This window comes from Tursiops truncatus, chromosome 1, assembly GCF_011762595.2.
Source record: "Tursiops truncatus isolate mTurTru1 chromosome 1, mTurTru1.mat.Y, whole genome shotgun sequence".
NCBI lineage: Eukaryota > Metazoa > Chordata > Mammalia > Artiodactyla > Delphinidae > Tursiops > Tursiops truncatus.
In genome coordinates this window covers 175,180,604-175,464,362 of record NC_047034.1, presented here as the reverse complement: position 1 = coordinate 175,464,362, position 283,759 = coordinate 175,180,604, and the positions used below count along the sequence as shown (strand labels likewise).

The 283,759-nt window shown below is 47.6% G+C and overlaps 8 protein-coding genes and 1 long non-coding RNA gene across 24 annotated transcripts; 4 read left to right on the top strand and 5 right to left on the bottom strand.

The window, feature by feature from the left end:
• Nucleotides 1-11,772: 11,772 nt before the first annotated feature.
• On the bottom strand, nt 11,773-25,497 carry CIROZ (ciliated left-right organizer protein containing ZP-N domains). Its single transcript, XM_019930805.2, is given in 10 exon segments — nt 11,773-11,784; nt 11,917-12,067; nt 12,390-12,504; nt 12,507-12,645; nt 17,503-17,622; nt 17,865-17,956; nt 17,959-18,059; nt 23,584-23,714; nt 23,716-23,757; nt 25,492-25,497. Coding segments are annotated over 10 exon segments (909 nt in total).
• Nucleotides 25,498-60,407: 34,910 nt separating this feature from the next.
• TARDBP (TAR DNA binding protein) lies at nt 60,408-71,169 on the top strand. Of its 4 annotated transcripts, none has more exons than XR_002175499.3 (7): nt 60,408-60,564; nt 61,546-61,797; nt 63,863-64,026; nt 64,644-64,784; nt 67,233-67,403; nt 67,791-69,004; nt 70,787-71,169. XR_002175499.3 is itself a non-coding variant. In XM_019930884.3 (6 exons), exons 2-6 carry the CDS (start codon nt 61,560-61,562, stop codon nt 68,319-68,321), a joined length of 1,245 nt encoding a protein of 414 aa, XP_019786443.1. In that variant the 5' UTR covers nt 60,408-60,564; nt 61,546-61,559; the 3' UTR covers nt 68,322-69,859. The 4 variants fall into 4 exon arrangements, 2 of the variants coding, with proteins under 2 accessions (XP_019786443.1, XP_019786445.1); XR_002175498.3 differs by lacking the exon at nt 70,787-71,169 and adding an exon at nt 69,740-69,859; XM_019930884.3 differs by lacking the exon at nt 70,787-71,169 and having other exon boundaries at nt 67,791-69,859.
• Nucleotides 62,912-92,535, bottom strand: MASP2 (MBL associated serine protease 2). Of its 7 annotated transcripts, none has more exons than XM_073796109.1 (11): nt 87,234-92,535; nt 86,620-87,150; nt 85,759-85,890; nt 84,513-84,856; nt 83,205-83,401; nt 82,984-83,131; nt 78,965-79,083; nt 77,204-77,282; nt 75,011-75,142; nt 74,435-74,509; nt 62,912-63,370 (listed from the first exon to the last, which is right to left on the bottom strand). In XM_073796109.1, exons 1-11 carry the CDS (start codon nt 87,353-87,355, stop codon nt 63,207-63,209), a joined length of 2,043 nt encoding a protein of 680 aa, XP_073652210.1. In that variant the 5' UTR covers nt 87,356-92,535; the 3' UTR covers nt 62,912-63,206. The 7 variants fall into 7 exon arrangements, 6 of the variants coding, with proteins under 6 accessions (XP_073652210.1, XP_073652219.1, XP_073652200.1 ...); XM_073796118.1 differs by lacking the exon at nt 62,912-63,370 and adding an exon at nt 68,776-71,926; XM_073796099.1 differs by lacking the exon at nt 62,912-63,370 and adding an exon at nt 71,957-73,227.
• Nucleotides 92,536-92,667: 132 nt separating this feature from the next.
• SRM (spermidine synthase) lies at nt 92,668-96,646 on the bottom strand. Of its 2 annotated transcripts, XM_004328067.4 has the most exons (8): nt 96,387-96,646; nt 95,689-95,809; nt 95,130-95,222; nt 94,213-94,366; nt 93,507-93,590; nt 93,263-93,408; nt 93,058-93,180; nt 92,668-92,956 (listed from the first exon to the last, which is right to left on the bottom strand). In XM_004328067.4, the coding sequence occupies exons 1-8, from the start codon at nt 96,551-96,553 to the stop codon at nt 92,936-92,938; spliced, it is 909 nt and encodes a 302-aa protein (XP_004328115.2). In that variant the 5' UTR covers nt 96,554-96,646; the 3' UTR covers nt 92,668-92,935. The 2 variants fall into 2 exon arrangements, with proteins under 2 accessions (XP_004328115.2, XP_019786442.1); XM_019930883.3 differs by lacking the exon at nt 95,130-95,222 and having other exon boundaries at nt 96,387-96,645.
• Nucleotides 96,647-102,206: 5,560 nt separating this feature from the next.
• On the bottom strand, nt 102,207-123,220 carry EXOSC10 (exosome component 10). Of its 2 annotated transcripts, none has more exons than XM_019930881.3 (25): nt 123,063-123,220; nt 120,652-120,788; nt 119,780-119,903; nt 118,607-118,729; nt 118,173-118,338; nt 117,909-118,023; nt 116,769-116,844; nt 116,447-116,557; nt 116,100-116,243; nt 115,412-115,602; nt 114,229-114,385; nt 113,935-114,083; nt 113,720-113,770; nt 112,958-113,069; nt 110,995-111,045; nt 110,755-110,833; nt 110,552-110,661; nt 108,285-108,380; nt 107,868-107,942; nt 106,619-106,706; nt 105,464-105,537; nt 104,775-104,946; nt 103,942-104,003; nt 103,295-103,371; nt 102,207-102,348 (listed from the first exon to the last, which is right to left on the bottom strand). In XM_019930881.3, the coding sequence occupies exons 1-25, from the start codon at nt 123,171-123,173 to the stop codon at nt 102,318-102,320; spliced, it is 2,682 nt and encodes an 893-aa protein (XP_019786440.1). In that variant the 5' UTR covers nt 123,174-123,220; the 3' UTR covers nt 102,207-102,317. The 2 variants fall into 2 exon arrangements, with proteins under 2 accessions (XP_019786440.1, XP_019786441.1); XM_019930882.2 differs by having other exon boundaries at nt 118,625-118,729.
• Nucleotides 123,221-126,762: 3,542 nt separating this feature from the next.
• MTOR (mechanistic target of rapamycin kinase) lies at nt 126,763-244,466 on the bottom strand. 5 transcript variants are annotated; one of them, XM_019930875.3, is made up of 58 exons: nt 244,345-244,466; nt 242,245-242,534; nt 241,189-241,297; nt 240,256-240,488; nt 238,792-238,992; nt 237,926-238,060; nt 234,325-234,600; nt 234,132-234,240; nt 231,167-231,353; nt 230,068-230,196; nt 228,955-229,199; nt 227,282-227,497; nt 226,373-226,578; nt 222,928-223,050; nt 222,199-222,288; nt 221,985-222,077; nt 221,146-221,280; nt 220,783-220,912; nt 219,102-219,352; nt 211,588-211,674; nt 207,539-207,706; nt 206,925-207,037; nt 206,445-206,607; nt 205,282-205,374; nt 204,447-204,593; nt 199,432-199,574; nt 196,643-196,805; nt 196,360-196,505; nt 168,144-168,219; nt 165,021-165,160; nt 160,348-160,448; nt 158,545-158,660; nt 157,219-157,296; nt 156,924-157,031; nt 153,630-153,755; nt 153,409-153,540; nt 149,707-149,822; nt 148,775-148,892; nt 145,771-146,016; nt 145,005-145,105; nt 144,220-144,316; nt 143,656-143,754; nt 143,235-143,357; nt 142,857-143,039; nt 142,299-142,433; nt 141,906-142,080; nt 140,440-140,575; nt 139,236-139,383; nt 138,489-138,611; nt 137,164-137,246; nt 135,886-135,958; nt 134,856-134,930; nt 134,330-134,465; nt 133,596-133,661; nt 131,053-131,133; nt 130,697-130,777; nt 128,418-128,523; nt 126,763-127,727 (listed from the first exon to the last, which is right to left on the bottom strand). In XM_019930875.3, the coding sequence occupies exons 2-58, from the start codon at nt 242,404-242,406 to the stop codon at nt 127,712-127,714; spliced, it is 7,647 nt and encodes a 2,548-aa protein (XP_019786434.1). In that variant the 5' UTR covers nt 242,407-242,534; nt 244,345-244,466; the 3' UTR covers nt 126,763-127,711. The 5 variants fall into 5 exon arrangements, 4 of the variants coding, with proteins under 4 accessions (XP_019786434.1, XP_019786435.1, XP_019786436.1 ...); XM_019930876.3 differs by having other exon boundaries at nt 242,245-242,420; nt 244,345-244,454; XM_019930877.3 differs by having other exon boundaries at nt 242,245-242,447; nt 244,345-244,445.
• ANGPTL7 (angiopoietin like 7) lies at nt 185,858-192,808 on the top strand. Its single transcript, XM_019930880.3, has 5 exons — nt 185,858-186,664; nt 189,286-189,386; nt 190,175-190,369; nt 191,243-191,441; nt 191,666-192,808. The coding sequence occupies exons 1-5, from the start codon at nt 186,295-186,297 to the stop codon at nt 191,833-191,835; spliced, it is 1,035 nt and encodes a 344-aa protein (XP_019786439.1). The 5' UTR covers nt 185,858-186,294; the 3' UTR covers nt 191,836-192,808.
• Nucleotides 244,467-244,707: 241 nt separating the features above from the next.
• On the top strand, nt 244,708-246,467 carry LOC141276474 (uncharacterized). The gene is made up of 2 exons (XR_012326062.1): nt 244,708-245,301; nt 246,119-246,467. It is a non-coding gene; the product is annotated as an uncharacterized lncRNA (long non-coding RNA).
• Nucleotides 246,468-250,583: 4,116 nt separating this feature from the next.
• UBIAD1 (UbiA prenyltransferase domain containing 1) lies at nt 250,584-268,068 on the top strand. Its single transcript, XM_019930872.3, has 2 exons — nt 250,584-251,464; nt 265,413-268,068. Exons 1-2 carry the CDS (start codon nt 250,936-250,938, stop codon nt 265,898-265,900), a joined length of 1,017 nt encoding a protein of 338 aa, XP_019786431.2. The 5' UTR covers nt 250,584-250,935; the 3' UTR covers nt 265,901-268,068.
• Nucleotides 268,069-283,759: the final 15,691 nt, after the last annotated feature.

Here is a 283,759-nt window from a genome sequence, read left to right as displayed (position 1 = left end):
GAGTCAGTGTTTTATGGGGACAGAGTTTCCGTTTGGGAAGATGAAGAAGTTCTGGAGATGCATGGTGGTGACGGCTGCACAACGCTGTGACTGTGCTTAATGCCACTGAACTGCACTCTTAAAAATGGTTAAAATGGTGAATTTTATGTTATGTATAGTTTATCACATACACAAAAAACGATTTAGAAGACCCTACACCAGACCTAACAGTGGTTGCCATGGGAAGGGGAGTGAACTGGGGTTAGTGCAGGTAAAGGGGGTCTTTCACGTTTCACTCTCTATGCTTCTGTATGTTTGTAATCTTTGCAATGAGCGCTTGTTCTTGGATAACTCACGTGATTTTTTAAAATCCAGTTTTTAAAAATATATACATATGTAAAGTTCAGGTGACCCTAGGAGGGTCAAAGGGTGGACATGAGGGAGGGGTTAGGGTCCAGAGAGGCCTGGAAGTGCTGGAGGGTATGGCCAATAAGGGGTTACCTTATTAAGACCAATACTGAGCACGGTGCGTGGGATGTCTAAATAGCTCCCTGGAAGAGGTGGTTATAATCCACTGCAGGAAACATTAGGAGCTCTGGGACCCCAGAGGAGGTGCTTAACCCAACCAGAGAATCAGGGAGGGCTTCCTGCAGGAGGTGGCCGGAGCAGGAGTGTGGACTACGAGAAGGCTGAACAGTAGCAGCAGGAGACTCGGAAGCAGCACCTTCTGCAGTCCACAGCCGGGACCCCCAAGCATCCCCTGGGCTGGAGGCTGTTGGTCCCACCCCCCCATCCCCCACACAGTTCCTGCCCAGCCCCCCGCCCCCCCAGAGAATGGCTGCGGGGCAGTATGGGGGCAGTAACGCAAATCACCTCCTGGGTGTAGCTCTCATTATTTCTCAGTGACTGGCGCTGCAGAACCACTTTGGCCTGGTGGAGGTGGGAACAGATGCTTTGCTCCCTGCTCTTCCCCCAGCCCTCCTGCAAGAGCCCCCAACCCTAATCACATCTGGTTCACATTGGTCCTGTTTGGTTCCAATTGTCTCACTTCCTGCTACCGTCTCTGGGCACCCCGCCCCCCCATCTGTGGGAACAGACCCCTCCCCCTGCCCTCCCCTCAGCCTGCAGCAAGTCCCGCACAGAGGAGTCCCCCAGCAGCCCTGTGGATCCCCCCTTGACCGCTCTCGTGAACGTGATGGGTCATCTCACTGCCCCCCCGATGTGCCTCCTGGACATTATTCTGGGGTGCCCTGGCTCTGGTGATGCCCACCTGCATCCTACCGGGTCTGACCCAGACATCTACTAGGAACCCGCTATCCCGTGCCTTGCCCCCTTCACCTTCTGGGGAGGGGCCTCCTGTGTCAAGCAATGTGCCGGGCTCCTCTATCCCCACACCCAGCCCTCTCTGGGAGGTCCTTGGTGAGAGTGAGCCAGAGAAGGCATGTTTCCCTGGAGGGCATTTCTCTCCAAAGGAAATAGTCCTAAAGCCATTTCCAGGGGTTGCTGGACCTCAGGGACAGAGCTGTACAGGGTGAGGATGGGGAGGCGGGGTCAGGGCGCAAAGAGCTGATGGGACAGGAGGAGATGGGGGATGACTGACCCCAGAGAGCAGGCACTCCAGGCACCCACCCACGTGGAGCCAGAGGAGTGATGTGGAGGGAAAGTCAGAGAGTTCCCTCTACTCCCACCTCTGGGATCAGCTGGGAGTGTGGCTCTCTCTCCAGTGCAGGACGGTACCCGGGTGATACATGCTCTGTAGCATTTGTCCCGAATTATCACTAATCAGTGACGCGCTGCTCTTACCATAAGCCAAGCCTTCAAAGTGCGTTAACTCCTTTTATCCTCTCAGCAACCCCATGAAGGCACTATCATCATCATCACCACCATTAGCATCACCATCATCACCACCATCCCCATTTTACAGATGAGAAAGCTGAGGCAGGAAGAGGTTAAGTAGCTGGCCCAAGGCCGCACAACTGGTAAGTAATGAGGCCAGCATCTGGGCCCAGGAGCCTCTTAATCTCAAAGGGCAGGAGTACCCAGTGGGCTGGGGCCTCTGAACCCACCACTACCCCTCCCCTCGACTGGACCAGACCCTGCACTGGGAACTCCTTGAGGGCAGGAACAGGGGACAGGCTTCCTCTCCGCCTCCCCTGAAGCCAGCACTAGACATTCACTCATTCATTCATTCATTCCGTAGGATTTTTACTGAGTACCTCCAGGCAGTCATGTGCCAAGACCCCCTCCTGAGCCTCCGGCCCCTCATCTGCAAAATGCGAATGTTGTCTGAACAGAGGAGTCCAAATATATTACAGCGGCCCATGGATGTAATAGTCGCCACGTTTAAAGGAGTAAAAGGTAACAGGTGAAATTAATTTTAATAACATACTTTTTGAACCGAGTATCTCCAAAATACTAGCATTTCAGCATGCAATCGATGTAAAAATAATGAATGAGATATTTGACATGCTTTTGTTTATACCGGCCCCGAGAAATCCTGTGCACATCCCCCTTCCGGCACATCTTCCTTTGGACTAGCCACACATCCATTGCTCAGTAGCCACGTGTGGCCATCGTACTGGACAGCACGGCCCCAGACTGGAGGGTTCAATAGAGATCAGAGGGCACGGGTGTGTAAGCCTCCAGCTCCCAGCCTGGCCCACAGTAGGAACACGTACAGGTGCGAGGGTCCCAGCGCCTTCCTGCCCTCAGCCTGGCAAAGCCTCCCCTTTCCTCCTGCACAGCCAGGAGTCAAGGCCCCTCTGGGATGCCCCTGGGACTGAGGCGCTGCTGGCTTTCCAGGAAGAAGCAGGAGGAGGAGGGGGAGAGCAGTCTGGGGCCTCGAGGAGGGAGCTGCTGCTGCCGCCTGGCACGGGGACAGAGTTTGTTTGCACCTCTTTGAAGCCGGGAGATGAAAGCGGGGCCCACACGGCTGCCTTTGATTCCCTCCTCCCTGGGCCCTCGCAGCTGCAGCCAGGCCAGGCCCAGCCCTTCGCTACCCGGGCGGGCGGGAGCAGAAGAGGCCCCAGGCCAAGGGCGTTTCTCCCCTGGGTGGCTTGGAACGTAAGCAGAGGAAGCACCCTCCGTGCTGGGGGATCTGCCCTCCCATAGATGGACCCACCCAAAAGGCAGAGTGACAGCTTCCCTGGAGAGGAAGGAGCAGGCGTGATGTGCAGGATGCGGGGGAGCCTGCAGCCTCGAATCTGTCTTCTGCTGACGCCTGAGTGTCCACCATCAGTGGTCAGGCCTTACAAACAAATGCAACAAGAGGATGGCGTTGGTTGAGAGTTGGGTGGATACCTTCACCTCTCTAAGCCTCTTTAATTCAACCAGTATTTATCGAGGGCCTACTGTGTGCCTGCCAGGTGCTGTTCTAGGTGCCCTCCTAGTATGTTTCACAGAGCAGATGGAATGAAATGATGTATGCAAAGTGCTTAGCATGGCGACTGGCATGTGGAAATAGCTCAGTACACGTCAACCGGCATCATCATCATCGCCATCATCACCATTATTGCTAAGTACTGCAGGGTCTCTTAACCACTCCCAGGCACTGAGGGAAGAGAACCAGCTGCTAGAAGAGTGCCCACCCCCAGGGCTAATCCTTCATCCTTTGTCCTGAGCTCTACCTCCTCTCTCCTAGGTCCCTTGGGGGCAGGCCGTGGCCTGGGGGGGAAGCAGGACCACTGACCTTGACCACTGATGCCTCTGGACCAAGAGTGGCAGCTCAGACCACAGGTATCATGCTCTGGGACCTCCTGCCGTAATGGATGCAAAGTCACATCTGGGATCCTAGTGGGCCCCTCCCCTGACCCAGGCCTGCCGACCCCTCCGCGTGCAACTGGAGGCCACGGGGCAGCGGCACTTTAGAGCAGCAGGCGGTAGGACATCTGCTGTACCAGGCACGTGGCTTCTGCAATCCCAGACCCCATATGGCCCTGGCAGCATGGACTGGGTGTCCTCTGCCCTGATCCCCGTCCAGACAGTGTCTGGATTCTCCCAGCCACGCCACCTTGGAGGAAGACCCGCCTCTGTCCTCCTCTGGTACAGGGCGCTGGCTGCACCGTCCTGGTCACCTCGTCCTTGCACACACATTGCTTGTTCACAGTGCTCAACACATGGCGGGGGAGGGAGGGGGTCTGTGAGCCCCACACAGGCCTGCCCCTCACTCCTGGTCCTCTCCTGCTTGACGGCTTGCTGCCTCTCACGGGTCAGGGAGGAGACGTGGTGCCGCCAGGGCTGCAGAGGAGAGCAAAGTGGGTAAGACCCAGGTCCCGAGCGCTCCTGGGCAAGCACTGGGTTTGCGGGCGTGCGTGTGCAGGCCCTTCCAAGATACACGTCTGACCCTCACTGATGGTCGTCCCCATTTCACAGATGGGGAGGTCCAGGCTCTTCCACAGTCACACACTTAGGAAGGAGGGCAGCCCGGATTTGGAGCCAGGCCTGATTGATTCCAAAGTTTGTGTTCTTTTCACTCAAGCACACTGCCAGGCCCTCTCCTCAGCTCAGAGCAGCCCCAGGTGGCTTCTCCAAAGCCTGAAACTCCAGGGCCAAGAAGCCTGCCCTATAGACAGATGTACTGGAGCAGAGGAATACTGGCCTTGGAGACAGACCGGCTGGCTGGAAATCCCACCAGTCCCGGGACCCCGGGCAGGTCATCTCACCTCAAGACCTTCATCTTCTCTTTCAGGGATTTCCCAAAGCATGCATGGCTGGCAGAATGACTTTAGGTGGTACTCAGCCTTTTCTTTCTATTTTAGTTGTTAGAGATTTGTTCTATTGTGTATTAAACCAGAGAGATGTGACTAGCGCGTCCAACCCACAATTTCACGGCTATTTTGCTTAGGTGGTGTCTGCGTAAGTGAGAAAGGTGCGTTGACTGGAGGGATGATACTAAGGAAGTAAAAACACAGGTGGTAGGAGGACGTGGCATATCAGTTGCCCATGTCTGGGGAACAGGAGCTGGTACAATGACCACATCAGCGAGAGGAGGATACCAGGTGGCTAGGGGGGCTAGAAGCAGGGTGCCCTGGCCCCATTGGCTGGGGCGAACCCCATGGAGGCCTGGACTGGAGAGAATGAAGCAGGCAGGGAGGTGGGAAGAGGGAGAGAGGCCAGCGGGGCTCCAGGGCTTACCCCAGCCGGCTGGCCGGCTGCATCCACCCGGGCCTCCGAGCCTGGAGGCCACATTGCCGCCTCCCCTCCCCGAGCCATGCAGTCCACAGCTGGCTGATGTAAAACACACATGTTTTGACTGAAGCCGCTCTCCCCGCCCCCCCAAAAAACGCCAACATTAAAGGGAGCGTAGCTTTGTAAAACTGAAACTGTAAAACGCTTCTGAAACCCAGCCCGGGGGATTAAAGAAACCACATGAAAAGGGATTTGGGACGACCTGGACCCTGACTTCCTGTTCAGAAGTTCACTCACCATGTGCCTCCCACCCGGCCGGTGGCATGTAGCCAGGAGGAGGAGGGGGAGGGGGGAGGGGAGGGGGAGGGGGGAAGAGGAAGGCCAGGCCAGTGGGGGCCTCAGGGGGCCTCCAGAAGTCCAGGGCTCCCTCAGGTCCAAGGCCTCACAACCTCAGCTGTGGTCTTCCCTGGCCTCTGACCTCTGGGGGCTCTGAGGAGAAGATGCCATGTTGCCCTCGGCCTTGGGACACCCTCCCTTGTAGTAGCAGAGGGATGGGGTGAGCAAATGAGACCACCATAGACCTCCCTCCCGGCCTCTGCCAGTTGCCTCTACTGCTCCCAACTTGGTCCTCACTGGTCCTGGATCCTTGGAGATGCAGGACGTGTTTGGACCTCAGCTCAGCCTCCCATCCAATCATAGTTAAGAGCTTCCCCCAGGCACATGAGCCGACTGTGAGTTCAAATCCCAGCTCTGCACTTATTCACTGTGGGATGACCATGACCTCCCATTGGAAGCTCCCCCCCTTTTCCCTCTGCACGTTACTGAGCAGCGTGGGGAAGGCTGTGTGCAAAGGTGCCGTGACTGGGATGGTGCAAAGGTGGCCCTGCCCCCGTTCTCACAAGACTGGGGTTGGAACTCCCCCATGGATCTCTCTCTCGCTACATGGCCTTGGGCCCATCACATTCCCTCTCTGAGCTCAGGACCCTCATCCTCGGAAAAAAGAGGATAGGATGGACTGGGTCAGAGGGGAAGCCTGGTCTATGGACACCCGCACACGCACACATCATATCCACTCTCAGATGGACACACACTCACCGCCCCCCATCGCACACGTCGTAACACACACAGACACACATCACAGGCCACTTGGCCCCCGCCACCCCCAGCTTCATTACAGCCCTCCTTCCCTTACATAAACTCCCCGTGCCCTCCAGTGTCCCCCGCAATCACTTACCTAATATTAGGATATTAAAAAATATGGCAAGATTTTAAGAGACTTATTAAAATGCAATTAGCAGCGTGTACGACTTAAGCAGGGAGATTATTTTTAAAAATGACTTGATTGTGCGGAATACCACGCACCTTCCCGAGGCCGTAAACCTGCCAATCACACACATTCTCAAATGAGGAGGTCTCCTCGCTTTCTCTTTGTCCTTCAGGGTTTTCTCCTGCCCCCAGGGACCATGAAGGCTGTGGTCCCCCGCCCATAAAAGCCACCTGCTCACACACAGACACTCTGAACCCCTCAAGAGGTCCCTCAGAAGGAAGCCAAGGGGTTAATCAGGTCCAAAGCCAAGCTTGGAGAAGTTTCTAGAAACCGGCCGGAGGGTAGGCATGGGGATGGAGACACTCCCACCCCCCACTCACGCCCACCCCAGTTAAGATTCGGGTCCGGCAGGGGCTGCAGGCAGGGTACGGGTGACAAACTGTCCTTCGAAGGGGCTGAGGATGGGAAGGGCCCAGGGAGGAGGAAGAGGACCAGGGTAAGGGGGGGTGGGCTGCTGATGACCCCCTCTGAGGGCTAAGCCTCTGAGACCCCCCCAGCTATTGCCCCCCACCCAGCGGCCACTCTCCCGGCTGGAACGGTGGGTTATGCTGCCCCCTGCTGCCTGCTCTCCACACTGCAGCCCCGCTCAGGACCCAGCGGCTGAGCAAAAGAGCTGGCCCGGTCCAGGGTCAGCCCGTCTCCAGCTGCAGGGTCCGCGAGAGGGACCCCTGGAAGCCTCCAGGCTCTAAGCTAAATAGAAACTCGCATCTGGAAACAGGGGGCCCGCTCTCCGGCACCCCCTCCTGGGCTGCCCCACCCCTGGCTGAAGGAGTTTATCCAATGTGCTCGCTACTTCCTGGCATTAGGCTCCCGCTGGTACTTTTATTCCAACCATAAAAAGGCTATTTCATTGAGAAATAAAGTCCCATCTCCCCGACGTGTAGCTCCTTTCAGAGCTCTTATTCAGCCGTCAGGCAAAATTTATGCTTCCTGGATGCTTTCTCTTGGGATTGCAGCTGGAAATGGGGGAGAGGGGGCTGTAGGGAGGAATTTCCTTTCTCGCCAATGGACATGTGTTTATTCCTTCGGTCTAAGGAGCGGCAGAAACCCAAGGTGTGCAGGAGGGAGCCCTGGCCTTGGAATGAGGAGGCCAGGGTTTGAGCCCTGGTTCTCTCTCCTATTAGCTGTGTGACCTTGGGTAAGGCCAAGTTTCCTGGTCTGTAAAATGGGAAGAACAATTCTTCTCTTCCCCAGAGGGATGGTGCTAGATGCTGTGAGCAGAGAGAGGTGGAAAGTACCTGGACGTTGTAGAAGTGCAAGCACTGCTTTTGTATGAAGGCAGAGGAATTCTCGGGCTCTGGGAGGCGTCCCTGGCACGGATTCTCCCAGGCAGTGGTCCTCGACTGCCATGTGCATCAGAATCACCTGGAGGACTTGTTCCAACACAGATTGCTGGGTCCCACCCCGTGAGTTCCTGGAACTGTAGGTCCGAGAGTTTGCATTTTTCACGAGTTCTCAGGTGAAGCTGATGCTGCCCGTCCGGGGACCCCGCTTTGAGAACCACCATTCCGAGGCTTTTGAGATCTGGGATGTGAGGCAGCACAGCCTGGGCCTCAGGAGAGGAATGAGGAGGAGGGGGGAGGTCACCTGTGGTGCCAGGTGGGGCTGGGCTGTAGCCAGCTCCATGGGAATGAGCATCGGTCCACATCACCCCATCTTGTCCCCCCGCTGGCTTGGCCTGAGGTCTCCGGCAGCCCCACCCCCAGAGACCAGACCAGCAGCAGGAGTGTCAGGAGGTGGGCTGAGCTGGGGAGGATGGACCCTCCGGGGTGAGGGGTTCTCTCAGACCTGCGTTAGAGACTTCTGACTTGTCATCTTCAGGGGCTGACCCCCACGTCACCCTAGAGCGGAGGTCGCCTGGCCGACTACTCCTGTTTCCAAAAACCCCATGCTGAAGCAGGAGCTCAGAGAAGTGAACTGATTTGCTCAAGATCACACAGCTTGGGCAGGACACCCAGAAGAAAGCTCTTCCCACCACGCCGCCTCTCTGGTTACGCAGTAATTTGGAGGATTACTAAATTGACGACTCCAATTCCAGTTTAAGTAATATTCAAATACCCAACAGAGACTTGTAGCTAAGGCTGAAAGAGCGTGTTGTGATGGAAGAGGTCTGACGTGGGAAGCATCTAAAATCTGGAAATTCGAGAACTTCAACGAGGGAAAAACAAGGAGCCTGGATGTTTCAGGGCGTGAAAACTGGCTTTGTGCTCACGGAGGAAAACCCAAAAGGGAAACTGGACCAGTGGCTGTTCCCTGTCACAGGAGAGAAGGACAATAAACGCATCACAGACCCTGGACTTGACACACAGAGTCGTGTGGGGAATGCTGAGGATCCAGGCTGCGGGGGGTGGGGGTGCCCGATTTCTAATTACCCCCAAATCCCAGGTTGCCTGAGATCCCACCTGGCAGGCCACTGACCGGGAGTGGCAGAGCTGCCCTCTGCCGGGATTTCACTGATCACAGATGTGTCAGCTGTCAGCCATAAACAAATGACCGCACGACCGACCGGGGAGGTCTCAACAGGAAAACCGGAGGTCCCCAGGGCAGAGAAAACACTGACGCACGTGTACATCGTGACTGTGGGTCAGACCCAAGAGCCACCCAGGCCCTGGCGGACCCGGAGCCCTGGTCACAGATCTGGGGTTGTCCCGTGTTGAGGGAGAACAGGAGACCTCCGGAGAACCCCGATCACTTTCTAATTAAACACGACTGTCCGCGTTTTGAGCCGAGGCGGAGCGGAGCAAAGGGAAGGAAGAGAAGAAAAGTGGTTTGTTCCAGCTGCGCAGAACGCTGAGCTGGGAAGAGTGCCCAGAACAGTTAATGCCCAGACCCTCTCAGCCTTGCAAATCGCCGCCCGCCTGGGGGTGAAGCACCATTTATGCCAGGGAAAGGCAGGCGATTTCATTAACTCCACTCCTGCTGTCTCATCTCCAAGGGCGCGGGTGGTTAAACGTGAGCGGGATTGGTAAAGGGTCAGCCTGGTTGGCAGGACTTTCTGGGGTGGGTATGTGTCCCTGGTCTACGAGGTCCCCAAGCTGAGTGTCTCTGCAGAGACGAAGAAGGGAAGAGGTGATCGGGGGTGGAGGAGAGACAGACTTGAGACAGAGACTGAGTCCTGGTAGAAACACTGCAGGCCGGTGTTGAGGTAGATGTGAAGACGTCCCAAACATCACCAGCGGCCGTGGAGTCCTCCAGGTGCAGGGCAGGAGTGGCACAAGCCCTCAGCAAGGACCCCCTGGAGTCACTTCTCACGGGGCCTCTCTCATCCCCCCCACCTTGTCCCCCTGCTGCTCGTCTTGTCCGTCTGATGTCCAGCCTTTTAAAGCCAGAATAAAGCTGGTCTCCTACCTCAGGCTTCAGGTCTGGCAGGCCCCTGGTCCCTTCCACTTCCTCCAGTCGGATGGCCGTCTTTCAGTCCCTCCAACCCTCCCCAGGACTCTGGCACCTGTCGTGCCTCTGCGTGGACACCCTTGCCCCAGTCCTTTCCAGATTTACTTCCTCGGGGGGGCCGTCCCCGCCATCCCACCCAAAGCAGCCCACAACCTGCCCCCACCGACGTTGCATGTTTAGGACTCTTCAGAGCACTTGGTGTGAAAACATCCATGCGTATGTTTATTGTCAGTCTCCCTGCCCCTTCACACACGAGCACGTGGGCCTTTCTCTGTCCGATTCCCCCTTCCCTTCCAAGCTGGATCGGTGTCTGCACAGAGGACGCGCTCCGTAACCTAGCCGTAGGGTCCAGGAGACGCTCTACAGAAAGGCAGGTGATCCGGGGAACCAGCCAATGGTAAGCCCACGCGACCTCAGCGCTGGGCTCTAAACAACTTCCCCACCAGCCTCTGAAGACCTTGTAGCCCCGAAGCCACGGGCTCCTATGAGCTGAGCCAGCCTTAGAGGAGGTCAAGGCCTTCCTTCCTCACCAGTCCAGGCCACCCAGTCAGGTGTCCAGGGCAGTGGTCAGAGGCTTGGTCCTCCTCCTGCTGGCTTCCCCTCTAGGTGTCAGGCTTGCCCTGGCATGGGGGGTGGCCTTCCCGGGGAAACGCCTGGCGGGGCTGGGGGATGGGGAGGGGGCCGGGCTTGGAGTCACGGCTCCGATTCAAGAAAGGAAATCATCCGAGCTTTTAAAAAATTAAATGGAGTCAGTAATTTGATTTCAGAGAGAAGCTGAAAACCTCGTAATGGCAGGAGCAGCTCAATTCCGTGGTGAAAAGGAAAAGCCTTAAATGGGGCTATTAAGCTTTTGCCTGGGATGGATCTGCCCGGAGAAGGAGGGAGGAGGGAGGGCGGGCAGGGGGGGCAGGGGGAGAAGTCGTCCTCGAGGCAGAGACCGTTCATCAGGCAAGACAACCCTGATTATTTATTTATTTATTTATTTATTTCACGTTGCGGGCGTTGCCGAAGGCCTCTTCTTGGCTGCGTTTCAAATCCCTCTTCCAGTGATGGGCTGGCCTGGGGGTGGGGGTAGGGTTGCTACCCTTCCAGGGAAGCACTGGGTCCCACTCTAGCTCAGGCCACAGCTGGGCTTCTGGGCCAGGGAGCCTGGGAACACTGGCACCCCTGGGGGTCAACAGGGGTCACCGGAGCTGTTCAAGCCAGCAGGGTACCAGCTGCTGCCATGGGGACAAAAGGATGGGAGCGGTGAGTCATGAAAACAAAGCAGTAACACTCAGCGGGTTCTTTGGAGACCTGGGGTCATGGCCCCCTGGGGCCCAGGGGAGAGGGCTTCTCACATCATAGGATCTTATCACCACCTACCTTCTCAGAAGGATGTCTGAACTATGGCTGAAGGCTTTCCATGCTCTCCTGGAATAAGCAAACATCCCCTCTGCCTGGGCCTGGGAGCCCAACTGTTCAGCTTCTCTGATTTGCCAGGACGGCAGCAGTAATGACCTCAAGAATGACTCACTTGGGCTTCCCTGGTGGCGCAGTGGTTGAGAGTCCGCCTGCCGATGCAGGGGATGCAGGTTCGTGCCCCGGTCCGGGAAGATCCCACATGCCGCGGAGCGGCTGGGCCCGTGAGCCATGGCCGCTGAGCCTGCGCGTCCGGAGCCTGTGCTCCGCAACGGGAGAGGCCGCAACAGTGAGAGGCCTGCGTACCGCAAAAAAATAAAGAATGGCTCACTGGTTCTGAGCTAGAGGCCTGTGTCCATCTCCCTGCTTGCCCCTAAACAGACCTATTGGGAAGAACTATTATCACCCCCTATTTGACTGATCGGGAAACTGAGGCACAGAGAGGTTAATGCCTTGCCCAAGGTTACACAGATAAAGAGTGAAAGGACTGGGCCTTGAACCGCGGCAGCCTGGCTGCAGAGCCTGCAAACTTCCCCCTCCCCCGTGCCTCACACATCTAACTGCGAAAGGGCAAGCACAAAAACGTTGGGGCCTGCGCTCGTGGGCAGTCCAAGCGCGTGGGAGGCGTGCCCCGATGCTGCCCACCACGCTCTTCCACACTTGGCATCCCCTGGGGTGCTTCCAGGACTCACCCCAGCAAGGGGGTCTCTCAGAAGCCCCTCCGCGATGTTCTGAAGCTCAGGAGGCCTGTGCCTCTCCGGGCTGGTTGCCAATGTGGGCTCTGCTGGCTCCTGCCGGGGGCTACCCTGGCCAGCAGTGAAAGGGTCTCTAGGCTCGGCCAGGCTGGGTGAGGAAATGTCCGTGGGAGCCCGCAGGCTCTGAGGTTGCTGGACGTGCGTGTGGCCCCCCTCTCAGCCTGCTCTACTGGCCAGCTACAGGCTGAATTGAGGCCTCAGGCTCTGCATGACTTTCCCACAGATGAGGCAGTGGGCTTCTCGGAGGCGGAGGCTGGATGGCTCTTGGGAGGAGCTGTCAGGTGGCTGCACTCTGCTGACAGCTGCTCAGCAGGAAGAATTGGCAGGGCCCTGCTGGGCCCTCCCTGTGCCTCCCCTTGCGCTCCGGTCCTGAGGCCCTCAGATGGCCACTGGGGCCTGGCTGCCGCCACCACACCTCGAAAGTATTCACCACCGGGGCAGTGCTGTGGCATCCATCCCCAGAAGGAGGGTGCGTCCCCTCCAGGTCCTGACTTGGTTCTGGGAATGAGAGGTCCAGGTGCCCTCCGGCCCCTCCCTGGGTAGCCCCCCAGCTTCCATCCTGGAGGATGTTTCCGGGGGCTCTCCAGGCGAGCGGCGGGAACACAGCACCTCTTCAGCCAGGCTGGTCATCAAGGGCTTTGTCAATGGCTGGACCTCCTTGCTGGCCTGCCAGGGCCCCCTCATGGGCTAGCAGGCAGCCACATGCCCCTGTGACAACCTTCCAGGGAGGAGACTTCCTGGTAGCTAGGCGGGGCTCTGCTCCTAGACTGCCAGTGAGGGTAACAGATGGCCTGAGACTATTGGGACCCCCAGAGAGGCAGCTGGAAACGAGACATCTGAGGACAAAGGCATGGCCAGGCCCAGGGGCCGGAGGACTGGACAACTACTATGGACGCTGAGGACGGTACAGCTGCAGGCAGGGGGTCCAGGTCACCCCACTTTCCCTGGGGGACCTGACCCTCTGGGAAAGGGAAAAAGGAAGCCAGTAGATGTCCACCTTCTTCCACAGGTTTGGCTGTTTGCAGAAAAGGTCCAAGCCCCTTCTTCAGTGAGAGAACAGTGGAGAGAGAAAAAGCATCAGAAATAAAAGGATGTGGTTTCGGCCACCCTGAGGATGGCAGCCCGGGGAAAGGCCTGTGGCAGCTGCGACCTCAGGCTGGCTCTCCAGGCCCGGCTTCTGGGCTCCAGCCTGGCTCCTGGGCCCCAGCTCCTTTGAAGCGTGCCTCGGTTTCCCTCCTGTCTGTGTGCACCGCCGCGGGCCCTCCCCTCCACCTCCTTGTGCCGGGTCCCAAGGCCCTGCATGGCTGTGAGCCAGGCAGGACATCTGGGCTGCGCTCAGGTGGGAGCTCTCGGGGAGCCCCGCTTTCTTTGGGGAACAGTCGGAATTTGAAGAGGAGGAGACATGGCCAGAGGTCTGAGTGGGACTCCGTTTGGCAGAGCGGTGGCGAAAGAGAGGGGCCTCGTGCCTGGCGGGGTCCACTGACGACTCGTGGGGATGCACCCTTCAAGGGAAACCGTGGGTGGAAGTCAGGGCGAGGGACTTCCATTGGCCAGTGCACGGGAAGGCTAGTGAGCGAAACTCTGAGGAAACCCTTCCCGGCCTCCAAAGGCAGCTGGTCCTGCAGTTTGGAACTGGGAAAAGGCAGCAGATCGTATTCCTCCTGGAGGAGCTCCTGCTGGGGAGTGGTCCTTGGCGTGGCAGTTGAGGCAGACAACTCCCTTCCTAAACCTCCCAGAAAGGAAACAGAGGTCAGTCCTCCTCCTAAGGGAGCAGAATCCTCCCAACACCCTGTTGGAGGGGCCACATGGGTCCCCTTTTTACAGACGGGGAAATAGAGGCTTTAGAGGTTAAGTTCAAGCACCGGATTAGGAACTGTCCTCCTTGGCTGAAATTCACAGACCTTTGACCTGGAGTCCTTTTTGAGATCATGCAGGCATCAAAATCTATTTCTTTTTTTTTTTAATTTTAATTTAATTTATTTATTTGGTTGCGCCGGGTCTTAGTCGCGGCATGCGAACTCTCAGCTGCGGCATGCGTGTGGGATCTAGTTCCCCGACCAGGGATGGAACCCGGGCCCCCTGCACTGGGAGCGTGGAGTCCCAACCACTGCACCACCAGGGAAGTCCCTATTTCTGAAACTGAATCACAGGATTTCAGGTTTTCTCTAAAGAGCACCTGTCCCTGACTCTGCCTCTGCTTGCTGCCACCAGCCGGTGTCGTCTCTGAGCCATTCCCTATTCTGCGGCCAAATCCATCAGCCCAGCCCCAGGAACCACACAGACCCAGACTCTGCCTCGACCCCGTTGACATCCTGGGCAAGATCATTCTTTGTTGTGTCGGGGAGAGGGCTCCTGTGCACTGTAGGATGTTTAGGAGGATTCCTGACCTCTACCCACCACATGCTAGTAGCGTCCCCCTGCATTGTGACAATCAAAAATGTATCCAGACACTGCTAAATGTCCCCCCGGGAGGCAAAAATGCACCCCCAGTTGCAAATTCTGGCTCACGGGTCAAATATAGCCCTGAGACATGTTTGGTTTGGCCTGCAGAGGGTTTTAAATATTTTAAAATTAACTGAGAAAATTTTATAATTTTCCAGCTTCTCCTGGAAAGTCAGAAGATTTGGCCACACTGGCCTGCCTCCCTACAAGGCAGGAATCGGCTCCACTTAAATGAGACTACTCTCTTGAAAAGGGTCTGGTGGGACTTCCCTGGTGGCGGCGCAGTGGTTAAGAATCCGCCTGCCAATGCAGGGGACACGGGTTCGAGCCCTGGTCCAAGACCCCACACACCGCAGAGCAACTAAGCCCATGTGCCACAACTACTGAGACTGGGCTCTAGGGCCCACGAGCCACAACTACTGAGCCCACGTGCCACAACTACTGAAGCCTGGGTGACTAGAGCCTGTGCTCCGCAACAAGAGAAGCCACCGCGATGAGAAGCCCGCGCACCACAACGAAGAGTAGCGCCTGCTCGCCGCAACTAGAGAAAGTCGTTCACAGCAACGAAGACACAATGCAGACAAAAATTTTAAAAAAGAAAAGAAAAAAAAAACTGGTGGCTGGCAGTTCACCACTGGAGTCCCCACCACTCCCCACTGGCTCCTACACTGAGCTTTGGCATCCTACCCTCGGGCCATGGATTTTCTTACCCTCATTCCTTTACACTCCCTGCCTGACCCCTAGAGGCATTTTTGCCAGTAACCCCTACTTTACAATGTAAAACAGCGGTAGCTAAACCACCCTCTTGGCTTCTCTTCTCAGGCTGGGCACTCCATTGCCTCCACTGCTCTTGACGCCTCCAACCTTACATAATGAGGATTTCTCCCACAGGTTCTAATCACTTTTCGGCAGAGAGGAAGGAGATTTTAAAAAATCTGTAACCACCAAGTGCTTAGGCAATCCTGGTGCCCTAATATTCCAACATAGTCGCCACATATTATCCCAGAGAAATGTTCTCTGTCTAAAACATTTTTTTTAAAATGCCTGGTGAAAATTCAATCCAACAAGCATGTATTAAGTGCTTACCAAGGGCAAGGCAGTATGATAAGGCCCACGAAGAGTAAAACGCTGAATAGAGCACGGCCCCTGATGGCAAGGAGTTCATAGACCGCAGGGAGAGCCAAGAGCACGTACCACTAACAATAAGAGGAGAAGCTGCAGGGGAGGTGCAGGGAAGGTGTGCTGGAAACCAGGGAAGGGAGAGGTTAATTCCGGCTGCTGATATGAAGTTAATAAAAGGAGGAAGAGAGCATTCTTCCCTCGTGTAAATCTTTCCAGAGAGGCCAAAACGCCTTTCTAAAATGTTCTTATTGCTGTCGCCGCAGTTATTTTTGTATTTTAGGGTCTATGTCCCTATCAAGAACCTACCCTCTCTCAAAGCCCAGGCCAAAGGTCACCTTCTCCTTGGCGTCTTCCTCAAGCCCGCCTGCCCTCGTTACAACTCTCTGGACATTGCTTCTCTCCCCTTCCAGACAGGCCACTAGTTGAAAGCAAGGACCAAATCTGGTGGCCTCTGTTCCCTCCCACGGGGCCTCACGCATGGCAAATGCTTAGTGAATATTTGTTGGATAAAGTTCTGGCCCTCCCTTTCCAAAATCAATGTCATCGCTGCAGGAAACTGTTAAAATAAAAACAGCCGAAATGTGTAAAAACTTTCAGGAAACATTTCCATTTTTAGCAGACTGTTAGAACTCATCCCCGCCCCGCCTTTTCCTTTGTTTCTAATTCTGAATTTGGGGCTGGATGGTAGGCAGTCCCCCTTTTAATCTTTAAATATAGTTCTGAATATAATTACATTTTTATGCAGCACCGAAACATCATATCCTGGTAACGGGGCATTCTTGCACTATTAACATCTGAGTTAAATCTCCTTTGCGTCTGTCTTCTATTGAGGACAGTTAGGAAGTCAAAGATGAAAGTGATCGACATCATTTGTGAATTATGTGTATTTCCTTATGCTGTATTTCAATGGGTTCTGCTCCTAGTGATTTTGTGAATACCAGGTTGTCTGGTAGCTGTGCTTTCACCAAAAACGCCTTTCAAGACTTGAATCCCAGCATCCTGGCACGGAGGACACACACCACGTTTAGAGGAGGGTTTGTCTTGGTTAAGAAATAAGTGGTAAAGCAACTATACCCCAATAAAAAAAAAAAAAAGAAGAAAGAAGTGACCTCAAATAGTGCTCCTTGCCAAGGAGCCCACTCCGTGCCGTAGGTCGGCGGACCCCGACCTTTTAGGCACCAGGGACCGGTTTCGGGGAAGACAATTTTTCCACGGAAGGCGGAGAGATTGTTCAGGTGGTAATGCAAGCTATGAGGAAACGCAGATGAAGCTTTGCTCGCTTGCCTGCCGTCCACCTCCTGCTGTGTGGCCTAGTTACTAACAGGCCGCGGCGCGGGGGTTGGGGATCCCTGCGGTAGGTGACCCGTGGAACTGGAGCCCACGCCAGATCGCTGGACAATCGAAACAGAAGTGGCTCATCTTGTGCCAAGAACTCTGCTGAGCTCCTAACTCCATCATCTCCAGTCCTCACGACAGGTAGCGGTATTCCCACTTTAAAAAAATATATTGATTTGTCTATTTGGTTGCACCCGTAGTTGCGGCAGGCGGGCTCCTTAGTTGCGGCATGCATGTGGGATCTAGTTCCCTGACCAGGGATCGAACCCGGGCCCCCTGCATAGGGAGCTCTTAGTCTTATCCGCCGCGCCACCAGGGAAGTCCTGGGCTATTTCCATTGTGCAGATGGAAGAAACTGAGGCTCAACAAGGTGAAGTGAGTCGCCCAGGTCCTGCAGCTAGCTAGAAAGTTGATGTGCCCCCCGTCCCCTCCCCGGCACTTTGACTCCACCTAGCTCCCCGCAGCCCTCCTACTCCCCGGCCAGTTCCAACCAGTGTGCCTGACACCATCATTTCCCCGGGTTGGGTGTGGGACCTGTCAGGCCGGGAAAGAGGAAGCCTTGTCATGGGAGAAGGAACCACAGGCAGAGCCGGCAGGCACATCCTCACCGTGACTCTCACCCACACAGTGGAAGGAGCTCTCCACCGTCCAGAGGATGGGGGCGGCCATCTCAGCAAACCCCAGGCTCAGAACCACCCTATAGAAAGCCTGCGTCCCCAGAGCTCCTTGGGCCTCCTGGCATTGCTGTGGGGGCAACGAGGAGTTAGCTGTGTGTGGCAGGGTGCATCCTGTGTCCTGTGGCTGCCCTCCCATGGGGCCACCCTGGCAAGAGTGCCAGGCTTCCAGGCTATAAGTGGCAAAGGTCCATTTTCTGCTGGCTCCACAGCTCTGCTGTCACGTCTCTGACTCCACATGGCATCAGTGGCCCAAGGAGAAGGGGTCTCCAGAAGGGGCAGGACAGCCAATGCCACCACCAAGACCCTGACCTGGACCTGGAGTGCCCCAGCCGCCAGGACGCCGACCAACGCAAAGTCCCTGTTTTCGGTCACTGTGAAGGTTAAGGAACAGGTGGACTCGGGAATTTTAGGCTCAGGCGTTCCTCCAAGTAGGAACCTCTTTTGACCAGATCCAGTCTCTGCTTTGGGATGTGAACAAGACCTCCATCTCTGGCTGGGATGACACTGGAATGGGGAAGGACACGTGACACAGGAAACTACATGCTCTGCAGGCACGTGGACGAAAGGGTGGTGACAGGACCTCAGCCAGGGGCCACGCCCGTGGCCGGCACTTTCGGGATTGGTGACATGAGATTACTTGGTGTTTGGTATCACTGCCTGGGCTGGAACGTGACTGCACTGATGCGGAAGAGAAGGAAAGACCATCCCCAAACACCTGGGGATCCCGCTGTCTGCAAAGACCCGTGAGGAAGCAGATGCTACGAGCGGGGCTGCCCGTGGAAGTTGCAGAAATGTCTCTGCCAAGACTGTCTTCAGCTCGGTGACCTAGCCTGGTGCCCCTTCCATTACCAAAGCTGCTCTTAAGAAATAAAGCTTGTATCAGTTGTTTACACTTTAGCAAGAATTTCGTTGTGTCAGCCCTCTCACAGGGGCATTTAAAGCCAGCTCTGCACTGGCTAAATGAAAGCATCTGTCTCCACGTAAAAGGATTTCAAGCATCGTGAATAAGGAAAGGGATGTTTGGGGGCTTGGTGAGGCCGTCCCCAATGCCCTAAACTCCCCAGAGTCCCATCATGAAATCTCGTCCATGATAAAATTCTATACAAATGTCAAGTCTTAGTCATCTCAGACCTACCCACTCAGGATGAAGCCTTTGATGTACCTAACTTTGCATACAGAGTTCCTTAGAATTTAAATTCTTCTGGAGGTAGGAAATGGTCTTCCAGATTCCGGGCCTCTCTGTATCACACCCCACGCTGAACGAAATAGTTATCACATACAGGGTCTAGATCAAGGGACCCAACCTCTGTCAGAGCATGGAGCCCTCAAGAACCTGATGAAGACTGCAGACCCTCCCTCATCTTTGTTCTCGGACCCCCTGGAGGCCATCTTGGGACTTCCCAGGAGTTCAAAGAGCCCGGGTTTGGAAAAGTGGAGGATTCCACTTCTCATCCACTCTCTACACCCCACCCCTGCTCCACACACACCTGTACCCGCCAGAAAGAGCCGAGGTCTCTCTGTCCCAAGCAATTCAGGAACGCATGGCCAAGGTTGGGGCTAAGAAGAGGCGAGGTGGGGTGGGACCACGGACATAAGGTGCCAGAGGAGGGAGGAACAGAAGAGGGACAAGGGAGCGATGTAGCCGGAAAGGATGGGCATTGGGGGCCCTCTTGGGTCTTACCCCGTGGGCCAGCGGCTCCTAAAGACAAGGCATAGCCGCTCCCCACGAGCAGCAGGAGGCCTGGGGGGTGTGCAACACTTGCTGAGGCAGGAGTGCCTCCCCGTGGCCTCCGAAACTGCTCCTTCCAGAAGCAAACTCCCTCCACAGGGCCCCCCTCCCACCTTCGGACCAGCCTGTGGACTGAACCCCCAAGGGTCCCAGAGCTCAGGTCAGGGACTGTTGCTCCAGTGCAACCAGGATATATTATTTAGGCGGGATATTTTTAGCAGGAAAGCGAGCTCGGAGCAAATGTCATGTGAGCCGTCTTCTCTTACATGGCAACTTTGGGCTATTTAAAGAGATGGTAATTACCCTCCTGCCACCATGATCAGGACGACGAGCTGAATGCGTGATTGCAGGAGCCGCTCATCTGCCACGCGGAGCGCTTGACACTAATGGAGCCCAATTTTCGAAGCTGCCTGCCTAAATCCGTCCGGTCTCCAGGTGGACATTTGAATCGGCACTGCAGCGCCGGCAGACTGCTCTCCGGGGCCTCCCCGAGGGTGCCACGCCTTGAGGCTCCCCGCCTGGTAGGGGCACTGGGCACATGCTAGGTGCGCCACGGGGCTGAAAGACCCAATGAGCCGTTACCCCCACTAGCAAGGCCAAAGGGTGACCCACACTCTGCCCAGCCTAAGTCCTGGCCTCGGTTCCCTTTGCAATGCTCCAGAGAGACATTGGCCATCGGGGCCTTGAATAGAGGCGGGTGCCTGGAGGGTGGGAGGGGGACAGAGAGGGGTCCCCGGCCCCTATCCTAGGGGGACTAGCAAGAGGAATTCAGGAGAAGACTTGAGGAAGGAAAAGCTCACTGACTTCAAACATTCAAAGGGCCGTGAAATGGAGAAGGAACTGGCTCCTTCCGGGGGGCTGCAGAGAATGGAGGACCAGCAGAAGGAAAGTTTGGGGAAACATCTGTGCAATACGGGAACAGGTGGTCTTGCAAAGGAATGAGCTCCCCGTCACTGGAGACTGTGCAGAGAGAATCTTAGCACGAGGAGGACCTCAGAGGCCTTCAACCCAAAGCTGGGACCCCTCCTCAGATTTCCTCTCAGATGGCCTCTGCCTGCAGGACACCAGGGAACGCTTCCAGCCTCGGCTGCCGAGACGCGAGCCCAGCAGAGCTGGCCTTGTCCACCAACTCTCCAAAGGAGAACAGAAACCAAAACCTCCTGCCTCAGGGTGTCCCCAAGCACCAGGCCTGGCAGAACCTTCCAGAAAGTTGCTCCTGACCCACCTACCTGTCCACTGGTGCTTCCCAGGGGTAGGGGCAGGGAGACCTGCAGAACAAAAAGGAAGCAACATCTCCTGGCAAAGCAGTAAGCGAAGGTGAGAGTAAACATTTCTGTCTGAGCACAGAAGCGCTGACAATTACCCCAGCAGGAGGCCGGCGAGAGAGCCACATGGCTGGGTTGTTTGCTCATTAAGACAAGAACATCATTTACGTTCTGAGACTCCAGTGTCAACAGGCCCAGGGAAATGTTGTTGCCTCAGCTGCCACCCTGGGCCTGGCCAAGGAGGCGGCGAGGGTCCCGGGAGCAGCTGGCAAGGCCAGGAGCACAGGCGCACGGCCGGGATGGTCCTCTCCCAGTCCTCCCAGCTTGTTTTCCTCCCGAGTTCACCCATTTCTCCCTCGCCCTTTCTCTTTCCTTTTCAGATCCAAAAAGCAATGGTGGAGGGAGGGCTTCCAAGGATGGACACTTTCACCACTGGCCCTGAACTTGGGGTGACCACCCAACCCAGTTTCCTGGGGACTGAGCAGGTCCCCCTGGGACTTAGTGCCAAAACAGAAAAGGCCCAGGCAAACTGGGATGGTCGGTCACCGTACCGCCTGTGAATCTCGCAGCCATGCCACAGGGGGACCGTTCTCCCAGACGGTCATCTGAGAAATGCACAGACGAGGGGAAGGTGATGGTGTGGGCTGGGCCCCTTTCCTGGAGCTTCTGCTGCAGCCCACACCCTCCACCCTGCCCTTCTCTCAGTTCTTTCTGCTTTCTCCAAACTCCACTTTGCATTTGCTTCAGACCTTGGCAGGGAAGTCTCGGCACAAGGAAGGAGTCACAGACCAGCCGAGGGTCCCTCGGAGATCATCTGACCAACACCCCTCGCTATACAATGTGTGGAGGAATGAGGCCGGAGGGGACTGACTTGCCTCGGTGATGCCCCCACCCAAGACCACTCCCACTCCATACGGAGGGACAGAGAGGGGCTCCCTGCAGCAGAAAGAAGCAAAAGGGACCGGGAGGACACCCCAGGCAGCTCAGCCTTCTCAGCTCCCCAGCCCTACTGCTCCTTGGCCCTGAGAGCCCCTCCTGGCAGCAGGCTCACGATGGCCCACGGGGAGCTCCTCCAGTGAGCCTGGCTGTTTCCTTGTCTTTGGAGGTGCTGCCTTCACTTGCGGGGCGAAGGGGCAGGAATGGGACAGATGCCTGAGGTTTGGCGAGAGGATGGAGAGGATTGGGCATCTGCCTTTGCCACCACCAAAGCTGTCCCACCGTTCCCACTCCTGTCCTCCACTGCAGCCTGGAGGAAGGCAGGGAAGCCCCCCGGAGGCTGAGCTTTGAAGAGGGAGACAGTTCTGCTCCAAGAAGGAAGAGAAGACAGATCAAGAGCAAAGCAAAAACGCACAGCCCTTTAAGGCCACACGCGGAGGCTATATTTAGGGCCGCAGGACTTCGGGCAGCCTTCCCTGGGAGCAATCGCTAATCACTGCATTGAGTTTATGGGTGCCCCTGGGCACACTTAACCCAGGGCAATGAATAGTTATTGCGCGGCCTCCCGCTCGGGGCCTGTGGGCACACTTAAGCGAGTGCGCCGGATCGCTGGGAGCGGGCAAGGCTTGGGTACACCCTTGGGCACCCTGCGCTTTCAGCGGAGAGAGGCAGAGTATTAAATATCTATGTGCCCTGTGCCCACAGCTGCATTTAGCCAAGGGCAAGGCCGGTGAAACGGCTTTAATTAAAACTTAATGCAAGTTCAAGGTGCAGACACGGAAGCCGTGGCTGCAGGTCACCAGGAATGAATCAGTCGATTCGATGAGGTTCTCAGGTGGGGGAAGGGGGTGGCGAGGAGGGGGGCTTGGGCTGCGGAGACCTATCTTGTGCTGAGTACTTGCTGCCCACCTCTCTGCATCTGTGCTCTGGGACTTGGGACCACCGCACACGCCCATACCTCGCTTGGTGAAGGATGCTGGGATTTGGGTATCCGGGCTTCAAAGGCAGGTGGTTGGAAATAAAGCAGGCCCCTGGGCCGGGAGCGGGTCCTGCTTTTCTCAGCCACTCAGCCCAATGTCGCGCGACACGGGCAACGCCGTCCCCCTGGCGGCAGCTCCCAGAATTACAGGCCCAGTGCAGAGGGAGGAGTGACCAGCGCCGGAATGTCAAAGGAACGCGCTGGTGGCAATGCTTGGGGATCCTGGGGTCCGACCCTGCGATTCTTAGGAGGACCAACACCAGGCTTGGTGTGGCCACTTGTGCCACTAAAAAGGCAAGTAGGCAGAGGAAGCCTTGCCACTCTGCCTCTTCTCCTTAAGACTGGGAAGCAAAGGAATCTCAGAGAGGTCTGCCCATCGGCCCAAGATAGCAGTGAGCTGGGCTCAGAGTTGGGGGAGCTCAGGTCCTCTGAGCCGTGGTCCGGGGATGCTCCCTGCCAGACACACCTGCTTTAAAATTCAGACCAGATGAGAACACAGCTATAAAGCCTTCCTGGGGCAAAGGCTCCATGTCTCATTCAAATCTGTTCCCTTAGCAACAGCACAGCACTTGGCATATATAGTAGGTGCTTAATAAATGCTTGTTGCGTGAATGGTGATTGTCATTAGCAGGCTTTTTGTGCCAAACTCCTCTTTTCATTTCTCCTTTCCTGTTTCCTGATCTTTAAAACGGAGGCATTATACCTGATTGTAACGGAGGTACTTTTATGACTAAAAGTCTATAATTCCTCGGCACTACCCAGGTCAAGAAGGAACATGCAAACTGGCAACTTTTTTCAATGGAGAGAAAAAGAACACAGGACATAATATTGCAGCTTTGGTGATAATCCCGTCCTCCCACTGTCCCCAGTGCCAGCGACGATGGGAAGTGGAGAATATTAGTTCAGAACCTTTAATAGCCCCACTCCCACTCCATCCCAATCTCCTCCCAGTTTGCTCAGACAACAGCCCAGTGGACCCGGGCATCCAGCCAGGGCCCATGAATGTCTGCAGAAGAACCATGCCACGCGGCACCTCCAGCTGCCACCTGTGGGCCCGGCCACATCTTGAAGCTCAGGAGCCATGGCCTCTGGAGAGAAGCCCAGCCTGGGAGCCCCTACTTCCACCCCCAGGCCTCTGAGCCCATTAGCTGAATGAATGTGGACCAGCAGTGGACACTCTCTTGGCCCAGCCTGGACGCGATCACTGGACACTTCATTATGTAGCAGTCACTCTGCTCCAACCTTTTCACCTCCCCTTTGAAATATTCTGATTTCCAACCTGTAATTTGCTTTCTAGAAGTAGGACAAAATTCCTGTGTGCAAACGAAAGAGGAAAACACAGTTAATAGGCTGCAATTATAGGTCAGTGACTGTTCACAGCAAATATGATTAACATCAACCCACTGGAGGCTGGGCAGTTCTCATGGAAGAGGCTAGGAAGTGAGCTGAGGCTGCCGGGGATCAAAACCTGGGTCCGGCTTCTGGAATCCAGCAGTTCAGCCTCCACCAGGGAAGCCCTCAGGGCCAGTGGATTTCAGGAAGGTCCAACCTGTCCGGACAGAACAGGGGCTTGTGCCTGAACATCCCTTGACAGGTGTCAAGCATCTGCTCACAACTTGTCTCCCTCGATCCTCACAAAGATCCCATAGGGTAGGCTTTCTTATTCCCATTTTACAGATGAAGCAGTTGAGGCTCAGAGGAGGTAAATAACTAAGCCAAAGGCATGTGGCCACTCTGGAACTGCCTGGCTCATTCCATCGTGTGCCAGATGGAGCTTCAAAGGTGTCAAACCAGTGGGCCCCACAGGGGATGCTGGGGCTGACCTCATTCAGCCACAGAGGACGAACCCAATTTGAGGCTTTGTGGTGGGGCCTGAGAAGAGTGTGTACTGATGGGGTGGGAGGTGGGGAACGTCAAAGAGGGTGATTGCAGAAAGGAAGAGAAAGAGAAGGAAGAGGATAGTTCCTGAAATTTCTCCCCCGTTATGGACCACAACCCCGGTAGAAATTCTGGCCTAGATTGAGGGAGGAAGACAAAGAAATGAAGGAAAGAGGAAATGGAGGTGAGGAGAAAAAGAGAAGAGGAAAACATGAGGGTCCGTGGAGCAGTTCACACCGTCTTGGGGGCCAGGCAGTGGAATAAAGCGACAGGTGTGCCCAGGGAGCTGCAACCCTCCAGCCCCCAGGCCATCGGCCGCCGCCTAAATCAGGGCGGCTCCTTGTCTTCCTGGTCCCCAAAGAAGCATCAGTTCCCCCTCTGACTGGCATGAGCCCACCCCTCCAGCCCCAGGTTTGAAACCTGCTTCCCTGGATGGGGTCCATGTTGTATGGGGCCTGCAGCTCATGCAATTTGGGAGAAGGACCTCTTTAAGGAAAAGAATATAAAAATATCTTACTTTTGCAAATGTTACAGAGTCATACGGTCTTGTAGGCATGTAATGGGCCATGCGACTGAGGGGTCCTGGGCTTATGCTCTGTCAGATTCATGGTCAATCAGCATTTACTCACCTCACTGAGCACTAACTGAGCACCTACTGTGTGCCAGGCCCTAAGTCAGGGGCTTCCCTGGTGGCGCAGTGGTTGAGAGTCCGCCTGCCGATGCAGGGGACACGGGTTCGCACCCCGGTCCGGGAAGATCCCACATGCCACGGAGCACCTGGGCCTGTGAGCCATGGCCGCTGAGCCTGCGTGTCCGGAGCCTGTGCTCCGCAATGGGAGAGGCCACAACAGTGAGAGGCCCGCGTACGGCAAAAAAAAAACCCCAAAAAACAAAAAAAACAAAGTCAGCTCATGTGCCTCCTCTGTTCAAACCTCCCCATTTTTCACTCCGAGGAAAAGCCAAAGTCCTTGAAGGCCCCAGTGATTTGTCCCCTCACCTCCCTGACCTCCTCTCCCACTTCCTCATCTCCCTCCCAGCCACACTGCTCCAGCCACACTGGTCTCCCCGCCATTTCTCAGGCATGCCAGTCCTGCCTCAGGACCTTTGCATGGGCTGTGCCCTCTGTGTGGAACTCCTTCTCTTGGATACCTGCATGGCTCACTCCCCCACCTCCTTCAAGTCTTTGCAAAAATGTTGCCTTTCAGAATTGGAGACACAGATGCAGAGAATAAATGTATGGACACCAAGGGGGGAAAGTGGCAGGGGTGGGGGGCTGGTGGTGGGATGAATTGGGAGATTGCGATTGACATCTATACACTAATATGTATAAAATCGATAACTAATAAGAAACTGCTGTATAAAAAATAAATAAAATAAAATTCAAAAAAAAAATCTCCTTTTCAGTGAGGCCCACCCTGACCTGCTTTATCCTATGGCCCTGCTTCCTTTCTCTGTAGCACTTGATACCTTCTAACCTTATTTGTTATATTTAAGGCTCATGTCACCCCACCCAAAGTCAGCTCCATGGGGCCAGGGAGTCTGTTTTGCTCATCGCTGCATCCTTGGTGCCTTGAGCAGTCAGGCATATAGAGGGCTGTCAATAAATATTTGTTGAGTGAGTGAAACATACAGAGGACTGTCTCTGGGTAGAGAGATTACGGGTCATTTTCATTATCTCCTTTGGATTTTCTCTAGTTTCCATAATTATCGCATACTGCTTTGTCATGATTTTTTTAAGTCATTTTTAAAAGCTCATGGTTTCTTTTTCAAATGCTTGACTCAGTTGTGTACTTGATAGGAGATGAATGCGTTATTTCAAAAAACAGCTCTGGAAGCCTTTCTGGAGGGGATTCTCTGGTCACAGGCTTTTCCTTTAAAAGCACGCAGTTTCCACCTCTATCTTAGCAAGCGATCAGGGCCCTGCCTCTGGCAGAGGGAAGCTCTGAAAGGTAGATCACTGGGGAAATAAAGTGTCTTAGCCTGGATGTGCAAATTGACCTGGATTGTTTTAGTTTTGCATTCACGTTTGCACTTTGTAAATATTTGCCTGTCGCCCCGCTGCTCACACCTGCTTGCTGTCCCCTCAAGTTTATGGAAGGCAGCAGGCACTGTCATTTCTCCAACCCCACCTGGCGCTGCTGGCGCTGCCAGCACGGCCGTGTGAAAAGGAAACTCGCTCGCGAAAGCCACAGGTGTCTCTGACAGCGCCTAAAACTAATGGCCTGTGGCTGGCCGCTGTGACTAATTCTCTGATTATTGACTTTATGATTTTACGCTTAAAACTTCTTTATAATAACACACAGAAATGTTTAATGAGCTCTATCCAGAGCCATAAAAATTACTTATTGAACAAGCATTTTAAAACTATTAATCTATTGTTTTCCATTAATAATGGCTCTCCAAAGAACGGGCGACAGCTTAATGTATCCACAGCATTTCTCCGCGAAAAGTGGCCTTTTAAGACATAAATGCCGCTCCCAAAGCATCGCGGGCTGGCCGGCCATTGGGTAGCTGACCCTCCCAGGACAGATTTAGGCTCTACCAGTCCCAGAGTGTGCTTTAAGGATTTCCAGAATGAACAGGGGCCCTGGGAGATTTTGCTAGTCTCTCTGGAAAGCCCCTCTCCTCAATTTCTCTCTTTTTGTGAAAAAGACAAGAGGTATTCCGGGGGCCTGTTTTGCAATGCCCGATGGAGAGCACAGAGGGAAGCAGACAAGTTACACATTGCTATCCTTGTTCCTTCTGGAAGGTTCCAGGTACCCATCTGGTTGTACCCATCCCCCCTTCTGTTGGCAAGCCCATGGCTGAAAGTTTTCCATGATACTATGCCCCTGTTTTTGCTATTTTGGGGGCACAATTCCCCCACTAAGCATGAGATGGCTTCTTACTTCAAGTGTGTAAGAATAACCCCTTTAAAATAAATCATCCGGGACTTCCCTGGTGGCGCAGTAGTTAAGAATCTGCCTGCCAATGCAGGGGAGACGGGTTCGAGCCCTAGTCCGGGAAGATCCCACATGCCACAGAGCAACTAAGCCTGTGTACCTCAACTACTGAGCCTGGGCTCTAGAGCCCGCGAACCACAACTACTGAGCCCGAGTGCCACAACTACTGTGCCTGTGTGCCACAACTACTAAGCCCGAGTGCTACAACTACTGAAGCCCATGCGCCGAGAGCCCGTGCTCCGCAACAAGAGAAGCCACTGCAGTGAGAAGCCCACACACCATAACAAAGAGTAGCGCCCGCTCGCTGCAGCTAGAGAAAGCCCATGGGCGGCGACAAAGATCCAAAGCAGCCAAAAATAAATACATTAATTAATTTAAAAACATTATATTTTGAAAATAAATAAATAAAATAAATCATCCATTTATTTTTCTGGGTAATTTAGATTGTGAAACCTATTGGCACCAGATGGGCACTTCTTCTAAGAGCTTCAGTCGTTCATTCATTCAGCAAATATTTATTGAGTGGATACTAAGTACCAGGCTGTGTTCCAGGTTCTGGAGACACAGGAATAAACCAGAAACACATGGGCCTTGCCCTCACAGAGCCCATCTGTCAGAGGGGAGCAAAGATGACAGCAGGTGAACATTGTAGAAGATAATTTTAAGATCATTTAAGTAATAAATGCTGAGAAGCCAACGGGATAAGATTGTGACAGGAGTGGGTGGGGACTGCTTTTGATGGAGAGTCAGGGAGGCTTCTTGGGGAGGCGGCCTTTGAGCAGAGATTTGAGTGACAGAAAGGAACCAGCCATGAGAAACATTCCTGGCAGGAGAAAGGCAGTGCAAAGGCCCTTGGGTGAGGTATACATACAGATGTCTTTCCCTAGGTGAATTCCCTACCCAGACAACAGCTGTCCCTTACCTGGCACATGCAGGATCTGCTCAGCCACTGCCTCAAACCCTCCATGTGGCTCCTGGGACCCACAGGGCATGGAGCGGAGAAGCATTCAACCTCGTCTATTGAACAAGAAAATACTTCTCCTCCGAGCCCTACTTCAATGGAATGGTTAGGAAGAGGTACAAAGGAGTCATATTGTCACAATGAGAAAGACGCTTTACACCAGGCAGAGGTCACAGAACAGTGTCAGAGGGGATATGTTTTAGGGTGCAGCTTCTCAAACTTCAGGTGCCTACAAATATCACCTCGAGGTCTTTTTAAAATATAGATTCTGAGTCGGTAGGTCCAAGGTGGGGTCTGAGATTCAGCAAGTCTAACAAGCTCCCAGGTGATGCCAGTGCTGCAGGTCCAGGGACCACACTTTGAGCAGCAAGATCCTAGAGGTCATTAAATCTCAGCACTGTGTTTTACGGGGGGAAATGGGGAACAATGTGACTTAATGGTAACAGGGATCTGGAGTCAGAGCAACTGGGTCTGGTGTGTGTGTGTGTGTGTGTGTGTGTGTGTGTGTACCAGTTCCTTAGTTTTAGTTTCTTCCTGTAAATTGATTGTATGATGACAATGGCAGTGATGACGGTCACAGTAGTGGTAGAGATACTGGTGATGATGGTGATGATGATGGTAGTGATAATGGTGATGATGGTGATGGTGGGATAATGGTAATGATGGTGATGGTGATGGTGGGATAATGGTGATGGAGATGGTGATGGTGGGATAATGGTGATGATGGTGATGGTGATGGTGGGATAATGGTAATGATGGTGATGGTGATGGTGGGATAATGGTGATGGTGATGGTGATGGTGGGATAATGGTGATGATGGTGATGGTGATGGTGGGATAATGGTAATGATGGTGATGGTGATGGTGGGATAATGGTGATGGTGATGGTGGTGGTCATGATGGTGATTGTGGTAGTGAAAACGGTAATGATGGTGGTAGTGATAATGGTGCTGATGGTGGTGATAATGGTGATGACGATGGTGATAGAACTTCACAGGGTGGGTGTGAGACTTGAATGAGGTCATGCACACAATGATCTTCATGGAGTGCTCATCACAGAGAGCGGTGCCTAAAGATGACACCTCTTACAATGATAATTACCGTCACCCAGAGATTAAAGGACCTGTACATAGTCACGGAGCAACAGGACCAGGTGCCTAAACATTCCTACCATCATTTTCCAGCTCATAGTCAATAAATTAGGGTGTCAGAGAAATGGAGTAAACACTAGAACGCACATGACCCTGAATCAATACTGAACCCAATGTGATGTTCCTCTGCTGGTATGAGAAGTACATCTGCCCCCTGGCTGGCCTCAAGGTCATTGTTGTGGATACAGCCTCTCACAAGGAGGCTAGAGAAAATGGGGGCTCTAGGCTGAATCTGTCCAACACAGATACGTGACAGGCATGTGCAGCTTAAAGGTATGAATTGGCCCTGAGTAGCAGCTTGTTCACAAGTCACTCAACTCATAAAAGTGAAGTAGGGGGAAACCAGGGCATTCTTGGAGCTTTGCAAGTCAGCTGAGGACTCCGGCTAGTGGGCACAGCCAGAGGTGAGAGGCAGTGTGCAGTGTCCTGGTGACACCCTATCTTTACCTCTGCTCCCCACCCCCAATCCACCCCAGATGGCAGCCAAGAGGGATTTTAAAGTGTAAATAAAGGACTTCCCTGGTGGTCCACTGGTTAGGACTCCACTCTTCCACTGCAGGGGAAGCAGGTTTGATCCCTGGTCGGAGAACTAAGATCCCACAAGCCGCATGGAACGGCCAAAAAAAAAAGAAAAGAAAAGAAAAAAAAAAAGAAAAGTAAATACAGTCCCTTCTCAGAACCCTTCAATAGCTCCCCACTGCCCTTGGAATAAAATCCAAACACTTTCACACCCCATGCAGCCCTGCTCACCTCTCTGTCCTCTTCCATCACTACACTCCAGCCAAGCCAGTCTTTTCTCCACCTCAGGGCCTCCGTAATACTGTTCCCTCTGCCTGAAACACCGTTCCCCATTCTTCACATGACTGGCTCCTCTTCATCCAGCAGGTCTTAGCTTCAATGTCAGCTTCTCTGGGAGGCCCTCCCTGCCCACTCCCATCTCTTCTCTACCCAGACTTTGTGTTTGTTTCCTTCCTGGCTCACATCACTGTTGGACATTGTGTTATCTAGTGGTTCACAGGATTTTTGCATATTTCTCCCAGTTGACTGAAGATAAGCACAGACAAGCTTGTCTCCCAGTCAAGTAAAAACGAGCGTGGGGAGGGCAATGACTGTATCTATCTTGTTCACTCTCTGTTCCCAAGGCCAGTGCCTGGCACACAGTAGCTGCTTAGTAAATATTTCTCCAGTAAATGGTTTTAGCTGCAGCCTAGCCTGTCCAGGAGACAGGGAATGATGGAAGAAGTAATGGCCTGGTGATTTGTCTATTTCCCTTCTTTCCCTGACCCATAAAATATAAGTTCCATGGAAAGGTATAAATTGTGTCTAACTTACTCACAATAGCACCCCAACCCCTCGCCCAGTGCCTGATAAATAAGTGTTAAATATGTGTTTTCATTCCAAGTACAGTACAGTTTTCTGTAACCACACGGGAAAAACAATATTGAAACTTGTTGGACATGATGTAATTCCCCAAACAGAGCCCTGCCCAGGCCTCCTTAACGCATAGAGATGATAGAGATCTTAAATTAAATATACTCTAGACATGACTTATCTGACAAACAGAGAAATGGGGAGATGGAAAAATCTTAACTCCTGGGTTAATTTCTCTCTCAATGGAGACATTAAAGCTTCCAGGAAGAGCACAAGATACATGGGGACCTGGGGTTTGGACTGTCAGGTTTCAGATCCTGGATCTAGCTGTGTGACCTGGGCAAGTTATTTAACCTCTCTGAGATTCCATTTCCTCTTCTGAAAAATGGGCACATGTTCAATAAAGGATTAACCTTGCCCACAGAAAGGTTTGGCCATTTGCCCCCAGCTCCTGGGAAGTAAATTCTAAGCCCTCGTAATATCTCACTTGATAAGCGTCTTTGTCTACCTGGGGGCCTTGGACCACACAGGATAGTCTGTGTTAACTATGTGATATATGGTGGGGGGCTTTGAACCTTGTGGTATCAGCTCAACCTCTGGAGGGGCTGGAGACTGAGGTCAGCCACACAGGGGGTCAGCCATGCCTACATGACTGACCCCTAGTCAAAACTCTGGACACCAAGCCTCAGGTGAGCTCTCCTGGTTGGCAATACCCTGACATACTGTCACACATCATTGCTGGGAGAAGTTAGCTCCGTTCTCATGACTCCACTGGTAAAGGATGTCTAGAAGCTTGTACCTGGATCTGTTCTGGATGCTGCCCTGTGCACCTCTTCCTTCGGCTCATCTCAATCTGTAACCTTTAACTGTAATGAACAAGAACCATGACTGTAACAGCTTTTCTGAGTTCTATGAGTCCTTCTAATGAATGACCAAACCAAGGGTGGTCTTGGGGACCCCTGAACTTAAAGTTGACGTTAATGGGCTTCCCCAGTGGTGCAGTGGTTAAGAATCTGCCTGCCAATGCAGGGGACACGGGTTCGAGCCCTGGCCCAGGAAGATCCCACATGCCGCGGAGCAACTAAGCCCGTGCGCCACAGTTACTGAGCCTGCGCTCTAGAGTCTGCAAGCCACAACTACTGAGCCCGTGTGCCACAACTACTGAAGCCTGTGCACCTAGAGCCCGTGCTCCGCAACAACAGAAGCCACCGCGATAAGAAGCCCGCGCACCGCAACGAAGCGTAGTCCCCGCTCGCCACAACTAGAGAAAGCCTGCGCGCAGCAACAAAGACCCAACTCAGCCTAAATAAATTAATTAATTAATTAATTAAAAAAAAAATAGATGTCAAAAGAGAGGTTGGTCCTGGGGACTCCTAAACCAGCACCTCCCTCCTTGGGTACCAAGAAGATAAAATGAGATGATATACATATAACACTCAGAACAAGTGTTCAATAAAGATGTGCTATTTTCTAGTGTCTTCTATTTGGTGTGGTGGCAGAGCCTCTGGAGCTCGCCTGCTTGGGATGAAATCCTCTGGCTCACTGCCATGGGACCTCAGAAAGCCATTCCCTCCCCTGGACTTTGGTTTCCTCATCTAGAAGTCATACTGTCATAAGGATGGGTCAATGGCCACAAATCCCTGAAGGCAGGTCTGGCACACAACACATGCTCCACGCTGGTTTGTATTACTGAAACAAGTGCTGAACGCTGAGTCAGAGGATCCAGGTCCAACCCCAACTCAGGCACCAGCCATCCACGTGACCACCGGCACTTGGCCTCCCAGTTCCTCACTGGGAGAACAAGAGACTGAAATCCAGGCTTCTGCAGAAGGCTTCTCACTTTCCAAGTGACCCAGTATCAGCAGGTCACTTAACAGTCTGCTCAGTGGAGAAATGCTTGAAGGCTGATGCAAGCCATAAAAATGTCATTCATATACCTGTTGAAATTTCAAGCTCAGGGATGGGCCTGTCTTTGTTTGATCTGAAGGGGAGGATCCCTGGGAACACCACAGGTGAACACAGACAAGACAGATGGGCCAGCAGGAGAGGAGGGACAGAGAAGGGCCGCGGGTAGGAGACAGCTGCTACTGACCTACCTACCTTCATTCAGTCCATTATATTTATTTGGAGTGCCCACCCATGCAGTGACCAAGACAGGGAAAGACGACCAAAAACAAGCAAAGAAATAAATGAACAAAGTATCTCAGAAGATGATCCAGCTCTGAAGAAAGTAAAACAAAGCAATGAAATACAAAGAGTTTGGGTTGGGGAAGGTCGGTGTTAAAAGATAATTTTCAAAAAGATGTAACATCATGACTCCTGTACTGATAAAAAAAAAAAAGAACCCATGTTAAAGATTTTATCTAACTCATTATTAATGAGGGAACCAGGCAGATGTTACAACGAGTTCAAAGGAGAAATCAAAGAACAGACACATTTATGATGAAAAATGTTGGAATGAATTTACAAATAGACCAAAACTGGATTCTTCCGCAGGGTGTTGGAAGTTGATTGAACTGCCCTGGACTCAATTTATTTGCACGTCCAAAGACAAGGAACACTTGCATTGCCATAGGTGCTCTACAACTTCCAACACTGGGAAATAGGTCAGAGACAATGAAGGACTGGAGTCAGATAGAAGGAAGTGTGTCCTGTAAAGGCTGGAGACAGGCAGTAATCTTTTTTGCTTGTTCCAAATTCCCTATGTCAGATAAAACATTGCTGAGAAATGACATCTGAACCAAGACGGTGTGTCAAGGAGTCCTGGGCAAAGCTGTGGGGAGAGGTATCCCCAGCAGAGGGAACAGTAGGTGCAAAGATCCTAAAGTAGGGGATGAGTCAGGTGTGTTTAAGGAACCAAAAGAAGGTCAGTGGAGCTGGAGCCAGTGACAAGGGGGTAAGTGGTGGGCACAAAGTGAGACAAGCAGGCAGCGGCCTGAGCAAGAAAGTGCAGACTAGGATTTTATCTTAAAAATGAAGATTTTTACCCTGGAGAACTCTGAGCAAGGAAGGGACAGGCTCTCCCTTCCGTTTCAAAAGAATCCTTCTGGCTGCTGAGACTGTGGCTACTTAAAAATGACTCGTAGGGGCCAATATCACTGATGAACATAGATGCAAAAATCCTCAACAAAATACCAGCAAACTGAATCCAACAGCACATTAAAAGGATCATACACCATGATCAAGTGGGGTTTATCCCAGGGAGGCAAGGATTCTTCAATATACGCAAATCGATCAATGTGATAAACCATATTAACAAACTGAAGGAGAAAAACCATATGATCATCTCAGCAGATGCAGAAAACACTTTTGATGAAATTCAACACCCATTTATGATAAAAACCTTCCAGAAAGTAGGCATAGAGGGAACTTACCTCAACAAAGTAAAGGCCTTATATGACAAACCCACAGCCAACATCGTTCTCAATGGTGAAAAACTGAAACCATTTCCTCTAAGATCAGGAACAAGACAAGGTTGTCCACTCTCACCACTATTATTCAACATAGTTTTGGAATTTTTAGCCACAGCATTCAGAGAAGAAAAAGAAACAAAAGGAATGCAGATCAGAAAAGAAGCTAAAGCTGTCACTGTCTGCAGATTACATGATACTATACATAGAGAATCCTAAAGATGCTCCCAGAAAACTACTACAGCTAATCAATGAATTTGGCAAAGTAGCAGGATACAAATTAATGCACAGAAATCTCTTGCATTCCTATACATTAATGATGAAAAATCTGAAAGAGAAATTAAGGAAACACTCCCATTTACCACTGCAACAAAAAGAATAAAATAACTAGGAATAAACCTACCTAAGGAGACAAAAGACCTGTATGCAGAAAACTATAAGACACTGATGAAAGAAATTAAAGATGATACAAACAGATGGAGAGATATACCATGTTCTTGGATTGGAAGAATCAACATTGTGAAAATGACTATACTACCCAAAGCACTCTACAGATTCAATGCAATCCCTATCAAACTACCAATGACACGTTTCACGGAACTAGAAAAAAAAGTTCACATTTGTATAGAAACACAAAAGACCTCGAATAGCAATCAAAAGACCTTTCTCAAGCAATCTTGAGAAAGAAAAATAGAGCTGGAGGAATCAGGCTCCCGGACTTCAGACTATACTACAAAGCTACAGTAATCAAGACACTATGGTACTGGCACAAAAAAAGAAATATAGATCAATGGAACAGGATAGAAAGCCCAGAGATAAACCCACACACATATGGCCACCTTATTTTTGATAAAGGAGGCAAGAATATATAATGGAGAAAAGACAGCCTCTTCAATAAGTGGTGCTGGGAAAACTGGACAGCTACACGTAAAAGAATGAAATTAGAACACTCCCTAACACCAAACAGAAAAATAAACTCAAAATGGATTAAAGACCTACATGTAAGGCCAGACACTATAAAACTCTTAGAGGAAAACATAGGCAGAACACTCTATGACATAAATCACAGCAAGATCCTTTTTGACCCACCTCCTAGAGAAATGGAAATAAAAACAAAAATAAACAAACGGGACCTAATGAAACTTAAAAGCTTTCACACAGCAAAGGAAACCATGAACAAGACGAGAAGACAACTCTCAGAATGGGAGAAAATATTTTCAAATGAAGCAACTGACAAAGGATTAATCTCCAAAATTTACAAGCAGCTTATGCAGCTCAATATCAAAAACTACAAACCACCCCATCCAAAAATGGGCAGAAGACCTAAATAAACATTTCTCCAAAGAAGATATACAGATTGCTAACAAACACATGAAAGGATGCTCAACATCCTTAATCATTAGAGAAATGCAAATCAAAACTACAGTGAGGTATCTCCTCACACCAGTCAAAATGGTCATCACCAAAAATCTACAAACAATAAATGCTGGAGAGGGTGTGGAGAAAAGGGAACCCTCTTGCACTGTTGGTGGGAATGTAAATTGATACAGCCACTATGGAGAACAGTATGGAGGTTCCTTAAAAAACTGAAAATAGAACTACCATACAACCCAGCAATCCCACTACTGGCCATATACCCTGAGAAAACCATAATTCAAAAAGAGTCATGTACCACACTGTTCATTGCAGCTCTATTTACAATAGCCAGGACATGGAAGCAACCTAAGTGTCCGTCGACAGATGACTGGATAAAGAAGATGTGGCACATATATACAATGGAATATTACTCAGAGTCGTAAAAAGAAACGAAATTGAGTTATTTGTAGTGAGGTGGATGGACCTAGAGTCTGTCATACAGAGTGAAGTAAGTCTGAAAGAGAAAAACAAATACAGTATGCTAACACATATATATGGAATCTAAAAAAAAAAAAAGGTTCTGAAGAACCTAATGGGAGGACAGGAATCAAGACGCAGACGTAGAGAATGGACTTGAGGATAAGGGGAGTGGGAAGGGTAAGCTGGGACGAAGTGAGAGAGTGGCATGGACATATATACACTACCAAATGTGAAATAGATAACTTCCTAGTGGGAAGCAGCCACATAGCACAGGGAGATGGTGCTTTGTGACCACCTAGAGGGGTGGGGTAGGGAGGGTGGGAGGGAGAAGCAAGAGGGAGGAGATATAGGGATATATGTATATGTATAGCTGATTCACTTTGTTATAAAGCAAAAACTAACCCACCATTGTAAAGCAATTATACTCCAATAAAGATATTTAAAAAAAAAAGCAAAAAAAAAAAAATGACTTGTAGGGATTTCCCTGGCAGTCCAGTGGTTAGGACTCCACACTTCTACTGCAGGGGCACGGGTTTGATCCCTGATCAGGGAACTAAGATCTCACAAGCTGTGTGGCATGGCCAAAAAAATAAATAAATAAATTTTTAAAATAAATAAAATAAAAATGACCTGTAGGCAAGAGCCTAAGCTTCCTGGGAGGAAATTTTCCTTAGGGAAGTTCAGAAAGCAATCCTGGAACCAGCAGCTGGAGAGGACTGACTATAACAGGAAGAGACAGCAGGATACGAAGCAGTGAGAAAGGTTCTGCCTCCTTTGGGAATGAGATTGGTTCAACCACTTTGGGTGCCTGGTAGGATCTACTGAACTGAACATACCTCCTCCAGCCTCTGACCTCCAGCAATTCCACTCCAACCGAAGTGCGAGCACATGGGCACCAAAAGACACAGAGAAAATGGTTCACCACAGCACTATTATTTCCTAAAACTGGAAACTGCTCAAATGCCCATCAATAGTAGAATGGATATAAGGGCCAGTTCATCCAATGGAGTGCTGTCATGTGATGAAAAGGAACAAATCACTGATGTGTACAACAGCACGAATGAATCTCAGCAACATTTTGAGGAGGGTGGTAAGAAGCCACGTATAGAAGAGTCTTTGATTACATTGATAGAAGTTCAAAAAGAGAAAAAAGCAGCCCTTGGGGTTGGAAATCTGGAGAGTGGTTACCTACAGGGAGGAAGACAAGAGTAATGAATGAATGAGAAGAAGCCCAAGAAGGGCCACCAAGGAGATGATGATGGTCTGTTTCTTGTCCTGGATGGTATTTACAAAAGTGCTCGCTTTAGAACAATGAATGGGGCCATACACTCGCTGAAGGGAAAACTGAAATCCTTTGAAATGGATCTCCCAAATTCCTAGGTTTCTTTAATAGAAAACCAGGAGTTGTCTAGTGCACTCTATGGGATTATTTGATTCTATGCACCTTTCATCAACTTTGAGCTACTTTACAACTCTGTAAGTTGTTAAATATCGATAATAATACAAATGATTCTTGTCCAGAAAAATGCATATATTGTGTCCCGTGGGGTTGCAGTTGGTTACTGACTTGTGGATACTGACCAATTTTGTATCTACTAAGCAAATTCATTCCAGCATTCCTGACTGCCTATATGTGTGTCTGCCCTTTAGATTCTCCTTGAACAGACTGTAATGTGTTACTGGTTCTCTTGTTAGTTAATGGGTTAAATAAGATCTCTACATGTGTTTTTGTTTGTTTGTTTGTTTGTTTTTTAATGGCCGCACCATGCAGCACGTGGGATCTTAGTTCCCCAACCAGGGATCGAACCTGTGCCCCCTGCAATGGAAGTGTGGTGTCCTAACCATTGGACCACCAGGGAAGTCTCCACATGTTCATTTTATATTTGTATGAAAGTCATGATTATACCATTTTTAAAAATTCTCATTTAACAAGATCTATAGGTTTTTCTGTCTGTGTGTTAGACTTCAATTTTAAAAGTTAAATGTAAAAAGTTAAATATAAAAGGGCAGGGAGTTCCCTGGTGGAGCAGTGGTTAAGAATCCTCCTGCCAATGCAGGGGACACGGGTTTGAGCCCTGGTCTGGGAAGATCCCACATGCCGCAGAGCAACTAAGCCCATGCACCACAACTACTGAGCCCATGAGCCACAACTACTGAAGCCCGTGCTCCGCAACAAGAGAAGCTACCACGGTGAGAAGCCCGCACACCGCAAGGAAGAGTAGCCCCTGCTCGCCACAACTAGAGAAAGCCCGCATGCAGCAACAAAGACCCAACGCAGCCAAATTAATTAAAAAGGGCAGGGAGGGTAGGGTGCTGTGACTCCATCTAGACTGCTGTCATCAAGCCCTGGGATGGGGCAGGCCAACTGCCAAGGCCCACAGGCTCCCCAGAGTGGGTTGGCAAGAATGGCAGGGCAATTCCCTGGCCAGGAATCTAAGCCAAATCTGAAGCCTGAGAGCCAGAGGAACAGGGGGCTGAGGGAGCCTAACTTCATTCACCAAATTCACCAGCAAGAGAGGTCTCCCTTGGAGGAGGCAGGCTCCTCCCCACTCGCTGAACCTGCTGCATCCTCTGGCTCCAGGCAGGGGGGAACGCTATTATTATTTGATTAATTCAGAAAACAAAGACCTGGCTGGGGCAATAGGGCTTGAAGTAAGGTTCTCTAAGGGCGAGTAAATCTGGAACTAGAACAGAGAAATAAACCAAGGAAGGAGAAGGGTTGTCTCTGACATTTGGCCCCATCCTCCCAGGGAAATTCCTGCCTCTGCCTTTACATTAAGGAAAGCTACATGAATCTGACCTTGCAAGAGGCCAGGGGCTGCCGGGGTGGGCGGCCAGCCTTCCTTCCCAACCCACTCCAATACTCCTCCTTGAGCTTCCGACCCACTGAAGATTGACAGACGATTAAGAGAAAGATGCGGGTTTGGGTTTGGCCCCCTCACTTCTGCAACCCAGCTGAGGCGGCTCCTGAAAACTCCCGTCGCGGCTTCGGGATGGAATGACATCCTCTCCCAAAGCTGAGCCCCCTCGTTGGGCATTTGTGAGAAGTGGGTGGGTCCTGGGGACCTCACAGGGGACAGAGCCCAGGCCTCCTCCTGGACCACCCTCCTCCACTCACAAAACTTGAAACAGAAGCCCTGCAGCCAACTGCCAACCCCGCCCCGGGAGGGAAGTGACAACAGCCAGCTACTGTTGACATCCAAGCCGGTCCTTGGAGGCCTCCCTTCCCACTCACAGGAGCTTTTCAAAGTGCTTCTGAAAAGTGGGTCTCAGCTGGGGAAGGGAAGCAGCAATCATGCTGTTGATGCAAATGAGATTCTCTCCATATCCTCACCATTCCCTAGTTTGTGACCAGGGGCCCTTCCATTGGAAAACTCCTTGAGATCAAGCACCTCTCGGGCATCGTGAACCCTAACTTGTTTTAAGGACCCGTCTAGGAAAAACAAGGAGTGTTGCGCTTTCTCCTTCACAAGACAGAATGACTCGAATTCCAGGAGCCCCAGGAAGGTGGGAGCAACTGTGGCTGGGCATCACCCCAGAAGGCCAGCCGCTCCCAAAGCACGCCCAGACCTGGTCAAGCCTCACACATTGGGGCCCCTTTTCCCACTGAGATGTGAGGTTTCAGGATTCTGACAAAGAAAAACAAATATCGTATAATATCGCTTACATGTGGAATGTAGAAAAATGGTATAGATGAACTTATTTGCAAAGCAGAAATAGAGTCACAGATGTAGAGAACAAACGTATAGATACCAAGGGGGAAGGGGGTGGTGGGATGAACTGGGAAATTGGGATTGACATATGTACACTGTTATGTATAAAATAGATTACTAATGAGAACCTACTGTATAGCACAGGGAACTCTGCTCGGTGCTCTGCGGTGACCTAAATGGGAAGGAAATCCGAAAAAGAGGGGACATACGTATACGTAGGGCTGATTCACTTTGCTGTACAGCAGAAACTGACACAGCAGTATAAAGCAACTATACTCCAATTAAAAAAAAAAAGAAAACATATTGCATAAATAACTTTTTTATTTGAAGAGTTTTCAGCCTCTAAGTTACCATGTTTTTAGGTAAAAAATGTATTTCATTTTCAATGCTTTTCCTATTCGTTTCCTTTTCTTTGGGATTATCCCTGTACAAACTTGGTTTTGTAAAAATTGAGTTATTTAAATATATATTTCCTTTAAATTAAATATTTAACAATTCCAAAAAAAATAAAATAAAATCATTTTTTAAAAGAATTCTGACAAAATATTTGGTTTCTGCTCCAAGCCGTGCTCAGCACTCCACCAGCCTCCCCAAGTCCCATAATAACAAGATGAGAACTTTGGGGACAGCCTGGATAAGGGACACCCATCAGACCACCCCTGGGGACTCCTGTGTCCTCAGGCTCGGCAGCTTTCTCCTGCGCTGGACGAATTTACCCGGAAGCAGTTCCAAGCACGTAAAGGAATGGCCAGCCTCTCCCCGTCCCTTCCAGTACAGGTCTCAAGGGTCACTCAGAAAGCACAGGTAGGCATCAGCATTTCCCAACTCCTGCTTTAGCCCTGGGGGTGCCAAGTAAGAGTGGGGATCAGAAAGATGACAATAGGTCGGTTTCCCTGAGAGGTAAGGCCTCAACTTCAGTTTGCAGGAGAAGCCTGTGTAGGGAGGAAAGAAAAGTTTTCCTAGACCTTCTTAGGGTCTCTGGTGGGGGCTCAAAATTAAGCTGACGAGACAGATGAACAGGACAAAAGCATACACATTTATTTCATGTAAGTTGTTTTTTTAAATGTTTATTTATTTATTTTTGGCTGTGTTGGGTCTTCCTTGTGGTGTGCAGGCTTCTCATTGCAGTGGCTTCTCTTTGTTGCGGAGTACAGGCTCTAGACGCGCGAGCTTCAGTACTTGTGGCACGTGGGCTCAGTTTTGTGGCTCACGGGCCTAGAGCGCAGGCTCAGTAGTTGTGGCTCACGGGCTTAGTTGCTCTGCGGCCTGTGGGATTTTCCCGGACCAGGGCTCAAACCCGTGTCCCCTGCATTGGCAGGCGGATTCTCAACCACTGCGCCACCAGGGAAGTCCATTTATATAGTTTTATGATGAAAAACATACCTTTTCCACTATACTTTCTAGTTGGATATTATTGGTGTGGAGATATGATTTTTTGAAGATTATCTTTTATCTAGCAATCTTAGTGCCACGAAGCAAGGCTACAAATAAGAATGGAAAGAAGAACCAGACCGGAAGTTGGGAGACCCATCCTGGACCAAGTTTTTTGTTTTTTGCTTTTTTTTTTTTTTTTGCTGTACGTGCACTTCTCACTGTTGTGGCCTCTCCTGTTGCGGAGCACAGGCTCCGGACACGCAGGCTCAGCGGCCATGGCTCACGGGCCCAGCCACTCCACGGCATGCAGGATCCTCCTGGACCGGGGCACAAACCCATGTCCCCTGCATCGGCAGGCGGACTCTCAACCACTGCGCCACCAGGGAAGCCCCTGGCCCCAGTTTTATTGCTAACCAGCTCTGGTGAGTCACTTCATTTTCCTGTGCTTGCCTTTACACATATGCTGTTATGGATGGAGTTGTGTCCCCTCAAAATTCATATGTTGAAGTCCTAACCCCCAATACCTCATTATGTGACCTTATTTGGATTTACAGTCTTTATGGAGGTAGCTAAGTTCAAATGAGGTCACTAGGGTGGGCCCTAATCTAACCTGACTAGTATCTTTATAAGATGAAGTTAGGACACAGACACACACAGACAGAAAACCACGTGAAGACACAGGGAGAAGACAGCCATCCGCTAGCCAAGGAGAGAAGCCTCAGAAGAAAGCAACCCTGCTGACACCTTGATCTCGGCCTTCTAGCCTCCAGAATTGTGAGAAAATAAATTTCCATTGTTGAAGCCCCTCACTCAGTGGTACTTTGTTACGGCAGCCCCAGCAGACTAATGCACATGCAAAATGAGGGCTTAGGACTCCAAGGCTCCTAAGAATGCTTGCGAGTAAAAAGTATACAATTTTGATTCCACTGTTCTATTTTATCTATACATATGCCTTTCTTCCCCTGCCAAGAGTTGCCATCACTGAAGGTCAAGGAACTTCAAAATTCTGGCAAGAGCTGGACACACAGTAGCTCTTAATAAATGCTCACTGAATGAAAAAAGGAACAACAGGGCAGAAGTAGTAGGGAGTGCCCTTAGTTCTGTGAAGTATAGTGGACATTCATTCAATGAATGTTCATTGAGCACCTACTATGTGCCAGGCCCTGTTCTGGGTGCAGGGATCACAATGGTGAAGAGGAACTGTCTTCCCTGCCTTCCTGGAGGTGACATTCTAGTATTGGGGGAGAGGAACAAGCCATAAGCACATAAAAAAGTTAATTATGTAATAGGGCTTCCCTGGTGGCACAGTGGTTAAGAATCCGCCTGCCAATGCAGGGGACACGGGTTCGAGCCCTGGTCCAGGAAGATCCCACATGCAGCTAAGCCCATGCACCACAACTACTGAGCCTGCACTCTAGAGCACGCAAGCTGCAACTACTGAAGCCCGCGTGCCTAGAGCCCATGCTCCACAACAAGAGAAGCCACCACAGTGAGAAGCCCGCACAGCAGAACGAAGTGCAGCCCCTGCTCAACGCAACTAGAGAAAGCCCACGCGCAACAACGAAGACCCAACGCAGCCCAAATAAATAAATAAAATTAAAAACTTTATAAAGACAAGAAGTTAATTATGTAATATTGCTAGTCAGCCCCAACTACTTTTTTTTTTTTTTTTTTTTTTTGGCCTCTCCTGTAGTGGAGGACAGGCTCCAGACGCGCAGGCTCAGCAGCCATGGCTCACGGGCCCAGCCACTCCACGGCATGTGGGATCTTCCCGGGCCAGGGCACGAACCCGTGTCCCCTGCATCGGCAGGCAGACTCTCAACCACTGCGCCACCAGGGAAGCCCCCAACTACTTATTGATGAGCTACTTTGTGCCAGGCAGGATCTGGCCCAGAGGTGAACAGGGTCATCCTCCTCTCTTTCAGCTACAGCCCAAAGCAGCCACTCTACTACAGGGCTGCCATAACAAAGTACCACACACTTGGTGACTTACAAAAACAGAGGTTGATTCTCACAGTTCTGGAGGCCACAAGTCCAAATCAAGTTGTCAGCAAGGCCATGCTCTTTCTGAAGGCTCTAGAGGAGGATACTTCCTTCCTTCTAGTTTCTAGTAGTTGCCAGCATCCTTGGTGTTCCTAGGCTTAGAGACGCATCACTGCAATCTCTGCTGTGATCCTCACCTGGTATTCTCCCTGTATGTCTCTGGCCCAAATTTCCTTCTTCTCATAAGGATACCAGTCACTGGATTAGAACCCATCCTAATCCAGGATGACCTCATTTTACATTGATTACATCTGCCAAGGCTGTATTTCCAAATAAGGTCCCATTCACAAGTACCGGGGGTTTGTACACATCTTTTGGGGGCACACAAGTCAGCTCACAAAAGCCACCATCTTGCTTTGCCCGCTCAGAGTGAGCGAGATTGCAGCAGAACTTAACCGTCAGGAATCTACCTCTCCATTTCATTCTTAGAATCCAATTAACTCTTTTTTTTTTATTGGAGTATAGTTGATTTACAATGTTGTGTTAGTTTCAGGTATACAGCAAAGTGATTCAGTTATACATACACATATATTCATTCTTTTTCAGATTCTTTTCTCTTATAGGTTATCACAGAGTATTGAGCAGAGTTCCCTGTGCTATATACAGTAGGTCCTTGTTGGTTATCCATCTTACATATAGTAGTGTGTATATGTTCATCCTAAGCTCCTGATTTATCCCTGCCCCCCATGTTTCCCCTCGGTAACCATAAGTTTGTTTTCGGTATCTGTAGGAATCCAATTAATTTTGTCAATCATTTTAAGATTCTTTTTTTTTTAATTGAGCTGGAAGAAAATTATCCCAGCTACATAAAAATTAAAAATTTGGGGGTCTGGGGATAACAAGACCTTTTCTTTTTCAGTTGGACTCTCCCTTTACACAGCACTTTATTATGATAATTTTCAAACGTACAGAAAAGTCGGAAGTGTACAACGAACACTTACGTAACCACCGCAGAGATTCTACTTAGATTGTTGACCTATTGCTCCATCTATTTTGGATTATTTCTTTTTGACTCATCGCTCCGTTGATCAACTTTTCCTTAATCCCACGTTGCTCTGGACTTATCGTGAGCCACCTGAGAAAACATGGGGTTGGACATCAGGACCCAGTGAGGTACCCGAAGGCTGCTTGTCACCAGAGTCTGTTCATGCATGGATGGGAGGCCCTCACAACACCCAGCAGAAGCAAACAAGAGCAGAACACACAGCTGGTTAAACCTTCACAGGGATTCTCTGGAGGCCCTGGACTCTTCAGAAGGCCTCACCCAGGAATGCCAAGGCCAGTGTCCCCGAACACAGCTCATTCATCTCACTCAAGAGAACCTACAAGGACCACCCCCGAGCTCTTGTTTATATCTTTTTTTTAACTGAAGTATGGTTGTTTGTTTTTTGCGGGGGTTTTTTGGCCATGCTGCCTGGCATAGGGGATCTTAGTTCCCCGACCAGGGATTGAACCCGTGCCCCGTGCAGTGGAAGCACGGAGTCCTAACCACTGGACCGCCAGGGAAGTCCCTGTTGAAGTATAATTGATTTACAATGTTTCAGGTGTACAGCAAAGTGATTCAATTCCATATTTTTTTTCCAGATTCTTTTCCATGATAGGTTATTACTAGATATTGAATATAGTTCCCTGTGCTATACAGTGGGTTCTTTTTTATTTTATATATAGTATACAGTAGGTCCATTGTGTATCTATTAATCCCAAATTCCCAATCTATCCCTCCCCCCTTTCCCCTTTGGTAGCCACAAGTTTGTTTTCTATGTCTTTGTTTAAACCTGAAAAAGAGAAGAGGAAACAGTAATTGAAAAGCAAATTTCTTCCCTATTTGACAATCCAAAGTCCATTCCTCGTACACACATACCCCTACACACATAGCTACACACACCCCTATTCAAGTCCTTACACATATGCCCTTCACACACACACACACACACACACACACACACACACACTGCTCCTGTGTTGGACATTCTTAGAGAAAGCAGTTTCATTGGGATCTTTTCACTCGTGTTCAAATTTCATTTCTCCATTTGGGAAAAATCACATTTTCAAAATTGCTTTTACTCAATAGATTGGATGCCTTGGGAAATGGCCGAATCACAACCCCCGCACAGTTTCACCACAGTTTTATTTATTAACACCCTCCCTCTCTTGCAAATGAGAAATTGTGAAATCCTTTTTAAACGAAGGGCTCTTACACCTACTAAGCCGGCTTTTCAAAAGCAGAAACCACTGACCCACTCACTAGTTTCCTTTGATACTTAGAGGTCAAATGGTAACGAAATATATTAACTCCAATTGCCAAGATTCCAAAACCTTTTAAGTTCGCCCATCTCAGATCTGGCACCATCATTACCACTTTATAAATGAGGAAACCAACATTTAACCAAATGATTACCAGCCTTGTTAAAAAGCTACTGATTAGTCCGTTACAAAACACACAGGGCGCCCTGGGAACCAGGAAGTGAATGGTCAATGACTGTGATAAGGAAACCCAACTTTCTTCTTTGCTCTATTAGAAGCAGCAATTTAATCCATTATCAGGGGGAGTTCCCTCTCCTCCTGGAACCGAATTCAAATCTTTGATTATCCTTCCCTCCAAAAGGGGAGCCAGTTTTTCTGCTGCTAAGAACTGCCATTCATCAAGTGATTCCAGAATTAGGCATGGTTCTAAGACACAGAGCATCTAATTCGGGGACCTTTACCCAGGGTCCACCCCAAGGGTACATGTATAGAATCTGGAGGGCCCTTCAATTTGGGTGAGGGGAAAATATCACATCTTTATTCCCACTAACTTCTAAATGGGATTTAGCATTTGTTTCTGTTATGAAAGTAGGGAACAAGCCTCATCATTATCGTGACCCCGTCCTCAGTGGAAATCCCAGGTGTTTTTGTACACTGTGACAGCTGTTACAGATAGCTCCAGAGATCTTTTACAGGTATCACTACTTTTTTTATGATAGTGAATTGATCTGCTGCCATTTAAATCCTAATAAAGCTGTGCTTATTATGTCATACGTCACACATTAGCTTAGCATTTTGATAACTGAATTTTGATATAATACTTTTGTAAAACACCTTTATTATTTTCATTTGTGGTAAAAACCACGTAGTAGTATAAAATTCACCATCTTAACCATTTTTAAGTATACAGTTCCATAGTATTAATTACATTCACAATATCGTGCAACCATCGCCACCATCCTTCTCCAGAACTCTTTCTGTCTTACGAAACTGAAACTCTACACCCATGAAACAATAACTCCCATTCTCCTCTCCCTCAGCCTCTGGCAATCGCCATTCTACTTTCTGTCTCTATGAATTTGACTACTCTAGGGGACCTCATATAGGTGGGATCATACAGTATCTGTCCTTTTGTTTTTGTTTTGTTTTTGTTTTGGCCATGCTACATGCCACGCGGGATCTTAGTTTCCCAACCAGGGATGGAACCTGCGGCCCCTGCGTTAGAAGCATGGAGTCTTATCTTAACCACTGGCCTGCCAGGGAAGTCCCAAGTACCTGTCCTTTTGGGGATTTTTTAAAATTTATTTATTTATTTTTGGCTGTGTTGGGTCTTTGTTGCTGCGCCCTGGCTTCCTCTAGCTGTGGCGAGTGGGGGCTACTCTTCATTGCGGTGCGTGGGCTTCTCATTGTGGTGGCTTCTCTTTGCTGCGGAGCATGGGCTCTAGGCACGCGGGCTTCAGTAGTTGCAGCACGCGGGCTCAGTAGTTGCGGCTCACGGGCTCTAGAGCGCAGGCTCAGTGGTTGTGGCACATGGGCTTAGTTGCTCCGCTGCATCTGGGATCTTCCTGGACCAGAGCTCGAACCTGTGTCCCCTGCACTGGCAGCGGATTCTTAACCACTGTGCCACCAGGGAAGCCCTAAGTCCCTGTCCTTTTGTGATTGGCTTATTTCACTTAGCATAACATCCTAAGCATAACATCACGTTGTAGCATGTGTCAGAATTCCCGTCTTTTTTAAGGCTGAATATTCCACTGTATGTATGTACCACATTTTGCTCACTCATTCATCCATCGATGGACACTTGTGTTGGACATAATTATTTCGTTGTTATACCATATATTTTATTACATGCACTTAAAAACGTTATTTTGAGGAGTCCATTGCCTTCACCAACCATCCAAGGGATCCGTGTGTAATACACAAAAGGTGAAGAAGCTCAGTGAGACAGACATTAGGAAATGGGCTCAGAGAAGTTAAAACATTTGCCCAAGGTCACCCAGCAGGGAGTCAAGCCCAGCTCAGTCAGAATCCAAAGCCCACCTGTACGGTATGACTTCCCTTTCACTGCGAATGACTTAGGCTCTGGTTTCAATGGACATTTGGTGTTTTTCCAGAGAGACCCTCCAGGAGCACCGTGAAGGGAACGGAGACAGCTTACATCCCAGCACTGAAGTTCAGGGCATGGCTCACCGTTTGTAGGAGGAAAGTCCAGCACTTTCTCCACTCCCTTTTCTCAGGCAGTGCCCCCTGTGTCTGGGTCTTCACTCAACTCTGTCCGACTCCCTAGTGAGGACCCCAGGACATCTGAGACACAAAGGGACCCCTGGACGTCACCTAAGTTACCTAAACCCTGAGATCTGGGACAGTGGGGAGTGCGCACCCCATTATACCCCCAAGTCTGTGAGCAGACAACTAGAATACCCTCATCCTCACCTAATAGCTGGAAGAGGGCAGTGATTCCCGAACCTTCTCTGAAGTCATATTGACAAACAATCACATGCTTTAACTCCCGATATAAAATTTGGGCCTTGTAATTGCTCTAGTCTAGCAAAATTTCCCCCTGAGAAAACTAAGAACTGAGATTATTCACACTGGTGTCATGGGAGACCCTCTGGAAAATGCTAAACTCTCTGACATCACCGCATAACGATTCTTTTTCCCTTTCTTATGAGCACTGATGGGGTTAGTATTAGGAACTAATAGCAGAGGTGAAGCGGAGGGAGGGATAAACCGGGAGATTGGGATTGACATATATATACTACTATATATAAAATAGATAACTAATAAAAGGGAACTCTACTCAATTTCCTGTAATGACCTACATAGGAAAAGAATTTTTAAAAGAGTAGATATATGTATATGTATAACTGATTCACTTTGCTGTACAGCAGAAACTAACACAACATTGTAAATCACCTATACTCCAATAAAAATTAATTAAAAAAATAAATGACAGTACCTAATACTTATTGGCACCTTCTTTGCACCAAACATGTTAATTCTCCAGGAATCATATGCAGCAGGGGCTACTACTGCCCCTCATTTTACAGAAGAGGAAACAGGCCCAGAGTGGTTAGTAATTTGCAAGAAGTCACACAGCTGGTGAGTAGCTTGAACTCTGACCCCAGGTGGTCTGCATGGAGGACATCATGGCCAAGTTCTGTGAGTCCTCTTTCTAGGACACAAGCCTCAAGTTGCAACAAGGGAGGAAGGCCCGTAAATGTCTGTGAATTTCCTTGTGAAAACTTTTTCTTCACCTTGTGTAGAAGATAAACTAGTTTGCTTTCGAGAAGCAAATTAACCATTAGGAGCCCAGATTCTAGAAACATTCAAATTCACTAGACGTCAGAGAAGTGCAAATTAAAACAACATTATGAGAGAGGATTTACACTCATCAGAATAGCAAAAATCAGGGAGGTGGAAATGAGAGAGGAGGGGCGTCTGCAGAACCATGCAGAGAGGCAGGAGGACATAGAGCTAAGAGCCCGGGTGCCACAACCAGTCTGGGGGGGAGTCACACCCACCCAGGCACCTCTGCGCTGATTTCCTTATCTGGAAATGGAGGTGATTTTATCTATTTCATAGAATTGTTGCAAGGATTCCAACAGCTAATGACACCAAGGGCTGGCAAGGGCACCTGTGCCCGTAAGGGCTCCACGAAAACAGCACAGGCAAGCCTGAGCTCCCGGAAGACAAGGCCTTTTCTCTGTTCGTTGGCTGTATCTCCAGTGCCTAGAATAAGTGGGAACTTAGTAAGTGAAGTGCTCAATCAATATTTGTTGAATAAATGAATGCATTTACGAATGATGTGGGGAGAAGGCGATATCTCAACACCACTTGATGGAACGTCAAATAGTGAAAAATTCAAAATCTTGGAAATTGGGACAATACGGAAAGAAGGAAAATCAAGTAGTTTGTCCAGTCCTTGAGCCAGCCATCTCACTTCGATGTATCTCAGAGACTTCCTCCTCTGGTTCACGATGGGTAACAAACCAGGGGACAATCCAGGGACATTCACAGGGAGCAAGCGAGTCGATGTGGGAGAGCCACACGACAGAACACGCTGCAATAGTTAGAAGTGATCATCCAGAGCAGGGCTTGGCAAACCTTCCTGTAAAAGGCCAGATAATAAACACTGTAGGCTTTTCAGACCGTAGGGTCTCGGACGCAGCCTTAGATGGTCTGTAAATGAATGGGCGTGGCTGTCCTAACAGAACCATTTATGGACACTCAAATGTGAATTTCATATAATTCCTACGTGTCCCAAAATATTCTTCTTCTTTTGGGTATTTTCCCCCCAGCCATTTAAAAATCCTAGCTTGTTGGGCTTCCCTGGTGACACAGTGGTTAAGAATCCGCCTGCCAATGCAGGGGACATGGGTTCGAGCCCTGGTCCGGGAAGATCACACATGCTGCGGAGCAACTAAGCCTGAGAGCTGCAACTACTGAGCCTGTGCTCTAGAGCCTGTGGGCCACAACTACTGAGCCCATGTGCCACAACTACTGAAGCCTGCACGCCTAGAGCCCACACTCTGCAACAAGAGAAGTCACTGTGATGAGAAGCCCATGCACCGCAACGAAGACCCAACACAGCCATAAATATAATTAATTAATTAACTAAAAAATTAATTAAAAAATAAATAAATAAAAATCTTAGCTTGCAGGCTGCACAAAAAACTTCAGGGGCCCAGATGTCACTCGGGGGCCATAATTTGCTCTTCTACATGTATGTCGGCAACATGGATGAATTCCAAAAACACAATCAACAAACCTGGTGATCTTGGGCAGGATAAGGGTTAAAGAAAAATGACCATACATCCTAATTTTCCAGGGACAGACTAGTTTACCCCACATTGTCCCGGTAATTAATAGCCTGTCTTTCACTCTGAAAAATCCCGGACTGGATGATGAATTACATGTCACCTTCCCCAGTTAAACCATCATCCTAGTTATATAAATTACAAACATACGTTCATTTGTGTATCCCCCAACGTGTAGAGCAGGGGTCGGCAATTTTTTCCCCATAAAGGACCGGAAAGTAGATATTTTAGGCCTTGTGCCATGTGATCTGTTGATGCAGCATGAAAACAGTCGGAGATAACACAGCAATGAAGGAGTGAGACTGGGTACCACTAAAACTCACTGATGAACACTGAAATTTGAAGGTCATGTAATTTTCACATATCACAAAATATTATCCTTCTTTGGATTTTTTCCAACCATTTAAATATGTAAAAACACTTTCAGCTTGCGGGTCATATAAAATCTGGCAATGGGCTAGATTTGGCCCAAAGGCTGTAGTTTGTTGACTGCTAGTCTGGAATAACACCTAGCCCCGTGGTAGGTGCTGCAGAAATGTCTGGTTTTTGCTGAGTACACTCACTGTGAAAAACCGTGCCTGTTTTACAAGGACACATGCAGATTTAAGGACAGATAAACACCTGAGTGAGGGTCTAGGAGGGGGATGGGAGGAAATAGGGACTGGGAATAAATAGGGAAAATAATGAAATAAGGGAAACTTCGTCCAGACTGAGGAGGATGGTGGATCATGAACTGAAGAGGGTAGTAAACGCTACTCCACTTCTGAGGCCCAAAAAGAAAAAGGAAGAAACAAAGTGAGGGCTCTGGAGCCAGAGAGCCCTACATTTGAAATTCTGAAGCTGCCCACCCTATCTGGTGACCTTGAGCAAGTCTAACCTCTCAAAGGTTCTTTGGAAAATAGAACTAAGTATAGTACCTACTTCCTAGGACTGCTGTGAGGATTGAATGAATCCATACAGGTAAGGGCTTGGCACCATGTCTGGTCAATGAATGTTATACTGTAGTGGTCGTTTTCCATAAAGAATAGAGAGAAAACTTGTGCCCCAGGGGTCCAAATAAGGTGATTGACTAGAGGTGATTAAGAGGACAGGCTCAGGAGCCAAGAACCCCAGCTTTGCCGTTACTGGCTGTGTGACCTTGGCCAAGTCTTGTGTCCTTCCTGTGCCTCAATTTCCTCAGCTGGGCAACGCTAATAATAGTAGTACTTGCCTCGTAGGATTAATGTAAAAATTAAATTACTCAAAACATAGCCTAGGGACCTCTTAGTGGCACATTCATTAAGAATCCGCCTGCCAATGCAGGGGACATGGGTTTGAGCCCTGGTCCGGGAGGATCCCACGTGCCGCAGCGCAACTAAGCCCGTGAGCCACAACTACTAAGCCTGCGCTCTAGAGCCCATGAGCCACAACTACTGAGCCCACGTGCTGCAACTACTGAAACTCGGGTGCCTAGAGCCTGTGCTCTGCAACAAAGAGAAGCCACTGCAATGAGAAACCCGTGCACCACAATGAAGAGTAGCCCCCAACTGCCGCAACTAGAGAAAGCCCACGCGCAGCAACGAAGACCCAACATAGCCAAAAATAAATAAATAAATAAAATTAAAAAAAAAAAAAAGAACCCCAGGTCAGTTGACGTCCCTCCTCCGTCACGATTTTTCTCACCTGGGCTGGTTTATTCATAAAGTCTCCACTCATCCTCTCAGACTCCCTCCAAGCTTCGCCGGCTGGTGCAACTGCTCTCAGCTGCACTTGAACTCTGCTGGGGTGGGGGTGGGACCCCTGGGTAGGTTTCTGGGAAGTCGGGTCAAGAGAACGTGGCTGTTCCTCAGGTTAAACTTGACTTCTCAGCTTCTTTCCTTCACTTGGCCTGGAGAGAGCTGACAGGTTCAGGACACGTTACGCCAAATATGGCATGTTGGTGTACTGGACATTTTAAGCTGAAGGAGCTGGAGAAAAACAGCAGAAGCAGAAGGACTCTGTGGCTCTCCTTGGAAGCAGGCCATATACCCTCAGGTGAGAGGTGCCCTCCCTGTACCCAGAGGAAGAGAGCATCCTTTTCTCTAAGACGGAGCAACACTGAGAGGAATCTCAGCGAACAGGCCTTGCTTTGTCTCCCCCAGTTGACTACACTCACCTCACACCCTTTGTCCTTGCTTTCCACGACTTCTCACTCTTCCTCAAACCTAGCATAGAAACATTCAGTTTGGACCATTTCTTAGGGTCTTCATTTTCTTATGAAGGCTCCCGTGTCCGGTAAAATTTATGTGAAATAGGGACTACCCTGGTGGTGCAGGGGTTAAGAATCCTTCTGCCAATGCAGGGGACACGGGTTCGAGCCCTGGTTGGGGAAGATCCCACATTGCCACGGAGCAACTAAGCCCGCGCGCCACAACTACTGAGCCTGTGCTCCTAGACCCCGTGCTCCACAAGAGCAGCCACCGCAATGAAGAGTAGCCCCCGCTCTCCACAACTAGAGAAAGCCCGCATGCAACAACGAAGACCCAACACAGCCAAAAATAAATAAATAAATTTATTTTTTAAAAAAACACACATAGCCTAGCAATTCTGACATATGCTGCAACATGGATGAACCTTGAGAACATTATGCTAAATGGAATAAGCCAGTCATAAAAAGACAAATACCCATGATTCCACTTACACGAGGTATTTAGAGTAGCCAAAATCATACAGACAGAAAGCAGAATGGGGGTTGCTGGGGTGATAGGGAGGGGAGAATGGGAAGTTATTGTTTATAGAGTTTCAGTTTTACAAGATGAAAAAGTTATGGGGCTGGATGGTGGTGATGGCTGCCCATAATGTGAATGAATATATGTAATACCAATCAAGTGTGCACTTAAAAATGGCTAAGATAGTAAACTTTATGTTATGTGTATTTAACACCATAAAAAACATTTGTTTACAAAAAACAATGAAACAAACACACCATAGCCTAGCATATAAGTGCTCAAATATTATACATTAGTATGTTGTCACTCTGGACCCACAATTTCTGCCCCAGGGGAAATTTAAAAAGGAATCAGAACAACAATCCCCTGTGAAATACTCCAAAAGATCCAAGGAGTTGGGCTGTGGGCTGTGAGGAAAGATTGCGTTGAGGAAACATCTAACATGAAAGACAAGATCAAAACAAACAAACAGGCAATAATTATTCTGATGAAACAGACATAATGTTGTGCACAAGAAAACATCAAAGAAACTAACATTAATATCCTCAGAGAATTAAATTAAAAATATTACCTCCATGAAACAAGAACAGTTGCTATAATCAAGGAAAAAATCGGAGAATAGGAAAGATCTTTTGGAAAATAAAAACATAGATGCCAAAATAAAAAAAAAATACAATAGAAAGACTGAAGGTAATGTCGGTGGATAAATTTCACAGAAAGTAGAAAAAAATTTGCAAAACAGAAGAAAAAATATTTTTTAAATGGTGAGTCATTGCAGGAGATTCAGTAGCTAACTAAAGACTTTTAGAAAGTGGGGGAGAACTTGTCATAGTAATAATACAACAAACTTTTCCAGAATTAAAGGAGAAGAATATTCAGAATGAAAAGATCACCATATGCCCAGAACAATGAATGAAAAAAAATCTCCAGGAAGACAAAGTAAGACATCATCTTCAATTTCAGAATACAAGTGGTACGAAGATTATGCAAGACTGTAGAGAAAACGCAGATTACGTGAATGACCAAGAATACAACGGACTTCTCAAAAACAAGAGAAGCCAGAGGGCAGTGGAAAAATATCTTCCAAGGGCTGAGAAAAAAATAACTTTCAACCTGAAATTCTGTCTACAACCAGACTATCAGTCAACTGTGAAAGTGGAATAAAGCCATTTTCAGACATGTAAGGACGTCCCAGGATGACAGCTGATACAAGTCCCAGAAAGCAACCAGGAAAGGGGGTCTGAAACCTCCAAGAAATTTAAAAATGGAAATGATAATTTTCTGATAGATTTGACTATAAGGAAAAACTTAAGAGCTTTCTATACCTTTTGGAGGGTATAGGGAGATGTAGCTGTTCAAAGAGAACAGAACAAATGAAAAAACAAGGGGGGAGGGAAATAAAAAAATACAAAGGAATTAATAACTCCAAGAAAAACAAAAAGTTGCACAAGAAGAGATACACCTTGGTTCAGCATTGAATAAAATTTATGTAGTCATAATAATGAAAACATTGAATGTGTATTTAACCAAAATTTGTGATATAAGTATATTAAGAAGATGGAGGAAATGATAATGGAGTGTGTGAGTTAAAAATCCTCACTGATCATAGAGGAAATCAACAGATAATTTCTAAAACAGGTGAATCAAAATATTGCAGAATAGCTTTATTATTTAAAAAATACGTAAGTAAATCCATAAGAAGCAACTAAAAGAATGGTTGGTTACCTCTGAAAGGGATAGGAGGGTTTTGGGGAGAGCATGGGATGGCAGTCTTTTGCTATTGGTGTTTTTACACTGATTGGATTTTTACAAAAATAATTTTAAAAATCTAAGACCTAGGCTAAATAGGGGAGGCAGATCTTAATTCTGGAATGTTCTAAGACACTTCAATGAAAAGGAAAGTAAGTCATGATGAAATAAAAATGGCTTGCCTTGGTATTATATTATTTTACCTTTCAAAAATGCTTCTGACAACCAAGGCAGCAATGAGTACACCTAATGACCAGATTCTAGTTTCTAAATGTCTTTCCTGACTAAAATGAACCAGGGCTCTTTAGAGGAATGGCTGATTCCAGGGCTGGCACAGGGAAAGTATACGGTGAGACTGGAACACTTTCTTGTGCCAGAAAGCAAGAACGTACTCAAAGACTGAAGGGAACACATCAAAAGAACACAAAGGCAGTTTAAAGGGTTTCCCCAGGCCATAATTAGGACAATTTGATCATTAAAAACACTAATGACTGTAATTATTGCAAAACATTGAATAAATAAATTCCAAGAGTTCATAGTGACTAAAAAAAACAGGAAAAAATTAAAATTAATTTGTTACCATTTGAGATGACTATTAGGTCAACCTACTCTGAAACTTGATAAAAAGTTAAGCATTTAGGGGGAACTGCAGTTCATCTCCAGTTAATGAAGGAAAATTCTTCTTTACAAAGGAATGTCGAAGAAATGATATATTTAAAATTTTGTCTTTTTGCAACCCCCAGTGAAGTAACTGAAACAGGCAGGGATCGTTAGTGGATGCTAAAACCATTAAGTAAAAGGTTGTAGGGAAATGGCATATTTCCTTGTGCCCAAGTATCCAGAGATTACTTGCAAACTGCAAAGAGGGAAAATATACTTTTTCTGTGGAGGGATCCAGTGGTCACAATATTAACCGAAAGACCAGATTTAGCATTGCTGAAAGTGAGACAACCAGTCATTGTGTTCCCGATGGAGTGCAATGGGATGTACACGTCTTTACCCACAAAGTGTTCTGGCCATTGTCTAACCTGAATGTGACCATGAGTTTAGACCTAACTTCCACTGTGCAGGAAAATAGAGGAGAGAGGAATGAGCTAAATAATGCCATGAGGAGCCAGTCAGATGAATCCAGAATGTAGAGTTGACCCTTGAACAACACAGGGGTTGGGAGTGCCGACCCTCCAGAAAGTCGAAAATCCGAGTATAATTTATAATCTGTACCCGTGGTTCCTCTGTATTCGTGGTTCCCCTGTATCTGTGGTTCCCCAGCCTCGGATTCAACCAACCAAGGATCATGTTGAAGTGTAATATTTATTACTGAAAAAAAATCCATGTATAAGTGGACCCATGCAGTTCAAACCTGTGTTGTTCAAGGGTCAGCTGTACACATTCCACAAACTATCTGGCCAGATCTCTTTAAAAAGTCAGTGCCTTAGGTGGGGAGATTATTTTAGATTTAAAAAGACTAAAGGATATAATAACCAAATGTAATGTGTTCATTGGATCCTGGCTCAATAAACCAAATGTAAAAGACACTGTGTTGTGAAAATTTTGAATATGGACTAGATATCAGATAATATTATGAAATAACTGTTAATTTTCTCTGGTGTAAAAGTGGAATTATGGTTATGTATGAGAATGTCTTTGTTCTTTTTTTATCTTTTACTATTTATTTATTTATTTAAGCTGCACCGGGTCTTAGTTGTGACATGTAGACTCTTAGTTGTGGCGTGTGGACTTCTTAGTTGCAAACTCTTAGTTATATCATGCATGTGGGATCTAGTTTCCCTACCAGGGATCGAACTCAGGTCCCCTGCTTTGGGAGTGTGGAGTCTTACCCACTGGACCACCAGGGAAGTCCCAAGGATGACCTTGTTCTTGGGAGATACAGGTTGAAGTATTTCCTGACTGCAGCTTAGTTTGAAATGGTCCAGCAAAAGTAGAGAGTTAGCCATATACACAGATAGATGAAGCAAATAGGGCAAAAGAGTCACAGTTGTTGCATCTAAGTTGTGGCCATGCTGCTGTTCTTGAATTGGACTGTCGCTTCAATTTTTCCATACTTTGACATTTTTCAGAATAAAAAGTTTAAAAACTGTTGAAGAAATAATGGGGGAAAAAAAAGAAATAATGGAGCTAGAATATCATAATTTTGCAACCATTTGAGTGGTAACTAATTAGGCAAGAGTCATCGATGGATCCTAAAGCCAGTAGGTGAAAATTTGAAAACAAACAGGACATTTGGGGTCATCTCAGTGTATCTACCCATAGGTTTGGTTTTTTTTCCACACGGCTTGCAGGATCTTAGTTCCCCAACCAGAGACTGAACCTGGGCCCTCAGCAGTGAAAGCGCAGAGTCCTAACCGCTGGACCACCAGGGAATTCCCTCCCATAGATTTATTAGTTCCAAAAGGGGGAAAATGGTATTTTTACAGTGGAGAATAGCAGTACAAGAAGGGCACAACGCTGCTTCTGTGGTATTCTTGCCAAAATTTTATATAATATTAATGTTAAAATTCCTGAATTTGATAATAGCACAGTACTGGGTTATACATATTATTATTATTTTATATATCTCTAGAGAGAGAGGGAGTGATAAAGCAAATGAGACAAAATTTTATCAGTTGGTGAATCTGGACAAAGGGTACACAGGAGTTCTGTCTACTATTCTTGCAACTCTGTCATGTTTTAAATTATTTCAGAGTAAACAATTTTTAGGAAGGGCTTCCCTGGTGGCGCAGTGGTTGGGAGTCCACCTGCCGATGCAGGGGACACGGGTTCGTGCCCCGGTCCGGGAAGATTCCACATAACGCAGAGCGGCTAGGCCCGTGAGTCATGGCCGCTGAGCCTGCGCGTCCGCAGCCAGTGCTCCACAACGGGAGAGGCCACAACAGTGAGACGTCCGCGTACCACAAAAAAAAAAAAAAAAAAAAAAATTTTTAGGAAAACCTAAGTTAGACCTAGACTAGTTGGGGAGGCAGCTCCTAAAAATGTAGGGGTTAACAGAAAATTAAAATCTTTTTTTTAACTTTTTTTTTTTTTTTTTGGTTGCGCCGGGTCTTAGTTGCAGCCTGCGGGCTCCTTAGTTGAGGCACATGAACTCTTAGTAGAGGCATGCATGTGGGATTGAACCCAGGCCCCCTGCATTGGGAGCTCAGAGTCTTAACCATTGCACCACCAGGGAAGTCCCAAAAATTTAAATCTTGATAAAATAAAATTACTTTTATTTAAATACCTTTATTACCTTGGCATTTCTTTTAGCTTTCAGGAATACTTGACTTCATGGAGCTGGCAGAACTGGGACTCCAAGGGAGGGGGTGGAATGTGAGAAGGCATGCATGCCCAAGTGACTGGGTTGCAAACTGAAGTCTGTTCCCACTCTGGTTCTCTGGCCAGTAGCCTTTCTTTCCAGTTGAGACTCCTCATTCTTATATGGAAGCCAGTTCCCCAAAGAGCTGTTGGGGAACCCATCAGACCCTCAGCATCTGCCCAGCACTGGCACCCACATGCTTTATATCTCTTGGGATTGTTTTCCAATTATTCTGTCACCACCCTCACCTGGATTAGACCACTCCGTCCAGGCCACGACTGGCTCCCAGTTTTCTTGCGTGTCTTTACAGTATGGTTTTAACACAGCGCTGAATAAGGCATAAAAGCTCAATATATCATTTCTGATCCATTATTTTCAGAAAGCAATTAATAAGCAGATACTTTTTGGTCTTCTAACAATCTTTGGGCTTAATGTGTAAGGGATATGAACAAACAAGCAAACAAACCAAGATAATTTATAAAGCAGATTTCAAACAAGTAGAAGTTTTGTGTTTTTTTTGAAGTATAGTCGATTTACAATGTTGTGTTAGTCTCAGGTGTAAACAAGTACAAGTTTTGACGACCAGTACTATCAAGCTGAAACCCAGAGATGAATTCCACCAGGAGTGGGAGAACTCCAGGGTCCAGCCTCCCTCTGGCCTTATCAATACTCTTCCTGAAGGAGTTATTTACCTTCTTCAAGACTGTGTTTGCTGGTCTTCCCAAGTGGCCTGAAAACTTCTGGGAGAAGGGACAGACTTTGTGGTTTTGTCCCTGTGTGACCTCTCTCCAGTTTCTGCACACTCAGCTCTGCCCACTTGCTGCAGGCATCCCAGGCCCCACGGAGTCGCCCACACTAAATGCCTCAGCCTCAATCTTGTCAGAGAGAATGGTCCAGGGAGGTGGACAGAGCACAGCTTCAGGATCTGACAAACCTTGGACAGTAATTTATGGACAGTGTGACATGCTCAGGCAATTTACACAGCCTCTGAGCCTCAGTTCCTTCTTCTGCAAAATGGGGGTAGTGGGAATTCCCTGGCAGTCCAGTGGTTAGGACTCCATGCTTCCACTGCAGGGGGCACGGGTTCAATCCCTGCTCTGGGAGTAGTAAAACTGACTTCTCCCCCAAAATGAATGGGTAGACTGTGATGACAGGCCTCTGTACTTCATCCAGTGTTTAGAAACCTTAGTGACTGTCAGGGGCCATCTGTCCAGCTTCATCCCCTGTGTGTTGAGCTACCCCTGGGGGTGGGTAGGGGTAGCTCATTCTGACTGCCTCCACTCCCTCCTTTCTATCACCCCAAGTTGGTTCAGGTATAATCTGCTCAATATGAACAGCAGGTATCAGAGATGGATGTGCAGGACTCAATATTTATTCCCTAGGAGGCTATAAGAAGCAGGAGGCACCAACTCCAGAGCCAGACTGCCTGGGTTCAAATCCCAGCTCCACCATCTACAGCCCTGTGAGCTTGGGCAAGGTTACTTAACCTCTGTGCCTCAGTTTCCTCATCTATAAAACAGGAATGATAACAATGACACCTACCCTATAGGGTTCTTCTGAGGATTAAATGAGTTAATGCATAAGTATAGAGTGCTTTGCTAGTACTGCATTTCATTGAATCTGATACCCTGGTACACTAGGAAATTAAGATTGTTGCCAATTAAACTAGGACATATCATCATTGGAACTGGAACTGAAATCACATATTGATTTCAGAAATGTGAAACATAACATGTGTCAAAATAGATGAAGTACACTATTATTATTAGCATACTTAGCTGGAATACATTAGCATTAGAGTTAGGGGTCAAATCCCAGATTCACCATTTACTACCTGGGTGACCTTATTTATGCAAGATCCTGAGCCTCTCTGTGCCTCAGTTTCCTCCTCACCTGTATGTGCGGATAACATCAATAGCACCTACCATACATGACTGTTGGGGTAATTAAATATGTGAGGACTTAGGAAGTACCTGGTACACAGTAGGCACTATGATTGGTATTATTTAGAACAACGTTATTCTCTCCAGGTGTGGAGGTTGGCTGGGGAGAGAAGGGAGGACGAACCTGACTGGCTTTTTAGATAAAAAGGTCTTGGCCTCCGTTGCCCTCCCCAGTCTCAAAACGGTCAGGAGGGCCCGGGTGCCCCGCCCCAACCCGGCGCCCCGCCCCCGCCTCGCCCCGCCCGGCCCGGCCCCTGAGCTAGTCTCGCGCACTTTAAAAGTGCGCGAGCTCGGGCCGAGACCCAGGGCCGGCGGTTGGTCGGGCGAAGCCATCTATTATGCTACGTGGGGGGAGCTAAAAGCCTACGCCTCCACATTTTTTTCCATTTTTAGCTTTTCAGGCCCAGGTTCGGTCCCCTTTAGCCTTCAAGTCCGCCCCCTATACTCAGACTACGAGACGGGCGTTCTGACTCTCTGGGGAAAGGGTCGTTGTGTCTCTGTGCGGCGGCCTCCCCCTCTGGACGGGGAACCGGTGGGAGAGGACGACGGCCGGAGGGGGGAGGAGGCGGCCCTAGCGCCATTTTGTGGGAGCGAAGTGGTCGCTGGGCTGCTGTTGGATTCGTCGCTGCTTCACTTTCTCTGTCGGGCTTCCTAGCAGCGGCCTAGCGGGTGAGTCGCGGACGCTTCTCACTGAGGACGCCCTGTGTGCTTCGGCTCCCGCAGTGGGGCGGCCCCCGCCCCGGGAAAGGAGCCGTGGGGCCGGGCCTGCTTCATTCTGCCCGAGCGGGCTCGCGTGGGAGCGACGTTAGGGCCAGGCGCGGGGTGGCAGCCGGCGCCGAAGCAGGGACGCCGGGCCCGCGGAACCGTGCAGCCCGAGGCAGAGGTTTGGCCTGGCTTCCGAGCCCGGGCACTGCTTTGTACCTTCGTACTTTGCGCCAGGACAGCGTTTAGGCCTGGTGCCCCAGCGGTCCCACCCCGGCCGCGCTTAAAAACTCCTCCCACGGTTGTCACGCACTGGCTTCTGGGAGGTGGCGGTCCGCGTCGCGAAGGACCTGTCGCCGCTGTCATTGCGGCTCAAGTTTGGAGAGTCCCCACATTTGGAACAGGGAGGCACTTTTCCCTTGTTCTCTTCATCTCGTTCACTGCTTCTATTTAGTTCTCAAAAGACTTAGTTTCTGCATCGCTTACTTAGGGAAATCCACTTTGACGTTCCCCTCACACACATCTCAACCAGTTTAGTTTCTTCCCAGTCCCCAAGACTACTTTCCAGTAGCATAATCACGATTGTAATAAAATAATTACTTGTTTGCTTTCTTTCTCCTGCTTATCTCCCCCTTTGCAACCAGCATGCCAGCTGGGACTGTGGTTTCACACAGTGAATAGTTGCAGCACCTGATGGATAGTAGGCACTCATCAAATAATGAATGAATGAACTAGCAAGGCATTGCATTTTAATAGGAATAGCTGTCCTTGCCTGTACCTCCTCATTTTTCAGGGATAACCAACACCTATAAAAATCCAAACACCGAGAATTTTTCTGGCAGTCAGAACAATGACATGGTAGTGGTGGTATTAGTCAGCTGGGATAATTACTTTGACACAATTACTTTGACACAAGTGTTGGTCATTCGTATCTCTTTTCCATTTAAGCAAGACAAGCAAAGATGTCCGAATATATTCGGGTAACCGAAGATGAGAATGACGAGCCCATTGAAATACCATCAGAAGACGATGGGACAGTGCTGCTGTCCACAGTTACAGCCCAGTTTCCAGGGGCATGTGGGCTTCGCTACAGGAATCCAGTGTCTCAATGTATGAGAGGTGTCCGTCTGGTAGAAGGAATTCTGCACGCCCCTGATGCTGGCTGGGGGAACCTGGTGTATGTTGTCAACTATCCCAAAGGTTTGTTGTCATTTGGTTTTGCAGTGATGCTAAAGTATAAAGTATAGGTTTGTGTCTCGTTCTAAGTCATAGGTCATGGTCTCTTCATGGTGAACCGTCTCCTGTAGCCCAAGTATTTCTTTAAACGTTACCATCAGACAAGTTTGAAAGACCACTAGTTTACATTAGTGAAAATTGGAAATTACAGGACATTTTTTAAAGACTGTGTGTTTAAACAATTATCTGGACTAACGTTGCTGAGCTAATGTGAAATTTAAGGAATTAAGAATGCTTTGCAGTTGCACCAGTCTGTTGTAAACAGATTTTTCTGAAGTGCCTCAGTATTTTGGTTTGGTCTTTGTCCTTGCAGGCGTACATCACTCATCCAGCTAATCTTTTTTTTTTCCTCCTTAAATGAACATCAGTCGCAGTAGCCCAAATCTTGAATTAGTGCAGTCGTAATTATAATTTTGGGTTCTGGTTTTATTCTCACTGCCCCTTATCAATGATGTTTTTAATCTAAAAGGAAGCATGAAGATGTAGAAGTGAGCGAAGGAAATGAGTACATTTTAGCAGTAGGAGTGTGCTAGTTGGTAGATCTGTTACTTTTTTTTTTTTTTTTTTTGCGGTACGCGGGCCTCTCACTGCTGTGGCCTCCCCCGTTGCGGAGCACAGGCCCAGCCGCCATGACTCATGGGCCCAGCCACTCCGCGGCATGTGGGATCTTCCGGGACCGGGGCACAAGCTCGTGTCCCCTGCATCGGCAGGCGGACTCTCAACCACTGCGCCACCAGGGAAGCCCGTGTCTGTTACTTTTATTGTAACGTAATATTGCAACAAAGTCATATTATTTGGTCAGTATTTAAGACGTTGCATCAAGATATTTTTTTATATATCAAGAAAATTCTTAATAGCATCAACTTGATTTTTTTTTTTTAGTATGTAGTTTCTTGATCCATTGGCTGTAGACTAATATTTACCCAAACTTAAAATGTCATTTATATAGTAATGTGTCGATGTAGGTTCATGCTTGTGACAAACATACCACCCTGGTGGGGGATATTGATGCTGGGAGGACTCTGCAGGTGTGGGGAGCGGGGGTATATGGGAAGTTTCTACCTTCCTCAGTTTTGCTGTGAACCTGACAGTACTCCAAAAAATGGTCTGTATGTCTGAATGTCATTTAGTTCCTCTTCCAAATAATGATTTTTTAAAATAACCTTAGGTTTCCTTTTTTTTTTTTTAATATTTATTTATTTTTGGCTGCATTGGGTCTTTGTTGCTGCGCGCGAGCTTTCTCTAGTTATGGTGAGCGGGGGCTACTCTTCGTTGCGGTGCGCGGACTTCTCATTGTGTTGGCTTCTCGTGGAGCACGGGCTGGAGGCGCATGGGCTTTAGTAGTTGTGGCTCGCAGGCTCTAGAGCACAGGCTCAGTAGTTGTGGTGCATGGGCTTAGTTGCTCTACGGCATGTGGGATCTTCCTGGACCAGGGCTTGAACCCATGTCCCCTGCATTGGCAGGCAGATTCTTAACCACTGCGCCACCAGGGAAGTCCAGGTTTCTTTTTTATTACAAAAGTAACGTGAGTTCATTGCTGAAAGTTTAGAAACGAAACAGAAAGAAAATTGAAATCACCCTTAGATCCACAGCTGGAGATAAAAGTTGCTAATTTTTTAGTAGTCTTCAAGTTATAGGCCTTAAAATAATCACACAGATATATTTAATAGGCACAAAGATAGTATCACAGTTATTCAACCTGTTTTTTTTTCCTTCCTTAATGTATTTTAAAGTGAAAGTGAAGTAATTTGTTTTGATACACCTTTTTAGAGGGGAGAACATAACAATTGTAATCTTGAGACATTATGGAACCAGAGGTTGGAATCCCTAGATTGGCTCCAGAAAAGCACCTTAGCCACTTATTCAATTCTTATTCTGTCTGTGAGAGCTAACATCACTCTTTGGCAAAAGTTTCCAGCGTCTTAACTGTTCTGAGAATGTTTTTGCTTCTCATTTCTAGAAGAAGAGGGTGTGTGTTTTACGAAGTGTTTAATGAAAGTTCTGAAAGGTTTCTGCTCATTTTGTTTAGATAACAAAAGGAAAATGGATGAAACAGATGCTTCATCAGCAGTGAAAGTGAAAAGAGCAGTCCAGAAAACATCTGATTTAATAGTGTTGGGCCTCCCATGGAAAACAACTGAACAGGATCTAAAAGAGTATTTTAGTACCTTTGGAGAAGTTCTTATGGTTCAGGTAAACTTTGATTTCATTCAACAGTTTTTCAGTGAATGAGCACCCAGAATTCTTGTTGTTTTAGTGACGCTGCCTTTCATGTTCAACAGATGATATATTTTTTTTTATAAGTTTTCTTGCTTTTTTTTTCTCCAAAGAAATTTATTTATTTTTGGCTGCATTGGGTCTTCTTTGCTGCATGTGGGCTTTCTCTAGTTGCGGCGAGCAGGGCCTACTCTTTGTTGCGGGGCGCAGGCTTCTCACTGCGGTAGCTTCTCTTGTTGCGGAGCATGGGCTCTGGGCGCACTGGCTTCAGTAGTTGTGGCACACGGGCTCAGTAGTTGTGGCTCACGGGCTCTAGAATGCAGGCTCAGTAGTTGTGGCACACGGGCTTAGTTGCTCTGCGGCATGTGGGATGTTCCTGGAGCAGGTCTCGAACCCATGTCCCCTGCATTGGCAGGCGGATTCTTAACCACTGCGCCACCAGGGAAGTCCCGATGATACTTTTAACATTTGTTATGTGTATACGTAAGGGGCGCTGAAAAGAAATATGGTTTATACTATTTCCCTTCACGTATGTACTCTGAGTTGGTTATGTGTGTGTGTGGTTTTAGTAAATTTAAATGATTTTTTTCTAGGTCAAGAAAGATATTAAAACTGGTCATTCAAAAGGGTTTGGCTTTGTTCGTTTTACGGAATATGAAACCCAGGTGAAAGTAATGTCACAGCGACATATGATAGATGGACGATGGTGTGACTGTAAACTTCCAAATTCTAAGGTACTTTGCTCTTTTTTTTTCTCTGCTTTGGCCATTTTTGCTGACAGACTTACTTAGAAGACACTGTAAAATAAAACGTTACAGTTGGAAAATGTAGTGGCAGGGTGTGTTCTTGAAATCTTTTGCCTTGTTAAAGTCTCAGGACCTTAATGCATGCTGAATATTTTATATGTTTGTTTGAAATATTTAGTTCATTGCTCCTCCAAACTAAAACGTTTTTCGTTTTGTTCTTCCTTTTCTCTTGTTATTTTTAGTGATTTAACAATTTCTTACATAGTTACATGTTAGTACAGACAATTAGAATATGTTAATCTTTTTAAAAAGCCTAACTTATTCCAAGCAAGCAAGACTTGCTTATTTGGAACATTATCATCTTTGCCAAGACATTTCTTAATCATCAACTTTCCTTAATCCAAATATACTTTCATCAAAGTATAAGACACTGATGAAAGAAATTAAAGATGATACACACAGATGGAGAGATATACCATGTTCTTGGATTGGAACAGTCAACATTGTGAAAATGACTCTACTACCCAAGGCAATCTACAGATTCAATGCAATCCCTATCAAACTGCCAGTGGCATGTTTCACAGAACTAGAACAAAAAAGTTCACAATTTGAATGGAAATACAAAAGACCCCAAATAACCAAAGCAATCCTGAGAAAGAAAAACGGAGCTGGAGGAGTCAGGCTCCCGGACTTCAGACTATACTACAAAGCTACAGTAATCAAGACAGTGTGGTACTGGCACAAAAACAGAAATATAGATCAGTGGAACAGGATAGAAGGCCCAGAGTTAAACCCACGCACCTGTGGTCACCTTATCTTTGACAAAGGAGGCAAGAATATACAATGGAGAAAAGACAGCCTCTTCAGTGAGTGGTGCTGGGAAAACTGGACAGCTACATGTAAAAGAATGAAATTAGAACACTCCCTAATACCATACACAAAAATAAACTCAGAATGGATTAAAGACCTAAATGTAAGGCAAGAAACTATAAAACTCTTAGAGGAAAACATAGGGAGAACGCTCTGTGACATAAATCACAGCAAGATCCTTTTTGACCCACCTCCTAGAGAAATGGAAATAAAAACAAAAATGAACAAATGGGACCTAATGAAACTTAAAAGCTTTTGCACAGCAAAGGAAACCATAAACAAGATGAAAAGACAACCCTCAGATGGGAGAAAATATTTTCAAATGAAGCAACTGACAAAGGATTAATCTCCAAAATTTACAAGCAGCTCATGCAGCTCAATATCAAAAAAACAACCCAATCCAAAAATGGGCAGAAGGCCTAAATAGACACATCTCCGAAGAAGATGTACAGATTGCCAACAAACACACGAAAGGATGCTCAACATCCCTAATTGTTAGAGAAATGCAAATCAAAACTACAATGAGGTATCATCACCTCACATCAGTCAGAGTGGCCATCATCAAAAAATCTACAAACAATAAATGCTGGAGAGGGTGTGTAGAAAAGGGAACCCTCTTGCACTGTTGGTGGGAATGTAAATTGATACAGCCACTGTGGAGAACAGTATAGAGGTTCCTTAAAAAACTAAAAATAAAACTACCATACCACCCAGCAATCCCACTACTGGGCATATACCCTGAGAAAACCATAATTCAAAAAGAGTCATGTACCACAATGTTCATCGCATTTACAATAGCCAGGACATGGAAGCAACCTAAGTGTCCATCAACAGATGAATGGATAAAGAAGATGTGGCACATATATACATTGGAATATTACTCAGCCATAAAAAGAAACGAAATTGAGTTATTTGTAGTGAGGTGGATGGACCTAGAGTCTGTCATACAGAGAGAAGTAAGTCAGAAAGAGAAAAACAAATACAGTATGCTAACACATATATATGGAATCTAAAAAAGGTTCTGAAGAACCCAGGGGCAGGACAAGAATAAAGACGTAGACGTAGAGGATGGACTTGAGGACATGGGGAGGAGGAAGGGTAAGCTGGGACGAAGTGAGAGAGTGGCATGGACGTATATAAGGTAAAATAGATAGCTAGTGGGAAGCAGCCGCTTAGCACAGGGAGATCAGCTTGGTGCTTTGTGACTACCTAGAGGAGGGGGATAGGGAGAGTGGGAGGGAGATGCAAGAGGGAGGAGATATGGGGATATATGTATATGTATAGCTGATTCACTTTGTTATAAAGCGGAAACTAACACATCATTGTAAAGCAATTATAGTCCAGTAAAGGTGATAAAACATATATATATACTTTCATCAACTTTAAAACTTTATTCTTCATTGAAGTCTTACAAGAAGTGCTAATGCAAAAAATAAGAATGTACCTACTTTTTAATGACTCATCTAATATAAAAGGCAGATAGGTTGTATTACATCTTCTACCATAATGCTGTTTTCATTGCTCATAAAATATTTCTGATGGTTTTCTTCCTTTCAATTTGACCAGCAAAGCCCAGATGAGCCTTTGAGAAGCAGAAAGGTGTTTGTTGGGCGTTGTACGGAAGACATGACTGCTGATGAGTTGCGGCAGTTTTTTTGCCAGTACGGAGAAGTGGTAGATGTCTTCATTCCCAAACCGTTCAGGGCTTTTGCCTTTGTTACGTTTGCAGATGATCAGGTATTTTCTCTCAATAATTTTGTCCCAGCTAATTAGGTAATTTCTGTGGAACTTTGCCCTTCCAGCTAATTGCCACCCTTAGCTAAGCTCTCTGACCTTGTACGCTGTGGGGTATATGGGCCTAAACATTTGTGATAAACCCCTTAGATATTTTTTTAGTATGTGAGGTTTAAGTGGGGATGTTACGTGTCCTTTGAAAAAGAACTAAAAAATCCCTGCTGCCATTACTAAAGCTAAAGGCTATTTTATGGTTTTAAATGAAATAAGTGTTCATTGCTTATTTTTTCTCCAGTTTAGATGATGGCTTGAAATCTAAGTTTTATTGCTACTTTGATGTGTGAGTCAGTGGTTTAATCTCCTTTATTTGCATCCCTTATTTTTTTGTAGGTTGCCCAGTCTCTTTGTGGAGAGGACTTGATCATTAAAGGAATCAGCGTACATATATCCAATGCTGAACCTAAACACAATAGCAATAGACAGTTAGAAAGAAGTGGAAGATTTGGTGGTAATCCAGGTGGCTTTGGGAATCAGGGTGGATTTGGTAACAGTAGAGGGGGTGGAGCTGGTTTGGGAAACAATCAAGGTAGTAATATGGGCGGAGGGATGAACTTTGGTGCTTTTAGCATTAATCCAGCAATGATGGCTGCAGCCCAGGCAGCTCTGCAGAGCAGCTGGGGTATGATGGGCATGTTAGCCAGTCAGCAGAACCAGTCAGGCCCATCAGGTAATAACCAAAGCCAAGGCAACATGCAGAGGGAGCCAAATCAGGCTTTTGGTTCTGGAAATAACTCTTATAGTGGTTCTAATTCAGGTGCAGCAATTGGTTGGGGATCAGCATCAAATGCAGGGTCAGGCAGTGGTTTTAATGGAGGCTTTGGCTCAAGCATGGATTCTAAATCTTCTGGCTGGGGAATGTAGACATTGGGTTATCGTTAGTTGGTATAAACTGGTGGGAATTCAGATTTTTCTAAACTCATGGTAAGTATATTGTAAAATACGTATGTACTAAGAATTTTCAAAATTGGTTTGTTCAGTGTGGAGTATATTCAGCAGTATTTTTGACATTTTTCTTTAGAAAAAGAGGAAGAGCTAAAGGAATTTTATAAGTTTTGTTACATAAAGGGTTGAAATATTGAGTGTTTGAAAGTGAACTGCTGTTTGCCTGATTGGTAAACCAACACACTACAATTGATATCAAAAGGTTTCTCCTGTAATATTTTATCCCTGGACTTGTCAAGTGAATTCTTTGCATGTTCAAAATGGAAACCATTGGTTAGAACTACATTCTTTTCTCCTTGTTTTAATTTGAACCCCACCATATGGATTTTTTCCTTAGGAAAATCTCCTTTTTGGAGATCATGGTGTCACAGTGTTTGGTTCTTTTGTTTTTTGTTTTTGTTTTTTAACACTTGTCTCCCTTCATATACAAAAGTACAATATGAAGCCTTCATTTAATCTCTGCAGTTCATCTCATTTCAAATGTTTATGGAAGAAGCACTTCATTGAAAGTAGTGCTGTAAATATTCTGCCATAGGAATACTTCCGTCTTCATGCTTTCTCATTCAAGAATTCGTCACGCTGCACAGGCTGTGTCTTTGACGGTGGGTGTCCCATTTTTATCCGCTACTCTTTATTTCATGGAGTCGTATCAACGCTATGAACGCAAGGCTGTGATATGGAACCAGAAGGCTGTTTGAACTTTTGAAACCTTGTGTGGGATTGATGGTGGTGCCGAGGCATGAAAGGCTAGTATGAGCGAGAAAAGGAGAGAGCGCGTGCAGAGACTTGGTGGTGCATAATGGATATTTTTTAACTTGGAGAGATGTGTCTCTCAATCCCTGTGGCTTTGGTGAGAGAGTGTGCAGAGAGCAATGATAGCAAATAACGTACGAATGTTTTTTGCATTCAAAGGACATCCACATCTGTTGGAAGACTTTAAGTGAGTTTTGTTCTTAGATAACCCACGTTAGCTGAATGTGTTAAGTGAAACGATACTTGTATTTCCCCTACCCCTTTGTCAACTGCTGTGAATGCTGTATGGTGTGTGTTCTCTTCTGTTATTGATCTGTAAGTGTGGTAATGTGAACTGAAGCTGATGGGTTGAGAACATGGACTGAGCTTGTGGTGTGCTTTGCAGGAGTACTTGGAAGCAGAGTTCACCAGTGAGCTCGGGGTGTCTCAAAATAGGGTGGAAGTTCTAATGTCTGTTAGCTACCCATAAGAATGCTGTTTGCTGCAGTTCTGTGTCCTGTGCTTGGATGCTTTTTATAAGAGTTGTCAATGTTGGAAATTCTTAAATAAAACTGATTTAAATAATATGTGTCTTTGTTTTGCAGCCCTGAATGCAAAGAATTCATAGCAGTTAATTCCCCTTTTTTGACCCTTTTGAGATGGAACTTTCATAAAGTTTCTTGGCAGTAGCTTATTTTGCTTCAAATAAACTTATTTGAAAAGTTGTCTCAAGTCAAATGGATTCATCACCTGTCATGCATTGACACCTGATACCCAGACTTAATTGCTATTTGTTCTTGCATTGTCCAAAGTGAAAAGCTTTTTTTTTCTTTTTAAATCTAGTTTTTAATAAGTCTGGGTGACCGCACCTAAAATGGTAAGCAGTACCCTCCAGCTTTTTCTTAGTGCCTCTGTGCATTTGGGTGATGTTCTATTTACATGGCCTGTTATGAATCTCCATTGGGAAATCATGCCTTCTAAAAATACTCTTATTTGGCGGAGTGGGCAAAACAGTGGTCATTATTTTAAAATGCTTTGTAGCAAAGCCTATCAATTGAAGGGACTGTCAGCACCTTTCTAGTTGGGGATTTGAAAAGTGGAATTAATTGCAATAGGGATAAAGTAGAAGAAACCACAAATTATCTTGTGCCTGAAATCCATTAAGAAGCCTGATAGCTTTAGGAACTAGCAGGGTGGGTTGTCTGTCTGTGGAAGTGTTACGTGAAATGGGCTGTGTCTTCCAAAGGTGGGGAAATAGAGTAATGTTGAAAAAAATCGCTTATAAAACTCAGATTAGACTCTCACGATGCATTGTTAAGTATGTAAAAGCAATAATATATTCTCCGTTGTACTTAAAATGTAACTAACTTCTATGAGAGTTGAGCTCCTTTTCTAATGGAAGAATGTAAGTTTTTGTGCTGGTAATTTACTTGATGCCCTTATCTAATTAGATTATGATAAATAGGTTTGTCATTTTGCAAGTTACATGTTTTAAACTTAAAAATGAAGTCGTCCTTTAGACTTACGGTCGCCACATTGTTTTATTCAGTTTCATCTGTAAAAGGATCTTGCGTTGTTTTAATTTTTTTTTTTTTTCTGCATCTAAATTGCATGATTTCCAAATCCTGTACCATCTGAATTTTGCATTTTAGCACTTGCACTGTTACTCAGCAGCAGTAACATGGTAACACTTAAAATGGTATTCGGGGACCTCCAAAGACTAAACTGACAAGCCTTCAAGGAGCCCAGGGGTAAGTTATCTTTGTCAATGGCATGGTTTTGATCCCTTATTTACACTTGTGTAAATCTAGTTACCAGTCTTAGAAGGCTTTCATTGTTGACTAGCCTTCTGTTAACATGTTTATGGTACTGCATAGCTATGGGTATTTAATTCTACCCTAAAGAAAAAAAAAATGAAGTTTACAAGTAAACTATTTGGCAGAGATTTGTTTTTAAAGTCTACTTGATCATCTAAATGCATTCATTCTAAAAAATTTCTTGAACCAGTTGAATAAAAATTTTTGTTGCCACCACAGTTTAGTGTCTGGAGTCTTACTGGAAAAACAGTTTCTTTTTTTTTAATGTGACAAAGATGCTGGAAAGTTACCTTTAAAAAGTGAGTCTCAAGAAGTTGCACTTCATATGCACAAGAGAAGTTAGTCAAAACTCACAATGAATTTCTACATATAATGGTAACTGTTTGGCTAGAATGAAAAAGTTTGTTAAATGTTAAGTATTAAAACTTTTTAGGGAAGAATGGCCAACTAAATGAAATGAGATTTTTAAGGTTAAGTCAGAGCTTAAATGCTGTCCTTAGGAAAAAGATGTTGAGTACTTAGTAATTCAGAAGATGTATGTGATAATTAGAATAATTTTTTGTTGTTGAATACTAGGAGAGAAACTCTTAACTGTGTATTTAAGTTCTGTACTTAGCTGTTGTACGATCTGTAATCTATTTTTAAATGTGCCCAAGTATTCCACATTCGTGGTAAGAAGGAAAAAACTACAGATTGATTTATCAATAATACCGCCACTTATTTTTAATGTTGTATTTCATCTTATGGAAATGCCACATTTGATTCAACTGTCTTCTGAATTTGAAAATAAAATATTTAGGTTACTTCCAAGTGCTAGGAACATCCTCACAGCTAAATTAAAATCTTAGCATTGGAATTACCAGGTCAAAGACTATGCATGCTTTTAAGACTTGTGAAATAGATTTGCCAAATTGTCCTTCAGAAAATTCATCGCCTTCGACAGTGTGAACTGGTGCCGTTCCATGCTCTTCTTTTCTGCCAGTTTGAGAAGTGAAAAATTATAGCATCGCTTTTAACATGGAAATCAGTCTATACCTAGGCCAAAGTATTGATATTTCCAATTTATCTACCCAAGAAAAACATGATTCAAAGTAATTCCTGAACCAATACTGCTATAATATGTAACGCTCTCAGAGAACAATAAGAACAAGTACAAAAACTGGAGAAAAACAGTTAAAGAACATGAACAGGCAATTTCCAGAAATGCAAATGGCCAGTGCAAAAAGACACTGGACTTTTGTAAGTAAGTCCAGATTTAACCAGTGAGTTTCTGTTGGATTGGCAACGGTGAATATCACTACAATGGTTTATGTCCCCTTCAATCAGAGAGTAAGTGGTGGAAAAGTGGCAAGTGGAGAAGTGCCTGAAAGGCACATCTCACCTGTAGTTTGGTTTGGTTTTGAGGTGGAACAGCAACTGTCGTGTTAATGTTTCTCAGGTCAGTTTGCTGCTGAGGTCTTTTACAGGTATTTTTTAGAACAAAGAATCATGTACTCACTGGAGACACACAAGTTAAAAACTATTAATTATGTTCTTGATCCAGGGAATATAGTTAATGACTTTTGTGTAGACCCCATACTGATCTGCTTCCCCACAATTGATGGAACCCCAGGACACTATCCCTCCCACAAACCATTTCTGTGTCTCATTATGTAGAAACACTAATGCCCCCCCACTGTCGCCTTTACAGCTGTCCTTGCCCCCACTTTCTAAACCAGCACAAAGCATGTTGTCAGTTACCCTTCCCCCCGGATAGGACTTCTTTGCATATGCCGCAGTACAGTTTTGATGGTCAACAACTGGTATGTCAACGAACATTAGATTTCTGGCAAGAAAACCCCTTTGGGTTAATCCCCATCCAGATGCAGTTCCAATATCATTGGTTCTCATGAAGCATTCAGCTTCTTTTCTTGGCAAACAAATAGGCATGATGTTTCTATTTAATACAACTTTGTTCTTCAATTTAATCAATGCTATGTCATTATCGTAACCAGCATTATGAGTGTAACGTTCATGTATAAAAATGGCCTCGGCCCAGGCTTGTGTATAATGAGGTGACAGTCTCTTCAGGGCACCCATTCTAATGTCTAGGGAGGAGGCGTCTCCTCTTTGCTCATATACAGCATGAGCAGCTGTTAGGATCCAGTTGTCGTATAGAAGTGCACCTGCTGCTACAGTTTTACCTAATAACAGGGCTTGCCAAGGAAAATCGCCAAGCTTTGCATTTTGTCCTCCATATATACGACCTTCTGTGGTACGGGTGGATATTCCACAAACTGGGGGAAAAAAGATGTATAGAGCCTTTATAGAAACCCGATGGTGTTTTTTCTCCAATTATTACCACTTTGGAGTTGTGTATATGTAATGTCAACCAAAAATTGCATCACATAATTTGGTGGGTGTCCACCTATACAGGCAAGTGAGACTGCTTAAAACACTGTTCAAAGACCTGATAAAACCATTTGGTATTTTTTAGCTCTGCAGAAAATGAGGTGAGTGAAAATTAACTTTTAGAAACTGATTTGTTTTGGTAAAATAATTTGGTCGCGCAATTGGGAAAATATTTAATAGGGCGAACAGGAATTGTCTGAGCTGACGTGCGTAGGAAGTGAAAAATAACCTTTTCATTGCTTCTGTTTTCCTACTTGTAAAATGGGGTATTTACCATGTAGTTCTGGGAAAGCAGAAACTAAGGTCACTATCATAGGATTTGCAGAATTACTTTCACCTTTGTACATTAAAATGTTTTTAAAAAATTAGAATGTTGCAGTTGTAGCCAGGAACCTTCAGGTTCAGAAATTATTTTGGGTCTAGTTGTTTCTTCCAAACACTAAACTTTATTATGTATTGCTAACTAAATATGCTCATAAATGTAGCAAATATGTTTCCTGTTGTGGCAGAATACTCTTATTAAAGCTTACAAACATTGTTGTCAGCTAAGATGCAGGTTTTTAAAAAAGACTAATTTAAGCCAAATAGCACAGGGGTGATGAGTATATTATTACCTTTCTGATTTTTTTTTTAAGCACTCAACTATATCTTCAGAGCAGATTCTGGTAAAACTTTTTTTTAAGTACTGTTAAAAGGCAAATTGCATTAATGTTTAAAAACTAGATGTCATTGAAAACAATTGCTTAGGGAAATAATGAGGTTATTAGCTTTGGGTTTTAATAGCATTTTTAAAGAGAAGAAATCATGTTTATAAATGTATAAATGGTTCAAGATAATTTTAAAAATCATTTAATTTTTTATGCTTGCCTAGTTGTAAGGTCAAAAATAATCAAATGACTGATACAGTCAGCACCAACAACCTCTCCATATGGAAGGGGTGATGAGAACATACTATTTGGAAATAATAAGCTGGTCTAAGAGCCAAGTGCTGAAGTTACATTTCTGCCTACACAGCTGAAGCACTACTTACTGTCTGCTACCCAGTTCTACTTTCCATCAGTTATGAATCTCGTGTATAAATGTATCCATTACCAGGCTCACAGACGGGGGGTGATTTTTCTCCTTTGGAGCTCGTCCAGAATCCATCAGCCTCACACACATATTTACCTGCAAATCATTGAAAGAGCAAAAATGTTTAACTGCATGTGCAAAGGTGGTTGTTATTTGCTTGAATACCCCCTCGAAAATGCAGATTCCTGAGCATCAGTGGGAAACAGAGGCGTCTGAATAACCATTTTACATGATTTCATAAATAGGAGGTCTCTGCATTACCATGTATGCTTGCAAAGTGGAAACCTTTTAGATGTGTAACTTGAATATGTATCAAGATCTTAAGTGCTTAATGATAAGGTTTTGACTTGTTAAATTAAACCATTTGGAATATATTGTGTGTGTGTAGTAGTCATTTACTAGATAAGATCTGTTTTCAGATTCTTGCAAATTGACATTAAAGTCACTTCAGCTATAATATTTCACTTCGCAGGTGGAAGAAGTGCCTTTTAATCTTTTGTCTAGCCTTAGCCAGAAATGTTGGCTAAGTCTGTTTTCAGATCATGAGGGCTTAGGTTCCAAATATCACCCACCCCCAACTTTGAACAATTTGCTTACCATCATCTGTTCTCATTGTGTAGAACTCATTACAGCGATATTTAACCACAGCTTTGTATATGGTCACCTCGGCACCCGTTATATAGTCCACTTGGCCACTGGGTAGGTCATCAGGAGGGCCACAGTCAACAACTAGTAAACACGGGAGAGGGAAAGTCAGTTTGTACTTTGAATCCTAACATTAAAACGATGTGGAGACTGATGGTTGTGCTGTGTGTTGTTATAACTTGAAGTCATATTCAAGATGGACATCATTTCATCTCTGAAAATGGAGAGAATCGCCTTAGTGTGATTTGAAAGCATCACTCTCATCTCTGTTCCTAACTAAATGGCTAGGTTGAAGTGAAGGCCCTAGGCAAGGAGTTGTATGATGCCTTCCCTAAAGGAAGGGAATTTGAAACTACTTGGACTTCTTAGCACTCACGAAAGAAAACAGCACAGGCTGCATATGCCTATACAGTCTGGTTTGATGTTAAATGGTACAATTTGGTTAGCCTAAAAAATAGAACAAAGAAGACCGAAGAACTTGTTCTTATGATCCTTTCCCTAAGTTGACCTTTTTAGAAGACCTGGAAGTCATAATACCTTGAGTTTGGGTTAGAATTCACAACTGTTAGGACATTACTAATGTGACATAACCAATTTGTGAGACAAAGTGATACCAGTCTAAAAGTCATAGTTTTGTACACAGACATCTAAAAATTGTTGATGTACTTCTGTGGATTTTAAAAGGTAAATCGTTTTTAGCAACTTAATAGCAGTGTGTCTGGCTTTGTGTCAAGAGCGTTGTCTACGTTGCCTTAATTCTCCACAGATGAGATGCCCGTAACTACCCAGTGAAAAGTGGCAGAATCAGGGCTCTAACCCATACCTTAGTCCAACAGTCCTTCGGTGCCAGCTCTTTACTGGTTTTTAAACTAAAAGAATTGGTAGTAAAGAATTGGTAGTCTCACGGGAATATAAATTTTGAAATAAAAATATTCCCCTAGGAATTTCGTAGAAACCCTTGCAAAAAAATATGTGAAAGTAGGGACTTCCCTGCTGGTGCAGTGGTTAGGAGTCCACCTGCCAATGCAGGGGACGCGGGTTCGAGCCCTGGTCCGGGAGGATCCCACATGCCACGGAGCAGGTAGGCCCGTGTGGCACAACTACTGGGCCTGCGCTCTGGAGAACGCGAGCCACAACTACTGAGGCCTGCACGCCTGGAGCCTGTGCTTTGCAACGGGAGAGGCCACTGCAGTGAGGGGACAGTGTGCCGTGGCGGAGAGTAGCCCCCGCTCAGTGCAACTAGAGGAAGCCTGTGCACAACAACGAAGACCCAATGCAGCCAAAAACTAAATAAATTTATTTTTAAAAAATATGTGAAAGTATACGTACAGAGGTGTTAACTATGGCAGCGTATGTAATAGTAAACTGGAAACAATAGAAATCACATGAAACAAAAAGCATAGGTCCACTGATGGAATACTATGCAGTCATTAAAAAGAAGGAGCAGCTCTATGAGTGCTTGGATTGTTGTGGAACGATAACCCAACAGTGTTGGGGGGAAGAGTACATTGCAGTCAGATTTAGTTCAAAAGTAAGTGAGATATGTTAGTATAAATAGTATAGGAAATAAAGAGTAAGAAGGAATGGATCCCAGTGTCTTACAGGTAGTTTGAGGATTTGGGCAAGAGAGGCTTTCACTGTATATTTTTGTGAATTTATATGGTTTTTCCATTTAACACGTATCATAATTTTAAAAATATTAAAAATAAGGTACGTGATTCTTAGTTCACAAAATGGTAGTGAACACCATTATCCCAGTTTGATGCGTATATGCCCCTACAAACAGTAGCCTGTACATGTTTACATGTGTGATATATGTAATTGGAGGGCTATGCACCAAAATAACGAGAGTGACTATACTCTGATACGGCGGGATTATGAGTATTATAATGTTTGTAATTTTCTCTATTTCCCATCTTTTATGAGTATTTTATACTTAGAAAAATATTTTTAAATACCATACTTTTCTGAAGCAAATACTTTTTCTAGTAGCTTGGTCCTGTTTTAACCTCTTAAAAGTGCTCTGAGAGACTGAGGATGAGAAGCAAATTTGGAATTCAGGCCCTGATAAATCATTCTTTAAAAATACCAGAAGCAGCAGTAGTAGCAGAAGCAGCTACAGGCGTTGTGGTCACACATACGTACTGCTGCACTCCGGCATCGGTTGGTCCCAAGATCCATCTGTCTGACAGACTGCAACAAATGATTTCAGGGGCCAATAACCCTAAAGAGGAATTGAGAAAATATTAATTTCCTTGTTTATATCAGGAAACCACTCCCCAAAGCTCTGCTCCCACGATAGTTCTTCTTCGAGTGTTTCAAGAGATGCTCCCAAGGGGGTGATGCACCCACATGACTGGACACGCAGCCCAACTGCCTTGATACATGTGTGTACTTGTTGGTGATGTCACCTATGTGTGTGTATCAGTTTTAAAGATGTTGACCTCTGCAGCAGTTTATATTTTCTGCTTTCCACTTAATCCAAGAATACGTCAGATTTCTCACAAGTTCCTGCTGGTGTTCCACCATTTCTTTATGTAAAGTGCCAAAGGGTGACAGTCAAAAGTTTGGGGAAGATCAGCCTGATCAGACGTGGATGTGTCTGGATTTTTCTAGCCTGCGGCTATTAACTGGAGGAAAGTTATTTAAAATATCAATATTTCCAGAAGCTTCGCATGTGTGTCCTCAATCACTTTCCATTGCTAATATTTAGCGGGACATTTTTGACTTATTTAAATATTTTTCTAAAATCAGACTTTAAAATGAAAGCAGGTGGCTTTGACTGAAGCTTTATGCTTCGAAGGAGAGCAGGATGACTTCTTTTTTCCTCAGAAACTGAACAGGCTTGGGTCCAAGTTGCTGTGGAAAGAGCCCGCCGAGAAGTTTACAAGCTGAGCAAAGTGTCTCACTTTTTTGAGGGTCGGGGGCGGTTGTCCCTCCACAGGACTGGTTGCATAACCAGCTATCTTTTCAGTGTTATTGCTTTTTACCACTGGGATTCAGTGACATTTTGAAGAACATAAAGAGGGCATGTGAATCTCTAACCTGTGCCCCTAAAGAAACACACTAAGCATTTTTTGAAATTATCCTCCTTCTCCCTTAACAGTGGTCACTGTTTATAACTTTGCAGAATATACTGTTTCCAAGGGCCATTTAATTTTTTTGTGGGCCCAGGAGTTGTTTCATGTAAAGGTCGTTTGACCAGGAGGAGCTTGATTTAATGCAAGGTGATAACACAGAGCACATGACAAACATTTCAGCTGCTTTACCAAGAGCTGCTGTAATGTGTGTGAACAGAGAAAAGGTGTTCATTTTAATCGCCAGCTTTCAAAAAAAAAAAAGAAAAAGAAAACGCTTTTTTAAAAAGCAGAGTTATGGGTTTCCCTGGTGGCGCAGTGGTTGAGAATCTGCCTGCCAGTGCAGGGGACACGGGTTCGAGCCCTGGTCCGGGAAGATCCCACATGCCGCGGAGCAACTGGGCCCGTGGGCCACAGCTACTGAGCCTGTGCTCCAGGGCCCACGAGCCATAACTACTGAATCCCGCGCACCTGGTGCCCGTGCTGTACAGCAAGAGAAGCCACCGAAACAACAAAGAGTAGCGCCCCCCTCGCCACAACTAGAGAAAACCCATGCACAGCAACAAAGACCCAACGCAGCCAAAAATAATAAATTTAAAAAAAATTTTAAAAAGCGGAGTTCCTAAGAATAGAAAATTCTCTGTAGCCGTTTCTCTTAGCAAATGTATCATTTCTTTGAATTTTATTGTTTAATCATAGGCAAAGTAAACCACCATGCTGACAACAGCTGTTTCCCCATTTTCCTTTTACATATTTGCTGATATAAATATGTATTCATTCAAAAACCGTCATGATTGTGGTGCACTTAAACAGCTTTGTATTAACTTACTTGCAGAAGTTCGTAGCCCGACTCGCAGAAGACAAAGAAGCGGTCTTTCATGATGTATGTGGCCTGCACAGGGGAGATGTGGCCGTTAGGTGGTGCCGTCGGGTCAGGGCAGGGCTGAGCTGCGCAAGGAAACCAGATGTCGGGGGTTTAGCTGGCTCTATAGCAGCAAGTCTGAATTTAGCAATTAGAAGTTCTTGGTTTATAAATGAAACAACGTGTAAAGAGAGCTTGCCACAGTGGGGTGGAGTTCTTAAGATTTAAAACCAAAGGCAAGATTAAACTCTTCGCTGCTTATCGTACAAATTAGGATTTGTCTCCTGGCCGGGGCTTCAGCCAAAGTGATGAAAAGAAAGCCGGGAACGTGGTAAGGGAGCATGGTCACGGCAAAGGGAGCATCTGCTCCACGCCAGGGGCCTCACACACACTGCTGAAAACCGGGGGAGTGTAACTTGGGGGGGAAAGAGCTGGACAGCATGGGTTAAAATCACAGGAAATCCTCAGTTTCCTCATCTGTAAGCTGAGAGTGATAAGAACGTTTGCTCAGCTTCTAAGGCTGTTGCGAGGACCAAATGTGAAGCACAGAGGAAATCGCTTTGCTAATAAGGGCTGGGCAACAGGGGGTTGCAGCCAGCGAACCCTCACAGCAGCCCCTGTGGCTCAGAGAGGCACCGGGGCTCAGGGCCAGACTGGCACTCAGGAAGCCTCATACATCCCTCGTGAGCACGTGCCCACAGGGCTCACGGCTGGCTTCCACTTTGGCCCCCAAACCCTGGCCTGTTGTCACCCCAAGCCTTCAGCCAGTGCCCCATGGCTGCCCATCACCCAAGGCCACCCCTCAGCCCATGCAGGTCATTTGCCCAGTCCCCTGCTTCCTCCAGCAGCTGACCCCTGTGTCCTGCAGCGACTCTCAGTCCCAGGCAGGCCCCAGAGTCTCCCCTCTTGGAACCAATCTCCAGGGATGTTCCAGGTGGCCCTGTCGGGGCCAGGGCTTCCCGAGGCCACCTCATACCCAGGCCAGGGCCCTGCTGGCATTTCCCTTCACACACACCTCCAGGCTCTGTCCTGGCCCCTTCTCACCCACCAGCCTGGCAAACCTGACTCTTCCCTCTGACTCACTCTGAAACCAGTGCTTCAGTTTTAGAAGTTTTATTACTTCGACCCACAGGAAAACAAAAGGCTTTTAAAATATGAACAAGAAGCAAATGAAATGTTCCCAAAGTGCTGGTCTCTCCCCTACTGACCCGTCTCCCACCCTTTCCCACAGAGCTGGCCCAAAGGTTAATATCTTTCCTAATTCAATCTCATTTTTAAAATTACTCAACACCTCCTCCATGCTCACTCGGTGTCTTCTGCGTTAGCCCACTAATCCCCACCTTTCCAAGGAGCTTTGTCCTTCATTGGATAATTGCGACATTAAGTCTCAGAAAAGTTATGTTAAGAGGTTCAATGTCACATGGCCAGGAAACAGGATGCGTTACAGCCGGGACGCCAGCCCGGGCAGTCTGACACCCAACCTGCGCTCTGAGCACGGCCTGGGGCCTTGGGTGTTTTGCTTTGGCGCTTCTCCAGCTCAGCTACTCTGTCTTTCCAAAAACATCCTGAAAGACCTGTTGGCTGAGAGTGGTGAGAGGGACAGACAGGTCCAGAGGTCAGTGCCCGAAGGTGGGGGGCTTGGACTCGGGCCTCAGGAGGTGGCACCACGAACTACCGTCTACGTCTGAGGGTCTGTCACGAGGAAGAGGTGGTGGAGGAGGGCCTGAGAGGCAGGGTGCAGACTCCCTGTCCAGACCCTCCATGTCAGGCGGGAGTCCCCATCTCTGCCTACCCCGTCACACCCTCTTACAGCTCACACCAGGAAAGTCGGAGCCTCTGGGCTTTTGCACATACACTTCCCTTGCACTTGGAACACCCTTCCACCTTCCTCCAATACCTACTTGTCCTTTCAATCCAATCTCGTATGTTTCGTGTCCCAGGCCCCTTTTGTTAGCACCCGGCCCCTGCCTGGGCCAGGTCCCTCCTCTGGACTCTCACTGTGTCTGGTGCTCGGCTGTGCTTGTCACAGGGCTGTGGTCATGGTGCTGTGACTAGACTGGACTGACAGCAGAGGTATTACGTATTCCCCACACAGGGCCCAGTGCACATCCATAAGATGGATGGATGGATGGAAGGAGGGAAGGATGGACAGATGGATGTGCGTGAGGGGTGGCATGAACATGACTTGGCATAAGGATTATAGCTGTCCCGCGATGTCTGCGGGGCATTGGTTCCAGGAGCCCCGTGGATACCAAAATCTGCGGTTGCTCAAGTCCCTTATACAAAATGGCAGAGGGAACGCCCTGGCGGTCCAGTGGTTAGGACTCAGCGCTTTCACTGCCGAGGGCATGGGTTCAATCCCTGGTCGGAAAACTAACATCATCCCACAGGCTTCTCGGCCAAAAGAAAAAAAAAGGCAGCGTGTCAGCCATCTGTATCCATGGGCTCTACATCCACCGGTGTGGGAAGCCAACTGTATTTTGAGCTGATTATCTTATGAAACAGCAGACACAGGAGAGACTCTGAAAACAGAGTAGAAAGCACCCTTTTCTAAGGGAAATTTACGTTTACAGAGGAAATCTCCATTTGTAAGAGTGTCTCAGAACTCTGTACCAGGAGTAGGAGGACTAAATCACTAGAAACTCTTAAAGGAAAAGACAGAAAATTTTTTTTTTACTAAAATTAAATTTCAAAAGCAATAAAAAGAAGACAGTCTTTAATCTGCATAACGAATCTTACTCTTGCTTACCATGCTTTTCCTGGTCACCTCCTCACAACTGGACTCCCCTGTACCCTTTCTCTCTTTTGTCTTTAGCTGAAGATGTTTAAGCCTGAATTCTAAGCCACCTCTGAGACTCATTTTCCCCTGGGTTATCTCCCACGTATGCACGAGATCTACATGTTCATAAACTTGTGTCTTTTTCTCTCGTTAATGTCTCTTGTTCCCAGCCAAGAATTTGGAAGGGCAGAGGGAAAATTATTATTTCCTCCCCTACAGATGGAAGGAAGGATGGTTGGATGGAGGGGTGAATGGAAGAGGGGAGGGTGAGAGGTAGGGAAGGAGAGGAGGATGGCTGTTTGGATGGGTAAATGGGTAGAAGGAGGGATGGTTGGATGGAGGGGTGAGTGGAAGAGGGGAGGGTGAGAGGTAGGGAAGGAGAGGAGGATGGCTGTTTGGATGGGTAAATGGGTAGAAGGAGGGATGGTTGGATGGAGGGGTGAGTGGAAGAGGGGAGGGTGAGAGGTAGGGCAGGAGAGGAGGATGGCTGTTTGGATGGGTAGATGGGTAGAAGGAGGGATGGTTGGATGGAGGGGTGGGTGGGTGGGTGGATGAATGGGGGGGCGACACTTCCCATAGGGGACCCCTGCCTCGCAGACGACCCCACTCAAACCTGGCCTGTCTTCTGATGGAGTTCAGGACACACTACCTCAAAATGCGGCACCTTGGCATGTTGACGATTTTAAGCTGGGAGTTTGAGAAAATGGCAGAAGCAGGAAGGTCACTCTGATTCCCCGCCCTTCGCCCTTCTTCCCTGAAGCAGGTCATAAGACCCTCACGTGAGAGGTGTCTGCCCTACACCCAGAGGGAAGCCTTATCACCAAAGACAAAAGGATGCCAAGAACAATCCTAACAGGCCTAAGTTCCCCCACCCCGTTTTCCACCCTTGCTTCATATTCCTCAGCCTATCATACACCTCAGCAAACCTAGCCCAAAAGTGCACAGGTCCAGCTGTCTCTCTGAGTCTTTATTTCCTTACAAAGTCTCCTGTGCCACATAAAATTTACATGACATAAACATGTATGCTTTTTTTTCCTGTTAACCTGTCAGGTTGCTTTTCAGACCCAGCCAGGAACACTAAGAGGGTTAAGGAAAACTTTTCCCTCCCCCACCTTCCCAGGCCCGGCCAGGAAGCGTTCCATCCTGTGTGGCTCCTTGATGTTTCTGGAAGAGCTCCCTGCCGAATCGGAGCCCCACCTGCGCTCACCTGTGCTGTTGTAGTGGATCTTCCAGCCCGTGTGGTCCCCCGACTCATCGGTGGCAAAGGTGATGGTCACAGTGTTGCTCTTAGTTTCAATCCTGCGGGGCAACGTCTTCCCACAAAATGGGCCATATTCCTCCTTGTCTGTTTGAATCTGAAAGTGGAGAGGCCCCTGTCATCTCAGGACCTGCCGGGCCAGGGGGAGGCAGCGGCCAGGGGAACCAGACCTTCAGGGAGTCGTAGGGGCACTGGGTCTCAGGGTGCATCTCCACGTCAAAGGACTCCACGAAGTCCAGGGTGACACGGAACCCCTCCTCCAGGCGGATGCTGTAGGTGCAGCTGGAGAGTTTGGGGTACGGCTGAGGGTATCCAGGGCTGCTGAGCACCCCAGACCGGGCGGTGAAGACCTGGCCTGAGCACAGGGCTGGGGAGAGGGGAGAGGACAGGCGGGGTGAGCCAGGCGCAGGCGGCGTGGCTCAGGCCACCTGTCCACTGTCACATGCCAGCCCCAGAGGCATCTCCTGAGACTGAACGCCCCACCCAGTGGCTGAAGGGACAATTTAGGGAGGGGTCTCTCTGGCTTCCAGGATTTAGCTGAAACAAGTGACCCTTGGAGGTACATTCTCCAGGGGCCCCACTCACAACCCCAGGGAGGATGGAGGCCCTAAGCTGAGGCTCCTGGTGTGGGGAACCCTGGGCCAGAGTCACAGTTCCAGGGGTGCGGGGAGTGAGCCATGTCAGGGTCTGCCTGGGGGAAAGGGGCACCAGAAGTGAAGGGGACTTTCCTGTTCACAGGAATTTGGTGTGGGGAGGTGGCAGGAGAGGAGTCTCCCCTGGGCCCCCTCCAGGAACACTCAGGAAGGCCTCCCCTTGCCCACCTTCCCTGGGTCTAGGCTCTGCCCTGGGGGGCAATTGAGGGCAGTTCAAGTCCACACTGATCATAAGTGAGTCTGGTACCCACTTTCCCCAATGAAACAGCTGATTCTGCCTTTGCAAAGAGAATGTCTGTTGGCATCACTCGTAGGAGGGTTCTACCCCCCCATCCCCCAGGTGGCAGAGGTGGGGACACAGGCATTCCAGGAAGTGAGGAGTCCCAGCACTGCCTTTCTTCTTCCACGTGGCTGCTCCCCATGGGACAGAGGGAGTCACCCCCGGATGTAGGGGACCAACCAGACTGCCCATCAGTGAATCGATACCTCCTTGGGCCTCTCTGCTCGGGGTCAGACTCCCCCTCCCCAGCACACCCAGGATCTGAGGTATCCTCTGAACAGGAGGTGGACCCCAGGATGCTTTGAGCTCAGTCCTTGGATTCCTGGTGGGGGAGTAGCTAGAGCTCGGTTCCCCTGTGTGAGCCCCCTGCCCCTCTCTGGGCCTCGGTGCCCCATCATCAAAATGAGGGTGAGGACAGAGCAAGCCCCTCTGGCAAAGGAGCCTGTGGCCCCATAGAGGCGGCTCCCACCAACTAGGGCCCGTCGGGCTGAGGTGAGGGTGGGAAGGAAGGGGGTCCAGAGTGCACACTGCTGCCCTCCCCTCACCCTTCCCCCCCAGAGACACGCAGCAGGTGGAGGTGGAGCCGAGTTTATTGTTAGGTCCGTGGGCGGGGTCAATGGGTGCTGCAGGCTGCAGCGGTCTTGCCCGAGCCAGACCGGAGCCGGAGGGCAGGCTAGAGGCTCTGCTCTGGAAGAGAGAACAGAGACGGGGAGAGACACGGGGGAGGGCACTGAGCAGGGGAGCGGGCTCAGCACCAAGGGTGGGGGCTGCTCGCTCCCAGAGCGCCAGCTGGTTTTCTGTCCAGGCCCCCGTCAGGGGCGCAGAGGGGAGTCCGGGCCGTGGAGGCCGAAGGGGTTGGCCTGCTGGGGGCTGAACCGGCAGCTTTGAGCTGAAGTTTCATGGAGGGAAGCTTGTGTGAGGCAGGCCTAGGGCCCCCACTCCTTCATCCTGAAGCCCCCCAAGGAGGATGAGTCCTGATTGGCCAGGTACACAGTGAGGGCCGACCACATGCTCACCAAGTGAATGAGCTGAGGAGGAGTGAGAGTGAGCCAAGGACAGGGTGGAGGCAGGTGAGGAGCTGGAGAACGTGGATGGATGAGTGCTTAGGTGGGGGGATGGGTGGATGGATGGGTGGGGGGATGAGTGGGGGGATGGGTGGGGGGATGGGTGGGGGGATGGGTGGGGGATGGGTGGATGGGGATGGGTGGGTGGGTGGATGGGTGGGTGGATGGATGGATGGATGGGTGGGTAGTGGGTGGGTGGATGGTGGGGTGGGTGGATGGGTGGGAGGGTGGGTGGGTGGATGGGTGGGGATAGGTGGGGGGATAGGTGGGGGGATGGGTGGGGGGATGGGTGGGGGGATGGGGATGGATGGATGGATGGGTGGGGGGATGGATGGGTGGATGGATGGGGGTATGGGTGGGTGGATGGATGGGTGGATGGATGGGGATGGGTGGGTGGATGGTTGGGGGTATGGGTGGGTGGATGGATGGGTGGATGGGTGGGTGGGTGGATGGATGGATGGGTGGGAGGGTGGGTGGGTGGATGGGTGGGAGGGTGGGTGGGTGGGTGGATGGATGGGTAGATGGATGGATGGGTAGATGGATGGATGGTGAGAGGGGACAGAAGATCTGAAAAGGAGCCGTCACCCAGGAGAAGTGTCTAGTGGACCAAGGCCAGTGGGCCCTCCAGTCGCCTGGGCAGAGCAGCTATGGCCTTGAGAAGCCAGCTGTGTCTTGGGGCAGGGTGGGGGCAGGCTGGGCACAGGGTCCCCCTCCAGCTGCAGCTCACCTGAGCAAGTGTGCTTGTTCCTGTGGAGAACATAGCCCATACGGCAGGAGCAGTAGAAGCCACCCAGGTGATTGTGGCAGTGGTGCTCGCAGGTGGGGGCCTCTCCTGGGGGCACCTGGCACTCGTCGATGTCTGGGGGAGGGGCCGGCAGGCAGTCAGCGGGGAAGGAGAGGGGACATCGCTGAGGCCTAGGCTCGGGTTTAGGGCCCCTCCAGTAACATGGCCTGACCTGAGAGGAGCCTCCTCTTGTCTGCAGGTGTCTCATGCCCAGCTGAGCGCTAGAGGCCCAGGGTCACTGCGACCTCGCTGCAGCACTTGGAGGGAGACCTAAATACCATCTTTTTTAAACCAATGACGGTTTAATGGTCCTGCTCGTGGTGACTAGGCTAGTGAAAGGAGCGACCGGCACGGGAACCCAGTGGGTGGGCCTCTATATGGGTTTCACCAAATTCTTGCAGCAGTCTCAGGATGAGCACAGAGAGGTTGAGCCACTTGCCCGAGGCCAACAGCAAGTCCCTGCAGGAGCCAGAATCTGAAAGCAAGTGCCAGACTCGAAGCCCAGAGGCAGACGCCGCGCTCAGCCCAGTGGCACCCGTCCCACCTGTGAACGGGCTCACTTGGTCCTTGCATCACGGGGCCCACGAGGACGTCCTGGCTCAGCACCTGGCACTGAATGGGGCTCAGCCTAGAGCAGAGGTCCTGGCTGTTGCTGATATTTGCACTGCGATGATGATGTCAGACCAGGTGGGGACGCCCTCCTGCTGGTCTGGCAGGAGTCCAGCCTCAGGGAGGCGGGCGGAAGGGAGGGCTGGTCTGGCCCAAGACAGTCCCCCCGCACCAACCGGCCTTCTCTCAGCTCACCCTCTGCTGAGTAGAAGGCCTCGAAGCCCGCGAACGGCTTCTCGTTGGAGTAGTCGGAGCGGAAGGTGACGTCGAGGCTGGAGCCCGGCGAGTAGAAGGTGGTGTTGCCGGGCGCCCGCTCCGTGTCCGTGCTCTCTGACCCGCACAGCGTGGCCAGCACCGTGGTCCCGGCGCTCAGCTGTGGGGTTGCGGGTCACGGGGGGAAGGCAAGACCCCGGGCCTGCCGGCCCTCCCGCCCGCGCTCCGAAGCCAGCCCCCGCCCCCGGGGGTCCCCGTGCCCCAGCCCGTCCTGCCGGCACCTTGACGAAGTCGTACTCGCAGAGGTAGGAGGGCTCCAGCTGGAAGTGAGTGAAGTAGAGGCGCAGGCGGTAGCCGGGGGGCGCCGTCAGGGCCCAGCGCTGCTCATGGTTGTTGGCATACGTGCCTGGGAAGCCAGGAGATGCCAGGCGCCCGAACACGGGCTTGGGCCACTGCGGGCCCGAGGACGTGGTGGCTGCCGAGCCCCACAGCAGACCCAGGGTGACCAGCAGCCTGAAGACAGCGCAGGGGAGGGGCGGTGAGGCCCAGTCTCACCCCTCACCCACGCTGGGGAGACCCTGGGGGCTTCCACCCACCTCATGGTGCACTCGGCCAGGCCCGGTCTGGAGCCCCGGGGCGCCTCACCTTTGATCTGTTTGTCCAACGCCGGCCCTGCCCCCAGCCGCCCTGCCCCTGGCATTCTGGGAACAGACCCCATGACTCCTGCCTGCCCAGACTTCCGGGCAGGCAGGACAGGATGCTCCAGGAGCCAGGGGGCTGAACCTGGATGACAGCCAGCTCCGGGGACAAATCCTGGCTCTGTCCCTCACCCTGAACCTCTGTGGTTCCCCCGCCGTGTGTGACTTCCGAGGTCACCCAGGGTCTCTGTGACAATGACCTCGGCAGCGATGGCTTCTAGGCGGAGATGGGGGAGGCACACACACACCTACCTTTGCTTCCTGAAACACTACGATAAGAGAGAAGAGAAAAGTCTTAAAAACACGAGCCCACGACGATGGGGAATGTGGGAAAGGAGGCGGCATCAACATTTAGGAAGCTGGGGAAACAGATGGACAGGTGGAAACAGCTCTCCAGGAAGCAACTCTAAGTTGGCGGTGGAATCAGGAATTGGCGGCACCATGTCCTTCTGGACGCATGTAAGAATCTTGCCAATCCCTATTTCCCATCCCCCGACCTCAGCAGAAACGTGGAGACTTATTCTTGGAGGGAGTATATGGAGAGTCCCAGGCCCAGCTGAGCATGGGAGGGGCAGACAGAAAACAGGGGCACTAAGCAGACAGACCAGCCTTCCTCTGACTCAACGCCTAGAACCTGGCAGCCACCAGGCTTCTCTCTTTTTCCTGGGAAGTGTTGAGGAGTTCAGGAGGAAAGACCTAAAGACACGGACTTAAGGTTCCACACGCAAATGGCTCAGCCGCCTCACCCACAGTGAAAGTCAGCTGACAAGCCCCCATCATGGGCTCAGAGCTTCCAATTAGCTTTTTAGTCCCCAGTCTGACACATGAGCAGAACATTCAGGGGTTACTGAGGAAAACCTCACACGTGAGGGAGAAAGACCAAAAAAATCAACCAACCAACAACAAAACAGTAAGAAGCAGTGAGAAGAAAATGTCCAAAACTAAAATGAAGCAATAATTAATATCTTCAAAGCAAAAAGAGAGGCCAGAACAAGAAGCAAGAACCGTATGCTATTTAACAAGAGCATTCAGAGAACAAAAAACAGCTTGGGGAAATAAAAATATGGCAGAAACAAAAAACTCAACAAGATGTTTGGAAGATAAGATTGAGGAAATCTTCCAGAAAAATAGAGTCAAAAAGAAATGAAAAAGCAGTAAAGTCCTATACAGTATGTCAAAGACTAAATAACAGGAATTCTAGAAAAAGACAACAAAGAAAACAGAGGAGAGGAAATTATAAACAAAATAATGCAAGGAAATTTCCCAGAACTGAAAAGAAGGCGAGTTTACCAATTGAAAATGTCCTCCAAGTGCCCAGAACGACAGATGAAAATAGAACTTTACACCTGATATTTGCAAAACATCAGAGAGAAAAATTATGTTCTACAAACTTTGAGAGACAGAGAGAGAGGGGAGGAGAGCGAAAACAGAGCAGATCACTTACAAAGGATCATGAAAAGAATGATTTTGGAGCTATCGAAATAACACTGGAAACTAGAAGCCAGCATCCGGTGAGTCCCATATTGGGGTATTCACGCCCTCAGGTGTAGTCCCCTCCCACACTGAGTAGGGCTTATGGATAGGGCATGACTGGAATGACAGTGTGTGATGTGTGGCTAGGCATACAAGACATCGCAGCGTCCACCTGGCTCTCTCTCTGATCACTCGCTCTGGGGGAAGCCAGCCACCATGTGTGAGGACACTCAGTGTCCCTGTGGAGAGGTCCACATGGGGAGGAACTGAGCCCTCCTAACATCTGTCAGCATAATCTGCTAGTCATGTGACTGAGTCATCTTGGAAGCTGACCCTCCAGCTCTAGCGACAGCTTTACTGCAACTTCATGAATGACTGTAAACCGAACCAACCAGCTAAGTCACTCCCAAATTCCTGACCCACAGAAAAGACATGTTTATTGTTATTGTTTCAATCTGCTACATTTTGGGCTAATTTTAAACACAGGAATAGATGATAACACTGGAAAACAGCAAATCTCAAAATGTTGAAGGAAGATAATTTCCAACATATTTCTATACTCAACCAAATTCTGTACCCATCAATTAAGCATGAAGATGGAAACAAGAGATTCATGCATGTCAGGTTATTGAAAACTTTCATCCCTTGTCCCCTTTCTCAGAAGGCTCCTCTAGGATATGCTTCACCAAAACGAGGGAGTAAACCAAGAAACAGGAAGATATGGGGTCCAAGAGACAAGAGTCCCGACAGGGTATCCCACTTGGGGTAGTCAGGAGGCTTGGAACAGATTCTTCAGGAAGATGAAAATGATAGGACACCGGTACAGTCCAAAGATCCTCCAAAAAAATTTTTTTCCGGTAATTATTTTTCCTGAATGAAAGTGTTATATACATTATGGTACAACTCATAATAAAGAAATGCACGGTATGTATATTAGTTTCTTATTACTGAACATTCCAATAAATATAATCATGAATTATAATTATAACGAGGCTACGTAAAATACTTAGAATCTCACAATAAGGAAAAAAAAACAACAACTGATTAGCACATTGACCAGAACCTCAGGAAGTGTTTTGAATCCAAACGTCTTAAGAGCTTTAGCGATTTGGTAAAAGTTTGGGGCTAAATTAGTGATACATTTATTGAAAATGAAGCGAATGCAAAAACCCTCCAGGAAAACCAAGCTGTGCCAGAGATAAAAAGTTACCGTTTTCTCCGAGTCTCAGCTGAGAACGGCATTTGCCTAACTTGTAACGGTGCAAACACTGATTGCGGGGCCAACCGAGGTTATCGTTGAATGCTTGAGAGTGTGGTGGGGCAGGGAAGCAAAGAGCTAAATCCTCACGTTCCCCAGTGGAAAAGCAACAATTATGACTGAAACTGACAAATCGAGAAGCAGTAATACAAGCATATTGTTCAGAGGCATGAGCAAAATGCTCAGCTGAAAGAGGTAAACGTGGCTGCCTCCAGGGAGAAGAGCAGGTACAGCAGGGCTGCTCTTTCTCTCCTAACAATCCGCATGGGAACTACTTGTACCCTTAAACCGGGGGCGGGCGGGGGGGGGAAGCAGGGCTAATTTTTTTTTTAACTTTATTTTTTTATACAGCAGGTTCTTATTAGTTATCCATTTCATACCTATTAGTGTATATATGTCAATCCCAATCTCCCAACTCATCCCCCCCCTCCCAGCCACTTTCCCCCCTTGGTGTACATACGTTTGTTCTCTATACCTGTGGGCAGGGCTGATTTTAATAGCTGAATTTCAGAACTCTAGATAGGACTGATTTTACTCTCCGTGCCACAGACTGGGCCTGTTCACGGCCCTCTTCCAGATTTCTGGAACTTTGGAGGACTCAGGTCACACCCCCACCGAACGCCTGCTTTTGCTTCTGCTTCTGCTTCTGTGGATCAGTCTGTGTTCAAATCACATCCACCCAGCTGTGGGGTTCAGTCCTCAACGCCCACCCTTTCCAGGTGGGCACATGCACGCAGATGCCACTAAAAGTTGGGGAAGTGGAGGGACTGACACTGCAGACACCTTCTAGTCCAGGTCAGGCATTCTTGCAGCTACTTCTGCAACCTGGGCCCTCTCTTCTTCCTCTGCCCTGAGAAGAAATCCTGATTTCCACCAGCTCAGTGAGAACGACGTGACACGTGCTCCTTAATGAAGCCCTGTAACAGCTGAGGACCACTGCTCTCATTTTACAGACAGGGTGACGGAGTCAGGAGTTGTACGTAGCTCAAGTCACAGAGTTAGTGTGACCCAGGTCCAGTGACCCCAGCGCTGGGACCGCCCCCCTTCCCTGCCCACCTTCATTCCCTGGGTCATCCTCACGATGGACCTTCCTGGAGCCTGGTCAGTAAGATGAGCCACGGGGAGGAGGGCCACTGAGAGTGGAGGTCCAGGCAGCTGCCCCTGCTGGGAGCCCCAGGGTGCTCCGGCTGAGCTGCAGAGGCCCACGGAGCGGAGTGGCTCCTGGGAGACCAGCTGCCTGGTAAGGCCTCGGGCATGTCACCTCATCTTGTGTGGATTTAACAGTATCTTCCTTCCTGCCTTCCTTGTCAAGCTGGTGACAGGACAGCGCTCCATAGCTGGCCATCACCAGTCCTCCCTTGCCTGGTACTTTCTTGCAGCCCAGCCGAGTCCTGACTCCGCCGGGCCTCCGCGGGAGGGGGAAGACCGGGGGGTTGGAATGGGGAGGTTAGCTTGGGATCAGACTTGCTGACCAGGGATGAACCCCAAAACATGCTCACAGACCAGGGGCTTCGTGAGGGTGGAGCACGGGAAGCCCAGAGGGGGTGGGTGACTGGCCTGAGGCCACTCGAGGAGTTGGTGGCACAGCTGGACCCCTGTTCCCACCCCTATTATGACTGCAGTCTTAGCTCCTGCCGAGTGGGGCCTCCAAGGTGGGTGCCCAGGGTAGGAGCGGGGTTGGGAGTATCCTTGAACCACCGCCAGGGTTCCCACACCCACGCTGGCCCCCAACCTGCCAGCCCCAGTCTCCCAGGTTAACACATTCCCTGACCACGTCCCTGCCGAGGGCAGGTGTGGGGCGGGGGAGGTGATGCCGGCTTTTGCAAGGAGCAGGGGCCAATCCCCCGAGTTAGGAGGGGGCTGGAGGCCCCCTCCCCCAGCCTGCATCCTGTTGTGGTGGCTCCTGTCCCACCACCAGACCCTCAGTCCCCGCAGTCAGCAGGACCGAGGCGCCTGCCGGTTCAGCACCTTGGAGAGGGGACAGTCACATGCCCACAGAGTCCTTGTGTAGCCGCCCACACCTGCTTTCTCAACCTCTCAACACTTGGGGGAAGCTTCTAGGAACTTACCAGAGGGCAGGCTCGCGAGGGGGGCAGGCAGGATCTGAACCCAGGTCTGTAACCTGAGCCGAGTCAAGGCCCCTGACTTGCAGGCCCAGGGAACCGGACCCCAGTCATGCTCCTCAAAGCTGCCTCTGGGGTCACGTCCGCACCCACCCCAGGATGGGACCTGGCCCAGAGTCTTCTGAGGACCCTGCCGGGCAGCCCCAAGACAAAGCAAAGCCCTTGACTTTGACAACCCCCAGCCCGGGCCCCATGGGCCTATCACCACCAGCCTTGTGCAGGGCTTGGTGAAGGAATGCCTAAAGCTTCTCGGGACAGACTTGGGTCCAGTTAGATGACTGCCGCATCCCTGGGCACCACGGGGCTCAAGGGGCCGGTCCACGGTTACACAAGGAGGCAGGCCTGCCTACTCCCACGGCAGACAATCGAAGGCCAGACAGCGGGGCCAGCTCAGGGCCTGGCACACGGGGGAACCCATTAATGGCTGATGCAGCCCCTGCCTGGGCCAGTTTGAAGTCCAGGGACACACAATTCAGCATTTTGTTATAAATACACGTGTTTGGTGAGTGAGGGGCGACAGAAGGTGGGCGGTTGCTGTACACAGCTGGTATAGGCTTGGAGGCTGAACTCCACACACAGGAAGACAGACAGTCCGCCCAGCAGGGCCGGCCGGGCAGCGTTCTGGGGCCTGTAACACTCGGTTGGTGGGCGAGCCAGCGGGGGTCTTGTCCAGGGCTGGTGCGGCCCAGGCGCCCCGGAGGCTCCCTGGCCAAGGTCCTGGGCAGCGTGGGCAGCGGCACGTGGGCTCAGTGCACATCATTCAGAGCCTGGTGGGACACGAGGCCTAGTCAGGAGGGTGCTGGACTGTGAGGGGGTCAAAGGGGCCCTTCAGGGAGCCCTGGGTCTCCCTGCCCCGCAGGTAGCTCACCTTCCGGGCAAACTCGGGCAGGACGAAGGCTGCCTGGTGCACGTCGGAGTTGTAGTATTTCAGCTGCATCTCTTCCACCTGCTTCTGCGTCAGCTGTTGCACGGGCTCCCGGAAGTTGGTGCTCTGGGGACAAGGGGGGGTCTCAGGGGAGCGCTTTCCGTGCCCACCTGCCCCGCTCCCGCCCCCAGGACAGCCCACAGCTCACTGGGTTTTTGCTGCACAGCATGAAGCCGATCTGGCCACTGGGGTAGGTGGGGATGGTGCAGTAGGCGTAGTCCACCACGGGGAAGAGCGACTTGCAGAAGTGCCGCATCTCCTTGATGAGGTCCAGGTGCAGCCACTGGCACTCGCCTGGGGGCCGGTCAGGCGGCATCAGCACCGGGCAGGCGGTGCCCCCCCCGCCACGCTCCCACCCCAGCCAGCCCCTTCCCACGGGGTGGCCCGCTCACCCTGGCAGCAGAGGATGCCGTCCTCTTTGAGGGCGGTCTTCATGAGCTGGTAGTAGGACTCCTTGAACAGACTCTCAGCAGGGCCTGAGGGGAGCAGGGGATAAGGGACAAGGAACGCTCCGGCTGAGACTGCCTGAGCCTGGCTCTGGAGGCGGCAAGGGCCGCTGTCACCTGACCACACAGACCCTCACAGCTGCCCAGGGGCAGAGCTGAGAACTGAAGCCAGGTCTGTGGAGTTCAGAAACCAACTACGAAGAGGGTGCTTTTGAGAGGGGCAGGGATCCAGTACCCCAGCATGAGGGGGCTCCACATTTTAATCCCATTCCTGGGGGGATGCTCATAGGCATCGCATCAGGGGAATCTCCACCCTGAGCCTTGGTTTAAGGCTAGATACCCGCACACCCTGATGCTGGCCTGTCGAGCAGAGAGGAGGCTGAAGAGGAAACTGGGGCCTCAGTGGCCCAAGCCCAAAGCCCCACTCTCTTCCAGGTCCTCAACCAACTTGTGAACTTTGTGCAGTCGCCCAGTCCCCCTATTCTGCTGAGCCATGTTTGAGTGGGGAGGTGACGACTCAGAAGGGAAAAGAGCTGCACTAATTCTGGGGCCCCCTGTGTCCTCTACTCCGCAACTCAGACTTGGGACACAGAGCGGGAGGCTGGCCTTCCCTCTGGTGCCTGCCAGAGGCCCCAGGCCATCCATTGCTTACCCATGGGGTCTGAGGAGTCAGTGATGATGACGTCGAAGGCGTCCTGGTTCTGTTTCATGAACTCAAAACCGTCACCCACGTGTAGGGTCAGCTTTGAGCTAGAGTAGCCAATGGCCATGCCCGGCAGGAACTTCTTAGAGACTTGAATGACATCCTGGGGAGGAGACAGGAGGGAACAGGTTGGGCCACGGGGGTTGGGGGCCCTGGAGGCAGACAGAGTTGAGTGGGACCCCCTCTCAGAGCCCGGTCACCTTGGACGAGCCACTCCCTTTGTGGAACCCCAGTTTCCACATCTGTAAAACAGAGAGCAGTCTGGTACCTCCCCATAACTTCTCGGAGGGCTAGCTCCCGCTTGCAGCTCGGCCCACACCTCCACCACCCCTACTCCCTCTCCCCAGACACAGCCACTGCAGCTGAGTGGCTATCTTGCTATTTCAGAGGGTTAGAATTCCAGCCTCCACCGGGAGAGCCTTTCCCTGTCTCCACGTGGCCAGCTGCTTCTCATTCAGACCTCAGCATCAACCCACACCCTAGGGACCCACCTCACATTCCTTTATCAGATAACCCTTTGATACCGCCTCCTAACTAGAATATCAGCTCCAAGGAGGCAGGGACTGAACCCGGAACCTAGATGCTCACTGAAGCACACTGCTGTAAAGGGCAGATGCGCTAGTGGTTGGAGTCCCCTGGGACTTCTATGACGCATCAGCTCTTAGGCTTACTAAGAACTAGCATCAGTGGCACACCTACTCTGTGCCAGGTGCTTTACTATCTGCTTTTCCTACTGAATCCTCCAATGTGTTCTTGAGACCAAGAAACAAGGCCGAGAAAGGTTAAGCCACTTGCCCAAGGGTAAACAGCCAATTCAGGGAGCACTGGGACTTGAATCCAAACCCCGCCCGGCTCTGCGCACTCACCTCGTCAATCTCGCACTGGACCACCGACTCCACGGAGGAATGCTTGACCACCTCCCGCAGGACACCCCCATCCCCGCCCCCGATGATCAGCACCTGCCAGGGGAAGAGTCAGCCAGGAGCGGGGCCCTGGGCACCAGCCCCACCAAACAGGCTCCAGCAGGACTCAGTGGCTGGCCTCCCTGCCCCCCAAACTGCACTGAGCAGACAGAACCACCTGGAACAATTTCTCCGCTCCTCTGTTCCACAAGCCTCATTACTTGACTTTCTACTCCTAGAAAAGCTCTCCTGCCCTAGGAACCTGGCACGATGTGTCCCCCATTCCTGGAAACTCCCTCCAGCACGGCTCCTTCTCAAGCTCCAGGCCTCAGCAGGCTGTCAGCCTCCAGTCCTTGTAAAATGGGTGGCTCTCCCCATGAGCCCCCTCGTCCTTGCTAGCACTTTCTCTGACAGCTGTTTGGGAAGCACCTGAGCTGAGCACTGAGCGCAGCTGGGGCCCCCAGCACTGTTCTGTGGGACCTATCACTGGCCTCAGGGCTGGATGTGGGTGGGATGGGAGTACCTTGCGTGGGTTGGGGTGGCTGTAGAGAGGCAGGTTGGCGATCATCTCCTGGTAGGAGAACTCGTCCCTCTCTGTGCACTGGATAACACCGTCCAACACCAGCACGTTACCGTAGCTCTTACTGCGGGTGGGAGTGACAGTCAGGAATCTGGGTTCCCCAGGAAAGGGGCAACGTGCCCCGACTCGCCCTGGGTGAGAAGAATCTCCCCCAACCTGCAGAGGGGCTCCAGGGGTGAGTCCTAAGGGGTGACACGTGGCGAGGATCGGCGGGCAGGCCCGCTAGGTGGAGGCTGGACTCGGGGTCCCGGCTCTGACGTGTCCGGGACTGACACGTGGAGCTCGGCGCGTCGGGTCGGCGCAGACTCCGGCTCCCTCCCCGCCGAAGAGGACCGCCCGCAACGCCGGCCCCCCAGCCCAGCGAGACGGGATGCAGGGTGGGGAGGGGACTGAGGGAAGAGACGGGCCTAGTTACGAGAACTTCTGACAGTTCTGCAGGGACAGGAGCGGGCAGAGACGGCCGGGGGCATCCGGAGGTAAAGGGCGCAAGATAGGGGTCCGGCAGGAAGAGAGGCGGGCTGGGCCGAGACCGGGGCAGGAGTCCCGGCGGGCTGCGTGGGGTTGGGCAGCTGGCAGCCGGCGGTCTGGGCTGAGAGCCGTCGCCGGGGCTCCGGGGAGCGGGGCCGGGCGGGCGGGGGTACCTGCGAAAGACGAGGATATCCTGGTACTGCGAGCGTCGATGGTGTAGCAGCTGCTCCACCTGCAGAGACAGGGCCTGGCCGGGCCACAGGCTGCACGTCTCGCGGAACCAGCCCTCACGGATGGCAGCGGGGCCGGAGGCAGCGGGGCCGTCAAGGCCGGGCTCCATGGCGGCGGGCGGGCGGGCGGCGCGGGGCGCGGGCCCGGGACTGCAGGCCGCGCGGAGCCGCAGCACAACGGGACCAACTCCTCCCCGCCGCCCGCGCCGCAACCTAACCCTGCCGGCGGGGCGGGGCCTGTTGCCAGGGGCGGGCCCCAAGCCCTCCAGTGGCGGCGCGAGCGCTCGGCGGCCCGGCGGTCCCGCCCCGCCGGCACTCCGAGCGCGCTCATTGGCTGCCTCGCTGGAGCGCGGCGCCCGGTGGCTGCGGCCGGCTGTCAGTCGGCGGCAGCAGGGTAGTGCGGCCTGCTTCCCGGGGCCACGTGGGGCCGGGGTTGGGGAGGCACCGACGGGCGCGGAGAGGGAGCGAGGGGTACCCGACTCCGGATGGGAAACCTGAGCTGACATCTCGGGCTCGGCGCGGAGTGTCCGAGCGCCGGGACGTGCGGACCGCCGGCTTGAACCCTCGGGCTGGAGACTCCGGAGTGGGCGGCTACATTGTCCGGCGAAGAGTTACGTTGTTGGCGCTGGAGCGACGGAGTAGAATGTATCTCTCACCGCGTCCCTGAATTTGACTCCCTGTTGGACTTCAACAGTGTGTGTGGTTTGTCGGGGGCACAACGAGGGTTTTATTTACTTGAGAAGGACCATCACAGCCCCACGACTTAAGCTCGATTTAGCCATTTCCCCTTAGATTCCGTGAGCCATGAGCGTATGGCTGCTGAATGAGAAAGAGTTCTTAACGAGTTTCTAAATTTACCAGCAGTGTCCCGAAAGAGGCCAACATATGCATATTCAGCACCAGAAAAGACTGGCCCACAGTTTTTTGTTTTGGGTTTTTTTTTTTTGCCAAACTAGGCCTCGCTCCTTGAAGGGTGGGTGGGTGGGGAATGTGCTTTCTGTTTTTATGAAAATGTCAAGGAACTTCTCTGAATCACATTAAGCATGCTAATTACCAAATATTAAATGCTAATTGCTCTACACGCGTCGTTCTTCTAATGCCGGGGAAGGGAGATGAAATTGGTGTAAGCTACTGGTGACATTATGACAGGGATGTTTTTTGAGTCATGTTTTGCAACCTCTGCTTGGAGTTGGGAAGCCTGTGTCCTTAACCGCAGGTGAAAAACACACTGGTGTTTATCAGTTAGTGCAAGCCTCAAGCCTTACAGCAATGAGCCTTGGTTGGGTTAAACTCCTTTTAAAGGGGAAGTGAGCCAAGGCAGTAAAAGAATTGCTAGGAGCTGGCTCCCACGGAACTGTTACCCGACCCAGGGTCAGGATCACGCAGCAGATGAGATCATCAGCCAATCCATCAGCTGCTACAGGCTTGATTGGGTTCAGCCGTGTACTTGGCTCATGGTGTTGACATCACAGCCTGCACATCAAGACGTCTATGCCTCTGAGCTGTGACAGCCTGCTCACTTCGGTGTACCCTGAGCCAGACTGTAAGCTCCATGAGACTAGGGACGGTGCCTGTAGCTGGCAGCACTGAGTAACAGGCTGAGTGGACGTGGGAGGCCAGGATGTGGGTCCAGGCACCCAGTGGAGTCAGCTGCCTTGGCTTTCTTCCAGGCACTGCACAGCTGAGCCCAGATGGGGGCCCTGGCATTCCTGGGGCACTGTGTGGGGCGGGGGTGGGGCAGTGGAAGATCAAGTCTATCCCATCCCTCCCCCAAGTTGAACAGAGCTGCTCCAGCATGTGCATCCTGAAGCGAGGACAATAAACGACACCCTCGGCCCCTCCTGTAGAGGAGGTAAAGCTGTGGTCTCGGCTTCAAGCGCCAACAGCAAACAGGACCTCTAGGCTGGTATGTATAGCAGTAGCTCAGACCCTCCAAGTTCAAAGAAAACGGCCCTGAATACATTTCAAGCAAAAAATTCCCCACATGTACAGGACATAGAGCCCAGAAATGTCACCCAACTTCAGATCACAAGGAGGAAGAACTGTGGTTTTGCCATTAGTAGCCATTGTTATACAGCCCAGTTAAATCTACAACTGATAGGGAAAATCAGGATGGAAAAAACCAAGGTATCATATGAAACGTTTCTCCAAATTCAGACCAGTATGCATTTACAATTCAGTTGTAAAGCCTTACTCTCCAGTGGGTCAACTGTCCCAACCTCCTAAAGGGTAGATAGTTTATACGAGGACAAGAGGTGGGTGAACAGCCACCGTCCAAGGCAATGGGGCTGCCACAGAGCAGGAATGCGTTTCTGTCATTGATTAGCACCTGGAGTCATTTTTTTTTAAGCATCGTGTTCAGCCAGCTGTGGTTATGAGTGGGAATTTGGCCAGTACGTGGTGTTACTTGGTTGAAAATGCTTATGGCAAGCTTCCTAAGGACCACAAACAGCAGTGTACCTCCTGGAGCAAAGAGCCCTTCTACTCATAAATTCTCTACCTCCAACCCCACCCGGCCCTGCCAGATCATCTTCCCAGAGCACAGGTCCCGTCACAGCCTCCACGGTTCAGAATCGCTGAGGGTTCAGAATCACTGAGCAGTTCCCGACTGACATGCGCCCCTCTATACACTGGCACATCCTCCCTGGTCCTTGGGGATCCGAACAATCTCCCCATGACTTGATGCTTCAGGGAAACGGAACTACAGCTGTTCTCCAAACCCCCAAGGCTCTTGGCCCTATCCCATGGCTCAGTGGTCCTGGACTCTGGGGTTCCATGGGCCAAATTTCAAACACACATTTGGGCACTGACATCGGTTGCCAAGTTTTTCTTTTGCAAGACGAGACACTTAAAAAAGACCTCTACTCCTACGGTCTATGGTCTCCATCTTATTAAAAAACAAAACCAGAGACAAAACGAGCAAGGATATACAGGACAAGGAATCATTTTACCTCTGTGAGAAACTTAATACATTGTCTCCGTTATTCATTTCACCTCTGACCAGTGGTAAGCCCACTAAACGCGGTCTGGGGCCCACTGCCTTGCTTATAGCACGTGGTCCTCAAACTTAAGCACGCATAAAAGAACCATCTGGAGAGTTCAGACCAGGTGTCCGGGCCCAACCCTCCATCCTGATAGGGCTGGTCTGGGGTGGAGCCTGGGGATCTGCTTTTCTAACCAGCTTCCAGCCGGTCTCTATCAGAGGCCCACTCTGTAGCACTGGCTACAAGGTTCTCTGCACTTCTTCCCTTCGTCTTCCAAGTGCGACCCAGATGTACCTTTCAGGAAGCCTCCTCAGGCTGTCCTGAGTAGAATACAATTTCTTGCTTAAACACATTCCCATCTATCTTTTTTTGGCCGTGACACATGGCTTGTGGGATCTGTTCTCCAGTCAAGGATTGAACCCAGGCCACGGCAGTGAAAGCCCAGAATCCTAACCACTGGGCCACCAGGGAACCGCCCCCCCCCCCCCCCCGCCCCCGCATCTGTCTATTTTTCTTAGCTGAGACTCTGGCATTTTTGGGCAGACAGCTCACTGTGTATCAATGCCCATTCTTTCCGAATTCTGACTATACAATGATAGTAACCAGGATTTTCAGCTGGGCACTGAAATAACGACTTTCCCAGTATCCTTTGCTGTGGTCATGGGGCTAAGTTCTGGCCAATGGGAAGTGGACGTTGGCTGATCTCCCCTCCTTCCAGTTAAACAGAATGAGGAGATAGTGGTGGCACTGGGGCAGTTACCAGGCCCACGAGGTGGCAGCCCTGTGTTTGACTTGAGGACGGTAGAGCAACAAGACAGCAGCCGGAGTCAGGACCAGCAGTCGCCGCACCAGCTCTGGGCTGACTGTTATTTACAGAAGAGACAGAGGAGAAACATCTTTTTGCGCAAGCCACCGATCGTTTGGCTTTTCTGTCGGCTTCAACCGCTCCAGCCCTACCTTGTACAGACCCTGGCTGTCCTGGGGGCACTGCTCTGTGGCACAGCCATGTCTGGCCTGGCAGCCCTGTAGGGCTCACACGCAGTCAGCCCTCTCAGTAACTCGTGGGAAAAACTTCCAAGAAAATAGGTTCCTTGCTTAAATATTTGTAAAATATTTTTTTACAAACCGTTATTTGTAAAAAAAAAAAACCCCAAATAATGGTATCATTCTGTGCTTTCTTTATTTGATAGCCCATCTCAGGATTAAAATCAAATAGAATTCTGAAGAAATAATCAGACTGGGGTCACAAATTTATACAAGAAGTTCAGTGTTGCCTTAAAAATATTACAAAGATAGAAATCTAAATGTTTAATAATTAAAATGTTTAATAATAATTAAAAATGTTTAATAATTCTAAAATGAATTTTAGAATGAGAAAAGTCTCATAATATAAACTTTAAAGGTGAAAAACTATAGGGGCTTCCCTGGTGGCGCAGTGGAGAAGACTCTGTGCTCCCAATGCAGGAGGCCCGGGTTTGATCCCTGGTCAGGGAACTAGATCCCGCATGCATGCCACAGCTAAGGAGCCCTCCTGCTGCAACTAAGACCCGGCACAACCAAATAAATAAATAATAAATAAATAAATATTTTAAAAAAAGGTGAAAGACTATAGAAATATAAAGCCATTTGTAAGTTACAGATATACATGGTGGACTTCCCTGGTAGCACAGTGGTTAAGAATCCGCCTGCCAATGCAGGGGACACAGGTTCCAGCCCTGGTCCGGGAAGATCCCACATGCCGCGGAGCAGCTAAGCCCGTGCACCACAACTACTGAGCCTGTGCTCTAGAGCCCACACGCCACAACTACTGAGCCCACGCACCACAACTACTGAGCCTGCACGCCACAACTACTGAAGTCTGCGTGCCTAGAGCCCATGATCTGCAACAAGAGAAGCCACCGCAATGAGAAGCCCGTGAACCACAAAGAAGAGTAGCTCCCGCTTGCTGCAGCTAGAGAAAGCCCGCGCACAGCAATGAAGACCCAACACAGCCAAAAGCAAATGCATTTATTAAAGAAGAAAAGATATACATGGTAAAAAGCCTTTCTATCAAAATGTTAAAGGTTATCTCTGTGTGGTAGAATTAAAGATGATTTAATTTTTCTCTTGGCATTTATCTATGTCTTCCTCATTTCCTACAATAAACATGTTATTACTTTTAATTATTATTATTTTTTTGCGGTACGCGGGCCTCTCACTGTTGTGGCCTCTCCCGTTGCAGAGCACAGGCTCCGGACATGCAGGCTCAGCAGCCATGGCTCACGGGCCCAGCCGCTCCGCAGCACGTGGGATCTTCCCGGACCGGGGCACGAACCCGTGTCCCCTGCATCGGCAGGCGGACTCTCAACCACTGCGCCACCAGGGAAGCCCTGTTATTACTTTTATAATTGGGAAAAAAAAGTGTAAAAACAAAAGAGAGAGAGAAAGAAGCAGAGAAGAGACCAGGCCCTCGTGAAGCCCCGCTGGTTCTAGGCACCCACCGGTCCCTCCCGAATGTCCTTTCCACCATTTGGCTTCATTCATGTGATCCGAAGGTGTGTGAACAAGTGAGAACTCTCGGGATGGACAGTCGGGTGAGCGCTGTGCTCCAGGCCTCCCTTTCCGGAGTCACAGGACAGCCTCCTGCATTCCCCCCTGGAGGTAGTTCTGGATTTCTCCAGAAACCACACCCCAAGGGCACACTTACCCGAGGCCACTGACGATGGCGATCTGGACAAGATGAGATCTGCTCTCTCCTGCCAGAGCCGTGGTGGCCGCAAAAGAAAAGTCAGGAACCAGCTTTCTTCCAGTAAGAATTATTTTTAATGGTTTAAAAATGAGTCTGTACAAAACCAGCACCACCATTTGGTGCTTCCAGTCCATGGGAGGGTCCCAAGGGTCTCTTCCAACACTATCTCTTTGGCCAATTGTGCCTGAAACCTCTGTAGAGACAGCACGAAAACAAGAGAGTTACTTCTTCCAGTGTGGCTGAACGTCGGCTCTCAGCCAGTTTATAAAACGTTGTGAACCTTAATCATGCAGAACGGAGGGAAAATGGACTGTCTGGGGGTTGCGAGGACTGAGCAGGGCAGCAATGTGCCCCAAAACTCCAGCAGACAAGAGCGGGGCCGGAACGGCCGAGCTGACCGAGATCTACAGGCAGGTCCCTCGGTTACGGCCACAGCCTGGGGGCGAGTCCTCTGACCTCAGGGTCTGCCTCAAGGATCAGGGTTTCACACCTCTAACTAAAATATTCCTGAACGGGCTTCCCTGGTGGCGCAGTGGTTAAAAATCTGCCTGCCAATGCAGGGGACACGGGTTCAAGCCCTGGTCCGGGAAGATCCCACATGCCGTGGAGCAACTAGGCCCGTGAGCCACAACTACTGAGCCTGCGCGTCTGGAGCCTGTGCTCCACAATGAGAGGCCGCGATAGTGAGAGGCCCGCGCACCGCGATGAAGAGTGGCCCCCGCTTGCCACAACTAGAGAAAGCCCTCGCACAGAAACGAAGACCCAACACAGCCAAAAATAAATAAAAAAAAAAATAAATAAATAAAATAAAATATTCCTGAACAATGACAACCCACATTTGCTTACGGACTGTTTTTCTCATTCCTCAGAAACAAGCTGATCTAGGCAAACTTCAGACCTATTTGCTCCGAGGTGCCCCTGGGAAACCGTATGGTACCGGGAGAGCACTGAGGGTGACTGGAGCCCGGGGAGGCCGTGGCTGTGACTGGCATCCAGCGATCACCTCTCCTGTCCCAGCTAGTTTTCCAAATGACAAAGGGCGGGATCGGGTTGGGAGAGGCCGTCTGAAAGTCTTTCCACCTAAGGCCTCCGAGCTGCTCACCGGGTTTCCCGGGCCACGCCGGCCATCTGGCACGTACCTGTCTGACTTTCCAGTTGGAAAAGACATGCTTTTGTTTCCCATCGGCTGTTTAATTTTTTTGGCTGCAGTGCATTTCTGAAAAGAAGCCATTGAAGCTGAGTGACAACCATGACTGCAAGACGCACAGGAAAACACCCCTGAGCTCAGATGGCCCATCAAGGACTCCAGCGCCACTGGTGTGACTTTGGTTTTCTTGCAACTGGACATTTCTGGGTGTTTCTGAAGGCGAGGCCATACAGATGAGCTACTGAAGAAACGGGAGGGCTCCACGTGGGCCTCGCCCCGTCCCCCATGCCAGACGTCCAGCCACCCTCTGCTCTGACTGGAAGCAACGCCCACGGTGGGGTTGGGGGACAAAGGCAGGCCTGTGCCAGCAGCCACAGGGAGGGTTTCGGCCTGTGGCTGTAATTCCCATGGCAGCAAACAGAGTAACACCCTTCAAAACCACACACCCACTTCTATAGACTCTTTAAAACATTTTTTTCTTGCTAGAATAGTTGACGGGTATTGTCTGTACTTGGGAAGAAATGAGGTGAGGGAAAAGATATGCAAAAAGGATTCCTAGATGGACCTGTCTTCCAAGCAGTGGAAGAGGTCAACAAACACGCACCTGGAGCATGCTGGGGTTCTCAGTCTATTACTTACCTTGCCAGACGGTGGCTGCTTATTTGGGTCAAACTGGGAAGAAAGTGTGGATTTGCTGTCTCCTAAAAGGTAAGAGAAGAGATGCCGGTGATCGTGTGAGTGAGTGAATACACACAACAGACTTACTACCAGGCCGGGGGCACAACATTCAGGCAGTGTGGGCTGTCAGTCCACTACCCCTTTACCGAGAGAAACTTCTGGCTGATGTAACTTCACAGATCATGTTCCCAGTAGCTAACGGCAGCCTGGAGACAAGGCTCATTTCTCACAGGTCTATTCTTAGGTCAGGGGCAGGTGGCTAAAGCACTGGCCACTTTACATCAAGGAAATCTATCTGGTTTCTGTGCAGGATGAAGCCACTGTCAGTAAACTGGGACCAGAGGTGACATTCCTGCAGAAAAGACTGCTGTGTTGCCAAGGAGGCTGCTCTGCAGTCAGGAATGCCAGCCTCAGCCCCTTCAAGGTAGACAGGCTCTCACCGGCTCAGGAAGCACAGAGCTTCATCTCCTGGACATCAGGTTTTCTCAACAAACCAAATCGTGTGTGTGTGTGTGTGTGTGTGTGTGAAAACACAAGCTCTTGTGAAGAAGGATGAAGCCACGATTAGAACAGACACCATTGTGCTGAACCACCAGAGCGGCTCCTACAAGTCAGTCCCAGGGGCTGAGGGAGGTGGGTTTCTGTCCGGTCACCACTGTGTCCTTGTCTTGCCCTCACAACTCCTGCTTCGTGCCAGGTGTCAGGCAGAGCTGAAGCTCCGCCGAAGGCCCGCTGTTTCTTTACCCCATGTGACACGGCAGGTAGTCCTTGCAGGGCACCAGTTCTGGCCTCACCAGCAAAAGCCTTGAAATCCGACTTGCTGTAGTCATATGGGGTAAAATCTTTTTCTGGTGGATCTGGGTCTTTTAGCTTCTTGGAAATTTTGAGTCGTTTCTTGTCTTGTTTCTGTTCTGTCGTCCCCGGGTCACTTGTTGTTCGTTCCCTCTTCTTGGCAGCGTTCTCTAGCTGTGGATTGAACAGACCCGTAAGAGAGCAGCACGCCCCGCGTGCCCTGCAGAGAGCACAGCGCGAGGGACCCGCCGCCTCCTGGGCTGTAACGACTGATTCGGTGATGGGGAGAGGAGCGCCGGCGGGCAGTCTGGGCGGGACTACCGCCAGGTGGACCGAGACGAGCTCCCAGAGGGAGAATGACATCGGGCCACTTCGAAAGGCCGGGGCTGAGCATTCCAGAATGTTTGGGTGCCGGGGAGTGACACAGCTCCCAGGAGGAGTGGGACACAGCGCAGGCTTGAAGCCCTGTCTACTTCTACAGGCGAGGGGCACGTTTATCCCAAATGCGGAGGGAGGAACGTCGAAGAGGGATGACAGCGTCAACTTTCTCAAGGGGCACGAGGCAGCACCACTTGACAAGCCAGCATGAACTGGGAAGAGCAAGCATTCAATCCAAGCTGAGGGCAAGCCCTCCTGATGCTTGAGAACAATCCTGACCAGAACCAGAAAACGCAGAAAAGCCAGCACGTACGGCGGCCTGCTGGCGGACGGACACGGCCTGCTCCGCTGCTGCTCCGCACTCCTCCTTGGCCTGGTCCCGGGCAGCTGCAAGAGAGAGAACCGTCTCTGTGCAGCCTCCGCCCTCCTCTGCCCACAGCGGTCGCCCCAGCTGCGCACGCCCTCCCTGCCCCTCAGCCCCCTTTGCTGGTCCCACCCCACCTCCCCAAATCCCCACAGGGTGGCTGCCGTGGGGCTCGGGCCCAGATGCTCTTCTCATCACCCGCCGTCTCAGTCCACACCCACACCTGCCCCTCATGCACTGGCCTACGGGACACCTCTGAGGGTGCTGCGTCGGGATCTCAACTGTAACACGTGAAGGACCAGAACCAAAACCTCGTCCGCCTCAAACCGGCTCCCTCTTCAGCCTCACTGTCGACGGCAGCCCCACCTCCTCAGGCACTCAGGACGAAACCTCTCGAGTCCACGGACCACCCTTGAGTCCTCACCCCACGCTGTCGGCTTCACTACGGGCCACACCCAGGCTCTGACTTCTCACCACCTGCTCTGTCCCCAGCTCGTCCACGCCAGCGTCCCCTTGCACCTGCATTCGGCCCTGCCTCCTGACCGGACTCCCTGCCCTGCCCTCTGTGCGGCTTCCAGGGGGAGGCCTCCACAGCCTAATTCAGCGCATGTCCCTCTTCTGCTCAGAACCCTGCAAGGCTCCCAACTCACTTGGAATTGAAGTCCTGACAACGGATTCCTGCTCTCTGCCCTCCCCTCCTTCCCGCCTTCGTCATCCCCGGGGCCTCCTGCCCACGCTGAGCAGCACGGCGAGCTGTGGCCTTGGCCTCGCTGGGCCTCCGGTCCGGTACCCTCCCCCCGATCGCTGCAGGTCTCTGCTCAATGCCACGTTCACTGACTGCCACGTTCACTGACTGCCGTAGGGAAGAAGCCCGGCGCCCCCTCAGGCCCATCCCCCAGCACCTCCTACCTCGCTCTCTGAGCAAGTACCCGCTGCCCTGACAGCTCACACATCTACCGGCTGACCGTCCGCCATCCCTCAGCAGGGCGGAGGCTGCTTTGCTGTATCTGGCACGTCGCTGAACGATTAAATCGACAGAACGACGTGCAAGGGCTGTTCTCTAACGAATGCGCTGAGTCTCTGAGGAAGCAGACGCTGCGCTACCTGTGTGCTCAGCTGCCTTCTTCTTGGCGGTTTCTTTACATTCTTTTTGTACCTGTACCTGGCTTGCCAGCTTCCAACGGTTGCTGATCTATAATGAAAACAAACAAAACAAAAAAACTCCAGAACTCGGCCACCTAGGAATGCTTTATTTTTTTAATGAGGTGATGCAGAGCATGCTAACCTAGCAGCTATATACATTCTAGGTTATAAGTTCCATATCTAATGACACACAAAATAAAACCTCAGGCTGGCTTTATTTATAAGCTACTTATTAAGAAGGACAAAGTACAGCTGTACCCCAGGCACGGGGCGGGATGCTCACATACCCACCCTCTCATTCAGTCCCTTCTGCGATCCCGGGACAGCGGCATTAACATCACCCCTGCGTTACGGACAGGAAGCAGTCTCGGAGAAGCTACAATAACTTGGCCAAGGGGCGTGGTTAATAAATGGCGGAGATGGGATTCAAGGCGGGACTCCTGCAAGTCTGACGTGCTTCTTTATGACACCACCTGTACCTGCGGCCTTAGAACGCATCTAGGTGGCAGGAACCAGCAAGCACGGTGAGGGACGGATGGCTGCTGAGTGTGCCACAGCCAGTGGGGGAAACCCTGCCTGACTCCCCGTCCAACAGCAGCAGGCTAACCAGCAGTGACAGGGTGGAGGCCCGTCAGGGTGTCGGCCTGATTCTCTTGCCTAAAGAAAGAGTGGTGCTGGGAGCAGAGGGAGGCAGGCCACCTATCTGACCAGAGCGCTACTTTCTGCAGGGAGGAAGAGGGCTTTTAACAGACAATTCACATGCGGGCTCCCAGGAACATCTCACGGGGACCCAGGGAAGATGTGCTCTCATTCTTACTCATGATGCTGCTGAAGACAAACCACACGATACACGACAGAGTGCTTTAAAATGCAAGCCGCCACCTTTACGGACCTCATAATATTCATATATCAAAACGCATCCAGCTGTACATTTCATATCTCTGTACTTTACACCAAGTAAATTAAACTTCAATTTAAAAAAACAAAAACCAAAGATCTGTTTCTTAAAAAGTCCCCCAGTGCTTTCGAAAATCTGATTAAAGTCTGGCTGCTCTCTCTGGAAACAATGCTTATATATGAAGTGCTTCTTGCATTCACTTTCAGGGAGGTTCACAGATGGGCTTGTTTAAAACAGAAACCTGGTTTAAGAAATTAAGAAGTCCCCTTTTCTTAGAAAGTCACTCTTAGAAAGGGTGACAAATCCACTTACTTCATAGATTTTCGAAGATGGATCGAACTTTGCTGTCTGAGAGACGTGAGCCCGGGATTCTAGTGAAGGCAGAAACTGGAGAGATGGAGACGCAGTCACATTAGCCGCTGAGAAACGGAATCCGGACCCAGAGGTCGGTGGCGCTGAGATGGGAGTTTTCTTGCTGGTTCCATCTTAGGAGGCCTCAGTGCAAAGCATCAGCCTGGCCGCGGCTGCCTGGCCCTCAAGTGGGGTCTTCTTTTTGGCTTTGTCTCAAAAGACCTGACCCCAGGTCTCAACCCCGCCGGGGACGACTTCACAGTTTTGAGGCTTCCAGTCTCTGAACACTCTCAGCTTCTTTTCCAGGCAAAAGGCACCTACAGCTACAGAAAGCTCTGCCTCTTCTGTCAGCCCTTAACATACACAACCATTACTTACCATCCGAAATGGATTTTCAAAGGACTCCATTATGTTCTGGGCTTTTTTCTGTGCAACTGTTAATGGACCCTTTCCATTTTCTTCAGCACTAGGTTCCTGCAGGGACAGAAAATGATCACTCATGTAATCATTCTGTGACATTAAGATACAAGCAAGAGGAATAACAGTAACAGTAATGATACTAACAGTTGACATTCATTCATTCATTCACGCCACGCCGCATACGGGGATTTTAGTTCCCCAATGAGGGATCAAACCCGTGGCCCCTGCAGTGGAAGCACGGAGCCCTAACTACTGGACCACCAGGGAATAACTTAAATTTATTTTTTTATTTAAAACTTTTTTGGGACTTCCCTGGCAGTCCAGTGGTTAGGACTTGGTGCTTTCACTGCAGTGGCCCAGGTTCAATTCCTGGTTGGGGAACTAAGAGTAAGCTGCAAAAAAAACAAAAACAAAAACAAAAACAAAACAAAGCAAAAAAAATAAAAACAGACAAAAAACAGAAACAACCCCCCAACCCAAAGAAAAACCCCCAAAACAATTTTAATTTAAATTTTTAAAATTTAAGTATAGTTGATTGACAATATTAACGAGTATTTTTTTTAAAGTCTCCCCTATGCATAAGGCACTGTAATAACCTGTAATAGCACACAGGAGGGTGTTTAATACATATCTATTGAATCAATGAATTCTCACCATGTCCTTACAACCTATGAGCTATGTGGCATTATTCTCACCATCTTACAGATGAGGAAAGTGAGGCTGGGAGAAGTTAAGAAAGTCTTCCAGAGCCTTGCAGCTAATAGGTGCAGAACAAGGATTTAAACCCAGGTCTGGCTGGCTCTAAAATGTGGGGTTGTAACCTGAAATTACCTGAAATTTAAAATCATACACCTTTATAGGTAACCAATGAAATTATGCAACAGAATGTTGCTTCCACCTGGGTTCATCAGCATGTGCTATCCTTTGGCTTTTTCTGTAGTTAGGCTCCCTGCCACACAGGGCACGAGGGGCTCCAGCATCCTTTAGACCAGGCACAGCACTTACACGTCCACACAGCCGCAAGTTCACGCTCACATCTTTAGTTGCCTAATCACTTTGTGGCTCAATGAATTCTGCGGTCAACTAAAGCTCCTAGACTTCTTTTCACATGAAGCAAGACTAAATGTATGTAATTAAGTGAAAAGGAAAGTTTACTCCCGGGTGGTACATCTTGCAGGCGGTACTTCACCTCCCTGGCTTTGGCCCAGCATCCGAGTGTGGTGGAATAGCTGTGAACGGTGATCCCGTAACCTACTGGATCACCAGCTTCTTAACCATCTGAACATCTGCTAAGCTTGACACTTGTCTTTTTCCATATAGACAGTATTCTTGCTTCTCTTTCTCAGTTCCTTCTTTCTAGAAATTATGGTTTTTCCTTTCTACCACATCTATTGCTTGCTGTATTCAGAATTTTATCTGTGCATTTTCCTTTTGTCCCTGGTCATTTCAGTATCTGTCCATCCTGACCAACAAATGCACCTTGGTCTTCCTTGTGCAAAGAACCTGCAGCTCAAGTCACTGGCGGAAAGGAGAAGCGTGCTGGGTGGGATAGACCGGGATAAGCTCTGTCGCATCCCAGCCCGATTCCAGGAACACGGCTGGGCTCAGGCGGGCCACACTGGGACTCCACACTGGATGGAGTCACTACCTACCAGGACTCAGCCTCTCTCTGGGATGGGGAACAAGCTCCTACCCACTTCCTGGTGCCTGATTTCCTGCAGCTCACTTCCTCTAACGAGCCAGACTGGAGAAATGCTCTCTAAATCTTCTCTTTTTCATCCAGAGCACATATAGGTGGTGCTGGCAGCTGTCAGGAAGGTATACACAGCACACACTCTTCATCGGAGACATCACTCCACCCCTTCTGGGAATCAGGGTGAACTGTCCCTTGACCGTGGATGTTCGGGAAAAGTCCCTGCTTATGCGCCCCTGGAGCCCACACCCACTTCCCTGGGGGGCCATCGGTGAGTATCAAGATGTCAACCCTCCCTTGAGGATCTCCTCACGCAGAGTGCACAGAGAATCCTCTGCCACCTCCCACAGACCTCCTCGTCAGGGCAGCAAACACCATCTGGCTGATGGCCTCCATGCCCACTCCCACCACTGCTGGCTTCTACTTCTGGTGTTCGGCTCAGAGGTGGCCACGACACTCCAGGCAGACGGCCTGTGTGATAAACCCAGTACGTCCCCCCGGTCTGTCTCCCCTCCCCGAAGATGTTACTCACGTTAAATAACGTGATGACAGCGGTAGCGATAAGGCATCCGGAGCCCGGCAGGGCCTCCTCTTCTTCTCGGGCAGTGGGGAGGCCCTCCTGCTTCTGCACCGGCACAGGCCCTACAGGGAGGGAAGTCAGCACAGTCGAAGCCTGTGGGATGGCACACCAGGCAGCCCCAGCTGTCCAGGATATTCCAGAGGGCTTTTCATTACCATTGGTTGCAATGAGAGGACAGCCGTCTGACGGGGCGTGGGAGCAGTCGTGGGGGCCGAAGAGAGCATTCTCCAATCTCTGCAACAAAAAGAAAGCACCAGGCTGACACGAACAACCTGCAAGCGGGGGCAGCCTTCTGCCCGAGGTGTCAGGCCCTGGTGTCTGTCAGGGAGGTTGGGTCCGCGCTGGCTTTGACTGATGTCTCCCCCAAAGAAGCAACAATAAACACATCCCGGTACCTCAGGGTTGGGTGGTGGCCCGTCCTTCCTCACTCCAGCTGCAACTTCAGACTGAAAAGTAAAAACAAAGAGAATTTGAGAAAAGTTCCCTGAATTTGATGATACACACATTTTTCCCCCTCAGCGCAGAAGGGTCCGTTCACTAGACGGTGTTTTTCTCAAGAGCCCAGAGATTTTCTCTCATCCCTTCATCCCTTCCAGTGCCTGGCACTATAATTACTTAGTGCTCAATAATTATTTGTTGGATGAAAGAATAAAACCTTTTATCGTAACAAGGCACAATGTGGAAGGACTCCAAAGAGCTTGATAAAGATTCTTCTCTTGTCACCAGCGTTTCTCTCTTTACTTGGAAAAAGTATAGAGCCAAGAAAGAAATTTTAACATGAAGACAGTAAATATGTTTATCCTCAGATTCTCTTCTTTTTCACCTTTTCAAAGGGGCTGATTTTAAGTCTTCTGGAATCAATAATCTTTCAAAAGATTGTAAACATGATTTACCACATGCTGACACTACTTAGACAAAACATGAAAAACTGTCCCAATAAAACACAAATCAAAACATGCAGGGCTTCCTTGGTGGCGCAGTGGTTAAGAGTCCGCCTGCTGATGCAGGGGACGAGGGTTCGTGCCCCGGTCCGGGAAGATCCCACATGCTGCGGAGCGGCTGGGCCCGTGAGCCATGCCACTGAGCCTGCATGTCCAGAGCCTGTGCTCCGCAACGGGAGAGGCCACAGCAGTGAGAGGCACGTGTACCGCAAAAACAAAAAAACAAAAACAAAAACAAACAAAAAAAACATGCAAATTTACCTGACATCTTGCATTATCTACACAAAAGCAGAGGCGTGCTGGTGTGTGCGTGCCCATGCGTCGCACATAGACGTAGATGTATGGATCTGGATTATGGGCCGGGGACCCTGCTTTCATCTAAATTTTCCTAAACTTTAGCATCTCCTTCACAGTTAGCTCTTTCTGAATTCCCCTCTTCTATCCAAGGTTCTCATGTTTCCCATCACCTTGGCTTTATATGTGGAGTGAACTGTCCTTGACTCCACCTCCGTTATTTTCAAATCCACTTGCCAGTCGGGGAATACCTCTAAAGCACTTAGCATCGTGCTCCAAAAGAAATGGCAGGGAAGGGCTTCCCTGGTGGCACAGTGGTGGAGAGTCCGCCTGCCAATGCAGGGGACACGGGTTCGTGCCCCGGTCTGGGAAGATCCCACATGCCGCGGAGTGGCTAGGCCCGTGAGCCATGGCCGCTGAGCCTGTGTGTCCATAGCCTGTGCTCCGCAACAGGACAGGCCACAACAGTGAGAGGCCCGTGTACCGCAAAAAAAAAAAAAAAAAAAAAGAAATGGCAGGGAATTCCCTGGCGGTCCCATGGTTAGGACTCGGCGCTCTTACTGCTGAGGGCCCAGGTTTGATCCCCGGTCTGGGAGCTAAGATCCCACAAGCCACACGGTACAGCCAAAAAAATGAAAAAAAGAGATGGCAGCTGTTGTCTCCATCTGTTATTAAGTCCCATCGATCTTTTCTTCTGAAGATACTTCTTGTACCCGTCCTTTGCTTTCCATTTCTGTGACCAACACACTCATCAGGGCACTATCACTTCACTCTGGACCACTGCCCGTTTTCCAAAACGAGCTCCCTGTGCTGAGATCCCCACTCCATTTTATCCCGCCGGGTTAACTGCCTCTGAACAACAGCTAACCAGCCCATTAGACATCATTAGACATCACTGACTCGTTGGATGATCAAAGATAAGGTCATGAAAAAAAGGATGAGTTTTAGCTTTTGATTATCATAAAGATACACCCACTGGATTTCCTAAATCCTATGATGTCTTCAGGATTTTTTTAGAATGGAGACCAGCTCACGTCCATAGGACACCATAAGGAGTAAGACACTGGCAGACAGGGTTGAGAACCTGCTGAGTTGGGAACGTTTAGCAGAAAAGCTTTCTTACCTTGAGCAGGGGCATCTCTCGCGCCTGCTGAATTAAAAGATGCATTTCATTGATCTGCTGCCGTACAAGAGGTGGCACAGGGTTACAGCAGGCTATGATGCCCTGAGGTTCCCTGAAGGCAAGCGAGAACACACTCAACTCATCGCCTAGGAACACAGCCCTCAAAGGCTCCAGGAAAGGACAATAACCAGATAAAGCCAGAGCACGGAAAGCTCAGGTGGACACCAAGGAAACACCGTCACGTCCGGGCAGCCCAGCCAGCTGCTCCTAGACGTGCTCCCTGCTGCACTGAGCCTTGAGCAGAAAGCCTCTTACAGCTGCCTCCTGCTAACCGGGAGAGCTGGAAAGAAGGGCCGCAGCTCTGCTGTACTGCGATTCTGCAAGGAGGTGATAGAAGATTATGAACTTTGATTCTCTGCTTATACTTCAATTAACATCATAAAACGTCTAAAATCATAAGATAGCTTAATTTGGAAGAAGGTACAGACATTTTCCTTCCTTGTAAGTGGACGCTATAGGCTCAGAGACTTACATGGGACTCAGTATAAGGCATATCCAATGAAACAGTTCCAGTTCAGAAGTTTTACTGCCTAAATGGCAGCCCAAGGGCAGAGACTGCATTCCTTGGTGCTAACTTCCTTGAGCACTAATCTTCTCTGAGTAAACAGCCTTGAGGCAATAACAATCAGGGAAGCTGGACTGTGAAGGACAACTCTTCTCTACTGAGAAAGTCCGCGAGCATATTAATCAGGTCTCACTCACTTGGGCAGTTCCTCAGCTATCTTTAGCATCATATGGTTTGGAAGGACATATCTGGAATAAAACACACAACAGGATCACATTAAATTCAGCCAACAAGTTCCACTATATGCTATAACCCTGGGAAAACAACCAACTTTCATGGCAAAAAGGGAAAAAAGTCCATTATTTCCTTGTTACCAGACCTGGCAAGATTAAAAGAATCTCTAGTCTCTTACCCATAACTTTCATCTTCCCTGCGAGCAGTTTTATCCCTCCAGGCAAACAGCAGCTGAAAGGCCGTTAGTTGCTGTGTGTTGAGATGTTTCTTTTGCTTTCTATACAGTTCCAGGTAAGATTCATCCGTGAAGATAGGTTTGATGAATTTCTGCAAAATATTATCGAATATTCAAGATCAGTGGGAATCAATACTGTGCCCTGGGCTCTTCAAGACACTGGGCTCTTCTCATGAATGCAAAGAGCAAAGCAAAGAACAAGTGGGACCTGAGCGGAACCCGGGTGTCGGGCTTTACCTTGAGGCAGATGTCACGGCTCCGCTGCCACTCCACCTGCAGCTGCGTGGGCTGCTCGTTGCCACGCTCCCACAGCTCCAGCCTCATCTTATCATAGATGTAAAGCAGGTAATGAGTGTCGTCTCGGGCATAGTTGAGCATTTCCTCAGGCAGAGGTCTAGAGTTGCAACAGAGAACATTGTTTCACACCTTTCCCCCTGGGCGGCAATTCAACTTGTCTACGCTGCTGGAGCTAAGACATTTTTGGTTCCTTCTGATATCAAAGATTCTCTCCCGGCCAATACTACAGTTCTACCAGCATCTCCTGCATCTTCATATGACAAGCCACTCTTTTCACAGCTGGGTAGAAAGGTCAGCAGGGCAAGGATGTGGTTAAAAATAAGGGCCCTGCTGTCCTGAGTTTGAATCTTAGCCCAGTGTATGGCACGTGGCATGGGTTAAATAACAGGTAATGGTTTTTAGATTTTATCATTTTCATCTTACATTTGGACTTCACTAGATTCTCTTTAGAAATTCTGGCATGAGAAGTGGAGAAAAGCTTGGTGCTTCTCCATACAACAGCTGCAACCTCAGAGAGGAAGCCGGCCATCTGAAAATGACCAAGGTGAGCAAGAATCCCACAAAGTATGGCCAAGACTCTGTTACAGCCTTTGACTATAGTAAACACTGACTATAAGGCTAAGTCAGCGCTGCACCTTAGAATCCTCTCACACCTATGGGAGACCATCTCACACATACACAAGCATCCCTATCCGGGAGATGAGAGTTACAAACAAGAGACTGGCGTTGACAAATGCTGACATGGTGCGGCTCTTTCAACTACTATTTCCACGAAGCATAACACACTGTTTATCTAAGATAGTAATTCCCAGCTTTTTCAAATAGGAAGCATTTTTTTAACCAATCCATTTAAAAATTTTTAAATTCCTCACATTACAGAACTAAACTGAAATTTACTAACATTCCCCTCTATGTAACATAATCAGCCCAACATAAACTTCATTGTTATTCTAAAACTTCCAGTTGTCCTTATGCAACGAAAACAACTGGAGAAAAGCCCAACGACATTCAACTGAAGATTCAAATGGTGTTACAGCCTGCACAAAGGTCTCCAGGAGTGGGAGTTAATGAACGCCGAGGCCTTCTTCTGCCATCCCCATTTCCTGGTCAAGAACAAACTAACCGTATTCTCCAATCGGCCAGCTGATACTGCTTGTTTGATTCCACGTTGCAGTAGAGCTTCAGCAGATGGTCGAGGGAGTGCCTGCCCAGGTTAAGAAGGCGTGCTGCCTGATGGGTATCAAACATGTTCACCACGTACAACCCGAAGTCCTTCTGTAGCCATTCTATGTCTGAATCGGCACCGTGGAAGACCTGAAAACAAAACCACAGTCAGGCAGTACAGTGGCACAAGGCCACTTATACTCTGAAATGAACTCTGCCCCTAGGTTATTAGAACACTGGAATTAGAACACAGGATAAAGATTAAGATGGGTTCAGTTTTAAATGCCTCTTTTAATTTGGGCCACAGCCTTCTACACTCCTAATTGCATACTTGTAACTGCTAACAGCTGATGATTCTAAGAAACCTGCTTTGCTAACTTCAAGGATAGTCATTAAGTCCAAACAATCTTGAGAGCATGGGCTCACTGCAATACTCATCAAAGTGATTTAACATTTTTCTGGGTGGTAACGAGCTAAGCCTTAGCTCTTCTAACAGGGGTTTAGAAACAAAAGCAGTTTGGCATGTGGTACCCTAGTGTGAAGCTACTGTTATTTCTCTCAACTTTATTGGGTCTACGTTGAAATGATGAAAACAGTAAACTGAAAAGCACCTAAATCTTGCACTCACGTGCATGAGTGGGACTGACCTTAACAATAGCTGGGTCTGTGAGGCTCTCATTGAGAATGTACATGTCACTGCGAAGCTCCAGGGTGTCAACGATGAAGTCTTCTGTCCGGGTGGAAATCTGCATCAGGCAGGTGAGCCCTAGGAAGCTCCGGTAAGAGTGGTGCTAAAACACACAGAAAGAAGGGAGAACAGGAGAAAAAGATTTTACCAGGCTTACCTTTACCGATTTTGAAGTCAGTTATAAAGCAGAGTAATATAATTAATTTCTACCAAAAAATAGATTTAAATTAGTATTAATTCTGTATTTCTTGAGTAGGTCAACGCACAGGAAATGAAAATTTTCATTCCAGGTCATTAACAAGTTACCTCCAAGTCTACAGCAAATTCTTGACACTTCAGGAGCTTTTCATTGAGTTCCACTAGTTCATCCAGCGAGGACACGAAGTGGCAGGGTGTCTCTCCTACAGGTCTGTATAACTGCATCACAGAAGTACGGGCAGAAAGAGCAGACTGTTAAGAATCATCTTTCATGAAAGTACCAAAATTAAGAGTTCAAGAAATAATCCAAAGTCATAACCTTCTACTTTAAAAATATTTAAGGAAAGCCAAAATTACATCCAGTAATCTATGTATTTGATTCTTCCTGGGCTACTTGGGTACCATCCATCAGCTAAGGTTGGGCACTTACCTGAGGCTCTGGCTTTTGAAGGACTGAGTCTGGTGGAGTGAAGTGATCTAGCTCGTACTGATAAGGATGTGCAAACCTGAATCAATAAAACAAAAAGAAAAATCTTTTTGATTAATTCCATGATTCAAGGAAGAACAACTGCTTTAATCCAATTCGTAAAAACAAACAAGAAAAGACCATTGTGAAAATATTTTTAAAAGCATCATTGTTTCAACAACGATTCAAGTGCATCAAAAAAAAAAAAATTGGGTGAAACTTGTTCACCCTTAAAGTATGATAATTCAAAATCGATGCATTTATACAGATTTGAGCACTAATTTGCCAAACACTGTACGGCTGCTGTTGTGGATGATACAGAAAGGTGAGATATGTAACTCCTTGTGGTTTGGAATAACGAATCTGTGAGGTGAGAGAGAGTGGTCAATACCTCAGTTGGTCATATACCAAATGATGTATTTTTTTCAGTTCCTCTATCAGATACTTGCATAAAAATCCTAAGTCTCTCAGTTCCTTGAGGGCAGGGCTGCCTTTCATTACCTTTATTTCTCTAGCACTCAGCTAGTGGCCTCACAGTGCAGAGCTGGGGCTGAGGCACAAACGCTCAGACACTCTGGCTGCGTGTGAGAAAAAGACCAACACTGACGAAGTTTTCATCACCGTTTTTCTTTGAACTGAAATCAAAGTCCTCTTGTCTGTTTTAAGCAAAGTTTTTCCAAGATGCTTATCCTGCCAGTGAGAAATGTCTTTTCTGTACTGAATTTATTGGTGAGCATTACCTTCTTGTTTGCGTCCACACCTAACAAGAAAGGCAGAGTGGTACAAAGGAAGGACAATTTTAAGAAAACTTGGGCTTAAAGTTCTAGTTCTGTGGGAAGTTAGCATCCCTAATTTTGTTTTCTCATCTGTCCAATGGGGACGAGAGCAACTGGCAGCTCTCAGGACTGCGTGAGGGCTACGTGAGACGGTGCTTGTGCGAGGCCCTCTGCGAACACAAGCAGGAGGTTTAATTGATAAGATGCACGTCAGGATAAGGACTCCTCAGATTCTGTTCTCATTCACACGTTACAGAAGCGACACAGAGTGAAAATGCGGCACGAGGATGAGGGCCACGGCAGGACGTTCAGACAGGCAAACACTTACATGTCCTGCTCCACCTGCTGGGTTCTCTGCTGGTGGATGAAATCTGCCAGGGCAGGGGGGACATCCAAGTCCTCTGGTCGGTCCTGTGGGCGCTCCCGCCTTTCTTTAGAGAGTGCTGGAGACCCAAGCAGGGACAAAGACACATTCACATCTTGTCTAGTTATGGAGGGTTAACTGGCTCCCTCTGAATTTGAAGAAAGGAAGGTGGGAGGGATACCTTTTCCCCTTGATTCGTTTTTGTTGGGCAGAGCTGGCACTACTTACCCTGAGGGAGGGGTTTCTGAGCATTGGGCTTGATGAAGATTTTAGGAAGGAACGGCGTGTTGGAATTGTCAATCTTCTCTCGGAATTTAAGCTGAGGCCGGACGATGTTTTTTGCATGAAGCAGCCGGAATGTTTCACATTTTGTTTTTTTGCTATATTCTCCTGCCTATGATCAACAAATATAAATACTTTATAACACAGCAACTTGATGAATTAGAATAAATTCCAATTTATGCCTTCCAAAGACCACTCATTTAAGAATGTATGTGTGTGTGAGACTGGGGGGTTAGACAAGAGGGTGTAATTAGGTTGTGTCTATTTATGAGAACAACTTAGGCAGTGGCCAGTTCTGTGTCCAATAAGTTAAAAGAGAAATGCAAATCAGAATGGGCAAGGGCCCTACTGCAAAGCTGACACTGAAAGCTCTAGTTCACCTGAAAAGCAGCCCTCACCTTCCGGTTCCAGCTGGACACTATGGTTTTAGGGACCTGCAATCCTGCAGGGAGGACAGGTTGTTGATTCTTATTCACACCTGATGCTTCATCGAGTAAAATGCCCTAAGAGTAAAAGAGACATTAATTTAGTATCTTCCTTTCAGGGTTAACAGAGCTAATTACCTAAAATTTTTACGAAATACATTCAGAGAATTATGTGCGAGAGTACACACTTATAAGGGTGGATCACTGTAGCAGAGGTGATTAGAGAGTCATCAATCGCAAATAAATGAAGCATTATTTGCTCAATGACAGGGCTGTTATCCGGCACTCCCTACCCTTGATCAAGTCTCTTTACAGTTCTGAATTGGGCTGAAAATTCAAAAGTGATTCAACAGTATGATGTGGCCCACTAAAATAATTAAAAAGACCCTAGACTGTATTAAACATAGAGGTACGGTATTTAGAGTGAGAATGAAGCGTGTCCTGATCTACTTTATAAAGATGTGGAATCTCAGTTTGGGCACCATTAACAGAGGTGCACCCAGCTGATAAATGCCAGGACTTGAAATCATAAAGTATGAGAAACCACTGAAAGACCTGTGGGCATTTAGACCATGGAAGAGCTGACTTCAAGGGACAGGAGAGCATGATTTAAATGTCTGCAGGACTGTCACATGGCTGAGAGTTAGATGTGTTTTGGACAATCTGTGTGTATTTCTGTAAAGAATGTTATGCTGTAGTATTAGGTGTAAGTAGACAGTCAGCTAGATCAAATGATTCACATCTCCCTCCAATTACGCAAGTCAGGGTGTTTAGCAGACTGTGGATAATAGTAAAAATAGACTAAATTTTGGTTGGGATCTGTATCCAGAGGCCTCTTCTCTTGCAACAAAATGGGATTCGCAAATCTGGAAGGTAGATTACTAATACGGCACTTTAAAAACAGCCCTCCCCCGGGGCAGCGATACTCTGAAGTGATATATCTGAAGACAACTGTGTTATTTTTCGGAAGAAGAAGCCAACTAGCAGAGGGAGGGAATGTCATTACAGGCCAGAAATGCTAAACTTCCTTTCTTTTCATTTCCTGAGGTGCTTGGGTTTCTTTTCATATTTAATAATACGAAAGCTCTTCATTTGTTAGTAACCTTAAGAGTAATGTGAAATACTCACCACTCTTTCCAGAATAACATCATTGGCATCAACTAGCAAATCAAACTTGTCCTCCAGCTCAGTCACTTTATTCTGATCCTTAATGTTGCTTCGGCATCCATGGTACTGCATTACCCTACTCATGCTAGAAAGGACAGGAAAACCAAAATCAGCTTGTATACTTTTATTCATTTGTTTACAATCTAGGAGAAAGCTCCCAAGGCTTGGCTTAGACTATTCCCAATACTTTTTTATCAGACTAATAAAACCTGCACCCTTTAGCAAAAAACATTGCTAGTTGTATGGCACTGGGCAATTCACTGAATCTCACTAAGACTTATTTTTCTCATCTATTATTTGAGGGGGTGGAAGAAACTATCCCAAAGCTTCCTTTAAATTCTAAAAAAAAAATACATAACACTATGTAAATAATATACTCTGCATTCATTGTTTTCACATGAAATCTAAAACAGATTCTCTAATTCTGTCATGCAACAGTTAAACAAAATCAACGTTTGTGTAATGCCTGTCCTAATACACTTATTAGAAAGCTATTACTAAAAAAGAAAATAGATTAAAAAGAAAAAGAAAGCTAATACTTGTGACTTTCCAAGTTGTGTGAGAGAATCTTGGATCTCGGTTTTCAAGTCCCATATTAATTAAAAAAGATTCATTGTCTATAGCTGCAATAGTCAATATATATATTTTAAAAGTAAAACTCAAAATTTACCAAGTAACATTTCCCTAATTAACATTTCCCACTGTCTCATTTTTACATTTTATAGCTCTAAAGCACAGAAAATTATGGTAAGAAAAAAACAAATTTCAGGAAAAATCATCTACTTCTTTATAGTCTTTTCTTTCAACGTGAGAAACCAATATACAGTACTTACCACTGAAGCAACCTGTCTCCCTGTGTTTCACAAAATGCCTGGAAGCCAGGAAAACTTCGGTAAAAATCATACTCATCACCAAACTGCGGTAGGCCCCCAGATGCCTTGGTGACTGCCACCACTGCCCCAAGAGCAAACTGTCAAAAACCAGAAAAACAAGCATGTTTTAGACACGGATCACCATTCATTCAGCAACTCATTTTTTTTCAAGATCTACTATATATAATGAATTGTGTTAGATGATGAAGACCTTCATGCATCCAACAAATATTCATTTACTGCCGATTTTACACCAAGCCCTTATGATACAACAGTGAACATGAAACCAAGTTTTGGAGCTTACATTCTTGGGAGAGTAGGGAGAGAAAGAACAAATACATATATAATATGACTAATATTCAAAACAGCCTGGGTTTGAGTCTTGGCTCTGCTACCTATTGACTGTGACCTTGGGCAAGTTATTTTATTTATTTGAACCTTAGTTTCTGCCTTTGAAAAATAAGCGTAAGGGGGACTTCCCTGGTGGCGCAGTGGTTAAGCATCTGCCTGCCGATGCAGGGGACACGGGTTCCCGATGCAGGGGACACGGGTTCAAGCCCTGGTCTGGGAAGATCCCACATGCCGCGGAGCAACTAAGCCTGTGTGCCACAACTACTGAGCCTGCACTCTAGAGCCCACAAGCCACAACTACTGAGCCCGCGTGCCACAACTACTGAAGCCTGTGTGCCTAGAGCCCATGCTCCGCAACAAGAGAGGCCACTGCAGTGAGAAGCCCGTGCACCACAACAAAGAGTAGCCCCCGCTCACTGCAACTAGAGAAAGCCTGTGTGCAGCAACGAAGACCCAAGGCAGCCAAAAAAGTAAATAAATAAATAGATGTAATCTCTCATTATTAAAAGAAGAAAAAAAAAAAAGGGCTTCCCTGGTAGGGCAGCGGCTGAGAGTCCGCCTGCCAATGCAGGGGACATGGGTTCGTGCCCTGGTCCGGGAAGATCCCACATGCCGCGGAGCAACTAAGCCCATGCGCCACAACTACTGAGCCTGTGCTCTAGAGCCTGCGTGCCACAACCACTGAAGCCCCTGCGCCCAGAGCCCATGCTCCACAACAAGAGAAGCCCGCGCACCGCAACCAAGAGCTGCCCGCGCTCACCACAACTAGAGAAAGCCCGCGTGCAGCAATGAAGACCCAACGCAGCCAAAAATAAAAAATAATAACAATAAAAAAAAGTATAAGGGACTTCCCTGGCGGTCCAGTGGTTAAGACTCTACGCTTCCACTGCAAGGGGCACGAGCCACATGGTGTGGCATGAGCCATATGGTGCAGCAAAAAAAAAAAAAAAAAAAACGACAATATAAGAATATTCTAGATCTTTTGGATAAGCAATTTAGAATGGCTACTGTCCACAACTGGACTAGTGTTTATGGCTCAGTTAGTGCCAGGTAGGTCTCTATTTTAACTGTTGTGTGATAATGAGAAAAAACCTTAAGTGGCTGTCATAGGTAAATGACAGTTGGTCATATCAAGGCCAACTGACATTACTGTGAGTTGTGTAATAAATGTTTTCCAAGAAAAAAAAAAGAGAGAGAGAGAAAGATGGGAACTTGAATCATGGTGGGGTACATGGTAGCACTGAGCCACCCAATCAGGACCATGGCTAGTGGCCCTGGAACTATTCAGAACCAAATAAATGAATTAATAACAACATCTGCTAATGATGAATTAGATATAATGCGAGTGGCGTTTTGGAGGATCTGTAGTGCTAACTTACAAACTATTTTAGTTTCATGGTCTTGGAAGAGCTATGCATGAGGTGTTTAATCCCAGGTTTGTTTGTTCATATTTAAGCACCAATAGACAAATAATGTAAATGAACTCTATGTTCCTTCGAGGAGGCATTGATAAATGCTCTATGGCACCTCCAGGAGGGACACTCGGTGGCAGCTGTAACAGGTGACATTAAACCCAGGGTTTGGAATTATGTAGGATTGGCCCTCAAGAGAGGGAAGAAGCGCCATCCCGGCCGCGGGAGGCGTAAAGCAGCCAAGTCTCTCTGGAGAGTTGGTCGGGTGGCTCAGACCTGGGCGGGGGCGGGGTCGCGAAGGCTGGGGACATCAGGGTGACCAGAAAGCCCTTCCCACGAGGCGGAGATAGTTCTCCACACTCGGGACTACATGGGCTCAAACGGGAGATCAAGGACCCTGGGGAGTGTGGCGTCCCCGGGTGTCAGCGTGCGAGGCCCCATCCCCGGAGGATGAAGACTGTGCCCGGAGCGGGGAGCGGCCCCTAGACCCCCTCCCGAGGCTCCGCTGCAGCATGCGCGCGGCCGCGTGGGCGGCCTCCGAGAGGGTCCGCGCCTGCTTCCGGTCAGCCGCGGGCGGCTCCCTGTGCCCCCGAGGCCTCACGAGCTCACCTTCACGAAGCTGTCTGCATCGGGGAAGCCGGGCAGCACCATCTCCCCGTCAGACTCGGTAGCGCTTGTCGCCGACCGGGCCTTGGACTCTCGGGAACTGGGAAGCGCCATTTTTCCGGCTTGCACGACTTTTCTCGCGAGAGTGCCTCAGCCAACGCGACGTGCACGCACTGCGCATGTGCGAAGGCTATTCTTGAGTTGGGGCGGTATCAGCTGAGTACCCCACCCAGGGAATTTGACGTTTTTCTTTAACTTCGTATTATTTCATGACAGCAACCCAGTGATTTACGGTAAGACCTGGAGGACCCAATTATTCTTATATTTAAAGCTTGCTCCTCCCAGGCTCTGGTTCCGTGGCCCCCTCACTCACTTGATTTGACTCCTGCAGTTATCCCCTCTCTGGCGTCATCTATCTTTTCCCTCGCTGCTGGTTCATCCCTAACAAACTACAAGTATTCTGGCATCTCTCCCAAATAAAAGACAAGCTAGAAAACAACACTCCACCCCACACTTCCTTCCAGCCCCTGTAACATTCCTCTTGCCCTTTATAGGTAAACTATTAGAAAAGGCGTCTATATGTTCCTACCGTAGTTACCTCTAGTTCTCTGGAACGCCTCCAATCAAAGGTTCCTCCCCATCCACGTCTTAAGGCACTTAGTGTGAACTCAAACATTTCTTACATGAATGCCTGGAAGAGTTCTTGTTAGGACGTTGGCAGTATTGGGCAGCTCAGGGGTGGATTTGGGAAACCCGGTAGGGTGTGTGTCCTCTTTTCTAAGATCAGGAGTGGCACACCCTTAATACAATTTGTTTGGCTTAGTAAATGTTAGCTGTTATCTTTTTTTTTTGGCTGCACCTCACGGCTGTTAGGATCTTAGTTCCCCAACCAGGGACTGAACCCGGGCCCCAGCAGTGAAAGCGCTGGAGTCCTAACCACTTGACTGCAGGGAATTCCCATGTTAGCTGTTAATCAGAATATCTTATTAACAGAATGCTTGTTTTTCATTCTCCCTGCCCCCCATTTGCGTACCTCAGGTACACAGGTACCCTGGCCGAACAAAGGCCTAGGCTAGCCTAGTTCATTTTTACAACTAATATTTTGAGCACTTAATTCATGTAGTTCAACCTAGGCCGTGCTGAGTGCTTTACATGGATTAGGTCATCCTCAAAACAACCTTCTGGGGTAGATCCACATTTTCAATGGAGGAAACAAACACAGAGATTAAGTAACTTATCCAAAGTCACACAGATAGGATGAGACGGAGTTGAGATTTGAAACTAGGTAATTTGATACCACAGCCTTGACTCTTACTGCTTTACCTGCCTCCAAGAGATTTAAGGCCCTCCCTTCACACATCTTACATGAAACTATCCGGGATTGATAGGGGAATTAGACTGTCTTTTAAGGCCTCCGTTAGCACCTCACCTTCCTCTGGTAACTCATTTCAACAAAGTCAGAGGTTTTGCTTAGGTATAACTTAAAACCCATTGGAGGGATTCCCTGGCAGTCCAGCGATTAGGACTCTGCACCTCCACTGCAGGGGGCATGGGTTCAATCCCTGGTCGGGGAACTAAGATCCTGCAGGTTGTGTGGCCAAAAAGAAAAAACAAAACAACAAAAAAACCCATTGCATTCACCAAACATCTTAATCCCAAGGACTCCCATGCTCTAAAGAATATGTCCTTACCACTGATGGCCACCATTTTCCTGAGTCCGTTATTTCCCATGGCCTTTATCTTTTGTGAATGGTATCGCTGTAGTCATTGATAGTTATTTCATATAGAATCTGATCATATTTTCAGGAGCAAAATAGTTGATACATAGTTTAGGATAGTTACAGAAAATCTGAAGGTATGAGACTTTCTAGCTGTGAGGGTTAAAACTGTTTTATCACTGTTGAGATTTAAACCCATCTTTTGTTTGTTTTTGGCCTCGATGTGGCATGCAGGATCTTAGTTCCCTGATCAGGGATTGAACCCATGTCCCCTGCAGTGGAATGGCGGAGTCCTAACCACTGGCCCACCAGGGAATTCCATCTTTGTTTTTAATAGAGGAACCCTCCAACAAATGTTTATGGAGCACTGCTGTGGCCTGATCTTCTGGCAGATTTTGGGGATGTGAATTCCCACAAGATATGGTTCCTGGCCTTATAATTCTCTTGCTCCCCCTATTACAAATTAAAAAAAGTTTTTTATTGAAGTAGAGTTGATTTACAATGTGTTAATTTCTGCTGTACAGCAGTGCTTTAGTTATGCATATATATATTCTTTTTAATATTCTTTTCCATTATGGTTTATCACAGGTTATTGACTATAGTTCCCCATGCTATACAGTAGGACCTTGTTGTTTATCCATTCTATACGTAATACTTTGCATCTGTTAATCCCAGACTCCCAATCCTTCCCTATCCCACCTCTCCTCCCCCTTGGCAAACAAGTCTTTTCTCTATGAACAGAGTGAGTCTGTGAGTCTGTGTCAGTTTTGTAGATATGTTCGTTTGTATTGTATTTTATTTTTTAAATATTTATTTAATTTTGGCTGTGCCGGGTCTTAGTTGTGGCACTTGGGATCTTCATTGCGGCGTGCGGACTCAGTTGCGGCACACATGCGGGATCTAGTTCCCCGACCAGGGATGGAACCTGGGCCCCTTGCATTGGGAGCTTGGAGTCTTACCCACTGGACCACCAGGGAAGTCCCTGTGTTGTACTTTAGATTCCACATATAAGTAATATCATATGGTATTTGTCTTTCTGACTTACTTCACTTAGTATGATAATCTCTAGGTCCATTTTACAAGTTCCTTAAATAGCTTGTATGATTCAGTATTTCTTACTGGGTAGCTATGGCCCACAGGAATTTGGAAGAACTCTGTAGGCATGCTTTCTCTTCAGAGGAATCTGTATCTAGTACTTGCCAGTTCCCTCCTCTCCATTATTCCAACAGTTTTACTAGGCCTTACTAGCTTTTAATTTTCTTTCCACCTGTTTGATACCAGTTTCTCTTAAAAACACTACTCAGGTTCTATTTCTCTGTTTCAAAACTTCACGTGGTTCCCTCCCTGTTGTCCACAGCATCAGGTTCAAACTCCTTGCCGCTGAACTGTGAGGCAGGCCAGTCTGGCCTGGTTCTACTTTCTAGCCTCCTTTTAGTTCCTATTATTCTTTTAACTATTATTCCTTTTATTTCCCACTGACCACTGAGCCAGACATGCTGAACCATGAGGTCCAAGTGTGTGAAACTGCTGTTTCACATATAAAAATGGCCGAATATCTACAATCTAATATGGTTCAAGTTAACACTTGCCATTCCTGCACAATATTGTGCTTTCATACTTCTTTTCTGCTGAGAACATCCTCACTTGCTTCATCTGACAAACTCCCACTCCTCCTTTAAGACCCTTGGCAAGTGTCCCCCCTTTCTGTGAGGCTTTCCTGGTTTGCCCAGTGGAATCAGTGACCCCACCCAAGGCTAGCGCCCTGCACGTGGCTCTCCTCACCACGCAGCCCGGTGGCTTTATCAGTCTGCTCCTGAGATGCCGGCTCCACCTCGTCTGGCCGTGAACAAGCCAAGGATGGAGACCACGTCACGTAGACCCTTGTCCTGCACAGTCCCAGTACTCAGTGTTAACGAATGTTGAAGAAGTAACTGCTTCCTTTATGAACTGACTAATAAGTAGGAATAAAAAGCCACTCATATACATGTTTTTAAAATTCTGATGTCATTTATTGGCACAAAAATTATTCAGATACAACATGGTGTCTAGACATGGCTACACTTTATATTTTGTGCATTTAGTTTAATATTTCTTTTGCTCCTAATTCCCAACATGTACTAGACCATCCCCCTCTGTGTCAGCACCTCCATGACAGCATTCCTGTATTCCAAGGCCTTGCTCTAAACACAGAGCGTCCAGACCTCACTGAAAACATCCCAGAACCATGCTGGGGGAGGCCAGTGTGGGCCTCCTACTGCTCTGTGATCCGCTCCGTGTATCTGCTCAGCCGAGGCCGCCCGGCGATCTGAAGAAACTCCCCTCCGAGTGGCTCCAGTCTTGAAGTGTGTACGGTGCAGCATCACGGGTGAGGCAGAAGGCAGACCTTTTCCATCCATTTTGGCCCATCGTGCAAGGGTTGTTGCTGCCGTCCATGGACCAGTGAGGTAATGAGATGGGTGAAGGTGACCAAGTCAACTTCTCCTGCTTCCTTACAGTTCAGAACCCTAATCCGTGTCCTCCAGGACCTGAGGCTTCATGACTGTGCTGAGTTTGCTGTGTCCATGTCGAGAGCATCGACTAGGCCATTCTTCTGTCAGCAAACGCTTATGAGTTCTTCTGTGAGTTAAGTCAAAACCCGTATTTCTAAAGTTATGAAATCTTCTGTTCCCCAAAATCAATGGCTTGATTTCTGTAGTATTACTGCGTTTACTGTCCTGGGAACCAAATCAAGCCTTGTGTTTCTGACAATATATTCTTCAACAGCAGCTAGAAAGTTGGTTCAAACCAACTTTTAATATACAGTAGTTCTTTTCATTTACATTTCAAAATATTTAACAGAGCTGAACTTTCTCACCATGGCTTCAGTTTAGTGGAAGCATATACCAAAGTACAAAAGCCTCAAGAGAAATGCTGTGGGCATGTCTGGGCCTCTAGTTACCAGAAAGGACACCTAAGAAGACAGAGAGAAAAGGAGTATTTTAATAATTTGGGCTTCTTCAAAGCTTTACGTGGATACATTGAAAATGGAAAGAGCAAGGTCTGACAACCCCTGGGACGTTCCCTGAGATCTTTCACACCTAATTGTGCAGGACACGCTCATAATTTCCAGTCCAGGGCTGACGCCTGCTGTGGTCCCAGAAGGGCGCCTCCCCGCCATCCTCTCTCTCAAGTTTCTACCTTTAAGCGTGCCTCAGGCGATTAATCAAAGCAGACCCCAGAGTGGTCCTTGAGGTTACAATCCTGGATGATAAATTTGCCCTTTCATCTCCTTCTGTCTCTGCTTTGGTTTCTTCTCCTACCCTTCCCGTATCTCTGAATCGACAGCAAAAATCCCAAAAGAACCCCCCCACCCCAAATAAGGGGGCCTCACCTATTCTTCTAAACCAATATAAAATGTAATTTTAATTTATTTTGGTGTTTGCCTTCCAAATGCATATCCGCATTTCTCCATTTTCTCCTTTTTGGAACAATGAGCACAGAGAATACAAACTTTTTTTAAAAGAGATTTGAAACACGATTTCCCTTTATGGATACTGCCCCCCCACCCCCGCCCAAATCTTCTTCTGTGACTCTGGGTTTGGGGCACAGGGTGGGGTCCTGATTGCTTATCTGAACAGAGGTGCTTTGACAGGCCACTCACCAGCCGATGTAGCACTGGCAGAGGTTTTCATGGGATGTTGCTTGTTTGATGAGCAGCTCAACTTGTGTTGGGACATCCAACGTTTCATCGTGAGAGAAGTCCCGACCTAGGACGTGAGAAACAGAAGCATCCAGTCTGCACCCGGTTATTCCTCGTTGCCCCGTTTGGCTTACCTGTCCCTGCAGCCCAAATCAGTTCCTCCTCATACATGAATATAAAGGCTAGACAATAGTTGGATTTTAAATTCTCCTCCACGTGACCTGGATAACACCAGTCTCCTCTTAATACATACTCGGTTCTGGAGGGTAAAGTCCTACGGTCGGCTGAGTTCAGGAGTGGCGAAGATCTGGCCGATGGGCTTATGAAGACTCCTCCTTCTAGTCCATAATCATCCCTGAGTTCGGCAAGTGGCCGAGGAACCCGGTTCTTTTCGATCCTTCTAGCCTCCCCTTCGAGTCTTTCCTCCCGCAGGGCCGCCTGCTTTCATCACATTCACACTCTCCCACCTCACTCAGGCACTGAGCGCTGCCTGGCCGGCCTGTGCTGCTTCTCTGGCAGCGCGCCTTCCCATCTCCGCGAGGGCCACTCCAAGTCCTCTGCTCTCCCTGAACGTCCCAGCCTCTCCTCTGGCTCCTCGCCCTCACCAGCGCCCTCATGTCCCCCTCTGCGATTTAATGGACTCGCCAAATGCACAGTGTGCCGGGCGTGCTCAAGGCGCTGGCTTCCTCTCCTTCCTTCCTGTTACCCACAGAGCCGCCCCTCCTCCCATTTAAGGCCGAGATCACCTGCACTTTGCTCCACCGCCTGCTGCTTCCTTAGGAGCCTTACATCGACTCTCCTGCCTCTCACTCATATCTGCAAACTCTCCCCCTCACGTTCTCACTTTTTTTGTAAACGCGTTCCTCTCCTACTGAAGGAAAAAACAGCCTCTCCAACTGCTCCTTCTCCAGCTTCATCCTCTCTCCTCCCTGCACAGCCGAACTTCTCAAGAGTTTTCAAACTTGTCTCCATTCCCTCGCTTCTCTCTCTCACTTCACATTCTCTTCAATTGCTTTAGTCTGGCTGTCAGGCTCATCACAGCTCTCAGAAGGTCACCAGAGACTTGGAGCCACACTTGATCCCGCCCCACCCCTCATGCCCCACCATCAATCCTCTGGCTTTAACCTTCTAAATGGCTCCTGAATCCACCTCCGCTGCCACCCTTGTCTAATCAACTGTCCAGCCTGCACGACTGTGGCAACTGCTTCCTCCCCTGAGCCCCTGCTCCACCCGTAGCCAGAGCAGGCAGGATGTCACAATGCAAACCCGCCCAGGCCCCCCAACCCCTTAAAACCTTTCAGTGGTTTCCCACTGCCCATAAGACATAGGATAAAAATATAAGGTCCTGTATGATCTGGCCCTGGCCTACCCAGAGTCAAAACATTTTGCATTGTGCTCCTCCCACCTTTCTCCGGGGCAGTTAAGACTGGCAGGCTTTCGGACCTTTTTTCTTGCTATGCTCCCTCCTTTACCTGGAACAATCTGCCCTAATCAACTCCTCTTTCAGATTTTAAGCTCATGGGTAGTTTGCTGAGGAAAGCTTTTCCTGAACTCCTGTTACTGGCATCACAGCCCCAGTCTCTCTCTTCCACTCGTAACAGTACTCCTCTTTAGATTCTAAGCCCCACGAAGGCAGGGAAGCTGCCTGTTTTTACCAACACCGTTTCTTCAGCGTCTAGCACTTGTGGGTGCTCAATAAACCAATGTGCCTTGACGACAAAGCTTACGTGCCAGGCCCTATGCTCAGTGCTGGGCCTCCCACGTCTCAGTTCATCCTCACCGCCTTCTGAGGGGTCTTTTGCCTCCCCGCCTCCCACCCCCAAGTCACACCATCTGGTTAATGTGACATGTCTCCTGTTCAAAAGTATGTGTTTCTCCCCTTCCATGTTCTCCACTCCGTAACAGCTACCTGAGCACAGATGGGCAACGAATCAAGTGGTCAGGTTTGCTCTGATATCAAGCCATGATAATAAAAAAAGTTTTGCCTGAATTTGGCTGACTCTGGACCCAACAGAACTTTACTGTTAAACTTCACTGTTAAAACAAGGTTAAGCACATTACTTAAAGAAAGTTTATTGGTCATTAGAGAATCAGAGAGGGTCCTTAACTGATGGCCTCAGAGACACTCCAGTTAGCAGCACAGGGTCAAAGTTTAGGCACCAACACCACTGGAAACTGGGCCAACCACCCACTAAAGGAGATTTTATGTCCCTCTCAAGTAAACACATACACACACTCACCAGTGAGCTTATCTCGAACTCTGTTAATAATCTGAATAGCTTTCTTATTTAGGGCCTCTGGTTTCACCAAACCGTCTCCAACTGGAATACACAAAAGTAGAAATAACAGTAAGATTGGATCATCACAACAGGTTCAATGGATGCCCCTGTTTTCTCAAATATTCACTTTGTAAATGTTGAGTAATTCTTCTTCTTTGTCTAGCTTTGTCCTCAGAATATAATGAGAAATTCACAGGGTCTTTTCTGCTCAAAGGCAGTTTTGTTGCCTCCTCTTACTGACCCTCATCATGGTGCACACAGCTGCTATTTTCTTAATGAGCTAGTCACTGGTGTGATTCCTCAGAGGCTGGACTTACTGAAAGAATGAATAGATTCTGGCACTGTGGTCCCTGTTTTCTTATGGGCTGGTTCCCCAAGTTCCACACCATCCAAAATTTCTAGGAGGAAAAAAATCAGTTAGCAGAAAATTCAAACACCAAGAAGCCACTGTTTCAAGGTGTTAGCTCTAATTCTTCATGTACTATATTCCCTTTAACACCTGCCCTACCTATCTCAGAGGGGAAAGGAGAGAGGAAGTGTTATGTTACTCTTTATGTATTTAAAAGTTTTTAGCGAGTTCCTGGGTGGTCTAGTGTTTAGGATTCGGTGCCTTCATTGCTGTGGCCCGGGTTCAATCCCTGGTCAGGGACCTGAGATCCCACAAGCTGCATGGCGCAGCCAAAAAAAATTGTTTTTAAATCTGCAAAGCATGAATCTGCAAACATACAGCATTAATAAACTGTTCTGACACACAGAATAGGATCACGAGTCAAAGATCCGGTAACAAAATTTGGTTGGACAAAAACTGGTAATAACTAAAGAAAACTAGCTTTCAAGGGGTCACACACATGACTGAAATGTTATTCCTTGGAGGAATTTATACATCAATTCTGGGGAGAAAAAGTCCACAAGCTTTAGGGTCACCCTCCAATGACTGTGGCCTTCAGGAGAGCAGTCTAGAATCAGAACTATGAAGTTATTTACACATTGTCCTTGGACATCACAGGCCTTCAAACTGAAGCTAGTAATAATACTACTTTTATTAATGAGTCCCTGGAACTTCATTAAAAAAAAAATTTATTTATTTATTTATTTATGGCTGTGTTGGGTCTTCGTTGCTGCACGCGGGCTTTCTCTAGTTGCGGCGAGCGGGGGCTACTCTTTGTTGCGGTGTGAGGGCTTCTCACTGCAGTGGCTTCTCTTGTTGAGAAGCACGGGCTCTAGGCACACAGGCTTCGGTAGTTGGGGCTCACGGGCTCTAGAGCACAGGCTCAGTAGTTGTGGCGCATGGGCTTAGTTGCTCCGCGGCATGTGGGATCTTCCCAGGCCAGGGCTTGAATCCGTGTCCCCTGCATTGGCAGGCAGATTCTTCACCACTGCGCCACCAGGGAAGTCCCTGGAACTTAACTTTTAAGCCACATAAAAACAACCAGGTCCACCAGCACCTGGTGCCACCAGAACAGGCTGTCCTGATTCCCCTCTGCAATAATGTATTAAGGAGGTGGACCCTGAGAGTTAAACCAGTAAGTATCACGTAATTTGGGTGAGGCCAGTCATCTGTATGAGGCCCCCCAGACACCGTGGGTGATTCAGGTATTTATGGTATCCAGTGTAGAGTCCAAGCTATTCATAGATGATACCAATCCAGGATCTCAATTTCCTGCCGAGAACACTCTCTTCCTTTTTACACATCCAGATTCCATCCATCCAGTAAGGCTCAGCTTAAATTCCACCAGCCCACGATCTCCCTAAACCACTGCAGTTCAGAGCGATACCTCCTTTCTAAGGCCCACCATCCCTCTGTTACCAACCAAATTATGTGGTACCTGTGCAGTGCACTCTTCTCTTTATTATTTCATATATACTCTGGTCAATTCCATAATGGGACTGTGTGCTTCTTCAGGGCATTTCTGGTATCTCACATTCTTTTTGCACCTCTAAACACTATTTGGCTTAGCTAAGTAACTAGTTGCAAATGTTCCATAAGTATTTGTAGAGAATATTTTACTGTTATACACCCTGACAATACTTCCTAAAGGATGACTGTGTAGGATGTTGTTAGATGTGGAGGTCAAAGGGTTGGGCTCAGGGTAGGGAGCAAAGGGCAAGGGTAAACAAAGTTAAATAGCTTTACTTTGAGACGTGTCAGAGCATTTAATAAGCTGACCCTGTTCTGGCTCTTGGAAGGACATTATCTTCTTGGAACCCTGTTCTGTGGACCACATTCTTGGAAACAATGTTTCATGTGGTTTCCCAGCTCCTCAGGCAGCAGTGTGAGTACATTTCTGCTGCTTCCATCTTCCTATTTCTGAGCTATTAACAAAGCTTTAGGATTAAGGTATTATAGCTAGTAATTATCACAACCCAGGCACCATTAAAGGGCAGGCTAAATACAGGCTAATATTCAGACATACTTTTTTTTTTTTTTTTTTCTTCTGCAGTACGCGGGCCTCTCACTGCTGTGTTCTCTCCCATTGCGGAGCACAGGCTCCGGACGCGCAGGCTCAGCGGCCATGGCTCACGGGCCCAGCTGCTCTGCGGCATGTGGGATCTTCCCGGACCGGGGCACGAACCCGTGTCCCCTGCATCGGCAGGTGGACTCTCAACCACTGCGCCACCAGGGAAGCCCCAGACATACTTTTAACTATGTTTTTACAGATAGATTAAGATTGGATAGTTTGATCAAAATTCCTGAGCTTTAGCTACCCACTCCTTCCTGAGAGGCATTAAATAAAACACACGTTAGGCGCTTGCTACTTTAAGTCATGCTTCCTAAAGGCAGTGACAAAGCTCACCCTCTTCTAGAAACACTATGGACAGAAAAGGACAGAATCTGCAACCCTTCAGGGGATGCGCCCACCTACTGACTGGCCAGCAGAGTAGGAATCTGTCCTCGTTCGTGATCGCTTGTTGCCTTTGGTATTTGCTAGGGAAAGAAATAAAGGGAGGGTTAAAAAGTGCTTCAAATTTTGACTTGAAAAAAACTTGATTGATATATTTTCTTATAATCATAAAAATATAATTTTCCCAAAAGCTATAACCCCTAAGAGAGAAGAACCAAAGACGTATTGCTCGGGAGAAAACGGGTAGCTGTTAGCACAGGTATCCCATCCTGAGGGACACTTTATATAGTTGAGCTGGATTCAGACAATGTAAACCAGACAACAAGGTGAAAGTATGACAAGCACAGTGGAAAAGACGCCTCTTATTAGCAAACACCTTCTAAGGAGACAGGAAGAAAGAAGAGACTGAGATATTGCTGAGATACCACAACTGCTTGCATCTCCTGTCAAAATTCCATCTGCTACTCAACGTGAAGCCTAAACAAAAATCATTAGAGTACTTAATTTACTCTGAAAAAGGTTTCAATTAGTATCTAAACTGATGACTGGAGTTTTCTGTCTTAGTTAATAAAAATACGTGAAATTCATTTCCAGCCACCAGAGCTGCTTTGTGAAAATGTAATGCGGTAGCCTAGTAACGAGTCTTGGGCTCCGCGCTTGAAGGGGGACAGGATTGGGAAATGGAATGTGTCAGATACTCCCACTTTGGGAGAGTGCGGACTCCAGTTCCCAGGCACTTGCTAAGACTCACTGTCCATCAGCCTCCAGTTCAGCAAGGGGTCATAGACGAAGGCTTCCAGCACAGCCATGACGCTGTCCTTGTGCTCCCGAAGCACTTCCATCACCGTGTGGCATGTGATTCTGTAGTTGCCGTCCAGGCCCGTGACCTGCAGATGGGCCAGAGCCATTCACCACAGAGGTCACCAACACTGGCCCCTGAAGGCCTTACAACCGAAAGTCAGGCAGTCAAGAAGGCGTGTCACCTCCACTCAGGAAGACGACTTAGCCCATTACTGATGGGCCAGGCTGGGAATGTCTTCAGAGCAAAGGGTCAGGTCAGGACTGTGATTCATATGAAACAAGGTCTGGAGTAAAGGTTGGTAAGACTTTCAAAGACGGATCATTTCTAACACAATGGAAAATACCAAGAAACGACTACAGAATAACCTGGGCATTTGGGGAACTGGAGATCTAACAAGGAAGCAAGTCTGTCCTCAGAGAGGGTTGGAACTGTGTCGGTCCCACTTCAAATCAGCTCATTATCAATATCCACTCACCTCCATAGCATTGGTCAACATTCTCGTTAGTCTAAATGGAATCTTCTCTGGGAATTTCTCTCTGGTCATAGCAACCTAAGGATAATAAAGGGAAAAACCAAGTCCACTGGTTAGACTTTTCCTCAGCTGAAGCCAGGGGCAGGCAAGTGGCTTTCCTTTGCATCACCAGCACCGACTTCAATTAGAGCACAGAAAGGAAGCAGGCTTGAGTTTAGTGACGGGTCTCGTCACTGGGATCGAACAGACAACTAAAAATAAAAGAGAGAGGGTGGGGGAGAGGGAGAGGGGGAGAAATGGGGAGAGGGGGAGAGGGAGGGTGGGGAGAGAGAAAGAGAGGAAAGAGAGAGGGAGAGAAAGAGAGAAAAAAAGAAAAAGACAAGTGTGCATCACGCCCAGGCCTTTGACCAGCAGGCCATGTCAAGGATAAGGGATTCCTCCACTTAAAGAGGGTGTGTGGGGACTTCCCTGGTTAAGACTTCGCCTTCCAGTGCAGGGGGTACGGGTTTGATCCCTGGTAGGGAACTAAATCCCACATGCTTTGCGGCCAAAAAACCAAAACATCAAAAAAAAAACCCAACAGAAGCATACTGTAACAAATTCAACAAAGACTTTAAAAATGGTCCACATCAAAAAAAAAAAAAAAAGAAACTTAAAAAAAAAATTATAAAGGACTTCCCTGGTGGTCCAGTGGTTAAGACTCCGCCCTTCCAATGCAGGGGGCGTGGGTTTGATTCCCTGGTCAGCGAACCAAGATCCCACGTGCCGCGCGGAGCGGCCGAAAAGAAAAAAACAAACAAACAAAGGAGGGTTGTGAACCGTGCCCCCCATCCCCCTTTTTCTGAGTCCAATTACAGCAAGTATCAAAGAGCATGGATTTCATTTATGAGACTGATTTTCTATCACCTTGGTAGGAGAGGCAGGGGTGAGGATAATGCATTTTGGGCTTAAGTTTGCCTAAGTGGTTGGAGGGGGGTGGAAAGTGATCATCCGGGAAGGTGAGGTTACGTGGTGTTCTGGAACGCGTGTTCACCTCAAAGCAGTCCCCAAAGTCAATGTGCAGGATCTTCCCGCTCAGCCGGTCCAGCATCAGGTTGGATGGGTGTCTTTGAGAAACAGAAGAGAGACCGGGGGAGGTCAAGAGAGCAGCACAGATGAACAAATCCTCAAGTCTGTGAGACTCTAGGCCAGGGGCTGGCTAACTACAGCACTCAGGCAAAATCTAGCAGCACCCCTCCAACTTTTGTAAGTAAACTTTTACTGGAACACAGCCACACTCATTTGTTTATATACTGTTGCAGGCTGCTTTTATGCTACAGCAGCAGAGATGAGTAGTTGTGACGGAGATCGTATGGCCAGCGAAGCCTAAAATATTTATTATCTGGCCCTTTACAGAAAAGGTTTGCCGACCCCTGCCCTAGGGCTCAAATGAGAATTTATCTGTGTGAATCACAAGCTGCCCCATGATACCGAGACAATTTGCTATCCCAAGGTCTTTGGTCACAGGATAAATGGTTCCTGGCAGTGCTGGCATCTCAGAGTGACAAGGTTCTATCTTCGCTACTCGGCACCTATCATAGGGTCTCATCTCCCTGAGCCCCTGAGCCAATTCAACAGGTGTTTTACTAAGTTTTTTTTTTGGATCTTAGTTCCCTGACCACGGATTGAACCGTGCCCCTTGCATTGGGAGCACGGAGTCTTAACCAGTGGACCACCAGGGAAGTCCCTCTGAGGTTTTTAAAAACAGGAATTTATTATTTCTGTGGGATAAAGTTTTTTTCACTCTCAAATAATTGCATGAAACATGATCTCAGGAGAAGAAGAGTAGACGTCGGAATACTAGTTGTTTTTGTTTTGAATTTCTGAACATTCCTAAACTACTTTTTCAGTCAGTACACTAGGATGAAATTTATTATGTAGGAATATCAGAAGGATCTACTTTGGTTGGTTTCAATTAAGGAAACAGAATTATTTATCTTAGCATGGTGGTGATTGATAAACGTTTATTGAATCAATAAAATCAACTGGATTTAATATGGGTTTTAATACATTAAACCAACCTATGGAGAAAGTAGTACCCTTGAACTATTGTTTTTCTGCTCTTTAGTTTGATGTGTTGTTCTGTTGGCATGGACAATAAATAGGGGACTAAGGTTGATGCCCCAAAAAGCGCCTAAAGTACAAAATACAAATTCTTACCAAATGGTCATAAATCTCACTGGAAAACAAAATGAAGCCATTCAAGAAAACTACAATGGCTACAAAATGAAGCCATTCAAGAAGCAAGACTCAAAGAAACAAATTCACTCACCTATCGCCCAGGCCCAAAATATACCCAACCATGGACATGACTGCTAAAGAACGGGTGTAATTGGTTCTTCGATCAAACCACACCTAGAACACAGGAGCACACGTGAACCAAGGCTCTGGAAGCTAACTTGTTTCAACATAATTATACCCCAATCAGTTGTTTGCTTATAGTCCATCAATAAGCAGTTAGAACGTATAAGGGAACCAAAATCACATTCATAATTACAAAGATAAACTATGCTCAGAATAAACTTAATTAGAAATGTGCAGAACTTAGATGAATAAATAAATTAAACTTTGCTTAGAAATATAAAGACTTGAGTCAGTGAAAATATCCATTTAAGGATATCCACTTAAGATTGAAAAGATGTACTATCCTCCCAGATTATTCAATACACTTAATGTAATTTCAATAAAAATTCATTGGCACGTTTTTGAGGGACCTTGACAAAATGATCCCAAAATTTATCTGGAAAAAAATTATATGTAAATAGCCAATGAGAAGAGACTTGTATTAACAGTGGGATACTTGAGGAGAAACAGGCAGAAAGATCAATGAAATAGAAATTCTAGAAAGAAATCCAAAGGCATATAAGAATTTAGTATATAATAAAAATTGACTCTTTTAAATAGTGGTGAAAGGATGGATGATTTGGTAATACTAAAATATTACTTCATCGTCTTAAAAAAATAAAATTTATGCCCTAACTTTAAATTCCAACTTGGGTTAAGGATTAAATGTAAACACAAATCTTTTTTTTCCCCTTGTGATAAGAACTTATGTAATTTACTCTCTTAACATCTTTTATATTTATCATACAGCAGTATCATATCACATCACAAATCTTATAATTAGTACAAGAAAAGGTAAGTAATCTTGAGGTGGAGACTTTCTAAATATAAAGCCAAAGGTAGACTTTAAAGAAAAGGATGAAAAATCTATTAACTTCTAACATTTAAAAATGCACATCAAAACCAAAACAAAAATTTCAAACTGAGAAACATACTGTTAACAAAACTGAAAAACCAAATAAATAGGAAATTTATAATACATATGAAAAAGATTTAACAGCCTTAAATAAAATACTATCGTAAAGCAATGGTTGAAACTTGAAACTACTAACTACTGCTAGACTGCATGGCTCGCCCATTCAGTTTCTGCTCTAAAAGACTGCCCATCATCCACAGCTAATCATTACAGAGACTCGTCCACCAGGTGCACAGGAACAAACAAGAAAACCACTCCTGACCCGAGGGGGTGCACCAAAGGGCAGTGGCACGAGTGGAGTGGGGTGGGGTGGGGTGGGGTGGGGTGGGGTGCCGTACCTCGGAGCTGGGGCTCTTCAGCCACAGCAGCCTGGCCAGGTCGTCCCCAGCTGTGTTGTTGACGGCGTGCTCAAACACCTCGACCTTCTGCATCAGAGTCAGGTGGTCGTAGTCTGGAGCCATCTGCACCAGGACACAAGGGCTCTGAGGGGCGGCCTGAGATAGGCAACCCAGGAAGAAACAAGCCTCCGTGGCCAGGCGGGGCTGGGTTCTAATTTCCCCACCACCGCCAAAAGGAGAAGGGAAACAAAGAAAAGCAGTGGCCACTCTAACCCAATGACCACAGGAAGTGCCAGGGCTAAGGGTAAAACGGGCCTTGCCTCAGTGCCAGGCTACCGGTATGAACGAGAACACTGAAAGGTTCACGGTTTTGGGCGACAAACAATTCTCGTTCTCCTCACTCACACACCTACTAAGCATTATTTCCCCATATGGCCAGTCAGTGCTCTGTATACATTATTAGTATTCAGTAGATACATGTTGCCTGATACATAATGCTGTCTAGTCTCACGGAGGGTGATGGAAACCTAATTTCTGGGCTTTAGGGTCCTTCTGTTTCTTAGAGAAGGTTATCTGCTTTAGGACTCACATCATTAATCCTTTGTCAACAGCTAATTCCCTCAAACAGATTTTTCAGTGGTGGACACGTATAGGAGAACGAGAAAAGCAGCTTTGTGCAGATTCCCTGACTGGTGAGTTTTGCCTCCGAGACACTAAAGGGTTGGGCCTGGCAGACTCATCACATACCCGCAGCATGATGCGATGCTCGATGTTGAGAAGGATCTTCTTTTTCTCCCTGTAGTCCCGGATGAGGGCGTGCAGCGTGTCACAGTGGGGGACCCAGCCGATGAGGCCCGAATTGGTTGATAAGGGAATGACAGCGTATCTCTGGATGCTAAAACCCATGAGGAAGCAGGGTCACTGAGCAGAAAACAGAGTAGAACCTTTTTTTTTTTTTTTTTTTTTTGTGGTACGCGGGCCTCTCACTGTTGTGGCATCTCCGGTTGCGGAGCACAGACTCCAGACACGCAGGCTCAGTGGCCATGGCTCACGGGCCCAGCCACTCCGCGGCATGTGGGATCTTCCCAGACCGGGACACAAACCCGTGTCCCCTGCATCGGCAGGTGGACTCTCAACCACTGTGCCACCGGGGAAGCCCCAGAGTAGAACTTTGATCCACTCATGGCACATGCAAACTGGTTTGAATGAACCCGCCGGCACAGGGCTATTGTGGGGTGTGTGATGAGGGACGTTTGTGAAGGATAACGCATCACACAGAGTCAGGGGGCTGACGCTGTGAAGGCACCATCAGCCTTCCCAAGCTGTCTAACAAACTCACTCCTTTGGGGGAACAATCCCGTGATTATTTCTAAGCCTAAAATAACCTCCCCACCTAATATCTTTGTTCTTTTTTTTTTTTTTTTTTTTTTTTGCGGTACGCGGGCCCCTCACTGTTGTGGCCTCTCCCGTTGCGGAGCACAGGCTCCGGACGCGCAGGCTCAGCAGCCATGGCTCCCGGGCCCAGCCGCTCCGCGGCATGTGGGATCCTCCTGGACCGGGGCACGAACCCGTGTCCCCTGCATTGGCAGGCGGACTCTCAACCACTGCGCCACCAGGGAAGCCCCATATCTATGTTCTTAACAGAAAGAGGAGTAAGAGAAGACTGAGGACAGGAAGGGCTTGGCAGGGCTGTCATCCTGTAAGGGTAGAACACATTGAATTTGTGGAATCTCCAGTCTAAAGGCCACAAAGTGTTCCTTTCTGAATCCTCTGGAGGTTATCAAAGGCATTTCCCATGAGAACAGTCTAAAAACCTGGAGAATTTTTCTCTTTGACACCTTGGCTATTGATGACTTCCTGTCAGGTATGTAATTATTTATTTGGCAAAGGTACATGACTACCTGGAGAGATGTTAAGAAATAACTAGAAGATTTCTCGGCATCCTGAATACCTGAGGTTTTTCCGAAGAGATGTTGGGTCATTGGCCAGAAGGGTGTTGACCAGGCCGAAGAGCTGCATCACTCGCTCGTCCTGCCGCAGATCTTCATGGCCCTTCAGGAGGAAGACAAACTCGTGCCCATTGCTGCCTGTAAAGAATGGGGGGAGCAGTCAGCGAGGATCAGAGGGTCTCAATCCCACTGGCTGGTGGACCACCACTGCATTCACAAGTCTGTGGACACATAACTTACCCAGTCATACTGTCCCTACAAAGAGAAGAAACACTCCCTAGAACGGATGAAAAGAATGGCCCTCCTGTTAATGGTCCGCCAATGAGATGTTCAAATCAACATAAGTAAAATTTTTAAAAAACTGTCTTCGAGGGCCAGGAACAAGTCTGCACAAAGATGGTCACTCTACATGTCCCCTCCCCAACCCACTTTCTGTCCTTCTCTGTCCTGCTCTGACCCGAGAAGCCTGACCCCTAGAGACCACATCCCCTGGGCTCCCCTGTGTGCTTGGCCAATGGGGGCAGTGGCGGGAGGTTAGAGGGTGGGAAGAGGGAGAGGTCAGGGTACTTGCCCCTGACAACTGGCCAGGCTACGGTTCTGGAAATAGCTCCCTCCCACTGTCCGAGCCACGGCTTCTAGGGGACGGCCTCTCTTTCCAGGTTACAGCCCTTGGCGGGCTCTGTGCCCTCTTCATGCTGGAGGTTAGGGGTGAGGACTAACTTCACACTACCGGCTCTCTTAACTCAGCCACACCTCCGAAAACAGTCCTTTGGTAACGTCTCTTTAATTAGACGCTGCTGAAAGCTGACCAACACGTGTTTTAGTATTAGAAAAGGCCAGCCCACGGAGAGACAATAACCCGTGGACCACCATTTGCTGCTGCCGGTGAATAATCACTGTTTAGAAAACACAATCACTGTTAAAGGCAAGAAAGCTGAGAGTGTCAGCAGAGCACTCAGGCCTCCTGAAACCACACCCCCTAGGTAACGAACCTCACTGTCTGAACTGAGTTCTACTTCCGTCTGTTCACTTTACACAGCAATTCCCACAAAGAGAGAATGTGAGAGTAAACAGGGACACTCAAGCCCGGTGCCCTTCCTTCGACGTGGCCTGTCACCTGCCGTGCTTGCATCCGGGGCCTCCTTCTTGCCTCATCAGCTCCCTGACAGCTGCCCACCCACCCATCCTCCACATCGCAGGCCTTCACAGCTCCCTTCCACCTGTTCTGGGGGTGGGGGGGAGTGTTATGCTTCACTTAAGTAAGCACAGCTGTATGAATCAACGAGGGGTCCCAGGGAGGAGGCAGTAAAGGAGAAACCCACTTTTCCCTACTCGGCTCTCAATAAACGGGAGAAAGATTAGTCATGTGGACAGCGAGCAGTCGTTTCAGGAGAGGGGAGGGGTCTGCCAGGGTGGGAGGGAGACTTGGGTCCTTACCCGAGTCTCGGGTCTGCACGACGGTCCTTACCCATAAGCGTCAACTTCCGGGGCCTCTGCTTGGATGTGATGACTTGTAGAGATGGTGCAATGGACTGAATGCGAATGATCGGCTGGTTGGGGTCATATGTTCCCGGCACAGCCAATTCCAGGTCCCGGCACATCAGAAGTTTTGGGGACACGTATTGCAGCTCTAAGGATGTGAGCTGTGAATAATTACCACAGGGTTTAGTTTTCTGCCTCAGGGAGGACTTTAAATGCCATTTAAGTATTTTTCAATGGGTTGCTAATAGCGATGACTTGTCCCTTGTCTGCAGGTAGAAGTGGAACCAGGTGCTGGGGGGTTAGTGTTAGAATGTTCACGGACAATAAAACAGAAAGGACTATAATGACCGTTAACCCTGCTGGAGCCTCAAGATCCTACCTGAGGCAGCTGCTTTGAGATTCGTCTGAACACGTGGTAATAGAGGTCCCAGGCTTGGGTGAGGTCCTTGACATTCCCTGATTTCATGTACTTCCTGCACCACTCTTGGGCCTCCATTAAATCTCGACCATACGCCTGAGAGGGAATGCAGGGGAAATTTGCAAGTTGTCATTTGTGTTGACTAAGCCACAAGGCTGAGTCCCCAGGCAGACAGCAGAACTCCTCGGGAGCGCACCCTGGCCAGAAGGCACTGGCCTGGATCGCTCAGCAGGGAAGCTCGGCAGTATTCCAGCCCCAAAGTCCCAACCTCAGAATGGCTTCTCAGGTAAAGTAAGTTCGGAAGACAGACGAGATGGCCTCGTGAGGAATCCCATAGTTTTCCCATTAAAGTTTTGGGAGAGTTCTTGTAACTTAGTGACAAATAAATTTCTGATGTTTTACATCCTATGACCTCCCTCCATCAGAATACATTTTCTTCAAGTCAGTAAAGAGGTTAGAGGGAAAGGCGCCTGCAAAAGGCTCTGGAGTCCCGTCAGTTGACGCTTTTTCATTCCATACCTGGTTAAAGGATGTTTCCTTCAGAGTCTGGGGTCCCCGCTCCATCATAGCATGCAGGGGCTCCAGCACCTCGAACATGCCTTTCACGTTCCTCTCCCCAAAGTACAAGCGAGATGCCTCTTCCAGGCCTTCGTGCCACATCTCATGCCAGAGAATGGCCACTCGGATCAGCTCCTCACTCACCTGGGTCAGAAAGGGGAAGGAGGGAAGCACCAAGGATAAGCTAAGCTCAGGAAGGCCTGTCTCGGAGAAACAGAAGGTACTCTATCTGGCAGCCAGAGGGAGTACGCAGCCCTGTCATGAGGAAGAAAGACAATCTCACTCAAGACCTCTGCTCGGTGACCAGAGGCCCTGAAATCTGCCCCGGCCCTGACTCACCATCATGGCCTGTTGTACCAAGGTGTTACTGTGCTCACACATGTTCTTCAGAATCTTGTTGGCCGCATTGTGACGGGCCGTGGTGGTAGACTTAGAAGCCACCGTCAGCGGGTAGATGAGGGCCTGAAGCAAATACAGAAGGAACATCTCCAAACTCGTGTGAAAGGAGGATGACAAGAAGATGATACCGACACTCATCTGAGTCTACCAGGCAGGGGCTATACGATCTTGGCGGGGGTTCCTTCTTTCCTGGAAGGGCCCTGGGTCCCAGAGCCTGCCAGCTAGGCAGGCCCTCCCGGGGGCAGGACAGGACACTTAGCTCCCAGTTGCACTCGCATCTCTAGAGCAGCTTTAGGAAAGGCTGACCACCAAATCAGAAGGTCAGCAGTTAGATGAGAAACTGCCCCGGGTCTCCACGTACCTGGGGGTGGTACCGACCAATGTCTGTGAGAAGCTGGTGAATGAGACGTCCCACCAAGGGCCTCGGCGTATCAATTCTCGCAATGAGCTGAGGTATAACCTGATATTCAGAAAGACACAGTGTGCAGCATGAGATGTGGAAACAACTCCAGTTATTCTTCTGAGCCACGAACAGCTCTTATGACTTGTTTGGTAGATGCTGTTGGGCTTGGAAATGGTTCATTCTCTTCAGTTCTCTAAAAGGAACTGAAGAAAATATGGAGTCTTGACCTTGGGGTCGATCCCTACTTCCTCACCACTGTACAGCACATACTTCCTTGCTACTCTCAACAGTGTATGACTGTAAGAGGAGACAGACGAGGAGCAAAATCTGACCCATCCCCACCTGTAACCAAGTGTCCTCCCCTGTAATCAAGTGTCCTCACCTGTAACCAAGTACCCTTACCCATGACCAACTGTCCTCACCTAAAACCAAGGAGCCTCACCTGTAACCAAGTGTCATCACCTGTAACCAAGTAGCCTCACCTATAACCAAGTGTCCTCACCTGTAACCAAGTACCCTCACCTGTAACCAAGTGTCAATCTGGATCGCTTTCACCCCTTCCACTAAGGCTTCATTTACATCTGGCCAGTGACCATAATCAAACCATAAGGTGAGGACTCTGGAAAAGAAACATGAGTCATAGAAAATTTAATTTACCAGCTTTTGTCTGTTTTTTCATCTTCAAGACTCTTGGGAAGAGAAATGGCAGAATTCCAAATCAGTGGCTCTCCAATGTGTTCGGTCTTGGGACTGCTTGGGAGTGGGTGGGTGGGGATGGCCAGCGGTGCTCGGCCAAACACAGGAAGATTATTCCAAGTGAATGATTATTTAATTCCAGGTAACACAGAGGGGTCACCATGGCATCAGCTCATAACACTAACAGACGAGCCCATGGATAAGCTTTGCACGTGCAGAAAGAGTTGCCTGTAGCACAGCAGCAACTTGGAAACCTGGCACTTAGCCAGTGGAGACCCCCAAACGCAGGAGGGCTGGTCACCTAGAGCCTCTGGACTGGCTGGCCTGTTGCCATTTGTTTAGGCCTCTCAGAGTTGCCTCCAAAAGCTGAAGGAATTTCAGCGATATTGGGAGAAACAGCTGGGTTTCTTCTTCCTACATAACAAGCCACACACGGGCAGTCCTTGGGCCACTGCTCCCTCCTTGCAGATTTCACCCGCACAGCTGGGGCTGGTCAGCTGCGACTCTGGGACGTGCTCATCGGGGTGGGTAGGGAAAGAGGACTTTATGTGTGACTTCTGTGACCTGCCATCCACATGGCCCACCAGGGCTTCCCTTCCTTTCCCTGATACCTGAGCGTGTCCTGGAGGTTGTTGCCTCGTGACAAAGAGATGGATCGGAAGAAGCCCTGGACAGCAGGGACGGTGTACATCAAGAGAGTTTTGGACAAATCCTGTTGGAACACACGTATGTTAGTGACACTCTTGCCTCAGCTTTCTCATCTGTAAAATGGGCATAAGAGCATACTAAATAGTATCCCCTTCAAAGAGTGGTTATGAGGATTAAAGCAGCTAATACACAGAAAGCCTTTATATCAGCACCTGGCACAGAGCAAGCATTCAGTAATGGCAACGGTGCCGTAACTGTTACTATCCTGGGCTAACAGTGGCTTCCGGAACAGGGTGGCAGAGGAGGTGGGGCTAAGGCCCTGAACATGCTGATCTCTGGGCTGGTCAGCTGCCCCAGGCCCTGAACCGACAGCCTCAGGGGAGGTGGAAGGGGAGAGAAAAAGACAGGGGATGGACTCTGCCGGGCTCTGTGCTCAGAGTGGGCCCGAAGATGTGTAGGCTGCCTTCACACCGGTGCAGAGCGTTAGGAGAATGAGCTCAGTCACATGGGAAGCATGACAAGGACCTCATTCTTCAGCACAGGGGCTACGTCAGTTCCCCAAACCCAAATATATAAACAAAAGTACTGTCTCAAACAATGCCGATGGCAAACCATGTTTTCTGGCTTCAACCAGAGCTTCCGAGTAGGGCCTCAGGCTCCTATCAGCCTCCATCCCTCAGAGCGCCTGGTGCCTGGGTCCGTCCTTGATGGGGGAGGAAGGAAGGGTACCTCAGTGACCTTCTTCTGCAGAGGAGATGGGGTAGGGCTGTTCTCAGTGCTTTCAGCCTCGCTCTCGCTGTTACTACCCTCGGTGCTGGTGGCAGTGGCCGTGGCCGCCGTGGTGGCGGCAGTGGCCACGTTGGTGATGTTGGCCCCACTGGCGTGACGCAGTTTCTTCTTCTCATCGCGGGCTTGGTTCTGATGTTTGTAGTGGAGCACAGCCTCGAAGTTCATCACAGCCCACGCGTGCCAGGCCTGTGGGCGGGGACGAGAGGACAGACATCGGGGCTGTGACATCAGCAGGGGCAGGAAGCTCAGGCATCAAGGGCCTTGAGGGTGTGAGGCCGCAGCTGAGGAAGAGTGCAGGCCACCCTTTCTTCTTAGTGGTCAGCACAGCAAATCCTCACTTCGTGGAACACTGGGGAATGGGGCATTTTACTAAATCCAATGCGATTCATTCATTTTGCGGTGCATCTGCTGTATCGGGGGCTGTGGTGAGTGCCATGGGCGGGGTGGGGGGCACATGAGGAGGAACAAGCTATGGGCCTTTTCTCAGGGACCTGCTAATCTAGTAGGGTAGGTTACTCAAAAACCTAAAAATAGGCAGAACGTGACCGGGGCAACAAGAGACAGACAACGGGAATGCCAGGGACGGGCGGGCAAGGCGTCACAGAGGAGAGACTGCGGCGGGTCTTGAGCAGCCTTAGATGGGCAAGGACGGCGCAAGAGGGCGGCAGGGAGGGCGTCCTGGCAGAGGAGGAACAGGGACAGAGATGCAGGCTGGGCAAGCACGGCACAGTTCACAGGACACAAGCAGACAGATGTGACTGAAGCTTAGAGCACACGCAGGAGAGCAGTGAGGGGGAGCCCAGCAAAGCGGCAGGCTCAGACCACGGAGCAGCTGGCATGTGAGACCAAGGGCGTCCCATCTCATTCTGTAGGAAATGGAGTTTTTAAAGCTGAGTTAAAAGCTGGGCTTCAAACATTCCTTTGGCAGCAGATATAAAACAGATTATTTAAGAGGGCAGAGGTTCAGGGGGTGAGGGTGAAGGTCTTAACCAGGCCAGAGGACAGTGGGGAAGGGGACACACTGAGAGCACAGGACCACCACGGAGGGTGACTCTTGGTCATCGTTCGTCCCTCACACCTGGCTCGGGGCCTGTCAGAGAGCCAGTGCTCAGCGCCTGCTTGCCAGAAGCAGCCTCTGGCGCTAACCATTCACACCTCTGACGCTCTGAGCTGCAGTGACGCTATGGAATAGCATTGCCTGGTGTACAGAGCATGAGGGACAGTTTGATTTGGGACCTGGTAAGTTTGCAGTGGTAGGAGGACATTAAATAATCCACTCATTGGGCTTCCCTGGTGGCGCAGTGGTTAAGAATACTCTGCCAGTGCAGGGGACACGGGTTCAGGCCCTGGTCCGGGAAGATCCCACATGCCGCGGAGCAGCTAAGCCCGTGCGCCACAACTACTGAGCCTGCGCTCTAGAGCCCGCGAGCCACAACTACTGAGTCCACGAGCCACAACTACTGGGCCTGCGCTCTAGAGCCCGTGAGCCACAACTACTGAGTCCGTGAACCACAACTACTGAGCCTGCGCTCTAGAGCCCGTGCTCCACAACAAGAGAAGCCACTGCAATGAGAAGCCCGCGCATCGCAACAAAGAGTGGCCCCCGCTCACTTCAACTACAGAAAGCCTGCGTACAGCAACAAAGACCCATCACAGCCAAAAAAAAAAAAAATCTACTCATAGTTGGACTTTCTGGATAATCAGTAAATTCCTTTGCATCCCTTGCTAAAAACCTTTCTTTAACATGGAAGTGTCCATTTCCCCAGCTAAGCAGAGTAGATTGATCATAATCAACCTCTATTTGATGAGTAAGAATCCTACAATGACCCAGGCTCAGTTTTCCCATACTTTTGTTTATTTGACAAATACCTCTTACATATGTACTATGAGCTGGGGGTCCCGCTGAACAAGACAGAAAGAGTCCTGCATGCACATGGGACTAACACACACCACTGATGGTACCAGACAGTATAGACCCAAAAGGGCCCATGCTAGGAAAAAACTAAAACTAAAAGTCCTGGAGCCAGTTTTTTACTTGTGATTTGTTTCTTTCTGAAAAGCTGAATGAAGAAAAGTAATCTGGTTAGGACACAGTTCTAATTAGTAAGGTTCCAACTGACCAAGGGTTCACTGGACATATTCTTCCAGCCTCAGACTGAAGCTGTCCTAGAGAGAATAATTACTGCTGCTTTCACAAAATGAGCATTTTTCAGATCAGACTGAAGCATGCTTAAAGCAGCATAAGAATTTCGTTGATGTTTCTGTGGTCTCCAGATGCAGGTTTGGATCCCAGAGGGATTAATTCACACAGTATCAGCCGGTTAAGGAGACACCGGAGAGAAATGGAGGACACCTGCCACACCACGAAGCTCTTACCAGGAGGCCCCTCAGAAAAGAGAGAAAAACATGAGAATGTGTGCTCTCACCAAAGACGTATACGCCCAAGACTCAGTCCTCTCCCAGTCAATCACATCTTTTATACATTTTCTAATTCTGTTTATCTTCTTGAAAAATTTCCTATGATATAACAGGATGTTACCCGGAGCTTTCCAATAAAAACAGAAAGTTCAGTTCTTAGATGAGGAGCAGAAAGGGATGGGAATCAGAAAGAAGCTGGGAAGGAACAGATGACCCAAGGGAAGACACAAGTTCCAGAGACTAACCATGTGTGCAGATGCTCTAGGAAAGCAAGCCGCCAAGCGTCTGTAAGACAACAGCATCCCCAGAGCCACGCACACACTCACGGTATAATAAGTCTTTTTCAAGTTAAAGAATCTATCAATTAGACGTGGAAAGGGCCTCCAACAAACTGGCTCCCAGCACTCAAAAAAGCCAATTTGCGGTATCAGACCAGGCCACCAAGGCCTTGCTGTAAAGCACGAGCCACTCGGGTGCACAGGCAGGCGTCTGGAGGAGGCAGCGGGAGGTTCCCGTCTCTGGTTACCTTGTACCAGCTGCGGTCGTGCTCCGTGGCGGCGCTGTAATACTGCAGGACTTTGGGGATCGTGCTCTCGTTGATGCCCTGCAGGTTCAGCTGCCACTCCCCGAGTTTCAGGAAACATCTGAAAACAGAGAAACAAGCCCCCAGGTTGCCCCCTCCTCAGAAGAGCCTTCCAAGGAGAACAATGAATTACGTTGCAGGAGCACCAAAGCCTCCCTGATATTTATTCCTCCTCTCGGGAAGCAACATGAGGGAGCCGTCAGAATTCTTAGCCACATGGAAGGAAAAAGACAGGCTTTGGGGATCAAGTTTTTCAAGGGATGGTCTTTTCTTGCCCTCTGTCTTTCAATGCTAGCATAAACCAGGTACCTGGCACACGGAGGTCTGAATGGACCTATCTCCCCCACATTCATTATGGTGGGTGGTAGCTGTTGAGAGCAATTTTTCTTTTGATTGCTATATGGCTTCTCCCTTACTTTTTCCTTTTACTGATTGCTAAGCTATTCCAGGTTCTGTGCTAAAGGCCTGATGTATTCTTTCCATTAATCCTCACACCATTTCATTCCACCCTAGGAAAAAGGAACTCTCACTATCCCCTTTTTATATAACGAGGAAACCGAGGCACAGAGAGGTTAAGTAACTTATCTAAAGTCACACATCAAATTAGCAGCGTATCTGGCAGTAGCAGCATATCAAACTCTAAAGCCAGACACCAGGAGAACAGCACACAGGTGCTCCTGGGCTGCTGGATCCTGGGAAAGTAAGTGGCAGAGATTTTGGAGTAGCGTCATTCGATGGCTGCCTGGGACCCCTGCTGGAAACGGTGAGAGATGTAAGCGAGCGGCTGCTCCGGGAGCCTTGAACACGGCCCTTGCAGCAGAGGCTGCCGGTGGGGCAGGGCTGGCATGCGGCGGGCCCGGCCTTCGGGAGCTCACCGGGCCATAAGCTTGTGCAGCTCCTGCTTGTGCTGCTGGTCCTCGGTGGCGATGGCGTGCTGGGCTTGCTGCTGCATGGTCTGAACAAAGTGCTGCATGTGCTGGAAGGCATCGATCTGTAGCAGGACAAAGGCACAGGGAACCACTTGGCACTGGGCCCAACCTCAGGGGACAGGAACTGCTGTTCACAGGCACCTAAGCCAACCCTCTCCCAACGGAACACCCTAGAACACAGGGTGAGGACCCCGCAGAATGGAGGACCGGGGTGTGATGCTGAGAGATGGCTGGGCTTTTCAAGAAGATTCATATTTTTTCAACGCAAGTCTTAGCTCTCCTTGGCCAACTGTAATTACAAGTCTTAATAAGCCTTAGAAAAACTACTCGCCTGACTACCCCAAAAAACAATTCATATGAAGTAATCTCAAACCACTGCTTACTTCACTATCAATATATTGCCCTGGGGGAAATCAGGCTTATGGGGAATTCTTTCAGGCTAGTAAAACTTTAGCATGTGTTTAAAACACTGTGGTACCTTGGACACTAGCGTAGCAAAAATTAGTTTAAAAAAATGTGATAGATCCCGTGATAAACCATAATGGAAAAGAATGTGAAAAAGAATGTATATATATGTATAACTGAATCACTTTGCTGTACAGCAGAAATACAACATTGTAAATCAACTATATCTCAATAAAATATTTTTAAAAATCTGACAGAACCCTCAGTACCCAAATAGAACAGAGAGATGGGGTGAGGCCCCTCATACATCAAAGTGGCATGGGGGGGACACTACCCAAGCAAACATTTAGTTGAATAGGGTGGTTAGGAGCAAAATCTGCAGAGCGTCCTCCAGCAGTCACATCTCTTTACACTATGTGATTTTATACAAAGTGAGCAGAAGGCATCTGGGTTGGTAACAGATAGTGGAACTAGGGAAGAGCAGAGACAGAGTCAGAGATCTGAGAGTCAGTTACAAGCCATTTGTATAAGCCTGCCATGTCCACACATACTAGCATCGTGATAAATGTGAAAAAGAGAATGTGTTCTTTGCTACAGAAAAGGAGAGAAAAAAACCCAACACTTCAAATAAATGTCAGAATGATTTCCTTACTGTAAATCACGTAAGAGTCTTTTTTTTTCTTTTTTTGAATAGAAACATGTGAGTAATGATGGCCCTGAAGGAAAATTGAAACTCCCTGGCTTGGGGGCCAGGACCAACCTTAGATACTTTTAATATATAAGGAATTAATTAATTACCTGGCGTCGAGAGGGCTTAACCCAGAGGCAGAATGACGTGACAATGATTTAGCAGGCAGCTAATCCACGCACGAGGGCAGGGCAGAAACACAGATGTTCTAACAGTTACCAAGACACCTGTGTCCCTCAGACATCTGTCTTCAGAGTTCCACCCCTCACCAGTGGCTGTGAAAAATGAGCTATACCAGCATCTCACACCTGGGAAGTGATAAGTGTTCCTTTAGTTTTTCTTCTATGGGAACTACACCGGCTAGACTTAAATCTGATTAGGAAGAGAAAAAAGAGTTGGGAGGGAGTCCTTAAGTGATCCCTCATGAAAAAGGTGGAAGGTAACTCAGGGTGGTTAGTGTGTACATCAGGTAAGATGGTTAAGAACTGAACTAGGAACTCGGATGCCAGGTGCTTTCCAGAGCCCACAGGCTCCGTGTCACTGACTGTCCAGAGAGAGTTTGAATTCTCTTCGGGAGACTCTACGAGAACAAAACGAAAACTGCCAAAACCGGGAAGGCTGGGCATTAGTTTGGATTTGAAGCCCAATGTTAGGTTTAGTCACTTTACCCAGCATGGGAGACTCTAGTATCTTTCTACTCTGTGGCATGGAGGCAACTTATTTCCAAGGAATTAAAAATGTTCTGTTAAAAACTCCTTCTTTTCTCCATCCCCAGGAAGCGAGGAGGGGGAAACATGATTCTTTCTCTCTTACGGACGATGGACCGCTCGCTTGGAGGAAGGGGTTTCTCTCAGGCCCAGAGTGTAAGCTGGGCAGACTATTCTGGCTCTTGACTGCCTGCGTCGTTTGTGGGCCAGAACTATGTTCTCGGCTTAGTGAAATTTCACAGAAGGAACCAGCCTGTCTCTAGATTCTGTGAACTGTCTTGTCTAGAAAAACAGTGGACATACACCTATCGCCTGATGTCTTCCTGCAGAACGGGATCTGCTTTTCCCCATTTCCATCTGCCTCAGGCAAAGCAGAGAGTACAGTCCTTATTTATGGAGGAAGAACATAGTGCTCAGAGAAGTAAAGTGACTTGTTCAATAGCACAATTATTATTAAGTAGGCAGTTTTCTTGGAGTAGCCCCTGAGCTCTTACGAAGATGCGGCATCTCTAGCTCCGGGCTTGAAGTTCAAGCACCGAATTTTAAATAGATTTCTCAATCTTTAATCAACGTGGTTTTATGGTCTCCCTCCAGAATCTGGGTTCCTAAGAAAAGGCCATAATCTGTGGAGAAGTTGGGCTGTGGTCCTATGTTGAAAGAAGCCACTCCGTGGTTGAAATATTAGCCAAAACCCTCCTTCCGCCTGCCTTCGGCAAGACATTCAAAGACTTGGAGGCTACATATAGGAAGGAAACCAGACTATATCCAGATCCAGCACCTTCTGATTTTCTCATTTGCCTGGAGGAAGGCCAGGCTTTGAATCAGAAGTGCTCTGGCCTGGGAGGCTCACAGAGACTAAACAAAACAACCCCCCCTCAAACAACAATAAAAGAAAAAACCCCAAACTGCACATTTGGAGAAGGACACTTGGGCCATGATATTTGAAGTATGCCCCAATCAAAGACCCAGTGCGTGGTGCAGGGCCGTGGCTCCCACTCTGGGTGGCATTCAGAGTCACAGGATCCAGCACCCACAAAAGAAATCAGCTTCTGACAGAGCCCAGGGATCTCCCAAGTAAGCCTTCAGCCGAGACTCCACTGCGATTTTATCACACCTTCCACAGCCACAGCTCCAGCGGCTGCTCTGCATCCCTTTCTCATCTCAGGGACACTGTGGGGACAACAACAGGGAGAGGAGAGCTGGGACTCCCTCTTCTGTTTCATGAGGACGATGATGGGGGAGCCAGAGCAGGCGCTGATTTTGCCTCCAGGGCCTACTTTTTGTTAATCATCACCATCGTCCGGGGAGATTGTTTTAAAAAATAAAAACAAAAAAGAAGCCACATCTATTTCCCAAGGACCTGTCTGTAAATAAAGTCAGAGGAATTCTACATTGGCTTCAAGGTGACTTTCCCCACTGGTTTCAGCATCACACTCTGGGTGTTGCTGCTTCTGAATCCCAAACTGACGACAGGAGAGGAGACGAGAAGTCTGAAAAACCAAGCTGGTCTTACGAAAGTTTCAGTCTGTGTTTTCACAAACATGCTTTTCTGGGTACTTCTCTTAGGGGGAAAAACACAACCCAGAAATTTTTTCTATGTTTTAGCACATTCTAGCTGCTAGTAAATAGAACTGTGATCGCACTCGGTGGTTTGATCAATGGTGTATGTGCACCTCCTTGAATATGATTCACTTTTTGAAATGAGGCCAAATAGCCTCCTGACAGGAGTGAACTCCCTGGCATGGTGGTTTGGACGCTGTTTCCTTTCGGGCCTGGAGGAGGCAGTGAGCAGCAGATTAGGCGAGCATTCTGGAGAAATGTGGTCTCCTGCAGGATTCCAGCACAGACCTTGCGAGCGCTCTTCCACATATTTTTCATGTAGGCGTAGGTCACCTGGGGGTGAACTGTTGGCAGAGGGTGGTCAAGTTGCCGAGATGGATCAACTCCCAGGAGCAGCACTAAGGTTTTATGAGCAAGAGCCTTCAAAACAAGAGGTTGGGGTTATACACAGCACTGGGCCAGGAGCACCCCCTCAGACTCCCACCCTACCCAACGGTGGGGACACTCACCAGCCTGCCACTCTTGCCACACAGGCTTGCATACTTGAGCCAGGTCCTCATGTCCTCGTGAGGGCTGACCACTAGCGACCGCACCATGAGGATTTTCTGCCAGTCCTCCACAATACGCTGGCAGCCCTGGAACGTCCAGAAGCGAGGATTAGACACATGCTCTGCTATAACTTAGCCCCTCACAAGCAACAGTGAAACCCACCCTGAAACAAAAAAGAGATTCATTTTCGTAATCTCATCTTTCTCAAGTGAAGGGTACTGTGAGTGAAACACCTCTTAGGAACTTCTCAAAATTCGAGAAGCAGTACAACAAGGACTCTGGAACCTGAATTCTGGCCCGTCCACTGTACTACCTATGTGACTTTGGACAAATTACTTAACCTCTCTGTGACTGATCTGTAAAATGGGATAAAAATGGTACCAACTTCATGCGGCCATGGTGAGGCTTAAATGAACTAAATTATTTAAATTTCTTTTCTGAATTGTAAATAATGTATTTTTAGCTTTAATTTTTTGCTTCAGTCTCTCTGGTTGAAGATGCCTATCACTGACAAAGAAATTAAATTTAAAATGTATCATTCAAAATTTAAAAAACTAATTAAGTGTAAACAAAATTGAAATAATTAAATTTTCAACTGATGTTGTTTGAAAGTTGGTGGTGTTTATATTTCTGAAGTTATCAGAGCCTAAACTTGCACTCAGATCTTGACCTTGTCTTTCCTCTACATTTTTATTCGTCTCAGATCAAAAACTGCACATAGAAGGGAAAGGGACTCATTCATTCACACATATAAATTCTTTTAAACTAAAAAGAAACAAAGTGAATTAATCATTATCAAAGGGGCTAAGCTAATTTTATATCAAAAGACTGTTGAGAACAGAGCGAGCCTCTCCTCCTCCACCTTCCTGAGAATAAGTCAGAGTCAGAGACAAACACCAGGGGAGATGGGTTTCTGAGATCACTTCATCAGAGAGTTCCATGAAACCAAACAACAAGCTGTCCTCCATGGAGGTAAGTCTAAAAGTCTAGCGACAATGGTTGCAGGCTTTTAAACATGACAGGACACAATCTGAGCTTGAATAAAGAACCCAAGGCAAGAAAAGACCCAATGCAAGTAAGGTTGACCTCTCAAACTGCCCCGCGGGAGCCACTGGCTGGGGAGTTCAGTTTAATTGATCGCAAAACGGCACTCTTCCAGCCTAGGCAGTTGGTTGAGTGTTCTGACAGCAAGCCATCCACAAGAGCCAAATTCCTACCACAAAGTTAACGCTGTATTTTTAGGCCTTGGACCATAATTTTCTGTCCTGTTACGTGTAACGACAGTAATTTGCAAAGTTAGAAAAACAGAAAAAAGTACACTGAGTGACTGTTTTGGTGACTTCTCATCATCTGCTAGTTTCTCCCAGATGCTGAAATCACTTGGCCCCTGGAAACCTAAAAGCATCTTCCTGTCTTAAGGTAGGAAAGTCATGAAGGCCTAAGATGATGATGGTATCTTGGACACAGTAAAGTCAAACACGGGTCCCTTCTGAGACTCATTTAATCTACCCCCCTTCCAAGTCTCTATTTTGCCCACTTGTTAGAATGGCAGAAGATTCATCAGATCTCTGATCTGGAAACTCTTCACCTCATTATAGGCACTTAAAAACACCAGGGTGTGTACAAGTCAAGTGGGAAATTCTGGCTTTGTGGAATTCCTTTCTGGGGTTCAATGGACAATTTTCCATCAAAACATTCACTGGGCACTTCATAATTGCTAATAAAACATGTGAAAGAACTGCATGTGCTCATTTCAGAGCATAAACGACTGTATTCATAGGCAATCCTTTGCCCCGCTCTTTTCCTTTCCAGTGGAATGTGCCTGGAACTTCGTGGACAGGAATGCAACTTGGAGTCAAAAGGCTCTGCCACAGCCTACTGAAAAGTTGGAAGCACAAACCTCAACTTGTCTGGGGACAGAATTTGGAATTAAGTGTGGATTGGGTCAAGAGGAAACAGCTTAAAATCGACGAAGGTTGATTATGACAAGCAGGGGGACAAGCGGCTTCTGGAGCAGTGAAGGATTTGCCGACAAACTTCTCCTCCCTACTCAAAGAATGGGAGAACTGTCCTTTCCAAGGACACTTAAGACTCCTGACTCCCAGATCTGGAATTGACAGCTCCTCAAGCTACAATGATCAGAATGTACAACGAAAATACTGATGGAAGACTTGGAAAAGTTTCTCGATGAGGGGAAACTTCAGTGGAAAAAAGTCTGCACAGAGATTATGGGATGACTGTGACCTGAGGAACTGTAAATGGCAGGGGTCAGTAAATGAACACATCAGGCCACCCCACGTAAGGGCTGGATGCAGGTGGTCAGCAAGTGGATCTACAGCAGTGGTTCTCAGCGTCAGTCACATCCTGGAATTATCTGGGAAGGCTGAAAAGATACTGATCCTGGGTCTATCCCCAGAAATTTTGTTTATTTGGTCTGGGAAGTGGTCTGGGTATCCAGATTTTTAAAAGCTCTCCAGGGCGCTTCCCTGGTGGCGCAGTGGTTGAGAATCCGCCTGCCAATACAGGGGACACGGGTTCGAGCCCTGGTCCGGGAAGATCCCATGTGCTGCGGAGCAACTAAGCCCGTGAGCCACCACTACTGAGCCTGTGCTCTAGAGCCCGCAAGCCATAACTACTGAAGCCCATGAACCTAGAGCCCGTACTCTGCAACAAGAGAAGCCACCACAGTGAGAAGCCTGGGCACCACAACGAAGAGTAGCCCCCGCTCGCCGCAAACAGAGAAAGCCCGTGCGCAGTAACGAAGACCCAACACAGCCAAAAATAAATAAATAAATTTATTTTTTAAAAAAGGCAAAAAAAAGCTCTCCAGGTCATTCTATTGTGTGGCTAAAGTTGAGAACCACTGATTTTGAGGTCAAGATTTTCAACTGGCTGGCCATTATGTCACTTATTAAAGGTATTTTCTTTTGGGAATTCCCTGGTGGTCCAGTGGTTAGGACTCTGTGCTTCCACTGCAGGGGGCACAGGTTCAATCTCTGGTCGGGGAACTAAGATCCCACAAGCTGTGCAGTGCAGCCAAAAAAGAAAGAAAAAAAATTTTTTTCTTTTCTTCCTAGAGAAGGGTAAAAGGAGGCCGAAAAAGAGGTCATTCTCTCGCAGCTAGAGGCCTATTAGGTGAGAAGCCTGTGGGTGTTCTGCTCTGAATGCAAACGGAACCTCTGTGAGGAAGCAGGAAGCTTATGTTGAGCAGGGGAGGAGGGGGCAGGCTAAGCGGGGCTTTCTACCAGGCTCACCTGCAGTCTCTCCCACCAGATCTGGCGGATGATCTCCCGGCGCTCGGGGACAAGTTTGTACTGGATGACCTCCTCCAGCTCGGAGAGCATGTGGCAAGAAACCATGGCCTGATGGAAGCAAATCGCATTCCAACTTAACACAGCGTGAACAATTCGAAAGCCAGGCTTCAGTTCAGTCATTCTTTTTGGTCCCACAGGCATGCTCTCGGCAGCCTGTGTGTCCTCACGAGCCCACTCTGCAAAAAGAACTGAAATGTGCTTCCAACCCTGCACCGTGCAGACGGTCCACACTCACCCCATACGCCCGGCTGTAGCTCTCTCCTGCCATCGCAGTTAACTCAGCGTCCAGCAGGTCCCGGGCTTTGTCGATGCACTGGAAGAGAAAAAGAGAAGCCCTGGAATTGAGCTGTGGACTTGGGAGCTGAGGGAAGGGAGGGCTGTGATTTTCAGGCTTCCCAACTAGCTGCAGAAGTTACCTGTCTCACTGAAATCCTAGTGATAAAGAGAAAAGTTCACTGAAGGAGGGAAGAAACCTTTTACCAGACTTGAAAGCCTAGAGAAGAGCATTATCTGATTTCTCAGAAAAGACAGAAATGTATGGCAGCCAAAAGCTTAACATCTTAGATCCTGTTTAACAAAGGAAGGAAAATTCGTGCTTAGAAACAGAATCACTGCTTTCTTGCATCTCAAGAGGACAGCTTGAGGATCTACCTTCTTTCAGCTTCTCCATGCTGGGCATGCTGGGAAGAACAGACCGTGCAAGCACTCAAATGGCCCAGCTGGTTGTCTCTGGCTTTTAAGCGCCCTGTCCTCCTGAGGGAGTGCCTCTGAAATTGGCAGAAGAATGCCAATCCTCTCCATGTAAATGGGAGCTTTTGTGCCTGTGACCGGAATGACCCAGGTCTCAGTTCTCATCGTGTAAATCAGAGCTTGGGGCGGTGGGGATGCCATAGGACTGCAGTTTGAGTCTTCTCTGTTTCATCAATTAAAACCCCTGCATGTGGAGCTTTTCCTTTTTGAATGTTTAAGGTTTATATGACTATGTCCCCATCCGGTAGCGCTCAGGTCATTTACCCAAGCACCTCACCCAAGACAGTCCGGTGCCTGACAGGCTGGATGTGATTACCTCATTATTTTATTCTGCAAGACAGCACAGGATATCCAAATCAAGTGCTAACTTTCCTAAAAGGTAACCAACCAGTGTGTGACACGCCTGCAGAGCCAGAAGAACCTTGTGACTGATTTCTGCTGCAGAAGGGGGCATGCCGCTCTCTGAATTCTCCTTTGGTAAAACAGTTTCTCTCTACCACAAGCAGTGCTAAAGGAACATGGTAAAAAGGATGCAACGATGACCCAAGAAGCCAACTCCAAAAGCAATCTAAACGGTAACTTCTGGAACACGTGTCCCTCTCTCAGAGCAGAAAGTGGTCCCGGCTGATATGCTGGGAGTCATCTTCTTACCGAGTCTTGCGCTCCGAAGCCATTCTAACGAGGCCACAGAGCCAAACGCCAGAGCTGAAGCACAACAGCCTGTTTACACAGGCGCCGCGTGCCAGGCGCGGACGGGGTGCATGCGATTACTTTCCCTTTGTAGGTGGTCTGGGTACATGGAGGTCTGTACCTGCTGCGCCAAGGAGAAGAGGTCCTGATGCAGCGCCAGCACGGCTCTGTAAAACGCCCCGTCGTGGGTATCCCGAGGGATCATGCAGGTGTACTCCTCCATGCTGTCCCACTGACCTACACGCACGCACACGCACACAGAAAAGCATTAGGGTGGTCAGCTTGCTGGGCTAAAGGCAGCAGCTCAAATAGGCCTTGTCACTGTTACTTGAATTTAGCTTGGGGTTCAAACAGGACACACTTGAGCCTGCTGTAGCCGAATGCTGCAGAGAGCCTCTACACTCTGTGAGGCTGAGAGCCAGTTTAACAAGGCCACATCTGTCTTCCAAACACAGGCCTCCACTGCTGCCCCAGGGAGTTCCATGAAAGATGGAAGGAGCCACATAAGCACAGGTCAGGAGGGTGCCACGCAGCACCTCATTAACCTAGAGAACTCGCCCAGCTTTCTCTAGGTGAGATGGAAGAGCTTTCTTCCCAACCAACGGAGGATCTCACAGTTCAATGGTACCTTGGACATTACACTTCCCCCTAAACAACTGATATGGCCATTATCCAGACAGGGGACAGGATGAGACAAACAGTTTGCTTGTCTCACTCTGGTAGTACCTTTGCCTCAGAGGGAGGAGATAAATATTTTAAGAGGCTCTGTTACAACAGAAAGATGGGCTAGGTCACAGCACAGTAGTGTCATATCAGGGCAGACTGGGGAAATGGTGGCATCTGGAAAGACACAGTCACTTCCCCTGCTGGGGTGAGCATGTATCAAATGCCAGGATTTCCAAAACCATCTGCAGGAAAGATACCAGCTTCATTAGCCACAGACTGCAGGGCTGCTGATTTTACGAGGCCTCTTCCTGCCTTTCACTCCAGACCACTGGTGCACCCATTCTCTACGCCTCTGGGCAAAAGCAAATAACAAATGATGACTCCTCAGGAAGCAGTTTGGTTTTGAAAAACGTTCTGGATCCAGCTCAGAGCTCAAGAAAGGAAAGGATATAAGCTCTGTGACTCAGAGGGTGAGAATGGACGTGCATGTTACGTAACCCTCCTCTGGACTCCACAGGTGCAGCTTCCACCTGGGACATCCATGGGCCCTTTCCCCTCTTACTGAGAACATCCCTGGAACAGACACTGGGAATCCTCTCTGCTGGGGTCTGATGTCAGAAAACGACACTTGTCTGTGGGAAGTTTTTAGGAAATCGCTGCTTGAAAACACTCAGGGAATGGGAGGAAGGCGGCTGAGTGTTGGGCAGCAAGGAGGAGAACAGAGAAAACAAAACTGCCAGAACGTTTATAACTGTTGAAGGTGAACAGCATATAGGGGTTCATTTTACTAGTCACGTTTGTATTTGTTGGGAAAATTCTATAATAAAAGTTAAGAAATAAAAGGAGATAGACAGCTGACTTCTCTCATTATTCCTGTAGGATAAAGACATGTTGGTGGAGCTCCAGCAACCATACTGGATCATGAGGTGGCGACCCCATGCACAGCAGAAATATGAAAAAAGGCTAATGATGATGGAGCCAGATGACAAACAAACTTCACTAAATATCTCAGCTTTGATGCCTGATCACTGTTTTCCTTGGCCTCCCTGTGAAGAGCCATTATTAGACACATCTAACAAAGTTAGTCAAAGTCATGAGGTAGAAAGGACAGATGGAGGAGGGAGAAGTGGGCGTGAACAGTTTCATGCTTCTATAGCCCTGACATCTCTGCCTGCAGCCACAGTGCCACACTTTTCAGATGCGAGCCCCCAGCCTCACTGTCCTCACCTTGACTGGGTGCCTGGGAGGGGAGCCTTACCTAAACCCCATGCGGCTGCAGCAGCCATCCGGGCCATCTTGGCTTGGGTCTCATCATTAACCAGGGTCCACTTTTCACAGCACTGCTGGTGGAGCTGCCCCCTGAAGAAAAGGAATTATACAGTCGGGTTAACAGACATCACCTCCATCTTTCTCTCTAGCCCCTTAGGTTAGCTGGAGGCTGCGGAGGAACTGGATGATAGGGGCCTGCCTTGAACCGGGAGCCTTTAAAGAAAAAGTACTTTTGACTGTGTGATATAATTGAGAAGTGACTGGTCATTTGTTGTTTCTATGGCCTGGTGGCTCATAATTTGTCTGAGAGCGAGTTTATCTAAGATAGGGATCGTGTCTAACTAGGTGTGACGTGAAATGTGAACATCTGGCCCCCTTCATAAATATTAAATAACTTTTCTCCTATGCCAATGAACTCTGGGCTCTTTCCCTTTGGAAGTCCTACAGAGAAAGCCATCTGAAGAGACACATCTGGACATTCTTTTGGGTTCCAAGCTATAGGGAGAATTGGCTTTTAAAAGTATTATACCAATGCTTGCAGTCTGAAATGAAACGCAAATGCAATCAATCTGCACAGAGGAAGAAGGTGCTACAATGGTCACATCTACCAGAAATCCAGATGTTGCTTACTGTCAGAATTGCGCACAAGTACCGTGAGTGTGGGTGTGACTAGGAGACAATGAGATACGTATGATGTTCAGCAGACTCTGATACACAGAGAGAGCAGAAGCCCTCAAGAAAAGATGTCCTGTTGGCTGTTAAAACTGCTGCCCTCCCATGTTGCACTTCTGAAGGAAAGGAAATAAAACTCTGCTACTGGGCAAATACGAGCTCCTGCTTTCATGTGAGCTTCAAGACTCAGCTAGGAGACTCCTTAATCTTTCCTGCTTTCTGAAAGAGATGCTGCAGGATGTTTTAACTTGGTATTGGGAGTGGAGTCAAGAGAAAAGGTACAAGTTCCAAGTGGCCCAGCTCAGAAGCCTCGTGGGACATGAGCTACACTGCACTATAAGGTGACATGGGGGACAGGGAGCGGGGAGGAGATAAAGATGTTGAAGGGATCTGGGCTGGGCTCACCGAGAAGCTGACTGCTGACCACATCTAGGAGAACTGCTCGGGGCCATTATCCAGCATCATGGCCTGGCAGTCATTACCTTTCACTGTCTCTCTGTCACAAGGTCAAGAGAGCCAGGGATGCAAGCATTCTAGCTCAAAACGCAGCCAAGATAAAAAAGAGGAAGTGGGCAGCCATCCTGCCCTGTGCACTTACTGAAGCTCAGAGACAGCAGCTGGATGAAGCTCAGTGTTGTTTTCCTGCCGTCTAAACTGAGAAACCTTCACTCTGGGTCCTGCTGGAGGTTATCTTAAAGCAGCAGTTCTCAGATTGTTATGTGCATCATAATCCCATGGAGGGCTCCTTACACAGATTGTTGGGTCCCATCCTTGAGTTTCTGATTCGGGAGGTCTGAACTGGGGCCTGAGAAAGTACATTTCTAACAAGTTTCTAGGTGATACTGATGCTGTGATCCAGGGGCCACAGTTAGAGAACCACTGGCTCAGAGCATAGAACAGCTCCTCTGGGCAGCACATTTTCGCTGTCTGGAGGTAAAGGAAAGCGACATGATCTCTGAATGCTCCTTCCAACCCTAGAACTCAAATTTGTACAGCTGGTAGCCGTAGGCAATTCAGCTTGCCTCTGCTGTTTCGTCAGGACCCCCCATTTCTGTGTCACAGGTCTGGGATTTAGCTTTCCTCTTCATCTCGAGGCAGGGAGCGAGTTCAGTGTGAAACGCCACAAACTGTTAACTCCAGAGACAAAGCAGGGAGCAGTGCAGAATCAGCATCCTGAAAGGCAGCCCCGCCAGGGGACACAGGCACTGACTTCAAGCTGAGGCTGTGTCAACAGTTGTCAGAACTGTTGTCAGAGCCTGGTCGGTGCACACAGAGGCGGGGTTCCTCTCCCACAAACATTTGTTGCAAATAAGGATGCAGAATATACTGAGTCCTAACTCTCAAAGGCACGGGGACGAGCAAAATCAAAGAAATAAAAAGTATGAGACTGTCTGGGGGGCAACCACTAGGAGGCTCTTTGGCACCTCTCACTGACACCAGGGAGGACTGGGTAAAAGGCCCCCCAAAACTCTGACTTTCCCACCCAGTGCAGCAGCAAAAAGTGTAAGGAGCGTTCTTCAATTGGCAACGCCTAAGTACTTGGCTGTCTATGATCTCATTCCTGAGGAATCTGTCCTCAAGGACCCAGAGGCCATGAAAGGAACAGTGCAGGGAGGTTTACTTAGGTTCAAGTAGCTGCAGGTGTGGCTGGGGAGCTGGGGGAGGGGGTGGCCGTCTCTGGTACTCAGCTCCCAGAGGCTGAGCATGGGGAGCGGGTCTTAACTCACTGGTAACCCTGGATCACTCCTGAGGGCCACCTCCGGTGAATACCTGCCTCGGGCACGTTCAGGATACATACTCAAAGCAAAAGCAATCCAGAAGTTGCACTCTAAATAGAACTGGCTGAATAAACCATATAAAAAACCTGCATATGACCAGGAAAAGAATTCTACTTCTTTCATTTCTTTTTTTTTTTTTTTTTTGCGGTAGGCGGGCCTCTCACTGCTGTGGCCTCTCCCGTTGCAGAGCACAGGCTCTGGACGCGCAGGCTCAGTGGCCATGGCTCACAGGCCCAGCTGCTTCATGGCATGTGGGATCTTCCCGGACCGGGGCACGAACCCGTGTCCACTGCATCGGCAGGCGGACTCTCAACCACTGCGCCACCAGGGAAGCCCTTTCATCTCTTTTTAAAATCTCTTTTAGCCTACTGCATTCTTAAACCCCTTGGTCAGCATCACTAGCCACTTATACTTTATAGGTAATAATAAAACTGGAACGAATTCAAGAGTTCAGAGGTAGATGGCACTGGGTAGTGCAACGTCAGGAGACCTGGATGACTCTGCTCTCGGGAGACCTCGGGCAGGCTATGTCAACTTCTATGAGCCTCAGTTTCCCAACTGTCACACAAGGAGATTAAACAAAATCGCATATAAAGTCTCTTCTAACGCATCCAAGCCAACCCTACTTAACCCACCTAAGGACAGTGGTTGTCTCTAATTATGAAAGGCGGGGAGGGCAGGAAAGGTTTCAAGGAGGGAGAAACAGTTCAGGTGGACCTTGAAAGATGGGGAGAATTTCAAAAAGTAGAAACAGGAGAAGAGGAGGTGAGCAATTCAGGGCACTGAATGAAAGAATGCAAAGAAAAAAATTCTGTGGGGTTTGGAGAATGGCCAATCAACAGCCCTTTGGTTAAAATTCAAACTCTTAACATGGACCATAAGCCCCACTTGATCTGGCCCCTGCCTAGCTCTCTTGCCTCACCTCTTACCTCTTTTCCGCAACACACTCGACCCCACAGCCTTACTGAACTTTCAGAACCCTAACATAATAATGTGCTCGCTCCTCCTCACTGTCTGGGTCGGAGATAGTTATCACTGTTTCCTGGAAGCCTTCCAGAACCTTCCAAGCTAGGATTAGGGCCCCTTCTGATATCCCACAGCCCCTGGGCTTCTCCTCTCCTTTAAAACTGTATTCACTCTGTGCTACAGCAGCCTGGTCATCTGCCCTGTAAGCTCTGGGGAGGCAGGGGCTGTGTCCCTCTTGTTCATGCTGTGTTCTCAGGGGCTAGCACAGACACCGGCAATGAGTAAGCGCTCAGTACGACTGGCTGAATGAATGAATGGGGCACTCAGTCCCATATGCAAGAGGAAGTTGAGATAATCTGCTCGTGGGGAGGCAGTACAGCATTCTGTTTGTTATTTAAAACTGTAGTTAAACTAGTTCATGACTGCAGGATGGCATTTTGTTTTAGCTATTTTAAAAAACTGCACTTGATGCTGGAAAACAGAACAGGAACCATTTTTCCTTTAACATCCCCTAACAACTCCCCAGGCCAAGATGCAGGCAAGTGTTCTAAATCAAGCGTTACTGTCACTTCTACCTGGCACACCCTTTCCCTCTCCCCATTCTCCTTCACCTGTCTCCCAACCGTAGGCCTTCCTCCAGGGAGAACTGCAAGATCACCCCGTTCCCCACTTCGGTCTTTCAGAGCTGTGTGCTCAGACCATTCATTGTCCCTGGGCTCTCAGGCTCTAGTAACCGCCTGCAACGTGATTGTCTCATCAGCCTCACAAAGGAAGAGGCCTTGTTTTTTTTTTTTTTAATCTCTGGAGCCTGGCATAGTGCTGAGCCCGTAGTAAGCATTCAATAAAGGTGAAGCACCTGAAGAAAGCAGTCATCTGTTCTTCTTTCCTAAAATCATTAGCAAGAGGTAATAAAGAGAAGAAAAAAAATCAAGGTTGCAGAGTAAGAATATGAAGTCTTCATCAGTCAGTCAAGGTCAAGAGGCAGAGAGAAAACAGCTGTAGATCCCAGGAGCACACCCACACCTGTCCTGTCCCAGACCATTACAAAGTTTAAGTTAAAAAAAAGGAAAGAAAAAAAGCGTCTTTCTATTTAGCACTGAGACAGAACAGAGAGAGAAACACTCCAAAGTGATAGATGATTCCTGGGAAAATAACCAAGTGAAACAAAAATGAGAGTCTTAGGTGAGAACTCTGGTTGGGAGAAGCATTTCAAATGCAACTTGGCCGTCATCCCGCTACAGCTTACCATTCCCCCAAGGCCTCGAGGCAGCGCATGCGGCCCAGCATCAGCTCTGGGTCATCCTTGTTGGTGTCCATTTTCTTATCGTAGGCCACAAGAGCATCCTCCCACTCATGCAGTTTCTCATACCAGGTAGCCTGGATCTCCTGCCAAGTGGAAAAGAAAGAGGACTGTTGGGAGGCACAGAGAACACAGGGGTACATTTTTCTTAATCCACAGACTCTCTTGCCCGAGTGTGCCGTGCTGTATGCGTGACACTTCACCCATCACAGTTTGCCTTGGCTTTGACTGAAAAGAACTTCAGAATATCCGGAGGTATGTTTGGTGACGGTGGGAATGCTGGTTCCTTGGCACAGTGATGGAACAACCCTGGGATAATCTGAGAGCAGATGTCAGGCCGTGCTTTCCCCCCATCACTTCCAGCCCAGACACAGAAGGCAGCAGAACTCCAGCATGTGGGGATACAAAGACAGGGGAAATCATTTAGGATGGCAGGAAGCCCCGACCAGGGCTCCTATAAGGATGCCAAGGCCTCGATCTGCTGGAATGCTGACAGTGGGCCAAATGGCAGGGACGGCAGCTGCTTTCCGGATGAGGCCAGAAAGACCAGGTCACATCTGCATATCTGCTGGAGGAAAACCACTCGCTTTTTAAAAGCTCTCGATTCTCTGCGTTTCTTAATGCATTTTTAAACTTTCAGGAAATAATAATTTAAAATACAATATAATACTGCCACTTAAAATTCTTTGGAAAAACCTTCCTCCCTTCTTCTAGAGTCTCCCCCATCCAATGTTCCCTCCTGCTTAGCACTTGGCAGCTTTACCAGTGGCAGGGGCCAAAGGACGGGTCCCATTACCCGGCAGATGGCGCGCCACGCTGCAGTTCAGTGTCGGCCACGTGAATGAGCGGTACTGCAGTCTAGAAGCTGCAGACTACGGCTCTCTGAATGGCCCAGGGACTGTTTTATGCCTCTGTCTGCCCTCCATCTGCCTCCACCTCAGTCTGTCTTCTGGGCTTCTTCATTACCAGCTTGGTAAACGACCATTTCTCTACTGGGCCAGGGGAGTGGCTCTCCAGGGATTTATTTAGCAACAGTACGATCCTGCAGTGGAATTTGTATGATACAATGCAGGGCCCACATTTGCTTCCCCCATTACCTTTCTCTCCTTTCTAAATGAAAGTCTTATTTGAGCAGCACGTACACTAACAGCTACTGTGTGCTAAGCTCTCTGACAGAATCTTTTCTCCTTGAACCTCTGTAAGGAGGTCATTTCTGTTTTAGGTAGCTAACTTGTGCCTGCTTCCCCAGGCCTAATTCTGCGGCCACAGCAGCCCTTTCCCCAATGTCCATGTACAATGAGGTTTGCCAAAATGGGCTCCGTGGAGGGTAAAACCGCCTAAGCTCCATTTCCCAAGCTCGTCTAGAATCATGCCGCTCTACTACGCCTAAATATGAAAGCAAAACCTTACAGAGAAAACAGTGACTGCAGAGGCTGTACAATTACAAACTCCGAAATTAAAGAGTAACACTGGTAAACTTCCCACTTTGGATTTCTGTACTGGGTGGAAAAGAACAAAGGCTCCTGACGAATGTGTGGCACACACTCAGTATGAACACGCAGAAAGCGGGGGCAGCGGCGTACGGAGCAGGTCACGTAGGGGGCAGGATGTTTTGAATTGCAACAGATTTCAGAAACTATAAGGTTTAAGCAATGAATCCCACAAAATTCTAACGAGATTGCTGTAACCTAAACTGTGCTGAGAAAGCGCGGGCCCTGCCAAGGAAAAGCAACCACTGTCGAGCTTAACGTGACTCAGCCACCTCAATATAGCAGAAAATCCACCATAGGCTTAGCAGCCACCCTGGAGCAACGGCCACCTTTAGAACCTGGAGACGAGGGAACTCTTCATTTAAGGTTGGTACTCTGAGCCACCGGGGTATAAAACCGCCTGAATACCAGATGCTTGTGGAATCCTTGTTTCAATTACTGCGGTCTAAGCGCTAAGGATATCACAGGAGAGGACACCTCTGGGTGGAGTACCTGAAGTGCCCTCTTTGCTGACCTTCCTCCCTCTGCAAACAAGGGTTGTGGCAAAGATGGATGAGACACAGTCCCTTCTGTCTTGTCATCTGGAGATGCTTTCTTAGTCTAGTCACAGATATGTGCTCAAGATGGCAAAATACTCCCTGAAAGGTTTCAGTCCAATCGAACAGCCCTTGTAGAAGGCAAAAGCCCGTGAAGTAGTCACTTTCTTCACTCTAACACACTGGGCTCTCGATTAAGGCAGACTGGAGTAAGTGACCTACTTGACTAACAAAAGGTTCCTCATCAAATATATGGACCCAGAACTTCCTGACCTTCCAGGAAGTCAAGGTTAAGTTGATTAAGTCGATGCCTTATATATGGTTTGGAGTTACCAAAGCACTCTCCCAAGACTACAGAGAGTAACAGAATCTTTTTAATATCAGTTGGGCAAAGATGGCAGGAGGCAAGAAGCTATATAAGCAATAATGAAATGGAACAATCCCTCAATATCAGGTATAAATTATGGCATATTTTTTTCTGGAGAATTACCCATGGTTTCCTCTGAAGTAGGTACTGAGCCTTAACTATGGGCCAGTGGCAATGCTGGCTGTCACAGAGGACACAAAGACAACTCTGGTCAGGGTTAAACACCTGGGCTCTGACACCAGACTGCCCGGGGTTCAAGTCCTGGCTCTGCCACTTATTCACGGTCAGCTCAGGTAAGGTTGTTATCCTGCCGGGACCACAGTCTCCGCATCTGTAAAATGGGATAACGATAGTACACATTCAAAGGGTTCCTGTGAGGACTGAATTAGACGAAGTACATAGAGCACATAGCAAAGGGCTAGGCGCATGCTGAGAGTCTGATAAATACAAGTTATTACTGTTTTTTAGATTCTGCCCTCACGATCTCTGTTCAGCTTGAATACACTCCATACAGCCACTGTCTCCTTCAACCTCAAGATATAGGTAAGTCAGCATCAGATTTTTAACAATTGGCAAAAAAACAGAAAAGGAAAGTAACTTTCTTAAGGTCGTGGCTTAGTGCCTCCCTAGCCAGGTGGCTACCTCTTGCTCTTCTAAAAGGAATGAGGCAACTTACCAGCTCTCCGAAGTGTTTCATGGCATATTCTAATACCCCGGCAGCTGCCTCTGGCTGCTGTAGCTTATTATTAATGCTGGGAAAACAAAAGGAATAGGTGGTTACACTCAGCATGTCAGAGGGTGGGAGGTGCAGGGTCATTTGTGGGCAGATGGCTCACCAGCATGCTGGGGACAATGTCTTACAGATGTAGAAAGAGCATCAATTATCTATTACCACCCAGAAAGCTCGGCCTGAATGATTTCATCTTGATCTCATACTCCTAATTTTGAAGGGGCCACATTTGGTGGACAGGAGGCCTTGCCTGCTCTGGGGCCCTTCCTCCAAGCAGCAGACTGGTTTCCTCTCAGATATCATACGTCAGGCAGCACATGTCTGTTTTTTAACTAGAAACCCTGGCTCCACAACTGTTCCTGTTGTAGAACACAACCAGATGAGGTACCTCTGAACTTTTAACTCTTACTTCTTCTCATCAGTTGCCCTTGGTGGTAAGAATAACCAAAATGAATAAAAATCATCAGGCTCTGTGGGTGACAAAGAAGTGGCACTGAGGCTGGGTCATCCACGTCAATGACAGAGAACCCAGCAACAGTCTTGACTGCTCCCCTGACAGGGCCCATCTCTTTCAAATTCAGATGTTTCCCTAGTCCCTTTTCAAAGACCATGCCCTCCCTCTGCAGCAGGCTGTGAAGGGACTGCATCCCAAGTCACTTGCCTGGTCTCTCTGGCAGAGAGATGCTTTTCTTAACAACACACAACTTTGCTGATGTCATCTGTGGGCAGCATATGGCCAGTTGGGGCTGGAGAACTGTAAGTGTATTGGGGCAACTGGGCAGAAAAGCTGGAAGGCTTGCTGCCTGAAGTTGGTTCATCAGAGAGGCTGTGAAGAGGTCCTGAAAGTAGGGGAGCTGCAAGGCTCAGACCCTTGTTCCAATAGGGACCTATGTAAGAGGGTAAGCAGCAACTAACCCAACACTAAACATAAGCTTGAGTTATGCAAGGAAGGAAGGAAGAGAGGGAGGGAGCAGCCTTGAGAAAACCACAGGACAACAACGACTACATCTGTTCATAGGCAGGGAGCAAAATGTGACAGACCACCTTGGGAGTCTAGACTGGGTGTCCAAGCTCAAGGCTCCAGGCTCTGCAACCAGAGGCGAAAGTAACTGCACAGACATCCCTCTCCTTTATTTACAGGAGTAGATGGGCAACCTTGTGTGGGATCTACTGGGCGGACTGTTTGGTGCTTCTGTGTGGGTCCCAAGCAAAGCAATGAGCCCAAATGTTCTCTGTAAGTTTTCTGCTGCAGGATTCAGAAATATTTTTAATTTCAAAGTGAAGCTGTAACATCATGGTCCTTTAGGAAGCCCTATGAGAGTTTTTCTAAGCTGAGAATGAAAGCCAAGTCCAAAGGGACTAATTCCACTGCATGCTCATTGTGAAGCAGTTTCCCATTCCTGTTGGCCTCTAAGTCAGGTTCTCAGCTTTGTTGCTCACTCACATAGGGCTGGGTAAAGCGTACTAATAATTAATATTACTGGGTATAGATTTGTGATAATCTAGCTCCTTGAGCCCAAATAAAGATTTTGGAAGCATAAGAAGGCAGGAAAAAAGAAAGCCAGTATATATTCTATATATTATACTCAAATATGTAATATATCATATGTAACTATATATAGTGATATAGTCTATATATTATTTTTAGTCCTGATGTGGACTATTGGGATGGCCCTGGTAGGAACATAAAGTGTTCCGATGAGGAAGATAAGGAAAGTGTTTCTTGCCTGAACCAAAAGAAGTTAACTCTAAGAATCAGACATAAAAATCCAGGAGTTCTAATAACTGTCTTCCAATCTTATGCTCTGGAACATACTCTAATTTTCAAGAACAAATTATAAACATTACCAAAACTTGCCTCACTCTGGGGAATAAAGCAACACAAAAACAAAAGCAAGCAAAGTCACTCCTCCCCCCACTCGCCCATTTGTTATACATAAAAAGGAGAATTTTACAAGAAACTGATGAAAATCAGGAAGTTGTGACTAGAGACTTCAGAGAAGAAATACAAATTTTACCTTAATGTTGCTATGGCTTCGATATACCTCCTCTAAGGACAGACCAACACAGCTTTGCAAACTTAAAAAGAAAACTCATCACATGGCCCCAACTCCTTTAAGAGAAAGTCCACATAAGTCACCTGCACAGAACTCCCCGCTTGTATATGTGTGGAAGCAGGTGAGGATGCAGACAGCCCCGTGGGAAGGAAAGAGGGGGCTGGGCTCACTGCGGACCCACACTGACCAGGCCTCGATCAATGGCCAGGAAAACCGGGGGTGTACCTTGAGATGCATGACAAGCTCTTGTCCAACAGTAAGGACAGTCACTGAAAAAATGACAACTGACTAAATGGACTAAAACAAACCCATGAAAAATGAGTGGGAGCACAGAGAAAGGGTCCCTTTGATAAATTAAGTTCTGGTTTGAGGACCTCAAAGTAAAGGAGATTGTACACACCTACTCTCGACTGTTCAGAGAGGAGAGATTTCAAGTTAACCAGCTGTTCTCATCCTGTTTATTCTTTCCTCCTCCCTGTTTGCATTCTTCTTTCCTATAGAACTTTCTCCCTAAATGCATTTCTTTCTTCTTTCCTTCCGTGGAGTCTCCCGTGTGTGCCTACAAGGCTGCTGGAGAACGCAACTGCAGGGGCTGAGGCTCTGGAGGTTCTCCTGGTGCTCGAGAGAGTCTACCATCTTGTTTGGGACCTTAACTTTTTCTCCTTCCTCCACGGCTTCTGGCACTCCATCACGAGAGGCAATGGATTATAATAACAACAAAAAGATATCTAAATTTACTGAGGGCTCACTGTAGGTGCCAGGCACTATGCTGATTACTGCTGATACATGTCATCTTAACCCTACGAGGTAGACATTATTAACACTCCCATTTTACGTATAAGGAAACCGTGGCCCAGCCGGTCATCCTTTCCCTTCGAAATTGTACCATTAAAAGGATCTGAAGTAATAACTAAGGGTACAGCTCTGCGGTGGGAGAGAAGCGTGTCAGCTGTCTACTCTCGGCATCAGTGGGCCTGAGCAAATACGTGTAAAATAAGTGACTGAAAGCATGGCATGGGACGTTTCCATGAGCGAACTCTGTATATAATCTGCTGTACGGGAGAAAGGAGCTGTAATGCACCTTCCCTTTAGCTTCCTCACCCATACCATGGCTAACACCCTGCTCTGACCCCTAAGCTCCCGTTTCCTATTTTTTTATTTCCTTTCAGAAGCCACTGGCAACGCCTCCACACCTCCCAGCAGGACAGGCAGCATGCGGCCACAGTGGGCTTTTCCGAGGCAGCTTGTTCGAGGCTGCCAGGCTTACAGACAGAGCGCAGGCTGCAAAGTGGGGGATGAATAAGCCTCTGTGGAAACTCAGAAGTTCCCAGCTACTAAGGCCCCAGTCTCCTGCTTGCTTGGGTGACACAAGACTGTCTGTTCAAATACTCCCTTTTTAAACTCAGATGTGGTTTTATGAGACTGAAGGGAGAGACTGTATGTGTGGCTCATGTGCAGAAACCACCTTTGCTCAAAAGGCCCCCTAATGAGGAGCTCTCGTTTTATGGGGCAGCTGGGAGTTTTCTACAGCCCGTTCAATAAACGCTGCCTTGTGTGCCCCGGGGTCTTTCCGTATTAATGCTGGAGGCTTACAAAGGGCAAACTGTTCAAAGCTCAGCCCAACAGCAGAGGAGTGCTTAACAACACAAACCAGGCCTCACCGACGCTAACAAACAAGTGTAGGGAGATGGAGGCTTAGGCAGCAACGTGCCCACGACAACAGTGCACAGGATGACAGGTCAACCAGATAGCCTGTCTCCTCTCCACGCTCACCAAGGCCAGAAGGAAAAGATGGCTGCGGCGCAAGAATTTCTAGGCTAGTGGATCCCGTCCCAGTGCTCTCTTGGCATGGGTGTCGGGGTAGATTTGTATCCTACTTCACTGCGCAGTGAGAACATCCAGTTGAGCTCTTGTATAGTTGCGAGTCGACAGAGCAAACAGAAGCTGCCTACCCACAGAATAAAACGCAGAGCCCACAAATAAACCTGGTGTTAGAAATACAATGAAGAGAGACAGACAGGGAAACACAATGAATTAGGATATCAAGAGGGGAAAAGGCAATTATTCAGACATATTCACTCATTCATTCCCCACCTCCCCTCCCTCACTCCAAGATTTAATTTTTATTAAAGGAAGCTGAGTTGAAGAGCTTGAAACTGGAAAATTCTTGGCAATTGAGGGAAACACTTTTTAGAATTGAGTCGAATTAACAAATAAGAATGAGATATGGCCTCAATGCCTCCTACACCAAACAGATTACACCAGGCATCTTTTCTCCACTATCCGCAACTCTCTTTCCAGACGTAGGGAAAGTGTGTAAGCTGAGTAAGGGACTCAGACGTGAAGGAGCTTCTCATTGCCTTGGTGCGTTCCTTGTCCGAGAGCGATGGCTGAGAAGCTAGTGCTGGGAGTGGGGACTGTTTACTTCTCCGTGACTCGCCTCTTCAATCTTTTCCTCGGTGCTTTTCACAGGCAAGTGGGGACCAGTCTCACTGAGGATGAGACTGAAGAAACAGCGGGTCATTAACTGCTCCACATCCTAACTAATGCTGACCCACTAGCAAACCAACAGGAGGGTCTCTGGCTCGGCATCCAAATGTCACTCCTACCACCTGAAGGGAAACCTGAGGAACTGTGTTGTTTCCTAAGTCATTGCTCCATGGGCTTCTGGACTGGTGTCAAATCCAATGTCATCTGGCCTGGTAATTCCTCATGGTACGGCTCACTTGTTTATCGACCTCATCTCTTAGCCTTGGTGCCTTGAGGACCTTCGGCTACTAAGAGCAAAGTGATGCAGGATAACTCAACACGAGCTGGAGCCCACTGGAAAGCCGGTCACACGAGGAGCATCTGCAGTCACACCTGGGGGACTACTCAGGCGTTCCTAGTGCTCGCATCAGGAATTTACGAGAACGTCATGCACTTGCTTCCCAAATGGCTCTGGGCCTTCTCTCTCCTATTTCTAGTGCAGACTGTAGTCTACATTTTATTTGGTTCTCTGTCAAGTAAAAATACTCTGAATACCCTTGGTGCTGGGCTGGTGACACATGCAACACAGCTGAGAGCGGACCTGGGCGGGTCTGGCTGAGGAGCTCCTGAAGAGCCAAGTTGAGGCCCAGACGGACCCTGCTTTGTATCAAGCAGTCTTTTTTTTTTTAATGAATCTTTTCTGTTGCTTTATCTTTTTTAATTAATGCACTTTTTTTTTTTTTTTTTTGCGGTACACGGGCCTCTCACTGTTGTGGCCTCTCCCGTTGCGGAGCACAGGCTCCGGATGCGCAGGCTCAGTGGCCATGGCTCACGGGCCTAGCTGCTCCGCGCCACGTGGGATCGTCCCAGACCGGGGCACGAACCCGTGTCCCCTGCATCGGCAGGCAGACTCTCAACCACTGAGCCACCAGGGAAGCCCTAATTAATGCACTTTAAAAAAATTAATTAATTAATTTATTTTTGGCTGCGTTGGGTCTTCATTGCTGCACGCGGGCTTTCTATAGTTGTGGTGAGCAGGGGCCACTCTTTGTTGCGGTGCGTGGGCTTCACATTGCAGTGGCTTCTTCTGTCACTGAGCTCTAGGCGCGCGGGCTTCAGTAGTTGTGGCACGTGGGCTCAGCAGTTGTGGCTCGCAGGCTCTAGAGTGCAGGCTCAGTAGTTGTGGCGCACGGGCTTAGTTGTTCCGCGGCATGCGGGATCTTCCCGGATCAGGGCTCGAACCCGTGTCTCCTGCATTGGCAGGCGGACTCTTAATCACTGTGCCACCAGAGAAGTCCCCCAAGCAGTCTTTCTTATTTCTCTTATAGAGCGGTAGCTGCTTCTGTCCATCCCTGTTACTTCTTCCAGCACCAAGACTTAGCTCTGTGTCCAACGGATGATTAAAAACAAAACATCTTGATTCCTGTACAGAGCCAGGAAGATCCAGGATTGGTGGGGCCCTGATGTCTTTTCATCAGGCAGTTCCCCTGGGACTGTGGGGAGCTCAAGGGTGTGACAGTCTCTTTTCAAGCAGGACAGCAGTGAAGACAGAAGGCAACGTGAGAACATCCGAAATGTACAGCGGAGAAAGGTGGTGAGGGGTAATTCAAATGCAGGTGGGTAGGGAGAGCGAAGGGGTAGGGAGAGCAAAGGGGGCTGGCAGGCCTTAGGGTCCCCCCCTTAAAGCCACAGTCAGGGCATGAAGATAGCACCCCAGGGTCTGGCAGGACAAACTTTCCTTTCTTGCTTCAGAAACTTAGGAAGAGTAAATTTACTCCTTTTCTACATATTAAGAAAAGGAGGCTGGCCTCATTACACGGTTTCAAAGCTGGGACATTTGGTGTCCTTGGCACCCTCAGGGACCTAAGGCACGAAGACAAAAAAAATCCGGTGCAAGAGAGGTAGGTGGACTGCCTTGGACAATCACATGGGTTCCTGACATCTCAGGCCACAGCGGCTTAAGGATAATGAGCTCTCACTTTGTCTTCACCCTTTCCTTTGTCTGCTCACAGTGTAAATGACACGTCTGTCATAATATCTAGAAGACTTGCCAGATCTGTATGTGAGAAAGTGGGCCTTAAGAATAAAAAAGATAGAATGCTAACAACTGTGTAGATTACGGAAAGGAGAGACAAAAACTATCTTTTCGAGACTGGTAGGAGGAAGTATATCTTTTTTTTTTTTAATTAAGAAAAAGTGGGGGGAGGGAAGTTCACCACGATATTAGAATGATACTTTTGCCCATGCATATTCTGTATAAATACATATTTTATACACAGTGCTAGCTAGAGTGATCATACAGCTTTGGATTCTGCTCTTTCACATATCACAGGCATTTCCTACTTTACCCGGAGTCTTCATAATTTTTTATTTATTTATTTTTCTTTTGCGGTACGCAGGCCTCTCACTGTTGTGGCCTCTCCCGTTGCGGAGCACAGGCTCCGGACGCACAGGCTCAGCGGCCATGGCTCACGGGCCCAGCCGCTCCGCGGCACGTGGGATCTTCCTGGACCGGGGCACGAACCCGTGTCCCCTGCATCGGCAGGTGGACTCTCAACCACTGCGCCACCAGGGAAGCCCCTTCATAATTATTTTTAACAGCTGCATAAGAATGTCACCCTGCTGCTGGATGGCACGTACAAACCCGTCTCGTGGGCGCACCCTCGTGGCTGGGTGAGAGCAGCACTAGTTAAGCCGCCAGGGCGCCAGGAGTGCGGCAGGAGCTCCCAGTCTCTGCTCACAGGTGGTCTGTCCTGTAGACGCCTGCAGGGTCAGTCCTGGGAATCAGAGCGTCCTCCCTGAGGATGAGCACAGTGCTCGGCAACAAGCGGGGCAAGTGGTCCCATTTCACCCATCACCTCCACGCCCCTCCTGGCTGAATGCGGGGCCCGGGCTCCCCAGCACAACCAGAGTAAGGCACTGAGAGGTCGCGGAGACCTGGAGTGTCAAAGCACACGATTTGTGCTGGCCGGGTTTCCAACCCAGGGGCCTGTCAGAGGCGTGCTGTAAAAATGATGAATGGCTGTCACATTTCCAAGGCTCTGGCTGATTTAGGGAGCCACTGGCAGGCGCATCACTCCCAGCATGTCAGCCAGTTAATTACTGCCAACTTTATCTTTCTTGTCAACACTTCTTGACAAATTGGCCATTATCTCTTTATTCTACAACAGTGAGCACTGCTCCTTTTCTGGTGATGCCTGGAGGTTTTTCTCCTCCTTTCTGCTTCTTCATATCCAGAGTGAAATGAAGAGCTCTGAGAGAGACGATCAGGAAGAAGAAGCTGTCAGGAAACAACAAAGCGGGGAGGGCTGACAGACTGAAGCCCAAAGCTTATTTTCAACTACCTCGACTCAAAATAGAGTTGATATTTTGGGTAAAATCCTGATTTCTTGGCTTCTGCATGTCCAAGAGCTCTGACTCAGCCTATTATGTGGATGAAGTTGGGAAACAAAAATGAAATGACCTGGCATCCAGTGACTCGGCAGCTTTGAACTCTCCACACTTCTAATCGTGTGAGCAGATGTGCGCTGGCCTTGTACTCCAGTACGGAGTTAGGCCACATTGTAGTAATACTGATGCCCATTCTGGGATCAGGAGAAGGAAAAAATATGCCTACCTTTTTAGTAAGGAAAAGCTGACAGACGAGGAACGTAACATACTGTAATTGAATCACCAAGATTCACAGCCAATGAGATGTCCAAAAGAATCTGGAGAGATCAATGGTGTTATCACTGATACATTTCATTGTCACTGGGACAGACTGTGTCAGAGGTGGCCATGGGGCACCTAGCGTATTTCATCAATTCTAAGAGGTGCACTTTAACAGCTCTGAGACCATGATACAGCTTATAATTCAAGGTTTCAGAGTGCTGTGACCCAGTTTAATTGCCAGCAGTTTGTTCCCCCTCGCAGTGGTACATGAAAATCAGAAGCAGCTTTGCTAACTCACCGTAAGAGTGGTCCCACTGAATCTCCAGCCATTCCTGAGGATGAGCTAGACGCAGTGGAGGAGCAGAGGTTAACTACTGACCGACAGCAAGCGGCACCCTTTAGAATCGTCTTGGGTTACAAGGAAAGACCCTCTGTCCTTTTGATCAGCTTTAGGAGAAACCCCAGGACTCCTCCCTTTGTACAACTCCTCACTCATGGTCAGCTTTCTGCACTGAAAAGCAGCTTTCCTTGGAGTTTGTAAGATGCCCTATAGAGGCAAGCTGTTGTAAAGTGAACCTGTAAGAAGTCTTTAGAGCAGCCAGAAATAAATTTAAGCTCTACTGATGACTGGTGAGGGACTTGGCCTCTTGGGTAATGGCTGGATGTAAAAGGACATTAAAGAAAAAGATGGGGCTAAAAAGAAAGATATAATCTGTGCTTGTGCTCGGGCTACAAAGGGGTTTCCTCCATCTGCACACTCTCTGCTGCTTGGAGCTTTTCTACAGGGGTATGGATTCCTCGAGGCACACTGGCACTTTTGAAGGCAGCATGAGTCCAGACGTTTGGAATGTGTCTTTACTGAGAAGTGCGAAGCTTTGAGCAAATCCTTCCCCTCTGGACAGAGCGTTTTCTCTTCCAGCAGAGGTGTGGGAAAAGAACAAGACTGTGTACCTTTTCTGGAAGCCTGGAAACAACTGTAAAAGCTGGGCTCATACTTCCAAGCAACGCAACAGAGACACCTTGGGAACATGTGTTTAGAATTAAGACACAGAGTGGGTTTGTTCGTCCATCTAGCCCCTTGCCTGTAGGCTGTAAAGCCCAGTCACCCTCACTGTTAATTGGTTGCTCAGGCACAAACTGGTTCAATTTCTTTAACATTCTCAAAGAGTTACAGGCCATTTCCCATTAGTGCTGCCTAAGTCAGGGAGGCTAAGACCCAGGCTGAAGGGAAGCTCCTCAGTCCCAGGGCGACTGCACATAGACTTGAAATCTTGTCCTGTACCCCGGCAGGAATCCGTCTTTGGCTAAGAGTGATTTTTTGCAATTGCAATGTAATGGGTGTTTGATTTCCCTTTGGAGACAGACAAGATTTGTTGGATTCCTGGATTAATTACGGGGAATACAGCTGCCCAGAGACATGACATGTTACTTTCTGTGTTCTGTCTTCAACATGAGCTGCTGCATGTGGCCCCTCAGGCCGTGATAAGGATTAACCGACAGGTCAATGCAGGGTCAAGTTATCAGATATGCCATTCATACAGGCCTCCAGAATCAACGGTGGGGGTGGGGGGCTGGGGGGTACAAAACCCTACCACAATGCTCTGTGGCCCTTTCACTCGTCTTCATATGTAAAGAAACAGGGGTGAGATGCAAATCGATGGTTTCCAGGGATACAAAGTGATCATACAATCAGGCTGCTACCTCAAGTTACTGGTTAAAAAAAAGAAGGCTGAACCAAATGATCTCAACTCTTCCAGTTCTCACTCTCTTTGATTCTATAACTAAAATCTATGGAAGAAAATGTTAAAGCAGGAGAGAAGGCAATCCCCTGCAATGAAGGACTCACCATGATAAAATACTGGCAATGACCATGGAGAGAGACTCTTAAGTCTCCATGTCAGATGTTTATTTAGGAGAAAAGAACCTTCTGCTGGGAATTCATTCTTTCATTTGACAAGTTCCAATACAGTATCTCTTTTGTCTCAGGCTTTGTCCTAAGTGCTGGTTGCTAGAGCTACTATGGTAGATAAGACAGGTATGGTCTTTGCTTTCACAGAGCTTATAGGTCAGTGAAGTAGATATACAAAACACAAATGGAAGTAAGTGCTGTGGAGGTAAACACCATGAAGAAAACAGAGCACAGAGATGGAGAATGGCACAGGGGACTTATTTTAGATTCAGGTGGACAGGGAGGTTTTTCTGATGAAATGATAATCGATTACCTAAATATCAATACTACTTAGTATTTGCTAGATATGGACTATGTGTCAGACACAATTCAAAGTGTCTTACAGCTCATACAACTCAATAACAAAAAAACAAACAACCCAATTGAAAAACGGGCAGAAGACCTAAATAGACATTTCCCCAAAGAAGACATACAGATGGCCAATAGGCACATGAAAAGATGCTCATCGTTGCTAATTATTAGAGAAATGCAAATCAAAACTACAGTGAGGTACCACCTCACACTGGTCAGAATGACCATCATTAAAACGTCTACAAGTAAGGGACTTCCCCGGTGGCACAGTGGTAAAGAATCCGCCTGCCAAGGCAGGGGACACAGTTTCGATCCCTGGTCTGGGAAGATCCCACATGCCACGGAGCAACTAAGCCTGTGCGCCACAAGTACTGAGCCTGTGCTCTAGAGTCCGTGAGCCATAACTACTGAGCCTGCATGCCACAACTACTGAAGCCCATGCACCTAGAGCCCATGCTCCGCAACAAGAGAAGCCACTGCAATGAGAAGCCCACGCACAGCAACAAAGAGTAGCCCCTGCTGGACGCAACTAAGGAAAGCCTGCACACAGCAACGAAGACCCAATGCAACCAAAAATAACTTAATTAATTAATTTTTAAAAATACTAAAAACAAACAAACAAAGGACTAGTGTTCAAAAAAAAAAAGTCTACAAATAATAAATGCTGGAGAGGGTGTGGAGAAAAGGGAACCCTCCTACACTGTTGATGGGAATGTAAACTGATGCAGGCACTATGGAAAACAGTATGGAGGTTCCTCAAAAGACTAAAAATAGAGTTGGCATTTGATCTAGCAATCCCACTCCTGGGCATATATCCAGACGAAACTATAATTTGAAAAGATACATGCACCCCTATGTTCACAGTAGCACTATTTACAACAGCCAAGACATGGAAACAACCTAAATGTCCACTGAGAGATGAATGAATAAAGAAGATGTGGTATACATATACACAATGGAATATTACTCAACCATAAAAAGGAATGAAATAATGCCATTTGCAGCAACATGGATGGACCTAGAGACTATCATACTAATGGAAGTAAGAAAGAGAAATACAAATACCATATGATATTGCCCATATGTGGAATCTAAAACACGACACAGATGAACATATCTACCAAACAGAAACAGACTCACAGACATAGAGAATAGATCTGTGGTTGCTAAGGTGGGGGGGTGTGGTGGGGGGAGGGAAAGACTGGGAGATTGGGATTAGCAGATGCAAATTATTCTTTACAGGATGGATAAACAACAACGTCCTACTGTATAGCACAGGGAACTATATTCAATATCCTGTGATAAACCGTAATGGAAAAGAATGTGAAAAAGAATATATATATGTGTATAACTGAGTCACTTTGCTGTACAGCAGAAATTAACACAACGTTGTAAATCAACTATACTTCAATAAAATTAAAAAAAAAACAAAGTGTTTTATGTGCATTATCTATTTTTAAATAAGCTTCCTGGCTGAAGTACAACATATATACACAGGAAAGTATACACCTAATTGTACAGCTTGATAAACTATCACAAAGTGAAGATACCCTTATAACTACCACCCAGACCAAAAAACGGAACACAACACACTGCCAGCATCCCAGAAGCACCCAAGACTTCTCCCAATCACAGCTTCCCTTCTCATCCCCAGAGGTAACAACTCATAAGAGGTAACAACTATCTCACTTCTGATACAATTGGTTAGTTTCACCCGGTTTTGAACTCTATATAAACATTCAACATTATGTTTACGAGACACATCCATGTCATTGCATGCCGCAGTAGTTCTGTCTTTTACTGCTGAATAGCGTGTCACTGTATGAACACACCACAATTCATCTGTCTTACTGTCGATGGGGGTTTACGCTGTTCTCAGTTTGGGGCTATGGTAAGTCACATTACTACATTCCTTGTTTTTTTGGCCGCACCATGTGGCCTGCGGGATCTTAGTTCCCTAACCAGGGATCGAACCCACGCCCCCTACATTGGAAGGGCGGAGTCTTAAGCACTGGACCACCAGCGAAGTCCGGACAAACATTCCTATATGCCTTTGGCGCGTGAGTGCTCACATTTCTGGTGGGAACAAATCTCGCAGTAGAATTGCTCGCTTACAGGGGCATGTTCCAGTCTCAGAAGATACTGACAAACTGCCACGTTACATTTCGACCAGAAGGGTATGGAAATCCCAGTTGCTCCACATCTTCGTCAACACTTGGAATTTAGTGTTTTCCATTTCAGCCATTTTGATTGGTGTGTAAGTTGCACCTTCTGGTTTATTTTTTTATTTAAAAAACTTATTTTTATTTATTTATTTTTGGTTGCGTTGGATCTTCGTTGCTATGCGTGGGCTTTCTCTAGTTGCGGTGAGCAGGGGCTACTCTTTGTTGTGGTGTGGCAGGTTTCTCAGTGTGGTGGCTTCTCTTGTTGCAGAGCACGGGCTCTAGGCACGCAGGCTTCAGTAGTTGTGGCTCGCGGGCTCAGCAGTTGTGGCGCACGGGCTTAGTTGCTCTGCGGCATGTGGGATCTTCCCAGACCAGGGCTCGAACCCGTGTCCCTTGCACTGGCAGGCGGATTCTTAACCACTGCGCCACCAGGGAAGTCCTGCACAGTATAGTTTAAATTTGAGTTTCCATAATGACTAATGAGCCTGAGCAGTCTTTCATGTGTCGACTGGCCTTGTGGACATAATCTTTTGTGAAATAAGTACCTGTTCACATCTCTTGCCAATGTTTTAACTGGCTACCTTTTGTTTGTTTGTTAGGAGTTCTATATATACTCTGGATACAGCATACACAGAAGTATGTACTGGAATACCTTCTTGCCTTTTTACTTTCTTCATGGTGTTTTCCAGTGAAAAGAAATGACTCCTTTTATTGCATTTGATGTTTTCCTTTATGGTCAGTATTTTTCAAATCTTGTTTAAGAAATCTCTGCTTATCCCAAGATGCTGAAGATAATCTCCTATGTTATCGTCTAGAAGCCCTACTGTTTTCCGATTTAGACTTTAAATCTCCTGGACTTGAGGTTTTGGGTGTGGTATGGGGTAAGGGTCAAGAACCTTTATCCCCCCATAAGGCTATCTAGCCTACCCAGAGGAACTCACTGTTCTATAGTGGCACCTTGTCATAAATCAAGGGTTCATATATGTGTGGGTCTGTTTCTGGACATTCAAATCTGCTCCATTTATCTATCTGTCTATCCTTGTGCCAATACTACATTGCCTTAATTACTTACTGTAGCTTTAAGATAAATCTTGATTTCTAATAAGGTAATTCCTCCAAATTTATTTTTCTTCTTCAAAAATGCCTTAGCTATTTTTAATCTTTTGCTGTATTTAACTTAGTCCTCACAAAAGTCCTGTGAAGTGGTTATAATTTTTTTTTTTTTTACTAACTTTTTTTTTTTTTTTCTGTGCTGCACAGCATGTGGGATCCTAGTTTCCCAACCAGGGATCAAACCCATGCCCCCTGCAGTGGAAGCACAGAGTCCAAACCACTGCACTGCCAGGGAAGTCCAGGAGTAGTTAAAATTTTTATCCCCATTTCACAGATTGGTCAGCTCCGAGAAGTTAATTAATTTGCCCAGGGTCATATAACTATCAAGTGATGGGAAGGGATTAGAACCCAGATTTATCTGATTGTAGACTTAATAACTTTAAGTCCTTCAGATACCACCTCCTTAATCCTCAAGCCAGATGAGCCCTTCAGGGCATTTAATATGAATGCATTACAATTTTAAGAAATTCTGATGTTCTAAGCCACCCACTTCCAGTTAAAAATCTTGTTTGGTAACTACAAAGAGCCACTGTCCTGGTGAGACTCAAAAAAAAACAAAGCCAGAAGTAAAAGCTTCCTGGCTTCCTTCCACAGCCCCGTCTCCCAAGTAACACTTACAGCCTCGCCGAGATGTACAAGGGCCCTGAGGCCCGACGCGCCTCCACTCGTCCAGCTTTAATTCCTGCCACCACTCCTCTTCCTTCTTGCCCTTAACGCCACACTTGACCACTTAGGCTCTATAAGCCCAGGCTTTTCATACAGCTGCACCTTGGCTCAGAATGCCCTCTCCCACTTCTGGCTACTTCTTCCTTTAAAAAAACCAAAAACCCCACAAAAACAACAACCCTGGGTATCACTTCCCTCAGGAGACCTTCCAGAACCTCATCTGCGTTGGGCACTCCCCCTCTGCTGTGTCCCCCACCCCAGCATGTCACACTGCCCTGGAGTTCAGCTGTCTGTCTCTCCACCTAGCCTGTGAGGCACCTGAGGCTGCAAATTCCTAAGAGGGTTCAGAGACAGACTTTTTTGCTAGGTGCTATAATTAAACAGTAGACACTAAGAGGAGGCCTGAAAGAAATGGTTTCTAATAAGCCCAGGACACACTCTTTGGGAGAAGTGGCAAACTAGAAGGCTTAGGGAAGAGGTGCAAATACCTTCTGCGATGGACCTGGACTTCGGGCTGAGATGGAAGTAGGACTGAGCGGTAGAAGGGTCAGGGACCAAATGGCCACATGTAGTAAGGCAGCTGTGGCTCGTTAGAAGACTTCGGAAGTAAAATATGACCACAAACACACGGCTAAACTAACAACAAGGCAGATTCTTCTGAGATGTATTCATTCAACAAACAGAGCCTGGCACTGAGGGCAGCTGTTCCTCCCTCACCAGTTTGGAAGGATGGTTTAAGAGTAGGCAGGGGCACGAATACACTGGAAAACAAGGAGTCTCTCCAACAGGAACATTTTCAAGAAAATGAGACATGACGCCCCTATTGGGGGAGAAGGAAAGACCAGCTCTAGGCCCTTCTCAGCTCTGGAATTCCCAGGCTGCTCGGACACATCCAATCCTTGGTGCCAGCCTAAGGCAGCACAGCCCAGACTGTGAAGTAAAAGCTCACTGGCTTTTCTCAAAAGAACATAAGCTTTATTTTCATAAACATCTATCTCAAGAGCTCCAAGCTGACCCTCTTTCACCACCAGCAAAATGGAGAAAAGGAAAAACTGTAAGGTGTCCAACACAGGTTTTCCATACTTTCTCAATTAATTCCCATTTTTTATGGTCACACTGTTCACCGAAGGGCAGAGAAGGGATTAAAAGCCTCTCAGAGAAGGGAAAACTGCTCTAGTCTTCCGCATTTGTCCTGGTTTTCTCTACTGGCTTAGCTGTACTCAAAACAAGGACTTATTTTTCCTTCTTTCAGAAATTCAGAATCTAGGACACCCTAGGGTTGTAGATGTTTTGGAGGACAGATAATCTTCTGGCATGGGATATACTCTTAACTAGCTATTTTTCTCAAAATGGGGGGGGGGGGGCAGTGTTGAAGATTTGGGCAGGTTAGACAATTTAAGAAAATCTTCAAATAAAAAAAGCTTCTGTCTCCAACTTAAGCCTTATGTTAGAAATAAGTTTCCAGAAAACAAATGTCAGAGAGTAGGCACTCATGCTAAAAGCTAGATGCTTTTGATCCAAACTTAGGAACCCCTTCCTACCTTTCCTGGAAAGGACTGCTACATGGGTTGCAAATATGAATGATCGATTCATTTTCTGCCCAGATATGAAAATCTATTCATAACAAAATTCTTCTGTTTGGGCAGAGGAAATGGTCACTGGAAAGAACAAACAAAAAGCCGGCCAGGAATCCATAAAGCGCCATTGTTCCATGATGTTCTCTACCAAGACAGCAGCATCGTGTGTGAGGCTACATACAATTGTGTGCCACACGGTTTAAGCTCAGTGCTCAGTGTCGGTTAAGCTGGGTAGGAGATCCTCGTGGAGTTTAGCAGACCCTGCTGAATGACCCTGTCGGATGCTGGCAGTCGGGGCCAGGTTCGCCTTAGTGAAGTGAGCTCCATGAGCTAAGGCTGCAGTGCCCGGCTGGACTAGACATTTGCAAAGAGACAGCAGGGACTGGCTGACAGTGCCAATTCTAAAAAGACCCTTTTGAGCAGAATGACAAGCTGCTACAGGACTCCAGCCAACATCCTCACTCCTAAGCAGGCAAAGAAGATGAGCAGGTTAGCAAACAAACCCTGATCCACCTGATCCACTCCTGCTTTTTGATTTACAGGAAAAAAAAAAGTGTTTGGTAACTCCAGCTGCCTGAACAGAAATGACTTTCTGAGCAGCAGAAGCCCTGACTGGAAAAAGGCTCTGGGGGTCACGGCGGGAAGGAGGGCTGCCAGGCCTCAGGCTTGTGTGTGAAGGGCCCATATGGAATAACAACAGTATAAGCACTGCACCCGGAAATAGCAAGAGCATGTTCAGAAGACAGTTACCGTGTATGGACAGAGGGAACTTTGTTTACCTTCTTAGTGAAAAGCTCATTTTAAGGATTTAAGATTTGCTGAAAACCCAGTTTTTTTCCCCACTTGTTTTCAAAGGAGGAATCTCCTTTAAATACAGTACATGAAAAATGACAATATCCCTATTGTCAGGGATATATATAGAGAATATATATATATATCATATACAGAGAATAAATCTGCAAACCATATTCCATAGGAAAAGGGAAATGAGGCTCCAGACATGGATTATTAGGCAATGGGGATGTTTTTCTCTACGTTTTAACATACTTTCCAGGCTTAGAACCATGGGCCGTGGCTGTGCCTGTTCTCTGTTCTGCATGAACACTGGTGGGCGTGCAGGTGCCCATCCTCGGACCAAGTTCTGCGTTTTCACCCCTGCTGCCATCGCTGCCACTTCCATGCCAAATGTCAACTGTGAGAGGCGAACACTGGCCCATTCTTTATTGAAGGAGAAAGTATGTAAAAAGAAAGAACTGGGTAAAGCCTGTGGCTACAAGCTACAAAGCCCTTTTTTGCTTCTTAAGAGATTTCCTCTATCCTTCTATTTCTAAAGCTTTTCTAAGTTGGAAATTTTCAAATGTGAGATAGCGTTAGATCCAGGCCAAAAGAGGGTTTTGTAAAACACTGAATGATGATCAGAGAAAGGAATAATGAGCCTTCTTAAAAGCACATTCAGAAGGATGCCAAAATAGACTAGAGCCTCGTATAAACAGCGTGGATTGCAGTAACAGGCCTCCCTGTGAGTGGAGAGTCTTATTCCCAACTCTCTTTGCCTACCTTATGCTCACCCCACGGTTATATAACCTTTAGAATGGAATCTGGAAATTCTTCTGACCCTGCCCTGCTTGCTTATAGAGCAGAGCCAGTGGCTGGCAGGGGTACAATCTAATAGGCAAAACTGGAAACACACAAATTCAGTCCTCTTGTCTTAGCCCAGAGACTGTGCAGGCAAGGAAAGAAAGACTGCCCCTGTCTCTCTCCTCCCCTCCTCTGGCCTAAGTTTACGCTGACTTCACCCAACAGGCACCTGACCCTCCCAGATGAGCTGGGAGGGGCTAAAGCGCTATGCACGGCCATGGTAGGGGTGGAGGTGCAGGCAGAAAACAATATTTAAGATGCTGAGTTTGTCGAGCATTCAGTCTTGGGAAGGAAGGCTATAGGATACCCAATTAAGGTGCGCGTTCAGAAACTCAAGTTTTGAGAAAGGCTAAGAAAGAGCAAGGGGAGAGGAACAACAAAGTGCTAAGTCCACCAAGAGCGAAAGGGCTAGGTTCTAATTTGCCGCAGCTCTGCACGCCTCAGCTGGACACAGCCAGATTCCCCCAGAGGAAGAGCCTTCCTCAACCAGGCCCACGGAAGATGCTGAAAGAGACTCTCTCGGCCGTGGCCTGGCTCTGCATTTTCACTGTGGCCTTTGTCAGCCACCCAGTGTGGCCACAGAAGCCCCCTAAGCGCAAGACACCTGCAGAGCTCACCGTGGCCGGCTGCTGTGAGGAGGCGAAGGAGCTCAGGGCCCAAATTGCCAACCTAAGCAGCCTGCTGAGCGACCTGAGCAGGAAGCAGGAAAGGGACTGGGTCAGCGTGGTCATGCAGGTGATGGAGCTGGAGAGCAATTCCAAGCGCATGGAGTCGCGGCTCACAGAGGCCGAGAGCAAGTACTCCGAGATGAACAATCAGATGGGCATCATGCAGCTGCAGGCAGCGCAGACTGTCACCCAGACCTTGGCAGGTAAGGAGGACGTGTCCTCACGCTACTCACCACCTTCCCCCTCACACAGTCGAGCGCCTCCTGTCTGGAGCATTGCTTCTAGGTGACGTGGTCGTCAGAACGATCCCTGGGGGTTCTCATGGAACTTACTTTCTTGGGTACGTGCCACCAGCTCTATTTTCTCTTTAGCAAAGGCTTACGAAGTATTTCTTTTGATTTCTAAGGTTCTGTACGTTTACCCAGCTTTTTTTTATCCCTGCAATGTTTTGGCATATTGAAGGTATGAATTACCATCTTGGAACACAGAGAGATCATGCGGTTTGCTCAAAGTCACAAAGCAAGTCTTAGAAACTGGGTTCCAGTTTTCCTGATTAATCCACTTCCTTACCCAGAGCTGACCGGCTGTACCCTCAGTCCCAAGGAAGCAGGAAAGAACACCAAAATCATAACATCTCTAGAAGCAAAGTTTTGCCTAAAACAGTTCTCTCGGGTCCCTGGGATTTAGTGGAATGGGCATTAATGGACTTCGGTGTCCTGTCTGCCAACCTAATTCTCACTGGCTCAGAATTAAGTGCACAGACACTGCCCAGAGTCATCTGAAGGACTCCTTCATGTTCAAAAAGGACTGACTCCTCAAGGTTGCGCAATTCTGGTATTTCTATTTTTTCCCACAATTGCAAATAAAATTCTCCCCAGTTATACAGGAAAATGCAATGCTGAAATTTACATTTTTAGTAGGCCGAAAATAAGATACGTTTACTGTTTTCTTTTCCAAAACAATTTTCAGTTTCTACTTAGCTTGGCTTAGACAGGCCAAGGTGAATTTATTGTTCAGACAGAAATTTGCTTTGCTGAAATTATCAGGAAATTATTAGTTACAAGGAGCATAGTCTATAGATATGTCATTTCTTGCTGATATAAGAACTTAAAAGAAAATCTTTTTGGTCGTATTATAAACCAAGCCAAGAATAAAGAGCAGAGTAAGTCTTACTGGTTATCCTCAACTCAAATGAAGAAAAAGTTTTAACATGAAATTAAGCTTAAAAATTTTGTGTGGGATGAACTGGGAGATTAGATTTGACATAAATATACTACCACGTGTAAAATGGATAGCTAGTGGGACCCTGCCGTACAGCACAGGGAGCTCAGCTCGGTGCTCTGTGATGACCCAGATGGGTGGGATGGGGGATGGGGGGAGAGAGGTCCACGAGGGAGGGGTTCACTTCATTGTAGAGCAGAAACTAACACAACACTGTAAAGCAATTATACTCCAATAAAAAATTTTTTGTGTGTGTAAATCACTTTCTAAGCATGTACTTCCTGACTCTCAGTTTGGGACTAGAAAGGTCTTCTCAGGCCATTTTCCAGAGAAGTGAGTCCTGATTTGGTCTGTGTGATGAAACCAGACACACAGGAGACCAGGCGAGACAGAGGAATCTGACCAACGCCACGTCCTGCTCCTCCAAACGGGATTTTCTCACCTCCCAGCAAGGAGTTTCTTGGGAGTCAAATGCAGCTCTCTTGCCGGGCCTCTTACTCTTCCTGCCCAGGCCATCATTCCTTACTTTTCTTCTCTGCTACCAGGTGTGGGGTCACCTTTATACTCTGTAAGTAGCTAGCCTCTTGGAGAAAGCAGTAAGTTGATGCTTTCATCAGTAAGAGGAAGTGATGACCTCTGATAGGGAAGACAAGGGTCTCCCGTTTCCCCTCCCCAAAGTGCTCTGCCTTGAACAATGCCCACAGCGGGAAACTGCCCACTGTGTCCTCTTCTTGAAGGCCCAGTGCAGCGGTCACCAAGAAAAGAATCCCAAGACACAGTGGGCAGGAGGCATCTCCTAGACAGGCGAGAGTTCCTGCTCTCTGAATCCTATCTGGAAAGGCTGTCCCTTCCACAAAGCTCTTTGATGTTTAGAACAACAAGGAGACAAAATCTTTCATAAAGCACTAGCCCCCAGGGCAGCTGAGGAAACATTAAAATCAACCCCAGAGTGAAAGCCCGCCTGCCCAAATCTCTCATTTCCTTGTTTTAATAATGGTGTCAGGGGAAGGCCTCCAAGGGTTCCTTAGGGTGTTTCATTTTCATTTGTCTAGCAGTGTTGGATTAAGGAGGGAAAGATAAAATTATAAATCTCTGCTAATAAGGGACCTAGTAGGCAGTAGCCATTACCTCTGAAAAACAAGAAAAACAAACCGAGAAAACAATAAAACCAGACCCTATGAGATCTTCATGACTTATTTAGGAATAGAGGCTGGCTGTCCCAGAAGCTGAATTTATTAAACAGGAGGATCTGTTGGCGGCCCTTACACATTGTAACGTTTCCAGAATTCATGCCCTAGAACTACAGGGGGATCATTTCAGCACAAACCTGAAGCCACCTGTTTGTACCGTTGTGCTATCCAGGTGAAGGGTTTCCCTAGCCCTCAGCCCTACCACCAGTGAGGCCAAAACACACCCGTTCCTGGCCTCCTGATGCCCACCTCTCCCAAGTCCAGACACTGCGCAGCAATGAACACTCCTGTGAATTTTGTGGTAGAAATGAAGTCTCCCTTCCTAAACTTTCAATTTAGATGCAGCAGGGATGCCGGCTAGCCACAAAGCCCCTGGGTTTGGATGCTCACCCTGTGGTTTTCTCCTTTTGTAGATGCCATCTACGACTGCTCGTCTCTCTACCAGAAGAACTACCGCATCTCTGGAGTGTATAAGCTTCCTCCCGATGACTTCCTGGGCAGCCCTGAGCTGGAGGTGAGGTCATCACAGCCCATGTACTACCATCTATCCTCCACCCGTCAAAGGCTGGGGACAATAGGGCTAGTCACAGTCTAAAGAGAGGGAAACTCAAGACAGAGAAGCAGGGCTTCCCTGGTGGCGCAGTGGTTGAGAGTCCTCTTGCCGATGCAGGGGACGCGGGTTCGTGCCCCAGTCTGGGAGGATCCCACATGCCGCGGAGCGGCTGGGCCCGTGAGCCATGGCCGCTGAGCCTGCGCTCCGCAACGGGAGAGGCCACAACAATGAGAGGCCCGTGTACCGCGAAAAAAAAAAAAAAAAAAAAAAGACAGAGAAGCAAACACATCAACGCCAGAGAGCTATCTAAATACTCAATTTATGGAGGAAAAAAATCCAGGCATCTGTTTTGCTCCTTCAAATCATTAGCAACCAAACACTAAACCTTCTAACAGTTAGATAATGCTATAACCACCACCTAACTAGCTGCGATCCCTTGCCACATCCTACGGCAGTGACTCTTTGGGGAGAAAAGAGAACATATAGGGAGTGTGTCAGAAGGACCTGGACTTTTTCCTTTCAGACTCTCCGTGCACTTGCTCTTATCCTCAACTTTAATCTCAGCAAACCACCAGCCTGCCCAGTTTGCCAACCCTGGGGCAGAATCGTTGCCTAGTGAGCCAGCATGGCTGTGGAAGGGCACACGTCCCTTGGCTCTACGGGGTGGGAGAAAGGTGGGAAGCCACGCTCAGGCTCGCGCTGCCTGCCTCGGCACGTCCTGACCAGGGAGGGCATCCCCTCTGCTCCAGGTGTTCTGTGACATGGAGACTTCAGGTGGTGGCTGGACCACCATTCAGAGAAGAAAGAGTGGCCTTGTCTCCTTCTATCGGGACTGGAAGCAGTACAAGCAGGGCTTTGGCAGCATCAGTGGGGACTTCTGGCTGGGGAACGACCACATCCACCGGCTCTCCAGGCGGCCAACCCGGCTACGCGTGGAGATGGAGGTGAGCATGAGACCAGGGCCGCCACGCCCAACTGTGTGCAACTCCTGGGCGTCATTCCTACTCCTGTTCGCCATCGGCTGATGTACTTGTTGTGATGGTTTTCCTGCAGGTTGCAGTACAGTTGAGGAAGAATAGGGCTTTTTTTCCTATTTTTCACAAAAACAAGGCTGCAGGTACAAGGGAGAGGCCAGACTCAGGCCAGAGCAGAGGAATCCAACAGTCAGCTGGGCTGAAACACTGTGGTCCCTGCCCTGGCCTGGGGCATGAGGTCCTCTACGTGCAAACCTTACTGGTATCGGTTGGTGACCCTCATCAAAGGCCCTGAAGCGTCACTATGTTCTCAGGTTACTCTTACGACATCTCAGAGTGGGATACAGCAAAACACACACACGTGTACACCTTACAGACAGGGATGTAAAGGGGAAGAGAATGAGAGACTAACCAGGGCCATGTGGTGACCCAGGAGAGAAGTCTGATCTAGGACCCTTGTTTTCTGATTCCCTGGAGGAGGGGAAGATAAGTCCCTGTGGACGCTTGCAAAAAACTGCCTTAAAATCTTCACAGTCAATACAGATTTGTCTATTTTTATTTACTTTGTAAGAAAAGGGCTCAAAGAGCTTCCTCTTTTATCTCATCTATAAAAAATGGCTGAAACAAGAAGGTAAATGGCACTATGGTTAAGAAATAACTCACGCTGTATATAAGTGTGTTAAATTCACGCTGTATATAAGTGTGTTAGTGTGTTAAACTAGAGGTAGACAAGTAATAAAGTAGTAAAAAGGTGTGTGGCTGCAGCTGGGGAGAGGGAAGAGGTGCAGGATGGTATGAAAGAAGGCCCTGCTGCAGTTTTCTAAGGCTCTGCCCCCCGGACAGGACTGGGAGGGCAACATGCGCTACGCTGAGTACAGCCACTTTGTTTTGGGCAATGAACGGAACAGCTACCGCCTCTTCCTGGGGAACTACAGCGGCAACGTGGGGAACGATGCCCTTGTCTATCACAACAACACAGCCTTCAGCACCAAGGACAAGGACAATGACAACTGCTTAGACAAGTGTGCCCAGCTCCGGAAAGGTGAGAGTTGGGGTTGGGAAGTGAGAGTTCAGGTACAAGGCCATAGTCCCACTGGAGGAGAAAGAGTGAATTTATAACTGCAGTTGGTATTCTGGCTTTGGTACTCCTGTTTGACACTGACCCTAATGGCTTAGGTACAGTTTAAAAAGCATCACAAATCCCTGCTGCCTGGTCTATCAGCTATTTCCAAGGACATACTAGCACTGACCTGTTTCCTGTCCCAGGTGGGTACTGGTACAACTGCTGCACAGACTCCAACCTCAATGGTGTTTACTACCGCCTTGGGGAGCACAGCAAGCACCTGGACGGCATCACCTGGTACGGCTGGCATGGGTCTAGCTACTCCCTCAAACGAGTGGAGATGAAAATCCGCCCAGAAGACTTCCAGCCGTAAAAAGAAGCCTGCTCTGGAGCAGGGCTGGAGAAGTGGAGACAAACGGAGGCTGGGAAAAGGCAGAGGAGGAGAGGAAGGGAGTATAAAAAGGGCAGGGACAGAAAATGGCCTATCATCTTCAGTGAGAGAGTAAGTCTCTTAGGAGAACCAAAAAATCTATGTACTGAGGATGTTACAGTAAATGGGAGGAAATATTTAATTAAACACAGTGGGTCCAGACACAGACTTCTCAGGGGGCTGGCCTGAGTGGGCTGTCTGCCTGTGATCCCTGACATAGCAGCAGCTTCTTTTCCACATGATTTTTCTGTGAAAGAAAAATAATTGTGAGTTCACTTTAAGCATTTTCCTTAAGGCCTAGGTTACGTGAGGGCAGAAAATAAATGCCTTTGCTGAAAAGGACCAGATTATTTTGATTCTCTTGGGTGTTAGAGAAAGGAGTGAAGAGGGTGGTGGAGGAGAGGAGTTTCTGCTTTTAAATCCAATGAAATTATCTTCAGTCTACACAATTTTTTTTTTAAAGACAAAATTTTTTCTGCTGGAGGTGAACGGACCCAGGCTGGAATTGACTGGAGGAAACGCCAGGGCTCTGGGCCTTGCAATTGGCCTCTGAGCACCTCCCCTGCTCGGCCTCGGTCAGGGCCCAGCACTGAGAGGCAGGAAGTGGGTCCAGTGGTGGCAGGAGCTCCAGTGGGAGGGGAAGATAAGTCCCTGTGGACGCTTGCAAAAAACTGCCTTAAAATCTTCACAGTCAATACAGATTTGTCTATTTTTATTTACTTTGTAAGAAAAGGGCTCAAAGAGCTTCCTCTTTTATCTCATCTATAAAAAAAATGGCTGAAACAGGAAGTTAAATGGCACTATGGTTAAGAAATAATTCACGCTGTATATAAGCATTTTGCTTTGTAGAAATACAACATTGTAGTTCGTTTTAAACATTCAAAGTTTTTTCTTCCTTCTACAATAAACTCTTTTAAACCTCGTTCCTTTTAAAATTATTACTATTACCACTGAGAGCATGGTGGAAAGTTTTAAGTGAAAAATCAGAGAGTGAGCCGTGAGAAAGAGACTCTGAGTGTGTTGCAGTCTTCAGGGAAACCAAGGGAGGAGCAGGAAGCCAAAGACGAAAAAGCGAGGGACAAAAAGCGCAGCAGCATCCACTGGAAGAGGTCAGACTCTGTCTGACCTCCACCCAACCACCACAGAGGCCAGTGCCACCCCTGGCTTCAAAACACTTTGCAAACCAACACTCCTACTTTCTACTTGAGCAAACTTACATATACGCAGAGGGAAAAGAAACATCTTTAGTCATAACAGATGTCAAATAAGTTTGACCTTCAGGAAGCAATTTTTCCTTGCAAAAAAGAACCATTCACTTGAACTAGTCAGTGTAAGGTAAGCATAATTCTCGAACTCACTATTTTCTACTGTACCTATAGTCCTTTGATTGTTGGGAACCTACTTAACCTTAAAAACAAGACCCTCAGGATTTTCAAAGAAGTAAAGTGAGTAGAGAAGAAGTACACTGGAATAGGGCTTCCCATGGGACAGGCGGTCAGACAGAAACTTCCTAAGGCAGGCAGGGGATCTGAGATGTTCGTGGGCCAGCACAGTACTGCTTGGAGAGAGGAGAAAAAGACTGGGGGTTAGGAGATGAAGAGAAGGAAGAGCACAAGATGCCTAGGGCAGAAGTAGCTTATAATTTTCTCTTATCAGCTATACACCCCACAACTAAAGAAAATTGAGGCTCTAGGCAACAAAAGCTAAAATAAATTAAGTGGGACTACCTCAAACTAAAAAGCTTCTGCACAGCAAAAGAAAACAATCAATAAATTGAAAAGACAATCTACAGAATGAGAGAAAAATATCTGTAAACCATAACCCAGGGTTACTATCTAAAATATGTAAAGAACTTACACAACTGAATAGCAAAAAAGCAAATAATCCAATTTAAAAATGGGCCAAGGACCTAAACAGTCCATTTTTCCGAAGAAGACATCTAAATGGCCAATGGGTACATGACCGGGTGCCCAACACCACTGATCATCAGGGAAATGCAAAGCACAGCCACAATGAGATATCACCTCACACCTGGTAGGATGACGATTATTAAAAAGACAAGACATAATAAGGGTTGGCAAGGAAGTGGAGAAAAGGGAGCCCTTGTGCACTGTTGGTGGGAATGTAAAGTGGTGCAGCCACTACACCACTATACTGGTGGTTCCTCCAGACATTGAAAACAGAAGTACCACGTGAGCCAGCAATTCCATTTCTGGATATACTTCAAAGGAAACAAAATCACTATCTCAAAGAGATATCTGTACTCCCATGTTCATTGCAGTATTATTCACAATAGCCAAGATATGGAAATAACCTAAAATGTCCTTCAAAAGATGAATGGATAAAGAAAATGTGAAATATAGTTTATGTGTATATATATATATTATGTGTGTATATATATACATATGTACATACACACACATATAATGTACACATAATGGAATATTATTCAGCCATAAAGAAGGAAATTCTATCATTTGTGACAACATGGATGAATCTAGAGGGCATTATGCTAAGTAAAGTAAGACAGAGAAAGACAAATACTGTATAGTATCACTTATATGTGGAATCATTTTTTAAAAAGCTGATTTCATAAAAACAGAATAGAATGGTGGTTGTCAGGGGATGGGAGAATGGGGAAGCAGGGAGATGTAGGTGAAAGGGTACAAACTTTCAGTTGTAAGATGAGTAAGCTGAGTATCTAATGCACAGCATAGCAACTACAGCTAACAATACAGTTTTGTATGTTTGAAATTTGCTGAGAGTAGATCTTAAGCATTCTCACCACACACACACAAAAGAGCTAACCATGTGAGGTGATGGATGTGTTAATTACCTTGATCCCAGTAATCATTCCATAATGCATACCAAATCATCGTGCTGTACATTTTAAATATATACAATTATATTTGTCAATTACTCCTCAATAAAGTTGGGGGGGACAAAACATCTATATTACACTAATCAAAACCTATAGTTGCTGAAATTTACTCATACTTTTATAGATACACAATTGAATAACTGAAGTATAAACTTTTTGTGACAAGGTTAATGTCAAAAAAAAATGTCACCATATGTGGTATTTTAGAAATCGACATTCAAAGTCCAATTTATTTGGGGAAAGACATGATTCTATTTTTATCCTTTTTTTTTTTTTGGGTACGCGGGCCTCTCACCGCTGTGGCCTCTCCTGCCGCGGAGCATAGGCTCCAGATGCGCAGGCCCAGCAGCCATGGCTCATGGGCCCAGCTGCTCTGCGGCACGTGGGATCCTCCCGGACCCGGGGCACGAACCCGTGTCCCCTGCATCGGCAGGCGGACTCTCAACCACTGCGCCACCAGGGAAGCCCTATTTCTATCTTTCTGGTCACTTTTTTTTTCTTTTTTTTTTTTGGTACGCAGGCCTCTCACTGTTGTGGCCTCTCCCGTTGCGGAGCACAGGCTCTGGACGCGCAGGCTCAGCGGCCATGGCTCATGGGCCCAGCCGCTCCGCGGCATGTGGGATCCTCCCGGACCGGGGCACAAACCCGCGTCCCCTGCATCGGCAGGCAGACTCCCAACCACTGCGCCACCAGGGGAGCCCTCTGGTCACTTTTTAAAGTGTTGAAAGGAACACTTTTTAGCATCTACTCAAAAGCAGAGCTAGCAGAAAACTTGGTTATTTGATTATCCTTTCAAATGAAGGAAGCAACACACACAGCAGGCTGTTTCAGCCACAGTGCAGGTACTTATTAGCTGGGTGATTTTTCCTAAACTATCTGTAGTGAAATAATCAACCATGTTAGCATTTACATGAAGATAATTAGATCCTGAAGCTAATATTCTCTGATGATCATTAGGGGAAGTGAACAGTTCTCTAGGAGCTGTGGAGCTAACATTTAAGGCTGCTTGTAATTTCATAACAGCAAAAAATTTATTAAACAACCTATTTTTTTCCATACCCAGAAGACTCAAAACCATCTTATGAGAGAACATAAGCAAATGAGGGAAAAGACCGCTGAATTTCAGACTCTGTCTTTTACATTCATAGAACTCCAAGGAGGAAGACTCAGGCACCAACGTATTTAGCCAATAAAAACCCACCCTGCCCTTGGGTGGTCTCTGAGGCACAGAATCCAGCTCCTAGTCCCAAGCCAGAGGACGCGATCTAACCCAGACGTAAAATCTATCCTTCCTAGGCTGCTCCGTCCACAGAACTGCTTCTAGGCTAATTTCATTGGGACAAGTAAGCACAGGTTGGAAAACAACAGAAGCCCAGGTGCTAAGGGTCAACAGAAACGACAATTCTGGCTAGAATCCTGGGGAGAGCCATCTGCAACCACATCTCATTTAAACGTGCTGGCCAGGCCTGATGGCAGATTTCATAGAGCAGAGGTCTCCAAGTGCCTCCAGTGAACTGTCACCAGGTAGTGGGAGAAGAGAGGTCATTTTAGATGAAGGCAGCAATTAAAAAGGGTTTATGGCCTACCTGATGAGAGACTCTAGGATGGCAGGGGTGGGACCCTTCTGGAACTCCAGTTCTTTGTAGTGTAGCGCTTTGGCATATGCTCGGCACTTGGCAGCCCTCTCACCCAGCAGAACAATGCCATTGTCATCCCTCAATGGCAGGGGGCCCTGGAGAAGAGCAGAACCCCACAGCATAGGAAAATGGCAGACGGGGCACAAGCAAGAGTGGGCTGTGAGGGTGCTTCTCCCCTCTCACCAGCTGGTTCCCCGTCGGGCTCCATCTGGACAACTGGGCAAAGTCTCACCTTGTCACTGTGTTCCATGAATTCAGCCAAGTTTAAGAGGGTTTGTGTGACTTCAGCGATGTCCTGGGAGGTGAGGGCCAACTCGATGCTTCTGATGAGCTCATCCTGCTGGTCTTCATTCAGCTCAGACCAGCAGGACACAAACGCAGCGTTAAAGAGATCCCTGAAGGCAGACAGGAGTGAAGACAAATGTTGGAAATGCCTCTCCTGCCTCTGCCTGGTGCCACAAAGTCACACCTACCAATCTACTCCCGGCATCACTGATTATGGTTATACAGGCCAGGGCTGTCCAAAAGAACTTGCTGGAAATGGTCTATATCTTCCCTGCCCAATATGGTAGCCATTGGTCAATGAACACTTGAACTTTGATAAGTGTGACTAAGGAACTGAATTTTAAGTTTTAGTTAATTTTAATTAAGTTAAAATAAGCACACGTGGCTAGTGACTGCTGTATTTTACAGTGCAGGTACAGGGCACTGGGGGTGGGGGCGGGGTGTGTGGGGAGAAAGAAGAGCAGAGAAAAGTAACTTGTCTCCACAGTGGTTGCATCACTTCTCTTCACTGGAGGGGATGAACAGAAAGGGACTTCTAACATAGCAGTTGACATAACAGATTCAGAAAACAATAATCTTCAAATGATTCTTGGGATGCTTCTTCTCAGGCAATGTCCAAAGTCCTAAGATCAGAAGCGGCAAAGGCAGCATCTGCTATTGCTTTTCAAAATACAAGCAGAACCTTTAGTAGGATGGTCATAAACAAAATGACAACAGAACTTAAGAAACTAGCAGTATTAGAAAATAGAATCCAAATCCATAAGTCTTAAAAGATTCTCTTAGCCAAACCTCTAACAGCCGGGGCCTTGGGAAGACCTGGAAGCAGAGGTATCATTTCTAGGATCACTATAACTATTTAAAATCACTACAGCACCACTTGGGTGAATATATTTGCTACCCCTGACATTTGAATTTTAATCCTACCCTCTTTTTTTTGAATGTGTGGAGAGGGGAGTTGGAAACCACAGGATATGCCTAGATAATGTATGGGGTAAGGGATCTGGTGCTTATACATCTACTTTTCATTACATATTTTAAAAGGTTAAGTCAGATCGATGTATATATAATTTTGGAATCTGATGGAAGAAAACAAAATTTGAAATTCAAAGGATAACATGAAGATCAAAAGAAACCCTGTGTAAATTAAGAAGTAAGCTTTCTGATCTAGGTCCAAGGCCACGCTGGCTCCCAAATGAACACACTTGGCACTAAGGGGACAGACACACATGTGTATATTTCTCACAAGCCTCTTGTGGATGACAGTGTGCCCAAAAGGGACTCGGAGCAGATGAGAGGGACGCTACAGTAGCCAGCGTGTGAAATCCGCACACTATGGAAACAGAGAAGTCCTAGGAATGATTTTTAAGCGTTATAAAATATTTGAAAGAAATCAGATGAACTAAATCATGGCATCCAAGCAACAGCCTCAGGGACCATCGCTATTCTTGCTAAATACACTCCAAATAGCAAACCGACTGTGCTGATGAAAGTGAAATGGAATACCTCATGTTTTGCTTCTTGTTAATGAAAAGGACTGTTAATTAAATCACCATTTAATGCCTCATTATAAATAAGAACTGTCCATTGTAGAAAAATTTAGAAAATAAGGAAAAGAATAAAAAAGAACTGCTCCTTAAATCCTCCTACTTAGAGATAATCATTATGTATTACTTTCTCATCTTTTTCCTATGTACATATATTTTTAATAGCTGAAATCACACATTTATACCATTTTGTATTCCATTTTATTCACTTACATCATACTATGAATCTTTTACATGCATTAAAACTTTTTATAAACCAAATTTTCAATGACTTTTTAAGATTCCCTGTTAAAGGTTTATAGTATTTTTTATGGCAAATTCTACTTTCCGAAGACGGCTGCAGCACTAGCTCCTGTTCCATGCGCCCTTCTAGGAGCCTCCCACTCCCCTATAAAAAGGTGGCATCCACGTCTCCTCCCCTTGAGCCCGAGTAGGCCTGTGTGACTGCCTTCAACAACGCAGTGGGACAGAAGTAACACTATGTGACCTCCAAGACTAGGTCACACAAGCACCAAGCACTTCTGCCTCGTTCCCTTGGGGACACTCACCCTTGAACCCAGCCAGTTTCCTGGGAGGAAGCCTGAGCAATCCATAGGGCAATCCACGTGGAGAGGAACCAAGGCCCCTGGCCAGGGCTGAACTTCCAGCCAACAGTCAGCCCCAACTTACCAGACATATGGATGAGCCATCTTGGAAGTAGGTCTTCTAGCCCCTGGACAAATACCCCTGACACTGTGTGGGGCAGAGACAAGCTGCTCCCACAAGTCCTGCCCAAATTGCAGATTTGTGAGTAAAATAAGTAATTTTTTTAGACTGCTGTTGTTTTAGACCACTAAGTCTTGGGGTATTTGTAATGCAGCAATAAATAACTGGAGTATCACTATTACTGGAAAACAGGTTATATTAAGCTATTACATAGTTGTTTTCAGAGTTATAAATGACTTTGTAATTAAAGTTTTGGACCTAGATCTACCAAGGGAAGGTACACTAGCAAGGTTAAAATGGATGTTTTTCCTATAATAAGAGCTTCTTTAATTTGCTTTTTTATCTTTTCCCCCAGAGGTTAACAAAATTAAAAAATCCTTTTACTATTACTGCTAATAAAAACTAATTCTTATACAACATTTTCTACGTGCTGACCCTCTTGATCCCAATCTGAAGCTGGGAGGAAGGGAGCCCTGACACACCATACCTGGCCATCGGGTTGTAGGCCTGTGCCAGGGCCCAGCAGGAGCGCAGGGAGGGCGAGGAGGAGTCCTTCAGCAGCTCCAGGCTCAGCCGCCTCAGCCATTCCAACCAGTCATCTTTGGAGACCCTTCTGGCAGCTCCCCAGGCCTATCATGCCACAGGCGACAAAGGAAAACCATCAACTGTAAGGGCCAATTGTAAACAGCCCTTGACTATCTAATGATTATTCCACTTCTTTGATTTATAAAATTATACCTCTCATGATAAAATCCCCGAGTGCAAATACAAAAAAGTAATATTTAAAGCCATAAAACAAAAGCAGCAAACTCTCATAATATAAAGAAAGCCTGTTTTACACCTCATTTGCGCTGGACTCTATCTGCAAAGCAGAGAGCTCTACAGCCCTAAAAGTGGATGGGGACCATCACACTCAGAATGCATCCAACAAAGCCGAATGGCCTCCAGCAGTGTGTGAGGGGCCTGGGACACCCTGCAGTGGGACACTGGCTCATCTTACAGCAGAGTCACACAGGGAGAGGGGAAATGCTCAGGTTGACATCATCCTCAATAGTGTGACCATCAGGTGAGCACTGAGCCCAGAGTACACGGCAGTATGGTGGAATGAGACAAAAGGAGTTGAACAGATTGAATTTTTTTTTTTTTCCTTTTTGCGGTACGCGGGCCTCTCACTGTTGTGGCCTCTCCCGCTGCGGAGCACAGGCTCCGGACGCGCAGGCTCAGCGGCCATGGCTCACGGGCCCAGCCACTCCGCAGCACGTGGGATCCTCCTGGATCGGGGTGCAAACCCGTGTCCCCTGCATCGGCAGGCGGACCCTCAACCACTGTGTCACCAGGGAAGCCCTGAATTTTTACTTTGTAGTTTATCCCCTCCAACTTTCCTCAAAACTCTGAGCTCTCCAGGCACCAAGAGGTACTAGCAGGGGCAGCTTAGGGAGGTGGATGGGAAGATTCAGGCCCTGGAGCTGGGCAGTAAAGGGGAGTGGTCAGCAGCCACACTCTGTGGAGCTCAGTGGCTGGAGTTCAAATCCCAGGTATGTAACGTATTGGGTGTCTGATCTTGGGCAAGTTACTTAACTTCCCTGTGCCTCAGTTTCTTCATCTGTAAAGTGTCGATAATAGTCCCCATATCAGAGGGTGTTCTTTTTTAAATTAATTAATTAATTTATGGCTGAGTTGGGTCTTTGTTGCTGCACGCAGGCTTTCTCTAGTTGTGGTGAGCGGGGGCTACTCTTTGCTGTGGTGCGCGGGCTTCTCACTGCGGTAGCTTCTCTTGTTGTGGAGCACGGGCTCTAGGCGTGTGGGCTTCAGTAGTTGCGGCTCGCGGGCTCTAGAGCGCAGGCTCAGTAGTTGTGGCGCATGGGCTTAGTTGCTCCGCGGCATGTGGGATCTTCCTGGACCAGGGCTCGAACCTGCGTTCCCTGCATTGGCAGGCGGATTCTTAACCACTGCACCACCAGGGAAGCCCCCAGAGGGTGTTCTAAGGATTAATTAACTAAGTTAGAGACTTCCCTGGCAGTCCAGTGGTTAAGGCTCCATGCTTCCACTGCATGGGGCACGGGTTCAATCCCTGGTCAGGGAACTAAGATCCCGCATGCCACATAGCATGGCCAAGATTTAAAAAAAAAAAAAAAGATTAACTAAGTTCATACGTGTAACAGATTTAGCACAGTGCTCAGCACAAGTTAGTGCTTTACGCTGAGTGCCTGCTACTCTGAAGTTAGAAACACCTGGTTGGAACCCTGGCCCTGCCACTCACCTGCTGTAGGGACTCTGGGCAAATTACTTGTACACTGCTGTCTGAGTCTTAATCTTCCTCATTTAGGGATAATGCAGCTAAAGGGCCTAGCTGGAATAGATGAGCAAAACATGGTGGCTCGTATCATCAAAATGACATCTCGTTGAATTGGCTTAGCCCTAACTACTAAATCCCTAACTTTTAAAATATATTCTTAAAAGATTTTTCTGGCAGAACAGACATGTCAATCCTCCCTAAATAGGGAAATCAGATAAGTTAAAGCAGAAGTTCTCAAGTGAAGTAGTCCAGGGAGTGAAAGAGACACCCATGTGCTACACCACCTGACCATCAATGACTCAATCCATCACCTCCTGGGATAAACGGAGATTTGCTATAGCTTTTGATGAGTTACCAAGGCGTAACATTACATAAACTAATATTTTTGGTCAAAAACTGAAGTAGAGATACTACGAGAGACAAATTAAAAATTTATGTGAAGGATTCTCACTCACCATACAATGAGAACCCCTGAACTAGAAGAAGATACCAAAGACTTTTAGACCTTGTTCTGTTGAACGAAATGGGAACATCAAGTCCTTTTCGATCCACAGATTTCTGGTTTCCTTCCTATACAGCGAGTCTCTGGATACCAGCACTGTATTACAAGGCATTTAGAAGTCAGACACATACAAGGAAGCATTACTAATATCTTTTGCCCTCTAATGATATGAGGTTGAGCTTGGGTAAGGCGAAGGCACTAAAACACAGTGGTTAAGAGACTGGTCTCTGGAGTCATACCTGGGTCAGATCCTGGCTCCACCATCTACTGGCTGACACTGAGCAAATTACTTAACCTTTCAGTGCCTCAATGTCCACATCCATAAAAGAGGGATCTGATGACAGCATCAAACTTACAGGGTTACTGTGAAGATTAAATGAGTCAATACACGTAAAGTGCTCACAACAGTGCCTGACACACGGGAAGCGCTCGACAAATGGTGGTGGTGGTTAGTGCTATCATTAACATCGGTACCATTTGATAAATGGTAGCAAAAGGCTCTTCAAAAAATTTCAGCTTAAGGAACAACTGCACAATCTATCAAACAGGATATGTCCCTCACCTGGGCCTTTCCCCACTGCTCTGTAATCTAAAACATAATCAACTCTCAATTCTCTGGGTTCTACAGTAACTGTTGAAACTCCAGCCAGTTTCCTCTCCTCACCCACCCACCGCTGACTGCCTCATCTGGTTACACTGGTGCACGCTGATGGAACGCCAGCTTACTCATTTAGAAGGTAAGCCCGAATAGATTACCATGAGACAGGAAAGCTGCTGAGCATCTTGGAAGGCATCCTAGAGGTACACATAAATGGTTTGTATGTTTTCTGTACTATGTAAATCCTCTATTAGCACAGCCAACAGAAAGGTGACTGAGGTGGCAAATTATTATTCTGAAAGCTGGTTAAAGCTGACAAATATACCAATCCCTAATTATCATCACATGAATATGTAGAAGCACAATTTACTTTTCGATGAAATGGATCTGAGCGTCAGCTGTGGAGAGCTTTGCTTAGGGTTTTGTTTTTTTTTTTTTTTTGCAGTACGCGGGCCTCTCACCGCTGTGGCATCTCCTGCTGCGGTGCACAGGCTCCGGACGCACAGGCTCAGCAGCCATGGCTCACGGGCCTAGCCGCTCCGCGGCATGTGGTATCTTCCTGGACCGGGGCACGAACCCGTGTCGCCTGCATTGGCAGGCGGACTCCCAACCACTGCACCACCAGGGGAGCCCGCTTAGGGTTTTTTAACTTGATCTGTTCTCTCAGGTGAGACAGGCGGAGATTCTTTTTTCTGTTTGGCAAAGGTTATGCTTATTTTTCCAAGTCCTGGGTAGAAAGCAAAACTTTCTGGAAGCAAACTAGACCACTGGGGAACTTCCTAAAATAGAGAGAACAAAGCCCTAAAGCTGAGTGGACAGCTGCCTGGTTGGAAGGACATTCTGAACCTAGGCAGGCTGAAAACATCTGGGTGGAAACGTGCATCTGGCCTCCTTGTCTGGCCCCTCCCTCAAATGTGAGGTGTCAGCATGGTGGCCTCAACAACTGCTTGGGAATGCCAGGTGTTGATGACCTTTCTCCTCCTGAAGTCTTGGACTAGCAGTTACAAAACACGCAGAGGTACAGCAGCATCACTCATGACCCAGGGGTATTTTACCACTTTCATCTTAAATCATCAAACGTTTCTCAGTAGTGGTCACTTTGCAGCTGTCTGTGTGGGTAAAGACTGATGTCAGGAGTACAGGCCAGTGTTTCAAAGCTGTGGGTGAGCACACGCACACAGGTCTGTGTGCAAATCGTTATGGGCTTGGCCAAAAGAAGACACCAAGCCAACTAGGACCCAGCCCTGCCCAGTTCTTTACCTCTACCTGCTGCTACACATGAAATGCAGCTGTGTTGCATCAGCTGCTAAGAAAGAAAACTACCACATTGAAATTCAAACTGGGAGCTGCTTACAGTCCCTAGAAGTACTAAAGACTGATGCAAAATGTGGAAAATAAGCAACCTGGTATATTTATTTAAAAGTCAGTGAAGTATATGATTACTCTGTTTAGATCCATCCATTAGAGATGATTTGAAACTGCCTGTTTTTAAGTGCATAGCTGGTGGCATACATGATGAGAAGCTGCTTATATCCCAGGCTTTGGTCAGCATAGAGAATCCAGTACTGATCTGCAGAGATCTAAAACCTTGCTACTCAAAGTGTGGTCCGTGGACCACTGGCATCGGCATTACTTGGGAGCTTGTCAGAAATGGAGACTATCAAGGCCTGAGCTTGGGCCTGAATCAGAACGAGCATTTTAACAACAAGCTCCCCAGCATGTGGTAAGCCCAGCGAGTCTGAGAAGTTTGAGAAGCAGTGCTTTAAAGAGCCTGCATCAGGTTCAGTGCTAACTAGGAGGCTCACTGGTTGTGTTCTGGTCATGTAAAAAATGAGAATGCTATTTGCAACAATGCATTCCACTGTCAAAGCTCCAAGAGAACACAAAAGGACACCTTGTTCTTTATTTTCCTTCTATTAAAAAATTGTATAATTCAGATACTTGGAGAAAAAATAAAATGACCTAAGTTCGTGGTATCTAGATTTTCAGAAAGATGCTTGGTTTTTGGTTGTTTTAAACAGAAAACAGCAAGAGCTGAAAGTTTTGAACAAGAGAGAAGAGCAGGGGCTCTCCTTTCCAAGCCCCCCCCGGAAACGATGGACCTGCCTTTTGGAGGTTGATGGTGCTGACGTGCAGTTTCTTCATGGGTCCCGTTTCCACTGGTCCGCTAGCCAAGGCATCCCCTTGGCCACTCCGCAGCATTCGATGCTGGTAAATCAAAGGGTCCTCTTCTTCATCAGCAAGGGTGTATCCCTGCAACCAGAGATTTAGAGAACCCTCTGCAACTCCACAAGCTGCTCCCAGTTTAGAAAACATCCTTAAACCTTGGGAGGGCCACACCTTCTGGAAGAGCCAGGATTTAGGTTAAGATTCCACATATGGACAGAATGAATCATAGGTGGGCTGTATTCCGCACTGAGACCAGTCTGTGTTGGTCACTCCTGGCCACTGACAAGCACTGACTTAGTAGTATGAGCATGCAACTGGCAAATGTGAGACAACCGTGTGTCATAAACATGACGAAGAGCTGGGCCGGCAAGGAGCTGCTGCCTGTTTTTGTAGGACCTGAGAGCCAAGGATGGTTTTTGCATTTTTTAATGATTGAAAAAAAATTGAAAGAAGATTGCTATTCTGCAACATGTGAAAATTATTAGAGAATCATATTCTGGTGTCCATAAATGAAGTTCTACTGGGACGCAATCAGGCTCATTCGTTTACATACGCATATGGCTGCTTACAGGCTGCAGTGGCAGAGCTGAGTAGTTTCATCAGAGACCACACAGCCTACAAAGCTGAAAAAATTTACTATCTTGACATAAAAAGTTTGCCAATCTCTAGTTCAGAGCTAAAAAGCTAGATATACCCCCACTGCTAAGATTACAAGAATACCAGTTGAGAAGGACAATGCGGGACTTGCAAACAGAAACAAAGCGCAGCTCACCTTGACAATCCTGCAGATGAGGACATCATAGCGCTGATGGTTGATTCGGTGTCGCACCAGAACTTTATTTACCATTGGAATGAAAATTTGGTACTATAACAAGAGAGGAAGCAGGTCAGAAACCATTACTTTGGAGAGTGGGAAATAGAAAAAAGAATATTACCCCTACCACATTACAGCTACTACTTCTGGGTTTGGGACTAGCTCTGTGGTACTTTTGAGCCCTCGTGCTACCTCATCCCCCTCACCTTCCATCTGCGTCACTGCAACAGCCTCTGACTTTAATGGTCTCTCTGCTTCCCCTCTTGGCCCAGTCTATTCTTGCGCACAGCACTGAGAATAATCATTTAACAATGCTAGGGCAGGTCACAGTACTCCTGGGCTCAAAATCTCCCAAGAATTCTAGTCTTGCTCAGAGTGAAAGCCAGCTATGATGGCCTACAACAGTGATGTGCAAATTTTAGGGGGCATCAGAACCACCTGGAAGGCATATGAAACCAGAGATTGCTGGGCTCCACGGTCGGAACTGCTGGCTTGGTAGGTCTGGGGTGAGGCGTGAAAATCTGCAGCTGTAAGGGGCCCCCAGCTAAGCAGATGCTAATGCTGCTTGTCCCGGGGTCACATTCTGAGGACCACTGGCCACAACACCTAGCTTCCATGCCTACTGCCAGCACAGCCTCTACAAGGTTCTCTCTATGCCCTTTTCCAAGTACCTTCCCCCGGCTCCCTCCCCTGAAGTCACTGCTCTCCTGCTGCCCCCACCCTTCAAGCACACTGCCATCTCGCACCCTTGCCTTTGCTAATCCTTCTGCCTGCAGCCAGCTCCCTGGCGTTGGGCCTTTCCTTTATTTAGGTCTCTGCTGAAATGTTACCTTATCAGAGAGGTCTGCCTCTAAAGAAACAGCATCTCTCCCTACTCCCTCCCATCCCTCTTATGAGATAAATTATGTCTCGTAACTTTGCTTCATTGGAACGTAAGCTCTGTGAGAACAAGGATATCATTCTGTTTACGGCGTTATCCCCAGAACAGCACTCAGCCCACACAGGTGGCTCAATAAATACTTGCTGAATAAAGAAGGAAAAAAAGGCACAATTCCTAGCTCTTTGTCAGTGATTGAGGCCTACAGATTAACAAGCGGAGGAGTCGAGGACTCCTGCCTCACCTTCTTCCCCAGCTGAAACACGAGTGAGGACAACGTGTCCATGGCTGTGGGACGGAGTTCTGGGCTCTGGTCCAGCGTTCGCACAATCGGGTGAATGATCCGAGAGGCATAGTCAGTGAAATCCAGGGACTCCGTCAGGCGGTCCACTGTCTCTAACGCTGCCCTATAACAATCGCTGACATACAGTAACTGCTAACACACAGCCCAAGAATCAGAGAAGTGGCTGAGGGCTACCTTTACAATCAGCACCCAACGGGAAGGAATGGCTTCTGACATTATTTTGGGTACAGAGATCTAACACACATTCCTGTGGGATGGGGACGGTGAAGATTTCCATAAACCTGGTACATATCTGGAGTAAACTAATGAGAGTTGAAATAACAAAAAAATAGAGAGATGGCCTGGGGACTTAAGAAAAGGGCATTTTCAACAAAACATTAAAAGCTTGATAACTGTTAGTCCTAAAGGGTAGGTGCTCACTTTCGAGATGGCAATGGAACTTCAGGGGCATCAAACAACTTCACGATAGGGGGCAATAACAGATGCAGATAGTCATCCAGGTTGGCGCCAAACAGCTGGATTGCAGCAAGCAACTGCAAAAAGGAGTAAAGGCACGGCGGTGAGCACATACAGTCAGGTGTCAAGTATCTAAGCACCTGAGGGGCGGCAGTGGTATGGATAACTCAAAATTCTTTGGGAACTCTGAAAAGCCTTTACTAAATGGCTCTGAATTACATTCTCTTGGTAGCACTTTTCCCCGTCATTTTATTTCACTTATATGTTACTTTGCTTTCTCTGAACTTATTTCAACTGGTAAGGAATCAGTTGCTGGATAATAGAGAAAACTGGTATGCTAAATAAAATATTTACCAAGAATAATCCATTAAAAGAGACAAAACATAAGGACAATCAAGAGAGGATGAGAAACATTCTGTAAACTGTACACTGCACGCATCAGATACTACAGCATTCTTTAGAGTCAGTCTTACGGACCGAGCGTCCCCCTGTCACTCAGAACAGGGTCTCTTAGATGATCATCCAGGGACTCTGATGGACTCTGGAAATCTCTCCAGAGGACGTCCCAGGTTACTCACCTTGATGGAGACGATGCGGCCTGGGCTATTGTCATGCATGAAGACTCGTAGCATGTGTGGGATCAGCTGGGGCAGGTAGAGCTTAAATTCACCCCCAAGAGCTACCACAATCTGCTCAATGAGAAGAATGATCGTGCTCTGGATGGAGGTGTTCATGACCCAGAATTCCTATAAAGAGGGAAGAGACAGAGGAGCAAAGTCGGGGGCCCTTCTGCTGAAATATGAACCAAGGAACTGAGACAGCCAAAACGAAGCACAAATGCAGCGAGCATGGTCTGTGCCATGGGACTCCTTCCTTATCCTCCTCTCCCCAGGCCTCCCTGTATCCTACGTCAGTCACAGTGAGCAACTAAGCTGCATTTCCCCAAAAGCACCAGGCTACATGGCTCCTCCGTGCTTTGCTCATGCTGCTCTCGGCTTAGAATCCCACCTCTTGCTCAGCTAAGCCCATCTGTCTTTCCAGACGTGGCTCAAGCCTCACTTCGCCTAAGAAGGCGTTCCTATCTCCTTCCATTATCCACTGTGGGTCCCTCTGCTCTGCTCTCTTCTAGCACCTGTAATACTTAATTTTCTTTGCCGCCTTCCCTCTACTCGACTGTAGGCTGGTTAAGGGCAAGAAACCCTCGGTCCACCTCTGTCTCCCTGAATCTAGCAGAGCGCCTGGCATATTCCAGCCACCCAAACCCATCTGGCAGAATGAACAAACGACCAGGCCTGCATCACTCTAGGAGCTCTCCAGCCGTCTAGGGGTGGTCCCACTTTGGGTAGCACCTGGGCTCTGCCAGAGGGTGACTTCAGTGTTAACAAGATTTCCTGCCCTTTTGGATTTAGACTTTGCTCGACAGCATCTGACATCTGTCCCAAACCATTTTCAGGCCTGGAGAGTGCCACAAGAGGAGCATTTTTCTACATTCATCTAATTATATCCCACATAAATTACTAAAATAAAAACTTGGCCAACTGGCTCCAGATCCTGTCTCGGTACTGCAACGCAAATTGGTCCAAGTCTCTCACTCCAGGAAAAGCTGTCATTTCAAATCAATTCAGAAAGACAGTGGCCTACTGCCTTCTTTAAAACCTCCAGAGTAGGAGACTTAATGATGGCAACATATGCTTATTAGTACTCTTGGGCCCCCATTTAATTCAGAGTAGAAGTCAGTGAAAAAATAAAAAAAAAGATAACTCCTCAGATGGAAGGCTTTAAAAGAAGCCTAAGGTATTTTTATTTAGAAAAAATTGTTCTTAACTCATAGTAGTTTACAAAGTAAAAACATTTCAAAAAAAATCTATACTAAAAGGTGCTGGTAAAACTTTCTTTCTCTCTGCTTGGAGAGAGGTATTCTCTTTGAAAAGCTATTTTCTCTAGATAAAAAGCTTCGACAAAGAAACACCACAAATTTTATGGCCTCCGTGGTTTGTGTGATCTTCATTCACTGGGACCACACTCTGCCTTCTTTAGAGAAAGCCCGCCTACCTTTCCACTGCTGGGTCATCGGGGCTCCTCACAAAGGGTTTTCTCTACGTCAAAGAAACCAGGCAGCCTCCCCAGGGATGCCGGCTGGATCACTGTTCACAAAGCCTCGAGCCCTCCTGGGAGGAGCTCACTGAAATGCCCAGGAGCAAGAGCCAAAGAAGAGCCCTGTTGGCACCTTCTCTGTCTTGGAGGAAATGAAAGCTGTATTTTGCAGGTGTAAGGCTCCCAGCCTCAAACCCCTACATGTTTTGTCATCAGTCATTTCTGGGGAATAAGTCACAGATTACTTCAGCTTCAACCCCGGAGTGCACTGCTTCCTCCCTCCCCGCCCCACCCCCAACTCCCTTAACACCACCCGCAGGCTCTTTAGCATCCTACCTAACTCTTCCTGTACAGAGGCCCCTGTGGCAGGAGGCAGGGAACAGAGCAGCTTTTGCTTATTTATACATATAGGAGTTTTTCAGTTCTGAGACTCATTTTCGGGGAAGTTCCATTTTTGAAGGCGGCCACTTTCATTTTAGTCCTGCTGCTTCTTCCAAGCTAACTACAAAGGTCTGGTGTAGAAGAACAAAAATCACTGGAATAATTGTCTTCCAGTTCTTTGAGGAGACAGCCATCTCTGCAAAGCAATCTCCCTAAGCAGAGACACTGAAATTACAGAGAACAGTAGGAAGCACCCTCCCACTGCCAATACAGAAAAATGATACTGCCATCAATGGGGAGTCCTTTGCACCTAGACTTAAATAGACATTTCTCCAAAGAAGATATACAGATTGCCAACAAACACATGAAAGAATGCTCAACATCATTAATCATTAGAGAAATGCAAATGAAAACTACAATGAGATATCATCTCACACCAGTCAGAATGGCCATCATCAAAAAATCTAGAAACAATAAATGCTGGAGAGGGTGTGGAGAAAAGGGAACACTCCTGCCCTGCTGGTGGGAATGTGAATTGGTACAGCCACTATGGAGAACAGTATGGAGGTTCCTTAAAAAACTACAAATAGAGCTACCGTATGACCCAGCAATCCCACTACTGGGCATATACCCTGAGAAAACCATAATTCAAAAAGAGTCATGCACGATGTTCATTGCAGCTCTATTTACAATAGCCTGGACATGGAAGCAACCTAAGTGTCCATCAACAGATGAATGGATAAAGAAGATGTGGCACATATATACAATGGAATATTACTCAGCCATAAAAAAGAAACGAAATTGAGTTACTTGTAGTGAGGTGGACGGACCTAGAGTCTGTTATACAGAGTGAAGTAAGTCAGAAAGAGAAAAACAAATACCATATGCTAACACATATATATAGAATCTAAGAAAAAAAAAAAGGTCATGAAGAACCTAGGGGTAAGACGGGAATGGAGACACAGACCTACTAGAGAATGGACTTGAGGATGTGGGGAGGGGGAAGGGTAGGCTGTGACAAAGTGAGAGAGTGGCATGGACATATATACACTACCAAACGTAAAATAGAGAGCTAGTGGGAAGCAGCCGCATAGCACAGGGAGATCAACTAAGTGCTTTGTGACCACCTAGAGGGGTGGGATAAGGAGGGTGGGAGGGAGGGAGACGCAAGAGGGAAGAGATATGGGAACATATGTATATGTATAACTGATTCACTTTGTTATAAAGCAGAAACTAACACACCATTGTAAAGCAATTATACTCCAATAAATATGTTTAAAAAAAAAAATTGGGACGAGAGCCTCTTCTCAAACACTGTTGCAGAGACTTCCCTGGTGGTGCAGTGGTTAAGAATCTGCCTGCCAATGCAGGGGACACGGGTTCGAGCCCTGGGCCGGGAAGATCCCACATGCCATGGAGCAACTAAGCCCGTGTGCCACAACTACTGAGCCCGCGTGCCACAACTACTGAAGCCGTCGCGCCTAGAGCCTGTGCTCCGCAACAAGAGAAGCCACCGCAATGAGAAGTCCGCACACCACAATGAAGAGTAGCCCCAGCTTGCTGCAACTAGAGAGAGCTTGCGCAGCAGCAACAAAGACCCAATGCAGCCATAAATAAATAAATAAATTTATGTACTTAAAAAAACCACAACACTATTACGGTCAGAAGGCGGTATTTATGCTTTTGAAGGTAGCAGGGAAAAGCATTACCTTCTTCCTCAGAGCCTGACAGCACTCCATCGTATTTAATGGCCCCAGGAAAACCCAATCCCCAATCCTCTCTTAAGGCCATGGTTTTACAGGCAGTAAGGAAGAGGGCTTTTGTGAGAACAGTAAAGCACTGTTGTGATGTTAAAGTGAAATTGCTTTGCTGTGTGTGAGGCAAAGAACTCCAGTTTATTTCTGGCAGAACAATTCCTTCAGGATTTCTCCTCAGATTTCACACCTTGCACTCTTGTACCTGGGAGCCTGTAGCGAGAGCCCCTCCACCCCCTTTCATAATCCAGTGGGATACCTTGTTCCACTTTTTATCCTCAGGTTATAACGTCTCTATGATGACCCATGAAAAAAATGTCCACATCATCCAAACCTGCTGCTGAATGCTCCTGGGCCCAAACACTGAGGAACAAGCCAAAGCATTAATTTCTACTCACTCTCATGAGTGTGACTATTTCATCCATGTAAGGCCTGATGTGGCTCTTCACAAAGGACACCAACATTCCCAGCTGCTGGAACAGAAACTGAAACAGAGAAGAGGTCAGCAAGTTGGCACCACGAAGGATGTAGAACTCCCAGGCTTACCCCAAGTGCACGCTAATGAATAAAGGCAACTATGGAATCGGTTTCTGCACCACCCTTTCTTCTGAGAATAAGCTTCAAAGAATGAGACTTAAAACCATCGGTGGTAACCATCGGTGGTAACGGTGGTGAGCGCTGAAAAATATGTCAGTGGCTTTACTCACCAGATGAGGCAGTTTCTGCTCAGCAGGGACTTCGGGGCCAGACTAGCTGTTCTGAACTGTTTCTGTTACCTACTAGCTTTGTGACCTTCATTTAATCTCTCTGCACTCAGCCTCTTCTGTGGGAAAATGGGAGATAACAGTTCTTGTCTCACAGGCTTGTGGTAAGAGTTAACTGGGCTAATACCTGGAAAGCACTAGAAAAGGGACACAAATACTGTTAAATGCCCAATGAACATCATCTATCATTGAAGGATTTCTGGAGTCACTGAAAACTTAAAAATGGACATGAAATTTTTAATTAACTGTAGATGTATCTTTTGTTTATTCAGTCTTAATTCACTACCACTTACTTTCTAAAATAAATACAGCTAACTATTATGGGTATTGTGGTTCACTTATAGTAATTAACTCAATTAATTAGGTCTTAATTAATTAGTTAATTGTGTCTCTAAGAAACTGTGGGGACCTCCCTGGTGGCGCAGTGGTTAAGCATCCGCCTGCCAATGCAGGGGACACGGGTTCGAGCCCTGGTCCAGGAAGATCCCACAGGCTGCAGAGCAACTAAGCCCGTGAACCACAACTACTGAGCCTGCGCTCTAGAGCCCACGAGCCACAACTACTGAGCCTGTGTGCCACAACTACTAAAGCCCGTGCGCCTAGAGCCCATGCTCCGCAACAAGAGAAGCCACCACAACGAGAAGCACGCACACCGCAACGAAGAGTAGCCCCCGCTCGCCGCAACTAGAGCGCCCGTGTGCAGCAACGAAGACCCAGTGCAGCCAAAAATAAATAATAAAATAAATTAATTTTTAAAAAAAGAAAGAAAGAAACTGTGAACCAAAACAGCAAGCAAATTGAGGGAGGGCTGGGATTAGGAGATTCTATTTAGGTTGGTATCTTGCAACTGTTAAGAGATGCCATTCACGAAATAAAGTTGGGAATAAAGATGGCTTAGGTAAGAGAAATCCCAACTACTTTCCAGGTTAAAGATGTCTTCAGGGTGTAGTTTTTATTCTGTTATGATCCTCAGATAGTGCTACATGTCAATATCAAGTTGCAAGTCATATTGTAAACCTCTCTTTCCCCCTCACCCCCCTCCCAATTTTTATAGCTCTCTATGCCTTTGCTGCCCTCCATTAACAAGAATAATTTCGTACGTATGTATTTTCACCCTTATCCACATTTTAAAACTTGGGTAAGTTGGGGAAAAATAAAAAGTATGTTTCAAATAGTGAGTAATGGACTTATAGAACTCATTACCTGAAGAGGTGAGACTGACAGGACACATAGGACTGGGCTCAAAGAGAGTTGGACTAATTTCTAAGGACAGGGACACCAGTGGATTCTAAGGGGCTTAGAAGCTGGTCTCACATGGCACACAGGTTCAACTTGGTAGAGCCATCCCTACCTATCTCCTGGGCACCTCCTCATAGAATCACTGCTGACGGTTTTTGTGAAATGGTCCCTACGAGTATATTACAGAGATCAAGGGACAGGAGACTCTAAAATACAATGGTTTTGAGTTAAACTTTTGTTATGCAGAACCTGAAAGAAGGTAGAAAATCTAAACTGGAGGAAAAACAGGGCAGCGGGGATGGCTGGTCAGGGGAAACCTTGAGACGAAAGGACAAAAGCCTCCTGATCCTTGCTGTCACTTCATATGAGGTGTCCATGGGGCAGCCTCTCTGGTGGCTGATTCATAAGGGTCAGCGGATACACCCAGGCAGGTGCCTCATCCCCAGGGAGGGGGCCCGAGTAGCCACCTCATTTCTTCTCCCTTAGATTCTTTCACAAGCTGTTTTCTCTTTTCCCTCCTGAACGTTTGTATTTTAAAAGAACATGTAGCTTTGTTCCTGAAAATATGGTGGGTTAGATCCCCTCCTAAATCCCCTTGCTATGAAAAGCCTAAAAGGAATGCATAAAAGATAAATGTTGTTATTAGATTATCAGAACTGAAACCTTTCACATAAAGCCAGACCTTCAAAAAGCTACATATCAAGAAAAATGGTGAAACCTCCTACCCCCAAGTCTGTCCACTGGCAAAGGAGACAAAGTAATCTGTGAGTCTTGATGTGAGGTCTAGGTAGGAAAAAGAAGCCTTCCTAAGAGTTTGTAATTTCAGGCCACTCTCATATGAGTTTAGGGGGTTATTTTAACTACCTGTGTGGCCTGAGAAACTCTAAGCCAAGAAACTAACTAAAAGTTCTCCTAGAAAACCTGGTAGAAGCAAATGCAGGCCCTCTCTGGAGAGATGTAACTTCAGAGCAGATATTCCAGTATTAACTGCTCCAGGGGAAGTCCAGCTGAATATGATGCATGATCCAAAATTGTAAAACACATAAGGACAGACTTACAGACTTGCCGCGAGTATGACTCGGCAGAAACAATAAACAACAGAATTAGACTCATCAAAAACCTTATGTATATTGGAATTACTGGATAGAAAATATAAAGTAAACCTGTTTAAAATGCTTAAAGGAATAAGAGGGCTTCCCTGGTGGCGCAGTGGTTGAGAGTCCGCCTGCCGATGCAGGGGACACGGGTTCGTGCCCCGGTCCGGGAAGATCCCACATGCTGCGGAGCGGCTGGGCCTGCGAGCCATGGCCACTGAGCCTGCGCGTCCGGAGACTGTGCTCCGCAACGGGAGAGGCCACAACAGTGAGAGGCCCGCATACCGCAAAAAAAAAAAAAAAAAAATGTAGTAGGAACTAAAAACTCAATGACAGGTCAAAAAGACATAGCTAAAGAATCAGTGAATAGAAAATGGATGTGAAGACATATCCAGAATACATCTCTGAGAGACAAAGATGAACAACAAGGATAATAAACTAAGAGACATTAAGGACAGAGTGAGAAGCTCTAAATGTTGAATCTAATTCTGGAAGGAAAAAATAGAAGGGTGGAGTCCTCATATTCAGAAAGCCCACAAATCCCCATCAGGATAAGAAAGAGAAATGCATAACTAGATTTACAACAGTGCAACTTCAGGACAACAAAAACATGAGAAGGTCTGAAACAGCCATAGAGGAAAGGGAGATTACATGAAAAGGAATCATAATTTCTCAACAGCGACAAAAGAAGTCAGAAAACAGTGGGATAATATCTACAGCTGAAGGAGAACCCAGAATTGTATTCTCAGCTAAATAAAGATTTTATAAGAGGGTGAAATAAAGATTTTTTTCAGATAAACAAAAACAGAGCATTTCCTTTGATGGATGCTCAGAAGAATTTGCCTTAGCGAGAAGGAAAATGGTCCTAGGAGGAAGCTCTGAGATGGGAGACAGTAATGAAGTGGCAAAAGGGATAAACATAAACACTGTCTGCATAAAATAACAGTAACGTTTAATTTGGAGTTAAAAAAAAGTGATACTAGATAATAACATAAGAAGGTAGGGAGATATAATACTTTGATCAGTCATTCTAAGTTTTGTATATTGTTCAAGGAAAGGATGGAGACAATGACTAATTTTAGACTTTGTTAAATAAGGTATGCAAGTCAAATTTTATGGGTGAAAAAGATAAAATTGGATGCATTCCTCATACTGTACACTGGGACATATTCCAAAGAGCTCAAAGATCTAAATGTAAAAGGTGAAGCCATTTAAGTACAAGAAGAAATAGAGGTGAAAATGATGTATACACAAAGCTTTTCATTGCAGGATTATTTTAAATATCAAAGACTGGAAAAACACAGTCATCAATAGGGACTGGTCAAATAGCTGTGGCATGTTCACACAATGAAGTACCAATTGCCTCTAAAGGAATGAAGACATTCTCACCTATGGCATGAACTCCAGGATATGCTGCTGTGAAAGTGGAAAAAAGTAAGATCCAGAAAGTTTATACTATGTTCACTGTTGTAAACCAAGTTGGTTGCACAATCACTCAAAAAATTATTTCAGGTGACTTTGAACACAGTATTTTGGTGTATATCCCCAACAAGACACATCCTAAAAACAATAACAAATTACAAAAGACCTTGAACTGCATTCAGTAATCATATTGTTAATACTAATACTGGTCATATACTATTTATATGTATACAAAGATACATATATTTTGGGGCTTCCCTGGTGGCGCAGTGGTTCAGAGTCCGCCTGCCGATGCAGGGGACACGGGTTCATGCCTTAGTCCAGGAAGATCCCACATGCCGCGGAGCGGCTGGGCCCGTGAGCCATGGCCACTGAGCCTGCGCGTCCAGAGCCTGTGCTCCGCAATGGGAGAGGCCACAACAGTGAAGGTGGGGGACATATATTTCCTTATATTTTCAAAAATAAACACTGAAAAGATAAATTTAAAAACTGATAAAACTGGTTAGCTTAGGGGGAAGTGTGGTAGGCAGGATTTCGGTAACCGAAAACTCCATGTCCTAATCCCTAGAACCTGTGAATAAATTACTTTACATGACAAAAGGGGACTTCTGAAGATGTGATGAGGGAGCAGGACGCTGAGATGGGGAGATTATCCGGGTGGGCCCAATCTAAGGAGTCCTTAAAAGCAGAGAACCTTTTCTGGTTATGTTCAGAGAGAAAGATTTGAGGGAAAAAGAGTCAAAGAGATACAATGTTGCTGACTTTGAAGATGGAGGAAGGAGGCCAAAGAATGCAGGCAGCCTCTAGAAGCTACAAAAAGCAAGGAAAGGGGTTCCCCCTAGAGCTTCCAGAAAGGAACACAGTCTTAATGGCTCCCTGACTGTAGTTCAGTATGATCTATGCCAGACTTATGACTTAAAGAGCTGTAAGATAATCAATTTGTGTTGTTTCAAGTTACTAAATTGGTGGTGATTTGTTATAGCAGCAATAGCAAATGATAGAGGAAGGAAGAAACAAGGTATAAGAATAGGGATGGAAGCTCGTCTTTGCTGAATATATCTTATAGTTTTGACTCTTAAATTATGCTAACGTCTTACATAACTAGAATGAAAGTTAAATTACAAAAACTCACAAGAAATTTCTAAAAATTGAAAATAAATAGGAACAAATGAGTTTAACTATAAACCACTCAAAAAATTATTTCAAGTGACTTTGAACACAGTATTTTGGTGTATATCCCCAACAAGACACATCCTAAAAACAATAACAAATTGCAAAAGTCCTTGAACTGCATTCAGTAATCATATTGTTAATACTAATACTGGTCATATACTATTTATATGTATACAGAAATACATATATTTTGGGGCTTCCCTGGTGGCGCAGTGGTTGAGAGTCCGCCTGCCGATGCAGGGGACACGGGTTCGTGCCCAGGTCCGGGAAGATCCCACATGCCGCAGAGCGGCTGGGCCCGTGAGCCATGGCCACTGAGCCTGCGCGTCCAGAGCCTGTGCTCCACAATGGGAGAGGCCACAACAGTGAGAGGCCCGCGTACCGCAAAAAAAAAAACCCAAAACAGATAACTAATGAGAACCTACTGTATAGCACAGGGAACTCTACTCAGTGCTCTCTGGTGACCTAAATGGGAAGGAAATCCAAAATAGAGGGGATATACGTATACATATAGCTGATTCACTTTGCTGTACAGTAGAAACTAATACAATATTGTAAAGCAACTATATTCCAATAAAGATTAAAAAAAAAACCTACAGCAAACATTATACTTAGTGATGAAATCTTAACACTAGTCCCATTAAAATCAGGAACAAGATTAAAGGTTTCCACTATTACAGAGTCTAATCAACACTGCAGTGAAGGTCCTAGGAAAGCAGTAAGGAAAAGTAACAACTGCTTTACCGACCAAAACAAAAAAGCCAAAACTGTTTTTTATGTTCGGCAGACTATATGATTAGCTAGAGTGAAAACCTGGGAAAATTTACAGGTAAATTATTAGAATTAGTAAGAATTCAATGAGGTTGATTATATAAAAATAAAATGCACTTGTATATTCCAGGCAGAAAATTAAAAAATATACTTTCTAAAAAAATACTATTTCCTCTGAATGTACATCAAATTGAATATGTAATCACAGAAGAAAAAATATTTAATTCCAGGATCTTTAAAACGCAGTACTCTGACCATACACCTTGTGGAATACTTTCTAAGAACAGTAGGAACCGCATAGCCACCTTGAACTGTATTCAGTAGGATCGCTGTTGGTAGTGGTACAGGTATGGTAATCACAGAACCACTGTGCGTACTCTATGGTTCAGAGAAAAAAAAAAAGAGAGCGAGCAAGAGAGAGAAAGAGGGAGGGAAAGGGGGAAATTCTTCTTTACAGAAAAATGCCAGCTATTAAAAGTAGAAGGAGGGGCTTCCCTGGTGGCACAAGGGTTGAGAATCCACCTGCCAATGCAGGGGACACGGGTTCGATCCCTGGTCGGGGAAGATCACACATGCCGCAGGGCAACTAAGCCTGTGAGCCACAACTACTGAGCCTGCGCTCTAGAGCCCGTGAGCCACAACTACTGAAGCCTGTGTGCCACAACTACTGAAGCCCACGCGCCTAGAGCCTGTGCTCCGCAACGATAAGCCACTGCAATGAGAAGCACGCACACTGCAACAAAGAGTAGCCCCCGCTCGTCGCAACTAGAAAAAGCCAACACGCAGCAACGAAGATACAACACAGCCAAAAATAAATTAAAAAAAAAAAAAAGTCATTACTTTGCAACCAACGTGATAATTGATTCCAACAAGGATCATCAATGGTGGCTAAAATCACTGGGTAAAAGGTAGCTGGGGAATAGGACAGTCACACAGTCTCAACGTATCACCCCACACGTTACTTAATGGCTAAGGAAAAAAGGTAACTTTACAATGGAGAGATCTGATACATACCAACCTCACCATGTGCTCAAACTCAGGACCAACAATAATTGGACAAACTGACATTATGAAGCATTGTTACTGCACCTCTGTAGTATTCCCACTAAGCGTTTGACTTAAATCTAATCATGCCGAAACCACCAGAAATCCACTGTGGGATATTCCATCAGATTATTGGACTGAACAGTAGATTACGGAGAATAACAATGCTGTCCCCCCGCTTCCCCTCCAGCCACTCATCTTTTAGCCATTTTGAGGTATAAAACAGGAAGTTGAGCTGAACTGATTATACCTGTACACTTAGGTGTTAGAAGTTCTGGGGGAGGAAAGGCATTAGGCATAACGGCAAGCAGAGTACATTATTAGGAAGCTGAGGCACAGATGGACTTCCCACGCAGGCATGGCACGGGGCAGGGAGGAGCAAGGGTTGGGGGTTTACCCACTTACTTCCCGGATGGCCCCGTCACAAACCCGAATGACATTCAGGAATGTGGGCATGACCTGGGGCAGGAACTGCACACACTTGAGCCCCAGGGACTTGAAGATGAAGGTGATGGCCTGGACGACCATGGTGTGATGGTGAGAGAGGGACTGGTCTCGGAAGATGCGCATCAGGGCCACCATGGACACGGCTGGGTAGAACTCGTCCAGAGGCAAGTTCCCCATGTTGACCAGCATCTCACTGGTGCTGTAGTCAGCTAGGACCAAACAAAGGTGAGGATCACGAGCTATACATGACTCTGACTTTGGACAAAGCGTGGTTACCGACAAACAAAAAAACCTCCTGTGGGTCACCAGCATTCACATCTCTCTCCCTGCTGTACTCTAACACCACTGGGAATACCGGGTATATTAGGAGCCAGTGAATAGGCTCTCACCATGAAGGGCAGTTTTTGGCTTGTCTATTATCTAAACTACAAAAGCCTAACACAGTACATGACGGGTTTTCTTTAAATTGCTACGTTTAATTTAGCTTCTTACCATTCCAGTTCACAACTTCAGTAGCTGAAACCATCAATAAAAAGTTACTCCACCAAATGAAAATAAAGGGGATTAAATTAGGCAAACATCTGTTCAGCAGCTGCTTGGTCCCCCTAGGGAATTCAGAGAAGTTAACAACAAATGCTACCTGACCTGAACAACAAGGATCTCAAGGACTGGGGGTGGAGGAGGGTATGGAAGGTGGGGGAGGGGCGGAGGAGGGTATGGAGGGTGGGGGAGAGGGAGGGGAGGGTATGGGGGTAGGTAGCGGTTTAACAGCACAATAAGGACGCTAAGAACCAGAACATCCAAGAGACTGGATGACTGGCACTGCTGAGGACGGAGGAAACGCTGGAGGATGTGGCTCAGGCTCTGCTCGAAGGCTGTGGGTCTGACAGGATTAACATTGCAGGCACACTTCTCTCATATACAGAAGAACAAACTGGAAGCAGTATGATCCCATCCACAGAGTTCAGAAACAAATTATTTTATTTGGGGAAAATAACATTTTGCTGAACTGGATGGGAGAACCACTGCTGAACTTTCACACTTTGACAAATACGCCTGCCCTGATGGACACTGAGTTAAGCCTAGGAAACTCACCTGCATCCCCACGCCCTGCCCAATCTCTTAGGCTACTATCTAAAGACAAAGGAACTCTACAGCTAGACCACTTGATGGAAGAAAGAGCCCTGGATCCTGACTGCTACTAGTTTTTCCACGCCCTCTGAGCCTTAGCCTCAGATTTCCCTATCAATTAAAACAGGGAGAATACATTCTACCCTCTTCCTCCTTGGGTGCCATGGGAATAGAAAACATCAAAGATGCACTAACAAAGAATGACAGATGAACAAGGGTGATGGGGTGATAATTCACGTCTCTCTCCTCAGCACCTAAGAGTGACTACAGACATAGCCTGTTGACCTTTAACAAAGAACCTGGACAAACGGGAAGACTGGACACACTGGGAAGCAGCGCCCCTGCTGTGACTCAAGAGGAAACTACTGACGTTCCATTCAAAAGTCACAAGGTGAGTCAATATGCAATAATTTCACTGTTATCCAGCCCAAGGCTCTTTCTAAACACAGCCAGTGGGGGCTTAGTGAGGCAAGAACTTGGCAGCCACTCAAGGTTCTCCTCAACTTACAGGAATCCTGACTTGACTTGGATTCTGACAGGCTGACAGCAGAAGCATCCCGGGACTGGTCGATCATGCCAATGTTCACTTTGTGCTTGTAGGGATCCAAGGCCCCCAAGAGCCCTAACACACGGATAGCCTGCGTGGGAAAGGGGAGGGGAAAAGAAAACATTCATCACAGCACCTGACTACCGCAGCTCTCATGGATACTCATGTTCCACGATGCCCAATTCATATCCCACGACCAGCTACAGGGACAAAGCGGAGAGGGACAGGAAGTCTCATCAGTACTGTCACAGCACGTTAATGACGCAAATGTCTCTCCATTCTCCCAGCAAAGTCTTTAAACACCAAGTCTGCGGTGTTTCCTACCTCTCGCCGTGTACCCTGGTTCTGCTCAGTCTTCAGGAAATTCAGCAGCACCTCAAGCAATGTGGGGTACTTCCTGTAGGGCTCCACCACGTAGCCAGTGCTGGCCACCAACTGTCCTAGGGTCCACAGAGCCACCTGGACAGGCAAAAGATCACATGGTTTGTAGCACCAGTAAGAGAGAAAAGAAAGCATACTCCGTACTCTTCATTAAATGGTTATAACAAAGTGTTAGAGGCTATTACAAGAAAAGAATGCCCAGTAAAGGCACTAACCATAAACTAAAATCCTGAGAGCTGGGACATAAAAACAAGGCTACAAACCAACACAACAATCGCTGGATCAAAGGTAAAGAACAGTCCCGCCTTTCTCAGGAAGTATATAGTTCTTCTATACCCTGGATGATTGACAGGAGAAATCGGACTCAAAAGGAAATTAAGGCTGTTCTTACTTTCAGTCTAGTCACCTAATGACCTCGACGACCAAAGCGAAGCCAGGGCCGGGGAAGGGTGAGCTGAAGCTCCACTTCCCCCCACAACCAGAGGCCAAGACTCTCTGTTTCCCTTTAGGGGCCGGGGCTCTGATAGATGACCTGCATTTTTTTTTTTTTTTCAGTCTAGAGGAAATGGCACTGGTCAGCCCTGATACTGACAGTGACTCTGGGTCAAGATGAACGCTAATTCTAGCTCCAAGTCTTTCTTCTTTTTACTCAGTTAACAAATATTTCTAAGTACCTACTAGGGCTAGGCATTACTGGCTGGGCACACTAAGGTGACTGAGAGAGACGAGGTCCCTGGCCTCATGGGGCCGATCCTGCTCAAACACGAAGTAGTGGTACTCACCTGCCTTTTGGCCAACAGAGAGGAGTCCTGGAGCATGTCCATGATGATAATAAAAAGTTCATCAACCCACTTCCTCATTTCTAGGCCACTAACCTACAAAGTGAAAAAGGAAGTGGTAGACAGCATTAGAAATTACGGCATTAAGAAGTATTTTGACTTCATTAGAGGTGAAATAATTCTTCCCATCCTATGGAAAAAGCAGTTGTCCCCTTACCTGAGCCAACTCTCCTATTGTAGCCAGGACATTATTGATCACACCTGGGTTTGGATCAGGGTCTGGATCTTTCAGTTTCAAAATTAAAGCCTATGGAAAGAAGGTATGAGAAAATGAATGCTGGTTAGAGTCTACTAGAAAACTTTTTTCACATAAGTACAATTCACCCAAGAGACCATCTCAGTCATAGATAAATTACTTCTAAGGCTTTATGAATCCAGGATTCCTCTGGAATGTGGATTCTTAAGCCTTTCTCCATACTGCACACAAGTCTGACGTATGAGGGAGCTGGCAAGTGCCATGACCTACAAACATTTCCCATGCCTTCCCTAAACTGTACCTGTGTGATCATGCACCCAGATTCACGTAAGTTGTGAAACACCTCACATGAGTCTAACATAGACTTGAAGGTGGACTCAGATTTTAAAGCTCACTTTTTCTTCATTTTGGGGGAGTTACTTTATGCCACTATCTTACTTCTCCTCGCCAAGCACATTGGATGAGGGGCTTGAAACACCATATCTTATCTCTTAGAAGGAGAGCCCTTTCCTGCAACTGGTGAGATTCCTGGTATTCTTGAACTGAGGGTGCTTGATGTGGCCCTTGTCTGCAAGCCTGGGACCAAAGAAATTATCTACTTTGTTCAGTGCACCAGTGAGCACCAAAACACTCTCATCATCCCAAGACATCCTAGAGAGAAAGAACCAGTCTCTGTCTGTTGCAAATTACCTTCAGAATAGGCTCCATGTAGGGGCGGATGAGTCGGGGGGCATTGGAGACCAGGTGCCCCAGCATGCGGGCACTCTGTTCCTTGATTCTTCCAATGCCGCTGTGCTCCAGCTCTGTCAAAATCTGTAGGCAAGAAAGGCTTACTACGAATACGGCAAAGGAAATTCGAGAGGGACTGTGTGTTTGAAGTGAGAATGAGGCGCGGAACTAGAGGAAGGAACCAGAACTTCACTGCGGATCAAGGAGCTGCTAGATACTCCACAAGCAAGGCCATCTCTGCAGCTCACAGAACAGTCCTGGAAACAGCAGTGACCGGAGGAAAAGCTGTTTGAAACCGGCCCTTTCTCCTTCTGTCACAGTACTCCAAGGTCCCTCAGCCCTCTGCAAACCATAACTTTTAACAGTGTAGATAGTCACAGAAGACGGAGAAAACCAACAGGGCTCGCTGTGAGCAGGGTTTTGCAAAAATAATGAATGAAGGGGGGGCTTCCCTGGTGGCGCAGTGGTTGAGAGTCAGCCTGCTGATGCAGAGGACACGGGTTCGTGCCCCAGTCCAGGAAGATCCCACATGCTGCGGAGCAGCTGGGCCCGTGAGCCATGGCCGCTGAGCCTGCGCGTCCGGAGCCTGTGCTCCGCAATGGGAGAGGCCACAACAGTGAGAGGCCCGCGAACCGCAAAAAAAAAAAAAGAATGAAGGGGGGACTTCCCTGGTGGCTCAGTGGTTAAGAATCCGCCTGCCAATGCAGGGAACACGGGTTTGAGCCCTGGTCCAGGAAGATCCCACATGCCGTGGAGCAACTAAGTCTGTGAGCAACAACTACTGAGCCTGCACTCTAGAGCCCGCGTGCCACAACTACTGAAGCCCACGTGTCTAGAGCCAGCACTCCGCAGCAAGAGAAGCCACCGCAATGAGAAGCCTGCGCACCGCAACGAAGAGTAGCCCCCGCTCGCTGCAACTAGAGAAAGCCCGCGTGCAGCAATGAAGATCCAACGCAGCCAAAAAATAAAATAAATTAATTTATTAATTGAAAAAAAAAGAATGAAGGAAAGGCTCTCTGCAAGAAAAATATCTGTACAGACAGCAAATCACTCAGAGTGCCTATAAATAATGACAATGGAATCAAAGACTAGTCAGAACAGCTGTGATGTGGAAAGAAATACTGATACTCAGTTGTGGTTTCGGGCACCTCTAGATAAACCCAAACAGTTAGGGATTATATCAATAGAATCCCCTTGGACCTTAATGAACAGAGATAACATGTGCGATCTAACTGACACGCTGAAAACACCAGCAAATCAGCACGTTATGCTCCTGGTGACACAGACATAAACAACTTAATATAGACAGACTTCTGGAGAGCTGAAGTTGCCAGAAGGAAATCTCTGCACAGTGGGAAAAGTGAGAAACAAAGCTCGTGTTAACTCAGCTACCCAAAGGAGTCGTCTCCAATTCAATGTTATGTTTTGTCTCACATTATTGATTTAATAATCCTGATTTCCTGGACCCCCTTGGCAGTCTGTTTTCACCTGGTCACAGCATACAGCAGTGAGAGGGGATGGAGAAGGATACTAAGAACAGAAGCATAACTTCAAGAGATGGCTGTCTGCGGGGAAATGGGTACCAGTGAGGAGAGCACAACTCTCTGGGACAGCGCAGGACCAGATCAAACAGCCCCCAATTTACTCCAGAGCCAAAGAGCGCCGCTGCACTCTAATAACAATACCCAATGCCCACCTAGATGAGCAAGACGCCAAGAAAAGGCCAAAGCACATTTAGGTAAGGTCCCTTACCAAGGCATGAAAATGAACAATTCAACTTGGGGAAATCTGTATCAAAGTTTAAAAACAAGAAAAATTATTAAAAATTTTTCCCAAGCTGTACTTGTTTTATTCATTCCCTTTGCTAATAAAGTGTTTGTACATTTGCTGCATTCTGTTAAAACAGAAAAGATAAAATAAAATAAAATTCTGGAGTTTCAAGGGCTAAGTTCAGTATATAGTAAATTCATCTAACGATGCTTCACATTTTCCAGTATCAGAAAAACGGATAGCCTGATAGCTTACTATAAGCTTCCTGAGGACACAGCCCATGCCTGCCTTGTTCACTGGCATGCTTCCAGAACCCAGCCGTAGTTGGAACACAGAAGGTGCTCAAAACATCTGTTGTCTGGATGAACGTACTGATATTCTCATTAGGAGATATATCTCTATCAAGCTTATTTAGCATGGTTTGAGCTGGCAGGCTCAACAATGATTTCTTTTCCTCCCCCAAACTTTAGCTATTTCAAAGACTTAAAAGGATAGGCACTCCTAACACGGGCCAGCAGTTAAGGAGTGAACCATTAGGCTAAAAACACAAGTGCCAACATAAGTATAATCTTTTAATTTGTTCACTGATGATATAACTCACAGTCACTTTAATTATGATAGACTGCGAATAAATGACATTTCTTTAGGGTAGAAGTTACATTAATAATTTTCTATGTTTCAGTTCTTTATATGTTATGAAAAGTGTTTATTTCAAAAGAAACCATGGGGAGGATCATGAAGCAGAGGGTGTGGTGGGGACAGGATGGAGTCGGGGGACAGGAGATGACCGGGTGAGCCACACTGAGACCCAGAAGAGGTGGGTGGAAATAACTTGAGGCAGGAAGGACTGGACTCTGTGCATCGTTCACAATTCAGCCAGAGGACTTACGCGGCCGGGTGAAGACAAGAACTAGAAGACAGGCTTCAGCAGAAAATGGAAATCCTACCAGCTCTAGCAGCAATGCCAACCCGCATCTACCTGAGGCTCTAGTCCAAGCAGCTTAGCTTGGCATCTCACATTATTTAGGAACGACAGCCAGGGACCACAGACCAGGGGCAAGGATGACGAGAAACAGTGCTGGAGCCATTCCCGTATTCGGCCTCTGTGCCTGGCCTCGCATCAGCAGAAGCAGGAGTGGAAGAATTGCGAGGTGCTGGGCAGACTGACACCATCTGCAGCAGAGGCAGTGAAGAGGGGCAAGGAACGGACTCACTGGTGACTTCCCAGGAAAAAGGCAGAGCCACGTGAGAGGTCAGCTTGCGAGTCACGCTGACAAGAGGCTTATGAGGCGATAAGCACTAGAATCGCAATTACCAAGCCGGGAAAACACGCGGGCCCTTGGAGCCAAATGTGGCTTCTACCAGGCGTCTCGCTCTTTTCTCTCCCCTCCTCCTCCTCGACTCTCACTCCCCAAGGAGCACTCACGATGAGCGTGCATTCCCCACCACGATGAGCGTGCATTCCCCACCACGATGAGCGTGCATTCCCCACCACGATGAGCGTGCATTCCCCACCACGATGAGCGTGCATTCCCCACCACGATGAGCGTGCATTCCCCACCACGATGAGCGTGCATTCCCCACCACGATGAGCGTGCATTCCCCACCACCCGAGGCGTGGCCGCCACACCCTTACCTGGATGAGCATCTTGCGCAGGAAGGGCATGACGAAGGCTGGGTTCATGCTGCTGAGCCGGCCCACGGTGCAGATGGCCAGCTCCCGGATCTCAAACACCTGGTCATTCAGGGCCACAAACAGGGCCTGCAGATTCTCTGCCTGGGCCAGGTGTGCGTCAAAGCGCTCATCCAGGGATGCCAAGACACAGTAGCGGATGTCGGGGTCTGCAAGCGCAATCGAGCCTTTCAGTGCCTCTTCACCCCTCTCCTCCCTCCAGTCCTTTCCCAGTTTCTGCTTCCACTGCCATCAGCCTAGGGAGAGGATTCCAGATACCCTTCTCTGACCAAACCTGTCATTTTTTTCTCTACTCACAGGAGCAAAGATAATAGAATTTTTTTTTTAAAAATTATTAATTAATTAATTTATTTTTGGCTGCGTTGGGTCTTCGTTGCTGCGCATGGGCTTTCTCCAGTTTTGGTGAGCGGGGGCTACTCTTCGTTGCAGTGCGTGGGCTTCTCACTGCGGTGGCTTCTCTTGTTGCAAAGCATGGGCCCTAGGCTCGTGGGCCTCAGTAGTTGTGGCACATGGGCTCTGCAGCTGTGGCTCGCGGGCTCTAGAGCGCAGGCTCAGCAGCTATGGCACATGGGCCCAGCTGCTCCACGGCATGTGGGATCCTCCCGGACCAGAGATCGAACCCATGTCCCCTGCATTGGCAGGCGGATTCTTAACCCCGCGCCACCGGGGAAGTCCAAGATAATAGAATTTAAGGCCGATTATCTTACAGAAATAGGCTGGTTTAGCCAAGCCTAAGGCTTTGCCAGAGAAAATGCTGGACATCAGCTTGTTGAGGCCATGAAAGGAAACTGGCTACTTCCAACTGCCCCAGGCACCTACACTTCCTTAGACTGCCTCCATCTCAAACTTTACCAGGATCTGTTATCCCAACCACGAGCAGTTTGCTGAGCACATCCGCCACCACTTGCACTGCGGTCTGGCTAACCACGTGAGCATGGCCACTGATGAGGTGGACAGAGGGCGTGAGCAGGCGGGAGCAGGTGCGGGCGGCTTCCATGCGGATCTCCTTGTGCTCGCTGTTCAGGAAGTGATCCGCACAGTGGCGGACAAACTGGGTCAGAGAGTGGCCTGGATACAAAGGCAGAGAGAAGACAGAATAAACACTGCTGCTTTGGACAGTAGGTCTGCAACTCGCTAGCTGCATTTTCCATTCCATTTCCATTCCATGGCTACTAACTTAATTTTCAACAAGATATTCAACCAGCAAGATATTGACCCCCAACTCTTCTCTTAAAAAAGTAACAAATGATCTTCCAATGAGCAGAAAGGCAGAAGGGAGGTAGAAAAGGAGCTGGGAGACATAAAAAAGGCATTTCCTCCCTGCCTCCATCTCAATCCTTTATTTCCTTCAAAAAGGGAATTATTTTGTTTTATTCGGACCCAGCCCTTTATATTCCCAGAGAGTAAAACAATTTTTGATCAAATTTACCTCATCTATTTTAGTTCCCAGATTTAAATACCAAAAAGAGAGTTTGATATAGGCTGGGTTTAAATATAGCTACTTTCTATTCCTTAGAAATAGACTGGGAGGAGATATGGGGATTATATGTATATGTATAGTTGATTCACTTTGTTATACAGCAGAAACTAACACACCATTGTAAAGCAATTATACTCCAATAAAGATGTTAAAAAAAAAAAAGAAAAGAAAAGAAATAGATTATCCTGGGTGTTAATCAGTGTAAATGGAGGAACTGCAACAGGGAAACTAGCGATGCTGTATAAGTATTCAGACAGCATATCTACGCTTTTTGTACTTGTTTCCCTGTAGCCTTAACCAATACCACCTACACAATCTTAAATTTCAAAAGAGTCCATTTTTCTCTCCTGAAACGTATCTCCCTAAGGCATTAATGTGGGTTTATCTGTAGCCTAGAATTCCAAACTGAACTACACAGTACAGCAGTCTTGGAAATCACACCACCATTGGAATGAAAATACCCCCAAGCGCTGCTTATACATTTTAAAGAATTCAATACCATCTCAGCCAAAGGGAGGTGACAAGGTGAGGGGGATCCATCTCTGCAGCATTAGTTCCTTGGATCAATGAATACTTTTCCTCAACACCATCTGCCCCCACCCCATTTTCCTTTGTCTTTGTATGGGACAAAGAAACAAACGGTAGGAATTAACCATATACGGAAAGACTATAAAAGGATGAGCTGCTGTAGAATCAGCTACCCTGTCTCCAGGACCCCTAGCAAGACCCAGGAATTCTAGGTACCCTCATTCTTTTCTCGAGGTTCCCAGTATCACTGACTATCTTGGCAAGAACCACTACAATTTCTTGGTTTTTCCAAAAAAATTTTTTAAATTTAATTTTACTTATTTTTTTATACAGCAGGTTCTTATTAGTCATCCATTTTATACACATCAGTGTGTACATGTCAATCCTAATCTCCCAGTTCATCCCACGCCCCCCTCCCCGCCACTTTCTCCCCTTGGTGTCATACGTTTGTTCTCTACATCTGTGTCTCTATTTCTGCCCTGCAAACCGGTTCATCTGTACCATCGCAATTTCTTACCTTCAAATTCAAAACTGCCAAGAGTTCGGAGGGCAAGGGTAATGCTGCCCACATCGCTGGCCTCAGGGAGGGTCGTGAGGCCAGGAGAAGCCAGCTGATGGGCCAGGCCCTTGGGCATGCCTGGGTGCCGGAGGGGTTTGTGCATAAGGACCAGGGACAGCATCTTCAGGAGTCCATCTTGGATGTCCTTTTTCAGCTGTGGAATCTGACGGCTCAGGTCGTAGAGCACAGCTGTGAGGGCAGGGCTGAGGGAAAGGAAACCAGTCACTTAAGGAGCTGGATATATGATATTTGGTCTGGTCTTGGGAAGAAACAGCCCTTCTTGTCCAGCAAGGGGATTGGGCTCCACCCCTGCTTAGTCTTTAAAGCAGAAAGGATACAATGAAATAGAATATATATCTTAAACTCTCTTGGCCTGATCCCATATTTCAAAACAATCTATGATTTTCTGGGTTTTGCCTTGAGAGAACTTGTTTACTGTAATTCAGTCACTATGGAAAACCAAGTCTCAATAAATATCTGGGAAGCAGATTGAGAGCATCGTCCTTATTTTATAGATGAAGAGAACAAAAGTGTAGGGAGCTTAAGCAATTTGCCCATCTTAATATAAATGATAGCTGCAAACACTAAAGGAGCACTTTTTTTTTTTTTTTTTGGCCACGCCACATGGCTTGTGGGATCTTAGTTCCCCAACCAGGGATTGAATCAAACCCGGGCCTGGGCAGTGAGAGTGCTGAGTCCTAACTACCGGATCTCCAAGAAATTCCCAGTGGTGCATTTCTTACACAGACTGCATTGTACTAAGAGTGGCTATTTCGTGAACTCTTTCACTTAATCCCCACGACAAACCTAGACCATAGGAACTGCTACTGTACCCACTTTTCAGACTAGAAAGCTGAGGCTCAGAGAAGTTAAATAATTTATTTACGATCACCCAGCTAGACAGTGATGAAACCTGGATTTGAAACTAGCCTATGAGTTTAGTGTGAGCTATCCTACCTATCCAATTTAACGTGTAAATAGCCATGCCTCGCTCTTTCAACACAGACCCAGGACTGTGACTCAAGCCTCATGCTACCCGAGCCGGGGACAGCTCAGGTTCCCGACACCCACCTCAGGCCCACCGCCAGCATGGGCTCCAGCAGCTCCTTGATGTCCTGCTGGATGCCCGGCCCCATCGCTCGGGCCAGCATGCTGATGCAGGTGAACACCGTGGCATCCACCTGCATTGCCTTCTGTCTCCTGCAGAGAACCGAAGAGTGGCTAGTTTAGACATAACGGCATTTTGTGATACCCTACCTCAAAATTACCTTGGGGCAAGGAGAGCAGGTTACCCAGGCGGGGCCACCCCATGTGGGTGTGCAGGTTACCTACTGCACAGTCTAGGGACCCATCACACTGTAGTCACGGCAGACTTGTGTATTTACAACAAATGACCAGCAGATGGCAGTAAAGTCTCTTGAGGAAGGGGCCCCACTTCAGAATTTACACAAAAGGCACCATGTGGGTTAGTGTGGTGCTGGCCAAGGTCCCTATTTAGGAAGCAAACTGAACAACGTGCACATCAGGGACCACGAGTGCAGGGCACAGCCATCATATGAGAAGAAATTCTCCCTATGAGGAGAATGCTGGGCTTGAAACGGGCGAGGCTTATTAATTCACCAGCACAATCCTCGCTACTAACACAGGGAACTATGAAGACACAATTCTAATTAACACTGACCCTCTAAGACTTGGAGAAGATACCCTAGCCTCGCCACCTTGCAGGGTGCTGAAGGTCTTTCTCATATTTTATTCACTGGGACGTTTCAAGAGGTAGGATAATGTATCCAACTTCAATGATAAAGAAAAAGGTGACCGTTAGGTCCCCTCAGTTCCTGTCTAGGAACCCTCGCTTTAGTTGTTATCAAAATCAGACCTTTGAAAGCCAGAGAAAAGAACAAAACTAGGAGATTCCCAGTAAATAATATTGAGAACAGCACTGGTATCTAACATGTATTGGTATGAACAGGTATTCAACCTCCCCAAATATTTACATCCATGTCACTTCATTTGGGAAAGGCTGGAACTCAACTGAAGAAGGGCTATTCATTATATGATTTGCTGGTTAATGATGCAGAGAACAGGCTTCAGCTCCACGGAAACTGGGATGCAGCATCCTCCCTCTCCAACCAAATGGGGTGGAAGGTGAAATCATAACAGAGTTGCTTACTTATGGGCAAAGTCCTTAGGAGGCAGGGCTGCTCGGATGATGTCCAGCACACGAGGTAAGTAGACCTTAAACTCAGACCTCACAGCCACAGAAAGTAGCCCCAGGGCTTGGAAGGCTGCTGTCCGTTCCTTCTCCTTCTTGACACAGCTTAGGACATGGTTCATGGTATCTTGGAGATACTGGGTATCTGAGCACAGAAACAACAAAGTGTATATATGGCTCAAGGTGAGGGGTGGTCTACATATGAAAGGTCAAAGTTCCTATAAAACACTTAAATTTAAGAATAAATTAAGAAAGCCTGTTGGAAAGATATGAAGAAGAATTTAGAGAATGCACTAACCAAACGCTTTGCTTGATAATCACTCCTCTGATACAGCTTTTAGAAATATTAGAAATATAAGCTGTTTTTCCTTTAATTAAAAAAAAAACCAAAAACTTAAAAGTGTCTCCAAAACAATACTGCATTAATTATCGCCATTAGCATTATATTTTGAGGGAAAGATTACATGCTTTTGTTCAAGAAATATATGTTAAACCTTGGTTAAAAACAAAGAGAGGATCATCTAAGCTATTTTATATTATCTGGAAATTTAAAGTAATATTGAAAACTGTTTGTAATAAACACGCTATTCCACTCAGCATAGGCCTAGAAATCACTTTGCTATCACCTAGAGACTTCTGTTACAGTTATATTTAATAGAACAAGATTTAGTCCGTAACTTGGAAAGCCACATGTGTGTTTTCATTAAGTTTACATAAGCCAGTGTGCATGGGTAGGCGATTCTTGGGCAGTTTAAGCTAAGGTGCTACGACTCCTCAGAAGGCTGCTATTTCCTGCCTCTTGCCCCTCTTCCATTTCTTCTCTTCCATCTTTCTGGCCTCAAGTCCGTGCACCAGCAGCACATACAAGCAAGACCACGCAGCCAGTAGAAAGTGAGGGGTGTTCAAGGCCACCAGGACCACAATTAGAAGACAGTGAACTAGACTCCCAAACGGCATACATACATCACTGCATTTATGCTATCGAGAAATGTCTTCTCTCACAGCTCACGGTCAAATGCCGTTGAAGCATGCTGGAGCTTGAAAACAGTCAGAGACCAAGGTGATACAACTCTCAAACCAGAGTGCACCAACGAGAAAAATGGGACCTTTGCAGAGCAGGACAGCGTTTCAGCAGGAAATGAGCTTAAATCAAGAAGGTAATTTCCTTTTCCAGACTTAGCACCCCAAGAGATTAGGAATCTGACATTGCTTGAGATTCCAGCCCAATCCTAGGGGGAGTATTTTTGATATTCCCAAAGCTTGCATCATCAGGAAGTACAAGCAATGACTTCCAAACTGCAAACTTTAAAAAAGTGGCGCTTTCCCAATGAGACTGTACTTACGGAGGCTGCCCAGGCTGAATTTCCAGAACATATTTTAGTACATTATTTAATAAAACAACAAAAACTCACATCAAAAGAACAAACCTAGGGGCCCCTCTGAGCCTTTGTATCCTGCTGCTAGGCCGTCTTTTGAACTTACTAAGGTAACCGCTTCTACAGCATGCCAGACTTTGATCAAATTTGGCCTAGTTATTATTCTCTTTTGAGCCACAGACTTTCAAACCAAGATCATTTAAAGCTCTACTGAATAGGGGCATGTCTGTTCATTAAAAAAGAGAGAAGCTGCTGGGTACCAGGTGAGAAGAATGGAAAACTGAAAAAATATGGGTGATTCTCATTATATCCTTTCTCTCTGGTTCAGTGATTTTATGTGGCTAATTGCCTCATCCTCTCTTAACACCTATTCTCACACCCAGCACATTTAACACCTCACCGGCTGTATTTCTCTGCTTTCATCTGAGCTGGGTGGTGTGAAATGAGTCTGTGCTAGGGAACGGCATCTGCTGAGGGTCAGGCTGGCCTTTCATTTCCCATCCTGCCTCTCACTGGGCCCTGAACGCTTATTAAGCACACACCATAGTGAAGAGGAAAGAGATGTAGGTCCGGGGTCTCTACACTCAGCAAGGAGGGAGGTGAGACAAGGACACTAAGTATGAACAGGCAACTGGAGTATTATTATAATTTTTACCTTTATCTTGTTTCTAAAATGGCTTTGAAATAGCTAGGGGAAGCAGCAACAATAACGGTTTCTATTTCTTGGACCTTACTCTGTGTTAGGCACTTAGACAGGTGCCTAGACATTAAAGCAGCTCATCTCATGAGACAAGGACTGTCATTCTAATTTGACAAGTCAGGAAGTGGAGGCCCAGGAAGGTCAAATAACCTGCCCCAAACCTCACAGTTAAGAACAGAGGCAAGATTCACCCCAGGTCTGATGACGCCAAAGCCTTTCCACAGCTGAGGGTTGTAACGGAAGAGGAAAAGCACATTTCTAGCTAGAGTGACCCAGCAAGGCCTCAGGGAGAAGCCAGTGTCTGAGCTGGGCCAGCTTCAGGAACCAGGAATTCACACCGCCCAGTGGGAACAGGGCAAGAAGAATTCAGGAATTCGGGAACCCAGTCTATTACCCGTGAAACCAGCCTCTGAAGCATCCAGTCCTTCCTCCTTGTGAGGGGGGGGCAGCCCGGTGCCCACCTCAGGAGCAGACACAGGACTGTCCCCGGATCCTCCCTGCCCCACAGACTGGATGCTGCGCACCACTGAAACCGAAACTGCCCTTCCTGTGGTCTCTCAGAAGTCCATTCATCAATGTGTTGGCTTCCACACACGAGAACTTGCCTGGCTCTAGAAGTGCCTCTCTGCCTGCACGTCCGCATTGCTCCTGCGTTTGCTGCCTCAGACATTTACAGAAAAGCTGAACTAGATGCCACTGAAGCTGGATAGAGGCGAGAGACCAGAGACTAGCCCCTCAGCAGGCACTGCTCCAAATGAGAAGCAGACATAACTTTCTGGCATCTCGTCTTCTCTGTTTAATTACCCTTGAATGGGTAATGACATGACACGTCCGTGGACATCCTCACCTGTGAAGGCAGAAGGTCGGAAGGCAGCCAAGCGGGGCAACAAATTCAGGATTGTCATTTGGATCAGTGAGTTCTTGCTATTCCTGCACTTCAGCACCCACTGGCACACCTGAGACAGGAAGGACACAGGGTTGGCAAAGGAAAGGGAGGTGTGGAGCTTGGGAGAAGAGGGAGTGGACCTCCTGCCACTGACCTGATCAAATTTCTCCTCCATCAAGTCTCTGCAGCAGCGACTCTCCACCAGGGTGGACTTCGCTGGGCTGGGGGAAGCCCCGAAGCCCATGAGGCCTTGGTGAGAGCTGTACCCCAGCAGTCCCACCAAGGCGTTTGACTGCTGGGGCTGCATGGCCTGGAAACTGGTGAAGGGGGTGATGTGACGAGGTTTCGTTCCGAAGCCCATGAGATCCTTGCAGTACTTGTCATGTACCAATTGCTGCTGTGTGATTTCTTCCATTTCTTCTCTCAGGCGCTATATACATGGAGGAAGAGTCACCTTTACTTACAAGTGGCATTTGCCTAGGCACCAGGGAGTCTGCCGACAACACGAGCCCAACCCTGAAATGCAACTCTTCCCACAGTGGGCGGCGGCCACTCTTCATCTCTAGGATTCGATTTCCCCAGAACCTTGCAGGGGGCCTGAATCTGTTCTAATTTAGGCAGAAGAGCACCACCTACTGAACAATGAAGCAGCAGCAGGGGTCTGGCCCCCAAGAACCCCCTACCCCACCCTTGGTTTGGGAAAGCTGACTTGTGGATGGCTGTGACAACAGACCTAGGATCTAGCAACAGAGCCTCCTGCGAGGGTGAGGGGCAGCCCCGAGCCAGCATCCTGCTAAGGACGTTCTGCTCTCCCTCTTCTCACCAGAAATGCAGGTAGAGACAACTCAGGCAAGTTAATGTTCTCAGAGTCCTAGGAACTCCATACGAGGCATGGAGTACATTGACTGGCTGAGAACCCCCAGCTCTCACCTACTCAAAGGGCTGCTTAATAACTCATTCTCCAGCTTTCCAAATTGAGAAAGATACAAACCAATTAATTTCCAAACTTCTAACTCTTTCCACAGATATTTTCATTTTTCAGAAAATCTTATCCAGTATTCTTGTCAAGGTCACCAGGACTCTTAGGCTGCTAAACCGAATAGTCTGCAGCACCTGATCCAACTCAGTGTTTCCTCCTACTTGAAACCCCTTCTTCCCTGGGCTCCTTGGACGCTGAGCTTTGCTGGCGCCCCATCCCCACCCCTGCCGCTGCTCCTTCTTGGTCTCCCTTGGTTCTTCCTCATCTCCCAACCTCAGGTTCTCAGCCCCCATCTCTCCTCCAACTATCCTAGTTCCCCGAGGGTCCTCATCCAGTCTCACGACTGGAAATAACATCTATATGCCAGTGACCTCCCCAATCTGTCTCTCTTGCTCAGATCTCTCCCCAGAGCTACTCAATAACTCCGCTCAGACGCCCAACACACATCTTAAACTTAACACGCTCAAAAGCAAACTCCTGACCTTCTACCCCAGACCTGTTCCTCCCATCTCAGTAGATGGCAACTCTACCCTTCTAGTTGCTCAGGCCCCAAACCTTGACCCTTCTTTCTCTCCTATCGACCTCCAAATCCCTTGTACCCCGACAGCTCCCACTACTGCTGAGACGCTGCAGTTCCCCCCTGACTAGACTCCTGGCCTCAGCCCTGGCCCCTCCCGTAATCCATTCCCAACACAGTCTGTACAGGGGCGTCTGAGACCCTAGGTGACGAGCCCCCTCCCTGCCCCAGGTATTCCCCCAACCCCATCTCCCAGCTCCTCTCACTCAGCTCAGTCACAGCGGCAACCTTGCTCCCTTCATAAAGCAGCACGCTCCTGACACGGGGCCTCGTGCTCCCAGGACCAGCGGTCTGGAGGACAGCTCATCCCCAGAGGTGTGTATGGCAGTTTTCTTACCTCCTTCACGGCTGTGCCCAAACATCATCATATTTTAAAATGTAATCCCTGATCCATGCTAGTATCCCCTATTCCTTTTCCCTGCCCTACTTTTCTCCGCAGCATTTATCACCATATGCTACACTATGTATTTTTACTTATTTATGTATTGTCTGCCTCCCCTTGCTAGAATGTACTGTTCTATTCACTGCTGCCTTATTCTCCTAGCTCTTAGGACACGGTATAGCTGGCCCACAGTAGGTGCTCAATTAGTATTTGCTGAATGAATGAAAAAGTTATGAAATTGTAACACCTCACATTTGGATAGTTCTTTATAATTTACAAAGCACCATCACAAGTACTATTTCATTTAAACCTATCAGTTAGGTGATATTGCCCTGTTTTACTGGAAGAAAACAAAGATCCCAGAGCTGTGTGGGGTACAGTGGAAAGTACCACATTATACTTGGGTGGGGAAAACTCTGAGGGTGACCATTTACGGAACGCCCACTAGGTATCAGGTGTTGTGCTAAGCACCTCACACATATTTAGAAACCTCACAGAAGCCCAATGAGGTGGATAAGATCCCCATTAAAATTGAGGAAAATAAGGAGGGAAAGTAATTTACCCATGTCACACAGTATAGAGGAGCGGGGATCCAAAGCCAGACTCGCTGTGTTTCTACACATACTGCAGCACACGCTGCTCCCACATCTAGGGCACAGCCATCACCAAATGATCGCTGGGTCTACGAAAGCAGGAAGCCCTGGGGGGGGAAGTCCACACCAACCAGCTCCCCCAGGAAGACTCACAGGTGGGGCTCTACCTCCCAGATATACCCTGAATCTGCTGTCAGTGGACTGACCCTGAATCTACTTTTGTGTCTACACTGCCAGTGCCAGTCGAAGCCACCACCACTGCTCGCCCAGGTGACTGCAATCGCCTCCTGGGGCAGCCGTGAGAACAGGACCTCCAGCTACCAGGAGAGTAACCGACCCAGGGCCCCAGCCGCTACTCTGAAATCCATGGCCATGTCTGTGCCAAGGCCACACTTTCCGTGAGCTGCTTCTAGCCGATGACGAACACAGTAGGAAGGCTACGGTGGGCCTCCTCTTGACGGCCAGCTCTGGCCTGAGGACCCTGTGATGGCTCCGCACAGCAGACGAGGGTGCTTCCATCCAACTTTTCCTCCCGCTCTTGTTCTCTCAGGGTCGGATCCGCACTGAGGCCTGATGGTTCTCCCAGCCTCTCCCAGCCCCCTGCCCACTTTCTCTCAGAGCTTCTTTCCCTAATACAGTCCTTGCGCTTTTAAACCCACCTTTGCAGCTGCTTCCTGAGCCAGCACACCTCCTAACTCACCTCCCTGCTTCCCTTCCTGCCTCTCCACAAGCTCTTCCCCACAAGTAGCCAATGACTGTTAAAGATGGATGCCATCATGTCATCCTGTGGACACAGCCCTGTGAGGAGAACGGGAGCCAGTAGGGGCCATGAGCTGTGAGGCCCCCGGTGCGGCCCCTCCCGCCCTCTCCCTTGCTCACGGTGCACCAGCCACACTTCCCTTCTCGCCTGAACTTATCAAACGCTCTTCCACCTCAAAGCCTCTGCCTGGAGCACCCCCTCCCTGCCCGCTGCAAGGCTGGCACCTCCATGTCATGCGGTCTCAGCTCAAACGGCACCAACCTCAGGGAGGGAGTCACCCGCACCCCCGTTACCCACCACCCCATTTCCTCGCAGAACTTGCTGCTACCTGAAATGTTCCTATTTATTTGTCTATTGCCTGCTCCCCCAACAAAACGTCAGCTCTTTGAGGACAGGGATCTCGCCTCGTCTCGCTCCCAGAATGGCACGTGAGAAGACTGGACACCCTCAGACGCGCTTCTCACCTCTCCCTCCATGCTGCTGATGCGAACCAGCTCGTTGAGGATCAGTAAGGCTCCGTGGATCCGATCATCGCGATTCATGCCCTTCTCCTTGGCCAAGGTCTCGTCAAACCCCTTCTCTGCTTCCTCAAACGTGTGCTACGGAGAGATACAGAATGCCTAAACTACCCAACGTCCAGCGTTAGAAAGCAGCCCCACCCATCTATATGGGGGGTTCTGAGGTTACCATGCCTGCTAAGGGCCTCGTGCCAGTGTCACCAACAATCCCAACTCATTGGGCTCTCTCGTTTCATTTAGCTTCAACTCTCACAACAATACCACGAGGGAGACACCACTACCGCCCCTATTTAATAGAGAAAAAACAAGAGGCTCAAAGAAGCTAAGTGACTTGTCCAAGGTCACAGAGCGGCCAAGATGAGAACCCAGGTCTCCAATCCCAGGTTCCCATGTTCAGGGCTCTTTTTGTAGGACAAGGGTCCTTAGCAGGTTCACTTGGCAGCGGCAGTCAGCACAGGACTCTCGATACTACGGGAACACTGGCATCTCTCCAGAGACGCCCATATTTCTATATTTTAACACCTCTGAAAAAAGATGTCTTATAATTGTTGCTAAGAAGGCAGTGAGTTTAACTGGCACTATAGCCTCACTCTTAGTGGTACATAAAGCAATGGTGTGGCTATTGATAAATCTTTGCTTTCGTGAAAAACAATAAAATAACTACTGATTCATACTGAGCTTAAAAAACCATGGGAGATCAAAGCAGACAGGATACTTGCTCTTTGGCAAGGGGCCTGCTGCTGCCCTGTAGGCCCGATGATACTCTACGCAAATGTGCTTTGCTGGAGGTTGGAATGGAACCATCTCCTCACCCTGTACCACTGTGGCTTCTGCATCTCCTTTGGCTCCCGCTGGGTGGTGAGGATCAGACAGGCACGAAGGGCAGCAACAGCTCCCTCACGGATGGCCTGTTTGGGGTCCCACACGGCCACAAAAATATTGTCAAAGAAGGGCTGCACTTGCTGGAAGAAGAAGGTGGGGACGCTGATGGCCAGTTCACGAAGAACCAGGACCTGGGAGAAAAGGCACAGAGAACTTTCATCTGGGTCAGAGTCTTGTTCTCTCAGGAACACAGCCTCCTGTCATCCTAGAGCCTACATACAGCAGCAAAAGAGCACACTTGCCCATTCTTCTAGCTCAGAAATTCTGGGGACCTAGGAAGGAGAGTGAAATTGATCAAACATTTCAGTGTTCATTATCCTAGGGTGTTTAGAAGCAGAATGCTTGTAACGTTAGTACACAAGTTCTGAAAGGGCAGACGTGCTTAATGCTTTGCACACTGCTCTACTGATAGCCTAGAATGCGCCCGAAATACAGCAGGCATTCAATAAACATTGTATTGAATGAATGAATAATCCTGTTTAATATTTAATCTTGCTATTATTTTCATCTGACCCTGGAAAAACTGAAGGTTCGGAGGCTGCCCCAAGTCACAGAGTGAGGAAGTAGCACCAGGGTCCATGTGTGGGCCCCTCACCCAGGCCGGCTCCCTCCTTGTGGTGCTGTCCCCGAAAGAGGGAACCGACTGGAAAGGATCCAACTGAAGCTTCTGATCCCCATCACATTCATTCATAGATTCTCTCTCTTAAGGACAGACTCTCCCCCATCTCACAGCCTGGATTCCTGGCCCATCAAACCAGCCTCTTTCAGGGATGAGCCTCAGAAAGCAATGAGTATCTGCGTCTAGAAGAAGAGGGTAAGAAGCCACCACTTCCTCAATTGAAGAATAGCCAACGGGAAAGAGGAAGTCTGGACTACGTACTGACCGATCAATAAATGACTAAAAAACACACAGGAAAGGCCTGGGAGAAGGCAGGCCAACTCTCCCAGCGCGGGGAGCGAGTCCCTCCCCGGCTCCTCTCTTCAGCCCAGTACTCCCATCTTCCCACAGGATATGGAGGGACCTTGACAGAGGGATCCTACAGATGGCGCGGTGGTCTGGGGCTTTGTAAGCCTCTTGGCTTGTGGCTTCTTCTCTTGCCTACAGCTGAGGGGGTGCCTTCTGCCTGGGAGGCATTTTTGATTCTGGAAAACTGGAGGTCAGGATAAGCACTGCACATAGGGCTGCCTCTCAAGCAACAAGAGAGAACGTTAAGCCTCCCCTTCAGGTACGGAGCTCAGGGTGAAGAGAGAAAGGGATTCAGGACAGAACCGAAGGCCACCAAGAAGCCCAGTGCCTTTGCCTGGAGCGTCCCCTCTCATTCTTTGCCTTTCAGGGACCTGAGCACATCGTGTGAAGGACCCCGACATGGAGCCACCACTCGCCACGCACTCACAGCCGCATGTCTCCGGCCCTCGTTGCGGTCAGCACCCAGCCATTCCAAGGCTCGCTTCACCTCAAACTCCACATACTCAGCGGTAAAAGTGTCCCCTGCCATGGCGAGGCGACCAATGGCCTTGGATGCCATTTCCATGACAACTGGGTCATTGGAGGGGAGGAGGTTCCGAAGGTAGTTAGCAAATCTTCCGATTCGGGTGGCATTCCCACCTTCCACTCCTATGAGGCTGGCTGGAAAAGAGAGGAAAGCAAAAGGTGAGGAAGGGCACACGCTGTCCAGGAAAGTATGCTGCCTTCAGAGGAAAGCAAGCCAGTGACCCCCTCCTCTTACTTTAAGTGCAGACTGCAATTTCCAGACAGTAAGGATGCAAATAATTTTCATCTTAACCAACAGATTTCATATTTGTGCCAGAACTACTTATATAAAGCAAAATAACCTCATTTTAGTATACGTAATTTGTTTTCCCAAGAAGAAAAGGAAAACAAACTGGGTCTGAATAATAGTTCACAGGATGGAAGACCAGTCCCTGGAGGTTGAAAATTACCTGCCTTTCATTCACTGCAGCCCAACTCTACTCTTCTATTCGTAAGCCCCACTATGCCAAACTTTGCTCTACAGAGAAACCAGAGCCTGCATTTTTGCAGTGGAAAGAAAGCAGGCTTCTAGTTTCAGTTCAGACACACTGGCCCTAGAAAAGTCGCTTAACAGTTCTGAGATTCCATATCTGAAAAAACCTGCTTTGTCGATGTCCCAGGACTATTGCTAGAATTAACAGCTGGATAAGTACACTGAAAGCCACAAGGCTCCTTAAAATTCATTAAACAAATGTGAACTAAGTGTCCAGTAAGAAGCAGACCCAGGGTGCAGTAGACACAAAGCTGAAGAGTCCTTTATTCCCAGTTCTCACCTTACCGGAAACTCTGTCCTTACCTATGGCCAAGATGCCACCTTTCCTCTCATTGGCATCTGAGCTGGAAACCAGTTCAAAAATGTGATGGTTCAGCTGATCATAGAAGCGAGTAGACTCTTCTTGACTCATCTACAAAAGAAGATGTGCTCAGAACAGTTTATAATGTCTCCCTAGTGGTGGGGTGGCTTCCAAAGACTAGGACCCGAGAGGCAGCCAGGAGGTACAGTTCCAGCCAAAGATGACATGGCTACTGCCTATTTCTATAGTTTTAAACTGAAGAGCAATTCATCGGTGTATTTAACAAATACTTATCGAGTATCTACTCCTCTGCAGGACATGTCCCGTCCCAGATTCTACCTAGTACCAAGGGTATAAGAATAAACAAGACATTGTCCCTGACCTCAAGTCTGGTCTCTATTTAGAAAGCCCCAGGACTTTCCTGGTGGCACAGTGGTTAAGAATCCGCCTGCCAATGCAGGGGACACGGGTTCGAGCCCTGGTCCGGGAAGATCCCACATGCCACGGAGCAACTAAGCCCGCGAGCCACAACTACTGAGCCTGCGTACCTAGACCCTGAGTTCCGCAACAAGAGAAGCCACAGCAATGAGAAGCCCCCGCGCTGCAAGGAAGAGCAGCCCCCGCTCAAGGCAACTAGAGAAAGCCCGCGCACAGCAATGAAGACACAACACAGCCAAAAATAAAAATAAATAAATAAATAAAAATTAAGGGGAAAAAAAAAGAAAGCAAGCAAGCCCCAAACAACCAACTCGTCAAACCCATCCCAACCACTGTTATCAGGCAGAAAGAGTGGAAGGTCTGGAATGTGGCATGAAAAAGAAAAAAAATGAAAAGAAGCAGCCGACTCCTAAAATATCACAACGTAGGAAATGCCACAGAAATGTGTAACTGCAAAGGAACCTGCCCATTCTACAGACGTGAGAAATCGGTGCCTTTCTAAAATGGAATCTCTGCATTTTCCGAATCCTCACTTAGCTGTCAAGAGGCATCTAAACCAGGGGTGGTATATGTCACCCCAACACTCCATGATGAACGGCCCGAACCACAGCAATCCCAACCTCTCGGAGCTCCATGGTGACATAGTGCTGGAGCTCCTTGGCGGCTTTGGCCCTGGTCTCCTCATTCCGGCTCTTCAGGCCGCAGGCAAACTGCTGCAGGACGCTCACATTGCTGGATGCGGTGGTAGCTGTGGCAGCGGCGGCAGGGCCGGTTCCAAGCATCTTGCCCTGAGGTTCTTCGGAGAGAAGCTTCCTTTAATATTCTGAATAACAAACCATGGCGATGAACTCACTTATGGCCCCAGCTCCTCAACACAGATCTTCACCCTATCCACGTCAGGCTGGGGATCCTAAAAAGGTTGGGATACCTCACTAAAAAACATGCAGAGAGACTTGATTCATTCAACAATGACTGATGTTTAAAAGAGGCAGCATAGGAGAGAGGGTCAAATTATGGGCTGTGCTGCCAGACTACCTGGGTGTGAATCCAGTCCAAAATTATATACCTTGAGGAAAGTTACTTAAAATGTCTGTTTCCTAAACTGTAATAAGAGGATAACAGCACCTAACTCATAGGACTGATGTAAGGATTAAATGAGTTAACACACTAAACAGTTAAAAAGTGCTTAAAATAGTGCCAGGCGCACAGTGAGTTCTTAATAGTTGTTAGCTATGATTATCATTATGACTACTACGTACATGGCACAGAGTCAGGTACTAGAGGTGGGGAGGTAGAGAGAAAATAAAGCATGCCTAAGACTGTCCTTTTCCTCCAGGAGTTCAATTTAAAGAGGGAAATTGATTATTATTCTGTAGCAGCACTGCCCAATAGAAATACAAGCCACAAATGCAAAAATAACTTTCAATTTCCTTGTAGCCATATCGAAAAGGTAAAAAGAAACAGGCAAAATTAATACATTTTATTTAACCCAATACATCCCAAATATCATTTCAACATGTTATCAATATAAAAATTATTGATATATTTTTCTATTGTATTTTGTACTAAGTCTCCAAAATCTAGTGTGCATTTTACACTCAGGGCAATCTCAACTTGGACCAATCACATTCCAAGTACTCTAAGCCACATGTGGCTGATGGTTATTGTATAGGACAGCACAGTTCTATAGAACATTAGCACTTGGAACGTGCTCTAAAAGAGACTGATTTGTTTCTCAGATCGCTCATTCATTCCTCAGTTATGCCCTGTCCCTTCCCTCAATAGGCTTACAGTCTAGGGGGAAATACAAATAATCAGGCGACCACAATAAAGTGGCCATGATAGCGCTCTGGCAGACTGCTACGGCAGTAACACATGCACCTTTCCTAGGTATGTCCGGATTATATTAGAAAATCAAAATTTCTTATTTTTCAAAGAATTTGTGAAATGCAGAGAGAAAAAAAAAAAAAAAAAACAGGGAATAATTGGTTCTGAAAAGCTTTTAAATACTCCAGTGCCGAGAAGAGTGCAGAAGGAAGTGTCAGCCTTCAGGAGAGAGGAAACCCAAGGACTCCAGATGAGAAAACCAGAGTGTGTGCGCTTGTCTGGGGGAGGGAGGCTAGCAAGGAATTTCCAGTCTCAGGAAGGAACCAGCATATCTTTATAAGGTCTAAGGCCCACAGGCCATCTGCTCCAGGGAGAATTCAATTAAAATACTAGAAGTTAAATCCGAAGGGTCGTGGCGAGGGCTTACAGAAGTTAAAAGTCAGGTGGGGGCGGGGGAAGCTCGGATGGAACCGAGCTCACCTCCGGGGAATGGGTCCTTGAGAGGCCTCCACGGTGGACCGCAAGGGGCTGACACTGACATTGGTCCTCTTTGAGGACAATCTGTAGGGGGCTCTGAAGAAGGGGTGACTGATGGGCAAGGAGACCCAAAGGCGCCCCAGCGATACAGGAGCTGATGGGCCGGCCTTCGTGGCGCCAGAGACGCACAACGGGCTAAAGGGTTCGGGGGTTTCCTGCGGGTTCGGGAGGAGGTGGGCGTTGCCTCGGGGGTGCGGGTCCAGGGCTCAGGCGGCGCCCAACTCCGTGGGGGCCAGTACTGAGGGGACCCCACGTCCCAGACGGACGACTTCCCGGGGCCCCCCCACGGACCAGGCTGACCGTGGGTCTGGAAATTCCGCCGCCTTGGAGGGGTCGGTGCCAGGTCCCAGACTCACCGCGCGGCTTCGGCCAAGGCCTCAGCTGCCGCCGCCAGCACCCGTACCGCCGCTTCAGGCCGCCGACCCCACCACCCGCCTTCCCCGCTGTCCTCTAAGCCGGGCGGGAGGGAAGGCGGGCTCCCAGCCCTAAGGACCAATCGACGGGCGTAAGAAGAAGATGGACTGGAACATCGGCCAATAGGCATTAAGAAGAAGTGAGGCTTTGGGACCCGGCTTCTCAAGGGGGCGGGGACTGTTCAAATAGACAAACCCCGTGGCCAGTGGCAGGCGAAAGGAGGCTTAGGTCCACTCGGGAGAACCAATCGGTCGTGAGTTGACTTCAGTCACTTCCACGCACACATCCGGTGCATCGCTACTATAATTCCCCTCTGCACCTGGGCCGTGGAGGTGCGTATTCCGCTGTCTGGGTACCGTGGAATGGAACCACGAGGCGGTAAGCGGAGGTTCGCGACCCCGCCGGATTTAATTTTCGAGACCAGAGTGTGAGCGATGCCAGCGCCTTGTAATCACTGGAGCAAAAGAAGTGGAATTTTCGGACTAGCGCTACTTGTGCATCCGCGATTTCTCTTTTGTGAAATGTAATATGCATTTGAAAGCGTTTTTAGATTTCCCCACTTTTCCAAAATTATCTAGCTCACAAGATCATCCGCGAGAAACCGTAGACAAGTTTTAGCTAAATAAGCTGCTCGTAAACAAATAATTTCAAAGTAGTATCATTTAAAAAACATCCTTTCGAAAATCAATAGCAAAAATGGAATTTGACTACATCTCTTTTTTAAAAAAAATCACGGTCTGTTTATTATAATAAGCACTGAAAATTCCTAAATACCTCACAATAGGAGTCCGATTAAATAAAATATAGTAAGTTATATTAAGGAAAATGTAGGTAGCCATTAATAATCGTAATGTAGATGAACATTTGCTAAGAAGGAAAAGGGTTCACAATTATACCATGTAAGTATAATATAACCTATTAAAAATTTATATGTTTCCTATGTGTCTATGTTCACATGGGGAAAATATACAACTAAGATGTAATGGAATTTGGGGAAGGCATATTTTTTCTTTACACATTACCATCATTTACTTTTTTACTTTAATTAAATAAAAAGTGTTTGTTGAAGAGGTGTGAGTTTCCAGAAGTACTAAATTACCAAATAAAAGAGGTTTGGTAATGTTCTGTGGCTAAAAAACGCTTTGGCAGATTTAAGAGAAAAAGAAGTTATGACTACTTTTTTTTTTTTTGATGTGGACCATTTTTAAAATCTTTATTGAATTTGTTACAATATTGCTTCTGTTTTATGTTTTGGTTTTTTTTGGCCATGAGGCATGTGGGATCTTAGCTCCCTGAGGGGATCAAACCCACACCCCCTGCATTGGAGGGTGAAGCCTTAACCACTGGACCGCCAGGGAAGTCCCATGACTATTTCTCTAGATTTAGAATCTTTACACTGATTCTTCTGTGAAATAATTGTTCCTCTGAATTTCATATTTTTCACTTGTTTTCAACATCTCTATATTTAGTCGTTAAACATTTTTGAATATGTAATACATTTACTATTCAAATCTCAAAATAATTAAAAATTATGCTTATCATTATAAGTCTTCCTTCACCCCTGCCCCTTCACTACTTATTTTCTTAGTTCTTATGTATCTCTAGATTTTACATTTTTTACATTTCTATGTAAATAAAAGACAAATATAAATATATATTCTTATTTCCCTCTTTTGTTACACTATATACACTGTTCTGTACTTTTTAAAATTCTAGGATACCTTGGCTTCCCTGGTGGCGCAGTGGTTAAGAATCCGCCTGCCAATGCAGGGGACATGGGTTCAAGCTCTGGTCCGGGAAAAACCCCACATGCTGCGGAGCAGCTAAGCCCGTGCGTCACAGCTACTGAGCCTGCGCTCTAGAGCCCGCGAGCCACAGCTACTGAAGCCCGCGTGTTGCAACTACTGAAGCCCACGTGCCTAGAGCCTGTGCTCCGCAGCAAGAGAAGCCACCGCAATGAGAAGCCCATGCTCGCCGCAACTAGAGGAAGCCCGCGCGCAGCAACGAAGACCCAATGCAGCCAAAAGAAATAAATTAAATAAATAAATTTATTCTTTTTTAATTCTATGGTATCTTAAAGTTCTTTCTTACTGTATAGAAGGCTTCCTTGTTCTTTTGTTATTCTTATAGCTGCATAGTGTTCCATCACATGGATATATCATAATTTATATTTCCATTTCTCTGTTGATGGACACGTGTTATTTTCAAATTCATGCTATTACTAATGATGCTGCAATGAATGCCTTTGTAGATATATAATTTTATTCCCTGGCAGCTATACAAAATAGTACCAAAAATGCGATTATAGGGTCAGAGGGTAAATGCATGTGTAATTCGATGGATATTGTCAAATTCATCTCTGTAAGGGAGGTATCAATTTTTATTTCCACCAGCAACATATGAGGTTTTTGTCTCCCTAAGACGTGGTATGGCCCTGTTTTCTAATTAACAATCAAAGATGGTTTTATAGAATAGTAATCAGTGCATTTATAGGTCTCTTTTCAGTTTACCCAGAGCTTTCTTGTCCATTATGTTAACATAATAACTAATATTTATTGAGCACTTACAAGCTATCAGGCGTTTTGGCGGACCTTATAGAGTAGTGGCTAAAAGCATCTTGGAGTCAAAACTAACCGAATCTGAAACTTAGCTCCAACATTTACTGACTATATGAGAAAGCACTTATGTACCTATTTCCTTATTTATAAAACTAGAAGGATTATAATGCACCTTCGGTAGGTGGTATTGTGTGGGTTAAATGCTAATACATGTAAAATACCCAAAACACTGTATGACACATATGAACAGTCAGTAAATGCTGTCACTGCTGTTCCTGAACATCTCTATGAATGAGGCAGTTCATATTGTTCCCACTTTGTATAGGAGTAATCTGATGTCCAGAGGAATTGGGTCATACAGTTGGTAAGTGGTAGAGCCAGGATTTGAATATATCTGCTTCTTCCTCTTGTCTGATTCGGCAGCATTGGATATTCAGGTTTGGCCAGCATTGCAAGTATGTGCTGGGTGGTGGAGTTGTAAATGTTTAACAATCACCTGGGACGGGAGGGCGGCATGTATGTATATACTGGGCTTCCTTCATCATGTGTGACTTGTGAGGTCAGAATGCTCTGTCTTGAAATTCTTAATGATTTTTGAACAAGAGTTCCTGCATTTTTATTTTGCACTGGGCACCAAAATCATGTAGTCAGTCCTGTGTCCATATATGTTATATGTGTATTATAACGTTCACTAATACGAAGAATGTGTAGCACAAAACTTACAAATAATAATAAAATACACGATACTTTTTATTATAAATTCCATATAGCCAGTTGATTCTAACAGTATGCTTTCTTTGATATTGTGTAGCCTCTGTGTGGTTGCATTGACCAATGAGTGTAGTTCCAACATGACTGTTGGTCGATATTATCTTTTTTTTAAAAAAAAAAAATATGGGCTTCCCTGGTGGCACAGTGGTTAAGAATCCACCTGCCAATGCAAGGGACACGGGTTCAAGCCCTGGTCCAGGAGGATCCCACATGCTGCGGAGCAACTAAGCCCGGGCGCCACAACTACTGAGCCTGCGCTCTAGAGCCCGTGCTCCAGAACAAGAGAAGCCACTGCAATGAGAAGCCTGCACACCGCAATGAAGAGTGGCCCCCGCTTGCTGCAACTAGAGAGAGCCCACAGCAATGAAGACCCAATGCAGCCAAAAATAAATAAATAAAATAAAATAATATATATATATATTTTAAAATATTTATTTAGGCTGTGCTGGGTCTTAGTTGCGGCTTGTGGGATCCTCGTTGTGGCATGCGGGATCTTTAGTTACGGCATGAGAACGCTTAGTTGCAGTATGCATGAAGGACCTAGTTCCCTGAACAGGGGTCAAACCCGGGTCCCCTGCATCGGGAACGCGGAGTCTTACTCACTGGACCATCAGGGAAGTCCCAGTATTATCTTTTACGTTAAGGAGTAAGTGGAAAGTGAAACAATCGAGATATATTGAACTTTGCTAGTTCGTCAATGACATGAATGGCTTCTTTGCTGAATTGGATAATATTCTAATACTGGAAGTATATTTCCTCAAATTTTTGCTGCTACTCAAAACGAAACAGCTACAGAGTTGACACACTTAAAATTTAATCTGGGCCTTCCCTGGTGGCGCAGTGGTTGAGAGTCCGCCTGCCGATGCAGGGGACGCGGGTTCGTGCCCCGGTCCGGGAAGATCCCACATGCCGCGGAGCGGCTGGGCCCGTGAGCCATGGCCGCTGAGCCTGCGCATCCAGAGCCTGTGCTCCGCAACGGGAGACGCCACAGCAGTGAGAGGCCCGCCTAACGCAAAGAAAACAAAAAAATTTAATCTGCATTATTAACTTTTCTCTGTCACTTTCTTAATTCCAGATGATGTACAAAACAATTATGAAGCATTTGCTGATTTGTGTGGTATGAATACTCCCATCATGGCAGATTTCAAACCACCAGCGGATATCACTGAATGAACAGGTAGGAAGAGATAAGCAGCAGCACATCATTATGTAGTATTTCCACAATGCAGATAAAATAGACATAAATAACCTGAAGAGCATAAATGGTAAAGTGTAGTGAAATAATTAGGAAGTAATGAGTTTTGAGTATTTGTTACCTTGGCTTTTAATATAATGGATCTACTCGTAGGTTTGTATAGTTGAATTTTTTTTTTTTTTTTTTCCAGTACTTGGGCCTCTCACTGTTGTGGCCTCTCCCGTTGCGGAGCACAGGCTCCGGACGTGCAGGCTCAGCGGCCACGGCTCACGGGCCCAGCCGCTCTGCGGCATGTGGGATCCTCCCGGACCGGGGCACGAACCCATGCCCCCTGCATCGGCAGGCGGACTCTCAACCACTGCGCCACCAGGGGAAGCCCTAATTTAATTTTTAATAATGGCTTTGCTTAATGACTGCTCACAAAATTCCTAAAAATTTAACAATTGGCTCTCTCCAGCCAGAACAAGCTACAGATATGGACCATAAGCTCCCAGAAGGCAGGAAGTGGAGATACAAAGCTGGCCAACTGGTGGGTGGGGAGGAGGGCAGTTCTGTGCATGAATAAGTAAATAAATTAGAAGAAAGATAAAAAGGCAGTCAGGGCAGTATATGGAATATGCATAATAAAAAGTGGGAATTATTGCTGTTGTGATTATTACCAGAGCTAATAATTTCTTTTTTTAAATTTTAGTTTACTTTTTTTAAATTGAGCTATAGTTGATTTACAATGTTGTGTTAGTTTCAGGTGTACAGCAAAGTGATTCAGATACATATGTATATATTCTTTTTCAGATTCTTTTCCATTATAGGTTATTACAAGATATTGAATATAGTTCCCTGTGCTGTACAGTAAATCCTTATTTATCTATTTTATATATAGTAGTGTGTATCTTTTAATCCCATACTCCTAATTTACCCCTCCCCCCCTTTCTCCTTGGTAACCATAAGTTTGTTTTCTGTTTCTGTGAGTCTGTTTCTGTTTTATAAAAAAGTTCATTTGTATTATTTTTAAGATTCCCCATATGTGATATCATATAATATTTGTCTTTCTCTGTCTGACTTCACTTCGTATGATACTCTCTAGGTCCATTCATGTTGCTGCAAATGGCAATATTTCATTCTTTTTATGGCTGAGTAATATTCCATTTTTCATATATCTTTATCCATTCATCAGTTGATGGACCTTTAGGTTGCTTCAATGTCTTGGCTAAGCTAATAATTTCCTAGACATCGTCATTTCCCATTTCAGAGCTTCGGTTTTCTCATTTGGAAAGGAAGTTTAATTACACCTTTCTTATCACCCTCAATGTGCTCCCTGATTTTTATCTGTTTTATTCACTGCTGCGTGCAATAGTAGGTGTTCAGTAAATGTTGCACACAGTAGGCGCTCAATAAATGCATGTTGAATGAAAAAAAATGAGTCCTATTTCCGTGAGAGAAAGCTCTTGGTAAGTCGTAAAGCGACACGCACTCGTGGCCCTTCTTGAGATACTAAGTGAGGCTGTTTCCAGCAAGTGCGGGAGCAACTGCCACTCGCGGACCGTCGGGGTGAGGAAGGGCTGGACCGCTGGGTCGCTGCACTGTCCCGGCCCCGCCCCCGCCCCAAGCCCCGGCCCCGCCCTCAGCCTGGTCCCGCCCTCAACCCCGCCCCGGCCCAGGCCCGCGCAGCCGGTCCCTGTTTCCCGGCGGGCCTACAGTGGCGGGTGCCCAAGATGGTCGCTCCCGCAGCTGCGTAGAGGCGGCAGCGGTTCAGTCTCGGGCTGTAGGGCGAGGCGGGCGTCTGGAAGCGGTCCTCGCCCAGGTGACAGGAGGTCGGGGAGGTGCCGCCGGGCCTCGTGGGGTGCCAGGCCCACTCGCTGCAGTCCCCGGGCCCCGCCGCCTCCCTATCCCTGCCCCCGGGTGGAACCGAAGAAGGTCAGGTCCGCCGCCCCGCCTGTCCTCGCCTCAGGGCGGACGCTGTGTGTGGGTGGCTCACTGTTTAACATTGACTTCACCCAAGTGCATTCTCCATGGCGGCCTCGCAGGTCCCGGGGGAGAAGGTTAACATCCAGGCAGGAGAGACGGCCAAGGTCGGGGACAGGGACCTGCTGGGGAACGGCTGTTCGGAGCAGGACAGACCGCCGCAGCGCTCGTGGAGGCAGAAGTGCGCCTCCTATGTTCTGGCCCTGCGGCCCTGGAGCTTCAGTGCCTCACTCACCCCGGTGGCCCTGGGCAGTGCCCTGGCCTACAGATCCCAGGGCGTCCTGGATCCCAGGCTACTGGTGGGTTGTGCCGTAGCTGTCCTCGCTGTGCACGGGGCTGGCAACTTGGTCAACACTTACTACGACTTTTCCAAGGGCATTGACCACAAAAAGAGTGATGACAGGACCCTGGTGGACCGAATCTTGGAGCCCCAGGATGTCGTCCGGTTTGGAGTCTTCCTCTACACCTTGGGCTGTGTCTGTGCTGCTTGCCTGTACTACCTGTCCCCTCTGAAACTGGAGCACTTAGCTCTCATCTACTTCGGAGGCCTGTCTGGCTCCTTTCTCTACACAGGAGGTAAGAATTGGCCTGTTTGCTGTGCAGCAGGTCTTAGTTGCAGGTATTGGAAACTGCGGTTTGCATAGGAATTATAGGGTTAGTGGAGAGGTGTCAAAGGTTATTTTCTTTTTTCTTTGGCCGCACCGTGTGGCCTGCGGAACTCCCCCCACTCGGGATCCAACCGGTGCCCCCTGGGAGTGGGAGCTGGAGTCTTAACCACTAGACCACCAGGGAAGTCCTCAAAGGTTATTTTCTGAATTAGGCCACTTTATGTGAAATCTATAATGTTTGGGTCGTGTGGATTTGGGGGATAGCATTCCTGATTTGGCTTATGGTTGTTAGGAATAACTTATATATGGAAATTTTTTGTGTCTAGTTTCCACTGGTTGGTCATACCTTATAATGCCACAGTTTCAAATTTTAGTGTAATTAAATTTGAAAAGCTCAAATTATACACCTGATTATTTTCAGCTAGTTTGCTAGGTGATCCCTTGCAGCAGGCTGATTAAGGTGGTGATGGGCTGGTGGTTAAGCCCTATTTATTGAGCACCTATTATGTGCCAGGCTCTGTTCTATGTGAACACAGCAGTCAAGTCCCTGCCCTTGTGGAAGTGATTTTATATATCATGAGGAGAGACAGAAAATAAAAATAGTAAATTATGGGTAGGATGACCAACATCCTGGTTTGCTCAGCAGTGAGTGTTCGTAAGATGTGGGGCTTTGGAAACCAGGAGAGTTCCTGGTAAGCCAGGATGAATTTGTACCTTGGTTACAGTACCTGAAAAGAACATAAGTGCTATAGGGAAAAGAAGGAGAGCAAGGAAGGAGGACACAGCTGTCTGCTTTAACTAGTTTGATCAGGGTAGGCCTCGTAAAGAAGGTAACATGTGAACAAAGATTGTAAGAGGTGACAGGTGAGGGAGTTGCCTGAGCAGATATCTGGAGGAAGAGTATCTTGGAACAGCAGTTGCCAAAGGTAGGCGTGTCCCTGAAGAGTTGGAGGAATAGCATGGAGTCCAGGGTGTGAATGAGGGAGAGAGTAAAAGGAGGAAAAGTAAGAGAAGTTCGTTGCGGGGTGGGCAGGGTGGCACAAAAATGCTGTAAGCCTTAATGTTTTAAAAGAATCACTCTGGCTAAGGTACTGAGAATGGATAAAGAGGGGTAAGGGTAGCAGCAGGAGCACCCAGAAGGAGGCTGTTGAGTAAACCAGGCAAGAGATGTCTGGTGGCTTGAATCAGGGTGGGAGTAGTGGAGAGGGACGTAGTCAGATTCTGAATTTATTTTGAAGGTAAACAGGGTGTGCTGATAGTTGGGATGTGAGGCAGGAGAGAAACAGAGAAATTAAACATAACTCTAAGGTTTTGTCCTGAGTAACTGGAATAGTGGTGTTGATGCCTAGTGAGAGAGAGGAGGTTGAAGATAGGCCTGTGGAGAGAAAGTTGAGAAATTGACTTTGGACATCTTAATGTATTAGATCTCCAAGGGGGTGTCAAATTGATAGTTGGGTATGAGTCTGATTTCGGAGAAGAGGTCTGAGCTGGAGATAGAGACATTTGGGAGTCTTGCACGTAGATAAAGTTGTACGACTGGGGGGAGATCCCGGAGCGGGGCAGTGTTGATAGACCTGAGGGTGAGCCCCGGGGCACTCCAACATTAAGAGGTGGGGAGAGTAGAAGGAAGGCAAAGGGAACTGCAGTGGAGCATCTGGAGGAGAAAGAAGAAAAGCAAGAGACTATGGTATCCTGGCAGCCAATTGTAAAAAGTTCACTGAGGGAAATCAGCAGGGTGCTGAAATAGAATGAATGTATCAGGTAGTGGTGGATGGAATAGGTCCTCTCTGTGAAGGTGACGCTTAAACTAAGACTTGACAGATAAGGAGCCAGCCATGGGCAGAATCGGGGTCTGATTTGGGTCCTTCAGGGATGAAGGAACAGCAAATGCAAATGTCCTGGAGTAGGGTAAGACTTGGCATCATTTAGGATCTGCTGAAAGCCAGCGTGATCAAGAGGAAGACCGAGATGCAGCTGTCGGGGCAGGCAGGGGCTAGATCGCGCTGTCTCATAGGGCCTCAGTCTCCGCCGGTTCCGCCTCACTCCCAACCTCCAAGCCTAGTCCTTGGACCTCTCTTCTTTAGCTCCATTTACTCCCTTAGGGATTTTAGCCCGTCTCGTGTCTTCTATTGCCATCTATTAAGCTGGTGACAAATTTCTACCTCCAGACCAGATCTTTCCACTAAACCCCAAACTCAAATCCAACTTCTTACTCAGTAACTTCTCTGAGAGGTTACAGGCATCTCAAGCTTGACACGTCTGAGACCAAATTCCTCATCTGCTCACATAGAAATCTGCTCTACGCTCAGCTTTCCCCATATCACTCGATGGCAACTCCATCCTTCTCGTTCTTCAGGCTGAAGGTCATGGGCATCATCCTTGACTCTTCTTTCTCACATCTTGCATCCAGACCATCAGCAAGTCCCGTTGACTCCACTTCTTTTTTTTTTTTTTTTTAAGATTTTTTTTTGAATTTTATTTTTTTATACAGCAGGTTCTTATCAGTTATCCATTTAATACATATTAGTGTATACACGTCAATCCCAATCTCCCAATTCATCACATGCCCCCCCCACCCCCCAGCCGCTTTCTCCCCTTGGTGTACATATGTTTGTCCTCTACTTCTGTGTCTCAGTTTCTGCCCTGCAAACCGGTTCATCTGTACCATTTTCCTAGGTTCCACATATATGCATTAATATATAATATTTGTTCTTCTATACCCTTTTCCTAGATTCCACATATATGCATTAATATATATTTGTTCTTCTGTACCATTTTCCTAGGTTCCACATATATGCATTAATATACAATATTTGTTCTTCTTTTTCTGACTTACTTCACTGTGTATGACAGTCTCTAGATCTATCCATGTCTCTACAAATGATCCAATTTCATTCCTTTTTATCACTGAGTAATATTCCATTGTATATATGTACCACATCTTCTTCAACCATTTGTCTGTCAATGGGCATTTAGGTTGCTTCCATGTCCTGGCTACTGTAAATAGTGCTGCAATGACAATTAGGGTGCATGTGTCTTTTTGAATTATGGTTTCCTCTGGGTATATGCCCAATAGTGGGATTGCTGGGTCATATGGTAATTCTAATTTTAGTTTTTTTTTTTTATTTTTTAACAACTTTATTGAGGTATAATTGCTTTACAATGGTGTGTTAGTTTCTGCTTTATAACAAAGTGAATCAGTTATACATATACATATATTCCCATATGTCTTCCCTCTTGCGTCTCCCTCCCTCCCACCCTCCCTATCCCACCCCTCCAGGCTGTCACAAAGCACCGAGCCAATATCCCTGTGCCATGCGGCTGCTTCCCACTAGCTATCTACCTTACTACGTTTGTTAGTGTGTATATGTCCATGACTCTCTCTTGCCCTGTCACAGCTCACCCTTCCCCCTCCCCATAACCTCAAGTCCGTTCTCCAGTAGGTCTGCATCTTTATTCCTGTCTTACTCCTAGGTTCTTCATGACATTTTTTTTTCTTAAATTCCATATATATGTGTTAGCATATGGTATTTGTCTTTTTCTTTCTGACTTACTTCACTCTGTATGACAGACTCTAGGTCTATCCACCTCATTACAGATAACTCAATTTCGTTTCTTTTTATGGCTGAGTAATATTCCATTGTATATATGTGCCACATCTTCTTTATCCATTCATCCGATGATGGGCACTTAGGTTGTTTCCATCTCTGGGCTATTGTAAATAGAGCTGCAATGAACATTTTGGTACATGACTCTTTTTGAATTTTGGTTTTCTCAGGGTATATGCCCAGTAGTGGGATTGCTGGGTCATATGGTAGTTCTATTTGTAGTTTTTTAAGGAACCTCCATACTGTTCTCCATAGTGGCTGAACCAATTCACATTCCCACCAGCAGTGCAAGAGTGTTCCCTTTTCTCCACATGCTCTCCAACATTTATTGTTTCTAGATTTTTTGATGATGGCCATTCTGACTGGTGTGAGATGATATCTCATTGTAGTTTTGATTTGCATTTCTCTAATGATTAATGATGTTGAACATTCTTTCATGTGTTTGTTGGCAGTCTGTATATCTTCTTTGGAGAAATGTCTATTTAGGTCTTCTGCCCATTTTTGGATTGGGTTGTTTGTTTTTTTGTTATTGAGCTGCATGAGCTGCTTGTAAATTTTGGAGATTAATCCTTTGTCGGTTGCTTCATTTGCAAATATTGTCTCCCATTCTGAGGGTTGTCTTTTGGTCTTGTTTATGGTTTCCTTTGCTGTGCAAAAGCTTTGAAGTTTCATTAGGTCCCATTTGTTTATTTTTGTTTTTATTTCCATTACTCTAGGAGGTGGGTCAGAAAGGATCTTTCTGTGATTTATGTCATAGAGTGTTCTGCCTATGTTTTCCTCTAAGAGTTTGATAGTTTCTGGCCTTACATTTAGGTCTTTAATCCATTTTGAGCTTATTTTTGTGTATGGTGTTAGGGAGTGATCTAATCTCATACTTTTACATGTACCTGTCCAGTTTTCCCAGCACCACTTATTGAAGAGGCTGTCCTTTCTCCACTGTACATTCCTGCCACCTTTATCAAAGATAAGGTGTCCATATGTGCGTGGGTTTATCTCTGGCCTTTCTATCATGTTCCATTGACCTATCTTTCTGTTTTTGTGCCAGTACCATACTGTCTTGATTACTGTAGCTTTGTAGTATAGTCTGAAGTCAGGAAGCCTGATTCCTCCAGCTCCTTTTTTCGTTCTCAAGATTGCTTTGGCTATTCGGGGTCTTTTGTGTTTCCATACAAATTGCGAAATTTTTTGTTCTAGTTCTGTGAAAAATGCCAGTGGTAGTTTGATAGGGATTGCATTGAATCTATAGATTGCTTTGGGTAGTAGAGTCATTTTCACAATGTTGATTCTTCCAATCCAAGAACATGGTATATCTCTCCATCTATTTGTATCATCTTTAATTTCTTTCATCAGTGTCTTATAATTTTCTGCATACAGGTCTTTTGTCTCCTTAGGTAGGTTTATTCCTAGATATTTTATTCTTTTTGTTGCAATGGTAAATGGGAGTGTTTTCTTGATTTCACTTTCAGATTTTTCGTCATTAGTATATAGGAATGCCAGAGATTTCTGTGCATTAATTTTGTATCCTGCTACTTTACCAAATTCATTGATTAGCTCTAGTAGTTTTCTGGTAGCATCTTTAGGATTCTCTATGTGTAGTATCATGTCATCTGCAAACAGTGACAGCTTTACTCTAATTTTAGTTTTTTAAGGAACCTCCATACTGCTCCATAGTGGCTGTATCAGTTTACATTCCCACCAACAGTGCCAGAGGGTTCCCTTTTCGCCACACCCTCTCCAGCATTTGTTGTTTGTAGATTTTCTGATGATGCCCATTCTAACTGGTGTGAGGTGATCCCTCATTGTGTTTTGATTTGCATTTCTCTAATAATCAGTGATGTTGAGCAGCTTTTCATGTGCTTGTTGGCCATCTGTATGGAGAGATGTCTATTTAGGGCTTCTGCCCATTTTTGGATTAGGTTGTTTGATTTTTTAATATTGAGTTGGATGAGCTGTTTATATATGTTGGAGATTAATCCTTTGTCCGTTGACTCGTTTGCAAAAATTTTCTCCCATTCTGAGGGTTGTCTTTTCGTCTTGTTTGTAGTTTCCTTTGCTGTGCAAATGCTTTTAAGTTTCATTAGGTCCCATTTGTTTATTTTTGTTTTTATTTCCATTGCTCTAGGAGGTGGATCAAAAAAGATCTTGCTGTGATTTATGTCAAAGAGGGTTCTTCCTATGTTTCCCTCTAAGAGTTTTATAGTGTCCGGTCTTACATTTAGGTCTCTAATCCATTTTGAGTTTATTTTCGTGTATGGTGTTAGGGAGTGTTCCAATTTCATTCTTTTACATGTAGCTCTCCAGTTTTCCCAGCACCAATTATTGAAGAGACTGTGTTTTCTCCATTGTATATCCTTGCCTCCTTTGTCATAAATTAGTTAACCACAGGTGTGTGGGTTTATCTCTGGGCTTTCTATCCTGTTCCATTGATCTGTGTTTCTGTTTTTGTGCCAGTACCATATTGTCTTGATTACTGTAGCTTTGTAGTATAGTCTGAAGTCAGGGAGTCTGATTCCTCCAGCTCCGTTTTTTCCCCTCAAGACCGCTTTGGTTATTCGCGGTCTTTTGTGTCTCCATACAAATTTTGAGATTTTTTTTGTTCCAGTTCTGTAAAAAATGCCATTGGTAATTTGATAGGGATTGCATTGAATCTGTAGATTGCTTTGAGTAGTATAGTCATTTTCACAATATTGATTCTTCCAATCCAAGAACATGGTATATCTCTCCATCTGTTGGTATCATCTTTAATTTCTTTCATCAGTGTCTTATAGGTTTTTGCATACAGGTCTTTTCTCTCCCTAGGTAGGTTTATTCCTAGGTATTTTATTCTTTTTGTTGCAGTGGTAAATGGGAGTGTTTCCTTAATTTCTCTTTCAGATTTTTCATCATTAGTGTGTAGGAACGCAAGAGATTTCTGTGCATTAATTTTGTATCCTGCAACTTTACCAAATTCATTCATTAGCTCTAGTAGTTTTCTGGTGGCATCTTTAGGGTTCTTTACGTGTAGTATCATGTCATCTGCAAACAGTGACAGTTTTACTTCTTCTTTTCCAATTTGTATTCTTTTTATTTCTTTTTCTTCTCTGATTGCCGTGGCTAGGACTTCCAACACTATGTTGAATAATAGTGGTAGAGTGGACATCCTTGTCTTGTTCCTGATCTTAGAGGAAATGCTTTCAGTTTTTCACCATTGACAATAATGTTTGCTGTGCGTTTGTCATATATGGCCTTTATTATGTTGAGGTAGGTCCCCTCTTTGCCCACTTTCTGGAGAATTTTTATCATAAATGGGTGTTGAATTTTGTCAAAAGCTTTTTCTGCATCTATTGAGATGATCATATGGTTTTTCTTCTTCAGTTTGTTAATATGGTGTCTCACATTGATTGATTTGCATATATTGAAGAATCCTTGCATCCCTGGGATAACTCCCACTTCATCATGGCATATGATCCTTTTAATGTGTTGTTGGATTCTGTTTGCTAGTATTTTGAGGATTTTTGCATCTATATTCATGAGTGATATTGGTCTGTAATTTTCTTTTTTTGTAGTATCTTTGTCTGGTTTTGGTATCAGGGTGATGGTGGCCTCATAGAATGAGTTTGGGAGTGTTCCTTCCTCTGCAGTTTTTTAGAAGAGTTTGAGAAGGATGCATGTTAGCTCTTCTCTAAATGTTTGATAGAATTCACCTGTGAAGCCATCTGGTCCTGGACTTTTGTTTGTTGGAAGATTTTTAATCACAGTTTCAATTTCATTACTTGTGATTGGTCTGTTCATATTTTCTGTTTCTTCCTGGTTCAGTCTTGGAAGGTTATACCTTTCTAAGAATTTCTCCATTTCTTCCAGGTTGTCCGTTTTATTGGCATAGAGTTGCTTAGTCTCTCTACTAAGAGAGTGGTAGTTTCTTAGGATGCTTTGTATTTCTGTGGTGTCTGTTGTAACTTCTCCTTTTTCATTTCTAGTTTTATTGATTTGAGTCCTCTTCCTCTTTTTCTTGATGAGTCTCGCTAATGGTTTATCCATTTTGTTTATCTTCTCAAAGAACCAGCTCTTAGTTTTATTGATCTTTGCAATTGTTTTCTTTGTTTCTATTTCATTTATTTCTGCTCTGATCTTTATGATTTCTTTCCTTCTACTAACTTTGGGTTTTGTTTGTTCTTCTTTCTCTAGTTCCTTTAGGTGTGAGATTAGATTGTTTATTTGAGATGTTTGTTGTTTCTTGAGGTAGGATTGTATTGCTCTAAACTTCCCTCTTAGAACTGCTTTTGCTGCTTCCCATAGGTTTTGGATCATCCTGTTTTCATTGCCATTTGTGTCTAGGTATTTTTTGATTTCCTCTTTGAATTCTTCAGGGATCTGTTGGTTATTTAGTAACGTATTGTTTAGCTTCCATGTGTTTGTGTTTTTTACGTTTTTTTCCCTGTAATTGATTTCTAATCTCATAGCGCTGTGGTCAGAAAAGATGCTTGATGTGATTTCACTTTTCTTAAATTTACTGAGACTTGATCTGTGACCCAAGATGTGATCTATCCTGGAGAATGTTCCATGCGCCCTTGAGAAGAAAGTGTATTCTGCTGTTTTTGGATGGAATGTCCTATAAATATCAATTAAATCTATCTGGTCTATTGTGTCATTGAAAGCTTGTGTTTCCTTATTAATTTTCTGTTTGGATGATCTGTCCATTGGTGTAAGTGAAGTGTTAAAGTCCCCCACTATTATTGTGTTACTGTCGATTTCCTCTTTTATAGCTGTTTGCAGTTGCCTTAAGTATTGAGGTGCTCCTATGTTGGGTGCATATATATTTATAATTGTTATATCTTCTTCTTGGATTGATCCCTTGATCATTATGTAGTGTCCTTCCTTGTCTCTTGTAACATTCTTTATTTTAAACTCTATTTTATCTGATATGGGTATTGCTACTCTAGCTTTCTTTTGATTTCCATTTGCATGGAATATCTTTTTCCATCCCTCAGTCTGTATGTGCCCCTAGGTCTGAAGTGGTTCTCCTGTAGACAGCATATATATGGGTCTTGTTTTTGTATCCATTCAGTGAGCCTGTGTCTTTTGGTTGGAGCATTTAATCCATTCACGTTTAAGGTAATTATCGATATGTATGTTCCTATTACCATTTTCTTAATTGTTTTGGGTTTGTTTTTGTAGGACCTTTTCTTCTCTTGTGTTTCCCACTTAGAGAAGTTCCTGTAGCATTTGTTGTAGAGCTGGTTTGGTGGTGCTGAATTCTTTTAGCTTTTGCTTGTCTGTAAAGCTTTTGATTTCTCCATCGAATCTGAATGAGCTCCTTGCCGGGTAGAGTAATCTTGGTTGTAGGTTCTTCCCTTTCATCACTGTAAATATGTCATGCCACTCCCTTCTAGCTTGTAGAGTTTCTGAGAAATCAGCTGTTAACCTTATGGGAGTTCCCTTGTATGTTATTTGTCATTTTTCCCTTGCTGCTTTCAATAATTTTTCTTTGTCTTTAATTTTTGCCAATTTGATTACTATGTGCCTCAGCGTGTTTCTCCTTGGGTTTATCCTGTATGGGACTCTCTGTGCTTCCTGGACTTGGGTGGCTATTTCCTTTCCCATGTTAGGGAAGTTTTCGACTATAATCTCTTCAAATATTTTCTCAGGTCTTTCTGTCTCTCTTCTCCTTCTGGAACCCCTATAATGTGAATGTTGTTGCGTTTAATGTCCCAGAGGTCTCTTAGGCTGTCTTCATTTCTTTTCATTCTTTTTTCTGTATTCTGTTCTGCAGCAGTAAGTTCCATCATTCTGTCTTCCAGGTCCCTTATCCGTTCTTCTGCCTCAGTTATTCTGCTATTGATTCCTTCTAGTGTATTTTTAATTGCAGTTATTGTATTGTTCATCTCTGTTTGTTTGTTCTTTAATTCTTCTAGGTCTTTGTTAAATATTTCTTGCACCTTCTCAATCTTTGCCTCCATTCTTTTTCCGAGGTCCTGGATCATCTTGACTATCATTATTCTGAATTCTTTTTCTGGAAGGTTGCCTATCTCCACTTCGTTTAGTTGTTTTTCTGGGGTTTTATCTTGTTCCTTCATCTGGTACATAGCCCTCTGCCTTTTCATCTTGTCTATCTTTCTGTGAATGTGGTTTTCGTTCCACAGGCTGCAGGATTGTAGCGATTCCGCTTCTAACATGCACTTGGGACTGGACCACTTCTCGTCACTTCCCACCACTACCCCGTCATCTCCCTCAATTATTGCGGCTGATTCTTTACCCGTCTCTGTGCATGCACCCTTGTCCCTTTCCCAGAGCTCTCAGATCAGCAGCCAGAGTAATCCTGCAGCTGTGTCAGTCGCCTGCTCAAAACTCTCCAGTGGCTCCCACCTCATTAGAGTAAAGGCCAGGGTCTTTACAGTGACCCCCAGGGCCTGACATTATCTGCTCCACCTGCAATTCCCCACAACTCTCTGACCTGCTCTCCTCTTCACCATGCTCCAGCCACACTGCCCTGCTAGCTGTTTCTGGAACACGCCAGGCATGCTCCTGCCTCAGGTCCTTTGAGATGCTGTTTCCTCTGTTTAGAACGCTCTTCCCCCATCTGTGTGTATGATTTGCTTTCTAACTGCCACCCATTTGCTCTAATGTCAGCTTCTACCCTATTTAAAATTACAAAACAATAACAATTTTTTTCTGCAGCAGCTGAAAAAAATAAAATAAAATCACACACACACCCTGTGTCTCCCCTACAGTGCCTTCCCTATTGCTCTCCTCTGCTTTTTCTTCATAGCACATATTACATTCTAACCACATAAAGTACTTACTTTGTTAATTATCTTCCCCTTTAGACTGTAAACTCCCTGGGGGTAGGGATTTTAGTCTCTTTGTTCTCTCCATCATGCCGAGAACAGTGCCTGGCAAGTAGTCAGTACTTAATATTTATTGAATGAACAAATGGGGAGACACTGAAATGTGTTGAGCAGGGTAATGACATAATCTGATTTATGTTTTTTTTAACGTTGACTTTTATCGATATATAGTTGACGTATGGTGAAATGCATGGATCTTAAGCGTTATAGTTTGATGAATTTTGACAATTACATACAGCTGTATAACCCATACCCCTACCATAATACAGAACATTTCTGTCACCCCCAAAAGCTTCCTTGTGCTTTTTCCCTGTCAACCCCACTCTTCCCACCCCATCTAGAGGCCACCACTGTTGCGTGGTCTAGAACATCATGTAAATGGAATCATTCAGTATGAATTCTTGTGCCTGTTTTTGAGTTTCGTTGTGTTGTCATTGTATCAGTAGTTCCTTTGTATCACTGAGAGGTAGCCATTGTATGGACGTACCACAATTTGTTTATCCATTATCCTGTTCAGTGACTTTTGGATTATTTCCATGTTTTGGCTATTACGACTGAACATTCATATTCAAGTCTTCTGTGGATATTTGTTTTCATTTTTCTTGGGTAACTGCCTAGGAATCGCATTACTGGGTCATAGGGTAGATGATGCTTAACTTTATGAGAAGCTGCCAAAGTGTTTTCTGAAGTGGTTCTACTGCTTTTACCTCCCCACCAGCGAGGCGTGAGAGTTCCATTTACTCCACATCCTTTTGATGCCAACATTTTGATTTATGTGTTAAGAAATTCATTCTGGCCGCTGTGTGGAGAACTGGCCCAGTGTTTCACTGTGCTGGCTCATGTGGAAAACGGTGTTGGGAGGAGGGGAGTGCCTAAAAGGAAACTCCCAGGTGGGCCACATCTCTGAATCAGGTGGAGCACATGAGCCTTGGGTCGGACGCTCAGGAAACAGGGCTTTCTGCCCAAGGGCTTTGTCATTTTCTGGTATCAGATAACCTCAAGAAGCTTTGCTTACGTTGTTTTTTGCCAGGCGATCTAAGGTGGTGTTCTTGGGTACTCTTGCCAGAGGTCAAGAGCCCCGAAGTCTGCTTGGAGATCTGAGAAAAAATGCAGAAGAAGAGCAGACAGCTGGTGGAGAAATTTGCTAGATTGGTGCTGGGAGCATTCCTGCCTGGCATCTTCCTTGGGCAGGGGTAGTTGCCTAAACGTGTGAGATACCGCACAAGACATCGATTTCCTAATTTAGAATTGGAGCCGAGGTGCTGCTTCAGAGACCTTCCTCCTGGAGGGCATGTCCTCAGACAACCAAATTATTTATCAAAACACTGCCTGGGGGGTACAGAATTAGTTTGCTGTGTGTTGGGGGTACAGGGGCCATGCCTGTTATACCCTTTCCTGGAGATGCTTCCTTCCAGAGAATCAAGGGTGGTCATTTAGCACTAAAGGATCCCAGCCACTAGGTGTGGAGGTGAACTTGGGCTGCATCTTGTTCTCTGGCTACCATGCCTTTAGATCTTTTACAGATCATTGTCCCTTATCGTTTTAGGCTGTTTAAAATGCAATTGATGACCGAATAGTTTTTTTTTTTAATTTTCTGATCCCGAGGCCATGCCTTGGTAGCTTGATTAGATCAGAGGTTTCCCAAGCTTCCGTAGCAATATATGTGTGGATCACGTCTTTGAGTGGGTGTCTCTCACCCTTTCCGTGCTGCTTTGCCTGTTTCAATCCAAGTGGGACATTTTTCATGACCTTGGTTCCAAATTCCAGGTGCTTGTTACTGTAGCTCTGGGTTCAGCTCATCCTTTGTGTCAAGCACTGGGGAGCCAGCTGTTAACTGGCCAGACACAAGGCCCTGCCCTCGTTGAAACCTACAGGTTAGTGGGAGAGACAGAGATTAAGAATTAGAAGTGTGGGAATTCCCTGGTGGTCCAGCGGTTAGGACTCTGAGCTTCCACTGCAGGGGGCACGGGTTCCATCCCTGGTCGGGAACTAAGATCCCACATGCCACACAGTGCGGTCAAAAAAAAAAAAAAACTAGAAGTGTGATGGAATTTATGAAAGTGGAAGTCAGGGTGCTGTGGGGCACACTGCAAGGGGAACCAAATGTGGTCTAGGGCCGAGGAAGGCTGCCTTGAGGAATGGTCTTTAAAGTCTTGAAGGATGAGTAGAAGTTAGCCAGGCAAGGAGTCGGGGTTGGGGGAGTGTCTGAAGGCCCTGAGGAACTGAAAGAAGTATGTGTGGCGAGGGGAGGTGGGCTCAAAGTCAGGCAGGAGGGAGGCAGGGCAGGGCCAGAGGTGAGCTAGGTGGAAGATCTGGGGCTCTTTTATCCGGAGGACAACTTGTTGAGAAGGGTTTTCAGGTGTATGTTGGGGGAGGGGCATGACTAGCTTAGTATTTCGAGAGGATCATTTTGGCCGCATTGTGGAGATGTGATTAGGAATGGGGAGGGGAGGTGGTTATGAGAACAGAAGCTGGGGGATCAGTTGGGAGGGTGTTGCCGTATTCCAGGCATGAGATGACTTTGACGTGGATTTGGGGATGGAGCATTGGGGATGGAGAAACTGGGCCAGTTTGAAAGATGGGGATTAGACAGGATTTGAAGTAGATTAGCAGTATGGGAGGAAAAGTTAGGGATTATTTAGTGTTGTAACTCCATGGGCACCAGAGAGGGGAAGCAGTGTTGTAAGTTCCCTGTCTTTGCTGTTTTACTCATTATGTGGGTGAAAGTTGCTCTGTGTGGAGTTTGGGAACCCTGAACTTTCACTGAGATTAACGAGATTCTCAGAACCAGAAGATGCTTCCAGAGGTTGTGGCGGAAAAGTAAGAGGCTGGGGTGGATATTCCGTGAGGGGCTGATCTCAGGGCATTCCTGACGGAAGCAGTGTCTTGCAGGGGTTGGTGGAGGATGAAAGAAACGCAAGCCCTGGACCGTAAGACCTGTGAGATCCTTCACGGGCTCTCCCGTTGAACTGTCTGTGACTTGGAACCCCCTGCTCTTTTTTCTTTTTTTCAACTTTTTTCAATTTTTTATACAGTTTTTAAAGGTTACCTTCCACTTACATTTATTACAAAATACTGGCTGTATTCCCCGTGTTGTACAACACATCCTTGAGCCCATCTTACACCCAGTAGTTTGTACCTCCCACTTCCCACCCCTGTTTTGCCCCTCTACCCTCTTCCCCACTGGTAGCCACTAGTTTGGGAGGCCCTCGCTCTTTGTGGCAGGGCTTTGTTGGGGGACAGCAGGAAGGAAAACTCAGGGATGACTCTGAGACTGAACTGGGTGCTAAACGATTAGTCTTCTCTGTCCCTCTGTGCCACTGGAGAAAAAAGTCAGATTTTGCTCTGGAGGAGAGGGGAGTGCAACCACTGCCCCGCTTCACAGCCTAAGAATATGCCCCGTGCAGCCACAGCAGCCTGCCTTTTGACTGCCGCGGTTTCCAGCCCCTGACCTCACAGCAGCTCTCTGTGTTTTCTGGCCTAGGAATTGGATTCAAGTACCTGGCTCTGGGAGACCTCATCATCCTCATCACTTTTGGCCCGCTGGCTGTGATGTTCGCCTACGCCGTCCAGGTGGGGTCCCTGGCGGTCTTCCCGCTGGTCTACGCCATCCCCCTCGCCCTTAGCACCGAGGCCATCCTCCATTCCAACAACACCAGGGACATGGAGTCCGACCGGGAGGCTGGCATCGTCACGCTCGCCATCCTCATTGGCCCCACTCTCTCCTACGTGCTCTACAACACGCTGCTCTTCCTGCCCTACCTGATCTTCAGCATCCTGGCTGTGCACTGCAGCATCAGCCTGGCGCTGCCCCTGCTCACCATTCCCATGGCCTTTTCCCTTGAGAGACAGTTCCGAAGCCAGACTTTCAACAAACTGCCCCAGAGGACTGCCAAACTCAACCTTCTGCTGGGCCTCTTCTACGTTTCCAGCATCATTCTGGCACCGGCAGGCAGTCTGCCCAAACTCTAAGGGGACCAGTAGCCGCACGCCACAACATGTCCCCCCTTTCTCAGAATGTGTTGAAGGCAGAGTGTCTGAGGAGGGAAGGTGATTTGGCGGTGAGGGGCTGAAGGATGGCTTGTGAACGCCCACCTCTTTTTATTATTACGTTCTTAAAGAGAATGTTTTGTTTTTGTTATTTTATTCTGTTTTATGGGGACTCTTGAAACCACTCTGGTGTCAGAACGAGGTAAATTGGACGCATGGCCCTTGTTTTATTTATAATTTCCACTAGAGGGTGATGTCAGGTCACTTTTAGTGGGCTACGATGCCCTAAGACTTGGTGAAGGAACCGCGCAGACTGGCCTCCTGTGCTGAAAGGGCCATAGTAACTGGGCCGAGTGTCCTCTGCTCTTTTGGTCTGGTTTTACGCTACCTTGAGAGAGAAGGTCCCTCATTAACAGCCCGACTGGGCTCTAGGCTTTTTGCCTAAATTGTGATTCAGACCCTTTTGTCCTCACTTCACTTATTGCCACAGTTGAGGAAAAGCATCAGATCACCCTGCAGCAGGACAGTGGAGCAGAGGGCTTGGAAGGAAAAAAACAAAAACAAAAACATAACACCTTGGAGGCAGCTGAGAAAATCACTCTGCTTTTGGATAGAAACTGGTAGGGCGGCTGGTTTCCCCTTGTAGAGCCCACTGGCATGACAGGAAGGACTCCCAGCCCTTTCAGTAACTCGCAGCGCTCTGAAGTTAAGGCCCTGGCTGTCCTTGCCGACTACTGAAGGCCCACAAGGCCGCTTCTTCGCCTGCCCCCATCGTGTTTCCTCGCACTCCCCTATGCCCGCCCTCTATTTCTTTCAGGTCCCCATTTGTGTGTCTCCCATCCGTGGAGCCCTGCTGTTTGGGCAGCAGCTTAGCAACTGAGTCAGGGATGGTTGCCCCTGTCCACAGAACCAGAGGAAGAGCAGACCAAGGACAGCAGCTCCTCCATGAATGAATAAGCCAATGGTCAAACAGTCCTGACCCTGTTCAGCGAAAATGACAGGCTCATCAGTGAGGACACTGCATCCTCCTCCTTGAGGACAGATATACAATACTGACCCGGCTTTTCCCAAAGGCTTCAGTTGCCTTGTGCAGAGATAGATAGTTTGTACCCAGGATGGGGGAATTCCAGCATTGATCAAAGCTGCCTCTTGTCTCAGTGTCTGTGAAGTATAACTTCTGGGCTAGAATTGCTTGGTTGCATTGGGTCCAAGACCAAAATAGATTGAGACCATCGTCATCATGCTTTTCTGTTGTGATTATAGCCATTCTGATAGGTATTTCAGGGTCTTGGCCTGCAGAAAATGACATCAGAACTAGCTCTTAATCCTTAAAATCAGGCCACTTATGATTTGGCTCCTTGAGTTAGAATTGGGCAGCTTACTTGGAAAAAACATATTTGGAAATTGCAGAAGTTCCTGTAAAGTTACAGGTGGTTTGTCTGTAGAGTTTCAGAATCTCCAAATAGTGGTCAGAGCCCCGTAATGAGGAAAAGGAGGACAGCCCTCTCTCCTGTCTGTCTTCTCCCAGCACCATTTTTGTTTTATGCTAGGCTAGTGGCATTTTGGTGCTCACAGGAGTCCTGCCTTCAAAGAGACAAGCTTTTCGGGCTCCTTCCCAGCAGGCCATTGTCACATAAGGCTCACCCCTGAGGCCGTCGGACCGAGAGCTCCCTGCGTCCACAGACCAGACCACCTTGGTAAGCCCTCCCTTCGGGGGTGTCAGTTAGCCTCTGCACTATGTTCTGGTGCAGGGTTTTTTTGTTTTTGTTTTTGTTTTTGCGGTACGCGGGCCTCTCACTGCTGTGGCCTCTCCCGTTGTGGAGCACAGGCTCCGGACACGCAGGCTCAGCGGCCGTGGCTCACAGGCCCAGCCGCTCCGCGGCATGTGGGATCCTCCCGGACCGGGACACGAACCCACGTCCCCGGCATCGGCAGGCGGACTCTCAACTACTGCCCCACCAGGGAAGTCCCTGGTGCAGGTTTTAATGCATATTTTTATACATAAATCTTTCTAAAAGGCCAAATTTGATGCCAGGTTTTATATGCAGGTCACTATAATTTGTATTACATCCCCTGATTCAATGAAGGTTTTCTTTAGACTTGTTAATAAACACATTTTTTTAATGAAAAAAGGAAAATGCTTATCAGTGGTCTGGCTTCCCATTTCCCTGTGCTCTCTCCTGCTGCTTGCCTCATCGTCTGCTTGTGAACTCTGATTCATAAACCTCAGGAGACCAGCGCGGGCACATTCAGTGGGGAGGGGGTGGGGCGCCTGATCTTTGGCGGTGAGTTTGACCAGATTTGATGAGCCCTTAGGAGAGACAGTAGGGATTTGCCAAGAGCCAGGCAGGCCAGATTAACCTTGTTTCCTTCTGTCGTTTCCTACTTTCATTTTTCTCGAGCAGGTCACTGCTGATAGATTGGGAACGTGCAGCAGATAGAGGACATTTGGGTTTCTGCTGGGCATTTGACGGTATGTCCTCATGAACACAGCAGAGATACGTGGCATGGATAATAGTCTAGTTAGGTGAATTTCTGGGAGACTGAAAAGGCTGCTTTGATGTGTGAAAGGAAAATTTTGCCATGAGTAAATACAGTAAGTCCCCTACATACGAACAAGTTCCATTCCGAGAGCACGTTCGTAAGTCCAATTTGTTCCTAAATCCAACAGAGTTAGCTTAGGTACCCAGCTAACACGATCGGCTATATAGTACTGTACTGTAATAGGTTTATAATACTTTTCACACAAATAATATGTAACAAACACAAAAAAGCAAACATTTTTAGTCTTACAGTACAGTACCTTGAAAAGTACAGTAGTACCAGCTACATCACCACTGCTTTTACGCTTGCTTCTGGACATCCTGGGCTTGAAATAAAGATACTGTACTACTGTACTCTATACGGTGCTGTACAGTAAAGTACACAAGAGCACAACCACCTGTAGAGGATGCATGCACGCGACAGTGTACGCCAGACATATGAACTAACTTACGTGATTGGACACGCGTCCGCATCTTTGAAAGTTCGCAGCTTGAAGGTTCGTGTGTAGGGGGCTTACTGTATAAGCAATACACTTGGGTCCCCCAAACCAAATATATTGGATTGGCCAAAAAGTTCGTTCGGGGTTTTCCATCTGATGGGGAAACCCGAACGAACTTTTTGGCCAACCCAGTATAACATCAGAAGGGGAAGATCCATGGAGTGAGAGCCACAGATATGGTGGGTGTTGATGACTCTGCAGTAGAGCATCACATGCCTTTATTTCTGTGAGTCAGACTTATTCTGCTCCCCAATGGGGGTGGCTGGAAATGCAGCCTTATTCACCTCTTGGGCCTGCTTCTGTCTCCCTGGGACCACCCAGGACCCCGGGCCTCCGTGGGGCAGAAGCCAGAGATGCTGGCTGGGTCCTTGCTCCATGGGCTCGCTGTCTGTAAGGTTGCGTCCTTGCTGCTTCCTGCTGGGGCTCGGCCCTGGAATCTACCCTTGTTTCTTGGATACTCTGCGCTAGAAGGGTTCAAAATGCCCCTGACAGCAGCCTTCCTTGCCGAGTACCGTGGGCCTGGAGAGCCCTTGTCCCTGTCACTGCATCCCAATTTCTGCCCGGTTTTGGCAGAAGCTCCCACTTTCTCTGTGAACTACCTCATCCACCTGACCTACTCAGAGCATTTCCCTCCTTCCTCACCCCTTGCAGGACCTTTGCACAAAACCCCACCCAGGGGCCTTTAGAAGCTCAATGCTGGCCTCTTCCGAAGTGGAATGATGAAATACATCATATGTTATCTTACCAACTCTTCTGTTACTCCTTTATTTAAGCCAAAATCTGAGCCTGTGACCTGGCCCAAAGAACAGTTTGAGTCAGTGATGAGCTTTGGCTTCCATGTTGGTTAATGTGACCCGAGGTGGAATTAATATGTTAGTGTCCAGAACAAGGAAGGCTCATGTCCTGCCCATCCCTGTGCTGTCAACCACACATGGTGGGCTGGGCCCATTCCTGGGCATTTTTCCTTCTTTCTTAGTTCCTTTTTTAAAAAATTTATTACTTTTTTGGCTGTGTTGGGTTTTCATTGCTGCGCGCGGGCTTTCTCTAGTTGTGGTGAGCGGGGGCTACTCTTCGTTGTGGTGCACGGGCTTCTCATTGCGGTGGCTTCTCTTGTTGCATAGCACGGGCTCTAGGAGTGTGGGCTTCAATAGTTGCAGCACTAGGGCTCAGTAGTTGTGGCGCATGGGCTCTAGGGTGCGTGGGCTCAGTAGTTGTGGCTCACAGGCTCTAGAGCGCAGGCTCAGTAGTTGTGGCGCACGGGCTTAGTTGCTCTGCGGCACATGGGATCTTCCCGGACCAGGGCTTGAACCCGTGTCCCCTGTATTGGCAGGTGGATTCTTAACCACTGCGCCACCAGGGAAGTCCTCTTAGTTCCTTATTTATTTATTTACCTATTTATTTATGGTTGCATGGGGTCTTCGTTGCTGCACACGGGCTTTCTCTAGTTGTGGTGAGCAGGGGCTACTCTTCGTTGCGGTGCACGGGCTTCTCATTGTGGTGGCTTCTCTTGTTGTGGAGCACGGGCTCTAGGTGCACAGGCTCAGTAGTTGTGGCTCACAGGCTCTAGAGTGCAGACTCAGTAGTTGTGGCACACGGGCTTTGCTTCTCCGTGGCATGTGGGATCTTCCCGGACCAGGGCTCGAACCTGTGTCCCCTGCGTTGGCAGGCGGATTTTTAACCACTGAGCCACCAGGGAAGTCCCTCTTAGTTCCTTTTTTGATAGAGCAAATGTGATGATAAATCAAGAGCATGCCTTGGATGTAACACACTGGGATTTCAGCAAGGCGTTCAACAATATGGGATGAAATGTGGAGTGCATGACAATACAGCTCCAGGAATTTCATTTCTACCTGCACACACATGTGTGTCTTCACACTGGTAACAGCTGCGGCAGAGATTTTACGTCTCTCAGTGTGGTACCACATTCTGAAGATGTGTTATTCACAAACTGGATCTTGTCCAGAAAGCAATAGGCAGACTGGTGAGGGCACTTAAAACCATGTCAGCATAGAAAGGAGAGGGCTGTCTTGGGGAAAAGGGATTGGGGTGGGAGTGTGTGTGTGTGTGTGTGTGTGTGTGTGTGTGTGTGTGTGTGTGTGTGTGTGTGTTTGTGTGTGTGTCTGAAACTTCCAAGGCAAAGCTAGGACCAACGGGTGGAAGTTATTTGATCTCAAATTTAAGCTCTGAGGTCAGGAAGAACTTTCTAACCATTAGAGGAATCAGCAAATGAGATGTTTGAAACGTCCCAGTGGGCAGTGAGGTCCCTGTGACTAGAGGCATTCAAGCGAAAGGATGATTTCTTGTCAGGAACATTGAAGTGAAGAGTTGGACATCAGAGGGGGGTGTATGAGAAGACCTTAAGGGTCTTCCCATCCTGTGATATGGGTGTTCTATTATTATGGGATCATTTCTCAGACCTGCCCCCAGGGGTTGGAAGGACAGAGTACAAAAAACATGTTGACAGTTCTCTGTGATGTCAGATCATTGTCTGCCGACTTTAAGGGACACGGCTGTGATTGATATTACTTTCTTTTTTTTTTTTTAAGATTATACACACACATACACACATGCACATGCACACAGAGTTGATTTCCCCCTTGAAAACCCTTGAAGGGAGGTGGATGACAGCTCCTTTCCTCCAAGCCCCGCAGACTACTCTGCCGCTAATGGACTGTCAGCCTCTTTCATTACAGGCTCCAGACTGTGCAGGCTGGTGTAAAAGTAGTGCCTCTGGGGAGAACCTGGCACTTGGGTCTCAGCCAGTTGACATTTGTGATTTACCCTTTTTCCAATTGGGACAGGCCTCCCACAGTGAGTGACGAAGCCAGGATGCCAAACAGTGGTATAAACCGAGTCAGGTCCCCTGCTTGAAGAGGTGACAAGGGCTGAGCCTGGCTCTTCAGGAGGGCCTGCAGACAGCTTCCTGGGGTGGGGGAAAGGCTATAATTGCAGGGCAAACCCCCTTCATTGCCCCTGACCCACCTCAAGATGTGGGAGTTCTGGGAGGGTCCTGAGCATCTTGGGAGGGACAGTGAGGGTCTTGATCACATGATTTCAACCAGGTTTCGAGGGTAAAGGGAAGTTGGCCTGGGGCCCTCCTATGATGCCAGTACATCCAGAGAGGCAGCCCTCTGCCTGCTGCTACTCTAGGAGCACCCCAAGTCCACCCTCCCGCACTCCTGCCATATCCCTGTCCCTCTCTCCCCCAGCCTGCCTTCGAATTGTCCGCATTAGGGCCACAGTGGGTGTAGCAGGGCAGGCCCGGGCATGGTATGGGTGTCACACATCTGTTAGTTTGTCAAATGTCTATTGTCGGCCGCCCCCAGGAGGTGGGAGGACTAGGGTGCTTTACTCACCATCCTAAGTCATCTCGAGCACAGGGCTTGGGACTCAGAGCAGGTGCTGAAGGACTGAGTCACCTCCGGGGGCGGCAAGACTTGTAGGGCTGACCGACAGGTGTTAAGAGTTTGGACCACTGCATCACATCTGCTGCCCCTGAGCGGTAAGGGGCTGGGAGAGGAAGGGAAACTTGGCAGTAACTCTTAAGATCTTTTAAGATCCAGCTCATCTTCCTGGTACGTGGAAGCCTCTAAATAAATGTTTGCTGAATGACTGAGTGAATGACAGTAATAAAACCATCACTGTGTGCCAGGCATTGTTCTCAAAGCTTAAAAACATTCTTTTAATCCTCAGAACAACCCCATGAATGGTGTATTAAGGTCTTTTTTTCATGAGAGAGGAAACTGAAGTTGAGGGAGAGTCTTATGTTTGCCCTGGGTCACCCAGCTAGTAAGTGATGGAGCCATGATTCTAACCTTGAACTATTTCAGTGCAAGTTCTGCTCGTCTTCTCTGTCTTTGTATGTCCTGCAGCACCTTGTACACTCTGGGCGCTCAGTCAGTTGGTCCGCCCCTGGGAGTGGGAGGGTGGTGAAGAAGGGGAAGTACAGCTGGTGGTGGTGTGTGCCCGAGAAGGGGGTGTCAGAAGCGTCGAAAGTGACACAGCCTTCACAACTTCCTTGGTCCCACCACTGCTCTTAGGCAGGGTCTCCTGGGGTTGCTCTCAAGAATATGCGAGTGGCCGGGCTAGTGCAGGCCCCCAGAGGTGGCTTAGGGCCGGGGCTGTGGTTCCCATCCAGGTGGGACAGCCACCTCCTGGCTGGTGGTGCTCTCACGCAGGAAGCAGAGAGCCTGCGACCTGGGGAACGAGACAGACAAGCAGTTGGAGGTCGAGGAGGTGCCGCGGGCTGGGCACTGCCCTTGGCCTTGGCACTGGGCTGCTGCCCTCTGGTCTGCCAGGTGAGGCCCCCTCAAACCCTCTGCCCTGTGTCCCCAGGAGGCTGGCTCTATGGAGATAATAATTAAGCCCGCTTGTCTGACTTGCTCCGGCTGGATGGACTAAGGTTTGGGGTCAGATCTTCCCGTCCCTGAATAACGGAGAGTGGCTCCTGTCCGCCCACAGCACAGCAAGGTGCGTCCTCAGGTTAAATTTCTCTTCCTGTTCCCCCAAGTGCCTGCCTTCATTTTCTCTCCTTCTTGCAGTCCTCACCCAGCCACTGAGTCAGAGTGCCCACATCAGGAATGGTGACTCTGCTTCCGGAGCACGTGGCTGCGGGGAGCCTGAAAGAGCCCCTCCCTACCTTCAGGGTGAGCAGCACCTGGAGCTGAGAGTTACGCGTGTTTGGGACACAGAAGACTTGCTCTCTGGGTTCAGTGAGAGGCGGCTGACGCCTGCCAACTGTTGAAGAAACCCTGACCACCACTGTGCACTGAGGGTAGGGGTGGAGGTGCCGGATGGAGCTAATCAGGAAGGCTTCCAGGAGGAGGTGATGAGGAGTTGCGATCAAGGCTTCCAGGAGGAGGTGGCCATGAGGGTGATGGTTTCCTCAGAAGCTGAGGTGCTGGTGGGCAGCTGTCCCCAATTCACCCAGCTGGAGAAAGTCCCTTGGTTGCCGCCTGGGAGCGTGGGCGAAGTTTTCCTTAATCAACCTCTTTGGCAGCGCGGCCAGACAAGACTGCAGCATCGAGGTAGGTGTGCTAAGGGCCATCGCACCACTGCCAAGGTCAAAGCCTGAATAATGAAAAGCCCTGACACCTCCTTGCTGAGAAACAAACAGGAGGGGATGGTGGGGCATTTAATAGCCAAGGCTGCCAATACCTAATCAAGATGAATGGCCTTGAGAGACGAGGTCCAGGGAAGGCATCGTGTTAGGAGAATGGGAAGACCGCCTCCCTCCGGGCTGCACTGAGACCGGGGAATGGCAGAGGAGTAGCACAGATGCAGGGGACGTGCTGAGGGGGTCAGAGGTCACCAACGAGGGCCTTCTAGCTGATGCTTCCAGGGCCAGAGACCCTCACTGAGAGCCCACTCTGGGCCAGATCTGTCCTAGGACTCAAAATGAATAAGCTTGCCCTTGCTTTTTAGGGGCTCTTAGTAAGCTGGGGAAGAGAGCGCACATACATAAGTTATTCTGATGCCATCTCAAGTGTCATAACAGAGGCACAAAGGGCTGTGGGAGAAGGAGGGCAGCAGAGATTAATTTCTCCCCACCCCACTGTCACAGACCCAGATCAATTCACTGCTTATGACAAAGAACTCTGTCTCGCCTCTGCTTCTCTGGCGCCACCTACAGGTGGCTGCGAGACCAGTCATTCACAGTTAAATGAGCAAGTATTATGTTCCAGCACTTGGCTAGGCTCTGGGGTATAATGGTGAATGAGACCTGGTCCCTATCCTCAGTAATCTTACAGTCCCAGAGGAAAGACAGACAAACAGGCACTCCTGACATCACTCATGGAGCTTAACTAGTGAAACACTCATGGAGTCTGACAGCACTGGGTTCAGTTAAGTCCAGGCTGTATCACTCACCCTCTGGATGTGCTCAGCCAAGCTATGTAACCCCTATGAGCTTCCAGTTTCTTCTCTACAAAGCAGGATGAAAATATTTGCCTCGTAGGGTAGTTTTGAGTTTAAATGAACTATTGTTCAGAGAGTACTTAGCATGGTGCCTGGGATGTAACAGGCACCTCATAAAATGAGTCCCCTTTCCTCTCTTACTGATGAATATTTCAGAATGTGGTCGTTTCTGTATAATATCGGGCTTCCGCACTAAAGGGCAGAGGATCCCTAGCTGACGTGATGGTGTGCTTCACGGTGCCGGCACAATGCCCAGTACGGTCATTTCACTCAGCAGACATTCGTTGAGCACCTGATAAGTATCAGGCACTGTGTTAAAAACTAAAAATAGAAGGCACTGTGTTAAAAACTAAAAATAGAAGCCACCGGGTTCAAATAGGAACCCGGTGGCTTCCTATTTGAATGCCCTACGGCCCTGGGAGGCTGACCTTTGAGCAGGTGCTAAGAGAGAGTTGGATGGAGAGACAGGTGGTCTTATATATGGTTGTGAATGGCCTGTCATTCAAAGGGGCTTCAAGAATCTCTACGTTAGGGGCTTCCCTGGTGGTGCGGTGGTTGAGAATCTGCCTGCTGATGCAGGGGACACGGGTTAGATCCCTGATCCAGGAAGATCCCACATGCCGCGGAGCAGCTAAGCCTGTGCGCCACAACTACTGAGCCTGTGCTCTAGAGCCCGTGAGCCACAACTACTGAAGCCCGCGCACCTAGAGCCCATGCTCCGCAACAAGAGAAGCCACTGCAATGAGAAGCCCGCGCACTGCAATGAAGAGTAGTCCCCGCTCGCCGCAACTAGAGAAAGCCTGCGTGCAGCAACAAAGACCCAACACAGCCAAAAATAAAAATTAATAAAATAATAAAAAAAAAATCTCTAGGTTAAAGGAATTTTCAAGGGGTCCTATTTCCCAAATATGCTATGGGGACAGGTAACATCATCTCCTTGGGCTCCTGTCAAAGTTCAACTAGGGAAGGACATCCAGAAAACGTCTGAAGTCTATTTTACCAGGGTTGTCATTATGTTAAAAAAATTTGCCCGGGCTTCCCTGGTGGCGCAGTGGTTGAGAGTCCGCCTGCCGATGCAGGGTGCACGGGTTCGTGCCCCAGTCTGGGAGGATCCCACGTGCCGCGGAGCGGCTGGGCCCGTGAGCCATGGCCGCTGAGCCTGCGCGTCCAGAGCCTGTGCTCCGCAACGGGAGAGGCCACAACAGTGAGAGGCCCGCGTACAGCAAAAAAAAAAAAAAAAAAAATTTGCCCACTTGCACATGTGTGCACTTGTGTACGTGTGGGACACCCACTCCTCTGCTTCCTCACCAACAGGGCAGTTATTACTCTGGGTGTTCAGAGAAGCTGAAAATTAATGAAACTCAGTGCAATGAGTGACACCTTGTAAAACAATCTCAATTACCAGATAACCAATCTCCATGCAATTGCAGAGAGGATAAACGGAAACCACGGGGGCTGTGAGCAAATGATAGCCCCGAGCCGCTCGGGCAGAGGCAGGGAGATGGAGCTCAGAACAGAGGTGGGGCACGGGGGCGGGCTGCTGTCCTGAGAAGAGCCATTCCTTTTTCAAGAAGGGACAGCGGGTGTCTAACAAAGATAACCGAGTTAGTCAGGTGGGGAAGAATGCTGTGTAATCCGTGCCCCGGGCCATCAGGTGCAGCTAATCTTGCTTTGCCTGAGAGCTGGGAGAAGACCTGCTTCCCCAGGTGGGGCCCCGTCTCCTGGGAGAGGCCAGGCCCTGCCCCAGAAACCCCACTGCTGGCCTGGGAGATCTGTAGTCCCCGCTCTCCAGTCCCTCCTGGAGGGTCTGATGACCTGCTCCTGGAAGTGGCCTGGGCTGCTGGGAGGAGGACGTCCTCACGTTCACCCCCTGGAGTCTAAGCCGTGGGAGTGGAAACATCCGTCCACACCGCCCAGGCTTACAGAGTCTTCATCCCCCGAGTTCACCACACCCTCTCCTCGTGGGTCTCTGCCCCGCCTCCCCATGGCTTTGAGAGGTGCTGCTTGCTGGGCAGGTGAATTGCTCAAGGTCGCAGGGCCACAGAATGGCAGATCCTTGACCTGAATCGGTTCTTCTCCGACTCTAAACGCAGCACTTGTTTGGTTAAAAATCTTTTTCATTTTCAATGCTTCTCTTTACGAAGACAGGGTGGTGGAAAGTGTGATTTCTTTTTTTTTATAAATATCATTTTCAATTTAAATCTCCTTTAAAATATTGAAAGAACCACAGCTGCTTCTCTCGTCATTGTCTTCCTCTCCCATTTTCTTTCCCGTCACTCCTCCCGCTTCCCTCCCTAACCCTTCTCCCGGCTCCCCCTGAGCTCTCCCTGCACATGGGGGCTTCTCACGCTGGTTGCCCTGGGTGTTTGTTGAAGGAGAGATAGAAGAAGTAGGGTTGAGGAACACATCAGAGAGAGGGTCTTGGGGTTCCCACTGTTTGAGAGGGGGGTGATTCTATTTGCTTTGTGCAGTCTGACCCCCAGAGTCATCCCTCTGACCTGGAGTAGAAGCATGGCTCCTGCAAATTTGGTAGATATCACCTTTGAGTGTGAACAGCCTCAGACAAAATTGCCTACAGAAACCCGCGCTGCAGGGTCTCATGACCCTTTTCCTCAGTTCTGCTGTCTGGGCTGAATTAGGTTCACATACGTGTATATCACATCTGAGACTCATCACAATTCTAGGATGGAGTTATGATATATGATGCCCATCCTATAGATGAGGAAATTGAGGCTCCTGCAGCAAGGCTGAACACCTTGCTCCCAAGGTCCCCAGACAGGTTCATCCTTGCAAGGTCACAGAGCCAGTGGCCAGACTGGGATTAGAAGCCAGGTCCTTTACTCCTCACCCAGTGCTCTTTCTACCAGGCTCTGTGGTGTGGTCCCGCATCCTGACCTTGGTCCCAGCCTTGAGAAGGCAGCACCGAGACTGGAGGACTCGTGGCTTCCAAGTTCCTCTTGAGGCAGGGGCCCAGCCCATGACAGAGATGAAAAGCAAGCAGAGAGGCAGGGCTGACCCTGCGGAGAGCAGCGATAGCTCCCCGGGTGAGGATACAGCAAACAGCAGGAGCCGCCGACCGGGAGATAATCTCTGAGAAATGATGGAGTGCCAGTTGCTTCTGCAGCTGGGGGGCCGCATCTGGGCCCCCGTGCGGACGTGAGCTCCGCCTCCAGATCCGCATTGTCACCGGCTTGTTGGAAAAACAGATGTTATTGTCCTCTGTTCCCGTCCCTTTGTCCCTAATAGGCATTTAGTGCAGGAGGGGGAATGGAGAAACTGCGACAGAATTGTGTGTCTATTTCAGGCTCTTTCCAGAAGGTTGCACTTCTGTGGAACTTGGAGTTTGGGATAGAATGGGTGCGGGGAAGGATCTCCTCCCTTGCCCTGAGTGGTCCTGGGCCAGACTTGGGGAGGAGCTGCCCTGGTGGCCCCTCGTCCAGGCCAGTGGGTGCTGAGGACTGGTTCTGGAAGGAACTGCCTTCCTTCTCTCCTAGGTCCACCACCTGGACTGGACCCTAAATTGATGTCAGGAGAAGGGATGATGGGGACCTCTGGCCTTCTACCTTGACTCTCAGAATTTGGTAGGCTGGATGAGGTCAACGGCTGATGAGGTCAAAGTCTTGGGTTGCTTTTTTTTTTTATTTCGCGGTACGTGGGCCTCTCACTGTTGTGGCCTCTCCCGTTGAGGAGCACAGGCTCCGGACACGCAGGCTCAGCGGCCATGGCTCACGGGCCCAGCCGCTCTGCGGCATGTGGGATATTCCCGGACCGGGGCACGAACCCGTGTCCCCTGCATCGGCAGGTGGGCTCTCAACCACTGCGCCACCAGGGAAGCCCTTGGGTTGCGTTTTTGTTTGGGATTCATTCATTCAGTGATCTGCTGCTGGGCACATTCTTAAAGGCTGAACTCTGCACTTGACAGCAGCATGCTGGTTTGCAGGTGAAAACTTTTCATGGGAAGAACAGTATATCTTCTTATATCAGGTCACTGTGACTATGATTTAATGGGAGCTCGAAGGCTCTCCTGCACCTAAATAGCTCTGCAGCAACCTGCCTGGTGCCTCAAATTCCATCATCAGTCAGTCCTGTGAATGAAGGCATTATATCTCCCAAAGGTCCATGCTAAAATATAAGTGTATAACTGAGGAGGGCTCACAGAGGGCAGAAAACAAAAAACTGCCTGTCATCATGGCAAACAGAGCATGGGCCCCAAAATGAATGCTACTCAAGATGTGTGAGTTTTGATGGGAGACAGATGAGAAGAGAAACGTCCAGCCCATGGGCTACTGCCCTGGGAGGGAGGGCCTAAGGGGCTGGATGAGAGACGGATTTAGGGGGAGCATTTCTCAGAGGGACCTGGCTCCACACATCACTGGATGCCCCATTCTGATTTGAGACTGACGGTGTAAGACTAAAGAACTATCCCAGCCCTTCTGCCCCTGTCTGGAATGTGGGGAAAACTTAATGCTTTGCTGACCCGCAAACCCTGGAGGCTCGGAGATGGGGCCACCACTGTCACCACAGGTGCCTCATCCACATCTAAGTGGGGTATAAGGGGCAGAGATGGGGTGGATGGAGGCCCCAGTGTCCCATCCATCTCTCACGCCCCTGTGGCCCCCCCTCGAGCCACACCCTGCTCTGCACCTGTCTCCTCCCCTAGCTGGGGTCTAGGGGCTAATTGCAGGTGAGCTCAGGCCCCAGCAGAGAGTGCCCTGGTCCACCCGGACAACTTCGATGAGAGAAGAGAGAAGCTAATCCTTGAGTGGGAGCGGGGAGACCCCGTTCTGCCATCCCCTCTTACCTGATGGGTATTAGGGAGCTGATTAACCAGGGAGGTGCCCACCAGGCAGAGATGCCCTTTGTAACCTCTTACTACTTAATATTCAGAACTATTTCACCGCCCTGTAGCAAAAAAGTCACATAATAAAGCACATTAGAATTCATCCAAGGGCTTCCCTGGTGGCGCAGTGGTTAAGAATCCGCCTGCCAATGCAGGGGACACGGGTTCGAGCCCTGGTCCTGGAAGTTCCCACATGCCGGGGAGCAACTAAGCCCGTGCGCCACAACTACTGAGCCTGCACTCTAGAGCCCACGAGCCACAACTACTAAGGCCGCGTGCCACAACTACTGAAGCCCATGTGTCTAGAGCCCGTGCTCCGCAGCAAGAGAAGCCACCGCAATGAGAAGCTCGCGCACCGCAATAAAGAGTAGCCCCTGCTCGCCGCAACTAGAGAAAGCCCGCGCGCAGCAACGAAGACCCAATGCAGCCAAAAATAAATAAAATTAAAAGAAAAAAAAGAATTCATCCGAAATTGTTTCCATAAAGACGTGTATTATTGCCTAGCGATGGTTCTAGGTGAGCTCTGAATATGAGAGCTGAGGGGGGGCTTGCCCCCTCCCCCTGGGGCCCCACCACTTTGTCCTGTTCTAGGAAGCACTCAGGAAGAGCCTGCTGAATGTTTCCTAAGGCCCTCCCACCCTCCCCTCCTCACTTCACCCCTGCCAGCTCACCTGCCTTCCACACCATCCAACAGCTTGCTGTGTACTCCCGAGTGACAAGGGGTTGGATGAGGACCATTGTCTGGGAGAAGATGGAAGGAAACTGGCCAGAGCCCTCAAAGGCTTACTCACCTCTGGTCACTCCCTCTTCCCTCCCCTCACTCTTCTGCCCACCCCGGCCCCCACCACTCCTGTTCCCATGCTCGGATCTGGTGCGGCAAAAGAGGTGCTTTGCCTTAAGGACGACACTCAGGACTTAGGATGGAGAGGAGCCCTGAGAAGTTGGAAAACCATCCCCTTGCCCCAAGCAGGGATTCCTGATCCAACAGCCCTGAAGGCGGTGACTATGCCTTAGCCATCTCCCAGGTCTGGGACCTGGGCTGGGCAGATGGGTCTCCTGAAAGCGTGTTCTCTATGAACACACAGCATTTCAAAACAAATAATCTATGGTGTCAAAAGTCAGGAGAGGGAATTCCTTGGCGGTCCAGTGGTGAGGACTTGGCGCTTTCACTGCCAGGGCCTGGGTTCAATCCCTGGTCAGGGAACTAAGATCCCCCAAGCCGCAAAAGGCGCGGCCAAAAAAAAAGGAAAAGTCAGGAGAGTGGTTGCCCTTTATTGGGGTGGGTGGGTCCGAGGGGGTCTTCCTGGTGCAGATTACACAGGTACATTCACTTTGGGAAAATTTGTGAATTCTTCTGAATGGATGTTACACCTCAATAAAATATTTACCCCTAAAAGCCCTTTGTCAAGTAGAGATTGTTAATACTACCATAATTATATCATTGAAATGAAATAACCGAAATAACCTCTGTGAGGGCGGGATGGAGCAGGTAGTCGAAAGCAGTGGATAATCCACAATTATTTTGGACTTGGACTTGGAATGAGTGCCTCACATACGACATGCACTTGTTGGCAAAGGATTTGCTTCTGTAAGTGCGCATGCTCTTGCTGCTATTAAAATTAACTGCAATTTCTCTTTCTTTTTGAATTTTATTTTATTTATTTTTTATGCAGCAGGTTCTTATTAGTTATCCATTTTATACATATTAGTGTATACATGTCAATCCCAATCTCCCAGTTCATCCCACCCCCCCAACCCCCGCCACTTTTCCCCTTGGTGTCCATACGTTTGTTCTCTACATCTGTGTCTCTATTTCTGCCCTGCAAACTGGTTCATCTGTACCATTTTTCTAGGTTCCACATATATGCGTAAAATTAGCTGCAATTTCTGAATACATACCGCTCGGCCCTGGGTGGTCCAGAAGCATCCCGGTAGCAGCGAAGTCAGATGGAGGCAGGACGGACTTTGACGTGCTCCACCTGCTATCCCCTGCCTCAGTGCTGGGTGTGGTCACTGTTCAGGTCACTGCAGTCCACATTTCTCTCCTGCTTTGGTGGGTACCAAAGTCAGCTCTTTTTTTCTTTTTTTTTGTGGTACGTGGGCCTCTCACTGCTGTGGCCTCTCCCGTTGCGGAGAACAGGCTCCGGACGTGCAGGCTCAGCGGCCATGGCTCACGGGCCCAGCCGCTCCGCGGCACGTGGGATCTTCCCGGACCGGGGCACGAACCCGTGTCCCCTGCATCGGCAGGCGGACCCTCAACCACTGTGCCACCAGGGAAGCCCCAAAATCAGCTCTTGAATGAGAGCCACCTCCTCCTGGCATGAAGGATGGGGAAGAAACTGCCTACAGCAGGAGGATCTGAGAGCCTGATCCCGGATTGGTGACTGTGACACCCTGTTTGCAACAAGCCCCTCCCTGTGGCAGGCCCGCCTTGCAGGGTGCCTTTGCCCCACTCTTCTCATCAAGAGGCAGAGTCTCCTTCCCAATCCCCTTTTTTAAAAAACATTAATTAATTAATTTATGGCTGCATTGGGTCTTCGTTGCTGCGCGCGGGCTTTCTTTAGTTGCGGCGGGCGGGGGCTACTCTTCATTGCGGTGCGCGGGCTTCTCATTGTGGTGGCTTCTCTTGTTGCGGAGCACGGGCTCTAGGTGCACAGGCTTCAGTAGTTGTGGCTTGCAGGCTCTAGAGCACAGCCTCAGTAGTTGTGGCCCATGGGCTTAGTTGCTCCGTGGCATGTGGGATCTTCCCGGACCAGGGCTCGAACCCGTGTCCCGTTCATTGGCAGGCGGATTCTTAACCACTGTGCCACCGGGGAAGCCCCTTCCCAATCCCTTGAATCTGAGTTGATCTTTGACTTACTTTGACCAATAGAGGATGACGGAAGTGATGCCTTATGACGTCCCCGCCCAGGCCTCAGTAGGCCTTCCAGCTTCTGCTCTCCTCCACCTGGGGCTATCCAGGGACTGCCAGGTGAAGGGGTTGAGTCTGGCCTCCTGAAGGCTGAGAAGCCACACGAAGCAGAGATGAGCCATCTAAGCTGAGGTTCCCAGACCACCCACCCGGTGGCAGCTTGTACCAAGCAGCAGGCATGTTCATGAGGCCAGTTTTAGACCCTCTGGCCCTCCCAGCCGCCAGCTGACGGCACACGAGCGAGCCCAGGAGAGACCAGCCCAAGCAGTCCACCCACAGAATCACGAGCAAATACCTCTGTTGTTGTTCCAAGCCCCAGCAATTCATAACGGAAGCAGCTGCTAACACCCTTGCCTGAGCACCTGCTGGCTGATGCCAGTGTCCCGGGGGACAGGACTGTGCCCTCAGATGCTGTCCATTCTTCCATCCATAAGCCCCAGAAATAACTTTCTGCCAAAGATTTCTTTCTTCGCGCATGCCCACCAGTTTCCAGGGCAGACACGGCAGTGCCCATTGCTCTTTATTAGTTTAATATATGTTGAAGCCTCCAGATAAATGCTGGGGCCCAGGTGGAACGGATGAAATGGGACTAAGTTCTGAGGGATGATTGATAATGAGTAGGGACTGGAAAATCAATTGTGTTAATTCCTGGCCTGTCACTGGGACCGAGAATTAATGAGAAAATTTGTCCAACTTAATGGTATTTACACATTATACAGAGTGTGATAAACTCGTCTGTAGGTGCTGCCTGGCATTCCAATTATATAAGGCCTGCACAGCCTGAGGGGCTGGCAGGTCTGAGCTGTCCAGGACCTGGGCCGGGCACTTAGAGACTCACTGAGGTGACCCAACTACCAACTAACCTACGAATTGGTCCCAGGCCCCCGAGTGGGTCTCACTGGCATGGCTGGCCCCTGCCTGGTGTGGGCTATCCAACTGGCAGTGTCTCAGGAATGTGCTGGAGGGCACATCTACGAGCCTGCTTCGAGGATAGCCACTCCAGAAGCCATGTGGGCCGTTGGACAATGACGAGGGACGGGTTCTGTCTTATGTGTTGGCATGCTATGAGAGACACAGATGGTCCTCCTGGCCCCCAGGCCCCTTCCCCCGGGGAACCTGTCCTGCACCATA

Bases quoted from the DNA above. Each gene is read 5' to 3' on its own strand.
- TARDBP (XM_019930884.3), top strand. From the start codon at position 61,560: ATGTCCGAATATATTCGGGTAACCGAAGATGAGAATGACGAGCCCATT. The intron at 64,027-64,643 runs GTAAACTTTGAT...ATTTTTTTCTAG, and splicing joins GAGAAGTTCTTATGGTTCAG to GTCAAGAAAGATATTAAAAC. The intron at 67,404-67,790 runs GTATTTTCTCTC...ATTTTTTTGTAG, and splicing joins TTACGTTTGCAGATGATCAG to GTTGCCCAGTCTCTTTGTGG.
- MASP2 (XM_073796099.1), bottom strand. From the start codon at position 87,355: ATGGGGTCTGTTCCCAGAATGCCAGGGGCAGGGCGGCTGGGGGCAGGG. The intron at 85,891-86,619 runs GTGAGCTGAGAG...CCCCTCCCCCAG, and splicing joins GGCCTTCTACTCAGCAGAGG to ACATCGACGAGTGCCAGGTG. The intron at 84,857-85,758 runs GTGAGCTGCAGC...ATGAAACTTCAG, and splicing joins GAACAAGCACACTTGCTCAG to CTCAAAGCTGCCGGTTCAGC.
- SRM (XM_004328067.4), bottom strand. From the start codon at position 96,553: ATGGAGCCCGGCCTTGACGGCCCCGCTGCCTCCGGCCCCGCTGCCATC. The intron at 95,223-95,688 runs GTACTCCCATCC...TTCCCCTGGCAG, and splicing joins GCCACCCCAACCCACGCAAG to GTGCTGATCATCGGGGGCGG. The intron at 93,181-93,262 runs GTGAGCTGTGGG...CCTTGTCCCCAG, and splicing joins TGCTGTGCAGCAAAAACCCA to AGCACCAACTTCCGGGAGCC.
- EXOSC10 (XM_019930881.3), bottom strand. From the start codon at position 123,173: ATGGCGCTTCCCAGTTCCCGAGAGTCCAAGGCCCGGTCGGCGACAAGC. The intron at 116,244-116,446 runs GTAACTTGTTAA...TGTGTGTTTTAG, and splicing joins AATTTGCTGTAGACTTGGAG to CACCACTCTTACCGGAGCTT. The intron at 110,662-110,754 runs GTAATGAAAAGC...CCCTCCCTGTAG, and splicing joins TCCTCTCATTGCAACCAATG to GGCCTGTGCCGGTGCAGAAG.
- ANGPTL7 (XM_019930880.3), top strand. From the start codon at position 186,295: ATGCTGAAAGAGACTCTCTCGGCCGTGGCCTGGCTCTGCATTTTCACT. The intron at 189,387-190,174 runs GTGAGGTCATCA...CCTCTGCTCCAG, and splicing joins TGGGCAGCCCTGAGCTGGAG to GTGTTCTGTGACATGGAGAC. The intron at 190,370-191,242 runs GTGAGCATGAGA...CCCCCCGGACAG, and splicing joins GGCTACGCGTGGAGATGGAG to GACTGGGAGGGCAACATGCG.
- MTOR (XM_019930875.3), bottom strand. From the start codon at position 242,406: ATGCTTGGAACCGGCCCTGCCGCCGCTGCCACAGCTACCACCGCATCC. The intron at 211,675-219,101 runs GTAAGTGGGTAA...TCTCTGTTTCAG, and splicing joins GTGACGGGGCCATCCGGGAA to TTTCTGTTCCAGCAGCTGGG. The intron at 207,038-207,538 runs GTGAGTAACCTG...TCCTTTTTGCAG, and splicing joins GCCGCATCGTCTCCATCAAG to TTGCTTGCTGCAATCCAGCT.
- UBIAD1 (XM_019930872.3), top strand. From the start codon at position 250,936: ATGGCGGCCTCGCAGGTCCCGGGGGAGAAGGTTAACATCCAGGCAGGA. The intron at 251,465-265,412 runs GTAAGAATTGGC...TTTCTGGCCTAG, and splicing joins CTCCTTTCTCTACACAGGAG to GAATTGGATTCAAGTACCTG.